The following is a 282172-nucleotide window of genomic DNA, read 5'->3' as shown; positions in this document are numbered from 1 at the left end:
GGACTCAGCAGCGTCACACAGACAGGCTGGAGTAGTGGCACTCTGGGGTATGAAGCTCGGAGGAGGAGCATATTCTCCCCTATCTGCTTGAGCAAACGTAAAACTCACATCCGAAATGAAGGCACAGAAAAATAAACCTAAGAGCCCAATATGATCAGAATCCTGACACATACATTAACTGACCAACAATGATATTAACATAGAGGAGAAATGAGCTGAAACAAGTGGTTTAATAACAGATAAAGTCCCTGCACACAAATTTCTATTTTTAGACGACAAGAATATAATATCTTGGCTCTTGATTGACATCGTTTGACACCCAAATAAACTGAATTTAAAGCTGCAGGACAATCCAGGTAAATTCATTTTTCAAACGCTTTCTGTTTTAAATCCAGCCATTTTTTTAACTTTAAATAAGAGAATATAATGTATTTATTAGAGTATGTATTATTTATAATTAATACAGTTAAATTGGAAATATGTAATAATACATATTGTTTAGATGTTATTCAATTGAACGTTATTTAATTTGACAGTCAGTTATTGACTACATATAGATGTTAATACAACCGCAAATTTGACATTATTGTGATGTTCTGTGCCTTTGCATGAGGTATAGAATATACAACCAACTCATTGATATTCATTTGGTTTAGACATGAGTTCCTCTTGAGCAGATAAAACAGTATATTATTGTATCTAACATATCTATTTCAACTCTCAAAATGTAAAGAATCTTACAAAGATAGATTCATGCTGATAAAACAGAGGTCCTTGTCCGTGTGCAGAACATCCTGGATTCCTTCTTCTCAGCTGCTAAATGGTCAGTCCCAGTGAATCCCCCCGCTCTGTGTCAGTCACAAACTCCCTGTTGTATTACTATTCTGTTGAGTCTGCATTTTAGATGTTGCTTTAGCTGCTTATTGATAAGCGCTTTGTGACTTCTGATGTAGAAATGGGTTTGATGACAGACAAACAGCAAATATGCTATTAAATGATCTATCTATACTTTGTGTAACAAAGTCCCCAGAACCACCACTCAAGTTACTGCCCTTGTTTATGCCAACAACATGCATGCACCACCAAAAATCAAAAGCCGCTATCAGAAACCTCTTTTTCATGAACATGTAATGTGATCATTACATGGTGCTCCAGGTGTAAAACCTTGGACTCTTTGCGTGAAAGAACAATGACGAATCCAGGTAAAATCCATTACACCTGCGTTAGGTCACAACAGGGGAGATAGAGTTAAATTCAGGAACATTTCCTTCATATTTGTTTGACATTTAATGTGAAGAAGTATAAATGAATGATAGACATTAAAACATGTTCTATATTCTTTTTATTCGAAGAGGATGTGTCTAGGGAAGTGATTGGGAGCGACACATTGTTTCTGGCCATGTTCTTTCTATAAGCAGGTTTTCTACAAATAAACATGTGTGATGCTCCAATCAAACCAAAGCCTTTTGAATTTTGGGATGCTGCTCTGGTAATTGGTACTTCCTGCTCTGAAGTGTGTGCTGCAGAAGCAGCACAACAGATTCAATGTGTTTTTGACATTGAAACAAAAACTCAAGAGTACATGAACATATACAAACATGTTTGTACATTGTACACTCACTTAACAGAGGCCAAGTGTGTAATAACATAATTCAATAACTCATCTTACGTTTATAATGCTCTACCTTATAAATAAGCACCCAAAACAGCCTTCTCTATGCCAATTGCTTCTTTCTGTTTTAGGTCCTAGGATTATCAACCAGAAAACATATTGACATTGTATGTTCCTGCAAACCACAAAATAAGATATATGTGGAAGTTTCTGAACCAAAAACATGTTTCATGAATATGTTTCATGTCAGCTTTGTATCACTTGGGCAGAAAAGTAATGTCACTTGAGAAGCATAAAGACAACTATTACTTTTGGTTTCACGTAGGACATGAACAGCCGTCTCCTCGGTTAAAGCCCTGTGTTTGACATACACCTCCACCCCTCTTAGCTACCCTTAAATAACTTCCTTAAATTGCTGCCTTTGTCTACTACATCATTTACAAATGCAACAATATGTTGCTTGCAGAAATGTACAATAGCATCATTATTTCCAGGAGACTGGGTTTATGATCAAGTAAGTACAATTTGTATACATAGTTTTCATAGACATACATCATAAAGTGAAAGGGCTTTATAAAAAAAAGTATTTCACAAATATCATACTTTTTCTTTTACAAAAAAAGAACATGTCAGATTTTTTAATGAATGGAAGACTTCAGGCAACTTCAGGTTCTGATGAGTCAGATGTAGTGTCACACCTGAAACACAGGATGATATAAAAGTTGAGAAATAAGCAAATACAAAAAAACACGATAATAATACAAAGGAAAATAAAGTGCCACTTCATTCAGTGTGTAAATTACAATAATTAATAGTAACTCTGGCAATTGACATCTTGAGTTGTTCGATGGTGTAAACTAGTGTTGAGGTTCCATTGCTTTATGCTTAGGTGGGTTGCCGCTTAACACTTCTCTATTGATTCTCTATTGGTTTAGAAGACACAACCCATAAGGATTTTTCATGGACACAGGTTTACACATTAATTAAAATCAGACAATAAGCACGTTATTACACAAGTTATTACAGAATTATAGTTAAGACCAGCCAATCAAATTGTCCCTTTGCCCCGACTTTGATCATGGTTGAAGTCAAACTAAGTCAGACTTCAGAGGGTCCTGTCTAAAGTTGTAAAATGCCTATCAAACAATATAGGTTGTAAAGAAAAGACATGGACAAATATGGTGACAGAGAATTTCAGGGTCATATTTCAGTGGTTCTAGTCCATGTCGATGAGTCTTTGGGCAAGATACGTAAGCCAAAATTGCTCCTGTAGGCTTTTCTTGTGGTGTGTCAATGGGAAATAAGGATTAGTGATGAATAGCAAGTGGCACCTTGCATGGTAGCCCCTCCCATAAGTGTATGAGTGGGTTAGTGTGCTTTGAGTGGTTAGAAAATTAGAAAGTACAAATACAAGTCCATTTAAGCCAAACGGAATGTTCTCCTGCGGGCTTATTAGTTGGAATGTTATTAGTCCAACTATTGTTCTTGTAATCTTTAATAATCCTATTATTCTATTTCTTCCGTAAGTATTTTGTACCTTAACTAGTCCTTCTTATTTTCAGCTATAGAAACCATTCAAATATTAAAATATTCAGTTCCTTCAGGAATCGAAGGGAAAGACTTTTCATATTTCTAACTCTTCAATATTTGTTATTATAAATCTTTTTATGGTTTTTATTTTGCATGGGATCCCAATGGAGACAATCTTACACTTTAAAAACCTTATAAGATCTTCATACTTTCAGCTAAATACACCATTTACATTTTTAAATGTTGAGAAGACCTATCAACTATTACTATATATTTTCAGAGTAAATCTTCAAATCCTCTTCAAAATCAGCTTACAATGTCGGCATACTTTCAGCTAAAGACACCATTTGACCTTGACAAAATCTTCAGCTATAACTTTATAATTCAGCTATTTTTGATAGCTTTTATATGTTTTTAACTGTCCCCGTTTAAGTTGTATGCATTTTTCAGGTTGTTTCAGAGTATTCAATGTGTGTGTGTTGGGAAAGCCTAGAGCTGTGATGTCATCGCCAGAGGGGAGCGCAGCTTCAGGATCTTGCGAAAAAAAGATTTGTATATCGTCACTACGGCCACAATTCTCACTCTTTAGACATTATTTATGGTACAGTAGTAGGGAATCTTGTGCTTGTCGTTCACGTGTAACAATGGAATCCAACAGTTTCACACTTGTCCAGAGAAGCCTTAACGAGGGAGCAAGTCCACCTCTCTGCCCCATCCGACTCATATCTTTCCCTCCAAAAGTCTGTACCTGATTTCTAAATCGCTGCTAGAGACACATTTCTTACACGACAGTGCCACCATTCACAGTATCTGTTCATCAAGTGTTCATGAATTTTATTTCCATTTTATTTTGAGATTTTGTTATTTTAGGCTGCCTCACAAACATCTGGCCAGGGACAGCAGATATAATTTAGCCTCTCTGGCTCACTTACAGTCCTACTGTTGATTAGTGTGCATTGTCCCTGCAAAATAAATGAAATAAAAATTTTTTAAAAAAAAGTCATCCTTCCTCTCCAAAAAATATTGGCAAAAGAAATAGCTACGCTTAACTGACTATTTGATATAGTTTGATAGGTGTTCCCTAGCTTTAACTCCATGTTAAGTCTGTGCAACTGTCGTCCCTTTGAAGTTATCACTATGGAAACCTTTGATGTTGGCAGCAAACAGGTGTTGACAGAACTAAAGACACACACACAGATTCTCATTTATAATACGTAGTGGGGTCAGCGCTGCGGAGGACAGATAGGGAAATGTGGGTGTTTCTGTGTCCACTGATACACACACAGAAAGGAAGGAAGGAAGGAAAGGAAGCCATTCAAGGAGGCAAGGAATGAAGGAAGGAAATAAGGAAAGGAAGAGGAGAGGGGGGAAGGAAGGAAGCCAGGCAAGGAGGCAATGAAGGAAGGAAAGTAAATAAGGAAAGGAAGGAAGCCAGGCAAGCAGGCAAGGAAGCAAGGGAAATAAGTCAAGGAAGGAAGGGTTAGCCCTAACTTAACCCTAACCCTAATCCCCCCCCCCCCCCCCCTCTCTGCTTATGTCTCCCGTCTCTGACACCCTGGCAGGAGCAAACTGACCTTTATAAACACATCTCGCTCCCGGTGTAATGTAATGTAAAAAAATTATAATTATATATATATATATATATATATATATATATATATATATATATATATATATACACACACATATATATACATACATACATACATACATATACATGTCTATAAACACATCTCGGTAGTAGCCACACCATCTACATTTCTGAGAAATGTTATAGTTGGTAGTTCTAATGCCAAGTCAAGTATTACAACATATACAATTGTTTTGCTGGCCAGCAATTCATTTCTCAATTAAAGACAATTAAAGGACCCGTTAACGTTGAATCCTGTTTAAAATGGCTTGCTAAAGATAAACGTAAATACAGTAAGATTGTAATATACGTCGGTGGTAATGACTCCCAGCGTCATACAATGCACACTGACACGCTGAGGCATAGTGGTAAAGAGAGGACACCAATCTACTAAATAACATAAAATTAAACAAGAACAATTTTACATTGAATAAACTACACAGAACACCACCACTTAAAATTTGGTATAGACACTTACTATGAGGGAATTCTTGGTTTGGGTCAAAATTGACCTGGACCATACTGTGAAGGCATTACATATGAAAAGTGAGGGGTTAAGTCTTAAATGCAACAGGCAACATTAGATGATTCCTCACTATCTACTTGTTTCCCTAGAGTTTGTTCTTACTCTCTGGAGGACACCAATCATGTCCGCCTTAGTGGTAGAACAGCCTGGGCCCTCACAGATGGACTATGATTCAGGAGGGGACTCATTGAGGGAGACCACATTCCAGGCAGGGCCACGCTGCTCGTCAGCTGGAGGGATCAAGGGTAGCAGACAGCACTGAGTAGCTACTGTCCTGCTGGGGGCGAGGCTCCATGATATGGGCCCCGGTCCAGGAAGAAAGACTTTGAGTTGAGAGCAGAGCAGACACTGCTCATCCAACAGTCGGGCCATCTTCTACTCACAAAAGGACAGAACAAAATAAGTAACAAAATATTTAAAAAACAAAGAAATCTTGTTGCCTGCTATCTGCCCTGTCATATACAATCTAATCAAGTGGCAACACATGCCAATGTGATGTTTTCAGTTTGTACCAGGGGTGAGAGAAAATATCAATACATTTTGCCACAATATGTTATGTGATACTGTATATTCAATTAATTTTATATAGCCAAAAATCACAAATAAAAACTTTGCCTCAAAGACATCCTCGGTCCCGGGACCTCACATCTGATCAGGAAAAACTCCCCCAAAAGCCCCTTTAACGGGGAGAAAAAGGGAATTTTCTTTGCATGTTACAGAATGCAATGTGCACATATCCTGCAAAAAAAAGTGATGCAAGCCCTTGCTTGGATTTGAACATGGGTCTCTCGTTCATAGGCCAGCGTTAAGTTGAAAAAACTTAATGCCTTCACCGACTAAGAAGATAACATTACGGTCTAAGTAGAATACATTATGTTCTAAAACTTCTCTTTTTATTTTTCAGTAGGTGGCGCTTTGACTTTGATGAAATTAGGCTTGTCGATATCCTCAGGCCGTGGCTTGTAACAAGCATGACAAGTTTGGGGCAGATTTGAGCAAGTCCGTTGAGCCAGTAGGTGGCGCTATGAGAATGTGAACATATACATGCATTATGTGTCTCTATGTGAAGTGTAGACCATGTTGAGTAAATTACATGTGAATCTGATGCATTTTAGGCTTATTTTTTTAGGCAAATAGGTGGCGCTTTGAGAATGTGAAAATATACATGCATCATGTGTCTCTACGTGAAGTCTGGACCACATCATGTAAATTAAAAGGTACAAAAAAAGTGAAGCAAAAATTAACCCTGGCTTGGATTTAAACACGGGTCTCCCGGTCACAAGGCAAATGCTCAGATGAAAAAACTTGATCCGTTTGCGTCTAAGTAGAAGACATTATTGTCTAAAACTTGTCATTTTATTTTTTTAGTAGGTGTTCCTATGACAATTTTGAATGTTTCTTAATGTAAATGTATTCAGTCCTTGACTGGCATCATGCATGATTATTTTTGGAAGGATTGGATCAGTTAAAGCAACGGTCTAGAATAACAAATCACAAAAAGTGGGCATTTATTAGGGTCTACATAACATCAAGTCAAGTTTGGTGAAAATTCCGTTCTTTTTCTTACTAATCATCTTTAAGACCTTCAGATCATCATTGAAACAAGATCGAAGTTGATCGGATCATTTTTGTGGGAGAAAACCTTAAATGTATAACGGCGACAAGTGATTTGTGTTTCGAGTGATTATTCCCAATAGTGATGAAGTTATGAGCATTAAAAAACAAAACACGCCCCTAAGAGGTTCATTGGGCCATAGATCCTTACCACAATGAGATATTGTAGGTGATCTTTGACCCTGCCCCGATAAACCCACCAGCCTTTCGATCCTGACTAACTGCCTTATTCCAGATGTTTGAAATAATGGTCAAAGATCCCTGGAAACGTGTGTGTTGTGTGGTCCATATACAACCGGATACACACTGATTGAACCGTTTCGAGGGGGCTCTCAAGCAGCATGAGGTGCTGATGACCGACATCGCCGCTGAGACACGTCAGTCAGCAGCAGCACAGGAGTGGTCTATGGCTGCATTAGCCACTGCTTCAGACCTTTCGGGTGCCTACTGAGTACCATGACCTTCGGGAGGTATTCCATAAGGTCAGGGCCTCATCTTCAGGTGCTTATATTTAGGGCTAGCTCAGGTTTGCCCAGGTCCAGCCCTTAGATATGCTGCTATAGGCCCTTAGGCTGCTGGGGGATGTTTTAGAATACACTAAGCACCTCTCTCTTCTTCTCTCTCCTCATGGACAAATTTACATTTCTTAATGGCACATTACTATCTCTGCTTATTCCCCAGAGTCTTTGTGCCTTCTCGCCTCATAGGGTCCATTGGACCTGGCTGTGTCTAAAGCTGCTCCTGGGTCCTGCCTCCCCTTCCCCTGCATCAAGCTCCTTGCCTGGCCTCCTTCCCAATGGCCCTGCCTCCCTTATGCCTTGAGACAGGATGTGCCTGACTTGTTAAATATTACGTAGGTGAAAAAATGCAATCCTTGAGATTTGTTTTACATGTGAGTTAAAGGACAAGTCCTGATCAAAGATAATGTTGAGATTCTATTTACGGTGGTGCTGGATGCCAGGGCAGTGCCATCTACATAAACTATCATTAGATAATTGCTTTCTGAGGTGTTCAATTCAGTTTAATTTGTATAGCCCAATATCACAAATTAGCCTCATAGGGCTTTACAATCTGTACACATACAACATCCCTGTCCCAGGACCTCACATCAGATCAGGAAAAACTCCCTGAAAATAACCTACGGGGAAAAGGGGGAAGAAACCGTCAGGAGCGCAACAGAGGAGGATCCCTCTCCCCAGATGGACAGGTGCAATAGATGTCATGTGTACAGAATGAACAGAGTTACAGAAACACACGTTCTGGACATCCAGGTTTTTATGTCTCCAAGACATGCTTGAAGTTTAGCGAGCTGGTTGGTTTAATCTTGTCAGGATCTGTAGTGTTGTGTCGTGTTTCTTGTTTTATTTTGAAGTCCTTGTCTCTCGTGTCCTCTGTTTCTCTGCACTTCCTGTCCCTGTGATTGTATGCCCTGTCCCTGATTGTTTCCTCCTGTGTCCAATCACCTGCACCAGCCCTCTGTATTTAAGTCCTGTTCGTGTCATTCCCCTTTGTCGGTTCGTCTTGTCTAGATCGTGGAAGATCATGTGTGTGAGCCTGTTTTGTATCCTGTTTTTGAATCCTGTTTTTGTATCCTGTTGAGCAATAAAGTTGCCTTTCCCACGTTGACGGCGTTTGGGTCCAGTGTCCTGCAGCTGCACACATAATACATCTGGCTTGATCGATAGATACAATTTAATATCATCTCCATAACAACGAAAGTTGGAGTGTTTTCTGATAATATTGTCAAAAGGAAGCACATAAGGTCAATAAAATTGGTCCAAGCACAGAACCTTGTGACTAACGTTGTAGTTCATCAAGGCTTCATCATTTATAAATTGAGATTGATCTCATAAATATGATTTACACTAGCTTAGTGTGGTCCCTTTAATGCCAATCGACTCTGTAATAGGATGTGATGGTTACTGGTGTCGAACGCAGCACTAAGGCAAGGCAAGTTTATTTGTATCACATTTCATCAACAATAAGGCAATTCAAAGTGCTTCACATAAAACCATTAAGTATCAAAACATAATGCAAAAGAAAGACGATTTCAAAACAAATAAGAACATTCTTTTAAACATTAAAAAGTCACTAAAAATATACAGTAGTGAAATGCAGAAATTGATTTCTTGAATCTTGTTTAATTAAAAGGCAACAGCAAACAGAAAAGTCTTCGATCTGGATAACCCCTAACCCAGGAGCGGAGGGTCTCAGCAAACTTGCAGTTTTCAGAGACTTTGTTCCAGACATGTGGAGCAGAAAAATGTAACCCTGAATAATGTTTTAATAATTTTCTAACACTTTATAAATGATCTCATTAATCTATAAGTCCTTAATAATTTTTTTTTTCATATATCCATTATTTAAGTGCTTTATCTGATGCAATTAGAAGGTCATTAATAATTTTCACCAGTGCTGTGGTGTTTTCGAAATCTGGACTGAAAGTCCTCATTAATAGTTTATTATTATTATTATGGAGAAAGTCACACAACTGATTTGCGACTATTTTCTCAAGGATTTTAGAGAGGAAGGGAAGGTTTGAGATTGGTCTGTGGTTAGCCAACACCACTGGATCAAGAGTGGTCTTTTTAAATATATCTGTGTTTCAGACCATCATTGTTGTGGAAACCATTATTAATAATTATTGTGAGGAATAATAGTTTCAATTCAATTCAGTTAAGTTTATTTTGTATAGCCCACAATCACAAATTTGCCTCAGAGGGCTTTACGATCTGTACACATACAACATCCCTGTACCAGGACCTCACATCGGATCCAGACCTCCATAATCCATAGTGAGGAATACAAAACAGGTGTGAGTATCTTACCATTTTCAAGCTGTCGTGATAGTCATCATCCAGTTCATTCAACTGCATCTCCAGTTCTCCAGCCTCCTGTTTCACTGCTCGCCTCAGCTCCTTTATATCCCGAACCGTCTCCCTGCACACGCACACACACAGATATTGTTGGCTTTTAGTATTCAGTCAAAGTGGTTAGGGGAACAGACTGGCTCTTAATCAAATTAACTTCATAAAAGGATGACATTTTAGAACAAATTTTTAAGGGTGTGTTAACACCTCTCTCTGTCACGAATTCCCCATCATATTAGTTGTTTTCACCCTGTCTGCCTGGTTAATTAACTCTCATGTCATTTCAGATCCTGCCCGTCACACCTGATCATCCCTTATTCCCTTCACCTGGTCCTCATGCCTGTTTCACCTGTTGCCCATTTCCTCATTAGTCCCTCACTACTTAGGTCCCCTCACTTGCACTTATCCTCTGCCAGATTGTATTGTGTGTTAGTGCCTAACTCTCCAGTGTATATTTGGCCAATGCCTGATCTACCTGTTCTGACCCTGTTTCATCGGTTCTGTCGACCCTGGATTTTGCCTGCCCCTTGTCGGATTTGTTTGCCTGTTTTGACTGACCTCCTGGTTTAACCCTGCCTGAAACTGAGTAAAGGAGTTTTGCTTGTGCTGCCTCGGAGTCGTGCTTGGGAGTTCCTGTACCTGTAACCCTTACACTCTCCCAATGTTAAAATGCAGCAGCTTTGCCCTAAGCTTCAACATGAACCCACGTACCCCTCTAGCATCAGGTTTGCATGCGTCAATGCAACGCAGTCTCACAGCAGTTTAGGAAATAGTCTCAAGATGCAATTTATTGTTTTTTGTGTTTAGGGACACAAATTTGTGTTTTTGTTCCCAGGACATATTACGTTGAAACAAAAAGTTAGGTTTAGGCAACAAAACCACTTAGTTAAAAACAAGTATGTACAGTTAGGTTTGGGAAACCAAATAATTGTTAGATTTATGCAACAAAACCACAACCATAGGGGCTACTGTAGGACAGTGATAGAGTTGTTCTTCAATTTAAAGGATACTTGGCACGACTAGCCCATGTAAATGTGTCCATGGGCAAGACACTTAACCCCAAATTGCTCCCCTAGCTGTGCCTTTGGTGTATGAATGCTAGTTAGTCCTGATGGGCAGGTGGCACCTTGCATGGTAGCTCCTCCCATCAGTGTATGAATTGATGTGAATGATGACAAGTAGTCAGAAGACAAGAAATGTTCAGTCCATTTACCATAAAACCACAACAGTCAAACAACAGTTCCATGGATGAAAGTCCTGTTTTTGTTGGACCCATCCTCCTGCCCTCCCTCCCACCATAAGTGGTCTATTTTGATATGAAATACCATGTCACTTGCTCTGATTGTTGCTTAGTCATGTGGATGCATTTAATCTGTGTCTACCACAAAAAAGGATCCCAATTGACTTCGTTGGAATGATGTTCGTCATAAGGGACACAGAAAAAACGACAATTGGTTTGAAACCAGTAGATTTGGAAACCACTTGGTTAGGTTTTGGAAAAAGTTTTGGGTTAAAATAAATGCTTGTTATGTAGTCAATTAATCAATCCAATCAATCAAACATCATTTGTTTCAGTGTCTTTCATACAGGTTAGTTCAGTTCAAAGTGCTTCATACTGTAGAGAATTGACAAGCCAAAAAACAACGGATTAAACAAAAGATAAAAATGTAAGTGAAGTTTTAGAATACAAGACCAATCTACGCAATACAATAAAATGATAACATGTAATGAAATATAATTAAAACCTATAACACTAAAAGTAGTAAAACAGCATGAAATAATTGGAATAACCCAACTACAATAATTCAAATACAATAACATAAGTGATTAACACAAAAACAATAAAACTGAAACATTTTACAACTTAGATACAATTAAAACTTATAGGGGGTCCTGACCCCTTGCCCTACTAATTATTAATACATTTCTGTCATCCTTTTGAATGTGTTGGTAAGCATATTGCATCACTTTCGGTTCCCATCTTAGCAGCTAGCAATGGCTTCCTTCTCTCCCCCTCCCGCTCCCTCTGTGTCACATGTATAGGTATTCCTCTGCCTCCCTTAATTAACTCCCTTACATGCAACAAGTGTCGTTAATTTGCTAGGTTGGAGGCAGTTCTCACTGGGTTATATGCACGGCTCCGCACCATCAAAGCTCAGACGTTAGCTACGTTAGTAAGCCCGCCCCTACCCATAGTCGGTGCGGGCCAACAGGACGTAGCTTCTGCTATCTGGTCCCTAGCAGCCCCCACTCCGCAGGAAGGCTGGTTAACTGTTCGAGGGAATAATAAGTCTAAACAGAAGCCCACTGTGCACCACCAACCTCTTCACGTTTCTAACCGGTTTTCCCCACTCGGTGACACACCCGCTGAGAAACACACTCTCGTTATCGGCAGCTCCATAGTCAGAAACATGAAGATGGCGAAACCAGGAACCATAGTTGAATGCATTCTTGGGGCCAGAGCGGGCGACATTAAATCTTGTTTAAAAGTGCTGGCTAAAGATAAACGGAAATACAGTAAGATTGGAATACACACCGGCGGTAATGACTCCCAACAACGCCGGTCGAAAGTCACTAAAATTAATGTGGAATCGGTGTGTACTTATGCCAAGACAATTTCGGACTCCATAATTTTCTCTGGCCCTCTCCCCAATTTGATCAATGATGACATGTGTAGCCGCATGTCATCAATCAGCCGCTGGTTGTCGAGGTGGTTTCTGGGAAAAACCTGATCTGATAAGGAGAGACGGCATTCATCCCACTTTGGATGGAGCGGGTCTCATTTCTGCAAATATGACCAAGTTGATTAACTGACTTAATCCATGACAACCCAGGGTTCAGATCAGGAAGCAGAAGATTGATGATCTCTTGCCCTCAACCAGTGCCAATGTGGCCTTGGAAACGGCTGTATGCTCTAGTGTATATTTGGATGGCTTTTTCTCCCATAAGCCTTGACCAATTGTCTTCAACGGTTTCTACTTCTACCGTCTACCTGTGTCTTGGACCCCATCCCAACGAGGCTACTTAAAGTTGTTTTGCCTTTTAATTGTCACCTCTCTGTTGGATATTGTCAATGTGTCTTTGCCATAAGGCCATGTACATTACATGTCATTTAGCTGATGCTTTTATCCAAAGCGTTTTACAATAAGTGCATTCAACTATGAGTACAAACTCAGAACAACAAGAATCGAGAAAGTACAATTTCTTCAATAAAGTTAAACTACAAAGTGCTATCAGTAAGAGCCATTTAAGTGCTACTAAAGTGCTACTACTGTGCTACCTTCCCTATTCAAGGTAGAGTCGAAAAATATGTGTTTTTAGTTTGCGACTGAAGGTGTAGAGACTTTCTGCTGTCCTTATGTCAAGGGAGAGCTCATTCCAACATTGAGGAGCCAGCAAACAGTCGTGACATTCTTGAGTGTTTAGCTCACAGTGACAGAGCTACAAGCCGATTGGCAGAAGCCGAGCGAAGTGAACGAGCTGGGGTGTACGGTTTTATCATGTCCTGGATGTAGACTGGACCCGATCTGTTCGCAGCACGGTATGCAAGTACCAATGTTTTGAAGCGGATGCCGGCGGCCACCGGTAACCAGTGAAGGTTGCGGAGTAGTGTGGGTATATTTCGGGAGATTAAAGACCAGTTGAGCAGCTGCATTCTGGATGAGCTGTAGAGGTCGAATGGCATTAGCAGGTAGACCTGCCAGGAGGGAGTTACAGTAGTCTAGCTGCGAGATGCTAGGTCCAGGTCCTGGAGGGAGGAAATAAGGATCTGGTGATTCACTGTGTTAAAGGCAGCAGAAAGGTCTAGAAGGATAAGGACAGAGGAGAGAGAGGCTGCTTTAGCAGTGTGAAGCTGCTCAGAGACAGCAAGAAGGGCAGTCTCTGTTGAGTGGCCTGCCTTGAATCCAGACTGGTGAGGATCAAGAAGGTTGTTATGGTGGAGAAAGGAGGAGACTTGGTTGAAGATAGTTTGCTCTAGAGTTTTGGAGAGGATAAGAAGGAGGGAGATAGGTCTGTAGTTGTTAACTCTGTAGTTTTCTCTGGCCCTCTCCCCAATTTGATCAATGACGACATGTATAGCCGCAGGTCGTCATTCACTTTCTGGGGAAAACCTGATCTGATGAATCAAGACGACATTCATCCCACTTTGGATGGAGCACGTCTCATTTCTGCAAATTTTACCAAATTGATTAACGGATCCATGACCCAGGGTTCAGATCAGAAAGCAGAAGCAAAGTTGTAGTCTTACACCCTTCTCTGTACTTCCATTCGAGCAGTTACCCACCCTTAACCCTATAGAGACTGTGTCTGTCCCACGGCCACTTAAATTAATTAAATCAAAAGTAACCAGAAGAGGAGTCATACAAAATAACCTCATACAGGTTAACAACACTAGTGCAACAGTGCAACAAAACAGGAGGATTAAATGTGGGCTCCTAAATATTAAATCTCTGTCATCTAAAGCTGTATTAGTAAATTATTTAATATCAGACAATCACATTGATTTATTGTGTCTTACTGAAACCTGGCTGAGGCATGAAGAATATGTCAGCCTAAATTAATCAACTCCTCCAAGTCATATTAATACTCGCATTCCTCGAGGCACCGGCCAAGGAGGTGGAGTAGCAGCCATCTGACTCAAGCCTATTAATGAATCCTAAACCTAAATTAAACTACAACTCATTTGAAAGCCTTGTTCTTAGTATTTCACACCCAACCTGGAAAACATTAGAACCAATTGTATTTGTTATACTAGCCACCAGGTCCACATTTAGAATTTATAATTTTCATATATATTTTTATATATATTATATATATAATAAAAATTATAATATATATATATATGAATATATATATATTCATATATAATGAAATATATATATTTCATATATATATAATATATTATATGAAAATTATATATAATATTCATATATATTGTTCATATATATATATATATAATATTCATATATATATATAATATTCATATATATATATATATATATACCTCTGAACAGTACACCTTCCATGTCATTGACTCACCTCAGTTACCCATCATTATTGGATATCCCTGGTTACTGGAACAACCCACACGTTGATTGGCTTACAGGGTCCATAGTGGGGTGGAGCACCCAATGTCATGCATCCTGTCTCTGGTCTGCCTCTCCTAACGTACCTTCCAGGCCTCTGGGGTTCCCTCCATATACCAGGACCTCAGGGAGGTGTTTTGCAAGTCCCGTGCAACCTGCCTTCCTCCTCACCGACCCTATGACTGTGCTATCGACCTTCTCGCCAAGGCCTTCCCTCCCAAGGGACGCCTCTACTCTCTATCTGCTCCGGAGACACAGGCAATGAGCAGGTACATAAAGGACTCCTTGGACGCTGGTATTATTTGCCCTTTCTCATCCCCAGCTGGAGCTGGTTTCTTTTTTGTGAGCAAGAAGGACAAGTCACTACGTCCCTGCATTGACCACCGAGGCCTCAAAGACATCACAGTTAAGAATCGGTACCCTCTCCCACTCATTCTCTCCGCCTTTGAACTATTGCAAGGACCCTCCATCTTCACTAAGCTTGACCTAAGAAATGATTATCATCTTGTCAGAATCAGGGAGAGGGGCGAGTGGAAGACAGCGTTCAATAACCCCAGTGGCCACTATGAGTACCTTGTCATGCCGTTTGGCCTCACTAACGCCCCAGCCGTGTTTCAGGCCCCGGTTAATGATGTCCTAAGGGACATGTTGAATGAGTTTGTGTTTGTGTACCTGGATGACATCTTGATTTTTTCCAAGAATGAAGGGGAACATGAACAGCATGTCCGGAGAAGTGTGAGTTCCACCAACGCTCCTTCTCCTTCCTGGGCATCATCGTGGCACCTGGGAGCATCCAGATGGATGATGCAAAGATGAGTGCTGTTTCGGACTGGCCGGTCCCATCTGAACGAAAGCAGCTACAGAGGTTTTTGGGATTTGCTAATTTTTACGGACGCTTTATTAGAAACTATAGTTCTGTGGCTGCTCCCCTCCACGCTCTCACCTCTCCACAGGTCTTTCCCCCTTCCAGTGTGTTTACGGGTACCTACCTTCCTCGAGAGAGAGGTTGTGGTTCCATCAGCACAGGCTCTGGTTCGGCAGTGTCACCTTATGTGGAGAAGGGCGGGAGCGGTGCTGATTCGGACGTCAGACCGCTACAAGAGAGCAGCGGACAGACACTGCACCCCAGCTCCTCTCTACCGGGTGGGGCAGAGGATCTGGTTCCACGAAGGATCTTACCCTTCGTGGAGAGTCTCGCAAGCTGGTGCCCAGATTCATTGGCCCGTTCACCATCTCCAGAGTAATTAACCCTGCGGCGGTCCGGTTAGAACTTCCAAGGACTATGCGGGTCCTGCCTACATTCCACGTCTCCAAGGTAAAGCCTGTAAAGACCAGCCCACTGGTTCCTGCCTCCAAGCCCCCTTCACCCCCCCCCCGGATCGTTGACGGAGGTCCGGTCTATACTGTAAAGCAGCTGTTAACAGTCCACGGGAGGGGCCGAGTTCACCAGTTCCTGGTCGACTGGGAGGGATAGGGACCAGAGGAGAGGTCTTGGGTTCCCTCAAGGAACATTTTGCTTAAGTCCCTCATCAGGGATTTCTACAGGAGCCACCCGAACCAGGCGGGGCTGTCTGGAGCCGGCGCTAGAGAGAGGGGGGGGGGGGGGCTGTAAGACGCTGTTAGTTTTGTGTCTGTCTCCCCAGTGTCTGCTAATCACTCATTCCCTTCACCTGCCTTCAGCCATACATGTATATATGTATATATATATACACATACATACATACATACATACATACATACATACACACACACATACACTCCCATTCTTTCCCTTGTCCTCTGAGCCTTACCCTTCGATCCCGGTGATACAAAGGGCTTTACAATCTGTACACATACGACATCCCTGTCCCAGGACCTCACATCGAATCAGGAAAAACTCCCCAAAAATAACCTTTCACAGGGAAAACATGGGAAAAAAATTTGTGGCAGAGGGGTGTGGTTACGCTCAGCTGCAGAGGGGAGGGAGCGGGGGTGTGGTTCAGGGAACAGTGCCGTGATGTGTAATCCACCTCAGCTGGGGTCAATTGAATGTTTGTCTTTCCAATATAAGAGCAGGTAGTAGCTGGAGAACGGGAGGGAGAGCGGGGAGCAGATGCTGACTGAGCGTGCGGAAGCAGAACAGAAACTTAACATAATAAAGCCGGTTACTTCCAAAATATCCTGTGTTGCCCTCTTTTGTGCTTTGCCGGGACTCACACTTGTTACAGTGGAGCCCAACATGGGGCCTGGCATGGATCACAAACCGGCAATTTCTGGGTGCTCTCCAGGACCAGGCTGAGAGGCAGACCTTCGCCCTGGAGCAGATCGCCGCCCGGTCCGCTGCAGCTCCGCCGACGGCAAGCCCCTCCACACTGGCGGGGATGACCCTACACAGAGTGACCGCAGCGGATGACGCGCAGTCGTTCCTGGACTGCTTCGAGGCTACAGCGGGGGCATGTGGCTGGCCTGAGGCCGAGTGGGCGGTCCGTCTCCTGCCTCTTCTGGCCGGGGAGGCACAGACAGCGTCTCTGGGGCTGCCCCCCGCAGGCAGGTAGGTGTACGCGGACATGCGTAAAGCCGTCATATATCGGCTGGGCCTGTCTCCGGAGGACCACCGGTGGAGGTTCCGTGAGGCCAGGCTGGGGGCCGAGGACCGGCCATTGGTTTTCGCCCAGCAGCTGAAGGACGCCGCCACCAGATGGCTGCAACGGGGAGGCTCGGTGGGGGCACAGGAAGTGGCGGAGAAGGTGGTCCTGGAGCAGTTTGTGGGCGGCCTGCCGACCCGAACGTCAGCCTGGGTCCGCTGTCATCGCCCTGCGGCACTGGAGACCGCCATAACCTTGGCAGAGGATCACCTGGCCGTTCATCCCCCCCGGGCAGCGGGACGGCGGTCCGTCCGATACCCGCCCCACGGAGGACGCTGCCTCCGCAGCTCCCGGCACTGCTGGCGCCGAGGCCAGCACCCCTCCCTCGGGACCCCGATCCACCGAGCACGGCCAGCACGGCAGGAGTGTTGGAGGTGCGGGCAGCCCGGGCACTTCCGAAGGCTCTCCAACACCCTCCCCCGGTCCGGGAGCGATGTACCGTGTTCCGGTAAGAATCCAGGGGGGTACACATCAGGCAATGGCTCAGGCTGTACGCAGTCTATGATCCACCAGAGCCTGGTTCGGCCTGGGGCATTGATGGAGGCATTGTGGGTGAAAATAAGGTGTGTGCATGGGGACGTTCACGAGTATCCTATGGTGTCAGTGGAAATTAGATACGGGGGGAAAAACATAATGTGAAGGTTGCGGTTAGCTCCCGCCTTACATTAATGGGACAGGTTGTGGGGGTGCGTTCACGGCCGACAGGGACATGCGATATCTGCGCTGTGCTCAGCAGCGACGCGAGGTTGGGGACGGGGAGGCTCCACCAGCTCCCGAGTTTCACTCCATGGAAGATTTTCCACTCGAGCAGTCTCGGGACGATACTCTATGCTCAGCCTTTGGTCAGTTGGTGCGCCCTGACGCAGCGCAGTCATATCCGCATTTTTCATTGATTAGGGACGGACTGTACAGAGTGAGCCGTGACGCTCAGACAGGGCAGGAAAGCACCCAGTTGCTGGTGCCGAAAAGCCGCCGGGAAATGATTTTCCAGGTGGCTCACTATAACCCGATGGCTGGTCACATGGGATACGATAAAACACTAGACCGGATAATGACCTGATTTTATTGGCCCGGGCAGATTTGCGCCGTTGGTGTGCGTCCTGCCCGGAGTGTCAATTGGTAAACCACCCGGCCATTCCGAGGGAATGGAGGAGGAGAGGCCGAACAGTCGGAACAGTACGAGTGAGAGAAGTTATTTCTCATGGCCTTCTCCATCAAGAGAAATGTGGACAGTGAAACCAAAGCCTTTAACCAGACTCTTCTATGTTCATTCAAACTCTTTTGAGCAAACTATCGACTCAAAAACCTGAAATGAAGGAACAGAAAAAAAAACGATCTAAGAGCCCAATATAATCAGAATCCTAACACATTCAATCACTGTCCAACAATTATGTCAACAGAGAGCATAGAGCTGAAACAAGTAGTTTCCATAACAGATTTAGTCCCTGCACACACAAAATAATAATATAATATCGTGGCTTTTTTGGTTGACATCACAGATCGGGTCCGGTCTACATCCAGGACATGGTAAAACCGTATACATTCGCACGGCTTCTGCCAATCGGCTTGTAGCTCCGTCACTACGAGCTAAACACTCAAGAAAGTCACAACTGTTTGCTGTGCTGGCTCCTCAATGGTGGAACGAGCTCTCCATTGACATCAGGACAGCAGAAAGTCTTTACATCTTCTGTCACAAACTAAAAATCTTTTCTTTTTTTTTCGACTATACCTTGAATAGGGAAGGTAATGGCTCTTACTGATAGCACTTTGTAGTTTAACTTTATTGAAGAAATTGTACTTTCTGGATCTTGTTGTTCTGAGTTTGGACTCATGGTTTAATGCACTTATTGTAAGTCGCTTTGGATTAAAGCGTCAGCTAAATGACATGTAATGTAATGTAATGTAATATAGACACCTGAATAAACTGAATGTAAAGACAATTAATTAAAATTTATTTTAAGATAAACATTTTTTTCCCATTTTTAAATCCAGTCCTTATTGTAATTGAAATGAGATAAGAATATGTATTTTTTATTGGAGTATTTATAATTCATCCAATTTTAATACCGATAATAAATGTTTTTTAGATTTTCTTTCTTTCTTTGATTTGACAGTCAGTTTTTGACTATATACAGATGTTGAAAGAACTGCTAGGCTACTTCAATACATATGGGATTAAATCGTGCAAGTTAGACATTACTGTAATGTGACATTTTCTCAGATGGGATCTTACTGAACATTAGTTGAATCCCTCTGCTGTGGGGGGAGAACACAGTGGCACAGGTGTTTTCCATGATCGGTCAATCGCATAGAAAAGTTGAGACACTTGTTCAATACGTTACGTACGTTAGTTAAGTACGTTACCTAACGTGATGTAGCTTAAGGTCAGTCATGTAAAGAATACTTACTTACCTAATGCAATATTTATTTTTTCATGTGACTTTAAATAAGTTAACATTGACATTTTTCCACATGGGACAAGAACAGGTCAAAATCCTGAGTTTTCTGACCAATCCCTCCATTAAGGCCTCTTCCATAAGTGGACCTTGTCTGACTTCCTCCTTTACTCCTGCAACTATCCTCATTCAACTGTTAGTATAATATCTTTTGTAAAGGTACTTTCTTTCTTTGTAGTTTTCTACAAAGGTTCAGCAACACGTGTCAAGTTCCTCTTTTATGCATAAGGTCTTTTCAAAACAAACTTCCTTCTTCACAGGAAGCACCTTAGTGTGGTTTCTGCAACAAGTTAGGTTTAGAAAAAGATCGTTGTTTGAGTTAAAATTACTTCTTATTGCCTCTAATGAAGTAAAGGAAGTTACATCACAAATAAATCTGGGTCAGACAGCCTCATAAACTGAAGTATAATGTTGACAGATGTAAACTAATATTCCATTAGACTACATGCATTACTTGTTAATAACCTTAATGTCAAGGTCCAAATAGAGTACCTGTCCTGGTCAGAGAGAGCGCTGTAAACTTCTGCCTGTTCTTCAGAGAGTTGCTCCTCCATGTTGCTGAGTACAGAGCGAAACTGCTGCAGACACAGCATCATCTCCTCCAACTCATCCAGAACGTACTGTGGAAAACAAGTCAAAGAAGCACCTTTCAACTTCCATTTACTGGAAAATATGGAAATCCAACAACGATTTAGGCATAGTTACATTTAAGTAATATGGGTCAATAAATACATTTAAATGATCATGGTCATTTGCAACGTGGGGAAATTATTTTCTGCATTTGACCCATCCTTAGTTATTAAGGAGCAGTGGGCTGCAGTCAAACACCTGAGGAGCAACTGGGGGTTCAGTGTCTTGGTCAAGGACACTTTGACTTGCAACTATGGGGGAGTGCTGGGATTGAACCAGGTACCTTGTGGTTGCAGGACGACCACTCTCCCCACTGAGCTACAGCTGATCCAAAAAAGCTTTTATACTTTTTTTTAATGTACATTTCAGTACTGACGTAGTCTAAGCGGAGGACTTATTGTTATTCTAATGTTTCTTATTATTATTCCGAAAGGACCCTATTGTTATTCTAAGGGAACATTGGGCGCCTTTTTGGGATACCTGCCATACTCGAAAACTCACCAAGTGTTGCAGGCTTGTCAGGCTTGGTGAAAATAACCATCAGATATAGGCGCCAAAATTTCTGATTGACTTACATTTTTTACACACATGTCCAGCTCTATCTGCTTTTGTGAAAAACATAATTGTAAACTAGTCCTACATGCTTGGTCCGATTCATACCAAACCTTCTGTCGATCATAATTGGAGCTATCTCATCAAAACTTATCAAAAGCTTTTTGATATCTCATTGTTATTTTGGAGATATACCAATACAACTCTTGGGATGTTTTGTTTTTCAATGCTCATAACTTCAAAACAATTTGCCATAATCTGTTTAAATATGCAGCATATATGTGCACATTGCACCCTGTAACATGCAACAACATGTGTGCGATTTAAACACTAAGCGGCGCTACGGTAATTTGGCCAATTTGGTATTTTTTGTCAATTTTTGCCATTTTCAGCATTGGTACTATTACAAACTCCTCCCACAAAATGTATCCGATATACTTCAATAGTATTCTAGGATGATCTGAAGACCTTAAAGATGAACATTTATCAAAATGATGAGTTTTCGCTGAAAAAACCTGCCGTGGCGTGGACCCCAATACACACCCATTCTTTGCAGTTTCCTATGTTAGAGAAAGTTGTTGTATCTCCAAGGTATATCAATCCACCCATGTATGATGCCGATCCAGGCCTGAGCACATTTACATGAAGAAATGTTCGAATTTGTCATAGCGCTACCTACTTGCAAAAGGAAATCAGCGTTAAGTGACAAACAGCATCAGATTTACATGTAATTTACAAGACTTGGACTACACTTCAGATAAAGAAAAATGTGTATGTTCACAGCTACTGGCAAAAGGAAACAACATGTTTTATACTATGTTTACTCCTAGTTTAGTGGTTTGGGATGCTCAAAAACTCATGCAACTTTAGGTGATGGAAACAAATAATTAACGTGGGTTTTTGGCTTGGCCCTAAAAAATCAACTGAATAATGCAACCCAAAACATTGTACATGTTTCCTCATTAAATAGGCTCTTGTAACTCAACTGGACTTCATCAAAACTGCCCCAAACTTGTCATTGATAAAAGTCCCGACTTGAGGATATCGACAGGCCTATTTTAACTCAGTCAAAGCATCACATACTGGCGAAAGGAAATCAGCATTACGTGACAAACTGCATCTGCTTTACATGACATTTAGATAACGTGGTCTACACTTCACGTTGAGAAACATGATGCATGTTGTTGAGCGTGTAGCACCGTGCAGGTACAGGAACTGGTGAAGTATTTGCAAATGTTACTCACTGAAGGATTTTCCATTTAGTATTTAAGATGATTTTATTGTGTTTTCTCACCTGTGAACACACCAAGACAGTCCATTAATATCTGTGTCACATCTTGACTCTGTGTTATGCTGATCTAACTTGCTTGTTTTAGACAAGAATGCCAAAACCCGCTACTGCCACCTATTGGCGAACATGAGTATCGCCCTGCAGCTACTTTAGGTGAAACAGGTGAGATTTAAGTTCAACACTGTAACAGGTGTGAGTCTCGGGCCGGCACAAAAGAGGGCAACACACACAATCTTTTGCAAGTAACCAGCTTAATTAGTTTCAGTTTTGCTTCCGAACGCTCTGTCAGCATCTGCTCCCCACTCTTCCTCCCGTTCTCCAGCTACTCCTGCTCTTATATGGAAGAGACCTAAACATCCAATGTACCCCAGCTGAGGCTGATTACACATCACGGCACCGTTCCCTGAACCACAGCCCCGCTCCATCCCCTCCGCAGCTGAGCTTAACCACACCTCGTTTATTAAATTATAATAACCAGAAAATAACGATGGCGGGGGCAAGGTACTAACACAATATAATAGAATAACAATTCTGACAACAATGTTAGCCCTTAAAATGTCCAGGGTGCCACACAAAGCGTAATTTCCTGCATCGCACACACCCCGAGGGAATCTTTTTTTACAACTGGCGCCCCCGACAGGTGCAAAGGAGCGAGGACCTGTTCATCGCTGCTTGCAGCTTTAATTATTATTCTTATGTTAATGCTTTGCGTGGAGAAAAGAGGTGCTTGGGCTAAACCTACACTATTCAAAATGTCCACAACAAAAGCTTGTGTATCTCATTGTGTTTAGAAGATAAGGACCAATGAACTTATAAGGGCTGTGGTTTAGTATGTCAAGACACATAACTTCCAAATCACTTAGCCTATCCTCATCAGATTTGTAGCATGTCCACATTGAATCCCTAAACATACCCTCATTATAGACTATAGACTATAGACATTTAAAGACTAGGGCACGCTGCAGTTAATCACGTAATATCTGAATTTTTAGCCTATTTTCATCATTTTGGGGAGTGGTAAAATACCAAACTTCTCCTATCTGATTATTTTTAAATTCGGGCAGACCTTTAACAGGAAGTGAAAGTTGATGTACTTCGGCTTTTTATAAAATGTTGGCAAATCAGATCAACATGAAATTTCTTCCACACAAACAGAAGATTTTCATGACGCCAGCCCACGAAGCAATTTATGTTTTGTGTAACGCTTTTGCCGTGGCAACCCATTCTACGCAGTAAACAACAAATGTGCTTTTGAGGCTTTTCACATGCTCTAAACATAACTCAACTTGGCACACACATTAACAGTCAAAGATGTAGTTACCTGATATGATTTTAATGCTTCAAAATGGCAATTCCATACTATAGCGCAGCCCCAGCGCTTCGTTTGACCTGCATGTATGAAACTTGGTGGGCATATATCACACATGTAAACTGAAAAGAAAGTTTCTATGTAGTTGTATATGATTGTAATCATTCAAAATGGCAATTCGGCTTGATAGCGACCCCTACAAAATTTCAACAAAGCAGCATAAAAATATAACATTTGGGAGGCGTATGTAACACATGTAAACTTAAAAATAACTCTGTTGGGACAGTGCTCTAAACTGTACTAGAAGTAGGCCATTTTTAGTTCTGTTAATTTTTGTCTATTTCTAGGCACTATACGTTACCACCTCTTAGCATTCCTGTACAATTCACGAAAAACGCCTATCCAGGCATACCCAAAGTAAATTGAAAGCTGTAGGAGAACCATTTGGAGTAAATACATGGTTTTGGTCTCTTTTGAAACCAAAACCAGTCTTTAACTAGGTGCTGCTGACATTGAGTAATTTAAGTTGGAACACACTTAAGTAGAAGGTTTTCTATTTCCGCCTGAATATTTTTTGTGAAATAGATGCATGCAGATGATTATAGCTGGGACTTACGGGCTGGAAAACACAATGGGAGCATAGCAATAAGCCTTACCTAGTCCAAGTAAAAAGTAGAATATAATTTCACAGAAAATAAAGATTTTACACATGTTTTGCTAAGTGTATATCTAGGCATTTTCCAATAAAGGCCATTTTAGGCCTTAATGAAAGGTGACACAGAGGTATCATATACAGACTCACTGTTGCACTATTGCTGACACAAAGTAACTGAAGCATAAACACATTATATTGTTTATTCCCCTAATTGAAACCAAATTGTGTGCACAATGAACCATCATCCACAGGTTATCATTACGCAGTGAAATTACATTTTTTTTCCCCAGAGCTGGCAACCTGAACGGGACATCGTTGTTTTCATCTTTTCATTGGCTATTCGAATCCAGAGTCATTTGACAAATTGCGCTCAGTGCACACACAGTAGACAAAAGAAGAGGGTTGGCACTCGCCTTCTACGCTGACTCTGGTTGGCTAATGTAGGCTGTGAAGACGACATGTTGCTCCAATTGGCTCACGTTTGGTGTCATTCGAAAGGTTAGAGTTCATTATGTATGAATGTAGTCATGTGTTTTGGACAAAATCTTTTACTAGATTGTGATGATCTGTGGCTCAAAACGAGGTTTCACTGGTGGCCTTGATTTTTTTAACCCTGTTTATTTATTTTCCTCTCCAGGATATAGTTTGCACCATGAGTGCAGTTGACACTATTTACTTCCTTAACCCTCCTGTTATGTTGCGGGTCAAATTGACCTGTTTCAAAGTTTGAAGATCTATGAAAAATATTTCTGTATAAAACTTCTTCTGCTTACCTTATTTAGTGTAATCAACGTAAAAAATATATATATATATATATATATCATGTCATGTATTTGCAACCCCTCTTGCTGGTTTATATTAGAGATGATGTTCGGGACAATTTGACCTGGCATTGAAAGTGGAGGCTAAAAGAGGTCAGAAGTGTCAAGTTTAGACCATTTCTTTCTTTGTAAATGTGAGACAGTCTTTCTTACTCCCTCTCGCCATGTTTCACAACATTTCTCTCTCTCACTCTCTCTCTCACACACACACACACACACACACACACACACACACACACACACACACACACACACACACACACACACACACACACACACACACACACACACACACACACACACACACGTTCACAGCCCCATATATAAAGTTGTACACATTTCAAACTTCAAACAAAAAAAATCAGGTGTTTGTTATGGGAACCCATCTCTATCCTGCTATGTGCCCACGTGAACCACACTTTCCAGACTAAACAATGTTTCTTATCTTCTCACTTTCCCCCTAAATACACCTTTATTGGACATGGAACACTAATGTAAGGGTTTATTTCATGTCTCTCCTAATAAATATGGTACTATAGGATTTCTAATAGACTTTCTGACTGACTGAGAGTGACGCACACCCCATGTCATCCCAATCTCAGATGCACGCACACACACTCTCTTTCTAACGCCCCCACCTGTGCGAGAAATACAGATACTATTTTGACGGGAACCTTTTATTTTCCCAAGGGGAAACTCCGCCCACATTTAGCAGGGGAGGAGGGAAACATACCTGCCAACAGTACACTTTGCAGATACATACAACTCAGCAGCTTACTGTACATGAGCAACAGAAACAAAAGGATGACAGTCCTGGAGGCTCTGGAGCACATCCTTGATCACAACAGTGAAATAGAGGAGGATGTGTCTGAGAATGAAGACCATCTTGAGGTCAATTCAGATTCTGATTATGAACCATCTGATGAGGAAAAAATGATAAACCTGTTCCTCCAAGCGAAACATGTGTCAAATAATCGGGAAATACAGTGGTCATCCTCACCCAATACAAAAAAATATTATAAAGACAGTGCCTGGCCCCACCAGGCTGGCAGTGACTCGTGTCACAGACATCAAGTCAACGTTTGAGCTGGTCATGCCAAAGTCATTACAGAAAGTCATTCTAGAAATGACTAATCTAGAAGGAAGACGTGTTTTGGGGGAGAAGTGGAAGGAGCTGGATGAAATGCATTTACATGCATATGTAGGGCTCCTTATCCTTGCTGGGGTCTATAAGTCAAAGGATGAATCAGCAGCCAGCCTGTGGGATGCAGAGACAGGCAGGGCCATATTTCGAGCCACCATCTCTCTGGAGACTTTTCATATTTTCTCCAGAGTAATCCGATTTGATAATCAGGAGACAAGAGCTGGCAGACGGGAGAGACACAAGCTGGCAGCTATTCGGACAGTGTGGGACAAGTGGGTAGAGGGTCTTCCCCTCCTCTATAACCCAGATCCTAATATCACAGTGGATGAAAGGTTGGTGGCATTCAGAGGTCGCTGTCCATTTAGACAGTACATGCCTTCCAAACCGGCGAAATATGGCATTAAAATCTGGGCAGCATGTGATGCAAACTCCAGCTATGCATTGAACATGCAGGTTTACACTGGAAAGCCAATTGGAGGAACCCCATAGAAGAATCTGGGAATGAGGGTTGTGCTCAATATGGCAGAGGGTTTAAGGGGGCACATTACATGTGACATTTTTTTCACATCCTACAACCTGGGTCAGGAACTTCTCAACAGAAAGCTCACAATGGTCGGGACTGTCCGAAAAAACTGATCTGAGCTCACCGCTAAACTGTTGGGGATCAAGAACAGGGCCCCCCAGTCGTCCAAGTTTGCCTTCACAGACACCACAGCCCTAGTGTCTTACTGCCCCAAAAAGGGAAAGAATGTTGTGCTCATGAGCACTCTCCATAGAAATGCTGAAATCAGCATCAGAGAGGACAAGAAACCAAGCATGATTCTAGATTACAATGCCACAAAAGGGGGGGGGGGGTGGACAATTTGGACAAAGTAACGGGGTCCTACAGTACCAAGAGAATGACTGCGCGCTGGCCTTCGGTCATCTTTTATAATATATTGGATGTATCGGCCTACAATGCGTTCGTCATCTGGACAGATTTTTCCTGAGTGGAACGTGTCGAAGCTGTACAAGAGGCGCATCTTTCTCGAGGAACCTGGGAAGGCACTCGCGGTGCTGCACATACAACGGGCACATGCCGAGCAACCCAGTCGCTGCAGCCACAGTGAGGGAGACCAGGGAGAGAAGTGCACCCAGTACACCAGTGTCTGAGGTAAGTAATTGGGTATGTGTGTATGGATACGTGTATATGTGTTTGTGGGTGCATGCATGTGTACGTTTCAGGGAATCAGGATCAGGAGAAAGACATACTAAAGTATACATTATCTTTCTAGGTTTATGCTGGGGGCAAAAGGAAGAGGAAGAGGTGCCAGGTCTGCCAGCCATCTGATGACAACAAGACGAGCACAACATGTGCGACATGTGCAAAATGTATTTGCACAAAGCACACCGTGACGACATGTTACTCGTGTGCTGTGTAGACACGGATACACTGACCCATACAAACACACACCTCTTTCATTGTGCTCATCTCTTGTTATTTTTTGTAAATGTCTGTTCCTTAACACTATAAATAAAGAAAACTTTCAATCAAATCCTCATGACTTGTTTGGCTTGATTTTGAGTGAGTGGGTCAATATGACCCTGAACAGCACAGGTGTCTCATCTTTATTTATCTACATCACCCCATGAAAAAATAAAAAAATGCAAATAAAATTTAGGAGAAAATACATGTTATGGTAGACTGATGCAATTTATATCTAGATTTTTCCAATGTACCTAAAAAATAGTTTGATCATTAAAACAAGTCAGTTATCCTAATTGAACTCTGATCTAACAGGAGGGTTAAATATGTTAAATTACAAAAGCTATACCTTCAAACCTTAACTTCAGGTAGAAACACTTTTGAATACTCTAACATTTGGTATACATTGCAAACATGCATAACAAATTACAATCAACCTAAATACATACCATTAAATAATCTACTCCCCCAACTCACTTCTAGCTTAATTTAGCTAGGTTCCAAAAGACATGGGAGAGTGAATGGTGTTTGTGGGGGAGGAATATAATAAGACAAAACACCAAAACAAATGGGGAGCGGAGAATGATAGAAAGTGTCAAAATTAAAGAGACACAGCAGGGCGTGTTTCAGAGGGACGATGCAGTTTAAGCCAGTTTCATAGTAGCTCGATCATTAACGGATGTATTTGTAAATGTCAGTCTTAGCAGTGCGTAGAGCTTGCCATCGATCAAGATTTTGTAGCTTATTTGCTTGCTTGGGATGAGAGAACTGATGCAACGGATAATATGAAGTTCATTATTATGGTATTTATAAAAGAGAAATGTAACGGATGAAAATATATTTTGTGGATATTTTCCGATCTCATTACAAAAAGAATAAAGGTAAAAATACAATGAAAAACACTGATCTGTTGCCACATTAAAAAACATCCAAATGTCTCAGGTGGTCAGGGACCGGTCTCATTGTCCCCTGGGTCAGAACTGAACCTGGTGATTTTGTACAACAAAGATCCACATGCAAATGAGACATTGATATGGTAATATGGTCCTGGCTGTGAAAGGCCTTCAACTCAAGAACTATGTTAACATGACAATGAACTGTTTATATCAAAGGGAAAACATGGTGAATCATTGGAAGATGGTTACGTCATAACTCACTCAGAAAATAATCAAGACCAATAGTTTTCACTGATGGGTTTATTGTTCATTTGTATCGTAAAGGCATGGTTGCACTTGAATGTGTCCCCAGAAAGGGGCATCATTATTGTGTTTGTGTAGAAGGTTGAAAAATAGGGGCTATTAAAACATGAGAATACTGGGTTTGATGGCGGTGTCTAGAGTCTTAAGAATGACATTTTCTTATACTTATTGGCGTAATAGAGTATAGCATTAATGTAATATTTTGCGAAAAAAAAAAGTGTGTTACTGCCGATAGATACAGTGATTGCTTTTAATCTTTTAACTATAAATAATAAAGAATAGTTTGTCACGGTGCTAGAGAAGATTCCACGACATACAAATGATTCTCAACCATTATTATTGAGCGTTATACTTTGTGTTTGTAACAACAATACAGTACATTAACCAAAAGTATTTTTAATTGCTTCCTACGTTATTGCAGGGTACATTCTCACAATAACATACATTAGGCTCCATGTTTCTGTTTACTATTTTGAAACAAAGATCCAATGCGGATAAGGAATGAAGAGAAAGATTTTGCACACGCTGTTTTCCATTGTGTGTCTGAACCACTGGCTGAACTATTATATTACATTACATGTCATTTAGCAGATGCTTTCATCCAAAGCGACTTACAATAAGTGCATTCAACCATGAGTACAACTCAGAACAACAAGAATCGAGAAAGTACAATTTCTTCAATAAAGTTAAACTACAAAGTGCTATCAGTAGGAGACATTTAAGTGCTACTAAAGTGCTACTACGGCACTACCTTCCCTATTCAAGGTAGAGTCGAAAAAGATGTGTTTTTAGTTTGCGACGGAAGGTGTATAGACTTTCTGCTGTCCTGATGTCAATGGGGAGCTTGTTCCACCAATGAGGAGCCAGGACAGCAAACAGTTGTGAGTGTTTAGCTCGTAGTGACGGAGCTACGAGCCGATTGGCAGAAGCCGAGCGAAGTGAACGAGCTGGGGTGTACGGTTTTACTATGTCCTGGATGTAGACTGGACCCGATCTGTTCGCAGCACGGTACGCAAGTACCAATGTTTTGAAATGGATGCGGTCGGCCACCGGTAACCAGTGAAGGTCGCGGAGGAGCGGAATAGTGTGGGTACATTTCGGGAGCTTGAAGACCAGTCGAGCAGCTGCATTCTGGATGAGCTGTAGTGGTCGAATGGCATTAGCAGGTAGACCTGCCAGGAGGGAGTTACAGTAGTCTAGCTGTGAGATGATCAGAGCCTGGACCAGAACCTGTGCCGCCTTCTGAGTGAGAAGGGGTCGTATTCTCCTGATGTTGTACAGCATGTACCTACAGGAGCGTGTTGTTGCGGTAATGTTGGCAGTCAGGGAAAGTTGACTATCAAGTGTCACACCGAGGTTCCTGGCAGTCGGAGCCGGGGCCAACACTGAGTTGTTAAAGGTAATAGTCAGGTCGTGGCAGGGAGAGCCTTTTCCTGGAAGGAAAAGAAGTTCACAATGTCCAATTGACATTTTTTTGTCTGACAGAAATGTCAATCAATGGAGTATAAAGCGATTTTCATCGGTACATGCTCCTTGTTTGAATATAAAATCCTTGGGAGAAATGTTGTTGAACTAATGCTTGTTAATCAGAATATCATAATCACAATCTCAATCTATAAACTTCAGTGTGGCAATTCATATTAACCTCTAGCTGTGCGCTTTGACACTCGAGAGCGGTAATTCAGCATGAAATCTGATCGACAGGTCAGCAGCGTTGCATATGGAATGACTTTGAATAGAGAAAGAAAACAAAGAGAGAAAAAGAGAGAGCAAGTATCTATCAGTAGTAGATCCAGGGTCCGGACAATAGCGCCTGGGTCTGGTCCAGGCTGATTTCAGACTTGAGAGTTCTGCGCGCCTGCATAGGCTTGGTTTATGACGCAAGAACAAATTAAAACAAACTTACTATTACTCTCTCCTGGCCATTCTCACGTTCAAGGGTGGTCGACTGGCCTCCCTCTTTGTCACAGTTGCAGTCCATCAGTGGCGAGTGTTAAGCGGACTTGAGACAGCCCCCGCTCTTTGAGAGCAGCAGTCCGTCTGTGGAGAGTTCTTCCTTGCTGGCCCCACGGCTGTGAACACTATATGGATATTATCTTTGCCATTAAATATTGTTAAACTTTAATTTATTGAATCCTGAATTTCCTGCGGCCACGGGACCCGAGTTCTGAACATATCTTACAATAAATAACTGTATCATCGGCATACATTTGGCAGCCAACCCCCGGACAACTCTCAGGTAGGTCGTTGATATACATGCTAAACAGCAATGGACCTAGAACCAACCCCTGGGGTATCCCCATGCTATTGGCACGGATGGTGGACTTTTGTCCATTGACTCTCACACATTGTACTCTTCCATTGAGGTACGAGTCAAACCATTGCGAGGCAAGTTCAGAGAATATTATAAAACATAAGAGAGGATCACTGTTTTATTATTCTGTTTGTTGATGACAAATGTAATGATTAACTGTATGATGCATGAGAATGAATGAAGTTTTATTGTTTAGACAATAGTTAAAATGGATGCCGATTGAAACCTGAGATGTTGCTTTTCTTCTGAAGGCAGGATAATAGGTTTTATTCTGACGGAGAACTTCCGGTCCCTGACCGGATGTGTGCGCTTTGACCCCGCCAGCTTATTAATTAGCTTAGCGAACAGAATGGCGGCATTCTTTGAACTGGCCAATACAACTAACCCTTAGGTGTAAATTCATTTGCATGACCATACTAATAGCCAATCATTTGTTCTGGGGAGATGGTTCTACTGGATTGGAGGACTTGAGACAGCCCCGAGCTGGCGCTCTTTGAGAGCAGCAGTCCGTCTGTGGAGAGTTCTTCCTTTCTGGCCCCACGGCTGTGAACACTATATGGATATTATCTTTGCCATTAAATATTGTTAAACTTTAATTTATTGAATCCTGAATTTCCTGCGGCCACGGGACCCGAGTTCTGAACATATCTTACAATTAATAACTGTATCATCGGCATACATTTGGCAGCCAACCCCCGGACAACTCTCAGGTAGGTCGTTGATATACATGCTAAACAGCATCGGACCTAGAACCAACCCCTGGGGTATCCCCATGCTATTGGCACGGATGGTGGACTTTTGTCCATTGACTCTCACACATTGTACTCTTCCATTGAGGTACGAGTCAAACCATTGCGAGGCAAGTTCAGAGAATTGGAATTTGGGAAGTTTGGATATCAACATGTAGCCCCCCCTCTCTGTTGCTGTTTTAATCAGGGTCCTCCTACTTTCCCCCTGTTTGCATGGGAGGTGCACTGAAAGAGGGTCTACTTAAATTCTTACTATGGCCTACTGTTGGTGTGGGCTCAACTCCCATGCATTTATATACATATATATCCCGGGTTAAATTCCTCGTGTCCTTTATAAATATAGCAGGTTGCTAACCCTGGAATTCTATCAAGACACGGTATTAACCCACATTAACATTTATTCTTCCCAAAACAATACGCATAACAGAAACACACACTCATCCCGGGCGTTAACAGTCTGTGCTAGGGTACCCTAGGCTGGCGCGCTTGTTGGAGCTCAGGTTAATCCTCCCCATCTGCGGGGTCAGTACTCATGGTCCCCAGAGAGAGCGAGTGATGCAGTCCTACTAAAACCAGCTGGTCCCCTCTGGAAGCGCGATGATCCCCGGAACCTCCGTCCTGCCTCCCCTCTTCTCGCCGGCTACGTCGTCCTCAAGGAACCCCTCACGGGTTAACCGTCAGCTGGTCCGCCGCACTCCGACCGCGCTTTCAACCCGGCTCACTGTCCTCCGTGGATCTGCTCCTCGACGCCAATCCCAAACCCTCCGTTCACTCTTCCGCTAACACACCTGTTCCCCCACCCTCGAAATCATTTCCGAACTCTAGCATCACCTTCCTTTTATCGTCACTCACCTCCCTCCTTCTGATTGGCTCCCCACCCTCTGGACACCGGAACCAGCCAAGAAAAGTCGGGAAACAACAGACCTCATAACAAAACGCACCACCACACACATGTAATCAAATCAGCAGGGCGCTACATTCTCCCCCCACAAAAAAAAATGAGCATGCCCTCATGCTATTTACCAATACATACATTTAAAAGTTAAGAGCGATAATGAACAGTCTATAAACATTCCCTTGGACCTATCCACTTGTGGTAAGTGCTTTTATATCTGTTAATGGGAGGTGAGGATGAGCAATCTTTCTTTTCAGCAGCCTTAACTAGGGTGGCGCTATAGGTACTGACAGCTACTGATGTTGGGCTCCCTAGCCGGCCGTAGGTTAGTCTGTCTGGTGCCCTTCTTAATCTTTTAGGTCGGGTTGCGTCGTCTGAACTTTCTTTCACACTGTCTTGTCTCTCAGTCGTTTCATTGATCTTCGGTGTCTCAGTGTCTGTTTCAGCTTTAACAATGATTTTAGCAGGCCCGTCTTGAACCCCGGGTTCCTCCTCAGCCTCTACAGGTTTGCCTACGGGTTCGGGAGCTGGGGTCTCCATCAGTGAGAGACGTGATAAGGCACTTAACTCTGAATCCTGAGAGGAAAAATCAGTGTGTTCATCGCTCGGAGGGTTGGGGTTCTTTGACTCTAGTGATAGATTATAGTCAACCCATACACCCATTTCATCATCTTCGGAGTCAGACGCAGACGTCATTCGGTCGTCAGATTTAGGCGCCAGTAAAGACGAGAAATCCTGATTCTCAGTGGTCTTGGCCTTAAGCCTTTTACTGACTCTCTGTTTGGGTTTTGGTGCCTCTTCCTTCTTCTTAGGTTGAAACTGCACCTCCTTTCCAACAGGCAAAATATGATTCCGATGCAATACCTTTTCGGGGCCCTGCCCACTTTCTGGTTTTAATTTGAACACGGGCAACCCAGGCAGTTGACTGTCTACAATATACGGCACCACCTTCCAACGATCAGCAAGCTTGTTTTTTCCTTGTAATCCCAGATTTCGGATCAAAACCCTGTCCCCAGAGACCAAGGGACAGTAACGCACTCTCTGATCATAACGTTGCTTGTTCCAGGCATTCTTCCTCCCTGCCCTACTCTCAGCCAACTGATAGGCAGCTTGCAGATCATGTTTCATCTGTTTAACATACCTCAAGTAGGATTTTATGGAGGTGCCATCACTGGAGACTCCAAAGGCCACATCTACAGGCAGTCGGGCTTCTCGCCCAAACATTAGGAAGTATGGAGTATGGCCTGTTGACTCATTCAATGTGCAATTGTACGCGTGAACAAGATGGCTTATGTGTCTACTCCACCTGCTTTTGTCTGCTGGTTCCAGGGTCCCCAGCATATCCAGCAGGGTTCTGTTGAACCGCTCCGGCTGTGGATCACCCTGTGGGTGATAGGGGGTAGTTCGGGATTTCTTTATGCCAAGCATGGTCAACAGTTCATGGATTAGCCGACTTTCGAAATCTCTGCCCTGGTCTGAGTGTACTCTCCGTGGCAGACCATAGTGAACAAAGTACTGTTCCCACAGAACTTTGGCGACTGTTACTGCCTTCTGATCTTTCGTCGTAAAAGCTTGAGCATATCGGGTGTAATGATCCGTAATCACAAGCACATTGCAAATGTTTCGGGAGTCAGGCTCAATTGCCAAAAAATCTATACAGACAAGATCCATCGGCCCATCACTTTCGAGGTGTGACAACTCAGCAGCTCTCCTGGGCAGGGTCTTCCTCTGGATACACCTGGGACAATTTTTACAATACTCTTCAATTTGCACGTTCATGCGAGGCCAATAAAACCTCTCTCTCATAAGGCCGTGGGTCTTGTCAAACCCAAGATGACCCGACTGGTCATGCAAGGACTGGAGTACAGTCTCTCTGAATTCTTTCGGAAGCAACAATTGTTGCCGACATGGTTTGTTTGATGGATTACTCATTCGGTACAATACAGAGTCTTTGAACTTTAGTTTGTCCCACTATTTAAGCAACAAGGACACATCCGGATGCTTGTCTTTGCTGGCACGGCCGATACGGTTCTGTCTAACCGCATGCCACACTTCTCCAATGCAGGGATCTTTCTGCTGAGAATGCACGATATCTGCGGAAGTCATTTGAGGCAGGCGTTTCTCACTCACGAAAGCCAAATTGCAATAGGCTTGAGGAACAGCGTGTTTAGAGGAGCCAAGAAGATCAACAGCTCTGCAGTGGCCATAGCGGCGGGATCGGAAGTCCACCATATGGCAGACAGCCTGGACAGTAACGGCGGGCATGACTTTTTCCTCCTCATGAGACACATTTTGATTTTCAGGGGGCCGCCGAGACAATGCATCCGCATCAACATTTTGCTTCCCAGGGCGATACTTTAGGCTAAAGTTATATGTTGAAAGTTCCGCCAACCATCGATGACCTGCGGCGTCCAACTTAGCAGTAGTTAGGACATAGGTTAAGGGATTGTTGTCCGTGTGTACCTCAAACTTGACTCCATAGAGATAATCATGCAGCTTGTTGGTGACTGCCCACTTTAAAGCCAAAAACTCCAGTTTATGTGTGGGATACTTTTTCTCTTCTGGGGACAGGCTTCGGCTGACAAAAGCAACTGGGCGCAATCCCTCTCCTTGGTCTTGATACAGGACACCTCCCAAGCCTTCTCGGCTGGCATCGACATGCAGGACATAGGGCAGCTCTGGGTTGGCAAAAGCCAAAACGGGGGTCTCTGTAAGCCTTCTCTTTAAAACCTCAAAAGCCTTTTCGCAGTCTGCATCCCACCTCCGTCCCAATGGCTCTTTGGAGTGGTACCAGTCTTTGGGTCCCGTGTCAGGCTTGGGTATGGGTTTCTCTTTCCGGTCTGTCTTTATCGTGGTTGGTTGTTTTCCCTGCCTTCCGGTTACAATGCAGCCCTGTAGTAACTGGTTGAGTGGGTGACAGACTCTAGAGAAATCTTTTACGAATCGCCTGTAATATCCACAGAAACCAAGGAAAGAGCGAAGAGCAGTGATATTCTCTGGGCGTGGCCAAGACTTCACAGCTTCGATCTTGGAGGTGTCGGTAGCAACACCATCCCTAGACACAACGTGCCCAAGGTAGGTTACAGAAGGGCAGCAGAACTTACATTTATCCAAGGATAACTTTAGTCCTTCCTCTTTTAATCTGTCCAGTACTTTGAAAAGGCGCTGCTCATGCTCTTCTAGGGTTTTCCCAAAAACAATTATATCATCCAGGTAAACCAGAACTTCCAGTAAGTTCATATCTCCAACCGCCTTCTCCATGACTCGCTGAAATGTGGCTGGGGCTCCACAAACCCCTTGTGGCATCCGCTCAAACTGATAGAATCCTGCTGGGCAGATGAATGCGGTTTTTTCTTTGTCAGCGGGACTTAACGGGATCTGATAATAGCCACTTCGGAGATCGAGCACACTGAACCACTGACTACCACTCAGGCAAGACAGAGCATCCTCCACCCGCGGGACTGTGTATTGATCCGGAATGGTCCTCCGGTTTAACCTCCTGTAGTCCACGCACATGCGTATGGTTCCATTTTTCTTGCGAACCACAACTATGGGGGAGGCATAGGGACTTCTGGAATCAGAAATAATGCCAGCCTCTTTAAGATCATGGAGATGTTTCCTCACATCTTCCAAGTCACCTGGTGGTAATCGTCTGGAACGTTCTCGAAAGGATTTGTCATCCGTTACACGAATGTGGTGTTGTGCATTCTTTGCACAACCAACATCAAACTCACTGCAGGAGAAAACCTCCTTCCTCTGCATCATTTTCTGACAGTCTCTCCTTCCACTCAGGAGGCACTGGAGACTCACCAAAATCAAAAGAGGAGGGGGAAAGCGGAGAGGTAGACCGCGTGGGTATTTCCTTTGCAGGGACTGTGTTTATCACCTCCACAGGAAAAAGGTGAGCGATTTGCATTCCACGTCTCAAGGTCACATTGTGGCCAGACAGATTTCTCAGGGTAACTTTAATGCGACGACAATGGACAACGGTTGGCTTTTCAGCCACCGGCATCACCAGAAGCCCTTCTGGAAACCCCCCCTCCTCCGGACGGTCGATAAGAACAGCTTGACCCGGGCTACCTCCAGGAAATTTTGGAATGCCCGTGACTGTTGCAACCCCACCCGGTGGTAGAGTGAAAGGCTTCTCTTGCATGAACCAAACTGTCCCTCTAGTGGTCTTAGCAGTGTCAACAGGGGTTACTTGAAACTTCTCATAAGCTTCTTTTATGACAGGGTGAACAGAGCGTGCATGAAGGAAATGATCTCCTCCATGGGTTTGGCAGGAACTAAAAAGTCTCCGAACTATGGAGGTGTTTGTACCAACCAAAATAGAAGCCTCGCCTTTCATGGCCGGATCTGCACACACAAGCACAAGTGTTTCTATGGTCTCAGCTACTCCAACTACATCTTCATTGAACTCAAGTTTCAAGCACACATAGCCGTCATATGGATACTCCTCTACACTGAGACCCCAAATCTCTAAGCAATCAATGGGGGTCAAAGGCAGGTGTTTCAGATACCTGTCATAGAAAGAACGATACAGTAAAGTAACTTGAGAACCGCTATCAAGTACAGCTTTGGCGTAAATGCCCTCAATTTGTACCGGGACAATAGAGCTAGGTCCAACTAACCCCTCTGGCAAATTAGCCTTTCCTTCCTGTAGCATGTCACACTTTGTGGAACGTATCTTCTCCGGAGCCTCAGGCCGTTCCCTTATTGAGCCCCGGAGAAGTTTCCCGCTGACTGTTTTGGGTTCAAAAGACGCTTGTTCACTTTCCTGAGGTTCTCTGGGTTTGCACACTCTCGCTGGAAGTGACCATCTTCTCCACACCTATAGCAAAAGACATCAACCCGGTACGGGGGTTTCAGGGATCTCTCCCTTCCACGTGCATAGGCGTTCCCATTTGGTTTCTGGTTGTGGCTTTGAGCTACATGTTGTGGTGCACTTTGTGAAACAGCAGCAGAGGCAGAAAGTAAGCGTGCAACATCATTCTTAAGCCCTTGAAATTCTTTCAGAAGACTCTCTATTGCAGGATCTCTATCAGACACTGGTGCAGGTCGAACTGGTGCCACAGCTGCTATAGAACACTCCACACGGCTACCCGCAGTCGGTACGCTTAGTCTCTCAAGAATCATCTCCTCCTCTTCTCTTATATCACGAAGCAGTTCAGTGAAGCTTGGAGGAGGCTTCAGTTTATAGGTCAACCTTATGCGAAGAGCAGCGAAGTCATTTGACAGCGCGCCTCTTGCAACTTGTTCAATGCGAACTTGGTTCATGTCAGCCACTTCCATTCCACCCCTACGATGGAATGCATGCAATAGCTTATCTAGCCTGAGCAAGTATGCTGACAGTTTCTCCCCTCCTCTCTGAAAGGTGGTACGGAACTTCCCCATGAGATCAGCAGCACTATCTGTGGTTCCAAAAGCTGTCTCTAAGGCCTGACCATAGTCATTCGAAGTGGCATGAGGATTCGTGACTCTCAACCCCCGAACAATATTTGCTGCTGGCCCTTTAAGACTCTCAGCGACTCTCTGTTTCTTGATCACATCGGAACACTGCCACTCATCCAGCATGCGAGTGGTTTGTTCGGCCCAGGAATCATATTCTTCTTCTCCAAGAGGGGTGGGTTTGATACCCGAGAACAACCGGAGTTTGCAATAGCCTAGACTGTCTGCAGGGGTTGCTTGGCATTTCTCAACTAGCGAGGAGATAGCATTAACCAGCTGAGTGTTTAGGTCTAGAGCGGGGGTTGGAGCAGGAGTAGAGCTAAACAAGCCTGTGACGTCAGCTACAGTCTTCCCTTCATTTGCTAGAAACGCTAGTAGCTTTGTCTGGAAACCCTCGTGTTCACGGGGTACATGCCACTTGTGAGTCTCACTGACGTTTACTATCCAAAGTTCCTCCCCATCTCCAGCTGCTAACTGTTCGGGTATGTCCCCCTTAGTCATGTCATCAGTAGTTTCAACTAACACAAATTGCTTTTTACCAACCCGATCCAAACACCGTCCCGTAATTTTACAACGGCCACCTACTTTAACTCCCTCCAGTACTTTATAAATAATCTCATCTGTTACTTCCAAAGAAACCTCACTAAGCACAATTGCTTTTTTTTCATCAATACTTTTCTTTTCACACCAATTGCATATCTGTTCTGAATCCATGTTTACATTAACCTAACACACTTTACACCAAATAAACATTCAATGAGGCCAGTTTATACAGGCCTATGGATATATAAGTTAGCTATATTTTTTCCCATAAATACCTCACACATTAACAACAGTAGATAGATCCCAGACGAGCCCCCACGTGTAGCCCCCCCTCTCTGTTGCTGTTTTAATCAGGGTCCTCCTACTTTCCCCCTGTTTGCATGGGAGGTGCACTGAAAGAGGGTCTACTTAAATTCTTACTATGGCCTACTGTTGGTGTGGGCTCAACTCCCATGCATTTATATACATATATATCCCGGGTTAAATTCCTCGTGTCCTTTATAAATATAGCAGGTTGCTAACCCTGGAATTCTATCAAGACACGGTATTAACCCACATTAACATTTATTCTTCCCAAAACAATACGCATAACAGAAACACACACTCATCCCGGGCGTTAACAGTCTGTGCTAGGGTACCCTAGGCTGGCGCGCTTGTTGGAGCTCAGGTTAATCCTCCCCATCTGCGGGGTCAGTACTCACGGTCCCCAGAGAGAGCGAGTGATGCAGTCCTACTAAAACCAGCTGGTCCCCTCTGGAAGCGCGATGATCCCCGGAACCTCCGTCCTGCCTCCCCTCTTCTCGCCGGCTACGTCGTCCTCAAGGAACCCCTCACGGGTTAACCGTCAGCTGGTCCGCCGCACTCCGACCGCGCTTTCAACCCGGCTCACTGTCCTCCGTGGATCTGCTCCTCGACGCCAATCCCAAACCCTCCGTTCACTCTTCCGCTAACACACCTGTTCCCCCACCCTCGAAATCATTTCCGAACTCTAGCATCACCTTCCTTTTATCGTCACTCACCTCCCTCCTTCTGATTGGCTCCCCACCCTCTGGACACCGGAACCAGCCAAGAAAAGTCGGGAAACAACAGACCTCATAACAAAACGCACCACCACACACATGTAATCAAATCAGCAGGGCGCTACATTCTCCCCCCACAAAAAAAAATGAGCATGCCCTCATGCTATTTACCAATACATACATTTAAAAGTTAAGAGCGATAATGAACAGTCTATAAACATTCCCTTGGACCTATCCACTTGTGGTAAGTGCTTTTATATCTGTTAATGGGAGGTGAGGATGAGCAATCTTTCTTTTCACCACACACATGTAATCAAATCAGCAGGGCGCTACAAACACATTGTGGAAGCCCTTTGTTAAGTCTAAGAAAACTCCCACAGCATGGACCTTATCCAAAAGACCTTTTATTTTTTCAATTAAATGGCAGTTTTTAGTCTCAGAATGTTTGGGTCTGAATCCAAATTGTTGTCCACATTATTGTTGTAGATGTATTATGAGTTACTCTGCTACAATCTTTTCCAGTATCTTGGAGACAACTGGAAACATGGCAATGGGTCTATAATTGCATGTCAAGTCTTTCTCACCAGATTTAAAAATGGACTGATAACAGCTGTTTTCCAGGTCTCAGGGAAAGTTCTTGTTTTAATCGACAGGTTCACAAGGTGTGTTATTGGCTCAAGTAGTTGGGTTCTATATTTCCTTATCAGTGCAAAATCAAGATTATGGATGTCCTTTGAACTACTGAAGTAATTTGTGAGAGGAGGGGGGGCCATGGCGCATCAGCAGGGCCAAGGCAGGAGGCCGGCTCACCAGGCAGGAGGCATCAGACACAGCCAGGTCCAATGGGGACCCTATGAGACATGAAGTCACAAAGACTCCGGGGATGAGTATGCAAACCTTCGCAATTTTTGCGAAAAAGCGCCTTGTGTTCAAAAAGAATGTCACTCACACAACTACACCATCACACAAGTATGCCCTGCCGCAGAATCCTCACAGTACACGCCTTTCTCTCAAAACATACATATGTCGCTGTTACTAACTAGCAGGTTTATCACAATTCAGTCATAGCGTCCCTATTTGTAACTGAGTGAAACCATGATGTTTTTCAGATTGTATTGGTTTAATGGTCAGTTCTGTGAACTACACAACATTGCATTGATAACAATTTGCAACAGCATTACCCACTCTGCTTCCTCCCCGGAGTCTTTGTGACTTCACATCTCATAGGGTCCATTCGACCTGACTGCTGCCTGGTGAGCCGGCCTCCTGCCTTGGCCCTGCTGATCGCGCCCCCCCCCCCCCCCAAAGTTGATGGAGTGTTTCCTGATAATATTGCCTAACGGAAGCATATATAAAACTAGAAAATTTCGCAAGAAATTTAGATTGTGTGGCTACTACCGAGAGGTGTTTATATTCTGTTATATATATATATATATATATATATATATATATATATATATATATATATATATATATATATATATATATATAGAGAGAGAGAGAGAGAGAGAGAGAGAGAGAGAGAGAGAGAGAGAGGGGGGGGGGGGAGGTGAGGTTCCTTCACCTCCTTGACTGGCTTCCTTCCTGTGTGTATTAGTGGACACAGAGACACACCCACATTTCCATATCTCTTCTCCGCAGCGATGACCCCACTACGTGTTATAAATGAGAATCTGTGTATGTGTGTGTGTCTATCAAACTGCACTAATTAGAACACTTGTTTGCTGCCAACATCAAAGGTTGCCATAGTGATAACATCAAAGGGAAGGCAGTTGCCAGGCTTAACATGGAGGGATTACCTATCAAACTAGCTCAAAAAGTCAGTTAACCGTAGCTCTATTTTTTTCGGCAATATTTTTTTGAGAGGAAGGACGACTTGATGAACAGATACTTCTGTTTCATGGATTGGAGTTCCATTCATACATTGTCATATTCATGTAAAGTGTTTATGTAACTCTGTAATGCTGTTCATTCTGTACACATGACATCTATTGCATCTGTCCATCCGGGGAGTTTTTCCTGATCCGATGTGAGGTCCTGGGAAAGGGATGTCGTATGTGTACAGATTGTAAAGCCCTCTGAGGCAAATTTGTAATTTGTGATATTGGGCTATACAAAATAAACTGAATTGAAATTGAATTGAACCCATGGAATAAAACCTTACCAGAAACAACAGGTTTTCAATGCAACTAGAAGAGCAAACACTACAACAATAGTTTATGTATTTCTGAATAAGTGTTTTACTGTTTGAATAGTGACTACCGCTGCAAAATGTAAGCTTTAAAAGACATCTTTAGTGACAACTGCAAGGGATTATTTTGAAGGTTTTTCCAGAGACCTCCCAGAATGTTGCTGTTGAGGCTTTCAGGGGGTTGTCAATCATTTTCCTGACTGATGACAGCAAACCAACTTCGAACTATATTATGAATGTATCTCCATTTTTAAAATGCTTCCAGCGGACTCGGAAACTGACAGACCCATGTCTGAACCGGAAAGCAACCGTAACATGACAGTGTTTGTCTGAATACATGAAGTAAAATAAGGACACACAATAGAGAGTGTGGTAATACTCACAGGACTGTTGTATCTCTTCTGAGTGAGACATTTAAACTGATGGTCACAGGAGCAGCAGCATGCCATGGTGGCTGTCTGATTCTCCTTCCAAAGCTTCCCCTCTTCTTCTTTTCCATTACCATCAACCTCTACATCCTCATCAGACCACAGCCCTTTATCCACAGAGACCGACATCCTGCGGTGATGTTTAGTCATCTCACGGAGACAGTAATGTGACTGCCAGTCATTAGACAGCAGAGGGAAAGATGGGTACAAAGAAAAGTTCAGCGTAGGTCCTTGTGTTGTTTCTGCGGCATGAGTGGATAATGATACATCCTTTGGGGCAGTATGAAGAGCCCTGTGTGATAACTTCTTGGTGAGAGGGTTTCTTTGAATCTGCAGGTCTGTCCATGACTGGACAGCACGGAAAGGTGTGGTCATGTCCAAAGGGAGAACACTAGGCAGAAGGGTGCGTTTTGAGTCAGTTTCATAGGGAACATCCTTTCTGTGGATGATATGAGAAGATAGAGATGAAGACATCTGGACAGAAACAGAGCGGCTAGAGGTCTTGAGAGCTTGGGTTTTGGAGGGGGATAGGAATGGAGCTAGGGTCAAGGAGGAGGGTGTATTTGAGGAGGCAGTTGTATTTCTTGACATCTGGTCAGTGTCCATTGTTGTTGAGGATGAAAGAGACGAAAAGATAGCTCTGCCTGTGGATGTGAATAAGTCTAGAACAGCTGGGCCTCTAGGCAAATGAGAATTCCTAGGAGATCCGTCTGAGGTTTCAACGCTGACTGACTCTTCAAGCACAGGGCTTGGATTTGAAACCTGGATAGGTTCTGCCCAATAGACTCGCCCTTCAGTATCAAGCTGCTGAAAAAAGGCATCCCCATCTCCAGGTTCACCTTCCGAGCCATCCAATGAAGTTTGAAATAACCAATCTAAGCTCTCAATCTTGATAAGATCCGTTGCTTCCACTTCAGTTCTACTCTGTGCCTCTGGCACGTCATCATGTACAACTAAAGAATCTGAATTACTCAGTTCTTTAGTTTCTGAGCCATTAACTTCATTTTGACACTGTTCCGGTAGAGTTCCAGTTGAAAGCTCGTCATGCAGACTACAGGACAGGAGCTGCAGATCTATTTCTGTTTGATTACATACTTCCTCCAAGACTAATCTACAATCTTCTGACAGGCCAGCAGAACTCTCTGTATCTGAGATGTAAACAACAGTCTCTTGAGTCTGCACAGTCTCAGTATGTCTCTCACCCTCTACGGCTCCCTTTCCATTCCTCTGATTGGTGTCCTTAAAGTTCAAGGAGAGGTGATTCATCTTAACATGAATAATATTGTGTACAGGAGGGGTTGGCGCAGGGTATGTGGTATCATCATGTTGGCAGATGGACTGCTCCGACAGGTCAGATATTCCTCCAACAGTTGGATGTAGCAGACCCTCTGAATCATGTGAGTGTGATGGCAAGGCAGACTGACCAACTGGAAAGGAAGGGTTAGGAGGAAGGCAGGGCAGTGTGGTACAACACTCCTCAAACTCAGAGGAGACCAGAGTGAGAGAGGATGGAGCTGCAGCATTGTTCTTGTCCAACTGAAAGGAGAGAGAGGAGGGTGTTTCTTTCTCATCCTTGTGTGGATCATAGAAGCCTATTCCATCTGAGTCTGGGAAAAAGGAATCTTTGTGATTGTTTTCTGGACTCTGTAAAAGGGACTCTTTTAGTGGGGAAGAGGCTAAAGAAGCTGGACAATGAAAATCAGGAAGGGCAGATGGGGATAAGAGAACCAGAGATGATAAGCCACAAGAAGATGAGAGGGAGTTTCTGTGCAAAGCCACTTCAGTCTGTTCTGACTGAGAATTCCCTGGACTCCAAGAGGAGAAGTCAGACTGTGTAGAATCAATCAACAGAGAAAACAGATAATCCAAATTTGGAGAGGGAAAAGGAGATGAACAGGTAGAGCATGCTGTGCCTTTAGGGTCATAGATTAGAGCAGAGAGTTGGGGGGAAGGAGCATCCTTATCCTCAGTTTTAATCTCCTCTGGTTGCATTGAGAAAGATGTATGGGAGAGAGTGGTAAAGACAGAAGAAGGGAGAGTGAGATCTTGAGAGTGAGTAATGTTCTGTAACTCGGTTGAGGAAGAGCAAGGAAGACTGTACTCGCATACCAATACAGAGAGTGAAGCAGGTGAAGACTGATCCTGATCTGGTGGTGTGTCCGTCTCTGAATTTTGTCGATCGGATTTTGGGAGACACAGCGAGACAGGAGATGGGGAAGGCCTAAAGACTAATGAAGGCTTTGGTAAATGACTGGGTGAGACAAGGAGATCATTGTTAACAGTATAAGAGGTCATAGATGAGAAGAGCAAGGGAGATGGATGGGTATGTGTGCAAGAAGGAGAAGGGGAGGCTGGCCCCTCAATGCTCTGGCTCTCAGTGCTCCCTCCTGACAGGCCGGACAGAGCCTGCAAACAACCAAACAATATTTTTTTAATTGCATGAACCTTTCTACTGTATATATTATACATCACATTTTAGACACTTTAGCACATTATATGATCCGCGAGTGATTTAACCCTCAAGTTATGTTGCAGGTCAAATTGACCCGTTTCAAAGTTTGAAGATCTAGGAAAAATATTTGTAAGTACTTTTTCTGTATAAAACTTCTTCTGCTTAACTTATTTAGTGTAATCAATGTAAAAAAAAAATATATATATATATCATGTATTTGCAACCCCTCTTGCTGGTTTATATTACAGAGATGATGTCGGGTCAATTTGACCCGGCAGTGAAAGTGGAGGCTAAAAGAGGTCAGAAGTGTCAAGTTTAGACCATTTCTTTCTTTGTAAATGTGAGACAGTCTTTCTTACTCCCTCCCACCATGTTTCACCACATTTCTCTCTCTTACACACACACACACACACACACACACACACACACTTGTTCACAGCCCCATATATAAAGTTGTACACATTTCAAACTTCAAACAAAGAAATCAGGTGGTTGTTATGGGAACCCATCTCTATCCTGCTATGTGCCCATCAGCCCACGTGAACCACACTTTCCAGACTAAACAATGTTTCTTATCTTCTCACTTTCCCCCTAAATAAACCTTTATTGGACATGGAACACTAATATAAGGGTTTCTTTCATGTCTCTCCTAATAAATATGGTGCTATAGGATTTCTAATAGACTGTCTGACTGACTGACAGAGTGACACACACCCTATTTCATTCCAATTTCAGACGCACACACACTCTCTTTCTAACGACCCCACCTGTGCGAGAAATACAGATACTATTTTGACGGGAACCTTTATTTTTCCCCTCGGGAAAACTGAGCCTACACTTAGAGGAGGGGCGAAACATCCCAAAGGGTTGCTGAGAAGTCCTCCCAACAGTGCACTCTGCAGATACATACGACTGCACCAAGAGAACAACTGCTCGCTGGCCTTTGGTCATCTTTTATAATATAATTGATGTATCTTAACACTATAAATGAACATAACTAAAGTTTACTTGCAATACAAAGCCGTATGACTCATTTGGCTTGATGTTGAGTGAGCGGGTCAATATGACCCTGAACAGCACAGGTGTCTCACCTCTATTTATCTACATCACCCCATGAAAAAAAAAAGTTTCAAAATGCAAATAAAATGTAGGAGAAAATACATGTTATGGTAGACTAATGCAATTTATATCTAGATCTATCCAAAGTACCTAAACAATTGTTTGAACATGTATTTTTCATTAAAACGAGTCAGTTATCCTAATTGAACTCTGATCTAAGGAGGGGTGAATAACTCCATTCCTCTAAGAACTGATTGAATTGTTAGTAAAGGTGTTGGTGATGAGGTACAAACTATATTCCTTAGGATTTTTTGGTTTCTTTTGGATGATTCAACATTCACCGGGTCACATTGACCCGGGAACATCATTGCTGTACCTAAGAAACAAACATAACAGGAGGGTTAAAGGTGTACAGTGATTTAGCATTACGTGTAAGGGGGGGCTTGTGAGTGTGCAATAGTAAGACCTTGATGAGATCAGCTCCTGGAGAGGTCTGCTGTGAAAGAGGGGGGATGAAGGGCTCCTCTAAAAAACCACTGCTGTCTGACTGGCAGCTGTTGCTCCGTATTATAACCTGCACTGCTCACACACAAGGGAGGAAAGGAAAACAAATGGAAGGAGAGACGGTGCATTATATTTATAGCTTACTATCCAACAGACCAGTCTTTTTGGTAATCAGGTTGTATTCTCTCTTTCCAAGAGGCATGTGACAAAATGTCAGTTTCATGTCCCACTTCGACCTTTTCAGAAGTGACTGTCACAAATAGTTTACTGATCAAAGCACTATTAACATGTGTGTGGATTTTACCAAGACAACCAATTGCTTTTTGCATGCTTTAGAAGAACTTGCAACCAAGGGAGAGAGAGAGAAAGCAAGACAGTTCTTCTATCACATGTTAGTACGGCTTTTGAAAAATAATGACGTCATTAAGTTTGACATAATAGAAAATGTCTGACTGGTGAAACTCACCTCCCTAACATCTTTCCCACACAGAAAACATGGAAATGCAGTAAAACTATGGAGCCAAATCCAGGCCAATAGTTTTGATCATTTGAAAAAAAGATTAAAGTTTTGGTCTTGAACACAGTTTTGATGAAAGTAGTGTCACAGGGAGCCAGATCCCGGCCAAAAGTCTAAAAGTGAAAATTAAAAAAAGATTGAAAGTTGAAAATATAAAATCTGCTCCTGGAAAATGAAGAAAAGAAGAGAGCAGACTACTTTGGAATTGGAGGGGTCGGTCGTCAACCCCCTCTCTCTAGCCAATCACGGAGAGGCAGTGTGCTTGCTGGTCGAGCTGCATGCGTGTGATTGGTGGAGCAGAGGGGAGGCGGGTTTGACCTGTTCTGGGGACGGGATTGAGTTAAGCAAGTTAGACGAGTTGATGAACCTGAGCGCACACCGTGCTGTTAGTGTAAGAGGCCCACGTCAATGTTGTTGTTGAATGCAATCAATAAAGTATTCCTGCAAGGACGTCAATCCATCTCCGTGCCGTGAGTGAAACGTACCGAAACGTTACAATATTGATTAACTGTGGGTGCTGCATTCACATGCTTTGACTGTCATGAAAACAGAAGACAGACATTTAGCAGAAACGTGTGTGGAACATTGTATTCATTTTGCACAGTAGTGGTACGTTTCCAATAAAGTCAGCACACTTACGTGCATGGATAGTGCATGAAATATGATGCTGCTGCGAGACATCTGTGCCCTGCGTCGCGCACACCTCCTGCAGGAGGCTGACAGTTCTCTGCGTCCAGCGCTCTGTGAGTGTCTGCAGAACAGTGCGTCCTGGCCAAATGCAGAAACGTTGTGGGCCACATTTTGTCATTGTGTAACTGCTCAACCTGCATCACTGAAAGGGTTGCTCCGAGAGTGCCTGTTATATTGTTCTGATAACATTACTATAAAATAAAAGCATGTTATACACTAGTATTTAATTTAATTATTGAATTTTTTTCATTATTGAATTTAATTGATTAAACATGCAATTAATCGATTCAGTTTGTTCATCTTTACCCAGCACTAACTATATATATATATATATATATATATATATATATATATATATATATATATATATATATATATATATATATATATATATATATATTAAACAGAACAGGCATTTTGTTTGGGGTGGGGGGGGAGTTTTTCCTGATCTGTTGTGAGGTCCTGGGACAGGGATGTCGTATGTGTACAGATTGTAATGCCCTCTTATTTTTCGAATGCATTGTTGAATTTTCAGGTTCAAATCTTTCTTTCAAATGACCAAAACTATTGGCCTGGATTAGGCTCCATATAAAACCAGCAAGGATTCCAATATGAAAATGCAAAACCTCAAAGACTTTGCATTTTTGCATCAGACTAGAGTTTCCCATGATGTTGAAACTATGCAAATTATTTACGAAATTATAATAAAATAAAGTATTTATTTTCTGATTGATTGCATGTCAAAAACTCTTCAAAGCATTTGTTGTATAAGTTTCATTCAATTCTCACATGTTTTGAGATGGAAATGTTTGCTTGTGATGATAGAAAGAGAGTGAGAGAGAGACCTGTATTATAATATAATAATGATATGTTTAATTACCCACCTAAATGTTCGGCTCCTCCTGTGTAGCTCCCTGTGACACTACTTTCATCAAAACTGTGGATCTGAAATAATATAAGACAACATTAATAGTAATATGACTTCAGCAGGGAAAATTGTAGAAGACACACCTGGGTTGCCATCTCATTGCATTTTACTATCTAATGCAAGACAATGGAAAATGATCTGCAACAAATCCTATCCCCGTGAAGATATACTCAGTGTAGTGATACAGAAATGTGCTGATTTATTCAAGCCTTTCATCATTTAGGGGTTGTCGTTATTTCATCATGTCAACCCTGTCTCCTAGTAACTGCATTAATATGTAACTAACATGTTCTTATGCAAGAAGTAGTGTAATGCATATATTATACCAGTTTAAAAACAAAGTAAACAGCACATGACTTTTACAGCTCTCGTACAACTTACTAAAATAACTTACATGATGCTTTATTGTCATGGAGGTAAAATTAATTAAAAAAATTGTTAACAAAATAAGTGTGGCCAGTATATGTTGAAAAAGTTATCAAGCAAATCATGGAGATACATGGGGTTGGTCAGAAAATATCAAACTCTTCTACATGTACCAAAAAACAGGATTAAATGTATAGCAAGAAAGCATTTTTTTCTGACTAATCATATAGCAAACAGATACAATATTTTAAAACCAAGACAGAAATCTTGTATAGTGCACTAGAGTGTTTTAATGAAACAAATGGTTAGGACATTTTGGTAACCACTCTGACCCTAGCCTTTGTTCTCCCTGAGGGAGTATGAATATATGTGTTTCAGTCTAAAGGCAGTAAGGGTTTAGCATCCAAAGCTAGACTGACATATTACTTTATTGCTTTTATTACTACAAGAATAATCCCCGCATGGGCATCATGTCATGCAGAAAAACCACCAAGCAATAATATTGTTTGTGTTGCCTTTAATGAACTTTGAAAACTGTTGGAGTTTAACTTGCCTCTTCAATTTCAAATGATTCCCTGGCCTGCCCTGGGCTCTTCTTTCTTTGTAAAAAAGTATTGGCTGTCAGGGGGTGACCGTCTGTTCCTTCCTGTGCAATGTTAGGCTGAGGGTCTGGACCAGCTGCCTTTTCCTCTGCCAGAGGACTCAGACAAACAGTCTCCAGAAGTCCAGGTTTGACTCTTTTTGAGGGGACGTTTTTGTTTCCAAGGCTGAATGGAGGTTGCAGTGACTCAGGTGCCTCACAGGGAGAAGATATGGCAGCTGGTGTGGTTGGGTCCTGGGTTTTATAATTGTGGATTTGGCTGAGTGACCTTTTTGATGCTTTTCTGAACAGGATGCCCATGCGCCTCCTCCTCTCCCAGGCCTCAGGAGATAGGGCTTTCCGCAGCGGTGCCCTGAGAGGTGAGGAGGAGGAAGACCTCACCAAGGAGGAGAACGCTGTGGTTACTTGCTGGAGAACCTCAAGCTGTCTAAAACGATCTGAAGGAAACAGGAGAAGACAACATACAGGGAAAAAAGTACAATAGGCAGATCTGTTGATAGTCTTGGAACAAGTAACTCACTGAAAACAGTCTCTTAAGCATTATCCATTGATTTGATACCGGATCTTATATTTCTATAACCTGGATTTCCTTCCAACGACGAATGTCACTGACAGAATATCAAAAAACATCAGCAGAGCGAAACCAACCTAATCCAAACAGCACCACCCCCTCTGCTAGAATAGTTAGAATAGTTATTGCACAGCCATTGTGGTAGAAAAGTACTGACATGCATTTAGATTTTGCTGAATCACTAGTAAATAAATAAAAACTTCAGAATGTCCAGTTGTTAAGATTAGAAGACTATTGGGGGTCTACATTTCTCCAGATACTTGTTGGAAACTGGTTCTTGCTGTTTTTAGTGTTCTTCGGCGATGACACTGTTGATTGGGGCCCTGCTATCAGATATAACTGCCGTGCGAGAGCAGTGCAAAGCAGTGGCCGTGAGCTAACCAGTCGGGCATGCTCACAGTAACGCAAGCATGCACAAGCTTTAGGAGCAAAGCAGGGAGAAGCTCTGATAACAGCACACACCGAGAGAGAGGAACATCATTCTCTGCTCAGGTACACATTACTCCTCAATATCTTTACAGAGACAATAGTTGTTTATGCTATACTAATAGTTGCATTAGGAAGCTTTAAAAGTCAACGGCTAAGATAAGCCAAACATGCCCATATTTTTTCCTTTGTTCTGGCTGCTTGGGTATAACTAGGCTAGCAGAGGGAGGGTTATTAAGCAGGCCCTATGCAGCCTCTGATGAAGTCTGATTCCTGGCACTAGTACTGTAATCAATACATTCATTAGAGTAACACAGACTGAAGGAAAGACAGACCACTAAATTAAAATCAGTACAATTAAAACTACCTGCAAACTTAATAAAAGATAATAGATTAATCTTGTAAAACATAAACCATTTCTGTTTCGTACATCTCCCTTCTCCTATAAATTACAACTATATATATTATTAGTTTTTTGTGGGACAGTCACTGTGATGTCTTCTGCCTCTTATATTTAGCTACAATTTAAACATTTTACATTTTATTATCCAGGCAGAACGATGGTGGAGTGGTTAGCACTGTGGCCTCACAGCAAGAAGGGAAGCTGATGTTAATTGATGACTAAATTCTATAAATTGTCCGTTAGCATGTGAGAGTGAACAGCTGCCTGTCTCTAAATGTCAGCCCTTTGATAGTCTGGCTACCTGTCCAGGGTACCCCACACCTTCACCTATGTCAGCTGGGATCAGCTACAGCCCCCCACGACCCTGAATAGGATAAGAGGTCACAGGTGGATGGATGATTACTTAATCTGCTGTGCATTTAATTTCTGTTTTCTGTGTGACTTGCAAAAGCAAGTAGCTGTGATCCCTCAAATTTGCAAGTTGTGTTTGATTTAATACATACGCCAGTTCAGATTATCTGGGATCCATTGTGTGTGCTGGGACCATTGTGCTTACACCTGGCTCTACAGACTTAAGTGGATAATAATTGGTCTGTTTATTCCTGGTTTGGGCCTCTTAGTTCCAGAGAACACTGTTCATCCAACTTTGTGTAAACAGTGTGTTTGGCTCTTTCCTTTTTCAACATGATAAGGCCCCCTTGCTCAAAGCCGCTCCATAACAAAAAGGTTTCCTCTGTTTGGTGTGGAAACACTTGGCTAGCTTGAACAGAGCTCTGACATAACCCCATCCAACAACTTTGGATGAACTGGAACACCAACCATGAGGCAGACCTCATCACTGATCAGAGATCACTCATGCTGTTGTGAATCAATTGGAGTAAATATTAGTATTAAGATAGCATGATACAATTAAACAGTCATACGTGTATCAGTTGTTGGTCAGTGTATCAACAATAACGTAGACTTACTGCTGACATCTGGGTTCTCCAGGTCCAGCCGGTTCTTCTGGGCTTCCAGAAACACCTGGAGGTTTATTCCTCTCGCCTGAGACCGATGATTGATGAATCGAGCCGGTATGCGTCCAGAAAGGTCAGGTTCGTCACAGCCAAAGCCCAGGTCCAAGAGAACCTCCTCCGGGTCATCATTCCACAGGTGGAGTATGTCCATCACACTGCCAACAAGGGAGCCTGACTCAGAACTGAATATATGTATACTACTGTACACTACTAAACATGTGTGTCTGTGTGTGTGCGTGTGTGTCACAGTGTCTAACCTGTGTGGTCTAGAGTGACCTGAAGTTGCTGAGCTGAAGCTGCTCAACCTGCTGAGAGCTTGACTTGACCTGCTCCACCTGTTGGTATAAGATGATATGATTCCAGTCACACGCGGCTTTCAAGGGCCTGAGCACGGTTCTCCACAAGAACCTACGGCTTTTTAGGTAATTTCAATTTTTCTCCATTTTGGAGAAACTGGTCTTTGGCAGGGGCCAAAGCTGGGATAAGGTTATGTTGATGTTCAAACAATTTGGTGGGATCATTGCACTCATATTTATAAACACATTTTAAAAATATTTAAATATGTTGCCTATACAACCATGTTGGATTTTGAGCATTTATTTTTTTGTGAGAATAGACCGTGAATGGATTCATACGTGTTTAATTCAATTCAATTCAGTTTATTTTGTATAGCCCAAAGTCACAAATTACAAATTTGCCTCAGAAGGCTTTACAATCTGTACTTGGGAGCCCTGGAACCCCACATTTAGTGAGCGCAGCTTTCTAGTGGGGCAATATGGTACTACAAGCTCCTTAAGATATGATGGTGCATTACCAAACAAGGCTTTGTAGGTGAGGAGATGAATTTTAAATACGATTCTTGATTTTACAGGGAGCCAGTGCAGAGCAGCTAATGGAGAAGTAATGTGATCTCTTTTCTTAGTTTTTGTTAGTACACAAGCTGCAGCATTCAGGATCAACTGGAGGGATTTAAGAGACTTATTAGAGCAGCCTGATAATAAGGAGTTGCAGTAATCTAGTCTAGAAGTAACAAACACGTGAACCAGCTTTTCTGCATCTTTTTGAAACAAGATGTGCCTGATTTTTTAAAATGTTACGTAGGTGAAAAAATTCGTTTTACGTGGGAGTTAAAGGACAAGTCCTGATCAAAGATAACGTCAAAGATACAGTGGTGTTGATGCCAGGGCAATGCCATCTACAGGAACCACATCATTCATATATATATATATATATATATATATATATATATATAGTTAGTGCTGGGCACTAACTATAGAGAGAGGGGGGAGAGAGAGGGGGGGGGGGGGAGGTGAGGTTCCTTCACCTCCTTGACTGGCTTCCTTCCTGTGTGTATTAGTGGACACAGAGACACACCCACATTTCCATATCTCTTCTCCGCAGCGATGACCCCACTACGTGTTATAAATAAGAATCTGTGTATGTGTGTGTGTGTCTATCAAACTGCACTAATTAGAACACTTGTTTGCTGCCAACATCAAAGGTTGCCATAGTGATAACATCAAACGGAAGGCAGTTGCCAGGCTTAACATGGAGGGATTACCTATCAAACTAGCTCAAAAAATCAGTTAACCGTAGCTCTATTTTTTTCGGCAATATTTTTTTGAGAGGAAGGACGACTTGATGAACAGATACTTCTGTTTCATGGATTGGAGTTCCATTCATACATTGTCATATTCATGTAAAGTGTTTATGTAACTCTGTAATGCTGTTCATTCTGTACACATGACATCTATTGCATCTGTCCATCCGGGGAGAGGGATCCTCCTCTGTTGCTCTCCTGAAGGTTTCTTCCCTTTTTTCCCTGTCAAAGGTTATTTTTGGGGAGTTTTTCCTTATTCGATGTGAGGTCCTGGGACAGGGATGTCGTATGTGTACAGATTGTAAAGCCCTCTGAGGCAAATTTGTAATTTGTGATATTGGGCTTTACAAAATAAACTGAACTGAATTTAATTGAAATTGAATTAAATTGAATTGAATTGAAATACTGTGACCCGGTGGGACTGTAGTGTAAGAAATGTGTCTCTAGTGGCGATTTAGAAATCAAGTCCGACTATCTGTGAGAAGTCGTTTTGGAGGGAAAGATATAATGGAGGCGGATGAGGCAGAGGTGGACTTGCTACCTCGTTATGGCTTGATGGAATCCACAATGTGGGAAACATTGTGGATTCCATCGACACATGTGAGGAACAGCACAAAATTCTCTACGTTTTGATCCATAAATGGTGTAAAAAGAGTGAAAGTTGTAAAAGCTTGTGGCAAAATACGTTTTATTTTTGTAGGACTTTCGGTTTCTCCCTCACACTCTAGCAGGCGGCTCTCTCACTCTAGATCTGAACATTCTGTGCCATACACACCCATTATAAACTCTGAAACAGCCCGGAAATCTTACGAAACCCTAACAAAGGTTCTGTCTAAACTGTGTTAACTATGAAAAAATGTCAAATTGGGCAAATAACCGCCATTCTTTTGTTAACATTTTAAACTTTAAATTATTTCTCTACCTTAATGAATGGAGACACAGTGTGGGCACAGAGATTAGCGTTGATTAGCGTTTTCTCTTCTGAAACCCCATTCAAGTGAATGGGACAATTTCTTGCAGTTTTTTGGCGTTTTGATTCCCAATCAGGCCGCACGTTTTGATGTATTTTGTACGCGATGTACGCTTTGTGAGGCTTAGTGGTCTAAAGTTCTGGCGGAAGAATAATAAAAATATGAAATAAGCCCGCAGGAGTACATGCAGTGTGGCTTGCTGCAGCAAGGCTCTATGAGCCTGCTGCTTCGCATAGGTCCAAGCACAGAACCTTGTTAAACTCTGTGACTAACGTTGGTGGTCATTGAGGCCGATACATACATGATCGATATGACAGATAGCATTTAAACTAGCATAGTGTGGTACCTTTAATGCCAATCTAGTCTCTGTAATAGAATGTCATGGTCAATGGTGTCGAACACAGCACTAAGGTATAACAAGACAAGTACAGAGATGAGTCCTATTTTTCCCCGTAAATCCCCATATGATGGAAAAGACTGAGCGTATCGGATCATATGCTTCACCAATGACGACGCCTTTTTAAAGCCTAAAGTGCTGTCAATCTTGTTTTGCATTTACAGCTCGATTCTATTGGCTCTAACGATTAGAAATTGACCAACGCATTGCCGAGTTAACTCTGTGCCTAAACTTTCTTTCCTAAAAACTCTTTAATTTTATTCTGTTTCACTTTTTCAAAGTAAAACTTTGCTAGATGATCGTCCTGAAAGGGCCTTATTTTTTAGGCAAACTTGAAACCTTTAATTTATGGTGTGAGCCACCCTAGTGCAGAGAAGGGTGTAAGACTACAACTCTGCTTCTGCTTCCTTGTCTGGGTTGTCATTCAAAGTGGGATGAATGCCGTCACTCCTAATCAGATCAGGTTTTCCCCAGAAAGTCTGCCAATTATCTATGTAGCCCACATTGTTTGCTGGACACCACCTCGACAATCAGCGGTGGAATGATGACATACGGCTATACAGCTTGTCATTGACCAAATTGGGAAGAGGGCCAGATATAATTACGGAGTCCGAGGAATCCGTTGTATATCCCCACTTAGTAACAGCAGAAACAGTAGAGTGCTGTAACATACCTATGTTTGCTTCTCTTGGTGCATTGTTTGCTGTCTCTATGAGAAAGTCCATTGAAACATTCGTTCTGCCAGAACATGGAATACGGAGACAATTGTCTGTGTCCAAATAAATTCAATCTCAGTAAGTTATACAAAAGTGCAGAATGACCCAGAGTAATTGATTGATCTCCAGCCAAACAAAGGCCTTGAGCAGGTGGAACAAGAAAAAACCATAAGCATAAGAGTAACAATGTCCAAAAATCTCGATTTTCTCTGTACCTTTTACTTGATTTTTGTCTTTGGTTTAAGTATTTCTTTGAATTGAAGCATTTTAGTTGAAAAAAATCAGCTAAAACTGATAGAATCTGTAGTAAAATGTTAAGTAAGAAGATTGGTGTGGAGCCAAACACACCACACCTGTCCTAGGTGGTTACTGCAGGTATGTGTGCTATGTGTGTACCAAATTTGGTATGTTGCTGGTGGAAGGCTACAAGTAGTGTCAGATTTGAAATATTTAGGAATTATTATTGATTCTAATCTCGCTTTTAAAAAGCAGGTAAACATGTGACAAAGGGTTTAAAATGTAACCTCATGAATTATAGATATATGAAACAGTCTAACCATGCAGGCTGCGAAATTGTATTTTAATGCAATGATTATCCCCCATCTGACTGACTGCTTAACCAGCTGGGCACAAGCCAGCATCACAACATTAAAATGTATCCATATTCTCCATAAACAAGCTCTAAAAACACTTGATAAATTTTCTGTGAATTCCGCTAACTCGTGGAATGCTCTTCCATCACACATACGCACAAAAAACACGTACAAAACATTTTAACATAGCCTTAAGGAATGGCTTTTTGCCAATCAGGTGTGCAAGCATTAATGTACCGTCTGTCCTGCTTGCTTGTTTGGTGTATATGTGCATTTGTCTTGTTCAGTGTTGATGTATGTTATGCACCTCAGTGATATATATTTGCTCATACTGTAGGTACACTTTTCTTTTGCTTATATGTGAATTGTTTTTGTCCATATGTCTCTCTCTGTCTATGAATTAATTTAGTTGCATTATGTTGTTGGAAAATTTCTGTCCGCCTTCAAAAAATCTGGCCTGGGACAGCAGATGAAATTTAGCCTCTCTGGCTAAACATCCACTTCCAGTTTGAATTTTGTGTTTTCATGGAACAGAGTTGTTATTGCGAGTCGTGCAATTTGCATGCTCTGCCATTACACAGAAAGCTGTTGTAACTTGGACTTTGTCTAATCTGCGCCATATTTCACATGCTGAATAAGAGTCCAGGCTTGAAGAGATGTCTATATAGAGCTAGTCATAGCGCTACATAAGAACAGAAAATCAGCCTTTTGTGACAGATTATCTGGTTCACATATCCATGATGTTGTCTACACATGATATACAGCAACATATAATGAGCCATATAGTGGACACAGGCAAAGTACAGATTGCAAAGCCTGATATATCTTCTTACCCTGTGCTCCAGTAAAAACACATCAATGAGCTACACTGTTGTTCATCTTTCACTAAAAACAGTCAACATATACTGAATATATTTTGTTTTGACTAACGTTGGATTAAAAGTGAAACTATATATTTATAAGTTTTTTTAAAACATTTATGTTTTCAGCAGGAACCCATGGCATTGGAGCTGAGTGTCACAGTCAGAAACGAACGAATCCATGGTTGGTGTTGGGCTACCTAATTTCTTTTCCCAACCACTTTTCCTTGACCTCGATGGTAAATGTCATGAGGTCAAGAACAGGGCCCTATTTCTCATACCTGGCTAACATGGTTAGTGGGATAATTTACCGGATGAGACAAGTCAGGGTTTTCGGTTCCTCGAACCAAGTTTGGCAAAAATCACCATAGCAACACATCCCAAACATTTTGACTTGCTCCAGCGCAGGCTGATTCAGTCTAGCTGGATAATCTGGCCACTCCCCCTGAAGAAAGTGGCAGCTCCCTTCCTCATTGATGAAGGAGCGATATTAGTTAGATTAACGTTTTATAGGGAGAGAGTTCTTCGAGATCGCCAAGATCCGTTATCACGTCACGATGACTTCCTATACGAGCGCTATCGATTCTGCCCACAAGGAATCATTTATTAAAGACCTTCTCGAGCCATACATTGAACACGAAACGCCGCAGCCGGGCATTGACTGTCTCACAGACTGTATGCAGAGCCTTGTGGTACATTGTTCTACAGTGTCGGCAATGCAAAACATCGGGAAAGCCGCTGTATGCCGTGGTTTTACTGAAACTCATGGATGTGTTCATTACGTTCCCTGGCCATGTCCGTGTAAATGCAATAAAAGCTCTATATGGTCACATATATAATCTACTTGTTCTAGTTATTTTAGATCTCATTGGATGATGCATGCCATTACGCCGACTGCCAGCAGGTACATTTAAAGAATGAGGCACTTAAAATTAGCCGATGCATTTTCCCAAGACTGATGCTGCGTTGGGAGTAGATTCCATGAAAATCAATGCACAGACAAATGGATGTGAATAAAGAGGATTTTCATCCATTTATCCTACCGGTGATGTTATGTATAAATACATATATATATATGCTGAACCTGCTGCCACCGCGACCCGACCCCGGATAAGCGGGTGATAATGGATGGATGGATGGATATATATATATATAAGCAATAATGTGAATTCAACCATTCAGTTAAATGTGTTACTGTTGTTATTTATTATAAGGCTGTCTTGGTCTTGGTATTTAAATAATGCTTCTTGTTGTACTGACCTCTTTGCTGCTGTAAGACTGCACATTTCCCCACCGTGGGACTAATAAAGGTATTATCTCCTCTCAAACATGAAAAATATGATTTAATTACCAATGTTGAAATAGAGATTAAAAACTACAAGAGACATAAGAAATATTGAGTTGTTGTTTTGGAGTTATGGAGAAGAGGTATATGTGTTTTTCTTCCTCTTTTCTGGACATGTAATATTTATTTATGTTGATAATGTATGTTGTTTATGACAACTTGTTTAACAGTTTGCTATATTTAATGTTAATTTTATTTGATATTCTTGTTTAGTTTATACTTAAATGTTATGCATTTGAAAACTAAATAATTATTCACATACAAATAAAGTGAAACTAAATGGGTCACTGTCCACTCTTATTTGTCAACATGACTCCCAATTAGTATATGACGATGAAAATAATTGTAAGTCTATGCAATATCGGCATTTTGTTTATTTCATGAATGGCCAAAAGGTGCAATGCTGTAAATGTTAAAGGAATGCCAAATAAGATAAAAGGAAGCTTTCTTTCTTTAGCATTTCAACCAGCTCACTTCATGGACATTTCACTCAGTTAGGGACCTTCCTGAGCAAGAAAGAAAGCCTTTTTTTTCCATGGGATTTGTTAACAATGAGAACAGATACACAAAGTTAATCACAAAGACGTGTGGATTATTGTTTGATAATCAATTACCATACATACTGTATTAAAGCATACTTGAACTAATGCAACCTTGTACTATTTGCTATCAACTATCGGTGAAACTGCAGCCTCTGACTTCTGTGTTTTTCTCTCCATGTACACTCCTTGCTGTGTATTGAATTGGTCAAATTCCAACACTGAGATTTAATATGAGTCTGACCTTCAATACATACAGAATATAAAGTGATTAACAGCTGTTGTGTACTCACATCGTGTTCCAGATCTTTGTTGATCAGAACCCTGTGTTACCTTTTATCCATTATTCTTTATATACCTCTGCTCTTAGCTGATTCATATTTTCTGTACAGATGTCAAGCTTTGAAATAACTTTCCTCTGATCCTTTCGCTTTCTATGCAAACTGGGCTGTGCATGGGCTGTGAGGGGTGGGTGCGAGGGCGTATTTGCCTAGTAAATATGGCATATGTGTTCAGGTCCAGAAACTGCCATCAGAGCCTGACCCAACTGCTGTCAGTTAAAAGACACACTGCAGTGGTACCTCGTAACCTTCTAGTGTTTAATCAACCACAGAACTTTTCATTCTAAAAAAGTGTAATCATAAAGATGAATAAAAAAATAAAGTGCTTGTCTATAGCACATTACAGGAACAGCTACTGAAAGGTCTTTTAATCACTATGGTTATTTTGCGTAAGCTTATCGGATCTTCTCAACATGAAGGTGCTTCTGTAACCAGATGAGAAGTAATGCCTGTATGCAGCTCTCTATCTGCTTCAAGTAAATGTCAAGTATGGAGCATTTAATGCATTTTATTCTAGCAACCCTTTTAATCACTGGACTGAAACATAGCTTTTGTGTTGTGTTGTTCCATTTATCTGAACTCAAAGTCTGTCATGATCTCAAAATAGATTTGAAAATATGTATAATGTATAAATAATTTAGACAAGTTTATACAATAGAAGTAGTAAACTCTTTGCAGAGACAGGAGCAAGGTCAAATGCAACCAAAGTTGATGCACATATTATTTGAGTCACCATCATAACATAAGGATCAGAGCCAGCCAAGCCCAGCTCACTTTGCTCATAATGAACAGGAGTGTCCTCAGTGCACACTTAACCTGCCTATGAACACACGACAGACATTGAACAGACAGAGAGCCGTCTGTACATGATGGTGAGCCAACATTCTCCATCCACTATATGGTTAGCGAAAACACTGCCATGTCTTCCTTGTCTTCCTTAAGCAGCAATACAAAAAGCTGAACAATTAGCTATGGGATTATCTTTTAGTTATTAGTCTGTTCTTCTGATCAAATTCCGTATGGCATCACTAATGTTACCTGCAGTGGACGAGGACAGATGGCTGCTGCACAAACAATAGAAAACTGAGCATTTCTGCACGTTAATATTCTGCTTGTTCAATCAATGTTGTGATAAACTGCAGTGTTTCCTCCATTACTTACTTACTTACCTTAAACTGAGTTGAGGGAGACTGCAGATGTGGTGATCCAAGATTTAATTGATATGCTTCTAATCTTCACACAAGTTAGACAGTAGGTTGGATTGAGGGAATGTCACACGTCTCACAGGCCTCTGAAACACTGGCATCTTTTCAAATTCAACATGTTCAAAGGGCAGTTTAAAATGACTTACAAATACATTTCAAATGCAACTACATTTGTCCTACAAACAGCAACACAACCCTTGAATAATTCAGACCTTAAAATGAAACGTTTTCAAATTTGATTAAAGATTTGGTTGGTTGAAACTTACAGAAGATTTATACTACTGAAGTTACAGAAGTATCAAAATATTCACATATAATTGCAATTCAAACAACGAATATCTAACTGTTGCGTTAGCATGGTGCTTCACTCTACAGTACTGGCTGAAGGCTCTGTACATCTGAAAGTAGATGAGAACAAATAAAGGAGAGAGGCATCCTTACCGCATAAACCCCTGGACCGTCCTCCCTCTCTGGTTACCATATGAAGACGCTGCAGGAGAGACATGTCATGTTATCTGGACGAGGAAGCAAACAGGGCATGTGGAGCCCTACATGACACAAGCAGAGAGAGAAACATTAAGAAAGAAGGAAGACAGAACAGAGGGAAACGGCTCCTCCATTTTCTGCTGGTAGAAAGTCGGTACATCCTGTCCAGGTCTGGTGTCAAAGCTCCTTGAGCTATATTAGGAAAGTGTCTCTCACTCTCACTCCCTCTCTTCTTTTTCCTCCAGTCGGTGTTTGGGTTTTGGCAATTGCCTCTGCCTCCCCCTTCCAGACTAGTACTCCATTTGACACTGGCATGGTGTCAACAAAGTAGTCTTTCTCCTTCTGTAGTCTGCATTTCTCACATGCACACACCTTTTGTGTCCAATAAAACTACTCTGACATCACTTTGAGGCATTTATCAGTTGAATTTAAAGGGCGAAATAAAAAAAAGAAACTCCAGGGTAGTGAGAGTGGTGTTCTGGTCCACAGTGCTCTGATCTTTTGAAGTGCCATGTCATATGCTTTTACAGACACCTGGTGACATTGGAGGACACAAGGGGAGAGGCTCTTGCAAGCATTTATTGTCAAATGATCTCTAAAATGTTGACTTGGATCTCTTAAATTCACAGAGGGAAAGATGTCAGTGCAAATGCCTTTCATTTTCTTTGCAGTTGAAAGCAGCCCAGACCATGTTTTCACTTTCTACAATGGAATTAAACCTTTAAATACTTCAGAATGTTGCTGCATCACTGTGGCAGCGGGGTGTGGTTAGGCTCAGCTGCAGAGTGGATGGGGGGGGGGGGGGGGGGTTCAGGGAACAGTGCTGGGACAAGGTCTAATCAGCCTCAGCTGGGGTTAATCTGTGTGTGTGTCTGTCCCCAATAATAGATAAAAGATATAATATAATAATCTGATGTAAATCAAATGTTTTTTCCATATAAAAGTTAAATGAAAATTCCTAAAATGACTGACTAATTCTCCATCTATCTATATAAGTACTGGACACTTGCCATTTTCAGTCAAGAAAATTACAATTTTCACTTCACATTTGTGTGATTCAGTTATCAAGCTCCTCTTTTATAGGAGCAGACAATCACCGCATTTAAGAGTAGGCTTAAGACTTTCCTCTTTGATAGCACTTATAGTTAGGGCTGGCTCAGATTTGCCCTGGTCCAGCCACTAGATATGCTGCTATAGCCCTAGGCTGCTGGGGGACATCTTAGGATACACTGAGCTCCTCTCTCCTCTTCTCTCTCTCCTGGATGAATTCATGTCTCTTCATTGCACATTACTAACTCTACTTCTTCCCCGGAGTCCGTTGGACGTGGCTGTGTCTGGAGCCGGTCCTGGCTCCTGGGCCCTACCACTGACTACTTGCCCCAGCTTCCTGTATCCGGCCTCTAGGCCATGGTCTGGGTCTAGCCTCATTCCTCATTGGCCCTACCTCCTTCTTTGTGCCTTCTGTTTCAAGGGCCAGGCCTCATGCCTCATAGGACCCGCCTCCTTTGTGATGCCTTCTGCCTAATGGGCCGGCCTCCTGCATCCGTGGCTCTGCATCCTTCCATGGCCGTGCTGATTCAATTCAGTTTATTTTGTATACAAGTTTGCCTCAGAGGGCTTTACAATCTGTACACATACGACATCCCTGTCCCAGGACCTGATGCCCCTCCTCTCTACCTCCTTCTGTTTACATGGATTGTGGAAATCTGGATCGTGGTCCAAGCCTACTACACATTATTCCGAATATTCATTGAATGTGTTGTAACTCTGTAACGCTGTTCATTCTGTACACATCCGGGGAGAGGAATCCTGCTCTGTTGCTCTCCTGAAGGTTTCTTCCCCTTTTTCCTGTGAAAGGATTTTTTAAATTTTTTTTCTGGTTTCTTGATCCGATGTGAGGTCCTGGGACAGGGATGTCGTATGTTTACAGATTGTAAAGCCCTTTGAGGCAAATTTGTATACAAATTAAACTGAATTTAATTGAAAGTTGCGTACTGGACCATGATTGACTCTAAACTTGTTCTGAAGTCACAAAGAAGTGAGAACAGAGAAAACAGCCTTTTACTGTCAACCTCTGCACATCATTCTGTACAGTGAAGGTTAAACATTTGAATTATGTGAAGATAAACTCCCATTTGTTAATTCGCTTAGTCAACGTATCCTCATGCAACAGTTGGTATAATATTATATTATACGTTTTGGTTACTTTATGTGTGTTCTACTACAAAATGTCTAGTGAGGGTGTAAAGGGTGCCTGAATAAGCTGTGCATATTTACAGCTTGATTTGGGATTTATACAAGGAAATAGCTCACTGGCAGTGTACACAAAGTTTTATAAATCTGAATACTTCATACATTTCCTCTTTTGAACGTACGCAAACATTTTATGTGGTTCCTACACACTACTATATAATAGGGGAAACACAACACTTAACTTTTCCAACACCACTCTCCATGCTCCTCAGAAAAAAAGCCTACAAATGTCTTTCCCTGTTGGTGTTGGATGATAAACACTGATTGACAAATCATTGGCTTGTTTTCCTAAACTTTAGAGTGTGCTTTAAAGATTTCCTGCTGAGGATGGCATCTTAAAAATCCAGAATAGGAGGCTGTTTACCTTCTACACCCAAGGCCAAATCATCGTCACAGCCGGAGTTTGTCCTAAGTGGCTCTGCAGGAAACACAGGACACAGCAACAAAAGCCAGACAGTGCCAGAAAAAATACTATTAACGACAGAAACAATACTTTTCTTTTGTTGTTCAAAAGCATCGGCTCATATTCATAAAGCATATCAAAATTACTGTCCGGATAAATGACGATACTTTTTTGGTAACATTAATTGACATGAATATAGCAACATATATAATAACAAAGATAAAGATAAAATATAACACTTAATGTTGAAGAGTACACTGCTAATATTTTATGGGCTTGTATACCTCATAATATGAATACAAATGTCATGTATATTTCAACTTCAGGAGGTACGTTGAGAGAGACAAACCCTGGCCTCATGCCGCCTCTTTCGCTATGCCTCCTGCCTAGTAGGCCGGCCTCCTGCCTCTGTGGCCCTGCCTCCGTGGCCCTGCCTCCTGCCATGGCACTCCTAATGCCCTCCTCTCTACCTCCTTCTGTTTACATGGATTGTGGAAATATGGATCGTGGTCCATGCCTACTACTCATTATTCATAATTAATCATTTCTGTCATATTAATTCAATGTGTAACTCTGTAACGCTGTTCATTCTGTACACATGACATCTATTGCTTCTGTCCAACCGGGGAGAGATATCCTATTTTTCCCCCTGAAAGGTTTTTTTTCAGTTTTTTGGGGGAATTTGTAATGTTCCGATGTGAGGTCCTGGGACAGGGATGTGTACAGATTGTAAAGCCATCTGAGGCAAATTTGTAATTTGTGATTTTGGGCTATGCAAAATGAACTGAATTGAATTAATTGTGAATGGTGACCTAAACTTTTGCTGTGCCAATTAGAGAGTTTCGCCAACAGCGCACAAAATTGCATGCATCCATGTCTCATGCAGGCGAGCTGTTAGAATTTAGAGCATGTGTTTTCAATTTGCATTAAAGAATGTACGCCCTATGAATGTAATTACTGTAGCTAACAGAAGAAGAGTAATACGTTGTTGTTTTACTTATTCTATACCGTTCACCCTGAGGACAAGAGGTCAACAGGTTTAATGTGCAGGCACAAAACTAGGTTTATTTTGTGTCTCCCCACATACCTCACACACCCGCGCACCACACATGGCTCAGGGTCATCTCAGACTGATAAGGGACTAGACAAACTGTTTCCTCATTCTGTGTGGGATAACCACTTGCTTCAATAAAAAGGACTGTCTGGAGAATGGCGAGCCAGAGTGTTTTGCAGACGTGCAGAGGCACAGCTCAACATTCTCCTTGCAGCAAGTAAAACCAAGAGCTCGAGTCTGTCATCTGTGGTCATTGGAGTGTGGGTCTGTTAATTGAACTAGCGGGGCTTTATCTTTATGGTAAAAACCCCACACGAGCCTCGAGAGCAAGACCAACAAAATTACTAACCATTATTGATGTGTGATATTGGTATTTGTCGTTAGATATAAACATAATAGAAAGAGCATTCAGACAACTGTGGCTCAGTGGTTGAGCGGGTCATCCTTCAAATCAGAGTATCTCAACATGTGGCTGTGTCTTCCGTAAACTGGACATGTGGTGTATGAATAGGCATTAATGATTAGTGATGATGGGTGAATGACATGTAGTGTGACAAGTGCTTTGAGTAGTTGGTCTAGAAAAGTGCTGTAAAAGTCAATTTACTATTCATACACTATTTTATACTGTAGTTAAAGCTTCTGTTGTTGTTACAAATAATATGCTTTATTCTGATATTTTCTCATCCATATAAATCCCTAGCTGTATCTCTAACCCTAACCCTTTATTGAACAGAAGGTATCAGGCATGACATCTTCCATGGTGTGGACATATATCAGCTCTGTAGAAAAAAGCAGAAGAGCAGAATCACTTGTTCACCTATCTGAAGAAGGCTGGGAAGGCAACAAAATCTTTTATCGTGCATTGAAGGTTCCAAAGCACACATGAATTAAAGAGGTGTAGAACCACACAGCTACCATAGCTGAGAGTAGCACTCTGTAGTTCTTCCTTATTCCATATATGTTGCTGGGAGGATGAAGAACAACTATGCCAAATAGTCATTATTATAGTCCAATGCACACACACATTGGCCAACAGGATACCTGGCATACAATTACCAGTATTGCAACCTTTCCAGGTGTACTATGCCTCTCGCCCAGGGTAAGCGGGTAGAGATAATGGATGGACTACGGGTTTGGCTAAATGGCATCATCTGTTGGAAGATACATTTTGCTGTAATGGATGGAGCTTCAATAATTTCAATGGGATTGATTATCAGCTAATCATGTGCGTCCCTTGTGGGTGCATTCAGATGAGTATGTAAAGTACAGGAAGTTGTTCTTTTAGGCCACCACATACCTCCACCACCTCCAGCATAATGCTGGTGTTATAAAGGCAAACCATGTGTGCTTTTGTTCAGATGTGTAAATATTATATTTGTTACTGGTTGAGTGTAAATAAAGATGAAAGATAGCAAAAGTTGAATTTCCAGGTTCGCCTAGTAAAATTAGCACTTCCAGGATGCACAGTAAAGGTCAAAAACCACAGAGATTATAACACACTATGGGACTAGTCTCTCGCAAAGTTTGACTTTGACCAGCAGAGAGGTTTTAGTACAGATTAATTAGGCGAAATGGGCATTTGAGCAATTTGAATTTTCTCATGTACCAAACCATATATTTCACTTGTATATTACTTATGGTGTTCAATACATCCACATATAGCAGACTTTGTTGATTAGAAGATGAAAAAGTCAAAGATGAGCAACATTTGTCACTGCAAGCACTAAAGTGATTCATGTTGCTGTGTTCTTTGGCTCATATCTCGGTGATGCTTTGGTGCAGAAGGATTTTGAAAAGATATTTAGAATCTGTGTGGAGTCCTTTTTCTGAAAGCACCGAGCTACGGGTTGCTAGTTCCGGAAACGTGCTGAGTAGGCTGACTCCTGACACAATTTCAGTTGGTGTTTGAGTTGTGTGGAAATGGCTTACTGATTCTTGCAGCCCAAGTTCTCTTGTTTAATTTGATGTATAACATCAATATATTTGCTCATGTTTATTGTAATGTTTTATACAGTCTAACTATAATGTGTGAATCGTGGGGTTTAAAAGGTTAAAAGGCTTTGAAGCCAGAGTAATCCAGGCATTAGTATCTTTCATGCGGTGGAGCCACTGGAGCGGAGCGTGGTCCGAACAGAGGGTGAATGAGCATCCCAGGAGGTAGAAGCGCAGGGAGTCGACCGGCCACCGGATGGCCAGGCACTCCTTCTCCACCGTGCTGTACCTGGCCTCCCTCTCCGACAGCTTGCGGCTGTTGAACAGCACAGGGCAGTCAACCCCCTCTACCTGCTGGGACAAAACGGCCCCCAGCCCTCTGTTCGACGCATTAGTCTGCAGGGTAAAGGGAAGAGAGAAGTTAGGGGTGTGGAGGAGTGGCTCCCCACAGAGAGCTTGCTTTACCTTCTCAAACACCAACTGGCACTGCTCCGTCCACTGGACTGGATCTCAGGAACCTTTCCGGGGTCAGGTCGGTCAAGGGGCTGGTCAAATCTGCAAAATGTGGGCTGAACAGCCTATAGAAACCAGCCAGCCCCAAAAACCACCTCACCTCTTTTTTTGTCTTGGGCCGCAGGCAGGCTGCGATAGCAGAAAGACTTGTCCACCTGTGGGCGCACCTGCCCGCCGCCCAAGTGGTACCCCAGATACCGTACCTCCCTCCGTCCAACTGCACACTTCCCTGGGTTGGTGGTCAGCCACAGGGACTCCAGCACCGCGCCCACTCGCTGCACATGCTCCGCCCAGGTGGTGCTGTGGATGATCACATCATCCAAGTAGGCGGCCGCATATGCAGGGTGCGGGCGCAGTACCCAGTCCATGAGGTGTTGAAAAGTGGCTGGGGCCCTGATCAACCCAAAGGGAAGCGTGGTGAATTGGTATAACCCATACGGAGTGGCAAAGGCCGTCTTTTCCCTGGACTCTGACGAAAGAGGAATCTGCCAGTAGCCCTTGGTTAAATCCAGTGTCGTAAAGAAACGCGCAGTGCCCAGTCGGTCCAGGAGTTCGTCGACCCGGGGCCTTGGGTAAGCATCGAAACGTGACACATCATTCACCCTGCGATAGTCCACACAGAACCGTATAGATCCATCCTTCTTGACCATAAGAACAATGGGACTACACTAGGCACTGTTGGATTATTCTATTACCGCCATCTCCAGCATGGCCGCTAATTCCCTTTGAACCACTTTTCTTTTATGTTCAGGTAACCTGTAGTGTCGCGACCGCACCGCCACACCCTGCGGCGTCTCAATTCAGTGCTCTATGAGGTTTGTGCGTCCTGGCAGGAGAGAGAGAGAACACGTCAGCAAACTGCTCTTGCAACTGGGCAATGTCTGTTCTCTGGGTCCCGGACAGATGGTCTTCAAAAAGGAGCGAGGCCGGATTAGTATATTTTGGAGCCTCAGGCCCCAGCTCCTCTCTCTCAGATACCGCGGACACCAGAGAAACAGACTCCGCCTCCCTCCATGCTTTCAGGAGGTTGAGATGGTAAATCTGTTTAGCTCCGCCCCTGTCAGAACTCACCACCTCATAGTCGACATCCCCCACTCGCCGTGTGACCACGAAGGGCCCTTGTCACTTTTCGAGGAGTTTAGAGCTGGAAGAAGGAACCCTTAATGCCCAGTAACCCGTAAAGTTCTCTCAGTGTTCTTGACATGAACTGGGTGCCCTGGTCAGTCAGAATCTCTTTCGGGATTCCGACCTGGGAGCAATGGCCTGATGAGGTCCATGCCGATTCGCTCGAACGGCACCTCGATTAATGGCAGAGGACGCAAAGGCGCCCTCGGAATTAATCAATTGACACTCCGGTCAGGTCGCACACCAACGGCGCACATCCACCCGGATGCCCGTCCGATAAAATCGGGTCATTATCCGGTCCAGTGTTTTTTCATATCTCATGTGACCAGCCATCGGGTTATAGTGAACTTATCACTTGGTCAAAGGCTTAGCGTAGAGTATCGTCCTGAGACTGCTCGAGTGGAAAATCTTCCATCTTCTGTCTGCATTGTCGGATGACCTCACGTCACCGCTGAGCACAGCGCACATATCGCATGACCCTGTCGCCTGTGAACGCGCCCACGCAGCCTGTCCCATTATTGCTCCAGGACGATCGGCCCCACCACCCCCGCTGCTCCTCCGGGGCTCCCTGGCTGCAGCCATCTGGCCATCTGTGCGTAAGCGAAGGGCCAGTCCTCGGGCCCCAGCTTGCCTCCCGGAACCTCCACCGGTGGTCCCGCCGGGGTCAGACCCAGCTGATCCATCACGGCCTTACGCACGTCTGCGTAGTTGTGCCGGGCTGCCGGGGGAAGTCCCAGGGCCGCGGTCTGCGCCTCCCCGGTGAGAAGCAGCAGGAGACGGATCGCCCACTCCGCCGCTGTGCCTCTGTGCCTGGATCTGGAGCGCCTCCATGAACTGCCGATTCATCTCGGCTTGGTCCCGCTGCATCTGGGCGATGCCTCCCAGCATCTGCCCCAGCGTGATCATCGGCTGGGCCGGCAGCCCTGGTTGTTCCTTGTCTCCTGGCATGTGTTTGTTTTATTCCCTAAGGGGGGCCCCACCTTGGGTTCCAGTGTAACAGGTTCCTACTGTCACATAAGGGTTTCTTCCCCCCCAGCACCAAAGGATGACTTCACGCCGTGTATATTTGGTAATGGTCTTTATTTCGTTGCAGACTGTCCCTCTGCTCTCCCCTCTCGTGCCTCCATTTGTATCCACCTAATATAGGGCAAAGACACTCAGACCGTGATCCTCTTCAGCTGAGGCCAATTAGGCTTATTCCCGGCACCTGTTGCCTGAACCACTCCCTCACACCCCTCCGCAGCTGAGCCTAACCACACCACAAGGCCTAAACATGTCATAGGCAGGATTTCATTTTATTACAGGTAACCTCAATGTGCCAAACTCAAACTGCACCAAGTGTTGACAACCTGGGGAAACACTGGTTTTATATATATTTTTCTTATGTGTGCAGATTCATTCTGAAAACCAACCCCGATGGCTCCAAATTAAATTAAATTTTAAGTTTAAGTTTATTTAGTATTTTGAAATAACTTTATAACTTGCTCAAGGACACTTCAACATGCACTATGGGGAGAGCGGGGATCGAACCGGGAGGATCACGTACCAAGAGGCATGAACATGCCTGGGCCGTGGAAGAAAGGCAAGTTGTTGTTCTCATATGCTAATCAGACCACACGGACACTTAAGAAACAAGAGACAGAGACTAAGTGCCAAGAGGCGTGGACATGCCTGTGCACCAACTTTAAGCCAACTACGGAGACGACTCCTTTCATGTGCAAACATGCACCAGTATATTGCTTCTGTATTCTTGACCAATGGGATGAAGTCACTCCTTTAACTAACTAGTATATAAACTGCCTACAAGTCTTTGTTCTGTGCCAACGACTCACTGAAACCATAAAGGACGTCTTGGATAGATAGTTATGCAATACTCTGCATCACAACGTTTTTACTGAAATAAATACGCTTTATTATAATCATCTATCCAAGACGTCCTTCCTGATACTCTTGCCCAAAATAACAAATAATCCTCAGAGGGCTTTATAATCTGGACACCTGTCCCGGGACCCCACATTGGATCAGGACAAACAAAAAATCAATACATTAAAAACCCTTTCAAAAAGGGAAGAAACCTTCAGGAGAGCAACAGAGGAGGATCCCTCTCCCCAGATGGACAGAAGCAATAGATGTGTTTGACTGGCAAAAGAACTGACAGGCAACACAACAGCACAAACATTTTTTTTTGTAATCCCTGTTTACAGCATGTATACATTCACATGTTAGTCATGCTGGCAACATGAAATTGGTCAGTTGCTCCACCACTTTGGATTTATTGTGATGAAATGTGGTTCAGACGTTCATGTTCGGCCTAGGTTGAATTCTGGTGATCCTTTTTTCGGCAATGAAGCAAGAGTTTGCATGAGTAATCGGGATTTGTTGGGTAAAGTAAATAATGTATGCAGGGTTTTTACAGGAACCTATGGCTGCCAAATTAAAATAGTAAAACATTGTGATTATAGTTATGTACAGTTAATTGTGTAACTGTGTTAAAGGAAAATGAAACTAAACAAATTTTAAATGGAAAATTAAAAAATGTCAAATGCTGTGATAGTTATTTAAATTTCAGTCATTGAAAATACAGTACTGTCACTGACAATACTGTACTAATACTTAAATAATTTTCCAGTAAGTTACTGTCAAATCAACAGCAATCTTTTTACAGTAATATAAACCTCTTTAGATCAGTCAGGGCTGTTAGGGCATTGTCACATTTTTCAAGAGATGCATTATGTTGAGCATCAAACAGCCAAGCAGGGCTGCTTTATTTGAAGTTCAGGGGGAGGAGCAGGCAGAGAGATGAGGAGCAATTTGCCGTTCCCATGGTTTTCTCAACCACCATTTGCATGTTGTTTGAATGGGTTGGCCTCAGGGCGGGTTCAGGGTGGGAGATGTGTAGGTAATACAGTGCTCAACAACAACGTTCAAAGTCATCAAAGCGCTGCCTTTGATTTCATTCAGAAATAAAGATTTTTAATTCAGCATCATGGGAAAAAAAACGTGAGTGTAAACACTCTTCATCCAATGGTGATGAACTGTATCAACTGATCTGAATAAATAACATTGAATTTAGATTTGATTAAAAAAAAAGCAGCAGGGAGATATTATATGAGTCAGCCTATTATGCAACTGTGTATTTCACTGCACAGTTGCTGTATGTCTGCATTTTCTCTGACTCTAGTGACACAATACTAGCAGCCTTAAAATTCACTTTCACAACTGAACTAGAACTAGTCACTTTCTTCCACTTTTCTCACATGCGTGCTCACCAGACTATTGCAGAAATGAACCAAACAAACTCTACTCACCATCCTCCACCACCACTGAATCACAGTATGAAGCTGACAGAATAAAGACAAACACCTCTTTACAGGGACGCAGAGAGCGAAGGAGTTCCATTGGACGTACCTGCAGCTGTACACATCGGCTCCCGCTTTGCAGCCTTTCTGCAAACACAGGTCACACTTTATTAGAAAGAAAAACACACACTATATTGTAATAGTATCAAATGCAGTATCCTCTATAAACATTGTGTGGGCTCTGGAGTACACCACCCACATATTTCCCTGGTATCTTTCAATTATAGTTTTAGTTAACTTTTGACAAACTAATAGAGTTCATAAGTGCCCCACCTAGTCATTATTTCTATTTTATTTTTTACTTCAGTACTTGATACCATGAATTGAATTAGTTACATTGTAAATTGTTATTAAAAGGCACATGTGAATGATTTATCCATTGAAGGAATGAAATGACATTGGTATTGTTCAGTCACCACTATATATTATTTTCATAATGAATCAGGCTCTTTAATTTGTAAACCTAGAAAAAGCTAATGTTATGGATTTTCTTTCAGTTGAAGTGTAATGTTGACATGGAGTCAGTCCATTAGTTAGCATCAAAACCTGTACTAGTATGTATAACTTGCTATCAAGATCCAACGGAGTAAATGGGATCCATCATCTTACTGATACTCACTCAGTGACAGTGGTGGTGAGCCATTTCCTGATGATGTCCTGGCTCCAATTTCCTGTGGTTGACATGATACGACTAATTATAATAAAGCTGGTGGCAATACGTTCTGATGGCAAAGACATAAAGTGACAGAAGTAGGAAGCCTCCAGTAAGAGCTGACCACTAAACAGTAACAGCTCAGTGAGGGTTCTCTACTGAATTCATATATTCAGGACAACATCCTTAAATAGTGACTTGGTGCTTTACTTGCATGTGACATGTCAATGACAGATTTGTCATTCTTGTACATCAATTTAAAATGATGATCTTTTACTGGATCATTTTGGTCATTTACAAATAATGAGACAAAGTAGCTACATGAATAATGAACATATTAAATGAATAATGTAAATGTAGTCACTAAATCCAAGATGTACATTGATGTAAACTAGAGAGCCTTACCAATACAGCGCCAGCCTGAAATTAAAATCCTCATTTATTTCAACCTATTAATAATGCAGGAGATGTCAGATCACCTGACTGCTTGTGTTTCTGAACCTATCTGACATTGAAGTGATGTCACTGTGTCCCCATATCTAAAACTTTGTTCAGTCCAATTTACCATTATGGAAAAAACAGATGTACAGAACGTTCTTATTCTCTCTAAAACAGCAATGGCTTTAGATTTTTTACTCTACTGTCTCCAAATCACCTGTTTTTCAGAAGCACATTTTTTTTAAAGTTTAGTCCACACTGTGTACGTATGTATTTAAAACACATCACTGTGCAACAACAACAGCTGACCTGATGTTCACTGATGTTGACTCAAGCAAGTTAAAAAAAACTTTCAAAAGTATTTAAAAAAAACACAGAAGCACACTTTTTGAAAATGATTGCAATGAGATTTTGTTTCAGCTACACTTCATAGCTTCCCTACCATGAGCCTCCTGGTCCTGAGCTGTGACTCAGGAAGGTCCATTTGGCTCCAGTGGACCCTGGATGTACCCAGATTGGCCCTCTTTGCTTGAGCTCCTTCAAATGCCATGGAGGGAAACCGGAGTGTTGGGAACCACAGCTCATATGACGAGTACCATATGCACAACAAACACCAGAAAAGCATAGTCACAAATGCATACAGCACTTACCTGTGGAACTGGACTGGACCCGGATAACTCCTGGTTCTACAGCAGCAGCTGAGGTGATCAGTGATGAGGAGCCTTTCTAGCGGCAGACAACAGTTCTCATTCAGCTCCTGTAAAAATGCCAGAGCAAAAAAGGGACATGCAAATGGCTCGCTCAAACTCCTCAGCCCTTCAAGGAAATATGAGCTCCTGTCTGACTTGTGTCGTCCATCTCTTCCTGCTGCTCTTTTATCACTTCCTGCCTGTGTAGAGGGCAACACATTTCTTGCTGCGAAAAGAACAAGATTTTTTTTTTTTTTTTTAGAACTTTAGTCCTTTCACAAGTTTTCTATAGCTTATAACAGAGGGTTTAATCAGTTTAAATGTAGGTTTAAGGAGTTTCATAACAGGGTCTCTTCCTGTTGCAACACCCATTTGTTTTGTATAATGACGCAAAAGTGTCATGACCGAACAAAGACTTGAACCCAAACGTACGACTCAAGGCAAAGTAACAACAAAAAAATCGCAGTTTTTATTAACTGGAACAAACAAACAGAAAATCTACATGAACAAAGTAACATAATATCATGACCTGGTGAATTCCATGGAAATGGCTGGTTCTCTGGCACAAAAGACAAGACCAACTGGCACAGGACAAAGGGAGACGCAGACAATATATACACAGGGTGAGGGCACAGGTTGAAACAATCAGGAGCGAGGCAGCCAATCAGACCAAAGGGGAAACACACAGGGGAAGGAACAAGTTGCCTTTCACAATAAAACAGGAAATCACGAGACAACATGGACACAAGACACGAAACTGATTAACTTAACATGACAGTTTCCTGGACATGACAAAAAGTTGTGATTGTTTAATGTTTAACTGAGTTAAATTAGTATTAGTACAGTGATGATTACTGTGTCTTTATTAGTATTAGTACAGTGATGATGACTGTGTCTTTATTAGTATTAGTACAGTGATGATAACTGTGTCTTTATTAGTATTAGTACAGTGATGATGACTGTCTCGATCAGTATAAGTAAAATTATGATAACTGTGTCTTTATTATTACAGTGATATTAACTATCTTTGTTAGTGTAAGTACAATGATGATAACTGTGTCTTTATTAGTATCAGTACGGTGATGATACTGTGTCTTTATTTGTACAGTATTGTTGCCATAACAACGCATCATTCGCCATGAAAAAAGAAGCAGATTTCTCTGTGGTTTGGGATGGTCATAACCTCATGCAACTTTGCACACATGTCAAAGGTGATGGAAATAAATATTTTATAAGAGTTTTGGCTTTTGCGGTCATAGATTGACTCAATAGCGCCCCCTACAAATTGAACAAAGACCAGCCCCAGGGAGCCAGTGCAGGGCAGCTAATACAGGAGTCATGTGATCTCTTTTCTTAGTTTTTGTGAGTACACGAGCTGCAGCATTCTGGATCAACTGGAGGGATTTAAGAGACTTATTAGAGCAGCCTGTTAATAAGGAGTTGCAGTAATCTAGTCTGGAAGTAACAAACGCGTGAACCAGCTTTTCTGCATCTTTTTGGGACAAGATGTGCCTGATTTTTTAAATGTTACGTAGAAGAAAAAATGCAGTCCTTGAGATTTGATTCACGTGGGAGTTAAAGAACAAGTCTTGATCACATCCTGATATCTGTTGGCAGTTTGATTTTATTAAACGAACTACACATTGCGGCAAATGTTTGGTCGCCACACCACATCCTTTTAGTAAACAACCAACATTTTAAGAAAAATAGGTCCTCTGCTCCGACTACGTCAGTGATCTCTGCCTGTTGTGTGAGTGAGCGCTGAGCAGCCCTTCAGACAGCATGACAGGAAGCGGAGCAGTGAGTGTGCTCTGAAAGAAGTATCGATACTAAAAATATACAAAATCGTATCGTTTTAAACGTACGCTGTACCTTTTTAGTATCGATACACCGCGCAACAATACAGCAGTAGATGTTGCGGGCTGACATTCAAGCTAACCCTGACCCCCCAATGGAGATGCTGTAGATATCTTAATGCTGATTGGCCAAGACTCGACATGTCACATCAATGATGTGTTATTGGGAGGATCAAAAGATCACCTTTTATCCTAGTCTCACTCCAATCTCATAAATACTGTCCGGCCAGATGACCCCGCCCCCCAAAATAAAACTCTTTGGATCTACACGTTTCACGTGGATGACATATTTTGATTTCAAAACGGTGAATTTTCCCGAAAAGCGATGAGTTTTCAGGTATGGAAAGTAATCACACTCAGTTGTGTGACTTTCTACATCGTAATAGTTTATTTGAAGAGTTTCAGTCGGGATTTAGAAAACACCACAGCACAGAGACAGCACTGGTGAAAATTACAAATGACCTCCTAATTGCATCAGATAAAGGACTCATCTCTGTACTTTTACGTTTTACATCTTGTACGTTTTGTTAGACCTTAGTGCTGCGTTCAACACCATTGACCATGACATCCTATTACAGAGACTAGATGAGTCGATTGGCATTAAAGGCACCGCACTAAGTTGGTTTAAATCCTATTTATCAGATCGATCTCAAGTTGTTTTGTTGTAAACGATGAAGCCTCGATGACCACCAACGTTAATCACGGAGTTCCACAAGGTTCTGTGCTTGGACCAATTTTATTTACCTTATATATGCTTCCTTTGGGCAATATTATCAGGAAACACTTCATAAACTTTCATTGTTAAGCAGATGATACTCAATTATATTTATCTATCAAGCCAGAAGAAAACAACCAGCATGCTAAACTTCAAGCATGTCTTAAATACATAACAACTTGGATGACCTGCAACTTCCTGATGTTAAACTCAGACAAAACTGAAGTTATTTTACTCGGCCCAGAACACCTCAGAGATCAATTATCTTGTGATGTGGTTTCTGTAGATGGCATTGCCCTGGCATCTGTTAAGTTCAAAAAACCTTGAGTGACTCGGGCAGAGAGAAAAGTCTAGAATCTAATGATGTATAATAAAAAGTATTTAATATTAAAGATGATCAACATGTGTTCTCGGGTGAGGGCGTTCCACGTGTCCGTGATCCACAAGCTAAAAGCAAGCTAAAAATGCTAATAGAGACTGTCTCTTAAGTGAAATTAAGTGAACATTACCACGCTGCATAATTGTTGTGACGGGTAAGTCCTCTTCCACCCACTGGGCTTAAAGCCTCTCCATTGGTTAGTCTAGGCAACATGCAATGCCTTTCAACAACACAGCATGCTAATGGCTAACCGGTTCATAGGGAGGCGAGGCTACAATAAAGTAAACAGTCTGTTACTTCCGCTAGCTTTTTCACACTTACGGATTACGCAACTAGACTTCACGTAGAGACACATGATGCATGTATATGTTCACATTCTCAAAGCACCACCTACTGGCCAAAACAAATAAGCCTAAAATGCATCAGATCCACGTGTAATTTACATAATGTGGTCGACACTTCACGTAGAGACACATGATGCATGTATATGTTCACATTCTTATTGCGCCACCTACTGGCTCAACTGGACTTGCTCCAATCTGCCCCATACTTGTCATGCTTGTTACAAGTCACGGCCTGAGGATATCGACAAGCCTAATTTCAGTCATAGTCAAAGCGCCACCTTCTGGCTCAACTGGACTTGCTCGAATCTGCCCCAAACGTGTCGTGGTTGTTACAAGTCACGTCCTGAGGATATCGCCAAGCTTATTTTCACTGATAGTCAAAGCACCACCTACTGGCCTAAGAAAATCAGCTTTACGTGACAAATGATAAAACGTCCGACCTGCGGCCCTGCGTTCTCGGCCAAGCGGACCGGCGACCCACTGCCGACCCCGACTGGCGCAGATGAGCGAGGACCCGTACATTGCTGCTCACAGCTTTAATATATATTGTGTCTATAAATATATAGTTTATATTTAGAACAAATATGTATTTAAAATATATATGTATATATTTTATATATACATATATATATTATGGTCTAAAACTTGTCATTTCATTTTTTTAGTAGGTGTTCCTATGACAAATTCGAATGTTTCTTCATGTAAATGTGTTCAGGCCTTGACTGGCATCATGCATGATTAGTTTTGGAAGGATTGGATCAGTTAAAGCAACAGTCTATAACATAACAATACACAGAAAGTGGGCATTTATTGGGGTCCACATAACATCAAGTGAAATGCGGTGAAAAGTCACAATTTCTTCAGATCATCCTGGAAACAAGATTGATCGGATAATTTTTATGGGAGAAAACCTTAAATGTATAACGTCAAAAAGTGACCAAAAACAAGCAAAAACCTTCCTAAATGGCCAAATTCGAAGAATTATTGTAGCGCCCCTTAGTTTTCAAATCACACGAGATTTTGTTTGCATGTTACAGGATGCAATGTGCACATATCCTGTAAGTTTCAAGTGATTAGTCCCAATAGTGTTGAAGTTGAAAAACAAGACACGCCCCTAAGAGGTTCATTGGGATGAGAATGAGATTGACAGAACGGTTGACATATTGTAGGTGATCTAGCTACAATTATGATCGATATAAATATTGGTCCGAATTAGACCAAGCATGTAGGAAAGGTGGCCAATTATGTGTTTTTTCACCAAATTCAAAATGGCGGGAAGTTTAAGTAGGCGGAGCTTAGGGGTCTGAGAGTTTTTTTGTAGAGCAGGTGAAGATGGACATGTGTGAAAAATTTCAATTTCAATTGGATATTCTGGGTGAAGGGTGTCGCCGGTCAAACTTTGAGGGGGAAGCTAGAGAGCAATTTTTTCAAACCCAAATTTGACGTCTTTATCAGATGGCTACTTTCACTAAGCCTGATAAGCTTGCCACATTTGGTGAATTTTCCAGCTTGATAAATACCCCCAAAAAATCGTCAGTCACCCAGACCCTAAAAATCCTAGCAATTTCAATAGGGTCCTCTCGGATTGACTTCATCAGTCGCTCGAACCCTAATTACAACTCTACACATCCAACACCACTTTCAGTCCGGGGAGCAGACATAGTCACCACATTTAAGAGTAGACGTAAGACTTTCCTCTTTAATAGCACATATAGTTAGGGCTGGCTCAGGTTTGCCCTGGTCCAGCCCCTAGATATGCTGCTATAGGCTTAAAGGCTGCTGGGGGACGTTTTCGGATACACTGAGCTCCTCTCTTCTCTTCTTTCTCTCCTTATGGACGAATTTACGTCTCTTTGTGCCTTCTCGCCTCATAGGGTCCATTAGACCTGGCTGTGTCTGAAGCTGGTCCTGGGTCCTGACTCCTTGCCCCTGCTTCCTGCATCTAGCCCCCTGGCCTAGCCCCTTTGGGAAAAAGACGAGGTGCAGCACGAGTGTCTTCAGCTCTAGCCCTGGCCAGAATCACAGGCAGACTGGTCTTCTCTCTAATGTGAGGACTCCTCTGCTGCAGGGCCTTGTAACAGCGTCCACCATAAAAGATTATCTTTATTGGCTGTCTCACATGATTTTAGGGGATTACACAGAATGTCCGGTGTGTGTGTGTGTAATAATACACGGATGATAGGACATCATAAAAGACTGAGAATGTTGAAAGATGTTTCCTTGAGTGAGGTTTATAAGCATAATAAAACATGAAAGTGCATAAAAAGCATTTCTTACGTTATGTAAAACTGGTCACGATTATTAGGTTGAACTACGAGCAGTCAAGCCTAAATGTGCACAACTAAACACACGTGATGGTTTTTGGTGATACAACTGACAGAAGTTTCAGCAGTAAAAACGTTTAAAATCCTAGACATAAAGGTTTTAATAATACATACTAAAAATAACAGTAATATTAACCTGAAAATACTGCATGTTTAAGAATTTTAGTATTATCAAGAATTTCGCAGTTTACAAAGAAAATTATTCTAAATCAATACTGATGACTTGTAATTTATCATAAATCACGTGTTCAAGAGAAAATTCTCCAATTAAAACGTGTCATTTTATGAAGCTAATTTGCAATTATATTATTGTGCACATTGATAACCCCATTCTTTCATTGGCACCTTAAGTCACACGCAGCAGGTTACTCATCGGCTACAATCATGTGAGGGACATTCTCACTCAATAACAAAGTTAACCAGCTTTGGCCAATGGAGACATTCTTTATGGTTGTACTGTCAGGTCAAAGTCTTTGCATGAGCATTAGAGTGTGGCAGCACATCAAACCCCAGTAAAGTACTTTTGGAGTGTTCAGGCGACACATCTCTCTATGGCTGCGGCTGCGACACTGCGGCTCTCATGGCTGTTCTTCATGCTCATCTTCCTTCTGGTGGGACTACAGGGAGAGCCGAGGGACACAGCACCGATACCAAATAACAGGAGCGTTGGCAATGACCAGTGAGTTGTGCTTTGTATCAAACAAGACTGTCGTATAGTGATGAATCAGAAATAATCATTATTCAGCATACAAATAGTAATGTTATGAAAAAACAGCTAGTTGATATAGAAAATCATTTTCTAATATATTTATTTTAATTTTACTGTTTTCAAATTATGCTGATAATAAGGTTTTTAAAAGCATCATTCATCAATATCTATTAGTATACCAATTGTATGCTGTATGTATGTAATTGTATGCCTTTTCATGAATGAGGTCCCTACAGAGCTGATTTCACTTTAGGTTGGAATTCTTATCCCACTTTTTGCAAGGCTCCAATTGAGCATTGCAAACTTGTGCTTTGGGTAGAGCACCTCAGAAAGAGAAATAACAGACAGCAAACCAGGGGCAATTTGTCAAACAATTTATATCCAGAATTATTATTTTAACAAGGAACCATAATTATAAAAGCCCTGCTATTACACACAAACCCCCCCAGAGAAAACATGCAATACAACTCTAACCTAACTCACTATTAGTATATGTCATGATAACTTGATTTATTAGTATGCGTACAATGGTGATAACTGTGTCTTTATTAGGACTGCATTTTTTCACCTACGTAATATTTAAAAAATCATGCACATCCTGTGATGCAGAAAAACTGGTTGACGCGTTTATTAATTCTAGACTAGATTACTTCAATTCCCTATTATCAGGCTGTTTTAAAAGGTGTCTTGAATCTCTCCAGTTTATCCAGAATGCTGCAGCTTGTGTACTAACAAAAACGAAGAAACGAGATCACATTACTACTGTATTAGCTGCTCTGCACTGGCTCCCTGTAAAATCAATAATCACATTTAAAATTATTCTCCTCACCTACAAAGCCTTAATTGGTGATGCACCATCATATCTCAAGGAGCTTGTAGTACCATATTGCCCCATTAGAGAGCTGCGCTCACTAAATGTGGGGCTACTTGTGGTTCCTAGAGTCCTAAAAAGTAGGATGGGAGCCAGAGCCTTCAGTTATCAAGCTCCTCTTATATGGAACCAGCTTCCACTTTCAGTCCGGGGGGCAGCCACAGTCACCTCATTTAAGAGTAGACTTAAGACTTTCCTCTTTAATAGCACTTATAGTTAGGGCTGGCTCAGGTTTGCCCTGGTCCAGGCCCCTGATATGCTGCTATAGGACTACAGGCTGCTGGGGGATGTTTTAGGATACACTGAGCACCTATCTCCTCTTCTATCTCTCCTTATGGATGAATTCACGTCTCTTTAATGCACATTACTAACTCTACTTCTTCCCCGGAGTCTTTGTGCCTTCTCGCCTCACAGGGTCCATTGGACCTGGCTGTGTCTGGAGTCGAGTCTGGCCCTTGCACCTGCCACTGGCCTCCTTCTTCATTGGCCCTGCCTGCTTCTTTGTGCGTCCTGCCTCAAGGGCCTGGCCTTGTGCCTCATTGGCCCCGCCTCTTTCGCGATGCCTCCTTCCTAATGGGCTGGCCTCCTGCCTCCGTGGCCCTGACTCCTACCATGGCCCTGCTGATGCCCCTCCTATCTACCTTCTTCTGTTGTTTGCATGAATTGTCGAAATCTGGATTGTGGTCCATGCCGACTACTCTTTATTCATAATTTCTGTCATATTCATTGAATGTGTTGTAACTCTGTAACGCTGTTTATTCTGTACACATGACATCTATTGCTTCTGTCCATCCCGGGGAAGGGATCCTCCTCTGTTGCTCTCCTGGGACAGGGATGTCATATGTGTATAGAGTGTTGTACCTAGAGTCTTAAAAATTAGGATCGGAGCCAGAGCCTTCAGTTATCAAGCTCCTCTTTTATGGAACGAGCTCCCACTTTCAGTCCGGGAGGCAGACACAGTCAACTCATTTAAGAGTAGACTTGAGACTTTCCTCTTTTATAGTGCTTATAGTTAGGGCTGAATGAGGTTTTCCCTGGTCCAGCCCCTAGATATGCTGCTATAGGCTTATAGGCTGCTGGGGGACGTTTTAGGATACACTGAGCACCTATCTCCTCTTCTCTCTCTACTTATGGATGAATTTACATCTATCCACTGCACCTTACTAACTCTGCTTCTTCCCCGGAGTCTTTGTGACTTCACATCTTATTGGACCTGGCTGTGTCTGATGCCTCTTGCCTGGTGGGCCGACCTCCTACCATGGCCCTGCTGATGCGCTCCGCCCCCCCTTCCTTTCTTCCTCCTTCTGTTTTATGGATTGTGGATGTCTGGATCGTGGTCCATGCCTACTATGAATTATTCATACATTCTGTCATATTCATGTAATGTGTTTATATAACTCTGTAATGCTGTTCATTCTGTACAGATGACATCTATTGCTTCTGTCCATTCAGGGAGAGGGATCCTCCTCTGTTGCTCTCCCAAAGGTTTCTTCCCTTTTTTCCTTGTGAAAGGTTTTTTTCTATTTCTTGGGAGTTTTTCCTGATCCGATGTGAGGTCCTGGGACAGGGATGTCGTATGTGTACAGATTGTAAAGCCCTCTAAAGCAAATTCAAGTATTTATTAGTATAATTACAGTGGTGATAGCTGTGTCTTTATTAGTATTAGTCCCTCAGGGGTTTTTGTGGGGGGGGGCTGCGGGAGTATGGGGTGCCGGACCCGTTGGCACGGGCCATCCGGTCTCTGTACGCCTGCAGTAGGAGCTGTGTTCGTCTCCTCGGTAGTAAGTCAGACACGGCAGATTGCTCCCTCCAGTTGGGGGCAAACTGCCTACCCAAAGCGAAGGAGTTCAAGTATCTCGGGGTCTTGTTCACGAGTGAGGGTAAGGTGGAGCGGGAGATCGATAGGCAGATCGGTGCGGCTGCAGCAGTAAAACAGGTGCTGTACCGGTCCGTCTTAGTGAAGAGGGAGCTGAGCCGGAAGGCAAAGCTCTCCATTTACTGGTCGGTCTACGTTCCAACCCTCACGAGATCTCGGATACAAGCGGCCGAATTGAGCTTCCTCCGTAGGGTGGCCGGGCTCAGCCTTAGAGATAGGGTAAGGAGCTCGGACATCAGGGGGGAGCTTGGAGTCGAGTCGCTGCTCCTTCGTGTCGAAAGGAGTCAGCTGAGGTGGTTCGGGCATCTAGTTAGGATGCCTCCTGGACGCCTCCCATTAGAGGTTTTCCGGGCACGTCCAACTGGTAGGAGGCCCCGGGGAAGACCGAGGACACGCTGGAGGGATTATATCTCCCGGCTGGCCTTGGAACGCCTCGGGATCCCCCAGAATGAGCTGGAAAGTGCTGCGGGTGAGAGGGAGGCCTGGGTCGGCCTGCTGAACCTGCTGCCACCGCGACCCGACCCCGGATAAGCGGGTGATAATGGATGGATGGATGGATGGATAGTACCGTGCACATGTGTGCAGATACAAAGTCCATCAAAAGTCTCTGAAGCTTATACAGCTGTGATCAGTAGAAACAGATGTTGCTTCACATGACTCGTCAAAGGGAAGGGACGTAAGTGAGGGAAACGTAGATGCAATTAAGAGAGTCGGGATGTACTCGTGGAGACAGCAGGAGTGAGAGTGCAGGTTAATAGTAAAAGCAGGTACCACGGGAAGACATTATCTCGCTGCCCTGTTACACCAGACCTCCAGGAACAGTGATACAGACTCCGAGTACTATGGGATTCAAACTGGGATTCCGGATGTAGTTATATTTTTGTACCATAAACCTATTCTATGCTTGTAACTCTGGTTGACCTAAATTCAACTGTTGTGTACTAAATCTATCAGCACACACACACACTGTTGATGGAATTGGTGCTTTGTCCTTGTAGGCCTCGAATGCTGTCAGATGATGGTCACCTTGTCTTCACAACCGGGGACAGTAAAGAGATCCGCTTCCAAACGTCAGGATCAGGTCGGGTTAAGGTGGATAATGACGACCTCACTCAGCTTCTGAGTCAGGTAAGTTTACACTCACTAATACCATCCTTTACTAACAAATGTGCACACGCCATGTGATAGAATACAATAGTCCTACAGCCAGGGGCGGACTGGCCATCGAGGATACCGGGAAAAGCCCCGGTAGGCCGACGTGGGTTGGGCCGGCCCACCTCTGTCACCAACCGGCCCTCCCTCTGACATCGCCGGCCCAGACTACATTCTATGCTTCACAGAACACGTTAAATTCACTCTAATACCTAAAGTCCGTAATCACTGACTGACATTTATACTACTCCTGACGACCCGTATTCACACTCACGGTTTGGATGTTGCTTGAAATGTTTAGGTTAGCTGGCCAATCACAGGGAAGCAGCGTGCTGGTTGGGAGGGTTGAGCCCAGTGATTGGGTAGTAGGGTGGTAGGCGGGAGGTGTACCGACGAAGTGACTGTGTTGTGTTGATGTTATGACGAGTGTGAGCCACTGTTAGCGAAGTACCTTCACTACTGTGAGCTCCTGTGAATAAACCGGCAAGCTAAAAAAAACAACGTCTGCGAATCGCTCCTGTGGACGTTAGAGTATCATGTAGCCTCTTGACATGTGTCAAGACTAAGAGGCTCAGACGCACAGACGGATGTATCCGGTAATTTTTCAAAATAAAACATGTGTGGGCACATATTTCCTTTTCAAAATAAAACATCTTCAAATATATCAAGAACAGGCTCACGAGCTCACTCTCTCAACAGCACCTGGAGGCTTTTGTGTTGATGGATACTCAGACAGATGTTGTGCAGATGCTGGACAGTGAGAACATCATAGACGGTGTTGCAGAAAAGAGTGAACTGCTGCAAAAACTACACATGAGTATACTGATATTTTTTTGTGTGACTATAATGCACCTGGGCCTGCAGAGTTAGTTTAGGTTCTGTTTGTTAACTTATTGTTTTGTTATGCACCTTCAACACCCATACACACACATACACACACACACACAATCACACACCAAGCATGCAACACCACTGATACCACTGATGTTCACACCCCATCGTATGTTCTGTTCATTCATTATAGTTAATACTAATTCTACCCTCTGATTCCAGTTTCTTTATTTTGTGGTATTTCTCTGCTGACATGCATTCCTTAAGACTCTGTAGTTATAGTATAACCATCTGATAGTAGCCCAGAGTTAAGCATATTCATCTCGCAAACTATACCGTGGAGTGTTACAATAGCCAGTATAATTTTATTCCATTTGTCCATCCAGGCAAATAGGTGGAGCCAAATGTTATAAAAAACAAAATATATATGATTTCTTTGTAATCGTCCAAAATAATGTTAAGTGTATGGGTATATTTCCAAGTGGGGTATGCGTTGTGTATTGAGTAGGCCGGTCTTGTTATGTGCAGCTCGACAGGAACACTGGACCCAAACGCCGTCAACGATGGAAAAGCAACTTTATTGCTAAACAGGATTCCAAAAACAGGCTTAAAAAAAACAGGATACAAAACAGTCTTACACACAAGATCTTCCACGATCTAGACAAGACGAACCGACAAAGGGGAATGACATGAACAGGACTTAAATACAGAGGGCTGGTGCAGGTGATTGGACACAGGAGGAAACAATCAGGGACAGGGCAGACAATCACAGGGACAGGAAGTGGAGAGAAACAGAGGACACGAGAGACAAGGACTTCCAAATAAAACAGGAAACACGACACAACACTACAGATCCTGACAGGTCTGACAGGAACTCCGGGCCACTTTTTTCCCCCAGTCCGCCCCTGCCTACAGCACAGGTGTCAAACAAAAGGCACGCTTTTATTTTGAAGGTAATTTTTTCTGCAGCGGAGTGCCGTCTGTTCACTTTCCTTCATGCTGTGTTCACACCAAAAGAGAAGTGAACTCTTGCGTTGCTTTACTCGCGTGAGTTTAATCACCAGACGGCGAATGTTAACTATTTCTGCTTTGCACATGTTGTCCAAGTCCCACAAACGTCGGACCATCAAGCCCTCGTGACTGGGTTCATAATATTAATATTATATATTATATTATCCGTAGCCGCACACAGCTTCTCCAGGAACTGCGTCTGGATGACGGCCGCTTCCAGATGCTCAATTTATCCTCCGTAGATTCTGATTCAACAACAGCATGATGTCAGTGATGTCAGGTGGAGCATCTCAACGCTGATTGGCTGTAACGACACAGCCTCACACACATTTTCGCCCAAGTTAATAAATTCAGCATGCGTGAATGAGGCGCATTTTTCGCGCCGCGTCATTCACACGCCAAGCAGAAATAACGCATTAATCACATATGCATCTCTGCATTGACTTTGTATTAGAAAGCATCCCCAGTTCTCCCATTATGAATTCCTCCATACTCAGGTTGGTCAGTGGTACACTAAGGTTGAAGTGAGTGCTGCTTCATGTTTTTCAGTATTTAACCTACTGATAAGGTAATCAGAAGAAAAGTTAATGTTGTATACTTGAATCTTTTTTAATTCCATGACACCGACTTGTAGTTCAGCGTTGGTTGTCATAAATTCATAAATAAGTTACATCTTTTGAGGCTTTTTAAAACTACTTCTCGCAAGACTTTTTTTATTTCATGTTTGTGCATGAAAGCACTGTTGAGTAAGTCTGAAGTTACTGAATAGTTATGTATGTTGTATTACATTGTGTCCTTAAGATGCACTTTTTTGTTTATAATTAACTGTAAAAGGGAATATTCCAAATTAATTTTGTTGTGCATACTGTGATATTCTTTACTATCTCAGGTTCAAACAGCACCATCTTTTCATCAAATCAATTTGAGAAGTTAAAAATGTTCCTCGATTTGGCTTGTCATTCAGAGGTGATGGGGGTTCCCAGCCAGACCCAGTGGAGAACCACTGCCCCAGACCAGTGGAAAACAACTGGCCCAGAACAGTGGTGGAATATATTAATTAAATAGTAGATACGTGTCTAAAACCACATTGTAGGTCTTTAGTGATTTCCTCTGTGTTCATTGGTTAGTTTCACACAAAATATTGACGGAAAACACAATTCCACAAATTAAGTTGAAGGGCGGAGCTCGACACAAATGTCACACGGCACGTCCAAGTATTAAATAGTAGATACATGTCTAAAACCACATTTTAGGTCCTTAGTGATTTCCTGTGTGTTCTCATCATTCACTCATTCACATCCATTCATACACTGATGGTTGGGGCTATAATGCAAGGTGCCACCTGCTTATCAGAACTAACTAACATTCATACCTATTAGTGTCTCGCCCACGGACACTTATGTGTCATATAACACATATACAGGATATTACATATCCTGTATATGTGTTATAATGCTAATAGTTATGTGTGCAGTCAGACTATCAACTGTGTGATAGATAGGAAATTGTTAAAGCTACAGGGAGGAAATGTAATTGTTTGTTGATTTTGGCAGCGAGGTGATGATTTGCTAATGGCTGGAGGAGGAATAGACGCTGCTGCCTTCAGCAGAGCTCTTCCCCTTTGAAGAGTTGTAATATTTTTTGTATATACTTGCACATGTAAATAGGAAAGTCCATGTTTTAAATTAATACATAAGAAAGATATGATAATCAATAAGGGATGAAGACTGCAGCGAGGCCAGATCTGGGTCTGTCCTCGGCATTAAAGCTGGATCTAGGTCAGTCCTTGGCAAAGAAGCTGGATCTTGTCATTCGTGCCAACAGGTTGGATTTTGTGCAAAATCAGATGAAAGCATGCAGGTTCACCAGAAACTCCTTTAACTCAGTCAGACTCAAATCCAGCCTCCTGCCGAGTACAGACACAAATCCAGCCTTGATGAAATAATACAAATCTTACATTCATGGGAATAATTTGACAGAATTATTCACAATTTGTTTTAAAACGGTCAATCAGACAACACTGAACTAATTTCTTTAATTCACGTGTAGGATTTCTTCAGGAACTATTTTGCCTTCAGCTTACATAGACTGAAGTGTCTATAACTGTTTGATTTCAGATCAAAACCAACAAAGAAGACATTAATGACATTAAGGCTGACGGAGGTGGAGTTTCCCCTGAAATTACCAACAAACTAAACCAGCTTGATACCAAGGTAGGACTTAAAGCTTGTTCTTATGTTTTACTTCTTTTTTTTATGAAATCCAAATGAAAATCACATTTTAACAACACCAATTGCCTGCTACTAGTCTTGATGGACCTATTTTGATGTTATCCAACAGACTGGTGTGGGTTTATAATGTAAGCTCTTTAGAATTCATCTGTACAAATATATTGTTCTTGTCCTGAATGTACTGTTCATATGCCATACAACATATGTCCTATGGTGCGTTCCTTGTTTTCCAGGTGTCAACACTTCAGAATAAAGTGACTACACTTGAATTGGTAAGATATTAAAGTCAAACTGTTTGTTGTAAAGACTCAAACTCAAGACTGTACCACACATATCATATTGCCTTTTTTCTCCTCTTTTCTCCTCCAGACAGTCCAAATGTTGTCTTGCACCAGCAATCCCTGTCAGAATGGAGGAACATGTTTGAACTTACTCAACTCATACTACTGTCTGTGTCCCAGCAACTGGGCTGTGAGTTATATACTGTTTATTACGTTCCGGGGGTGGTTATTACTTTTGGTATTAGTGAAACTAGTTCTGCTTGAAATAACAAATACTCACAACAGACTAAGTTATAATTGGTCCAGAACCTTCATTTTTACAGTGTCCCAGAGTTCCCTCTTTATTGTAATTGTATTCTATGCTTATAATAAAATTAATAATAATAATAATAATAATAATACATTTTATTTGTATTGCGCTTTAAAAGATACTCAAGCCACTTTACACCATGCTGTTTTGAAAGTAGCGAGTAATGGAGAATGTCTCAGGTGCTGGGGATGAGAGTTTCAGCGGCTGAAGAGAAGGAGGGGCCTAGACAGGCGATGTTTTTGAGATGAAAGAAGACGTTTTTTGTGATATGCTTGATGTGGCGTTCAAAGGAGAGGGTTGGCCAAAGATGACACTAAGGTTACAAATGTGTTTGGAAGCAGGAACAGAGGTGCCATCGATGGAGAAGTTGTGGTGGGATTTGTTTAGTGATTTGGGGCTGATTAGGAGGATTTCAGAATTGTCGCTCTTGAGTTTGAGGAAGGTGGCTTACATCCAAGTCTTTATATCTGTGAGGCAATAGGTGATGAGTAGGTAGTGGGTGTGATGATTGGTGGAGAAGTAAAGCTGTGTATCGTTGGTGTAGCAGTGCAAGTGGAGGCCGTGGTGGCGTATGATGTTGCCAAGGGGGAGTGAGTAGAGAATGAAGAGGAGGGGGCCGAGTACTGAACCTTGGGGGATACCTTGAGGGACTGGGGCTGTCGGACTTTGATTTATTGATGATAATGAATTGTTGGCGGTCGAAAGAGGTATGACTTGAACCAGAATGAAGGAGGATGGAAATGGTTGATGGAGTCAAAGGCTGCACTGAGGTCTAGTAGGTTTAGGATGTTGAGGGAGTGGTTATCAGAGGAGAGGAGGAAGTCGGCGGTGGCTTTGATTAGTTTCTGTCCGGTTTTGTTGGAGAGTCGCTCTAGTCGGCATTTCCGGTGATTTCATGAGTTCAGGTATGAACTGAAATAAGCTGTTTGTTTGTTTTTGTAGAGGTTGACCAAAAACAAACCCGAAGGGGGTAAACGAGGGCTGGAGGGTGAGACAGGCTGACAGGAGGATTGGGACCCGCAAGGCGGCGGGTGAGATGGTGGAGGAAGCTGGGAGTCTCAAGCCAGAGAAGGAAAGTTCTTGAGGGCAAGGATGTCATATATATTATCCAGCTGGACTTTGAAGTGGTGAGTGGCAGGAGAGGGATGCCTCCCTCCCGAGGTGCTGTGAGCAAAAACCAAGGACCAGGGCTTGTGCAGGGATGGAGTGGAGCTGACCAGGGATTTAAGGTATGAGCCATAGCCAGGACTCCTCAGGGACTGTGAGTACGGAGGGAGGGAAGCAACACCAGAACCCGCCATAGTAGATGTGGCGGACGCAGAGGCTCCAACCCGGAGCACACTGTGGTTCAAGTTAAAGCACAGGAAACGGCTGATTCACGGAGGGTACTGTTTTCAGTTACCGGTTGTAACCACCCAGTATCTGTGGTCCCTGTCTGTGATCCCTGTACCGTTAGCTAGCCTCTATAAGACATATGGATGAAAACAACCAGGAACTGAAAAGTTTAGCTTGAAATGTGCCTAAAAGTGGATACAAATGTAAATTTGTAAAAAAAAGTAAAGTAGGTGTTTCTCCCATTTGTGTGTGTTTCAGGGTGTTAACTGTGCAACAGATGTGAATGAATGTCAGGTGTATTCGGAAACATTTCAGAGCTGCCAGAATGGAGCAACCTGTGTCAACAGCCCTGGATCATTCAGGTATATCTTAAGCTTCCCATAATACTCTAATGATGAATTGATGGGCTGTAATTTAATTCATATGGAGCACTCTATCATACATAGACACCCAGATGCTTCTCAACAAAGGAAGGATGAAGTTGTGCTTCACCTCCATACTAAGCAGCTGCTCCCTAGATGAAGCTGTTAGCGAGTAGAACAACTGAAACCTTTTTTTAAAAAGAGCACACGTCCATTGGCCAGTCTTTTTAGGTCTGGTACCGCAACAGTTGCCGCAAATGATGCAGGACCGACTGTCTAACAGAGTTTTGTTCTATCAGATCAGCCCACCAGAGCAGCAGATAGTTGTTTGTCTCCTGATCAGACGTGTGTGTGTGGGGGGGGGGGGGGGGGGGGGGGACATCATTCGGGGTAGGTGAGGAGATATTGGGCCTGGTTCCACAACTAGTTTGGCCTCAATAGAGAGCTCCAAAGTACATATATGTCTCTGCTGTTCAAAGGATGGAATATAGGAAAAGATATATTTTAGATCATACATTTTTTACTTTATCATACATTTTGTCAAAAGTTGCCACACACTTTGCTACAACACATACATTATCTAACATGCACAGTATGTACTGTATAATGTTCTAGCTTAAAACATTTCCATCTGCAATCTAAATGCTTTATGGTGAGTATTACTGCATGTATTTTAATACTGTATCTGTTTTTGTGCAGTTGTACCTGTTCTCCAGAATGGTCCGGGACTCTCTGTACGGTGCGTTATGATGATTGCAGGAATGCGGGACAGGACCTGTGTGTACATGGCACATGTATCGATGCGGATCGATTTATAGCTGGACAGGTAACCAGTCACTTAACAAGTCTTGTCCAGTAGCCGGCGGTGTTGCTTTCTGGAGAAACGTTCAAAACAGCGTCACACTCAACACTGCTCGTCCTCTGGTCCTCAGAAACATCGCTGACATGACATGTTGAGTCATACATCATGGTCACAAACACCAGAGAGATAAACAAAAACAGCAACAGATTAATTTGATGTTTCCATATGAATTAATCTTACATTGTGCCCCAAAAATAACTTCCAACTTCCAAGCCCTGTTTTGGAAGATGTGAGAGCCGCTATGTGGTGCCTTTTAACCATCGCTTCACACACAGTGAACCCATAGTGTGAACGGTTATTAAGCACAGCCGAGGATCTTACAGGCACAGACAGCCGGCTCTGCTTAGCGGAGTTACCTTACAGGTGTCAACTTTATTAGTCCCATCATTATAACTCAGCACTCCGCATGATCCCCAGTATATATATATATATATATATATATATATATATATATATATACATACACACACACACACCTCTGGGGGTAGTTTCAGTGTAGTGAAACTTCATTACTGTACAGTAGCTGGTAGCTTAGCTCACTACATTTTCCAAGGTGCCTGCTCAACACTCCCAATACAATAGTTTAAAGTGGTAGTTTGTCTGTGTATCCCTGTGTCATTGCACAAGGATACTTACTACCTTTACAGTAAAAATGTGTTGAATACAGTTAACCTTGTATTAATATTGACTGCTGATATAAGTGATATCACTTTAGACCTATTCCATGACATATAGTAGTTGTGAAACACTGCTCTTATATGACAGTTCAGTATTATTCCATCTTGTTGTGTTTTGCTGTTGATACGATTTTGATTGACAGTTTTCACAATGTGACTTTTTCCACAATAAACAGCCTAAATATCAATGCATTTGTGAGAGTGGCTGGGATGCTCCAGCTGGGAACCCGTCCTGTGTGTCTGATGTTAATGAGTGTAACCTACCCAACAAACCCTGCTCCACCAACCCTGCTGTTCCCTGCTATAACACCCAGGGATCCTTCTACTGTGGAGCCTGTCCTGCTGGTAACAACTCACACTGGCTCTCTTTTACATGAAACAGGATAAAGTGCTGGAGTTCGTTATCTGATTTGTGTGACTTTGAAACAAGAAGCAGTAAGTCTTTGCAAAGTATAGTGAAATCTAGAAAATAGGGTTGAAGCAGGAACAATTAGAATTTATTTTATTTGCATTGGGAGGAATGTAAACAATAAGGCATCAGAGAATAACTTTATTACAATCAACATATGCAGACCTCTGCATTAGGACTGCTGTGAACCGTCTGTGGACCAAATAAAGTTTCATTCAGTGTCTCATCAATGAGACTTCCCACTGAGCCTCCCAGGAAAATGAACTGATTAGATAGAGGCGTACGACCAAAGACGCAGATTCTTGTTTCATCTTATTAAAACTTTTGGACATGCCATGTTTCATTTGTACTTGAATTTGTGAATTGCCACTGTGTGTCTATAGCTGTGTGTGTGAATGTGGCATATCATCTGAATACGTTTGCTCTAATACCCTCTAATATGTCTCAGGTTGGCAAGGAAACGGCTACAGCTGTCAGGATGTGGACGAATGTTTGAGTAATAATGGCGGCTGCTCCTCCACTCCTGTGGTGCAATGCCTGAACACCATGGGCTCCTTCCACTGTGGTCTCTGCCCTCCAGGTATGAGGGGGGGGGGGGGGGGGGGAGGGGGTTACCAATGTAACTACAGTGCTATGAATTCTGCGTGACCCTTCAGTATGTGATATCTGGATATCCATCATGCGCAGAAGGTTGAGACCTTATACCATATATGTGACCTCTGTGACTCAAGCATCTTGATAGAGAGGCACGACACCGAGCAGATGTCTCCTACAGTATCTCATCTTTTTTTACATTCTTACAATCCGTACACATATGACATCCCTGTCCCAGGACCTCACATCGGATCAGGAAAAACTCCCCAAAAAACAAGAAAAAAAACTTTCATGGGAAAAAAAGGAAGAAGCTTTCAGGAGAGCAACAGAGGAGGATCCCTCTCCCCGGATGGACACAAGTGCAAAGTAGTATTAATGAACTAAAAGAGGCGGCAAGACAAGCATATACCGTATAATAAACCTGGTGAAACACTGTAAGTCACTTGAGACGAACTACAAGACACCGCTGGATAAAATAAGTGAATGTAGGAGGCTTACTAACTACCCCTGATTCTCACCCCTAAGCTCTAGTCAGACTTTTTCGGGATTGTCTGTTTTACAGTTTCAGAATCACTCAGGAATCAAACAACCACCACACAAATGATACAATCAGCCTGGTTTTAAAGACTAATTTTGCTTTTGTGCAGGCTACGAAGGGGATGGGAGAACGTGCACCCAGACCAATCTCTGCGCTTCCAACAATGGAGGCTGTCACCCGTTAGCCACTTGCTCCTTCAGCCCAGGTAAAAAACATACAAGAATGTATTACTTGTGTCTTGGGAAAAAATAAAGACTTCATCATCTACATCGGGAATTTTATTTGTGGTTAAACAGATTAAAGATAATCATTCAAGGAATCAGAAAAGGTGAGTCATGCATTTTCTAGATTGGCAACTTTTTGGCACAGCAGGGAGAGTCTACCAATTTAAAACAGCTACATCAAAAAGATGACTTGTGTGTGCAAGAGTAAAAAAGGAGCATGTTGGGGAATGTGCATAGGGCAACAATCCCATCTCTACAACAGAGCAGTATGGGTTTTATTTAAATAAGGTTATATAAGAAATATGTCACTTTTGAGAATAGAGGTGGATCTTCCATAATGTTGGAACCGTCTTTCAATGGAGCCACTGTTGGCTAACCTTCAGAAGCTCCTACCCTCCCTTTATTCTGCATTGTAACAGACAGATCCCAGATTGATGTGCAAACTCCCATGACCCCCCTAGTAAACCAACAATAACAAATAACTGATCAACTGTTCTATGACCGGGACAAAATACCCAATCAGAGCATCATTTTTAGCACCCTATAAGCTTTCCAAGGAAGGCTGAGGAGGCTAATACTTCAATTATTGGAACACATCCTTCAGTCGCTGTTTAAAAAAAATGGAAACCACCACCCCAGTCTGCACTTTGGAGGCACTGTCCCTGAAGACGCATGTAGGCCAAGACAGCCCAACAATGTCCAAAGTCTTCAGCATCTCAGGGCCAAGCTGTGTCAGCTACTGTACCTTGGTACAGCACATACTTTACCTTTGAGCAACCAGCTCTGTGCTGCCATTTGATTTTTGATCAGGTCGGTCTGAATTTGATCCAGAGATCATTTCAATATAACTACTCTATATACTGTGTATGTATATATATATATATATATATATATATATATATATATATATATGTATATATATATATATATATTTATATATATATATAACCAACACATATTATAGTATAATATTATTAATACAAAATTGAATATTAAATCCTCGATGGACTGGCGGCCTGTCCAGGGTGTCCCCTGCCTTCGCCCTATGTCAGCTGGGATAGGCTCCAGCGCCCCCGCGACCCTAATGAGGATAAGCGGTATTGAAAATGGATGGATGGATGGATGGATGAATATTAAATATTTTGCCAGCCCAATTATTTTCTCACAGTATCTTATACTTCTCAATAACAGGATACACTTTTAACTATATTTAATTTAAAGACATTTCGATTTAATCTAATATGATTTTACAAAGTGTTAATGTGTGACATAACCATGCACCCATCTTCTCCTCGCTCCACCCTCTCACATCCACCAGGCACCAGCCTCCCTGTTTGCACCTGCCCTCCAGGCTACATAGGCAGTGGTTATGGACCGACTGGTTGCACCCAGACGAGCAACATCTGTCAGACCAACAACCCCTGTTTCAATGGACAATGTGTGGTGAGTGTGTTCGGCAAGTGGAGGAACTGTGCTGGCTATCCTGTTCTGACCGAATGATGGTGGATATTCACATGCCATCTCGTAGTTTGTTGGCTAAAAGGGGTGGACCTGAAAAGATGCAGGCATGTTTGTTTGCACATGCTGTCATGTGATAAGCTAATATGCAGTCCGTGTACCTTTTAAAGGGATCCAACTATCTATATTTGCATAAAGACAAACAGGCATAACGCAAACATACATTAGGGTTAGGAACAATACATTATAACAATTAAGAATACAACCTCACGCATCTCAGTACAAGCCATAGTTTTGCCTTGGTATTGCAAGCTTTAAAATCAGTTAATGTCTCTTTATTTTGATGTCAGGGTTGTAAAGGCTTCTCACTTAAGTTGAAAAAAGAAACCTGTAAGCCACCGAGGGGCTACTATACCGGTACATCCCTGATTGACACGTCACCTTTGTTTCGCATGTCGGTTGATTAACTCACATTCTAAACTTCTGAATTATAATTAATTAATATGTGTTATATATATATATATATATATATATATATATATATATATATATATATATACATAGATATATGTGTATATATATATATATACACACACATGTTCATTATTATTGAAAACAATAACAAAATGGCTCAAACGTAATATTTCAAAATGGTGGCCAATGTAAATAACATCTTCAGATTTGTTTACATTATTATGGCCGTAGTATGAATCAATTCTCCTTGTTAAGTTAATTGTTAAGTTCACAATGCCTGACTAGTACACTACTGCTGTCACAGGTCACCACCTTGGCTCCTGGCTACATCTGCAATTGCAACTCTGGCTGGGAAGGAGTACACTGTGACCAGAATATCAATGAATGCTTAAGCAACCCCTGTCAGAATGCAGGGACCTGCACCGACGGCATTAATGGATTCACATGTACTTGCTCTGCCCAGTGGACTGGCCCATTCTGCCAGAGCTCACAGCAAGGTAAGTGCCAGACGAGAAGATGTGGAGGGACTGGGAAAATGAAAGACAGGAGGTCGCGAAAAGAAGTAAGGAGGGACAGGCAAATAAAGAGGTGGAGAAGGGCAAGGACAAGAAGAATAGAGAATAGTGGATGTACAGAGACACAGGAAGGAGTTAAGGGACTGGATAACAGACATTGGGCACTGTTCTAACCGACATTATTGTTAAATGTCATAAAATGTAATCTGTGTGTTGACAGTGTGTGGAGGTTACCTGACTGGTCCTGCTGGTTCCTTCAGTTATCCCAACACCCCAGGTCATGATGAATATGATCATCAGGTCAGCTGTGCCTGGGTGATCCGCATTGACGCCAACAAGGTCAGCTACAGTCCTCTTACTCTCATCTACTTTCACTTGACTTACTTTCTGTTATGTCATTCCGGTAGTTTAAGGTCCAGAGGATATCCTCTGCATCGATCATGGTGTTGTAAGCTCTGCTGAGATCTCTTACCTGTTCCCAGTAACAGCCCTGAAAGCCCTAGATTGGATAGTGTGCGCTATACATATGGTGGATTAATGTTGAAGTGAATCCTTACCTCAGGGAGCTACATCATCAACTGTAGGGTCTTGGATATCTGTATCTGTGCTCTGATACCAAAACAACAAGCTAAAAAAAGACAGAAATGATCATTAGTGGATGTGATTATATTGAAATGTGAAGGATTGACAGAGAGCCTTTGACTTACGTGTTCTCTCTCCTTTAGATTCTACATATTACCTTTCCTTTCTTTGACCTGGAGAGCAGCTCAAACTGCAACTATGACTTTCTTCAGATTCATGATGGGGACAGTGCCTCTGCTCACATGATCGGAAAATACTGCAGCCAAAATAACCCACAGGAGCTCTACAGCTCCCACAATTCTCTATATTTCTGGTTTCGCAGTGACCACTCTGTCAGTGCTGGTGGCTTCACAGTTGCTTGGCAGTCTCAGGACCCAGGTAGGAATGTTTCATCCGCTCTGGTTTAGGTAACGAGTAATCCTTCAAAGTTTGAACTTCCTAAACTCACTCACGTGACTATACTGCCTGGTTGAGAGGTCACCAGGGCCCTGAAACCCTCTGAGTGAGTTAATCCTGAGATGAGGGAAGCTCTAAATGTTCACTCCTTCTTCCTCCTCTTACCACGGCAACTGGGTCTGTAGCCTGACCTGTTGCTGGTGAGTTTATCTCTGTCTCTTCCCTCTCACAAACACATTGTTTAATTTCCTCATTCATTCAGTCCCTATCAAGGTATTGAATGTTAACTGGCAGTCGGAATGCTAATCCTGTCTGGATGTGTGTTATCTAAATCTAAAGTTACTGCCTTTATGAGTTGTCTGTAATAATTAAATGTGAGAACAACAAGAGAAATGACGAAGAGTCGAGTCACCCTCGGCTCAGAATAAAACTTCTGCCTTCTTTTTGGGAGTAGGAGTTTTTTTAATTTAAATATATATCAATACAAAATTTATATGAACACTGTGACTGTGCTCATGTCAGTTGTCACTGATGAATGAATAAATGACGAAACACAGTATTACTGGATTGGCTTGTGAGTTTACAATCATGTCTTTTGTCTTTTTTTATATTTTTTAAGTTTAATCTTCAGTTGGCCCCTGTGTTTTGTCCCTCAGATTAAAGCTGAACATAAATATAATTAAAATGTAATCTATTACACAGCAGATTCCTCCATGTGACAGTCTGGTAAATGTTGAATTAATGGACTTTGCCTTTACCTGTTGCCTTGGTGAATCGTAGTCAGCACTCTATTTTTTTCTTTCTCCACTCAGGGGCGACTGTAAAAACTCTGATCAGTTTTCTTTAACCCGAAAAACAGGTTTCACATCTCAGGGTTAGTCACCTCAGAGTCCAGGCTTTGGCTCACCCAGGTGTCTGGTTTCATGCAAATAATGGCAAGGGGGTGGTTATCACACCTACCATGAGACAAACTGTGACTAACAGAATGATATAACAATGATAGTTATTATAATAATTTGGCTTTATCTAATGAGCCCCAAAAAAAAACAATATAATGATAACAATTAAACTATTTCTTCCTTTGTGACATATCTGTACATCTATAACTGCAGGACTGCAACTGTCAGCAAGATGCTCAAACGTTTTAGTGTTGCAGCTCACATAGAGTTTTGAAGGTCAAAGTGTGAAATCTGTTGTCATCTTATTTTAGTGTGTGGAGGTGAACTAACTGCCCACTATGGCAACATTAACTCACCTGGTTACCCTGGAAACTACCCTCCAAGCCGAGACTGCTATTGGACGGTGATGGTGGAGCCTGGCCTCCTCATTACCTTTGCATTTGGGACTCTCAGTCTGGAGCAGCACCCTGACTGCAACTATGACTTCTTGGAGGTGAGAAATGCTTGGGTTGGGTAAAAACAATGAACAAAACAATCACATTTAAACTTAGTTCAACTGTCCAGTCTAATGAACACAGTATTTGTAAAGCAAAGCTACCCAAGGAACCCATTTTGATTGAAAGCTATGATTTTGTGTCAACAACACTCTTTAAACCATATTCCATCACTCAAACCCAACAACTGCTTCCATGGTTGCCGATACAGAGAAGCTGTAACACTGGCACAATTGTTTCTATAAGTGTGTGCACTGTATGGCACTAGTGATTCCACTTCATGCAACAAGCCTAATGCAATTCTTCCTCCAAACATCGTAGATCCGGGATGGTCTTCTCACTGAAGACCCAGTTCTGGGGAAGTACTGCAGTACTGCATCACCTCCCCCGCTGCAGTCCACCGGTCCAGCCGCATGGATCCACTTCCACTCCGACTTTAGTGTCTCTGACCGAGGCTTCCACATTACATACACAACAACACCAAGTAAGTAACTGTGCATACCAAGACAGACAGTCTGTCCCTGTCATCATGTAACACATGACACATATGCAATTGTCTCACATGACAGTTATTGGAAGATTATGATTATTCTTGACCCTGGCAGTATAACAGGACAGAAGTTCTATGTGTCAGCGATCTTCAGAATCAGAGCTAAAAATGATAAATGAACTACTTGTTAATCTATTTTCTAGTCTTCAGACCACTCAAAGCTACACTACAATACATGTCATCATTCATCCATTCGCACACATTCATACACTGATGGAGGAGCTACAATGCAAGTTGACAACTGTCCATCAGGACTAACTAACATTCATACACAGTAGACAAAGCCAGAAATTTGGGGTTAAGTGTCTTGCCCATGAACACATCAACATGGGCTAGTGGAGCCGGGAATCGGGATTCAACAAGAACCCACAAGAAGAATTGAATAAGGCATAATGAAAGTTTTGCAGCCGAGTGCGAAGCGGCAGGGATGAGAGTTAGCACCTCCAAATCTGAGGCCATGGTGCTCTGCCGGAAACCGGCGGATTTCTCCCTCCAGGTGGGGCCAAACTGCCTACCCCAAGCGAAGGAGTTCAAGTATCTCGGGGTCTTGTTCACGAGTGAGGGTAAGGTGGAGTGGGAGATCGACAGGCGGATCGGTGCGGCTGCAGCAGTAAAACAGGCGCTGTACCGTCTTGGTGAAGAGGGAGCTTAGCCAGAAGGCGAAGCTCTCCATTTACTGGTCGGTCTACGTTCCAACCCTCACCTATGGTCACGAACTCTGGGTCGTGACCGAAAGAACGAGATCTCGGATACAAGCGGCCGAAATGAGCTTCCTCCGTAGGGTGGCCGGGCTCAGCCTTAGAGATAGGGTAAGGAGCTCGGACATCAGGGGGGAGCTCGGAGTCGAGTCGCTGCTCCTTCGTGTCCAAAGGAGTCAGCTGAGGTGGTTCGGGCATCTAGTCAGGATGCCTCCTGGACGCCTCCCATTAGAGGTTTTCCGGGCACGTCCAACTGGTAGGAGGCCCCGGGGAAGACCGAGGACACGCTGGAGGGATTATATCTCCCGGCTGGCCTTGGAACGCTTGGGATCCCCCAGAATGAGCTGGAAAGTGTTGCGGGTGAGAGTGAAGCCTGGGTCGGCCTGCTGAACCTGCTGCCACCGCGACCCGACCACGGATAAGCGGGTGATAATGGATGGATGGATGGATAATGAAAGTGGCATAATGTGACAATAATATACACATGTGTGTATTATATATATATACACACACATATATATATATTATATATATATATATATATATATATATATATATATATATATATATATATTTATATATATATATATATATATATACACACACACATATATATATATAATATATATACACATGTATATATATACATACATATATATATATACATATACATATATATATAATATATATAATATATAATATACATATATACATACATATACACACACACCTTTGGGGGTAGTTTCAGTGTAGTGAAACTTCATTAGATCTGGGCACGTTAACGTGTTATGTAATGAAGCAATCCATTAACTCCAACAATGATTTTATCATTCGTTATTTAGTATAGCCCAATATCACAAATTACAAATTTGCCTCAGAGGGGGCTTATTGTGTCATTAGTAAACAAACTCTGTGACGCTGGGTTGAAACACTGCAAAGTAACATTTTGAATCCCACCGAATTCCAAACAAATGCAGCTGCGAAGGATGAATAGGCACTATTAGGCCAAATAGCTTTGGTGGGATGAGGCTATTGACACTTGCAAGCGCAAGTGTCAATAGCACGTAGAGCAGACAGATTGAAGATTAATCTTTTCTTCCCAATTTCCCAATCTGGTTCGAGCTGAAACTGACAGCAGAGTAGAGATCTGCTTTAAAGTTTGACAGCAACAATCTGATTGGCTTAGAGACATAGTGCCGCATCTAATTGGTCACTTAAAAGTGGACGCCCCCCAGATCGATCAGCTGAGACCACGTGAAGGGAATGAGAGATGATCAGGTGTGAAGCAGGATCTGGAATGACATGAGAGTTAGTAAAACAGGCAGACAGGATACAAACAACGACTAAGAGAAGGAAGGTGTGGATCTGAACTGTTACAGAATCCCCCCTCTAAGGGACGGCTCCTGACGTCCCAAAACAATCTCCACGCCGGGTGGCCGGAGGGGATCTGGAGGAGGGCTAAAACTCCTGAGACATCTCCGCCCTCTCCTCATTGGCGGGTGAGTTGTCCGGATTGGAAGATGGCTCCTCCTCATCCTCCCCAATGTCTGATGCTGCCAAAGAAAGATAGTGAACAGAGTCTGGCTGGGTAGCCCCCTTGGGCCCAGAGCCCTTGTAGGGCTGGTCAGGGTGGCTGCGGTGAAACGCTCTCATGAGAGGGGCATCCAGGATGTGTCGGGCCTGGACCCAGCATCTCTCCTCTAAGCCGTAGCCCTCCCAGTCAACCAGGTATTGTAATCCTCTTCCATGACGGCGGGAACGAAGCAGGCGACGTGAAATGTATGTAAGACCTCCCTTGATGAACCGCGGTGGCGGTGGAGGCTGTACAGCAGAGGCCAGAACTGGCTTTACTTTGGGGACATGGACTGACGGATGGACCCACATGGCCCGGGGCAGCTTGAGCCTCACCGCTGCAGGACTGATGACCTTCAGGACCTCGAATGGTCCGATGAACATGGGTGCCAACTTCTTCGCCTCTACTCGCAAGGGTAGGTCCCTGGTCGATAGCCACACCTTCTGGCCAACCTGGTAGATGGGGGCTTTGAAGCGGCGCCGGTGGGCTGCTGGAGTAACGGTTGGCTGAGCTGAGGAGCGCAATTCTGGCCTTGGCCCAGGTATGGTGGCAGCGGCGGACGAAAGCCTGGACCGAGGGGCAGGAAACCTCCTTCTCCGAAAACAATGGAGGTTGAAACCCTAGGCACACTGAAATGGGGACATTCCAGTGGCAGAGCTGGTCAACGTGTTGTGGGCATACTCCACCCACAGCAGCTGCTAGGACCAGGATGGAGTCTCAGAGACCAAACCCTGTAGAGCCGTCTCCATCTCCTGGTTCTTGCGCTCAGTCTGGTCGTTAGACTGTGGGTGGAATCCAGATGATAGGCTGGCTGTGGCCCCGATGAGTGTGCAGAACTCTCTCCAGAATACTGACGTAAACTGAGGACCCCGGTCAGAAACTACGTCCGTGGGGAGACCGTGAAGCCGGAAGACGTGCAGCTAAACCAGCTTAATAGTCTGCTTGGCCGAGGGGAGCTTGGGCAAGTGCACAAAGTGGGCCTTCTTGCTGAACCAATCTACCACTGTTAGGATGGTGGTGTGTTTGTTGGACAGTGGGAGACCGGTTACAAAGTCCAGGGAGATGTGAGACCAGGGCAGATGGAGCACAGACAGCGGTTGCAGGAAACCAGCGGGAGCCTGGTGGAATGGTTTGTGCTGGTTGCAGACAGGACAGGCATTGACGAATTCCCGGGTGTCCTTCTCCAGAGTAGCCAACCAGAACCTCTGCTGCAAAGCATCCCTAGTATGCTGGCTCCCAGGATGGCAAGTGAGTCTTGAGCTATGGGCCCACTGCAGGACCTCGGACCTCAGTGTCTGGGGAACGAATAGGCAGTCAGGGGGACAGGAGTTCGGGCCGGGCTGGGACTCCAGGGCAGCCTTGAGTCTTCCATCTACCTCCCAGGTGATAGAGGCAACCAATACGGGGCCAGAAAGGATATTGTCATTGCAAGGGGTTGAATCCCCCTTGTCCACAAACTGTCGGGACAGGGCGTCCGGCTTGATGTTACGGGTACCAGGCTGGTAACAGAGGGAAAAGTTAAACCGGGACAAACACAAGACAATCTGGCAGAGGACAAGTGCAAGTGAGGGGACCTAAGTAGTGAGGGACTCTTGGCTTAATGATTGCCTAGGGTCGGTGAGTTTCCATTTCCGAGTTGCATCAGTGTCTTTTGAGCTTATTATACTTGTTTATAAGTTAGTTTTATTTGCGTCAAACAGGAATGCCAATACCACCCTGGCATCTAGACTTTTAACAGAGAAGTCGCAAATAATGAGTTCCCTGTACTCGTAAATACTTAAATTATAGTTTCAATGCCTGGCCCTTGGGAATGAAACCCAGAAAAAGGAACAACTGTTCTCCTTTCCAGAGCGGTGTCAATGTCTTGCTTTATGTGATGAGCTGTCCTGGATGGAGCTCCTCACCCTGAGATGTGTTGTATCTTAGGTGACCCTGGCTGTGGGGGTACCTTCACTGACAGTGAGGGCATCATCATCTCCCCCAACTGGCCCAATGACTATGCCCACAACCGCCAGTGTATCTATGTGATCAGGTTGCCAGTGGGTGAAAAGGTGGCCCTCAACTTCACTCACATGAACCTGGAGAGTCACAGCAGCTGCACTTTTGACTACGTGGAGGTAGGACTTGTTTATGACTCAATGACATATATCCTTGTTAATTTCTTAAATTCTTCTTGAATAACTAATAAATTGTGCAACCCCATATCTTGCAAAAGGCATTAAGACACAACCTGCTTTGTGGAATACGTTTTGAAAACATAACTGTTCCGATGATTTTGTTCAATAATTCCAGCGCAACTCAAGCTCTTTTCCTGTGTCCCAACTTTTGACAGGTTCATGCCACTGAAAGCAATAGTTAAAGTTTGGGAAGAATTTAACTTTTTGTTAAAAATGGAAAAAAGTCTACACATAATGTGGAACACATCCCAGCTCACGCTTCAAGTCAGAAATGACTTTGCAATATTCCAATATATATTCTAATATTACAATAGACCACAGTCTTTCCCTAAATTGAACCAATGGAAGAGAGAACATAAATCATGCAGATGTTGGAGGAAAACAATTTATATATTTTGGCAGTGGTCCATTACAATTAAAGTGTTCTTGTTACAATGATAAGAAAATATAACTTGGCTGCCACTATTTTTGAGTCACTCTTCAACATTATTCTTTAGTTTTTATTTTACACTGTTACATTTACATTTTGTCACGATTCTCATTTTTTAAATGAACACCACCTTTAACCCACTTCTCCTTCCTCTGCTTCTACCCTCTTTCATTCCAGGTTCGTGATGGCAGAATGGAGACTGATCCTCTGATAGGGAGGTACTGTGGAAGCTCTCTTCCAGCGCCCGCTCTCTCATCCTCCAACTTCCTGTGGATTCGTTTTAGGTCCGACAGCTCAGTCAGCTGGGCTGGTTTCAGGGCCGTGTATACCGTTGGTGAGATGCCACACAAATTATTTTACGTGATATGACATAATGTTTATATGTTGTTTGTTCTGTTATATATGTTTTGAGAAAATGGGTTGGAGGGGTGCATCAGCATGGGGCCATGGCAGGAGGCTGGAGGCCAGCCCACCAGGCATGAGGCAGCGCGAAAGAGGCCAGACCAATGAGGTCAGGCCTTTGAGGCAGGAGGCACAGAGAAGGAGGCAGGGCCATTGGGAAGGAGGCCAGGTCTAGGCCAGAGGCTGGATGCAGGAAGCAGGGGCAACTAACGACCAGCTTTAGACACAGCCAGCTCCAATGGACCCTATGAGACGTAAAGTCACAAAATGTAAATTCATCCATAAGGAGAGAAAGAAGAGGAGAGAGGAGCTCAGTGTATCCTAAAACGTCCCCCAGCAGCCTATAAGCCTATAGCAGCATATCTAAAGGCTGCACCAGGGCAAACCTGATTCATTCCTAACTATAAGCTCTATTAAAGAGGAAAGTCTTAAATGTGGTGACTGTGTCTGTCCCCCAGACTGAAAGTGGAAGTTGGTTCCATGAAAGAGGAGCTTGATAACTGAATGCTCTGTTTCTCATCCTACTTTTCAGGACTACCACAAGTAGTCCTGCATTTAGTGAGCGCAGCTCTCTAGTTGGGCAATGTGGTACTACAAGCTCCTTATGATGTGATAGTGCATCACCAATCAAGGCTTTAAAGGTGAGGAGAAGAATTTTAAATGTGATTCTTGATTTTACAGGGAGCCAGTGCAGAGCAGCTAATACAGGAGTCATGTGATCTCTTTTCTTAGTTTTTGTGAGTACACGAGCTGCAGCATTCTGGATCAACTGGAGGGACTTAAGAGACTTATTAAAGCTGATAATAAGGAATTGCAGTAATCTAGTCATGAAGTAACACATGTGTAAACCAGTTGTTCTGCATCTTTTTGAGACAAGATGTGCCTGATTTTTTAAATGTTACCTAGGTAAAAAAATGAAGTGGGAGTTAAAGGACAAGTCCTGATAAAAGTCAAAGCTGAGATTCTTTACGGTGGTGTTGGATCTCTGAGGTGTTCTGGGCCGAGTAAAATAACTTCAGTTTTTTCAGAGTTTAACATCAGGAAGTTGCAGGTCATCCATTTTTGTATGTCTTTAAGACATGCTTGAAGTTTAGCGAGCTGGTTGGTCTCTGGTTTGATTGATAGATATAATTGATTATAATCTGTATGACAATGAAAGTTTATGGAGTGTTTCCTGATAATATTGCCCAAGGAAGCATATATAAGGTAAATGAAATTGGTCCAAGCACAGAACCTTGTAGAACTCTCTCATTAACGTTGTTGGTCAGAATCAGAATCAGAATCAGAATCAGGTTTTATTGGCCAAGTAAGTTTGCACAAACAAGGAATTTGACTTGATAAGGTGACTCTCAGTGTGCTTACACAAAATATACAACACAATACAATACACAATACAATACAATACAGTATACAAATATACAACATAATACAAATATACAACACAATACAATACAATACAATACAAACAAACAGTGCAATGGACTAAGGAGTTTAAGAGTATGTACAGGCGGAATGGCTATATACAGTGGCTGTGAAATGTTGCACAGCAGTAGTGCAAGAAGAAGTGGAGAGTGTGAGAAGTGCAGGGATTTAAAATATATAAATATAAATATATATATATATGTATATATATGCTACAGTGGTGTTATTTGTTCAGTAGTGAGACGGCGAGGGGGAAGAAACTGTTTTTGAGTCTGGAGGTTTTGGCTAACAGTGATCTGTAGCGTCTACCAGAGGGGAGGAGTTTGAATAGTCATCGAGGCTTCATCGTTTACAAATACAAATTGAGATCGATCTGATAAATAGGATTTAAACCAACATAGTGCGGTACCTGAAATGCCAATCGACTGATCCAGTCTCTGTGATAGGATGTCATGGTCATCGATGTCGAATGCAGCACGAAGGTCTAATAATACCACTACAGAGATGAGTCCTCTATCTGATGCAATCAGAAGGTCATTAGTCATTTTCACCAGTGCTGTCTCTGTGCTGTGGTGTTTTCTAAATCCTATTATGATGTAGAAAGTCACGCAAAGTCACTGATGTAGAAAGTCACTACAATTATGATGTAGATAAGTCACTACTTTCTCAAGGATCTTAGAGAGGAAGGGCAGGTTAAAGATTGGTCTGTTGTTAGCCAACACCTCTGGATCAAGAGTGGGCTTCTTCAGGAGAGGTTTAATTACAGCTACTTTGAAGGAATGTGGTACATGGCTTGTTAGCAGAGACACATTGACAATATCCAACAGAGAGGTGCCAATTAAAGGCAACACGTCTTTAAGCAGCCTCGTCGGGATGGGGTCCAAGAGACAGGTAGACGGTTTGGAAGTAAAAAACGTTGAAGACAATTGATCAAGGTTGATGGGAGGAAAGGCTACCAAATATACACCAGGGCATACAGCCGTTTCCAAGGCCACTCCACTTGAGGAAAGATCGGTGAGGTTCTGGCTGCGGATATCTACACTCTCCTGGCAAAAGACCATCAGGGTGGTAAAGCAGAAGATCAGTTGGCTGGGTTTGTGTTATTTCGTCATTCCCAAAAAGGATGGGAAACTAAGTCCATATGGCAGTAGGTAAAAGATTAGGTGATCAGCTTTCCGGGCAGGGATTATTACCTGGTGCGCTTCGGCAAAAGCTCTGCCAAACCAGTGCCAATCTCTCATTGACCCCAGGAAGACAGCTCAGTGTTACTGAAAAAGAGATATTCTCCTCATTGCAGTGGCAAACTAGAGGGAACAGGATCTCATGTATGCTTTCCCTAGTATAGTGGCATTTCACAAATTGAAGTTAGATGATAATCTCTTGGAGCAAAGACTGGCTATTCAGAAGTGTATTCAGGATATATTCAGTCATCCAAACTTTCAGTCTTCAATATTGTTTTCAGACAAGTAATATTTGACAGGAATAAGGGGGAGCACCAGTAAATCATGAAGTAATTATCTCAGATGCAGGCAAATATCTGAATCCATAAAGAAGGCATTACCCACTGACCCACCATTAACCCTTTCTCTACCCAGATTGTGGAGGTATTTGGTCTGGGAATGGGCAGCTACGCTCCCCCTACCACCCTGATGCCTATCCCCACAATAAGGTCTGTGAGTGGGTCATTAACCAGCCAGAGGGCTATGTGGTCACACTCAACTTCCTGTCATTTGACGTTGAGGGAGGCTCCTGTGGTTTTGACTCTGTTGAGGTAAACACATGTAAAAATGTTAATGTAAATCAAGCTGTTGGATCTGAATAGAAAATTGACCACTGAAAATAAGATGCTTCTTTTCCTCAAAAGTTTTACAGCCACACCATTCTTCATCACTTCTTCCTATTTTTATTATGATTATTGTATTATGATTATTATTATTGTTGTTATTATTATTTTAATTGTTGGCATTGGTTATACAAAGATCGTGATCAATAAAGCATGCAATTATGGTATTGCGATATATATATTAAGACTACATCAACAAAACAAATGTACAAATCATTGAAGCAAACAATATAAATAATATCTTATATATAAAACATAGTAAGCAGAAGGAAGGACAATCATTCAGACACACACACACAAAGACAGACAGACACAAACATAGAGGAACAGACAGACATACGGACAGATACAAAGACAGAAGGTCCTCTACCGTTTCGGCAAGGATCGTTATACTGTTGCATACTCTTGAACAAAAATGTAACAAGTATATACCTCTATTGGGAAAGAGGCTTTAGCTTTGGTATTGGCTGTCGATAAAAATAATAATAATATAATTATAATATAAATATACAACACATTTTAGGCAACTATAATGTAGCGGCTGATTCCCTCTCCAGGAGCTGAATGAAAACCAGGGTACACAGTGGCACAAAGCATAAGATAAAAAGTTGTCTTTGCTGTCACATTTTGTCTTGCCATAGGGGCTTTTGTGTTATGCCACTAAGAAATAAAACCACATATTTTGCTTTTTTCTACACATAGTGGGATTGAGAATAGTGAATGAAGTATAATGGTCCTAGTGTCTTCTGTCTTCCAGGTGAGGGATGGCTCCACGTCTAGCTCTCCTCTGCTGGGGACATTTTGTGGAGCTGAGATTCCCCCCAGGCTCCAGTCCACTCAGAGATCTATGTACATCCGCTTCAAGACCGACTCCTCTGTCAGCAACCATGGCTTTGAAGCAGGTTATGGCTCTGCCTTGGAGGGTGAGAGAAATATTTATATTTAGCAACGGTTTTCCACTCTGTCTCTGATTAGTTAAAAAATAATTAATTACCAATGATAATGTTTATTAGCAAACATTTTCACAAACTGTAGTAGCATACACCTTCTATCCTTCTACTTTTGAATATAGTTTTGTGGTTTGATTTTGTCTGAGCATTTTAAATCGTACTGTGGCAAGAACAAGATTAATCTGCAAGAAGCAAAAAAACAGGGATCATCTCAAAGAGTCCTCTTTGAGTTTGTCCCCGTAGCCAGCACCATTCCTGTAAAAAGAGTGTGACTTGTAGTTGAAAGCTTCTAAAGCCAGTGAGTGGCCATATGATCTTATCATGTTTTGTTATGCATGCCATACGGTTAAATAAAGACTTTGCTTTGATTGAAGCTAGGTAAATCTAGGGAATAGTAGTAGTAAATAGTAGTGCAGACCGTCTTCTAAGTTTCTTCAAAAACACTTTGAACACCATGCACAAATACACAGACATCATCAATAATGTAAAATATACCTTATCGGAAGTAAACAGGCTCAAACATGCAGACAAACTGGTATATGTTCTCAAGAGCTACTATAGATAGATAGATAGATAGATAGATAGATACTTTACTAATCCTGTAAAGCACTATAATTAAAAAATGCACAATATATCTAATGTGATGGATTTGGCCAGAGGTGATTTATTATGAAGTGTTATTGCAGTTGGCAGGAATGTTCTCCTGTATCTGTCCTTGTGACAGCGGAGCTGAAGCAGTCTGTTGAAGAAAGTGCTCCGCTGTCCCTGCAATAGGTGGTGGAGAGGGTGGTCCGGGTTATTAATTTCTCTTAATTTCCTCTCCACTACCTTCTCCAGACTGTCTAGTTTGCAGGCAATGATGCAGTTTCTAAAGTCTGTTGACCAGTTTGTTAAGTCTGTTGGTGTCTCCGGCTCCAATGCTGCTCCCCAGCAGACTACGGAGAAAAACAGAGCACTGGCCACAATAACAGAGCTTTACATACTAATATTCATCGAGAGGAATATTAGTATTTTGTTACTTTGACCTGTTGTCCTCTTTTTCTGTACCAGGCTGTGGTGACACCCTGGCCAGTCCTTCAGGCACCATCACAAGCCCTGGTCACCCCACCAACTACCCCCATGGAGCCAACTGTACCTGGTACATCAGTGTTACCCCAGGCAACCTGGTTCGGCTGTCGTTCGACTCCTTCAATGTGGAGTACCACATCAACTGTAATTTTGATTACCTGGAGGTGTACGACAATGGCACCGTGCAGACTGGAACCAAGATTGGAAGGTATATATATACATTTAATAATAGCCCACACTGTCACAAAATGGACTCCCAGCATTAATATTGTAGCGACCCTGGGTCAGGAAAGCTACAAGACATTATCTTGCTTATTGCCGTTTATTCGGGGACAGTACACAGGCTACTGTTGGCCATAGTCTACGCCAAACAACAGTCAACACGTTAAACATTCTATTACAGGCTGAACCGTCTGCTCCCGGTCATAGACTAACTCTCAACAGGCAAGTAACACAAACAACAACATCCCACTTCTGCCAATCCCAAGTACGTTCATGTGTCCCACCCACCCCATAAGTAGCTAGATTGACAGGTTTCACAGCTACACAGAGGTCATGAGACCTTCACTGAACCACGACAAGCTCCAGATTTACATGAAAACAATGAGAGTCTGAGGAGCACGTCGGGTAAGTTATCAGACCCTAGTCAGAGGTAGCTGATGCTCTGCCTCCTGCCATGGCCCTGCTGATGCCACCCCCTCTCTTCCTCCTTCTGTTTCATGGACTGTGGAGGTCTGGATCGTGTTCCACGCCTACTACTCATTATTCATACATTTCTGTCATATTCATTGAATTGAATTCAATTCAGTTTATTCTCTATAGCCCAATATCACAAATTACAAATTTGCCTCAGAGGACTTTACAATCTGTACACATCCCTGGACCTCACATCGGATCAGGAAGAACTCCCAAGAAATAGAAAAAAACCTTTCATGGGGGAAAAAGGGAAGAAACCTTCAGGAGAGCAACCGAGGAGGATCCCTCTCCCCGGATGGACAGAAGCAATAGATTCAATTCAATTCAATTCAGTTTATTTTGTATAGCCCAATATCACAAATTACAAATTTGCCTCAGAGGGCTTTACAATCTGTACACATACGGCATCCCTGTCCCAGGACCTCACATCGAATCAGGAAAAACTCCCCATACATAAACACATTCAAGGAATATGGCAGAATGTATGAATGGACCTCCACAATCCATGAAACAGAATGAGGTAGAGAGGAGGAGGGTCGGGGCGCATCAGCAGGGGCAAGGCAGGAGGCCGACTCACCAGTCAGGAGGCATCGGAACACAGCCAGGTCCAATGGACCCTATGAAGCAGAGAATGTGTTGTAACTCTGGAACTCTGTTCATTCTGTACACATGACATCTATTCATCTGTCCATCCGGGGAGAGGGATCCTCCTCTGTTGCTCTCCTGAAGGTTTCTTCCCTTTTTTCCCCGTAAATGTTTTTTGGGGGAGTTTGTCCTGATCCGATGTGAGGTCCTGGGACAGGGATGTCGTATGTGTACATATTGTCTGATTTGAATTGATGCTACACTGCGTCTGCGTCAAATTCTTTGTATTTGTTCTACTTAAGATATTTGGATGCTTTGTATTTGCAGGTACTGTGGGCGTTCAGTGCCTCCTTCCATCACCAGTACTGACAGCCTGCTTACCCTGCTGTTTGTGTCAGACTCAAGTTTAGGCACAGAGGGATTCTCTGCCAGCTATGTCTCAATCAATGCCACCACAGGTACACTATTTATTGTCTTTCTCTGCTTTTAGTGAATATAGTTCAGCAAAATAACAACAAAAATACTCACAAGCTCAGGGTTTTTTCAGTGTTTTTGGGGAGTTTTTCCTGATCCAATGTGAGGTCCCGGGACAGGGATGTCATATGTGTATAGATTGTAAAGCCCTCTGAGGATAATTTGTGATTCTGGGCTTTACAAAATAAACTGAATTTAATTAAATTCAATGTTTCACCACAATATTTAACTAGCTCATTTGCATGCCACAGCAGTGTTTAGATAATGATGTATTAAAACTCACACACCTTGTTTGTGTAAAGTGGGTATTATAATAGTTATGCAGATATACAGTGTAAATTGAGCTTTGCCAGTATAGCTATGAATAAGTGTACAGTGTATTTCTATTTGAATAAAAATGAAAACTAGGGGCTGCACAGCAAGAGGAGCCTGGGTTTGCTCCTTCTGTGTGGAGTTTGCATGCTCTCCCTGTGTCAGCGTGGGTTTCCTCTGGGTTCTCCGACTTCATCCAACAGTCCAAAGAAATGCAGCTCAGGTTTATTGGAGGCTCTAAAATTGCCCGTAGGTGTGAATGGGAGCGGGAATGGTTGTCTGTCTCTATGTGTGCCATGTGATATGTGTGATAGGTGAACCCTGCCTTCACAATGCTGGGATCGGCTCCAGCGCCCAGCGACCCAGAATAGGATAAGCAGTTCGTATAATGGAATGGAATAAAATGAAAACTAGGAACTACAGATTACAAGGTTGTGCTTCAAACTTTCTCTCTCATCAGACTGTGGTGAGACCTTCACCTCCTCTACGGGCTCCTTCAGTTCACCCAACTTCCCTGACTACTACCCCAACAATAGAGACTGCATTTTCAAGATCATTGTGCAAGTCAACATGCAGATTATGCTGAACTTCAGCAACTTTGAGCTGGAGGGCTCCCCTCCTTCTTGCAGCTTTGACTTTGTTGAGATCAGGTAAGGATAAAATAAGGTTGTAGAATTGTCTGTCTTTAGAGAAGAAGACCTTTTGTCTACATCAGAGCATAACTTTCGGTTTGCATGTGACTAAAGTTCGTTTGCAGCCATTTTAATTAGATACTGATATATGACTTTGGTTGTGTCGTATCTTTCAAGTGGCAGTGATGTTGAAGAATGAGGATGAAGGAATCTCCGCGGACACTGTTCTTTCTGGTATAATAGAGTTTATTACAGGAATCACAGGTCCTAACGAGCGTCTAGTCAGCCTTCGCAGTCAAATGGAAAGTCTGACTGGATCATGCAAGACAGCTAGTCTTATAGAGGCGATATTGTGACAAAATCTGGGGGTAACACACCGTCCCCCAGGGGCCTCTAATCTAAATACGTATGTTTCAGACCCAAGAACGAACACCATACATCAAAGCTTGAGATAACATACTGTCATGCAGAGGCCCCTAATCTAAGCCCACATGTTTCAGACACAAGAACGAGTACCAAGTACTAGGTATGGAGCGATCCTCCAACAGGTCAACGGGCATTCTTTCGAGGGGGCCCTGACTAGAAACACATGTGGACTGTTCTGTTAGAAGCCGATCTCCTAAGGAAGCTGTGAATATACCTCAGTTGACTTTGGTAAAGCTACAGAATCAAGTAAGTCTCACCCAGATAAATGGAGTGTATATCTTTTTTAGTCTTCCGTCTTCAGTGCATACACTAATGGGAATGGCTAACATGCCACCTGCCCATCAAGACTAACTGACATACACCGTAAACACAGCTACAGGAGCAATGTAGTGTCAAGTCTCTTGCCCAAGGACACATCAACATGGGCCAGCGCAGCTGAGGATCGAACTGCTGACATTCAACTTGAAGGATGACCCTGCTCACCAATGAGCCACAGTTGTCCTCAACATGGACAGGGACCGAGCAGATGAAGTTAAAAGTTCAAAGTCTTTACTCGTTGTCAAAAGACCGAAGAAAGTCAGAAACCAAGCAGAGTTAACCACTCAGGGATTCGATTCCATGGTACATTCAGAGAGCCATGAAGGCCATAGTATTAATTATCAAAAAGACCACTTATCGTGGGCAGGAGGGAGGTGGATGACTTTCAACAAAGTATTGTGGTTTTGTTGCCAGTCACAAAACTATAGATTGATGGCAGATTTTGAAATAGTTGTAGTGGATAAACTGCAAGGCTGCTGTGGGAAATGTGAATAGCTGAGCTTGTTGGTGGGGCGGACAGGGGGCAGGGAAACAACCTTAAATCAAGCAGCTGTTGTTACATATTTGTCTTAAACACTCATCTCCACATTGTGCTTGTATAGACAAGACACATTGGTCTTTGTTTGTCCAGTATGACTCCTCACATTTTCAACTTCCTCTGTCTTTCATAGGGATGGTGGCTATGAGACATCTCCCTTGATCGGTAAGTTCTGTGCCTCTCAGGGGCCTCCAGTCCTGGTATCCCATAGCAACCGTCTTTGGGTTAGATTCCACTCGGATAGCATTGTCACGCTTGGTGGATTCAATGCCCACTGGGACGGCACACAGACTGGTGAGTGGTTCATCTTTTTTTTATTTATTGTACAAACGGGTTCATAAAATGACTTGTATTGTAAAGTAAAGGATGATGAGTACATTTTTACACAGGCCATTTAGTAATGGGTTTCTGCAGGCAAGTCGTATCAAGATCAAGTACAGAATTAGCACATCAGTACTGACAAATGTTCTAATCCTTTTGAAGCCTTGTGGTAAAACAGTGGTAGATTTGCTTGCTCCAGCACTGATTTGGCCACAAAACACCCTTTGTCTTTCTGCTAGCAGTGGAGAAGCCCGATATAGCCAATAATTAAATCACAAGATATTACAATATGAACAGCTCTGCACAGGAATGACAATATTCTTCAAAATGAAGCCTGTTGAAATTATACTGTTAGTTCAAACTTTCATCTACATTTTTACAAAGAACAATAGAGTACAGTAAAAAATAGCCATTATCATTTTCCTTGTGATAATGAATAATAAGAACCATATCAGACATAAATCAAAAAAGAGTTTATTAACTAATTACGCTTTTACAAAAATCCACATTCTTCAGGACATCAGGCTTTAGAAAACCAAAAACAGGACAGTTATCCACTGACAAAGTCAGCCACTGTAAAATAAAATGAAAAACGGAAGGGTCTTTACTATGCTTTCCTCTTCTGGGTGCTGATGTATAGGACATTGTTTCCTCTTAGAAAAGCATCTTCATACTTATTCTTGAGCTGCCCATTCAAATACTTCTCGTTCTGCTGTATGGCAATGTTCATGTAACCATCGAGGCAGGCTAGGACACCTCTGTAATCAACCAAGAGTTCAGTTTCACTACCACTGGTCTCCCGATTATCTGCTTCAGGAAGTCGCTTGGGGTTTACTTTCTCAGACATATCTTGAATGCAATCTGATACACGTCCTCCAAACGATTGTATTTCAATCAGGGAGAGACCAGTTAGATAAAGAAAGGATACATGTTTATTGTTAACAGATGATATGAAATGATGAAGTCTCAGAGTCTTTGGCGCTTGGACTCTGCGGGGAGATTTGCAATTGAGGGCCGACTGCCCCGATCAGCAACGAGATAGATCCCCCCGTGGAGTCCAGACCTGGTGGTGGCTGATAAACTGATGGAATGATGAGTTGATGAAGATGATGGATCCGTGGAGACTGGGCAGAGATGGGGAGGTGGAGGGGTGCGTAACAGCAGCATGAAAGAACTGAAGGTAGAGAGACAGTCACATTTAAACAAGACAGGGCTGCACGGTGGTGTAGTGGCTAGCACTGTCGCCTCACAGCAAGAGGGCCGCGGGTTCGATTCCCGGTCGGAGCGGTCCTTCTGTGTGGAGTTTGCATGTTCTCCCCGTGGCAGCGTGGGTTCTCTCCGGGCTCTCCGGCTTCCTCCCACAGTCCAAAGACATGCTGCAGGTTAATTGATCTCTAAATTGCCCATAGGTGTGAATGTGAGAGTGAATGGTTGTATGTCCCTACATGTGCCCTCGCGACCCTAATGAGGATAAGCGGTATTGAAAATGGATGGATGGATGGATGGAGCACCAAGATGATTGGCTAACCGTGTCATTGTTTCTGTGTGCTTATTGGATAGAGGGCAGCTTGTGTCATGATTGACGGCACAGAACAATGACGGCAAGTAAACAATGAGTGAGGAAAGATTGGCAGGAATGTGAGTAATAGATGGCAGGCTGAGGGGTATGGTCTTCCTGTCTGAACTTGCGCTAGAGCTCCATTTCAATCAGGGAGAGACCAGTTAGATAAAGAAAGGATGCATGTTTATTGTTAACAGATGATATGAAATGATGAAGTCTTAGAGTCTTTGGCGCTTGGACTCTGCGGGGAGATTTGCAATTGAGGGCCGACTGCCCCGATCAGCAACGAGATAGATCCCCAAAAGGAAGTAGACCACAGCTAAAAATCTTCCCCAAAAGAATGTTTACTTACCGATCGGGAATGAGCTGGTAGCGAATGATCGATGAGATGAGGCATAACAATGAGCATGACAGAACTTTGAGGTTAGGCGATTAGAATCTGCGATATACCATGAATGAGTTAAACATGAATGAAGCACTACGATGACTACGCCGCACTGGCCCAAGCATGATTTTATTCATTTATTTTCCTTGGCCAGCAATGGCTTGGAGACAAATATCCTGCTTGCAATGTGTGGCTTGGCCGGCATTGGCTGATGGTCAGCAGTGACCTAAATAGCAACAAGTTGAGCTGGAACTTCGTGGCTAGTGTCCTGGAATGACCGCAAGACATTTTAGAGATTCCCATATGGTAGTAGAATACCTGGATGTGAATGATTAGCTGAATACGTGATTAGTTGAATTAAATGATTGAATCTTATAAGTCATCTGACTGGAAATGACGGATAAGAGCAGCCGGAGAGGGCCGGTTGGCCAATTGGCCGGCGCACCACCACCAGTATATGCATGCATTGAGATCTGGGCAAATGTGATATTGAGACTTTACATTACATGTCATTTAGCTGACGCTTTTATCCAAAGCGACTTACAATAAGTGCATTAAACCATGAGTCCAAACTCAGAACAACAAGAATCAAGCAAGTACAATTTCTTCAATAAAGTTAAACTACAAAGTACTATCCGTAAGTGCCATTTAAGTGCTACTAAAGTGCTAAACAACAAAGTGCTATTGGTAAGGGACATTTAAGTGCTCCTACGGCATTTAAGTGCTACCTATTCAAGGTGCGATAACAGCAGATATGGTAACATGCAGTAGTAGTAGCAAAATTCTAGTTAAAACATGACTGACGAGGGATTTAAGGCACGCTAGAGGGAATGGGTCGAGCCTGAAGAATCAATCTATGCTATGCATGAGGAAGGTCGAGAGGGAATTCTGTATGGAACGACGAGATATTCCCCCTGGATGCTGCTGCTGCGTTAACTTAATTACCCTTAACGAATCGCTCAGTGGTGCTGTGACGAATGCCCAATGCTGCGATGTATGCGATTGCTAGAAGGTACCCGATGATAGATTTGTTTAGCGCTTGAAATAGATACTCGATACTAGACCGCAAACTCGGATTACGAGTTTAAGGCGGCATCCTGGTAGACTCCTTGCGATTGGCACGGATGCCGGTGAGATCATGCGGCAAAATGTTCATGCATCAGACAAAGTGTGGAGATTCCACTTCGACCTGGTTGACGGAATCCTTCTGGCTCTGTTGGCTCCGGCTAGTGAGACATGATGTGACCGGTTATCGACATGACTGGGCGAAATACGGACATGAGTTCGGCGTGGCGCTCTATCGTGGGCTCAGATTGTTGAGGGCATTTGGGTGTGGGGGTTATACTAAGAGTCGTGCTCTCGGTATATCTCTCGTAGAGTCCCCGGTACGCAGTGTAGCGTGAGCTGCCATTCAGATTGGCATCCGTATCTCCTGCGTCGACATCTCCATGTGCTCGATCCTCTCCGCTCGTTCGGCTCTCTTGCTCGCATGAGTCACTTCCTCCCGGCTGTATATCTCCTTCCCTTCCGGCACTTAGTATTGTAAAACCATTAGAAGCAGTACCGATTGCCCGAGAGAGATGCAATGACGGGGAAAAGCATAACCATGCTTGGATAGTATCATGGGTTAAGCAGATTTAGATGAATTTGTTTTAAGGGCTGTTACGCTGCTGCTGCCGCGACATATTGCAATCCCGCTAGGGGAATCCCCATGCTGCTGGGGCATATGCGGTTCAGCTAAAGGATGCCCAATGCTCCTTCGATGTATGCAATGATTTTGCTTCTCCTTCTCTCGTCAGTTGTTGCGGACCTGCTAGGATGAGGCGTGAAATAGGCATTATGCTGTCGATCTGATGCCATTTCGATATGCTCGACACTTATTAGAATACGATACGGTGGCAATTCCCGGAACGATGTGCATGTAGTGGATAGGATACGACAGTGGGCGTCTGACCGGGAGTAAGTGATAGGATGGATATAGCGCTATTTACCAGATATGACTATGTAACACCACTTGCCCGATCTGTTTGCTATGATGCCGCAAGTCAGGCTGCTTTATATGGTGATTTGTAGTGGCTGGAGGGCTGGGTGCCCTGCTGTGATCGCTGGCCGGCCATGGCTGGAATACGTGTCCTGCTGGTGCCGAATGATGTAGCCGGCAGTAGCTAGCCGGCTGTGTGCCCTGCGTGGATGCGTGATGCGGCCGGCAATGGCTAGACGTAGCCAGCAATGGCTAAAGGGCTGCGTGCCCTGCTTGGATGCGTGATGTAGCCAGCAATGGCTAGATGTAGCCAGCTATGGCTAATGGGCTGCGAGCACTGCTTGGATGCGTGATGTAGCCGGCAATGGCTAATGGACTGCGTGCACTGCTTGGCTGCATGATATGGCCTGTCATGGCTAATGGGCTGCATGCCCTACTTGGATGAATGATATGGCAAGCCGTGGCTAAAAGGCTGCGTGCCCTGCTGGAATCATGATGCGGCTAGCAATGGCTAATGGGCTGCGTGCTCTGCTTGGATGCGGCCAGTGATGGCTAACGGGCTGTGTGTCCTTCTTGGGATGACCAATTTGGCCGACGCTGTCCTCTGAATTGCTTCTGAGTTCACTTGGATGCCGGTGTATAACGTGAATGAAAACCATACGTGGAAACAACCTGCTCACGCGTCCAGGCTGTAATGATCCTACGGACTCGCTAGGTCTACGATGGCCTGGACATGATGTGCATTAGGTGCGGCTGGGAGGGGAGTGTAAGCCCTCAATCACCAGTTATGTCATTGCTTAGCGGCAGTTTAGGATTTCTAGGGATCTTTAGCGCCGATGATGGCCGAGGCGCGAGTAGGAGGCGCCCTTTCTTTTAGTTTATTTTTCCTTCTTCTCTTTCCTGCTTCCCATATTTCTTGTCTCTCCTCTTTCTTCTTCTTCTCTCCTCTCTATGTCGTCGTCGCTCTTGAGAAATTCTGACGACAGGTTAACACGTGATGTGACATTTGTGTTCCTGTTACTCACCCGGGGCAGGAGAGTTTCTGGTGGAGCATCTCGCACGATGCAGATTATGTTGAATCCGGAGTAGAGGGAGGACGGCGTCTGGGAACCTCTGACGGTGATCCTTAGGAAGCCCCCCGATGGACACGACTTGTGGGAATACGCCAACGCACGATGGGAGAAGGTTTGCCTTAATGCCATCTGAGCATGCTTATTGAGCTCGAGATGGGGTCAGCAGTGGCCAGCACTTTGCTTTGATGAGGCCACGTGATCCAGCTTGACAACTTTGTGGGCTGCACGGATATGGATAACTTTTGAGCATTTCATGAATGATCATACCTTCGTCATCCCGATCTCCGTCATTGAGCGTTTGTTAACGAAACAATAGGATGAGTGCAAAACTCTGGATATTGAATACTTACGTTACATATCATTAAGGTGACACTTTTATCCAAGCGACATACCGTGAGTGCGTCCGACCGCGAGTATGAACTCAGAACGACACAAGCAGGAAGTAAAGTTTCTCAAGAAAGCCAGCCAGGTAAATGAGTGCCTTTTTTTTAACCTGGCGACCAGGGAGATTAAATATGATCCAGCTGTGTGGCTAGTAATCCTGATCCGGGACCGGCCTTGTAGATGCCTTTATCTTAGAGAGATTTGGGGCTCACCGCAATTACGGCATTTACGGCATTTACAGTAATATTTCACCCGTCGAACGGGGAAATGCCTAGAGATTGTTACGGTCTGGGCGGTGGCTAAAACTACTGACCGCGGTCTGACCATATTTATATGATCGAGGAGAAGATCCGGGTGCGACGTGCTGATTAATGCATTTGCCTTCGGTGATGAACGCTTGAATTGAAATGCATGCGGAGCGTGCTGGGCCGCTGGCACGAAGCCGGCCACGGGGAATGCTGTTGCGGCAAGAGTTTAAGGATATCCGCCCTAGTGCGTGCATGGATGGTTGCTGAAATTTAGCCAGATGCTGCATGGTGCCGATCGGTTTGTTACCGGCGCAGAGTGACCCGGAGTACCCGGTGAGAATCCCCGCGGGGAGCGATTGGGAGGAGGTGCTTGCTCCTCTGCTGGTGACTGGACGTTGCTGGCTCCGAAACGAGGCAGGAAAAAGGAAATGGACGTTTGCCGGTTTGTTATGAACGCGCAGACACTGGCTGATAGAGAACACGGATAGCAGCGGCGTGAATCATGCGTAACAGCAGCATGAAAGAACTGAAGGCAGAGAGACAGTCACATTTAAACGAGACAGCACCAAGATGATTGGCTAACCGTGTCATTGTTTCTGTGTGCTTATTGGATAGAGGGGATCAGCTGATCTGCGCAGCTTGTATCATGATTGACGGCGCAGAACAATGATGGCAAGTAAACAATGAGTGAGCATACGTGAGGAATGATTGGCAGGAATGTGAGGAATAGATGGCAGGCTGAGGGGTCTGGCCTTCCTGTCTGAACTTTTTTTAACTGTACATGTATCTGTACACAAGAAGAGCATCATACTTTAGCACACTTTAGCTTTTAGGCTAATGTAAGAAGGAAATTCTTGTGCCAGAGTTCGATCAAAGATTACAACAGAAGAATTACAAAAAACAATAGAATAAAAACACAAACCTGTATGAATAATAAAATACGAATTATTAAGTGTAAAACAAGTAATACTGACACAAGTGCAAAATAGAAGAGCATAGCAATACGAGTAAGGTAAATAAATAAAGTAAAAACAGCTATTCGAATAGAAAAAGTTAAATTACATCAAAAAATATTAAATACAAGAGTAAAAATATGAATGAACATTAACACTACAACTAACTAATCGAGACTAAAATATAAAAGTAAAGTAACTAATTTTTGTGTCGGATGTAGCTCATGGGGAGAGTGGTTGTCCCGTAACCACAAGGTACCCGGTTTGATCCCCGCTCTCCCCAGAGTTCATGTTGAAGTGTCCTTGAGCAAGGCACTTAACCCTGGGCTTCACTGCAGCCCAATGCTCCTTAATGAAGAATGTCCCCACAGTGGGATCAATAAAGTGTACATTATTATTAATCTCATGTTACTCGTTGAAGAACAAGTGAGGGGAACAAACATTAACCAGGCAAAATAACTGTCCGTTTGCAGAGTTAGGTTTTCAGCAGGTCAGCTGTATATGCTGTACACCTTTAAAATATGTCTACATCTGTTAGTTCATGGCAGAGTTCTTAGTATTCAGCAGCACTTCTAACACAAATGTCTCTACAACTTGTATGATTCCAGTGCACATGGGTTCATGTTGTCTCTCTGTAGCCATTAATAACAACAAAACACATTCACAATAAATCTGTCAAATCAGATTGACAAAAAAGGATATAGTTGTACTTCACATGCTACAGAATATACACTCATTTTGTGAAATTACGACCTTTATGTATTTATGTGCAAACATGCTCTTTCCACCATTTTTCAGCTTTGTCACTTTGGTTCTTTGCATTACGTTTTGCACATTGTACTTGCCCCTTTGATTTCATTCCTATTTCCAAGGCTGTGGAGGGATGCTGACAACTGCATCTGGGGGATTTTCCTCTCCTAACTACCCGTTGCCCTACCACCCTAATGCTGAGTGCTACTGGAACATCAGGACTAACCAGGGCAACCAGCTCCTCCTCTCTTTCTCTGATTTCCACCTCGAGTCCAGCTCCACCTGCTCTTATGATTACCTGGCTGTGAGTCCTGTACCTCACAGTATGCAGTTGTTTTAAGAGGATTGGTTTACAGGCTGAACAATTGACTTCATAAAATTGAATAGATTGGTTAAAAAACATTGGTATCGAGAGAGCACAGGGATACCTGTTGGAACGCTGCTGTTACTGATGGGAATGTGGGAAAAACTGAAAACATAAAATGGTGGAAACACATTGCTGGAGAGTTGAAGATGTATAATAAACACTGTCAGTGCTTAAACAAAAAAAAGAACCAAAATAACTAACAAGACCAGGATTTGGCACATTTTCATTATTAAAAACTGATGCCCAATAGGCTTCCTGTGATTAGATGACAGGTGATCTCGCCTTAACGGGATCAGCCCATGATCTGCTACTGTTGTTCTATCAGATCTAGGATATGGAAGAGTGTCTGTCAATACAGGAGTAGCTGTCAATACAGGACTAGGTAAGGTACAAAGCAATTTAGTCCAATATACTGAACGTTCCGACTAATACGGGACAGTTGGCAACCCTGCCTACGGGGCCACAGCTTTTAAGAATGGTTCCACATTAATTAGGGTCCTGTATGTGGGTGACACACTAAATGGTCCTTTTGGTTTTACTAATCAGTGAAAGAGTGGATGTTTCACTACGTTTTAGATATTACTGTATACATTAACTATACATACTAAGTATTTGTAATTTCTGAATTTGGGCTAAACAAAATATACTGACATTATTCAATTATAAATGCTCTGACATGTGTTTCTACTGTGTTTAATAATTCAAGAAATCCGAACAAACAAAAGTTTAGTTACTAATGACTTTGTGTGTGTGTGTGTGTGTGTGTTCAGGTATATGACGGTAACAGCAGCAGTGCTCCAGAGCTGGCCAGGTTGTGTGGCAGTCAGCCACCCAGCAGCATTAGCTCTTCCAGCAATCAGCTCTACATCAAGCTACGCACTGACAGCAGTGTCAGCACAGGAGGCTACCTCGCATCATACACCTCCAGTATGAAAACACACACAATATTGTGTTATATATTGCTAGCTTTGGCACATACAGTCTTGTGTTGCTGAAGTTAATTCAGGATGTTTTTAATACAATGTTTATATTCATATTTGAGCAGATGTGCATAGTTGTGCACAGTAGCCAAAACTGTACTTAAAGTAAAAGCAGTTTTACTTGTAAATACAACACACTCAGCAGATTTTTGAAGACTAAGTACAAAGTATCTGGTCTCTGGTATCATGGTGTATTAGTGTTTGGTTGTGTTCGCTTTCAGAATGCAGCGGACTCATCTTAAGCCGACACCAAGGAGTGGTGGAGTCACTGAACTTTCCAAACAACTATCCTTACAACTCTGAGTGCAGCTGGACCATCGAGGCCAGCAGTGGAAACACTGTCAACTACACCTTCACTGCCTTCCAGCTGGAGTCCACCTCCAGCAGCTGTGCCTATGACTACATCAAGGTACACGGATGTACACTGTTCTCCGGGTTCTCAGCCTTCCTCCTTCAGTCCAGAGACATGGAGCTTAAGTTAGGTTAAATGATGACTCTAAATTGTCCATGGGTGAATGGTTGTCAGTCTGTGATAGCTTGGCCACAATTCCTGGGTGAACTCTAACTCTAACACACACACTGCTGACCTCCGTCTTAAATTAATCTTTAGGTTCCCAGCTTGGCTGCACGGTGGTGTAGTGGCTAGCACTGTCGCCTCACAGCAAGAGGGCCGCGGGTTCAATTCCCGGTCGGAGCGGTCCTTCTGTGTGGAGTTTGCATGTTCTCCCCGTGGCAGCATGGGTTTTCTCCAGGCTCTCCGGCTTCCTCCCACAGTCCAAAGACATGCTGCAGGTTAATTGATCTCTAAATTGCCCATAGGTGTGAATGTGAGAGTGAATGGTTGTATGTCCCTACATGTGCCCTCGATGGACTGGCGGCCTGTCCAGGGTGTCCCCTGCCTTCGCCCTATGTCAGCTGGGATAGGCTCCAGCGCCCCCACGACCCTAATGAGCATAAGCGGTATTGAAAATGGATGGATGGAGGTTCCCAGCTTTCAGATGATGCACAGCACTTCTTTGTGGCATCTACCGTTGACCTACTTTGACCCTAAAGATCAAAAAGACAAAAATCGGTCTATGTGGGTCTCTAAGGGTATAGGTTATGGTTTTAATTTATCAGAACTTTCTGTGACAGTCCTTCCTAACTAAGATGAAACACAATTTATTTGTGTTGTGGTAATATACTGCATTGTTCCTGTTATTCTTTTCAACATGTAATGTGCAATTTTGTGACTTTGTAATATACTCTCCACTTTCTCCACATCACTTTCTAGCTCTTTGATGGGCCTAACGTGCAAGCTCCTGTGATTGGTACCTTCTGTGGATACACGCCCCCACCAGCCAACAGCACCACAAGCTCAGCTCTCACCGTGGCGTTCAGAAGTGACTCCTCTGTGTCCATGTCTGGTTTCCAGATGATGTGGTACCAGAATGGTAAAAGAGAAATGCGTTGTGTTGTTGTGGCCAAGGCAACATGCAGAATTCTGTACTTAATAAAAATTTTCAAGTAAAAATATACAATGAGGCCATAAAATAAAATTAGTAAGATTGTGATTCTCCAATTTTACGTTTGAAGAATAAAGGCTCGATTGGGATGAGCAATGGAGAGAGTGGAGCAAATGCTTCAATTAGGGGGAGCAAAGTTATAGTGTTGCTCTCCCATCTGAAATAGACTTATCATGATGAAGTCGCCGCAATCAAGTGATTATATATATATTTTTATTTTATATTTTTTTCATACTTTTTTGGACCACCCTTTGAGTTGGTTCATACGAACCTGTGGCTGAATGTTTGCCACAGCTTGATTTGGCTGTCAATCACAGCTTGTCAATCTGCCCAGGAGTCTGGTGAGGAACACAAGACCATTCAGCTTGACTGCAATTATGGACTGAAAATAGAAAATAGGAAAAGATATTCTAGCATGTTAAATGAACCTGTTTGGCCCACTGACTCCAGACAAACTTTAACCGATTTATCTCATGGATGTATAAAGATAATTGGATACAGCACTGGAGTTCATTCCTATGAAATTGCTCAGTGGGGCATGAGGCAACAATGACTTTACTGCTAAGTACAGAATTACCTAGATCTACGCATCCGTGGGCTCATAAACAGGAGCACAAGCGTTTTCTTAAACTCACTCTCATAAAGGATGGTTCATTACGCTGAGGAAAATAACTATTTTCACAACTTTAGGACCTATTGATTTAAATAAGGCTATTCAAGTCTTCATACTAAGAAGTTGATTTACCTCAGAAATTATCTGCTGAATGACCGACGTCTCTTTCCCAAAGTAAGTCTGAGGGGAAAATTATTTTTTTATTTTTTTTATTTTTTATGTTTGCTGATGGGATAGTATTTTTATTTTTTATGTTTGCTGATGGGATAGTATTTGGTAATGGAGGTGGGACATTTCTGAAGGAACCAAATCAAAGAGTCACTCTTTTAAGTGCAACGTGGCTTTTAATATGTAACTATTCAAGATTAGTGCTTGACTTAGTCCTGAGGTTAGGTGGTGTAGAAATGCAGAAAATGTGTTTGAATATTTTTCTTTTTTATCCTTGAGGACTTTCCAAATTTGTTTCCCAATTTAAAACATAACCAGGCGCCAATGGCAGCACTAGCATCCAAGGTCAGGGATTTTAGTGTCTGCCAGCTGACTGTTGGTCAGTTCGAGTGGCATGCCTGAATACAAGTCACCAGACTAAAGGCCGGCTGTATAAGTTACATTAATGTTTATTCTTTCACACTGGCACTAATGCCACAATACAACTGTATTGTATATATTTTTTCTGTGTGATCGCATGCAAAAACAGAAAAAGGGGAGAATATATCTAAAAGCTACGCTTTTTGCCATGTGTTTAGGGTGAATTAATGATCCAATAGTTGTATATACTCTAAGTGCACGCTAACCCTTGTTCAAAGATGTAGTTTGTTCAAATTAACTGCGAGGTAAATTAATTGAGGTTCTCTGCTTGCGGTAGTTTTAACCCTTTGTTGCTTTGAAATGAATAGCAGTGATTCTTGAGTCTGTATCCTCAATACAAATCTTACTGTGTCAAGTTTGGAGACATTTTGACACACTTGGTTAAAACAATGTAACTCTGACTGTGTGTCCCTGCAGGCTGTGGTGGGGATCTCTCTGGTTCCACTGGCTCCTTCAACAGCCCAGACTACCCCAACAGGTATCCAGAAAATAGAGAGTGTATCTGGTATATCATCACATCAGCTGGCAGCAGCATCACCCTCACTATCCATGAGTTTGATGTGGAGTTCCACCAAGACTGCAACTATGATGTGCTCGAAGTAAGATATGAATGTGGCTGCTACTGTATAGTGCATTGTTCAGAAAAGACTGCTCTGTGCTTTTTGCAACATGGCTCTGGATGCTATAAACTGAACAAGGGATTTCTGAAATTCATACTTTATACATACTTTATCCTCTTAATGGATTGCATTGGTTAAATTTGAATCCAAAATAAGGGCATGTGACTCATTTGAGACAACATAACAGACAACAATAACACATAATTACATTACACATAGTATTTTTGACCCAAATACATAGCTGGAAACAACTAAGGACTATGCTAATAAGCTAACAGTCTTTGTGAACAACGTGATTGAGTTTTGTCAAAGATCATTAAGCCACTTCCTAGTCTACTTTTCAGAACCTGGCACTTGTAACTATAGGCACAGAAATAGTTATTGATGCATTAACTAGACAATAGCTAAAGTCCAACTGATATAAGTTTAAGTTGAATGAGTATCAAAATGCATTTAGTTCCCATTGTAGTTCCTACATAAAAGAGCTCACAACAAGGTATGCGGATTATCTCGAGTAATCAGGTCAGGATTTCTGGAAAGACTCATGTTTAGTTTTTTTGAATATCTATTTTGAGCTGAGTACTATCTACAGTCAGGGCCATAAGTATTTGGAATGTAACACAATTTTTCAAATGTTGCCTTATTTACACGACTGCAATGGCTTTTAAATAACGCAGTCAATGTGTGGTTGAAGTGTGACTATCAGCTTTATTTAAATGGGTATAAAAACAATATAGCATTAACTGTTTAGGAATTATAATCATTTTTACACACTCCAACACATTTTCAGAGGCTCAGAAGTAATTGGACAAATTAATATAATATTGAATATAATGATGATATATATATATATATATATATATATATATATATAAATATATATATATATATATATATATGATCATTTGTAATACTTATTACTTTAATACAGTCAATGGTTGCCTGAAGTCTTCTACCCAGTCATCACCAAATCAGTTATATAATCATTATAGATTATATATATATGTGGGTCTTTCTGCCTTCACTTTTATCTGAAGTATATGAAAAGCATGCTCACTTGGGTTGAGATCGGGTGATTCACTTGGCCATTGAAGAATATTCCATTTATTAACCTTGAGAAGCTCGTTGCTGTTTTCACAGTATGTGTTGGATCATTATCCATCTGTACTGAAAATCAGGCCTTTTGGTGTTGAATATATATATATCAGGCAACCATTGACTGTATTAAAGTATTAAGTATTAAAAATGATCATATATATATACATATACATATATATATATATATATATATATATATATATATATATATATATGTATATATTTTCAACACCAAAAGGCCTGATATATATTACTGCTGGGCAAAAGATGAAAATATTTTAACAATTAATCGCATGTTTTTCTGTGATTAACTGCAATTAATTGCATTATGTGCTAAATTCAAGAATGAATTAGAATTAGTGTATTGCACGCTTTTATTTTAAAGTAATGTTATCAGAACATTATAACAGGACTGTTAGGACTGGGAGCAACATCAAGTTAACATACAGAATATAAATCTATTTAAAATAAAATTCTGAACAGGTCTAGCACCAAGAAAACAGCTGTAATTTACTGTGCAGGAGACTTTTAGTATGTAAAGCCTCTGAAAAAATAAACCAGTTACACTAACCCCACCGCCATCTTTGTAGTCCGCTCCGTTTCATACAAATCGACGGAGCGTCTTGAGGCTCATACGTCTTTTGTTGTGTTTCTTATGCTGCGTTCACACTAAACGTGTTGCGAATATTCACAACGCGTTTGGTGTGAACGCAGCATAAGGACGCTCCTCAGACCGACCTCTTACACGGCAGGAATAGGTCTGGAGTCCGCTGCTCTCCACTTGGCTGAGGCATGTGTTCATTGTTCCTGCGTTGGTTTATCCACAGTTCTCCCGCATGCTGCAGTAGTCTGACGAAGTTTCGCTCCACTGTTTGTTTCAATGCTGCGTAACGCCTTTAAGACATACTTCATGCTCGTAGTCCTCCGGTGATAAGATAACCCGAGTTTACAGTGGTTACAAATAACTTTGCTTTTATTAACTATGCCGTCTGGTAGAGATTTTAAATGAAAATGTCAATATAAAAGTGCCTTTCTCCATGTTCCCGGACAATGTGTGCAGAAGCATTAAGCCCCTTTCCAATGCAAAAAAAAAAATGCTGTTAACGCATGATGAAATTATTGTTGGTGTTAATGGATTGCATTAATAACGCGTTAACGTGCCCAGCCCTAATATGATCTATCTGTACTGAGAAGCACCGTCCAATCAGTTTACAGCATTTGGCTGAATGTGAACAGATAGTAAATCCCTAAACACCTCAAAACTCACCCTGCTACTTCTATGAGCTGTGATATCATCAATGAACACCACGGACCTAGTTCTATTGGCAGCCAGACAAGCCCATGCCATAGCATTGCCTCCACCATGGCCTTCCTGTTCTTCAGTGGTTTGCACCTTGTTGTAAACATCTGTATTCAGATTCATGAAGGTGCCGTGTATGTGGAGCTGTGTATTCCTATAGACCTCAGTAGTAATGACTTCATGAATTTCTTTAATGAAAATATTTTAACTATTAGAGGCAAGATTGATGATCTCTTGCCCTCAACCATTGCCGATCTGTCATCAAGAGGAGTGGCCTTGGAAACGGCTGTATACCCTGGTGTATATTTGGATAGGTTTTCTCCCATTAACCTAGACCAATTGTCCTCAACGATTACTACTTCTAAACCGTCTACCTGTCTCTTGGACCTCTCCTGAAAAAGCCAACTCTTAATCCAGAGGTGTTGGCTAACTACAGACCAATCTCTAACCTTCCCCTCCTCTCTAAGATCCTTGAGAAAGTAGTCGCAATTGAATTGAATTGAATCTCTTGATTTGCCTTTTGGTGTTGTTGAGCTTGCAAGTACATTCCTTATTTTTAAGAATGTACCAAACTGTTGATTTGGTCAATCCTCATGTCTCTGCTAACTGCCTGATAGGGATGTGTAGTTTGTCAGCCTTTTAATTCAATTCAATTCAATTCAGTTTATTAAGTATAGCCCAATATCACAAATTACAAATTTGCCTCAGAGGGCTTTACAATCTGTACACATACGACATCCCTGTCCCAGGACCTCACATCGAATCAGAAAAAAAACTCCCCAAAAATAACCTTTGACAGGGAAAAAAGGGAAGAAACCTTCAGGAGAGCAACAGAGGATGCAACTCCCCCGATGGACAGATGCAATAGATGTCATGTGTACAGAATGAACAGCATTACAGAGTTACATAAACACATTACATGAATATGACAATGTATGAATGGAACTCCAATCCATTAAACAGAAGGAGGTAGAGAGGAGGGGGGGCGATCAGCAGAGGCGATCAGCAGGGGCGTTTAGCAGGGGCGATCAGCAGGTCCAACGCGGGAGGCCGGCTCACCAGGCATTGGACACCGCCAGGTCCAATGGACCCTACGAGATGTGAAGTCACAAAGACTCCGAGGAGGAAGCAGAGTTAGTAATGGCCTCCTGCACTTGCATTGACACCTCTTTGGTCCTCATAGTTGCATTATATTAGAGAGAAGTCAGACATTTCTACAACACCAGGCCACTCACACCAAAAGATTGAAAGATTGATACATAACACTCAAAAACATGAGAAAAACTATGTATTTTTGATTTTGGAGTGAACTATCCCTTTAACGACTTTATGTTTACTACCCTAGAGCAAAACTGATCACATATTGGAAACGGATCACATATTTATCATGTAAAAACTTTACATCAAATAACTAGTAACTATAAAGTAAACATGTCTTACTCAGCAGTGTAATTTTGACCATTACTTCTGATCCCTCCTCAGGTGTATGGAGGTCCAGATCTGTTGGCCCCTCAGCTGGCCAAGCTTTGCAGCACTACATCCAGTCCAATGCATGTCTCCAGCACTGGCAACCTGCTCACAGTGCGCTTCAACTCTGATGCCTACGTCAGTGGTCGAGGTTTTAATGCAAGCTGGGCTGAAGTTCTGGGAGGTGGGTAGACATTATGAGTGCATGCATATGCCATACATCTGTGCCACTACGCCACACAATATTGAGAGACAGTATATAGGTGTCATCAGGGGGAAGGAGTGGTGAACGTAGCTTGACATTTAATTTGTTACAATATTTCCTTTTTTTTCCCTGTGAAAGGTTTTTTCTGTTTGTTCCTGATCTGATGTGAGGTCCTGTGACAGGGATGTAGTATATGTACAGATTGTAAAGCCCTCTGAGGCAAATTTGTAATTTGTGATTTTGGGCTATAAAAAATAAACTGATTTGAATTGAATCCATGAGGTTAGGTGAGTAACAAGTTCTGAAGTGAAATTAAGTTTTCTTGGGGAGGCAGCCATTATGCAAAGCAGGAGTACCAACATGTCACATCTTGTAGAAAAAACACAACTAACTTCAACAAAATAAGAAACAAAAATAGCGGTACACATGTTTTGGAATGCAGATTCCTGTGGACCTGTACTTGTATAGTGCCTTTGTAGTCTTGCAACCTCTCAAAGCGCTTTAACACTACATGACAATCACCCATTCACACCCATTCATACACTGATGGGAGGAGCTAAGGTTCCACCTGCACATCAGCAGTAACTAACATTCATACACATTCATACACCGTAGGCACAGCTACGGGATGTTTTGGGGTTAAGTCTTGCCTAAGGACACATCGACATGGGCTAGCAGAGCCGGGGATTGAACCGCCAATTAGAGGATCAAAACAACCGATCCTCTGATTGAAGGACGACCCTGCTCACCACTGAGCCACAGTCTAGTTACATAGTGACAGTTAGTTTCACCTAACATTGAAAGATAGGTAACATTTGTTCACGTCTGTCTTAAAACAATACTCATAGATTAGAGTTATTTTTATTTCACCTTTTCCATTCTGGCAATGTATGGACGCAGCAACGCGCTGCCTTGGCGCATGCCCCCATACCTGACCTGACCTGAATTTATGGATACCTTGTTGCCAAAAAAAGGACTCAGAGGTAAAGCCGGTCACCTTCCAATCGAAAGTTGGACCCCCGGCTCCTCCGGTCCATGTCATGGGCCACGGGCAACACATATTCACAAATTGCTCCTGAAGGCCGTGCCATCGGTGTATGAATGGATAAACAGGTGGCACCTTGCATGGTAGCCTTTGCCATCAATGTATGAATGTTCAATTCAATTCAGTTTATTTTGTATAGCCCAACATCTATAAATCCAAAAATAAACAGTCCTGTGTATCTATACGGCCACATGAAATATTGCCAATTCATCTGAAATAAATATAACCTAAGCATGATTAAAATTAGATATACTTTATTGTTCCACAGGGAAATGTTGTCTTGGGATCCAAACCGCTGCATTACGCAATACATTCAAATCAGTTTATTTTGTTTAGCCCAAAATCACAAATTTGCCTCAGAGGGCTTTACAATCTGTACACATACGACATCCCTGTCCTAGGACCTCACATCGGATCAGGAAAAACTCCCCAAAAAATTGAAAACAACCTTTCACAGGGAAAAAGGGAAGACACCTTCAGGAGAAGTCCAGAGGACTCATGATTTACTGAGAACAGAGGAGGATCCCTCTCCCCCGGATGGACAAAAGCGTTACAGAGTTACAACACATTTAATGAATATGACAGAAATGTATGAATAATTAGTAGGCATGGACCACGATCCAGATTTCCACAATCCATGAAACAGAAGGAGAAAGAGAGGAGGGGGGCGGGGCGCATCAGCAGGGCCATGGCACAAGGCAGGAGGCCGGCCCACCAGGCATGAGGCATCGTGAAAGAGGTCTGACCGATGAGGCCAGGCCTTTGAGGCAGGAGGCACAGAGAAGGAGGCAGGGCCATTGGGAAGGAGGCCAGTTCCAGGCTGGATGCAGGAAGCTTAAGAGACTTATTAGAGCAGCCTGATAATAAGGAATTGCAATAATCTAGTCTCAAAGTAACAAACGCGTGAACCAGTTTTTCTGCATCGCTTTGAGACAAGATATACCTGATTTTCTAAATGTTACGTAGGTAAACAAATGCAGTCCTTGAGATTTGTTTTACGTGGGAGTTAAAGGACAAGTCCTGATAAAAGATAACGCTGAGATTCTTTACGGTGGTGTTGGATCTCTGAGGTGTTCAGGGCCCAGTAAAATAACTTCAGTTTTGTCTGAGTTTAACATCAGGGAGTTACAGGTCATCCAAGTTTTTATGTCTCTAAGACATGCTTGAAGTTTAGCGAGCTGGCTGGTTTCTTCTGGCTTGATCGATAGATATAATTGAGTATCATCTTCATAACAATGAAAGTTTATGGAGTGTTCACTAATAATATTGCCTAAAGGGAGCATATACAGTATAAGGTAAATAAAATTGGTCCAAGCACAGAAACTTGTGGAACTCCGTGGTCATCGAGGCTTCATCGTTTACAAATACAAATTGAGATCGATCTGATTAATAGGATTTAAACCAATTTAGTGTGGTACTCTGTAATAGGATGTCATAGTCAATGGTGTTGAATGCAGCACTAAGGTCTTTCAAAACAAGTACAGAGATGAGTCCTTTATCTGATGCTATTAGAAGGTTATTAGTAATTTTCACCAGTGCTGTCTCTGTACTGTGGTGTTTTCTAAATCCTGACTGAAACTCCTTAAATAGACTATTATGATGTAGAAAGTCACACAACTGTTTTGTGACTACTTTCGCAAGGATTTCTAGAGAGGAAGGGAAGGTTAGAGATCGGTCTGTAGTTAGCCAACACCTCTGGATTAAGAGATGGCTTCTTAACATGAGGTTTAATTACAGCTACATTGAAGGAATGTGGAACATGCCCTGTTAGCAGAGACACATTGACAATATCCAACTGAGAGGTGCAAATTAAAGGCAAACCATCTTTAAGCAGCCTTGTTGGGATGGGGTCCAAGAGACAGGTAGACGGTTTAGAAGGAGAAACCGTTGAAGACAATTGGTTAAGGTTGATGGGAGAAAATCCATCCAAATATACCAGGGTATACAGACGTTTCCAAGGCCACTCCACTTGAGGACAGATCGGCACTGGTTGGGGCAGGAGATCATCAATCTTGCCTCTAACTGTTAGATTATTTTCATTTTCACGATGTTTGCTTTAATTTGCGGGTATGAGGGTTATACCAGAGAGCAAACCTCCTTTGTCTCACCGTCTTTTTCTTCAGAGTGGCTATCAAGTCTAGTGTCATTCTCAGTGAGCCTGCAGCACTATCGACAAGATGATCAATCTTGGACGGACTGAAGTTAGCACAGGAGTCCTCCGTCACATTGAGTCGTAGTCCATCCATCCATCCATTATCACCCGCTTATCCGGGGTCGGGTCGCGGTGGCAGCAGGTTCAGAAGGCCGATCCAGGCTTCACTCTCACCCGCAACACTTTCCAGCTCATTCTGGGGGATCCCAAGCGTTCCAAGGCCAGCCGGGAGATATAATCCCTCCAGCGTGTCCTCGGTCTTCCCGGGGCCTCCTACCAGTTGGACGTGCCCGGAAAACCTCTAATGGGAGGTGTCCAGGAGGCATCCTGACTAGATGCCCGAACCACCTTAGCTGACTCCTTTCGACACGAAGGAGCAGCGACTCGACTCCAAGCTCCCCCCTGATGTCCAAGCTCCTTACCCTATCTCTAAGGCTGAGCCCGGCCACCCTACGGAGGAAGCTCATTTCGGCCGCTTGTATCCGAGATCTCGTTCTTTCGGTCACGACCCAGAGTTTGTGACCATAGGTGAGGGTTGGAAAACCAGTAAATGGAGAGCTTTGCGTTCCGTCTCAGCTCCCTCTTCACCAAGACGGACCGGTACAGCGCCTGTTTTACTGCTGCAGCCGCACCGATCCGCCTGTCGATCTCCCGCTCCACCTTACCCTCACTCGTGAACAAGACCCCGAGATACTTGAACTCCTTCGCTTTGGGTAGGCAGTTTGCCCCCAACTGGAGGGAGCAATACGCCGGTTTCCGGCAGAGCACCATGGCCTCAGATTTGGAGGTGCTAACTCTCATCCCTGCCGCTTCGCACTCGGCTGCAAAACGCCCCAGTGAATGCTGGAGGTCACGGTCCGAGGAGGCAAACAGGACCATATCATCCGCAAACAGCAGAGAGGCGATCCCGAGACTCCCGAACCGGATCCTCTCCGCCCCCTGGCTGCACCTAGATATCCTGTCCATGAAGGTCACGAACAGGACCGGTGATAAAGGGCAGCTCAGGCGGAGGCCAACACCCACCGGGAACGTGTCTGACTTACTACCGAGGAGACGAACACAGCTCCTACTGCAGGCATACAGAGACCGGATGGCTCGTGCCAACGGGTCCGGCACCTCATACTCCCGCAACACCCCCCACAAAAAACACAGAGGGACCCGGTCGAAAGCCTTCTCCAGGTCTACAAAGTACATGTAAACTGGTTGGGCAAACTCCCAGGACCCCTCCAGTAATCTTGCGAGGGTAAAGAGCTGGTCCACTGTTCCACGACCGGGACGGAATCTGCACTGTTTGTCTTGAATCTGAGGTTCGACAAGCGGTCAGAGCCTCCTCTCCAGCACCCTGGCATAAGCTTTTCCCGGGAGGCTGAGCAGTGTGATACCACGATAGTTCGAGCACACTCTCCGGTCCCCCTTCTTGAAGATGGGAACCACCACCCCGGTCTGCCAGTCCATGGGCACTGTTCCCGACTCCCATGCGACACTGAAAAAGGCGTGTCAATCAAGACAGCCCAACAATGTCCAGCGCTTTCAGCATCTCAGGGCGGATCTCATCCACCCCTGGCGCCTTGCCACCAAGGAGCTTTTTGACTACCTTAGCGACCTCTGCCAGGGATATGGGTGAAACCACCCCAAAGTCTTCCGGCGCTGCCCCCTCTCCGGGGGACATGTTGGCCGGGTTTAGGAGTTCCTCAAAGTGCTCTTTCCACCGCCCGACGATGTCCCCAGTCCGGGTCAGCAGTTCCCCCCCCCCCCCTGCTGAGAACAGCATGGGGTAGACCCTGCTTTCCCTTCCTGAGCCGTCGGATGGTTTGCCAGAACTTCCTTGAGGCCAACCGAAAGTCCTTTTCCATGGCCTCCCCGAACTCCTCCAATGCCCGAGTTTTAGCCTCCGCGACCATCGCCGCTGCAGCCCTTCTGGCCCGCCGGTACCCGTCAGCTGCTTCAGGAGACCCCTGGGCCAGCCAGGCCCGAAAGGCCTCCTTCTTCAGTTTGACGGCTTCTCTCACCCCCGGTGTCCACCACCGGGTTCTCGTGTTGCCGCCACGACAGGCACCGATGACCTTCCGGCCACAGCCCCGAGCAGCCGCGTCCACAATAGAGTCTTTGAACAAGGTCCACTCGGATTCCATGTCCCCAGCCTCCCTCTGGATTTGTGAGAAGTTCTTCCGGAGGTGGGAGTTGAAGACCTCCCGGACAGGATCCTCTGCCAGACGTTCCCAGTTCACCCTCACTACATGTTTGGGCTTGCCAGGTCTCTCTAGCCGAGTCCCCCGCCATCTGATCCAACTCACCACCAGGTGGTGATCAGTTGACAGCTCTGCTCCTCTCTTCACCCGAGTGTCCAAGACATATAGCCGCAGATCAGATGATACGATTACAAAGTTGATCATTGATCTCCGGCCTAAGGTGTTCTGGTACCAGGTACACTTATGAGCCACCTTATGTTCGAACATGGTGTTTGTTATGGACAAACTGTGGCTAGCACAGAAATCCAACAACAAAACACCATTCGGGTTCAGATCGGGCAAGCCGTTCCTCCCAATCACGCCCCGCCAGGTTTCTCTGTCATTGCCCACGTGAGCGTTGAAGTCTCCCAGGAGAACTATGGAGTCGGCAGGCGGCGCCCTTTCCAGGACCCCTCCCACCGACTCCAAGAAGGCCGGATACTCCGAAATGCTGTTCGGTGCATAAGCACAAACAACAGTCAGAGCCTTACTCCCCGCAACCCGTAGGCGCAGGGAGGCGAACCTCTCGTTCCCCGGGGAAAACTCCAACACAGCGGCGATCAGCCAGGGGCTCGTGAGTATCCCCACTCCCGCCCGGCGCCTCTCACCCTGGGCAACTCCAGAAAAGGACAAAGTCCAACCCTTCTCCAGGAGCTTGGTTCCAGAGCCCATGCTGTGCGTGGAGGTGAGCCCAACTATATCTAGCTGGTACCGCTCCACCTCCTGCACCAGCTCCGGCTCTTTCCCCGCTAGTGAGGTGACGGTCCACGTCCCTAGAGCTAGTCTATGCCGCCAGCGATCGGCCCGCCCAGGTCTTCCGCCTGGCCCGCCGCCCGGTCTACATAGCACCCGACCCCGATAATTCTCACTGCAGGTGGTGGGTCCACAGGGTGACTGCTGCTCCATGATGTTTTTTTCGGGCTGAGCCCGACCGGGCCCCATGGGCGAAAGCCCGGCCACCAGACGCTCGCCGACGAGTTTCCCTCCTGGGTCTGGCTCCGGGAGGGTGCCCCGGTTTCCCTTGTCCGGGCAAGGTAGCTTCAGTCCGTGGGCTGCTTATCATCAGGGTTTATTAAACCGCTCTTAGTCTGGGCTCTCCCCCGAGACCTGTTTGCCTTGGGAGACCCTACCAGGGGCTGATGCCCCGGACAACATAGCTCCCAGGATCACTGAGCCACTCAAACTCCTCCACCACGTTAAGGTGGCGATTCATCATATTGAGTCGTAGTATTGAATTAAATGCAGAAGGAATCACTTCTTTAAATTTAGCTACAGCACTGTCAGTCTGACATCTGGTGTAGAAACCTTTGATTAACAGTGTACACTCCTGTAGTATAAACTCAAACGTTTTGAGGTAATGGTCTCACAAAACAGGGTTCTTTGGAAAGACTATTACTTGTTCTATGTTAATGACATATGCAAGAACAAGGTCGAGGGTGTGATTAAAGCAGGGAGTGGATTTCTGTCCTCTCTGACAGAAGCCAATCGAATACAACAATGAGATAAATGCAGCACTACGGCTATCATTATCAACATCCACATGAATATTTAAATCAGAGATCATCAGTGTTGCAAACTGAATTTTACACTTGAGTGTTTAATCCTAATTAAATTGTAACCATCAACATAGGGTTTAAATGCCATAATCAGTTATATCTTTACAATAAAATGACTTGATGGGTCACATTACTGACTGTGATCATGTCTCAGTAAATCACGAGTCCTCTGGACTTCTTCCAAATCAAACTTTGGAGATACGGTACATCCTAAAATGCTTTGGGAAATATTTAGACCAAAACAATGTAGATAGATAGATAGATAGATACTTTATTCATCCCTAGGGTGAAATGTGTTGGACTGAAACTAAATCAGTCATTTAGAGCTACTAGCTTTCAAACTACAAACTACCAATGAAAGCTGACACCCGGCTATCCACATCTAATTGGGATAGCTGCAATGAGGTGGAATGCCCTTCCAAAGAGGAAGAAAAAGGTTCTACTAAATCTATTAAACTTTACTCACTAAGTGTGTCTTCCTTTATTAATCTCAACTGCAGAGGGTTCCAGGCCGTTATTTGAAGCAGGCTTATATTAGAGACAGGGCTATTTCTAATTAACTCTAATAAATTCGGATAAATATTTGATTGAAGCCTCCTTCTTCTATAATCTAATGCAAACTCAATACTTGTATATACCTGTATATACACTGTAGCATTTCAGTGGACAGCATCCCTTCATTACCTTTTATTGTGAGACATTTGCTTGAATGTGTTGTGGAAGCCGATCTGTATTTGGCCCAAACCTTAATTTGAGAAAACCTGGTACATCAGACAAAGTGCAGTTTTCCTTGAGCAACAGCTACATTAGTGAGCTTTACTCAACTGACCTTCTTCCTGCAGGCTGTGGAGGCCCAGTCACTGCTCCATCAGGGGAGATCCATTCTCCTTTGTATCCCAGCAGCTATCCCAATAATGTGGACTGTTCCTGGGTCATCAGTGTGGATCCCAACCATCGTGTCTTCTTCAACTTCTCTGACCTGGATATTGAACATCAAAGCAATTGCTCCTGGGACTATGTGGCTGTGAGTGACGGATTTAGGTAGACAGTAAAAAAGTGATTTCTATATCCAGTCCTATAATATGTTTACTTAAACCACATGTCTCTCCCTGTGTAGATCCATGATGGTCCGTCCATATCTTCTGCTCTGCTTGTCCGAGTGTGTGGCAGCAGTTTTCCTCCTCCCATTACCTCCACCCAGAACACCATCTATGTTCGTTTTAGGTCCAACTCAAGTCGCAACCACCATGGCTTCAGTGCTCGCTTCTCTCAGGGTGGGCCTCAATAATGCTCACTGTTTCTATCACTAGAACATGACTGAAATATCAAGTTATCCCATCTTAGTTCTCACAAAATTCAGACATCTCATTCAACTTAATTATAGGGTAATAATATAGTATTGTATAAATATATTATTGGGAAACACATTTTGCTTATGATAAAATGCTGTTCAAGAGACATTTCTATTCAAATCCCAATTGATACAAATGTAAAGATGAAATTAAAAAGATTGACAGGAGAGAAATGAGGAGTCACCAAGAAAGAGACAGACACTGAATACAAAGGGTGAGAGAGAGCAACATAAACACTGTCGACTTTAACTTTCAGCTGTTTTGTGATCATTTAAGCATCTTCTGTCTGTTCAGAAGAATTGTAGAGTTACTCACTCATTGCAACATTTAACTGACAGGTAATGTATGCTACAGCTTACTGACATTGTTTTAAAACTATTGTTATTGCTCTCCAAACATCCTAAAGTGCATGAGTTTAGTTTTTGAACTTCTGTATATGACTGTGTCTGAAAGTCTGTTGCACTAGCCAAGACATCCGAGTTCAACCAGCTCAACCTGCATATTCAGGCAGAGGGGTAGAAGACACTGACTGTGTAATTATATCTGTTTTTAACAGCATGTGGTGCAACCATATTAACTAATGATAACGGTGGAGCCATTGCGTCGCCACGGTACCCAGCACCATACCCACCCAATCAGAACTGTAGTTGGATCATCAAAGCACAGGAACCATGTGAGTTGCTTTAGTCAAGCCCTCAGACTAGAAACCTGTATTGTTGTATACAAGATCTTTTGATATTTTAACCTTTAACTTGTCATTATGTGGCCAGTCAACCATGTGACTCTGTCATTCACTGACTTTGAGTTAGAGATGATTAACTCCAACTGCTCCCATGATGCTGTGGAGATCCTGGACGGAGACAACTACCAAGCGCCTTCTATAGGTATTTATACTGTGTGTGTTTGTGTGTGTTTCATTTTCACCAGGACACATTACGTTAACAATATTGAGATAAACTATAAGCTAACAGTATGTGATGACACTACTGACCTAAAGTTGGTTGAATGTAACAAGTGGACTGGTTGTTCAATTAGAGAACGGTGTGTAGCCTACATTCAAATTCGAATGTCATTTCTAATTTTGTCAGGGCGCTTATGTGGCTTTGAAGTACCTCACCCAGTGACATCCTTCAGTAACTCCATGGTGGTCAACTTCATCTCTGACAACTCCATCTCCAGTAAAGGGTTCAGAGCCACCTACTCAGCATCCACCTCCAGTAAGACAAACCAGTACTGCTTACAGTTCAAGTTAGATACACTTATAATAGAACTGATCACTGCAAATCCAAAATCATTCTGTTTTCATGCAAACACATTGATACTGACTGAAAGTTATTTTGTCACCTCTTCTGCTCAGGTTGTGGAGGAGATCTGGTGATGGAGAGTGGTGCATTTAACAGCCCTAACTATCCAGATGCTTATCCGCCTAATGTGGAGTGTGTGTGGACAATCAGGAGCTCACCAGGGAACCGTCTACAGCTATCTTTTATGTTAGTCGATTTGAGCATTTGACATGACTGAAGTCCCAGTCATAACAAGTGATCCCCTACCCCTGACTATGCTCAAAGATGATCTTTGGTGTCAAACAAAGACTTCATTGATCTTTAGCCAGTTGCCCGTTTGTGGTCATATTGTTGGTAAAACACTATCATTTTGCAGTTAAATGTAAGGCGAAATACTGTTTTCAGCCCGAGAGCCCCCTAAATATGGACCTTGGGAAAAAGCTTAGGATAGAGCATGATAAAAAATGCACTAATCACGAATGAATATAGGAATGTTGCACATTAAATTAAACAGCAGAATATGGGCTACAAGAATATGTATGCCGTTTGTACATGCTCCAAACACAACCTTAAACACCAACTTTATGAATTACCAAATATCAATATTAATATCTCTCAAAAATATTGACCACTTGCCACCTTCGTGGCTCTTGTGCTGGTTAGCACAGGAACTTACTGAACCCAAACTTGAAAAAGGCAACTTTATTGCTCACTCACAAGATATCCATCAATTTCCTATCCAACAAAGCATTGGTGATATCTCAACCAACACAGCAATGCATACTTTTTTTTACAAGCGATTGGAGAGGAATATGTCTTACCTTGATGATAAAAGCCGATCTCCACTTTTATCTCGGTATACCCACATTGCAAAACTTTTACGCACTTCCTGTAATGCACAGAAAAGCATTCCTTGGTCATTTTCTGTCACATTTTCCACGTAAGGGAACCTTCTATATCAGTGAATCGAAGCAAGCGTTTGACAGAGAACTAATTGGCTAACAGTGATGTCATTCTCATTTTGGTGGCGACTAAAAGAAGGGCTCTTCTGAGTCTTCTGGGTTTTCTGGGTCTACCCTTCTTACCCTAAGGCTGAACCTAGCCACCCTACAGAGGAACATCAGTTCACACTCAGAATCAGTTTTATTGCCGATGTATGCGTATATATGGCAATTTACTCCAGATTTCCTAATGCTCTCCACGTATTTCCACCGAAATAGACAAAATAAACTAAACAAAAAAACAAGGACAACGAAGTAGAACTATGTACAAATTGAAATGTTTATACAAAAGTATATATATGAACATATGACAATGAAATGAAATTAACTAATTGTTCATTAGTGTGACGGCCAGTGGAAAGAAGCTGTTGGATTTGGTTGTGTCAAGGGTGTGATGGGTCTGCAGTGATTTTTACTCCCCGTTTTCAGACTCTGGAGAGGTACAGGCTGGCACCAATGATCTTCTCTGCAGACCTGACAGTCCGTTGTAGTCCGTTGTAGTCTGTTCCTATCCTGTTCGGTGGCAGATCCAAACCAGACAGTGAACACACTGGATAAAAGCGGAGTAGAAGAGAATCAGCAGCTCCTGAGGCAGGTTGTACTTTCTGACCTGGCGCAGGAAGTGGATCCTCTGCTGGGCCTTTATTCTGATAGTGTCTATGTTAGAGGCCCACTTTAGATCCTGAGATTTTGTGTATTCCAGAAACCAGAAGGTCTCCATAGCAGACACAGTGCTGTTGAGTGAGGGTTAGGGTTATGGTGAGGGGGGCAGAGGAGGGAGGCTCTTCCTGAAGTCTACTATGGGCGACTGTGGTTAAGTGGTGAGCAGGGTCGTCCTTCAATCGGCGGTTCGATCCCTGGCTCCGCAAGCCTCTGTCGATGTGTCCTTGGGCAAAACACTAAACCCCAAATTGCTCCCGTAGCTGTGCTTACTGTCTATGAATGTGTGTGTGTGTGAATGTTAGTTACTCCTGATGGTCAGGTGTCACCTTAGCCACTGCCATCAGTGTATGAATGGGTGTGAATGGGTGAATGATGACAAGTAGTGTTAAAGTGCTTGAGTGGTCGGAACACTAGAAAATGTGCTATACAAGTACAGGTCTATTTACAGGTCCATTTTCAGGTTGTTCTGACCACACCAGCGGGTCAGCTGTTCAACCTCCCATCTGTACACAGACTCATCATGTTGAGGGCGCTGAACTTCTTCTGCAAACTTTAGAAGTTTAACAGATGGGTGCAGTCGTTAGTTTTAGCTTCTTGTATGCGCAATCTCATTCTCATGACCATAGCTGAGGGTTGGAGCGTAGATGGACTGGTAAATTGAGAGCTTCTCCTTCTGGTTCAGCTCCCTCTTCACCAGAACGGTCTGGAACAATGCCCGCAGACAGTGACTCACTCCCCATCCGGAGGTCCGCACACTTGCCCCATTATGGAAAACCTCCTTTCAGCTGTGCCTTGAAATCCTGTTTATGATAATCGGATTAAAAACAGGATTGGTGGAAACGGAAAATCCATTGAAAACGTGTTTGATTTAATGCTGAGTATACGTACTCATTAATTGCTTGTAGCAATAACTTTGGTACCCACTTATTTCTGGAGTACCCTGCCCATGGGTCTATATGTATAGTCTCTTTCAAAATAAACTACGGGTTCTGCTCATTACATGCATATAGAATCTTTTTCAAATAAACTTTTAATGTAGGTTTACTTAGTTTTTAGGTATACTTGGTTTAGGAAAAGATTGTGGTGCGGGTTCAAATGAGTATGTTTATCTTACGTATGTAGCATCAGTTAAAGGGAACATTCCACACCAGGTGGATGTCCAATCAGTGTTAAATAGTTGTAGTTAATTGTCCATGGGTCTATATGCATAGTCTCTTTCAAAATAAACTACGGGTTCTGCTCATTACATGCATATAGAATCTTTTTCAAATAAACTTTTAATGTAGGTTTACTTAGTTTTTAGGTATACTTGGTTCAGGAAAAGATTGTGGTGCGGGTTCAAATGAGTATGTTTATCTTACGTATGTAGCATCAGTTAAAGGGAACATTCCACACCAGGTGGATGTCCAATCAGTGTTAAATAGTTGTAGTCAATTGAAGCAATACATTTCTGAGTTCTCCTACTTGCGAAGCTGTGACGGCAGCGCTGTCATGTACCAAGGTGGATTGCGCACAAAAAGAGGTGTGCCTATACTTATGCAGGTCATACAATGAAAACATAAGAGGCTCTATTGTCCGAACTAGTTTGAACCAAGTTGACAACAAATCTCTAGTATTTCCACATTGTCAACAACTGCGCATTGCAGCTTTACTTTTTGTTTTTTTACCTTTCACAAGCCATAGATTCCTGATTATCTTGGGGATCTTAAAGACGGAGAGCAATGTGACGCTGAGGGGCACTGACCAAAGCGTCTGTATTTAATGAGTTGGGAGTGAAAATGGGTTGGAGTGATGCGATAGCCATATTAACAACCTTTAGCTTATTACAGATAGATAGGTTCCTGTTCGCATATGTGTGGTCAACATTCAACATTTTATGTTAGAATTATTGTTATTGTTACCTTATTTCCTCCATATTGGCTGCTATTGATTAAAATAGACAACATCTCATTTTCTATCTGATAACTATTTTGTAAAACAATTTTTTGGCACATTTTAGGGTATGATATAAATTTTTAAACCGAAAGACAGTAAAAACTAAACAATTGTGACTGGTGCACATCCCCTATTTGTTTCATACTTTTAATTTTTTGCACCTATGGCTATGTTTGGCATTTAGAGAATACTTCATTATTCAATCTAAATACCAATCTTCTTGTATTTTTTTCAGTATCTTTCACCTGCAGGGAGACTCTGGCTGTCAAAATGACTACTTGGAAATCAGAGAGGGCACCTCCACAGGGCCTCTGGTTGGTCACTTCTGTGGAAATTCGCTGCCCTCTAACTACACATCTGTGATTGGTCACATCCTGTGGGTTAAGTTTGTCTCAGACGCATCAAATAGTGGAGCAGGATTCAGAGCCACCTTCTCACACTGTGAGTGTATCTGCCTCTCTGTCTGTTTGTCTGACTGTGTGGCTACCCTTGCATACTACTAGACCCACCAACCTAATATGGTTTGTGCACATTTATGACGGTATGCTTAAGGTCATGATGGCTGTGAATTATAATTCAGGAAAAAAAATATTTCCTGTTTTATACCATCATTGCCTGTTGACTGCTATGAATCCAACTACAGTTCTAATAATTATGGATGACCACCAGAGATGGTGTGTGATATCCATCAGCGACCAATACCTTTTTCTAACAAAGGTGCACCTAAGACCTGGTTGACACAAGTGAAAGAAAAAGAGCCTGACCACTGTACCATCCAACAATTCCTACAGCAGATCATAAGAATATGACATGGTTGACTGAGATGCTCAAAGATTCCCCATGTAGAATTTCTTTCACTGCAATTGTATCTGAGGATTGGAACTTGTCCATGCTTGTGCATTGTTAAAAACCTTGTAACTTACCAAATATATGAGCATAGCTGGATATAACTGATTCCCCCTTCTAATTAAGACTGTGTACCAAACCAGTACATCTACATGCTCAGTTACTTCTTCTTACACTAGTATTGTAGACATCTTGTAACTCGAGGACACCCTTGATCCACTCGGGGTGGGACTGTGGTGAAGAAATGTATGGACCACCATACCATGCCACTTACACATGCTCTATTGCATCTTCTTAACTTGTGCACTAGTCTCTTCTCATTTTCCTTAATCCTAGAAATATCATACTGATGTAATTGTCTCAATGTATGTAAATTGTGTTGTATACGCCTAGGTTCATTCCTTAGCTGAGTTATGTTAGGTCTGACGGATTAAGAAAAGAAAGAAAACTGAAAAAGAAGGAATGAGAAATCTAACTTTGACTTCCTCGTTCTTTATTAGTGTATGGTAATGATGTGGTGGGGGAGTTTGGTCAGATAGCATCCCCGCTGTATCCCAGAACTTACCCCAATAATGCCCACTACCGCTGGACCATAACTGTGGAGGGAGACAGCTACATCCAGATTCGCTTTTTGGACATGGATATAGAGGACCTGCAAGACTGCAACTATGACCAGCTCAAAGTAAGATTGAGTGTGCTGTGAAATCACATTTATATCCTTGAATCAACCAATTACAACATTTCAAACTTCAAGGTGCAAATTAAAGTTTTTTTTAATAAATAAGGTACACAACATTAAAAATAATGACAAATCGGTCGGGAGTCAACTCCAACCATTTAAACTTAGGAGTTTATATTTTGTACTAATTCACAACATCTTAATTGATCTACAAATGTTTTTAGTCAGTTATTGTAGACACAGTGTTAAAGGAGCCCAGTCTAATACTTAGGGCTACTGAGGTGTTTTACTTTTGGATTGATCTGGCTGACACGCTCTCTTGTTCAGCCTCCACCTTCACGTTCACTTCGCTCACAGACATGATCCATTGACACGTTCAATGTTTTATGAATATCGAGTTCATTCTCTTTTACCGAGGTATACATAACCCAGTCCCTTGATTGCCAATAGCGGTGGAAACAGCTAGCACACGTACCCTCAGAGCGGTCAAAACCGTTTGCCATTTCAAGGGTCTAACACCTGCCATCAATAATGATCTAATTGACTATATAGGCAAGCACAGGACCGCGGAACAACGCCACATTTATAGTAACATATTGTCCTTACCACATTTGGCTCTTACGTAAGTCCTTTGATGTATTACCCCTTCCCAATAGTCCAAGATTTAGGTTGATACATTTAGATTGAGAAGAAATTCTGATATTCTCTGAGGTTAAAGTGGTCAATTTGCAAGATTGTAAAGTCATAAATTCATGAGAAAAAGTAAGGGCTGTCTAAATAGTTTGGCTCCTTAAGTAGTGTTGTTATGGTCAGGGTGGGCTCTGAGCGAGGTGACGGTCCTGAAAGATACATACACGATTACTTTCATGTTCTTTCTGTGTCCTTTTATGAACATAAATAAATAATAATACCAATTCTCACAGCTACCTGTCCCATTAACTGTAACCTTAACTTGCACCACTGTTAGTTCCTTTCTAGCACACCGACAGGAAGCTGTTGTAGGTTTTATAGTAAAAGAAAATGTAGGGGCAGCATGATGGTATATGTATTGTCCTTTACTTCCAAAAGTTGGAAAGTAAGCACGGGAAGAAGATATAACAAAGTCTTGGAGGCCGGAAGTGGATGAACCCAGGTAAAGAGCAACTTCCAGTAAAGCAAACGCACCCACATTGATGCAAGGAATTCTGGGGAACTTTGACAGGGTTATTCCACAAAAATCTGAGAGCATATGTTTCACCAGCACTAGGATCCTATTAGGGGTGTGAGGAAAAAAGTGACAAATTACTTTAGTGCAGGTGGTGGTAATGGCACCCCAGGTACTTGTTTAAATGATATAACAAAATCTATTCTGTCCTCATCCTTTTTTCCACTCCAGATATTTGATGGCCCCAGTGTCCATTACTACCCCATTGGAACATTCTGTGGTTTGGCCCTGCCCACTTCCATAAGAAGTTCTACAAGCTCTGTCACCCTGCAGTTTACAACAGATTCAGTGGTGGGAGGACAAGGTTTCCTTGTTGAATGGACGGCTGTGCAGGACTCTGGACCACCACCCACTATCACACCAGGTCAGGCAGTTTGAACTCTTTTACATAAACCACAAAACATATAAGACGCACAAATTATTTGCAACTGCACATTAAAAAACAGACAATTAGAAGTTAGATGTTCTGTGACTGAGATAAACTTGCACGAGTAGGTTAGTTTTAACTTCTACATTAGCAATTTGGACCTAGGACTCAGGTGTTACTTATGTATACTTTGCACCACCTTATAAATTGTTCATTCTTTACACATGGGTCCTGGTACAGGGATGTCGTATGTGTACAGATTGTGAAGACCTCTGAGGCACATTTTTAATTTTGGGCTATACAAAATAAACTGAATTCAATTCAATTGAATAGCATCAGCCAACTATTGTCGATGTAAATATAGATAGAGGAGTAATGTCTTCCTGAGCAGATAATTAAATCTCTCTCCCTCTGTGTGTGCTAATGTCAGAGCTTCTTCATTCTTTGGTGGGTGTAATGGTTTATAATTATGGGGTTCCAGTGCAGCCAGTGGATATATTGTCCAATGCTCCCTCTTGCTTGCGCTGCTCATTGTTTACGACAGATTAGCAATTTCAGATGCAGGACTTGAGTCGGACTTAAGAAATGATTGGATTGCTTTGCAAGAAGCCAGTTTATAAGATACTTTTAAATGAATTAATTTTGAATGAACATTGCCAGTCAATAGCTGATCTATGGCTGTCTATCTATATTGAACCCAGTTTTGACAAGCTGTGAGACCCAGTGATAATAAAGCAAATGTATCCTTTCTTATGGGAAATCTAAGTTTTTGTTATTAATTTTATTACTTGCTTAGTTTTCCAGCGAGAACTGCTTATTGGATCCTGTAGTGATCTGTATTACTATACGGCAATACAAGTAGTAAGCATTTGCACTGGACAAAATAAGTAAGATAGGATGCTCATTTTTGTATTTTCCTATTGTTTTCTATTGTAAAACAAATGGAAACATGCGTAATTAGATTATCTCCTTAATGCGTAATGATAACCAATGATGGTTAGCTCACATCTGCCGCTGTGCACTGCTCTCATACGGCGGTTACCATTAAAGCCGTCCCTCTAGCTACGAGCTGCCGACTTGTTTTCAACATGTTGAGAGCCATTGAGACACAAAAGCTCCAAATCTCTGAACTTGACCTTTAACTTTGGATAATTTCAAGGATGACGTCTTGCAACCTATAAGGGTGAATAATTATTTCAGCAGCTGGGCACCACATAGGTCCTCACAATGTGTTAAGCCAAGTTTTAAGGGGGAGAATGACAGACCAATAATTTAAAAGGTTGGACACTTTTAAATCTTCAAATCCCCCTTTGTTTCTGTTTCTGGTCTTTGTTATGTTTGAGTGGGACTGCAATATATGCAAATTAATTTATTAACATAATTGTATTATATGTATACATTGCTTTTCTGACTGAATAAAAACATTAATGGACTGAACATAATGACATCATAACCAGTTCATTGTGAACCAAAGGCACATTTAAGTAGGTTGATTACTCACTTGTGTCCATATGAATTATTATGTCTAATCATCTGGATGGATGTTTCTACAATTCTGATTGCATGTTTATACTTTCCCAGTTTAGCATGTGAAGCAACTAAATTAACCTGTGTATTTCTTTCTGTGTCTGTGTGTATGTCAGGTGCTTGTGGGGGAGTGCTAATGACTGGGGAGACTCCTGGCTTCCTCTTTTCTCCTGGCTGGCCAGAAGACTACGCTCCGTACCAGGAGTGTACCTGGTTGATACGTTCTCCAGACTCAACTGTAGAGTTCAACCTTTTATCATTGGACATAGAGGACTACCCCGTCTGCTATTTTGACAGCCTTGACATCAGAGATGGTAAGCCATTAGTGACAGGATACAACCTTTTGCACTGTAGGTAGCAAAAGAGAATCCTCAAGTCTTTGACGATAAAACACATTTCCATGAAAGACCACGAACCACACCTGAAGGGATCGCTATTTTTTTTTTTAATGACAGCACTGTTGAGTTAGGTCTGTTTGCTCCTCTGGACATGTTGTGATTGATTCCCTTTTGTGTGTGTTCTCAGGTGCGAGTAGTCTGTCCCCCGTGCTGGCCACTGTGTGTGGTCGGGATCTTCCAGCTTCTCTCCACTCAACAGGAGACTCCATGTTCATCCACTTCTCCTCAGACGGCAGCGTCAGTGGCCGAGGCTTTAATGCCTCCTACTCTAGAGGTCCTAGGCTATACCAGAAGCAAATAATAAACATTATATATGCAGTGACATATATGCAGTGACTTTTGAGTTCATGCTATTGTTAATTAACCACTTCAACACACCAGAAGAGATGGATTCATAGGGAAAAAAAAGAAAGCCTGAATTTTGTACAACATATTTTTATTAGTGAGCTTTAACTTGAGCCCGAGGGTCCCCAATAACGGGACAGGTTTATGTTAATTTATATAGTACAATTAATGAGAAATTAAAAATTATTTATTTTATTACAGAATAATTAGGGATTCAATAATGTATCATCCACGTGTACATGCTCTAAACAACTATTTCTACCCCAAAGCATCAGCTGATATTTACACATCTGAACAAAAGCACACAATTATTATTGTAATTATAACACCAACAATATTCAAATAGCCCTTGAGGTTGCAGAGATCCACCCTTTTTAGTTTGGGTGTGCAATTTTCAAGGTGAGGACTAAAAAATAGGTTCATGTTTCATGGGCAGATTTAGTTAACCCCGAGGTTTCAATGCTAAACTGGTGGAAACCATGGAAAAAATGCTGTTGTAAGAGAGACGCATGCACAGGACTGTTGCTAGCAGACACACATAGACGGACCATTCACTATTGCCGCTGTTCAAAGGTAAAAATAAAAATAATCTTGGCGTTCTCATCCTGCCAGTAAACGGCTCCAGAATGTGACTGTTGCAGATTTTAATCCTCCAGAATCGCTGGCTCCCTCCATTGTCAAGACTTTGACCAATAACAGTGCGGTACCCCCACGTGGCACCCCTGTGCCTCTCTATGCATGTAGATACAAGGTTGGGATTGGCATGTTAGAATCTAGTATGTGTAAGGGGCGTTTGCCTGGTTGCAGCTGTTCTTCAAAAACGTAATATTTCTAAATCTACAGACATTTGGTATTCACCCGGAAGGCATGCCAATCAATTAATTTAGCATCTTTATACATTGAATAAATACATAGCTGAAGAAATCATGCTAAACAATCAGAAAACAATTGAAGGTGTATATAAATACAGGGCAGCAAATGTCTCTCAATTGCACAGTCAATGACAGGTGCAATGGATGATGGTAAATGGACTGTACTTGTATATATCTTTGCTAGTCTTCCGACCACTCTCTTTAACACTAAATCTCATAATTCACCCATTCACAGCCATTATACACTGATGGGAGGAGCTACCAAGCAAGATGCCACCTGCCAATTAGGAGTAACTACATTTCACCATCACTTGATTGACTTTTCATAGAACTCTTTAACATTCATACACTGTAGGCACAGCTGCAGGAGCAATTTGGTGTTAACTGTCTTGCTCATGGATACATCAATATTGGCTAGAGGAGCCGGGGATGAAACTGCCTTCAATCCTGTGATTGAAGGACAACCCCTCTCCACCACTGAACCATAGGCGCCTACATGATGAATAAGGGGAACTGTTTGACAGCCACCATTGCTCATTCAGGAAAAGTGAGAAAGTGTGCACTCAATTTGATGAATTTAAAATTGATCAGACAATAATTATACTCCGTGGTACCTCTGCCTCACTCCACACCGCTGGGAGGAGAATGGCTACCAGCATTGTTCCTGGACCATTGTGTGTAGCACCTGGAATCCAGCCAGTGTCGTTCCATGCACCTGTGCCTCATGAGCTCCACCAGGCTGTAGTCTCCAAGGAGTGGTGAGCAGAGACCTAACTTGCTGTGTAACTCTGCATGAAAATGTGGTGGATTAGCAAGCTAGTGTTAGTGTACAAATTAATTAAGACAACTAAATGCTTCATCTATAACTCGTGTCACAGTGTAGAAAAGCATTGTAATTCAGGTAATTAGTCTACAACAGTGATTCAACAATAGAGGCACTTCAGCCTAAATTCTGGGGTTTAGTGGGCAACTGTGGCTCAGTGGTGAGCACGGTCGTCCTTCAATCAGAGGATCGGCGGTTCGATTTCCGGCTCCCCCAGCCCATGTCGATGTGTCCTTGAGAAAGACACTTAACCCCACATGGCTCCCGTAGCTGTGTTTACGGTGTGTGAATGTGTGTGAATGTTAGTTACTACTGATGTGCAGGTGGCACCTTAGCTCCTCCCATCAGTGTATGAATGGGTGAATGATGACAAGTAGTGTGAAAGCTCTTTGAGTGGTTGGAAGACTAGAAAAGTGCTCTCCATTTTGAGGTCCATTTGCCATTCATCATTGAGTTACTCTTTCAAAATACTAATCATAATGTCATGTTTTGTTCAGGTTGTGGGGGCCTCTTGCATGTAAACAGGGGTGTTCTGAGCAGTCCCCACTACCCTCAGAACTACCTGCCCGGTCTGGACTGCAGCTGGCATGTGATGGTGACGTCTGGCTTCAGAGTTTCTGTCACCTTCCAGAGTCCCTTCCAGATTCAAGGCTATGGAACTGGATGCAGCTCAGGCGATTACCTGGAGGTAAACAACATTTTATGAAATGCTGCATTGAACTGCAAAACAGCTGCAAGAATAGACAACCAGGTCAGCAATGCCTTTGCATAATGTTTATGCATGTTGAATTAACCACTGGTAGTCACACTGCAATAACAACTAAACTAACCAATGTGTGGTACGCAGCGTTTTCACTTGTCTTTTTTTCAGGAGTTTGAATTTAAGCATACATTTAAAAGTAAACAACTATTAAATCCATCTGCTGATAGTCAGTGTTCAAGGAAGCCCAATATGTATAAGGGATGTATAGCCTATAATTATGCGAGATCATTTGTTAACCATGGTGCAAAGTATGCACATATGCACATCAGCACTTGAATGCAAGGATTCTCTATGAGTGAAAAAGAGATAAAAACAGAAGTTTGTTGCACGTGAGCTTCTCTTTCTATTATATTTTAGGAGAACCAAAACACTCAAATTGTGAAATATAAAATGATTTTCAAGACGACAATCAGTGTGTTTACATGCACAAGAGTTCAGGGGTTACAGGTGTTCAAAACAACAACGACTGTGTCTTAGTATTAGAGCGGCTCATCCTTCAATCAGAGGGTCGGCAGTTCAATTCCTGGGTAGTCCGCGAATCCATGTTGATGTGTCATTGGGCATGACACTTACCCCAAATTGATCCTGTGGTTGTGAAAGGTTGAATGACATGTAGTCAAAGCACTTTGAGTGGTTGGAATACTTGAAAAGTTTACATTTACTTTATTTTCATTTAGGTTTTACATTTTTTTACATTTCGGATCTACTGTTAATGATAAGTTGATTAATTGTTTGTTATTTTTCACTCTGAAATTTCCACAGCTCAGAAATGGTCCAGATGGTTCAGCTCCAGTACTGGGGGAACGTCTCTGTGGTTCAAGTCTACCATCTCTCCTCCAGACTACTGACAACCACCTCTTTATTCACTTTGCATCTGATGCCACCAATGAGGCCAGTGGCTTTAAGCTGACCTTTGAAGCCCACAGTCAAGGTATAACAACCACTCTTTTTGTCAATTGTCAACATCAACATGGTTGGTGTTTGTACAGCATTTTCAAAGTCTCCAAGTCAGCATCACTAACCGCCGTCCCTTCAGGGCTCCCTTTAAAGCTACTACCCCAAAATATCATTATTAACATTGCTATTCTTAGTACTCATAGCTGGTAACATAGAAAAGCTTGTGGAGGACACGCGATGAGTTCATAAGCAGCGGATGACAGATAATCAGGTAGACAGGTAGGTAGGTAGGTAGGTAGGTAGGTAGACAGACAGACAGGCCGTCTAACCACGTCATTGGGGCCAAAATTAATGATTGGATGTACTTGTACTTACCGTACTGCGACAGCCACAGATTTTTTTTATCAGAGCGTTTGATTTATTTATTGTTGGGTTGTAAAGTGAATTTCAACAAACCTCACAAAAATGTTTGAGCTTTTATTAATATATTTGCTTTCAAGGATCAAAGGATATGGAGAGTGGTCAAGTGGTCCCACATATTGTTATTCTTTCTCTCTTTCTGCAGCATGTGGAGGCTTCATTGAGCTAAATGATAATGATACTCCAGGGTACATCACTTCACCTAACTATCCTCAGAACTACCCCCAGAACATTGACTGTATCTGGGTCATAACTGTGCCCAATGGAGAAGCTGTCCAAATTGACTTTGAGGAAGAATTATACATTGAGCCCACAGACAGGTACAGCTGCTACTTTCTCTTCAAGTGTGGTTATCTTTCCATTTATTTTACATGTGTTGAGTGCAGTGTGTATTAGTGTACACTGTGTGGAGACCCAATTGCCTTTCCTATTTGCTGTGCTTTTCTTAGGGTCGCTATTAGGGTTCGAGCAATTGACGAAATTGTTAGGGTTATTATTATTATTCCGCTTTTTATTTTTGTACATTGGGCGCATATTGGGGGTACTTTCCATACACCAAATTTGGCAAGCTTGTCAGGCTTGGTGAAAATAGCCATCTAATATAGACCTCGAATTTGTGTTTTAAAAAATAGCTCTCTAGCACCCCCTCAAAGTTGGACTGGCGACAGCCCTCACCCAGAATGTCTGACTGACTTGAAATTGTTCACACATGTCAATGTCAAGCCTCTCAGACCCCTAAACTCTGCTTACTTAGATTTTCCGCCATTTTGAATTTTGTGGAAACCACATAATTGGCCACTTCTCCTACACGCTGGGTCCGTCTCATACCAAACTTCCTGTCGATCATGATTGAAGCTATATCACCTACTATATAAAAAAATATGTTTGATAGACCATAATGTTATCTATTTAGTCGGTAAAAACATCAAGCTTTTCTTCTGATCGGTAGCTCACCATGATAAGCGTTTACCCTGTGACCCAGAGACCTGTCTTCACATCCAAGCCAGGGCTAATTTCTTGCATCCCTTTTTTATATATTTATTTACATAACGTAGTCTACACTTCACATAGAGGTATATGTTCACATTCACACCGCCTACTTGCTCGAATCTGCCCCAAACTTGTCATGCGTGTTAAAAGTCACGGCCTGAGGATATCGACAAGCCTATTTTCACTCATAGTCAAAGCGCCACCTACTGTTCAACTGGACATGCTCGAATCTGCCCGAAACTTGTCATGCTCGATACAAGTCACGGTCTGAGGATATCGAAAAGCTTACTTTCACTTATAGTTGAAGCGCCACCTACTAGCGAAAGGAAATCAGCATTACGCGACAAACGGTAAAACGTCTGACCGCTGGGCCTGTGTTCTCGGCCGAGCGGGCAGGCGTTCCGCGCAGATGAGCGAGGACCCGTTTCTTCGCTGCTCGCAGCTTTAATTATTATTATTATTAATTAAGTAATTTGTTCTCCTGAATCTCTTTAATTAAATTATCCTCATTTCGAGATAAGTTCAAGTCCTCAAATATAATCTACTTAAATACATGTGTCAACTTGACAACTCTGATGCTGGTGGGGACTTGATGTTTAGGAGACCTAAAATATCTCAGATATTGATAAAGGAACACTACCCTTGAACCCTTTCAATAGAGGAATATTTTACTGAGAAATTACGATTTTTTCTTTTTCTTCTGACAATGCTTTGGGGATCATGCCCTTACATTCATGTTTTTTTCAGCTGTGTGTATGACTACTTGGAGCTGCGTGATGGCTCAACTACCAACACTGCCTTAATTTCCCGCCTTTGTGGAAACAACCGACCATCTACCCAACATTCAACCAGTTCCTCCATGCTGCTCAGGTTTCGCACTGACACCAGTGTCACACACAAAGGCTTCAAGGCAAAGTACTCCATAGGTAGGCAAACCCAGTGCTTGTTTTTGGATATGGATCTAGTTCTAAATATGACATAGTTTGAGCCATTCAATGTTCATTTCAAGATTTTTTTGTTGTGTTTGAAAATACATCCCTTGAAATTCTGATCGTGTTTGTGATACTGTGGTATCAAAGAGAGAGAGAGGACACTTTTCAAATCATACATGACAGTAACAGGTTTTTAGTTGTACTATTTTTTGTCTTTTAAAAACATGGGATGGTCATTGAGACGCAGAAAAAATGACTTTGTCATACCATAATGTGTGCCTTACACATGGTATATTTCCAAACCCTGACAGCAACATGTGGAGGTACCTACATAGGTCAGAAGGGTGCAATCCACAGCCCTGGCTTCCCAGAATCCTACTATCCTGGCAGCTCAAGTTGTGAATGGTACCTTGAAGGGCCCACAGGGCACTACCTCACCCTCAGCTATGGGAACTTCAGCTTGCAGACCTCCCTAGGATGCTCTGCTGACTATGTGGAGATCAGAGAGTACAATGCCTCAGGTGAGAAAACGGAAGAAAGGACTACAGAGGCATAAGCCATATTACTTGACACTGACAACACAATAAGTCATTGTTATGGACCCTTTATCATTTACATCCCTGTGTTGTACTGTGTGTGTAGGGCGCCTACTGGGCCGACACTGCGGCAGTGACCCTCCAGCTTCCATGGTCACATCTGACAGTTTTGCCTATGTCAGGTTTGTTAGTGACACCAGTGAAAATGCAGGTGGCTTCGATCTGACATTTGAAGCCAGCGTTGAAGGTATGATCATTTTCAAAAGATTACACATGCCGCCCACGTTCAGCTAACTGCTGTTTCATTAGCTTCTGAAACTCGATTAAATCTCTCTCTGATTAGATTAGAAAACTTTATTATTCTCCAGTGGGAAAACTAATTTGCCACCAATAATTAATAAAGACAACAATAGACTCATAAAAGAAAAAAAAGAAATATACACTTTTATTGATCCCCGTGGCAAAATTCTTCTCTGCATTTGACCCATCCTTAGTTATTAACGAGCAGTGGGCTGCAGTGAAGTGCCCGTGGAGCAACTGGGGGTTCAGTGTCTTGCTCAAGGACACTGTGGGTCAGTGGTTAGCATGTCCGTCTGGTTAGCATGTCCGTCTTTCAATCAGGGGGTTGGCATTTCAATCCCCGCCCTAGTCGGTGTGTCCTTGAGCAAGACACTTAACACTGCATTGCTCCCCGTAGCTGTGTGTACGGTGTATAATGTAAAATGTAAAGTGTCTTTGAGTATCTTAAAAAGCACTATATAAATTAAATGGATTATTATTATTATTCAACATGAACTATGGGGAGCGGGGATCAAACCGGGTACCTTGTGGTTACGACCACTCTCCCCATGAGCTGACCCCTCAAATTGGCTGACAACAACAATAGACAGAGTACATAGTGCAAAGCAGACAATAAACACATTAAAAAGAATAAATAACACCAGAAAATGCATATATGAAACATGATTGACATCAGAAAGATGCTCAATCTAAAAAGTACATCTAAATGTATTCTTTATAAAATCTAACTGCTGCTGGAACAAAAGAGCTTCCGAGTGGTTCAGTAGAACACTGAGGCCTCCTGAGTATCACTGAAAGAGCTTCTCAGTGGTTCAGTAGAACACTGAGGCCTCCTGAGTCTCAGTGAAAGACCTTCTGAGTGGTTCAGTAGAACACTGAGGCCTCCTGAGTATCACTGAAAGAGCTTCTCAGTGGTTCAGTAGAACACTGAGGCCTCCTGAGTCTCAGTGAAAGACCTTCTGAGTGGTTCAGTAGAACACTGAGGCCTCCTGAGTCTCACTGAAAGAGCTTCTGAGTGGTTCAGTAGAACACTGAGGCCTCCTGAGTCTCACTGAAAGACCTTCTGAGTGGTTCAGTAGAACACTGAGGCCTCCTGAGTCTCAGTGAAAGACCTTCTCAGTGGTTCAGTAGAACACTGAGGCCTCCTGAGTCTCAGTGAAAGACCTTCTGAGTGGTTCAGTAGAACACTGAGGCCTCCTGAGTCTCAGTGAAAGACCTTCTGAGTGGTTCAGTAGAACACTGAGGCCTCCTGAGTATCACTGAAAGAGCTTCTCAGTGGTTCAGTAGAACACTGAGGCCTCCTGAGTCTCACTGAAAGAGCTTCTGAGTGGTTCAGTAGAACACTGAGGCCTCCTGAGTCTCACTGAAAGACCTTCTGAGTGGTTCAGTAGAACACTGAGGCCTCCTGAGTCTCAGTGAAAGACCTTCTCAGTGGTTCAGTAGAACACTGAGGCCTCCTGAGTCTCAGTGAAAGACCTTCTGAGTGGTTCAGTAGAACACTGAGGCCTCCTGAGTCTCAGTGAAAGACCTTCTGAGTGGTTCAGTAGAACACTGAGGCCTCCTGAGTATCACTGAAAGAGCTTCTCAGTGGTTCAGTAGAACACTGAGGCCTCCTGAGTCTCAGTGAAAGACCTTCTGAGTGGTTCAGTAGAACACTGAGGCCTCCTGAGTCTCACTGAAAGAGCTTCTGAGTGGTTCAGTAGAACACTGAGGCCTCCTGAGTCTCACTGAAAGACCTTCTGAGTGGTTCAGTAGAACACTGAGGCCTCCTGAGTCTCAGTAAAAGACCTTCTCAGTGGTCCAGTAGAACACTGAGGCCTCCTGAGTCTCAGTGAAAGACCTTCTGAGTGGTTCAGTAGAACACTGAGGCCTCCTGAGTCTCACTGAAAGAGCTTCTGAGTGGTCCAGTAGAACACTGAGGCCTCCTGAGTCTCACTGAAAGACCTTCTGAGTGGTCCAGTAGAACACTGAGGCCTCCTGAGTCTCAGTGAAAGACCTTCTGAGTGGTTCAGTAGAACACTAAGGCCTCCTGAGTCTCACTGAAAGAGCTTCTGAGTGGTCCAGTAGAACACTGAGGCCTCCTGAGTCTCACTGAAAGACCTTCTGAGTGGTCCAGTAGAACACTGAGGCCTCCTGAGGTTCACTGAAAGACCTTCTCAGTGGTTCAGTAGAACACTGAGGCCTCCTGAGTCTCAGTGAAAGACCTTCTGAGTGGTTCAGTAGAACACTGAGGCCTCCTGAGTCTCACTGAAAGACCTTCTCAGTGGTTCAGTAGAACACTGAGGCCTCCTGAGTCTCACTGAAAGACCTTCTCAGTGGTTCAGTAGAACACTGAGGCCTCCTGAGTCTCACTGAAAGAGTTTCTGAGTGGTCCAGTAGAACACTGAGGCCTCCTGAGTATCACTGAAAGAGTTTCTGAGTGGTCCAGTAGAACACTGAGGCCTCCTGAGTCTCACTGAAAGACCTTCTGAGTGGTCCAGTAGAACACTGAGGCCTCCTGAGTCTCAGTGAAAGAGCTTCTGAGTGGTCCAGTAGAACACTGAGGCCTCCTGAGTCTCAGTGAAAGACCTTCTCAGTGGTTCAGTAGAACACTGAGGCCTCCTGAGTCTCACTGAAAGAGCTTCTGAGTGGTTCAGTAGAACACTGAGGCCTCCTGAGTCTTTCACTGAATTACAGTGTAATAGATGACCTTTAAAGTAAACCCTAATTGTTTTACTTGGCTCTACTGAGGGTTTGTTCTAGCCATATTTGTAATGAAATGTGTAGGTGTACTATTCACATTAATGATGAATAAGAAGCTGCTGTGGCACCTCAGAATATGAATTTGAAGGCTTCATGGTTCATTAGCATTGAAAAACTCTAGTTATTCACTTATTAAGCTCCTATCTCAAGTTATAAAAAGAGAGTGCTTTTTGTGTTTCTCAAAGTCCAGTTAGGATCCTCTAAAGGCTGAATTTCTAGGATTCTACATCATCGAATACTGCCTAAGTACGGTTCCAATTTCTAGGAATCTTTGAATTCTTCGGAGGACTGAGGTTGCTTTTCAATATGTAACATGCACAAAAAAAGTTAAAAATATCTCCTTGATTCCTTTCCTTACCGGCCACAAGAGATACGACCGTAGGAGGTGAGGAAGAGGCATGAAAGGAACTATACAAATAACAAATTATATATTGAGTGATATATAAATGAACAGTCCTGTGTATCTATACGGCCACATGAAATATTGCCAATTCATCTGAAATAAATATAACCTAAGAAGATAAAGATGAGATATTGTTTCACAGGGAAATGTTATCTTGGGATCCAAACCGCTGCATTATGCAATACATCAATTCAATTCAGTTTATTTTGTATAGCCCAAAATCACAAATTTGCCTGAGAGGGCTTTACAATATGTACACATACGACATCCCTGTCCCAGGACCTCACATCGGATCAGGAAAATCTCCCCAAAAAAATAGAAAAAAAACTTTCACAGGGAAAAAAGGGAAGAAGCGCAGGAGAGCAACAGAGGAGGATCCCTCTTCCCGGATGGACAGAAGCAATAGATGTCATGTGTAAAGATGAACAGAGTTACAGATTTACAACACATTCAATGAATATGACAGAAATGTGTGAATAATTAGTAGGCATGGAGCACGATCCAGATTTCCACAATCCATGAAACAGAAGGAGGAAGAAAGGGGGGGGGCATCAGCATCACAATCCACATAGCTCATCCATACACTCATGCATAAACATACTTGAGTACACATGTTGACAATAGTTACAAATACAAATTAAAACCAGGGCCCTATTCCTCGTATGTGGTTCAACAAAGTCGATCAAGTGTCCTATTAGCCAGCTTAAATTAACCCGATGATTGAAATCAAGCTATCACGGTTTCTCAAAGGCTGATCCGCGCTCAAACAATCTTGTTAATTCGAACCAGACTTCAATAATCAGGATAGTTGCGCATGCTCGTCCTACTTTTAAAATGGGGAAGCGTCGATCACCGAAACCATGATTTTCTAACAGCACAATGGCAAATAAACTCAAAGGCGTGGCTTATCTCTGTGGAAACAGTTATAATTTACGCCATCCACCATGGAAGAAATAAACACTATTTCTGCTTTATACTTGTTGTGTAAATCCCACAAACGTCGGAACATCAAACACCCTCGTGTTTGGGTTCATAACATCCCCCGTAGGCTCACACAGCTTAGTGATTTTCACAGACTATGTCTGGATAACTGGATGAAAATTTGCTTTATTCACATCTATTCGCGTCTGTGCATTGACTTTGCATGGAATCTACTCGCAACGCTTTTCGTGTGAACGCAGCATAAGTGTTGGGAAAATGTATCGGCTAATTTTAAGTACCTCATCACCCAAATCAATCCGATCATATTTCTTTAAATGTGCCTGCTGGAATGCAACATCTAATGAGATCTAAAATAATTATCTCTACTCTTTCAGAATAAGTAGATAAAAACAAGCCCAGAGAGTATCTAATTGATACAAATTAATAGATACTTATGAGGATATATGTACTGTATGTGCTTATGTATCATGTCCTATATATGTGTATATACATGTATGTGGAGATAACCATTTAGAACTAGGAGTTTGAATATGTGTGTGCAAATCTCTGTATGGGCGGATCAGTATGTATGTATCTATTATTCATAATCGGAAATTCATTCAATTGAAGCAGAAAAAAGAAATTGTGTGTGATTCTCTCTATTCTTCTCATGAGTCCACCTTAATCATTTTCTACAATATTCTGGAGTCATGGACGGAGCCCGGCCATTTGGCCTCAACATTTGTTATGAGGCAGGTAGAGTCACAGATCATCTAAGATGCCATGGGTATTGTACAGCACATGAGTATTGTACAGTACGTGGGTATTGTACACTACATGGGTACGTGATTAGCCTAGCAGGCAATTGCAAAGTCCATGACCCCTATTGTCCAAGACATATTGTTTTTATAGCAATGTAATTTGAGAGGAAAAATATATCATAAGTACCTGCACATTAATGCTGTGAAAGCCTTTTTGATTATAAAATCTGCCTCGTTTGGGCCAGAGGATCATGGCTCAAGAAGGTGTTGTAAATATATGATTCCTTCCTTGTGGGTAGATTCGATAGCGCTCGTATAGGAAGTCATCGTGACGTTATAACGGATCTTGGCGATCTCGAAGAACTCTCTCCCTATAAAACGCTAATCTAACTAATATCACTCATTCATCAATGGGATCTCAGAGGAAGGGAGCTGCAAGCTTATCCAACTAACTTAAGTTAGCCTGCGCTGGAGCAGATTCAAATTGTTGGATGTGTTGCTATGGTGATTTTGCCAAACTTGCTTTGTGGAACCGAAAAGCCTGACTTATTATCTTATCCTGAAAATTATCCAGCTAACTTCGTTAGCCAGGTACGAGGAATAGAGCCCAGGTGTGATATAAAGTCACAATAAGAATAAGAATAATACATTTTATTTGTATAGTGCCTTAAAAAGGTACTCAAGGTACTTTACATGGAAAAGACAAACAATAGAATCATGTTTTTAAGATGAAAGGCATTTTTTTGTCATGTGCTTGACATCAGTTGCTGTGCAATTTATTTAGTGATTTTGATGAAGATGATGATGATTTCAGATTTAGTTGAGTTTGAGGAAGTTGGCTTGCATCCAGGTCTTAATATCTGTGAGCTAGTTGCTGATGGTGGAGTAGGTAGTGGGTGTGTTGGATTTTGTGTAGATGTAAAGCTGTGTGTCATCGGCGTAGATTTAGTGATGATGATGAACTGTTGGCGGTTGGAAAGGTATGACTTGAACCAGGAGATGGCTGTGCCAGTAATGTGGATCGGGGACTCAAGACGGGAGTGGAGGATGGAGTTGTTCATGGTGTCAAAGGCTGCGCTGAGGTCTAGTAGGATGAGAATGTTGAAGGAGTGGTCATCAGATGAGAGGAGGAGGTCATTGGTGACTTGGATTAGGGTTGTTTCAGTGCTGTGGTGAGATCTGAATCCGGATTGAAATGTTTCACACAGTAGGTTGGAGTCCAGATGGGTTTTGAGTTGGTTGGCAACGGTGCGTTCAAGTATTTTATACAGAAAAGGAAGATTGGAGATGGGAACAATATATTATTGCCCAGTAAAATCACAGGTAAAACTACTTGTTGCTATTAAATAATTGGATGGATGATAGAATTAATGTTTTTACCAATTCAGCCTGCAGATTTGCATGCTGAACTATCTGCCTGAAGACAACAGCTAGAATTGTGGGTTTAGAATATGTGTTGGCTCGTTCAGAATGTGACCGGATTTTAAAGTTTCTTTCTTTGTTCAGTGAATGACTGAGTAAGCTATCATAGCAATATTAGCATGAGCACAAAGAGGCCCGTAAAAGAAAAAAAACAGCATATTTTCACAGCTAACTCCATGAATTAAGGCTTCATAGTTCCAATGTGTTCTCTCTGAAGCCTTGCCTTACAACCCAACTTGGAAGGAACCGTCCTCTCAAGGAAAGATTGTTGACTTCGAGAAACACTCAACATGTACATCAATCTCTATACAAATGGAGTGAACTGCACAATATACTGTTGATCAATTTTACAGGGAGTTCCCATTTTACTTTTTTTCTCTCAGTTACTACTTGCACTGGTTTAAAAAAACATTTAACCTAGTATGAAGAAGCAATGCAATACATCTTAATGCAAGTGTAAATGTGCACAGAACGCATTGCAATCAATATATCCAATTGGATCAGACCGAAGATGAGCCCTTCTTCTGCAAAGGAAACTCTCAAACATCCTCACCTGCACAGTGGCTAACCAATGCTTAATAACCCTGGCAATCCAGATCTGTCATCAACATATAGACTCTTCATGAAACACTATTTATACATTAGTGTCGAGCCACTCACGGCGGCTCAGAGCTAAAACGGGTCGTCTTCTAATTGGAATTTTATCCACATATCCTCAAGTCCACATTTGGAAGTGTCCTTGGACAAGATACTGAACCCCAAATTACTCCCAAAAGATGTGCTATCGATGTGTGAGAATGATTAGATCCTGATGAGCAGGTGGCACCTTGTGTGGCAGCCTCTGCCATCAGTGTATGAATGTGTGAATGATTACATGTAGTGTAAAGCACTTTGAGTGATCAGAAAACAAGGTAGGTGCTATATAAATGCAAGTCCTTTTACCATTTGGATCATTTACTATCCATTATTTGTGGATATTTTATAGACATGTACTTATGTTCATTTAATGGCCCCATATTTGCTCACGGAAATAAATAAATGTATATTAATTCATAAGATGTTATTTTTTATGTTGAAAGTCTCTCTTTGTTTTACTTTTCCTTTCCTCCAATGACAGTCTGTGGAGGAGAGCTGAATGCCCCCTCAGGAACTATCTCCTCCCCCAATTACCCCAACTTGTACCCACACAGCCGAGTGTGTCGCTGGGAGCTGGTGGTGTCACCAGGCCGCCGGGTTACACTCACCATCAATGACCTGCGGCTGGAAGATTCTGGTACTTCCTGTGCATTTGACTATGTTGATGTAAGTTGTTTGGTTGAATTAAACATAAAGCCAGCTTTAATAACAAAGGCTGGTACAAAAGGGAAAACGGACAAGAAACAAAGAAAAGAAGCAGGCAGAGAACAGTGCTGCAACAAAACTGAGGACGATCCAGAGACAGGATATCCAACAAGGAATATGACGGACAAATGCAGAAACGTAGATATCAGCAAACATCAGGTAGATGACCTGACTATGAGACAGGAAAACATACTGACCTAATTAATACACACAAGGTGTATCCCCTCATGACACACAGGTGTGGTGTAAAACAGGCAGGAAAAAGACAAAGACAGGAAGTTAAACCAAACACAGGTCACAAGGGGCAGAGAACTTCGGAATAAAACAAGACTCATCTAAACAAATGGCAAACAAAGACCATGGCAGCTCCGAATTTAGATTATCATGTTTAACCTCAATGTAGGTGACCACCAAAGGTATGAGGAATTTGTTAAATGTTTTCATGCTTTTCGCACCTCAAATTAATTCCATTTACCTCAAATGTGGTTTAGTGTTGGCAGAGGAAGGAGAAACACAAAGAAATGGACAAATAATTTCAAAACACAAACAATTAAAATGGTCAGACACAAATCAATGTACATGAGAAAATGTTTTTCATCATTAAGATGAGCCTGTCCAATAAAGTTTTAAGGTACAGTATAACTAAGAATTAATTAATTACCTGGCAGTGCTTTGAGGTAGGAATACATTTTGTGTTTGTAGATTTAAAGTGGTGAGATTACTGTTATTTCTGGCCATAGTTTGACATAACAACAAAATACAAGGCCTAATTTCCCAAATCACTGACCTGATAAACTACTGGGGTCTTTCTTTTGACTGTTTGAAATCACTGTTAAACTCATAACTGCATCTTAAAGCTAGGGTCTGTAATGTATTTAAGAAACACATTTGTTTCATATTATTTGGCCCGAATAAAGTAAGTGGACAGTCTACCTACTTGTCCGCCTATCTGTCTGTCTGCCTGTCTAACTATCTAGCTGTATGTCTTCATACCTGCCCATCTACCTATCTACCTGTTTAGTCGTGGCTTCAAGGGACGGCTGTCGGTGTTGTTGACTTGGCGACTTTCTCTCTAGATTTAGAGCCCTTTGGAGCGAGTGCTGATAGCTACTTTTATTGAAAATAAAACACAGCCCCCATCATTTAAACAAATCTAGTTCAATTCAATTAATTTCAGTTTATTTTGTATAGCCCAAAATCACAAATTTGCCTCAGAGGGCTTTACAATCTGTACACACACTCCCAGGACCTCATATCGCATCAGGAAAAACTCCCAAGTGTACCTTGTGGGCTTATAGCCAGAGGATAGAACTCAAAACTTGGTAGGTAACATTGGAGAAACGATGGACATATATACCTTAATTTACAGCATTACTCCAAAGGAACTTTTCAGCCTTGCTACAGACACAGAACCCCCAAGTCTCTGATAACTTCTATGTTCTTTAGATACTGAATGGTTTGGTGGCCGATGCCCCTCGCCTGCAGAGATTCTGTGGTGCAGTACCAGCAGGCACACAGGTGCGCTCCTCCGGCAACACCATGACCGTTCTGTTCCACACTGATGCTTCTGTGTCCAACGGGGGCTTCGTGGCTACCTACTCCTCGGAAGAGCCTGCAGGTTAGATACTCCCAAAGAGCAAGAGGATTTAACACAGATTCTAAACATCGTTACTAAATCCTTCTGCACCAAAGCATCACCGAGATATGAGTCAAAGAACACAGCAACATGAATCGCTTTATAGTCACAAATGTTGCTTATCTTGGGCTTTTTAAAAGAAAAATAAATCAACAAAGTATGCTGTATTTGATGTATTGAACACCATAAGTAATATACAAGTTAAATATATGCTTTTGTACATGAGAAAATTCAAATTGCCCAAATGCCCATTTTGCCTAATTAATCTGTACTGTTTGCATTGTATAATACAGAGAGGTGTTTCTAATATTTACTACCACTCTAATTGTCATAAACGGGGTGTTTGGGCAATCTTGTGAGTGTGTCTGTGCTCCTTTTGTTAGACTGTGGTGGAATCCTGAACAACCCAGCGGGCGGGAACTTCACTTCTCCTGGATACCAGCTGTCCAACTACAGCAACAACCTCAACTGTGAGTGGCTTGTCTGGAACCCACAGCACATCAACTCTTCTATTGTGGTGCTGATAGAAGACCTGCACCTGGAGAACCACCAGACCTGTGAGTCAGACTACCTCCAGCTCCGCTTAGGTGAGTGCCACACAGAGAACGTTGGCTCCAGGGTGCACTGAGGGAAGTTACTACACATACAGTAGTCTTGGTTTATGCTCTAATATGCAGTGTCAACTGTGGTACCTTATATAGACAGGTGTGTGCCTTCTAAATCATGTCCAATCAACTGAATTTAGCACAAGTGGACTCCAATCAAGTTGTAGAAACATCTCAAGGATGATCAGTGGAAACAGGATGCACCTGAGCTAAATGTTGAGTGTCATGGCAAAGGCTGTGAATACTTATGTACATGTTATGTTTTCTTTCTTTATTTTTAATAGATTTGCAAAAATGTGCAAAAAACAGTTTTCACTTTGTCATTATGAGTTGTTGTGTGTAGAATGTTGAGGAAAATAATGAATTTAATCCATTTTGGAATAAGGCTGTAACATAACAAAATGTGGAAAAAGTGAAGCGCTGTGAATACTTTCCGGATGCACTGTACATTACAGATCTGGGGTTTCAGAATCATAGACTAAGCAGTATTCATAGTGTAGTGTCTGCGATGTTAGCCATAGTTTTCAGATACGGTATTTGAAAGTTGAGTTCCTCACTCTCTACTCTCTAGGATTACTAAAGTCTGAACAACTAAGATGGTAATACATGGGACAGGCTAAGAGAAGATAGATTTTTTCCTGAACCCTACTTATTTTTAATCTTTAACCCTCTGGAGTCGATGGACGCGTCGGCGTGTTCTTCGATGTTTACGCAGTGTTTATATTCATATCTCCATGATAATACGGCACATAATATATCTACTTCCATGTCCTTCTTCTAACAAGATCGTATCCAACGTAAAAACACAGCCCAGTCAGAATTTTCTTTCAATAAAAGTAGCTTGAATGTTCCCTGTGACATTTTGTGTCGAGCTACGCCCTCCAACGTAATTTGTGGAATCGTGTGTCTGTCAAAATTTTGTGTAAAACTAACCAACTCAGGAAATCTCTATGGACCTACATATTTTGTTCTTTGAAAACAAAAACGGGTGTGATTTTTAATTTACACACATCCCATGAAGCTTGATCTGTAGTAAGAAGTAATTTCTCAGTCCCATTTTATCTCAGTCCCTCTCACATTTGGTGAAAATAGAGTGAGAGACAATACTTCAACTAAAAAAAAATATTACAAAATGTAGTTTTAGACATATATTTACATGTATATACTATTCTATTCATTTATTCCACCACTTTTGTGGACCTAAGACTTTGGTAAACCAATTTCAAGCAACAAAATAGTTCGTACACACGAGTAAAGTTATGTTTTCACAAGAGATTTAAATAATTCTAATAAATCAGAGGTCAGCTTTTCAGCTTTAGGACCAAATTACATCTTTACACTGTGCCTAAAGACACTGGTGCTTCATTATATTGATAGCTAAGATTGTTCTGCAATTTTTTATGTACAACACATGTAAAGTGCCTTTAAAAGGTGTATTTAAGAAATGATGTAAATTCGCGAAAAACACCTTAGACGCCAGAGGATTTTAAAATCTTGAGTTGTTTTGTTTTTTTCCCCTCAACTCTATCTTGCAAAGCAGCCCGATGTTGGTTTTTGTTAGCACTTAGTAGTGGTTAAACAATTAAACAATTAAATTACAATTACATTGCTGTGGATATTTGCCAACTGAATATGGTAATGATTTGTCTTCACAAACCAATATTCTAACCACATTACATGTTTTTGGAACAGTAATGCTAGTAATGTTTACGTCCAAACTGAAAATGTTAGAAGTCGTAAATCCAGTTTGAATTGTTTCAATGTCAAGACGACCTGCATGGCAAGGTTGCATAACAAAAAGCTTTGACTCTGACCTTGCCATTTTGCTCTCCTTATGTCTTTATGAGTATGCTCTGGAATCACCAGTGTCTGTCTAAATTGTCCATCAGGTATGATTAAATTAAATATTAGGATTAGAATTATCTCTGCACCTATTAGTATAACACAACACAAGAAAAGAAAATGGATGGATTTCCTTTTGTTAAACCTTTTACCCCCTCACCCTATTCAGGTGACTCAGATGGGGAGCTGCTGGCCAAGTTTTGTGGGCAGACCACCCCCAACATTCCCATTGTAGTCTTTACACCTGAGCTCTGGGTCCATTTCAAATCTGACGCCTCCCAGGGAGACCTGGGCTTCAAGGCCAAGTACTTGTTCTCTGGTAAGACATATATAGGGTATACTTAGATAGGGTATACTTAGAAATGGCATATAGTATTTGTGTATTCAAGCAGTCATACTGTAACCATCATAGTCCTTATATGGATCATACTCTCTTTACAGAGTGTGGAGGCTGGCAGACAGGTGAGGGGGGGCTGGTATCCAGTCCTAACTACCCCAACATATACCCCAGCCCCAGTCGCTGTGCTTGGCTGCTAGAGGCTCCAATGGGCCACACTATTACAGTAAGTCTGCCTCTTGGCCTGGTGTATTGACTGAACTAAAATAATTGAATGGATTAGCAGTGATGTACTGTCTGTGCTTGCTTTCATCATGATGCTGTCACTTCTGTTTTCATAGGGTCTTAGTTAGATGCTCTTACGCTGAGTGACCAACCACCAGCAGAAGAGCGCAACGAAATTAAATTACAAATACCTGTGATGGAACGAAACACACTAAGACACAAATGTACCATATCTAATTGAGAACAGCTATTTAAAAAATAATATTATTATGTAATGGCTAGATAATGTACACAACTTGCCATTGGGAATCAGACCCTTTTATTCTAGCCTAAAATGGCATCCGGGTGTGGGAGGTTTACACTACAATGCTAAATTCACACCGTGAGTTGTCCTGTACAGTGACCATCTAATTTTAGTTTATGAGAGTTTACACTTTGCTTCCTGACACTTCTGACTTCCCAGTAGTACCTTCAGCTTGTTGACATTATTTAACTCCAGGGAAATGTGAAAGGATCAGTGTGCTGCTGCTTTTTGTAGTTGGTGAGGCTGAGATCACTGTTTGCATGTTCAGATATTGCTGAGGCTGTTAAACCTGCTGATAAATAGCCATCTAAATTGAACTTCTTACCGCAGCTAACCTTCAGCTACTTCAACCTGGAGCCCCACTCTCAATGTGGCTGGGACTCTATCACCATCTTCAATGGAGGATCCCCTGGCTCCCCTGTTATTGGCCAGTACTGTGGGACCACCTCCCCGGGAACCGTACAGTCAGGATCAAACAAGCTTGCTGTAGTCTTCCTGGCTGACCATAGTGTCTCCAGAGGAGGCTTTATGGCCTCCTGGTCTGCTGATTCCTTAGGTGGGTTACACTCACTAAATGAACATGCTGCTGTACTGAATTGATTAGTTGTGATATAAATACATACAATGAGGAGTCCACCTTTGCATCAAAACATTGCTGTCTGATGTTTTTAACAACTTGGGGACAATGTCATCATATCGTATTTTATAAATTTTTAGCAATGGCATCACATTGGGTCCTTTGTCAAGATAAGATAAGATATTACTTAATTCATCCCCAGGGGGAAATTTATTGACGCAGCAGCAAACATGATTACATATATACAATACCATACAATAAAATAGCAGGGCAGGACATATTACATTTAAGAATTTAAATAATAATAATAAAAGGAAAGGAAAATGTAAATATTAAAATAAAAGTGTATACAATGTATCTAAAGTATAAAGTGAAAGCGTTGCAAGCTTTACTTGGTTACATGGTTACTGAATAAAATACAATACTTCTTGGACTGTCTCCTATGATGAGGCCCAGGAGTGAAGGGGCAGCTCACCTTTATGTATTAGAGAGAGGTGCAAGTTGACCTACTGGTTGACCTACTGGACTCTACTGCCGAGGTGTAATAATAATTAAAATAACAATACAAAAGTAATGTCCCCAAGAGGGATAATAAAGTACTTTTTCTTCTTCTTCAGTGTGGCAGACACTAGCTTCGACAATTCCCGCGAGTCTCTCTGTCCACTTGCGAGCCAAACTCTGTTAAGTGCTTGAGTTTGTGTGTGTATGTGTAAAACTGCACCCTGTCCTCCTTATCGAGCGACATTACAATCACATACAGCAGCGCGTGCAGATGCGGTGACCGGTAGCCCTCCCATAGACTTCCCTACATTTATTACAAAAATATATTCATCAACATCAGAAAAGGAAGTATAGGGAGTGGATTAAGTGCAGCAGAATTTGAAACGATCACCGTCCACAAAATCTTGCGACAAGACCGGTCAAACCAAACATAAAGAATGTGGTACATGGCCTGTTAGCAAAGACACATTGACAATATCCAACAGAGAGGTGTCAATTAAAGGCAAACCCTCTTTAAGCAGCCTTGTCGGGATTCAATTCCATTAAATTCAGTTTATTTTGTAGGTGCTCATTAAGCCTATAGCAGCATATCCAGGGCCTGGACCAGGGCAAACCTGATTCAGCCCTAACTATAAGCACTATTAAAGAGGAAAGTCTTAAGTCTATTCTTGAATGAGGTGACTGTGTCTGCCTCCGGGACTGAAAGTGGAAGCTGGTTCCATAAAAGAGGAGCTTGATAACTGAAGGCTCTGGCTCCCATCCTACTTTTTAGGACTCTAGGAACCACAAGTAGCCCCACATTTAGTGAGCACAGCTCTCTAGTGGGGCAACATGGTACTACAAGCTCCTTAAGATATGATGGTGCATCACCAATCAAGGCTTTGTAGGTGAGGAGAAGAATTTTAAATGTGATTCTTGATTTTACAGGGAGCCAGTGCAGAGCAGCTAATACAGGAGTCATGTGATCTCTTGTCTTAGTTTTTGTGAGTACACGAGCTGCAGCATTCTGGATCAACTGGAGGGATTTAAGAGACTTATTAGAGCAGCCTGATAATAAGGAGTTGCAGTAATCTAGTCTGGAAGTAACAAACGCTTGAACCAGCTTTTCTATATCTTTTTGAGACAAGATGTGCCTGATTTTTGAAATGTTACGTAGATGAAAAAATGCAATCCTTGAGATTTGCTTAACGTGGGAGTTAAAGGACAAGTCTCGGTCAAAGATAACTAGAGATTCTTTACAGTGGTGTTGGATGCCAGGGAAATGCCATTGAACGAATATTCAGACCTCGGGTCCCGTGGCCGCAGGAAATCTAGGATTCAATGAATTAAAGTTTAACAATATTTAATGGCAAAGGTAATGACAGATAGCGTTCATGGCCGTGGGGCCAGAAAGAAAGAGCTCTCCACAGACGGACTCCTAGCCCGGGTCTGTCTCGAGAGTCCCAATCCAGTTAGAACCATCCTCCCCAGAACAAATGCTCGGCTATTAGTATGGTCATGCAAATGAGTTCACACCTAAAGGTTAGTTCCATTGGCTAGTTTAAAGAATAAAGCCGTTCTGTTCGCTAAAGGTAATCGATAATCTGGCGTGGTCAAAGCTCACACTTCCAGTCAGGGACCAGAAGTCCCCTTCAGAATAAAACCTATTATCCTGCCTTCAGAATAAAAGCAACATCTCAGGTTTCAATCGGCATCCATTTTAACTATTGTCTAAACAATAAAACATCATTCATTCTCATGCACCATACAGTTAATCATTACATTTGTCATCAACAAACAGTAATAAAACAGTGATCATCTCCTATGCTTTATAATACATTCCTCCAGAATATTCCTCATAATATCCCTGATTAATTAACATATCATTCTTTATGTATTAATTTTAAACATTAACTCTCTTATTTACATGTGCAAGTGTATATAAACTCTACGCCATCTACAGAAACCACATCACCAGATAATTGATCTCTGAGTTGTTCAGGGCTAAAATAACTTCAGTTTTGTCTGAGTTTGACATCAGGAAGTTGCATGTCATCCAGGTTTTTTCCATATTCGCCATAGCCTCAGTGACAAGCCCATGTCGATGGACAATATACTACTGAGCATTAGTGAAAATGGTTCACACTCTGCTTCTGGCACAGGAATTTTCAAGCCTTAGGGATTGAAAAAAACCCGGTGAAAGGAAACTCATTCACTCTACTTGAATCAGTGTTCTCAATATTTTGTTCATATTATCTATATAATCATTCATATACAAACTGTACACTCACAATTTGTATATTCTGACCAGGCTGTGGAGGGGTGATCCATGCTGATATGGGAACAATCAAGTCTCCAAACTATCCCCAGAATTTTCCAGCCAATGTGGAGTGTTCCTGGCAGATCATTGCTCATCAGGGGAACCACCTGGAGATGAGATTCAACACTGATTTCCAGATTCCAGACAGCACTGGGACCTGCCAAAGCAACTACATCAAGGTACCTTCACTGAATTACAGCAAAAACATGTTCAAAGGATGTGTTAGTTCAGGGGCTGGACTTTAATAGATAGCATAAAGTTGCTTCTACTGTGGCTGCACTGAAGCAAACATTAGCTGAAGGTTCTCTTCATGATATTCAGAGCATTAATATAGCATCATACCAATATAATCTTTGTGAAAATTAACACTGCTCTCTTAGCATTGTTGCCTTTTTTGCAGCACTGTTAGCACCGCTAGGTGGTATTCACCAGCTCGATTGTCGCTATGGTGAGATCTGTGTGGAGGCTATTCATTATAGATATGCTCTGAATTTAGAATGTTGCACAAATAATGTGCTAGCTTGCCCAGTTGGACCATTTTTTAAATAATATTCTTTGTGTTCTGAGTTCTCAGTAAAGTACTAATTACTTTGCTGAGTACAGCAAAAGGTTATCCTAACCGATAGAGCTGATTCCCAGAACCAAGTTATAATAAACCAAAACTTTTCCTGAATGATATTAGACATCACATATCTGAAATATTGCTTGTTATATGCTACTATGGACTGCCTCTTTCAAACTTCAATACATCTTATTTAGTTACTAGAGATAGACACATTGACACTAGAAACTAAGCTTTTATCTTCAACACCACACAGTCAAAGTCAGCTTTATTGTCATTTCTTTCATTTGTGCAAACATACAAACGATCTGAAATTGCGCTTCTCTCTTGTCCAACATAAAGTGATTAGTAAAAATAATAATAATAAAGTGCAAACAGATAACAACAACAAAGAACATGTAGACAACATATACTATAAAAACTATGAAACTTTACATCGGTATTGTAGCAGCAGTCGGACATGGTGTTTTAGCAGCAAAATATTTCGACATATGTGTCTAAAAGAGGAGTGGGAGAGTGGGGAGAGAGTTCAGCTTCCTGACAGCCTGGTGGATGAAGCTGTTTAACAGTCTGGTGGTGAGAGCCCAGAGGCTCCGGTATCTCCTCCCAGAGGGCAGGAGGGTGAGAAGACCGTGTGAGGGGTGGCAGGAGTCGCTCACAAGCATGGTCACGAGGCGGGTGAGGCGGGTGTGATTTATCTCCTGCAGGGAGGGGAGGGGGGGGAGTGAGGCACCGATGATGCGTCACTATGCGCTGCAGGGAACACACTACACTAAATTATAAGAATACCGGGAATGCAAAACCTTTCTTTTTTTAATCCAACCAACCAGAGGGCAATGTCAGATAGACATCTGGTGTAGGAACTTTTGCCTTACGGCATTACCGCCGATGTATATTCCAATCTTACAGTATTTAAGTTTATCCTTAGTCAGCAGTTTTAAATAGGATGCGACGTCGCCCGCTCTGGTTCCCGAAATGCATGTGACTGTGGCCCCTTTTAGTACTGCACTTATTGTAAGTCGCTTTGGTAGACCAGACAACCAAATATTACAATAATCCAACCTGGACGGTACAGTAGCGTGAATTGACTGATCCGATTTTAGGTGAAAGAAGGCAATGTTGGGGATATCTTTAATATGCTGATATATATATATATATATATATATATATATATATATATATATATATATATATATATATATTCATTTTGCAACAACAACTTACTTGACATTTTGATTTTCACAGCAGACAAACAAGCCTCTAATTTAATAATTCAAGATTGATCATTCACCTTCTATGAGAAAATTACTCTACTTCTCTCTTGATTTATTCCCTCAGTAAACATTGTAAACATGAGTTTATGGTCTCAATCTCTAGTTTCAAGTCTTCTTCAATACAGCATGATGTTCATTGAGTAAAGTATGGTCAATTTAGAGTCAAACAGACCATAAAGCAGGGGATGCTTCAGGGAATAGCGACCTTGAGATTGACTGTTTGCTAACACCAACCTATAAGTTTTCCATATTTTTGTCTTACAACTTTCAGTTTTTCCCAGTGTGAAAGTTAATTGTAACATTTTGTTCTGAAGGCCTGTGGGTGTGTAGCTGGTAACTAGCTGGTGTGTATGCTGACATCTTCAACCTGTCACTATCCCAGGCTGTAGTCCCCCGCATTTTCAAATCCGCCATCATCGTGAGGTCCTGGGACAGGGATGTCGTATGTGTATAGATTGTAAAGCCCTCTGAGGCAAATTCGTAATTTGTGATATTGGTCTATATAAAAATAAACTGAATTGAATCATACCAGTCCCCAAAAGACTAGACACACCCACTCTAAATGACTTTATACTAGTTCTCACACACATCAACCACACGGTCCCAGACACTGTCGACCCCCTCCAGTTTGCCTACCGCTCCAATCGATCAGTGGACGACGCGGTAACAATAGATCTATATATAACTCTGCAACACCTGGAAAAGCATCAGAAAGTATGCCAGGATGCTTTTCCTGGACTACAGTTCTGGCTTCAATACCATCCGCACGGGCAAACTGATTGAGAAGCTGACAGACCTTGGCGTCCCAACTCCCACCTGCAACTGGATCCTGGACTTCCTGACAGAATCGGAGGACAGATGTCTGCTGAGCTCAGGAATGGTAGAGAGCATTCTCACCGCAGGCATCACTGTCTGGTACGGTACCACCACACAGGCAGAGAGGAAGGCTCTGCAAAGAGTCATAAAGACTGCAGAGAGGATCATAGGGAAAAAACTTCCTTCCATGGACTCTATGTATGTGCAGCGCTGTCGGAAAAGAACAGAGGGAATCATCAGAGACTCACTCATCATCACTCATAGAACACGCTTTTTCAACAGTTTCTTCCCTGCCACAGTCAGACTGATGGCAAAACAAAACCATTGAAATATGTTTAATAACCCAACACTACCTCATTACAGTTATCATGTGCAATATGTGACATATTATTACTTAAAACTATATAATTCAAAACTGTCTAAATTAAAACTGTATCCCAAACTGTACATATTAGCACCTTTCTTGTTCTTGTACATAGTACCACCTTTCTGTATACACTACCACCTTCTGTATAGTGTTTTCTTTATATTTTGTATTTGTATTTTTCTTTCTTATTATAGGGTTATTTCTGAACTGTTGACTCAGAGAGCCCTGCACAAGATTTCCAATGCGTTTGGACTGTTGTTTCTAGGCACACATGGCAAATATAACCTTGAAACTTGAAACTTAGCTCCACCGGCTGTCACTTCTTGATGGTGATGCCAAAAAACCAAGAAGGCACCAACCAAAATGCCGAACGCTTTCAAACACAAGTCCACAAACTAATGGTTGACATCATGGCGACTATCTTCACCTGTTATTTACAGTATATGATCTGCCTCTGACAAGCTAATATTTGATAAGATCCGCATTGTTGACATTCTGCAACCAGTCAAATGACAGTGTGTCTACCTCCTACATTGCCAAACTATATATATATATATATATATTGTGTTGTCTTAAGAGGTCGGGATCGGCTTGTGAGGCGTGGGTGCACAAATCAGGACGACAAGCAGTGGTTTCTAACTCATAATTCTGTATTTAGAAAAAGATCAACTTAACTCCGGCAGAAAAGCCGTACACAAAACAAACATAAGTATTCTTTAGTTTTCTTCCGGTTCATTGTCTTCAACGTAACATAAAACACTCTTTCATCTCCTCTGCTCCTCTCCTTTGTTCTTCCTCCAGGGTAATCAGCCGCTCTCTTTCAGCTGGGCAGCAGCCTTGGCTCCATCTGCCCTGCTGACTGGGAATTGCAGTTCATTACCCAGCTGCCATGATGATATATATAACATGAGCGTTAATACTGTATGGACGAAATACAATATGTTAGAAATGATGTGCATTTATGTAATCTCCAAATCTTTTCTTTTGTCGTCCTTGTGAATTAGTTTGCCAGAGCTAAAATGAAGAATCATACATTGGTGCAAACAAAAGCCATATATATATATATATATATATATATATATATATATATATATATATATATATATATTCCCGACAAGTCCTTAAGCATTTTACATGAAGTGTACATTTTGTTTGGATATTGGTCCTAAAAAGACAGTTGTAATTTGAAATTGCAAGAGACAAAGTTACTAAATAAATCTTTCAGATTGTGTTCAGACTGTGTCTTTAAAACAATGTTCCATTTGACAACCCTTCTGAATCGGAATGCATTTTCCTGCAGGTATGGTCAGGTCAGACCCAAAACATTGAAGTTCTGCTGTCAACAGGCTGTGGCTCAGTGGCCCCGGGCCCCATCATTGCTCCATATAACATTATCACAAGCAGATTCCAGGGCACGGAAGCCCCTGGCAGAGGCTTCTCAGCATCCTTCAGCACCAGTAAGAACCCGGCAGCCAAAACAGCTTCACTATGTTTTTTTTCTAAATATGTTTTATTGATTTTCAGTTTTTATCCCACCAGGGAAGAGGTAGATCATAGGTTTGTGATAATTGGGAGAGTGAAGCAAACGTGTGTTTTATGTATACATTATGGATTGACCTGATCCCTTTATCAAACCATAGAGTAAATGCACCTTCCGTGCGGGAGGGAATAAACATATGATTACATTTAATGGGGGAGCGGGTGGAGAGGTTCCTTGTAGCCCAAAATGTCTCCTAAACTAAGCCCATATTCTTATTGTGTGATTTACTATTATGTTTGTACTCAAGCTACTGCTAAGAAGAGGTAGGGCTGCACAGACCACTGAGCCGAGGTGGTGCCAGCAGGAGGAGAATTCTATTTGTACCCAGTATTTTTATATAAGCTTCTGTCACATTCCTATTCCTACTGTTCTCTCCTCTCTTGTGCCTCCATCCCTATCCTAGGGAAGAGATACATTGCCTGATCCCATGCAGGTGAGGCCAATTAGGCCTCTTCCTGGCACCTGTTCCCTGAGCCACTGCCCTCCGCAGCTGAGCCTAACCACACCACAGCCACCAAATACCCCCACCGCCTGACTTAGGCCGGGGAGCTATCCGGCCTAACCCCACCCCACTGTGCGTGAGCGGGAGAGGAAGTCGGGCACGACCATCTGCGTCCATGGCCTATGGATCACTTTGAAATTAAAAGGCTGTAAAGCCAGATACCACCGAGTGATCCGGGCGTTGGTATCTTTGATGAGGTGGAGCCATTGGAGCGGGGCGTGGTCCGAACAGAGAGTGAATGAGAGTCCCAGGAGGTAGTAGCGCAGAGAGTCGACCACCCACCAGATGGCCAGACACTCCTTCTCCACTGTGCTGTACCTGCTCTCCCTCTCTGACAGCTTCCGGCTGATGTACAGAACAGGGCGGTCCACCCCCTGTACTTGCTGGGACAAAACGGCTACCAGCTGCTGTATTACTTAGCAGAGTGTGCCTCTGCTCTCCTGTCTCGTGCCTCCAACTCTATCGAACCTCATATAGGGAAGAGACATACACAACCTGATCCCCTGCAGCTGAGGCCAATTAGGCCTCTTCCCGGCACCTGTTCCCTTAGCCACTCCCCCACTCCCCTCCGCAGCTGAGCCTAACCATGCCCCAGCCACCACAATATATTATATTATATATTATATATTAAATTCCTGTGTTTGTTGTAAATTATTCTTCGGTCACATGAGAGACCAGAAGACATGTTACCTAGTAACGGTCCTTTTGTCAAGAAAATCCATCCAGTTTCACAAAATCTGGATTTTCCTTAGGTGATTTATTTGCATTTTCGGTACAGTAATAAATAGTGTTTTCAATTCCAGCTTTCATAGAATAGAAGTTTTAACTTAGATGTCGTGCACTGTAGTAAGATATGAGGTCCGATGTCTTCTGTTTATCAGGGTGCGGAGCAAACTTCACAGCTCCCAGTGGTCGTGTGGTTTCTCCGAATTATCCAGCCAACTACGCTGACCACTCCAACTGCAACTACACCATAGACGCTGGAGAACAGACTGTGGTGGTCCTCACATTCCAGGTCTTCCAAGTCGAAGGCAAGTGAAGCTTTAGCAACATACAGACAGACAAAAATCACCTGCAGATGTGCTGTCTCCCTTTAAGAATTTTTGTTCCATGTGATGTTTGATAACCAACCAGCTATTTGGTGATCATGGTCTGTCATGTCTGTTATGTAGCACACTCCTCCTGTCTGTATGATGGGCTGAAGATCTACAGCCTAGCTACTGGTGGCCCTGCTATTGCCACTCTGTGTGGTAGCAGCATCCCGGGGCCGTTCTCCAGTTTTGGCCCCATGTTACTCCACTTCTACTCTGACTCTGTAATCCCTGACAGTGGCTTCATGGCAGAATACAGAGCCATCCGTAAGTAATGAAGAGGAGAAATAAATCCTTCAAACTAAAGAGCAGATTGATCCATTTTACAAAATTAAGATGAGAATGTAAGGACTACTGTGTGTGTGTGTGTGTGTGTGTCTACAGCATGTGGTGGTTTCTTCAACAGCACTATGGGTACAGTGAGCAGTCCAGCACTCTCCATGACCAACTACCACCACGACATCAACTGTACCTACCACATCATGGTCCGAGCTGGCAGAGTGGTGGATATCAAGTAAGACTGCATTAGAGTGTGAAAATGAATGTGTATTTGAGAAATAACTTGTCAATTAGGGGAAAAGGGAGATTTCTACATTTTTGTCATACAGTCAATTCTTTCAAATTGATGAAATATTGCTTTTATCGGCCAATTATGATTCAAGTTTTTTTAAATATCAAAGACATTATGTTTCACAGGTTCTTTCACTCTAGTATACATAAGTGGCACTATTAAATCTATTAACAATGTAAATATAGTTAATTAGAGGAAGAGAGAGGGCTACAATGTGTGAAATTATTATTCATACATTTTGCAGTTCTTGTCATGAAAACATTACTTCATCTAATTGAATGCAATCGTATTGTCACTTGAGGAAAACAAAGTGGAGGCCACCAGAAAATCCTGTCAAATGGGCTGAGGCTGTACGAAGGTTCCTTGTGGCCACAGTACAAGCTAGTGGCTGTACTTCTAGCCACTGTACTTCCTTCAGGATGTTGGTGCAAAATAGCTTTAAAAACTCTCGACAACAAGCTTGAAAGAAATTACAGCATTACATTATGTTCTCCTTTTCTCTCTCCAAAGGTTTAACACCTTCCATCTGGAGGCCTCTTCTTCCTGCCGCTACGACTATGTGGCAGTGTATGATGGACAGGACACCTTGGCACCCCTATTGGGCAAATTCTGTGGTTCAGTGCTCCCACCTGATCTACGCTCCTCTACCAACCAGCTGTTCATTGTATTCAGGACAGATGCCTCTGGGAATGGTATTGGCTGGAGGGCTGTTTACAGTGAGACATTCGGTAGGTCAAAATAACTACATTTGTGATCTGAACTATGTTGCCTAAACACAATCTAACATGGTTTGGATTGAAATGTAGAAATGTCCTGTAACGTGAAATAGACGTAGCTGAAATGAATGCACCATCATGTAAGAATGACTCTATGACAGCTTTTTCAACACTTGCAGAAGGTGCACTACGCTACTGTAACATGCATTTGATCTCTGATCAGTTAAAGCCCTGCATGGCCTGTGTGGGTGAGAGAGAGAGAGCACTGACCTGTGTGGGTGAGAGAGAGAGCACTGACCTGTGTGGGTGAGAGAGAGAGAGCACTGACCTGTGTGGGTGAGAGAGAGAGCACTGACCTGTGTGGGTGAGAGAGAGCACTGATCTGTGTGGGTGAGAGAGAGAGAGCACTGACCTGTGTGGGTGAGAGAGAGAGCACTGACCTGTGTGGGAGAGAGAGAGAGCACTGACCTGTGTGGGAGAGAGAGAGAGAGAGCACTGACCTGGGTGGGTGAGAGAGAGAGCACTGACCTGTGTGGGTGAGAGAGAGAGCACTGACCTGTGTGGGTGAGAGAGAGCACTGACCTGTGTGGGAGAGAGAGAGAGCACTGACCTGTGTGGGAGAGAGAGAGAGAGAGAGCACTGACCTGGGTGGGTGAGAGAGAGAGCACTGACCTGTGTGGGTGAGAGAGAGCACTGACCTGTGTGGGAGAGAGAGAGAGCACTGACCTGTGTGGGAGAGAGAGAGAGAGCACTGACCTGGGTGGGTGAGAGAGAGCACTGACCTGTGTGGGTGAGAGAGAGAGAGCACTGACCTGTGTGGGTGAGAGAGAGCACTGACCTGTGTGGGAGAGAGAGAGAGCACTGACCTGTGTGGGAGAGAGAGAGAGCACTGACCTGGGTGGGTGAGAGAGAGAGCACTGACCTGTGTGGGTGAGAGAGAGAGCACTGACCTGTGTGGGTGAGAGAGAGAGCACTGACCTGTGTGGGTGAGAGAGAGCACTGACCTGTGTGGGAGAGAGAGAGGGCACTGACCTGTGCGGGAGAGAGAGAGCACTGACCTGTGTGGGTGAGAGAGAGCACTGATCTGTGTGGGTGAGAGAGAGAGAGCACTGACCTGTGTGGGTGAGAGAGAGCACTGATCTGTGTGGGTGAGAGAGAGAGAGCACTGACCTGGGTGGGTGAGAGAGAGAGCACTGACCTGTGTGGGTGAGAGAGAGGGCACTGACCTGTGTGGGAGAGAGAGAGGGCACTGACCTGTGTGGGAGAGAGAGAGAGAGCACTGACCTGTGTGGGAGAGAGAGAGAGGGCACTGACCTGTGTGGTGAGAGAGAGAGCACTGACCTGTGTGGGAGAGAGAGAGAGAGCACTGACCTGTGTGGTGAGAGAGAGAGCACTGACCTGTGTGGGTGAGAGAGAGAGAGCACTGACCTGTGTGGGAGAGAGAGAGAGCACTGACCTGTGTGGGAGAGAGAGAGGGCACTGACCTGTGTGGTGAGAGAGAGAGAGCACTGAACTGTGTGGTGAGAGAGAGAGAGCACTGACCTGTGTGGGAGAGAGAGAGGGCACTGACCTGTGTGGGAGAGAGAGGGCACTGACCTGTGTGGGAGAGAGAGAGGGCACTGACCTGTGTGGGAGAGAGAGAGAGAGCACTGACCTGTGTGGGAGAGAGAGAGAGGGCACTGACCTGTGTGGTGAGAGAGAGAGCACTGACCTGTGTGGGAGAGAGAGAGAGAGCACTGACCTGTGTGGTGAGAGAGAGAGCACTGACCTGTGTGGGTGAGAGAGAGAGAGCACTGACCTGTGTGGGAGAGAGAGAGAGAGCACTGACCTGTGTGGGAGAGAGAGAGGGCACTGACCTGTGTGGTGAGAGAGAGAGAGCACTGAACTGTGTGGTGAGAGAGAGAGAGCACTGACCTGTGTGGGAGAGAGAGAGGGCACTGACCTGTGTGGGAGAGAGAGGGCACTGACCTGTGTGGGAGAGAGAGAGGGCACTGACCTGTGTGGGTGAGCGAGAGAGCACTGACCTGTGTGGGTGAGAGAGAGGGCACTGACCTGTGTGGGTGAGCGAGAGAGCACTGACCTGTGTGGGAGAGAGAGAGGGCACTGACGTGTGTTGGTGAGCGAGAGAGCACTGACCTGTGTGGGAGAGAGAGAGCACTGACCTGTGTGGGTGAGAGAGAGGGCACTGACCTGTGTGGGAGAGAGAGAGCACTGACCTGTGTGGGAGAGAGAGAGAGCACTGACCTGTGTGGGAGAGAGAGAGGGCACTGACCTGTGTGGGAGAGAGAGGGCACTGACCTGTGTGGGTGAGAGAGGGCACTGACCTGTGTGGGAGAGAGAGGGCACTGACCTGTGTGGGAGAGAGAGAGGGCACTGACCTGTGTGGGAGAGAGAGAGCACTGACCTGTGTGGGTGAGCGAGAGAGCACTGACCTGTGTGGGAGAGAGAGAGCATTGATCTGGGTGGGTGAGAGAGAGAGAGCACTGACCTGGGTGAGAGAGAGAGAGCACTGACCTGTGTGGGAGAGAGAGAGCACTGACCTGCGTGGGTGAGAGAGAGAGAGCACTGACCTGTGTGGGAGAGAGAGAGCACTGACCTGTTTGGGTGAGAGAGAGAGCACTGACCTGTGTGGGAGAGAGAGGGCACTGACCTGTGTGGGTGAGAGAGAGAGAGCACTGACCTGTGTGGGTGAGAGAGAGAGCACTGACCTGTGTGGGTGAGAGAGAGCACTGACCTGTGTGGGAGAGAGAGAGAGCACTGACCTGTGTGGGAGAGAGAGAGAGAGAGCACTGACCTGGGTGGGTGAGAGAGCACTGACCTGTGTGGGTGAGAGAGAGAGAGAGAGCACTGACCTGTGTGGGTGAGAGAGAGAGCACTGACCTGTGTGGGAGAGAGAGAGAGCACTGACCTGGGTGGGTGAGAGAGAGAGCACTGACCTGTGTGGGTGAGAGAGAGCACTGACCTGTGTGGGAGAGAGAGAGGGCACTGACCTGTGCGGGAGAGAGAGAGCACTGACCTGTGTGGGTGAGAGAGAGCACTGATCTGTGTGGGTGAGAGAGAGAGAGCACTGACCTGTGTGGGTGAGAGAGAGAGCACTGACCTGGGTGGGTGAGAGAGAGAGCACTGACCTGTGTGGGAGAGAGAAAGCACTGACCTGTGTGGGAGAGAGAGAGGGCACTGACCTGTGTGGGAGAGAGAGAGAGAGCACTGACCTGTGTGGGAGAGAGAGAGAGGGCACTGACCTGTGTGGTGAGAGAGAGAGCACTGACCTGTGTGGGAGAGAGAGAGAGAGCACTGACCTGTGTGGTGAGAGAGAGAGCACTGACCTGTGTGGGTGAGAGAGAGAGAGCACTGACCTGTGTGGGAGAGAGAGAGAGCACTGACCTGTGTGGGAGAGAGAGAGGGCACTGACCTGTGTGGTGAGAGAGAGAGAGAGCACTGACCTGTGTGGTGAGAGAGAGAGAGCACTGACCTGTGTGGGAGAGAGAGAGGGCACTGACCTGTGTGGGAGAGAGAGGGCACTGACCTGTGTGGGAGAGAGAGAGGGCACTGACCTGTGTGGGAGAGAGAGAGGGCACTGACCTGTGTGGGAGAGAGAGAGCACTGACCTGTGTGGGTGAGCGAGAGAGCACTGACCTGTGTGGGAGAGAGAGAGGGCACTGACCTGTGTGGGTGAGCGAGAGAGCACTGACCTGTGTGGGAGAGAGAGAGCACTGACCTGTGTGGGTGAGAGAGAGGGCACTGACCTGTGTGGGAGAGAGAGAGCACTGACCTGTGTGGGAGAGAGAGAGGGCACTGACCTGTGTGGGAGAGAGAGAGCACTGACCTGTGTGGGAGAGAGAGAGGGCACTGACCTGTGTGGGAGAGAGAGAGGGCACTGACCTGTGTGGGAGAGAGAGAGCACTGACCTGTGTGGGTGAGCGAGAGAGCACTGACCTGTGTGGGAGAGAGAGAGGGCACTGACCTGTGTGGGTGAGCGAGAGAGCACTGACCTGTGTGGGAGAGAGAGAGCACTGACCTGTGTGGGTGAGAGAGAGGGCACTGACCTGTGTGGGAGAGAGAGAGCACTGACCTGTGTGGGAGAGAGAGAGGGCACTGACCTGTGTGGGAGAGAGAGAGCACTGACCTGTGTGGGAGAGAGAGAGGGCACTGACCTGTGTGGGAGAGAGAGGGCACTGACCTGTGTGGGAGAGAGAGGGCACTGACCTGTGTGGGAGAGAGAGAGAGCACTGACCTGTGTGGGAGAGAGAGAGAGCACTGACCTGTGTGGGTGAGAGAGAGAGAGCACTGACCTGTGTGGGAGAGAGAGAGGGCACTTACCTGTGTGGGAGAGAGAGAGAGCACTGACCTGTGTGGGTGAGAGAGAGAGCACTGACCTGTGTGGTGGACTTTATTGGACAAAACCAGCTAGAAACAAAGGAAAAGTCAAGATAATACAATATAGCTGTCAGGCTTACTTCCATTGCGGTCCCTTCTGTATTTGGGGAGTGCAGGTGGAGTTTGACTGTTGGCCTTCACTTAGACGTCAGAGTCAAGACACAAGCTGTTTTGTTAGACTACGTCTGAATCATGTCCACAAAATACCATGTCTTTATTCACAGGTTTGCCACTTGTGTAACATGTACGCTTCATGTAACTGAATGCAACTAAATACTTGAATAAAACAATCAATTGTCAAATACTTCAATCAGGAGGGACTTGTTTAGAGTTTAGCAATAATTTATTACAATTGCATACATTTGAATAGTGCAAAGTCTTTGGCGATTGGACTCCATCCTGAATTAAGATAATGGAAGAGTAGTGCTGCTGAGGTCCGATAAGGCCGAATTCCCCTGGAGTCCAGATACTCGGTTTGCAGGAACACCCTTCTTCACACCACCACGGTGGAGAAGAAGGGAGTTGCTGCAAACCGATGATCAATGAGGAGCATGACTGATGCTGACTGGAGGAGCCTGGGGTGGAGGAGGGTCACATATGTTTGAGCTGAAATGACCACTGACAGCAGCAGAGAGGAGAACATTTTAAAAATGTGACAATAATGATGTGATTGGCTGACAAAAACTGCGCCAAATCTGACTGGTTCATTTAACGTACACGCACCCAATCAGCTTATGGAGTAATTGCTGGGAGAATTAGATACTGAGATTATGAATGATGAGTGTAAAGAGTGTCTTCATTACTTCTGCTTGAGCTTCATTTTTACTTGTTGAATTAATTGTAGTGTTGCCTTCTCACAACACATATAAGTTTATCGTTGCATCATCATTATGTGTGGAAATCCTGGTGCCCCAATCCAAATGGTCATCCAGAATGGGAAGTCCCTTCTCTGTAAATAATGGAGCAAATGTTGTCAAAATATCATGTTTAAGGGGAGTTGTCTTTCAGTATTGAGGACATAGTTATGTTATATATTTCCATATCCATATATTCAATGACGAAGGGCTCCCTGTCTGCATCCTTGTGGTAATGTGGATTTGAACATCCCAGACATGATGTTTTGCAGTTGGCTGTGCTGTAACACATGTTCAGTTTGAAGGAGTGGCTCAGTGTTTGTCTCTGAATTGCCTGCAGGTCCTGCACAGGGATGTGGTGGCTACCTGTCCATGCCCCTGGGCATGTTTGGTTCTCCAGACCCAAACCTGGATGGGCAGTATGAGCCCAGGCTGGACTGCCTGTGGACTATTGAGATGCCAGTCAACAAGGCTATCAACCTGACGTTCAACTCCTTTGACCTTGAGAGCTCCTCTACTTGTCGCTACGACTATGTTAAAGTAAAGAACCCCTGCCATTGAAATATTAATGGCAGATTTTACATGATTACTGAAGATACTGCATCACACTTTTATTTGTGTGTTGCTAGTGTGACTTGACAATAACTAACTAACGATAATTTGATTTGTTTGACCTTATATAAACTACAGTTGTGGATTTGCTTCTGTATTGATGCAATTCTGCAAAAGTGTATACACTTTTTTGTATGTAATCGTATGACACGTACATTTTTTTTCCTGTTAATGTCCTTTATGTATGTGTATTTCTATCAGGTGTATGATGGTGACAACGTGAACTTTCCTCTGGTTGGGACATTTTGTGGAAACTTCATCCCTGCTTATTTTGTATCAAGTGGAAACTTCCTGACTATTCACTTAGTCACGGATAGCTCAGTCCAAAGACGAGGCTTCAATGCTACCTACAGTGCTGTGCCATGTAAGACACTTTCTACTCTCTCTGTACTACTTTGCATTCTACTTGCTGCATTCTTTTTTCAGAAAATATTATATTATATATATATTATATATAAAACCAATACTAACCCCAAAAGGATTGTGTTCAAATACCTATCTGCAGCTGCCTCAGTGGCCGTCCAGTCGTAGTTTACATGTAGGTTACTCTGACGGTACACAGTAACATTATGCCAAAGCTACGTTGGAAAGGTCTATTTTATCGAGAATTCATGTATTTTCTATAGTTATTATCTGAGTGGCTTGTCTTTGCCAAGAACAAAACACTACCGTGTAACTTCATAAAAATGATGGAGATAGATTAGATTAAAACTAGGGGCAAAAGACAACCGGTTGATGTGGAGAACTATGTACTATGTACACTTAATGTAACATAAACAAGCCAGATACAAATGGACAGCAGAGGGCTTTACAGATTGTAAAGCCCTCTGAGGCAAATTTGTAATTTTGGGCTATACAAAATAAACTAAATTGAATGTGGTAACAGTAAAAACGCTAATAGTGGTTATTATATTACTAATACATCATTACATCAAATTTGATAGTTTCATGGTTGTATTGGTAGTTATTGTCACGCCGGGGTGTGGTGGGGCAAAAGCTCAGGTGCAGAGGAAACAGGCTGGAGTCGAGGTGTGGTAAGGCAAAAATGTCTTTACTAGTCAAAGTAAAAAAACGGGGAAAAACGGACTGAAAAACAAACATGAGAAACTCAGGCTTGAAGGCTAGGAAATTAAAAAGACAATATGGCAGGGGACAAGGGAAAGAATGGGAGTATATATATATATATATATATATATATATATATATATATAGATATATGAGGGGCATGAACAATCAGGGAGGCAGAGGAGTGGTTGAGGGCAGGTGTAGGGAAAGAACAATAATGAGACGCTGGGGAGACATTACATTACATTACATTTCATTTAGCTGACGCTTTTTATCCAAAGAGACTTACAATCATGTTACATTCATACACTGTAAACAGCTACAGGGAACAATTCGGGGTTAAGTGTCTTGCTCAAGGACACATAGACTAGGGCGGGGATTGAACCGCCAACCCCCTGATTGAAAGACAGACCTGCTAACCACAAGACAGAGAACTAACAGGGTGGTACAGTTATACTCTCTTTGCTCTTGCTTCCTCATCACTAAAAGGGCGTCTGCGGTTCAGTGGTAGAGCAGGGTCATCCTTCAATCAGAGGTTTGATCCCCAGCTTCACCAGCCCATGTCGATGTGTCCTTGGGAAAGACACTTAACCCCACATTGCTCCCGTAGCTGTTTCTACGGTGTGTGAATGTTAATTACTACGGATGGGCAGGTGGCACCTTAGCTCCTTCCATCAGTGTATGATTGGGTGTGAATGGGTGAATGATGACAAGTAGTATGAAAGCACTTTGAGTGGTTGGAATACTAGAAAAGATCAATACAAGTACAGGTCCATTTACCATTTAAACTAATTAGCATACACATTCAAAGAACAAGGAGGAATGCTGCGAGCGTGTTTGATTGGGTGTCAGAGCAAGGCTGTTATGTAAATATTCATTGGTAGTGTTTAATGCTCACGATGTGCAGGCATTGATGTCAGTGGTACCATGTTGTTGAATACTGGGTAAGATATCCTATGTATATACAATAAATACTATCTTAGTTTGTGTAGTATGTATTCTACCATATTGAAAAAGTGTTCTCTCAGATTTGATATTGCATTGATGTCAGTTTAACGAACTATTTTATTAGGTTGCGTTTTATAGGACCTCCTCAGTTAATGAATGTAGAGATGCCCTGAAACACAGTTTGCTAATCAATACTTGTGCCTACTCAACCACCCATTAGACCTGTCCAGATCTAGAACCGCAATTTCACTGACTGTTGTTGCATTGGCGATTTCTCCAACAGCATCAAATTAAATGATCATGAACAGATCAAATTCATCACTAATACATTTAAAAAATGTAAAGTTTATCAATGTGTCAATGTGCCTCAAAGTAACATTTTACAGGACGCTATGTGGATTGCAAAAATAACAACACAAACAAATAATGTTTTTCTATAAGGCATGCTACATCTCTCCCCTTACAGTATATTTAATAAGTTCTTATCGTTTCACATACAGCTGGAAATTGTTTGTGTGTTTGGTCTAATGTTAAAATAGAGAAGAAAGAAAAGCTCCGGGAGAGCAACAGAGGAGGATTCCTCTATCAGGATAGACAGAAGTAATAGATGTCATGTGTACAGAATGAACAGAGTTACAGAGTTACAACACATTCAATGAATGACAGAAATAATTTCTATAATGCGAGTAGTAATATCAGTTGTCAGATATATAATAATACAAAATGTAATTACTAATAATAACACCTGCAGTGAATGTAATATAATTATAATAATATTGGTACTAGTATAAGTAATAACAATAGAAACTCAAAACTTTTTTTGCTCTCTTCAAGCCGAAACCCCTTTCAAGTGAATGGGCCAATGTCTTGCTGTTTTTCGGGGTAACGGCCCAGGCAAAACTCTTAGAAATGAAATAGCTCCACGTTTTGATGCATTTTTAGGCATTTGCTGGCAAGGAAGTACGGGCCAAACGTTTGTATGGAAGAGTGAGAATATAAGGTATACTAAGTGTGCAGGAGTATAGTCAGTGTGCCGCTGCACAAGGCTTTACAGCTTTGTTGCGCCACAACTACACCAAATTCTTACAGTAGCAGCAGTATCAAACGGGGCCTCTGCAACAGGTACAATTCAGGTGTAACTACAATCCAAGACAAGTTATAAATATTAATAATAATAATAATATTAATGGTAAATGATTGCATACAGATATACAAGAAACGGAGGAGTCTTTTTGGAAGTCCCAGAGCAGTCTATTCCGATAAAAGCACAACGAGAGGCTGGTCCAAGGCAAGGCTGAGCGAGCCATAATTACAAGAGTTTTAGAAATTATTAAGTCTACTTTCTGCTTGATAACTGCGGGTGCAGAGCAGCTAATACAGGAGTAATATGATCTCTTTTCTTAGTTTTTATTAGTACATGAGCTGCAATAAAACGATACAAATAGAATAAAAACAATAAACATGTATATATATAATGGATACATGGTAAATAACAAACAGATATAATCTGATAGTGAGTCTGTCTGATAGTTTTTGTCATACATGTTGCTGCTATACTTTTAATTTACCTTCCCTCAGTGGTCTGCGGCGGGACTCTGAATGCCACCAGCACCATCCAGACCCTGGTTTCGCCTTCCTTCCCTAATGCTTATCCTCCTTACACCTCCTGCCGCTGGGTCCTGGATGCTCCAGCCCAGGAATACATCCAGATTTCTGTCGAGAGCTTTGTCCTTCAGCCAAGCCAGAGCTGCTCCACAAACTACCTGGAGATGAAGGACTGGCCTATGGTGAGTATTATGTATGTATGGGCCCTACATACTAAAACAACCTTATAGGTGAGTCTAGTCCAGTTGTTTAGTCTGTACCAGAGTCTGATTGAAGGAAGACCCTTCTCTACCACTGAACCACTCTCCCGCTTTGTCGTCAATGTGTCTTTGGGCCAGACACTTATCCCCGACTTGCCCCCGCAGGCTGTTTCTGTGGTGTGTGTATGGGCATGCATAATTAGTTACTGCTGATGGGCAGGTGGCACCTTGCATGGTAGCTCCTCCCATCAGTGTATGAATGGGTTTGAATGGGCGAATCATGACAAGTAGTGTTAAAGAGCTTTGAGTGGTCAGGGTTCAGTCCTTGGTCCTCTTCTCTTCTCTCTGTACACCAACTCTCTCGGCTCTGTCATTCGCTCACATGGCTTCACCTACCACAGCTACGCTGATGACACCCAACTGATCCTCTCGTTTCCCCAATCTGAAACACAGGACGCAGCACGAATCTCTGCCTTTCTGACTGACATCTCTCAGTGGATGTCCGCACACCACCTGAAAATTAACCCTGACAAGACTGAAATTCTTTTCCTTCCAGGAAAAGGCTCTCCCTGCCACGACCTGACTATTACCCCGACTCCGACTGCCAGGAACCTCGGTGTGACACTTGACAGTCAGCTCTCCCTGACCGCCAACATTACCGCAATAACACGCTCCTGTAGGTACATGCTGTACATCATCAGGAGAATACGACCCCTTCTCACTCAGAAGGCGGCACACGTTCTGGTCCAGGCTCTGATCCCCTCACGGCTAGACTATTGCAACTCCCTCCTGGCAGGTCTACCTGCTAATGCCATTCGACCTCTGCAGCTCATCCAGAATGCAGCTGCTCGACTGGTCTTCAACCTCCCGAAATGTACCCACATTTCTCTGCTCCCCTGCGACCTTCACTGGTTACCGGTAGCCACCCGCATCCACTTCAAAACATTGGTACTTGCGTACTGTGCTGCGAACAGATCGGGTCCAGTCTACATCCAGGACATGGTAAAACCGTACACCCCAGCTCGTACACCTCAGCTCGTTCACTTCGCTCGGCTTCTGCCAATCGGCTCCTAGCTCCGTCACTGCGGGCTAAACACTCAACAAAGTCACAACTGTCTGCTGTCCTGGCTCCTCAGTGGTGGAATGAGCTCCCCATTGACATCAGGACAGCAGAAAGACTTTCTTGATTCTTGTTGTTCGGAGTTGTACTCATGGTTTAATGCACTTATTGTAAGTCGCTTTGGATAAAAGCGTCAGCTAAATGACATGTAATGTAATGTAATGTAAAAGACTAGAAAAGAGATATACAAGTACAGGTCCATTTACCATTAGCTTTTGTTGTGGCAAAAAGACGAGCAGACGTTGATTTGGAGTAAGCAAGCCAGCAGGAAGTGCTTTAATGAGCAAAGGCAACATTCAACAAGTCCAATGTTTTAGGATATTCAGCATATAGTTATAGTGTAAATTCAGCCCTCATATCAGACTTTCCACCAATCAAATCAGTTGTTCAATCAGCAACCAGAGCCCCTCTTGCTTCCCAAACATGTTGTGTTCTTTCGGGTTGTCCCTCGGGACCAAGCTTACCGAAAGTACTACGTTTGGGTCAAGATACCCTTTTTGCAGAACACAAGAGTCACGTATGGGAAGTTTATGACGTTCATGATGCAGAGCCTATCTCTAGGAAACATCTGTTACAAAACCAGATGTTTCCATCATAACAGGTTATATAAACCGTTTTCTGATGGCCAACTGTAGGGAGTTCAAACTATGTTATATGATGATTTTCTCCAACATAGTTCCCACCCTAATTTAATATAACCTTGCTCTGGTAGGTGGACATGTAACCCAAATTATTGATCTCTTACAGCATTACAACAACGCAAATGGTTATTCAGACTATGTAAGAATACAGAACATTTGAGTTATTAAGCTAATTCAAAAACATCACGCAATACTAAAGGTTCACTTTCATATAAGGATGAAAAAAGCCATAGGTTGCAGTAGAGGAAAAACTTCCTTATGGTCCTTCCTTGCCGAGTGACCACCTTTCTGGCATGAAGCAAACTTGTTCTTGCTTACAAACATGCATTAACTGATTCATCACACATTTTAGTTTCTGCTACATATTGAACCGTATGCCGGTACTTATAAGAATCAATGTTTATAAGACATCGCAGTTTAACATGTATTTTAGCTAAAACACTGGTACATGTACTATATGAATAATTTTATTAATACATTAAAACAATTAGTTTTTATACATTTTTCCACTTCCTTCTGGAAAGATAATAAAACATCTGAGATGGTGATTTTAGACGTCTTTAAACAAAGTTCAGGCTCCCATCATTACGCTGAGATGCCTTCAGGTGCAGTGTTATTGGTGATGAATGTACAACAAAGTTTCCCAAACATTTTACATACCCCACCTTTTTCAGCTAGAATCCAATCCAATTCTTGCCTGTTTTGCATATGCCATTGTACTGGTCTGATGTAGCGGCTCACCCAACCTTTCAAGGGCCTCAGTGTAATTCATGAATCTCTGTTGGTTGTAGTAATAATAATTGAACCAATCCACATTTTTGTTAATAGTAATCCAGGGTATTAAAGATTTGAGTTCTGACAGAATTTAATTTTGCTCCTTGAACTCCTCTGGAATCCCTCTAGGCTGTCCTATAACGTCTAACTGGATTTGTTGGTACGGCATGTATTGTCTTTTACACCTACACCCCCCCATTGGGCGTTTCCCCTACTTTGATTGTGTCACCTGCCTCATTATATATCATTACTACCGGTAACCTCATTCGGACCATTGCACAAAGCCTTACCCATCTTGATGGCAGAATATTCAGTAAAACATTTTCACCACATCCAATATCTGTCGGCTATTTCGGTTGTTTATTCACCTAACAAATGAAGAATGGGAACAGTCATAGTTATGTTGTCACAATCTTGGTCCAGTGTTATAGGGTTTTCATACCATACTGGTCTCCTGATGAATGAAGGAGTAATGTTAGCCTGTGGGAACCAGGACACCACCCATGTTACTTTACAGTGAACGGTATTGCCTCTTTTTTCTATCTTCTGTAAATCCACCACTGGCAAACATTCATACTCTTCTAATTGACCTACTTTATAATTAGTGGGAGGCTCATTTTATGAGGTGTAAATTATAAATTCTGAACATGCATTGCGTAGTTGATATGCGGGATACAAATCTAAGAAATTGTTTTTCTTTTGAGATCCATACAAGAGTCTACATTGAATACCACACATAGGAAGTCTAAAGATTGAGGCCAACCCTTCTCTGGGGGCGAATTTACCCTCTCTGTATTCCCGCTGTTGTGTTTTTGCACACTCTTTGAAGTGTTTTTCTGGAACCACTATAGGTAATAATGTTGGGGCTTCTGAATACATTATGCATTTACTGGAGGTCATCTACCTTAATGAGTACCATGGTCTAACATGGGTTAGAATATATGTGGTTGCATCGTACTCAACTGATTCATGGGTTTTGGCTCTTCTCCAAGATGGCTGAGTCTGGCCGCTGTCCTGCATGCTTTTTTTTTTACACTTTATTTTTGTCTTTTCACCACAGATAGAATACATATATATACAGAAATGAAAAGCAAGTACAAACAACAACAACAAATAAAGGGGGTCTGGTTTGCTCTTTGATGTCGTCACAGGTTCCACCATCGTCAGTCTCTCCTTCCCCATGATTCCCGTCAGCGTCCATATCAGGAAGCTCATTAGTTTCAACACATGTTCCAGGCTCACCTTGTTTCTCATTTTCTTCTGCTTTCACACCGTCCTTGGTTTTGTCCTTCGTGCAATGACTCAAGTGATACCATGTTGTACTTCCTTCGACCTGGACCGCTGTTGGCGTTGCTCGCACCACTCTGTAGGGACCTTCCCGTCTTGGCTCGTCCCACTTTCGTCCGAAAACTTTGATGTACACCTGGTCCCCTGGTACCACAGGTTTCTCGGATTTCTCGGTGGAACTTGGTTACTTTCTATTAGCAGATGTGGATTGTATAGTGATCCTGGTGTGTATACAGTGTTAACCCGAATATAATAATGGAGAAATAAGACAACATGGGGCATCACTTTAGGTTCAGTGAAACTCTGTCATCCAAAAGTAAAACTTTATTATATTTATTTATGTCAACTTCTAATTGGTTGTTTTATTTGTCCATCAAACAGTAACTGAATTAACCCTATAACGCCTGCATATGACAATACAAATATATATATATATATATATATATATATATATATACACATATATATATATACATATATATTCAATAAACCCTGATGATAAGCAGCCCACGGACTGAAGCTACCTTGCCCGGACAAGGGAAACCGGGGCACCCTCCCGGAGCCAGACCCAGGAGGGGAGCTCGTCGGCGAGAGTCTGGTGGCTGGGCTTTCGTCCATGGGGCCCGGTCGGGCTCAGCCCGAAAAAACCTCATGGAGCAGCAGTCACCCTGTGGACCCACCACCTGCAGGGAGAATTATCGGGGTCGGGTGCTATGTAGACCGGGCGGCGGGCCAGGCGGAAGACCTGGGCGGGCCGATCACTGGCGGCATAGACTAGTTCTAGGGACGTGGACCGTCACCTCACTAGCGGGGAAAGAGCCGGAGCTGGTGCAGGAGGTGGAGCGGTACCAGCTAGATATAGTTGGGCTCACCTCCACGCACAGCATGGGCTCTGGAACCAAGCTCCTGGAGAAGGGTTGGACTTTGTCCTTTTCTGGAGTTGACCAGGGTGAGAGGCGCCGGGCGGGAGTGGGGATACTCACGAGCCCCCGGCTGAGCGTTGCTGTGTTGGAGTTTTCCCCGGGGAACGAGAGGGTCGCCTCCCTGCGCCTACGGGTGCGGGGAGTAAGGCTCTGACTGTTGTTTGTGCTTATGCACCGAACAGCATTTCGGAGTATCTGGCCTTCTTGGAGTCGGTGGGAGGGGTCCTGGAAAGGGCGCCACCTGCCGACTCCATAGTTTTCCTGGGAGACTTCAACGCTCACGTGGGCAATGACAGAGAAACCTGGCGGGGCGTGATTGGGAGGAACGGCTTGCCCGATCTGAACCCGAATGGTGTTTTGTTGTTGGACTTCTGTGCTAGCCACAGTTTGTCCATAACAAACACCATGTTCGAACATAAGGTGGCTCATAAGTGTACCTGGTACCAAAACACCTTAGGCCGGAGATCAATGATCGACTTTGTAATCGTATCATCTGATCTGCGGCCGTATGTCTTGGACACTCGGGTGAAGAGAGGAGCAGAGCTGTCAACTGATCACCACCTGGTGGTGAGTTGGATCAGATGGCGGTGGACTCGGCTAGAGAGACCTGGCAAGCCCAAACGTGTAGTGAGGGTGAACTGGGAACGTCTGGTAGAGGATCCTGTCCGGGAGGTCTTCAACTCCCACCTCCGGAAGAACTTCTCACAAATCCCGAGGGAGGCTGGGGACATGGAATCCGAGTGGACCTTGTTCAAAGACTCTATTGTGGACGCGGCTGCTCGGGGCTGTGGCCGGAAGGTCATCGGTGCCTGTCGTGGCGGCAACCCGAAAACCCGGTGGTGGACACCGGGGGTGAGAGAAGCCGTCAAACTGAAGAAGGAGGCCTTTCGGGCCTGGTTGGCCCAGGGGTCTCCTGAAGCAGCTGACGGGTACCGGCGGGCCAGAAGGGCTGCAGCGGCGATGGTCGCGGAGGCTAAAACACGGGCATGGGAGGAGTTCGGGAGGCCATGGAGAAGGACTTTCGGTTGGCCTCAAGGAAGTTCTGGCAAACCATCCAACGGCTCAGGAAGGGAAAGCAGGGTCTACCCCAGGCTGTTCTCAGCAGGGGGGCGGAACTGCTGACCCGGACTGGGGACATCGTCGGGCGGTGGAAAGAGCACTTTGAGGAACTCCTAAACCCGGCCAACATGTCCCCCGGAGAGGGGGCAGCGCCGGAAGACTTTGGGGTGGTTTCACCTATATTCCTGGCAGAGGTCGCTAAGGTAGTCAAAAAGCTCCTTGGTGGCAAGGCGCCAGGGGTGGATGAGATCCGCCCTGAGATGCTGAAAGCGCTGGACATTGTTGGGCTGTCTTGATTGACACGCCTTTTTCAGTGTCGCATGGGAGTCGGGAACAGTGCCCATGGACTGGCAGACCGGGGTGGTGGTTCCCATCTTCAAGAAGGGGGACCGGAGAGTGTGCTCGAACTATCGTGGTATCACACTGCTCAGCCTCCCGGGAAAAGCTTATGCCAGGGTGCTGGAGAGGAGGCTCTGACCGCTTGTCGAACCTCAGATTCAAGACAAACAGTGCAGATTCCGTCCCGGTCGTGGAACAGTGGACCAGCTCTTTACCCTCGCAAGATTACTGGAGGGGTCCTGGGAGTTTGCCCAACCAGTTTACATGTACTTTGTAGACCTGGAGAAGGCTTTCGACCGGGTCCCTCTGGGTTTTTTGTGGGGGGTGCTGCAGGAGTATGGGGTGCCGGACCCGTTGGCACGGGCCATCCGGTCTCTGTACGCCTGCAGTAGGAGCTGTGTTCGTCTCCTCGGTAGTAAGTCAGACACGTTCCCAGTGGGTGTTGGCCTCCGCCAGGGCTGCCCTTTATCACCGGTCCTGTTCGTGACCTTCATGGACAGGATATCTAGGCGCAGCCAGGGGGCGGAGAGGATCCGGTTCGGGAGTCTCGGGATCGCCTCTCTGCTGTTTGCGGATGATGTGGTCCTGTTTGCCTCCTCGGACCGTGACCTCCAGCATTCACTGGGGCGTTTTGCAGCCGAGTGCGAAGCGGCAGGGATGCGAGTTAGCACCTCCAAATCTGAGGCCATGGTGCTCTGCCGGAAACCGGCGTATTGCTCCCTCCAGGTGGGGGCAAACTGCCTACCCCAAGCGACGGAGTTCAAGTATCTCGGGGTCTTGTTCACGAGTGAGGGTAAGGTGGAGCGGGAGATTAACAGGCGGATCGGTGCGGCTGCAGCAGTAAAACAGGCGCTGTACCGGTCCGTCTTGGTGAAGAGGGAGCTGAGTCGGAAGGCAAAGCTCTCCATTTACTGGTCGGTCTACGTTCCAACCCTCACCTATGGTCACGAACTCTGGGTCGTGACCGAAAGAACGAGATCTCGGATACAAGCGGCCGAAATGAGCTTCCTCCGTAGGGTGGCCGGGCTCAGCCTTAGAGATAGGGTAAGGAGCTCGGACATCAGGGGGGAGCTTGGAGTCGAGTCGCTGCTCCTTCGTGTCGAAAGGAGTCAGCTGAGGTGGTTCGGGCATCTAGTCAGGATGCCTCCTGGACGCCTCCCATTAGAGGTTTTCCGGGCACGTCCAATTGGTAGGAGGCCCCGGGGAAGACCGAGGACACGCTGGAGGGATTATATCTCCCGGCTGGCCTTGGAACGCCTCGGGATCCCCCAGAATGAGCTGGAAAGTGCTGCGGGTGAGAGGGAAGCCTGGGTCGGCCTGCTGAACCTGCTGCCACCGCGACCCGACCCCGGATAAGCGGGTGATAATGGATGGATGGATGGATGGATGGTCTGATCATATCAATGAAATCAATAACAATATGCCTGAACTGGAAGTCTGGAGTTGTAATATGGCCTATCGGAGCGATGTGTGACTTTCTGATGTTGTGTTCCGTGCAACTTGCAAATGACCGCAAAAGATTGTTGACTGTGGGCAACATGTATGCAGAGCCTGCAAAACTTTATTACCTCCCCCATTGACATGGGAAACCCCATGAGCCACCAAATACAACTGAGGAAGAAGTGAAACCGGTGCAACCAACAAACCAGTATGAGAACTGAACACCCCTGATGCAGTGTCCCTAGACGCCCCCCTGTTTACCCATAACTGCTGCTCTTCCTGTGAGGCAGTTAACTGGTCCTCTGCGAGAGTCCTCACGGAGGTAGTAGGATCTTGGTCCTCAATTTCTTCACTGGGAGTGTGTTCATGAACATCTCCCGAATGAGACTAGACTTTGGGAGGATGACAACGACAGCGCCAGTTAGCTGTGGAATGCGCCGCATTGTTTCCTTTGGTCAAAATCCAAGGATGTACCATGAGCGGTACATTTAACAACGGTTAACGAAGTCGGTAAAGTCATGTAAAGGTTCTGCAATGAAAAGGTTGTGTATGACTGGTTTACCATCTGCACGTATGAAGCCTCTTTGACCTCAAATTGCACCATTCAAGTGACATACACCATGCGCCTATGCTGAGTCAGTGTATGTTACATGCCGCACCCTGTCCTAACCGTTATTTCCGCTGCTTGGGCGGACAAAGGAGAGAGCAATGGTTCAGCCGAGAGGGTTCGGAACGAGGTTGAGTCCGTCGTGGGAGTAACCACAGCAAAACCTGCCACAAGACCCGAATTTGACCTGTAACACACACTCAATGCGAAGTTGCGAAAGCCAATCAGCGTTGAGACGCTCCGCCCACCTGGCTGCTGCTACTCTAGGAGCGCTGGAAGCGACAGCTATCGAGACGTCTGTGAAATTCACCGAGCTGTGTGAGCCCATGGATGATGTTATGAACCCAAACATGAGGGCGTTTGATGTTCCGATGTTTGTGGGATGTCCACAACAAGTATAAAGCATAACTAGTGGTTATTTCTTCCAAGGTGGATGGTGGAAATGATAACTGTTTCCACGCAGTAAAGCCACAGCCCCTCTAAGGCGCGAATGAAGTTAATGACGCGAATAAACCACAACTTGTCAGGCGAGTAAACTCACGCGAGTAAAGGAATATTCGCAAAGCGTTTGGTGTGAACGCAGCATTATGATCGTAGTGCAGTGTACAGTGTAGCGGGTCCGGAACCATGGCCTATTCTGGGTTCAGTGTGCGAATGTATGGACACCAAGTTGTGAACTGAGTCCACATTGTAGAGTCTGGTTCTAGTTCCAACCAGTATACTTTGTTTGATGGAACAGGCTCGAAAGAGGTCAGTTGTGACATCATCTGGGCATGGTTTAGGCCTTGACCCCCGAACGTGATCCACAATCCAGTTGGGCAACAGTATATTACAGCTCCAAATTTACACAACAGATCTCTTCCAAGTAGGTTGCACAGGGCTCTGGGGGAGTACAATAATGTGGCCCATATTGCCTTGAGGTCCACAACCTGTTGTTGGGGCTCAGTGAAATATAAAACTTGTCTTTGTCCCGAAAAACCAGTGACGCACGTAGTCTTTGTGGATAGGGGCAGGAGATGACCGTCTGTCATTCCTACACTGGAGACCGTTGCACCGGAGTCCACTAAGAATCGTTTGGATTCCTTGCCGTTGATGGCAATCATCATGGTGGGCTCTTCCAACGCTGATTCGGTACGTACACTGAGGATGTAGTCCCCTTCTGGCTCCTCTGTTCCGCCCTAGTACTCATATGGCATGTTTGACTGCCAATGCTGTAGGTTGCGGCTGTCACATCTCCTGCTGCAGGGGTTGTGACCCTGCCGCTGGTCTTGGATCATAGTAATATTGTGATGACTGGTAAAGAAAGGGACAGTATCGTCTTTGGGGTCCAGTGTCGCCACAATGCCAACATTGGTACAGAGTGTTCTGATCATACTGCTGTGTGTTACTGGGGTTCCGATACCCAGGACTTTTCTGCGAATCCAACAACGTTGAGGATTTCCCCTTGAATTTTCTCTGGCATAGCTAGAATGAGTTTGTCCATGAAGAACGTCATGGACGTAGAGGAGTTGTCCCAATCAGTGAGGGTGTGTTCCTTCCACTTTGCCTGAAACTCTTGTATGAAGTCAATTTCTACGGGTTCATTTTGTTTGGTTCTGCTGCGGTGGGATACAGGTCTTTGATGGCCTGCCACAAGACTGAGCGATATTTATTGATGGGGTTTTTAGCGTTGTGAACGTTGTCTGTCAGTGCCGATCTCATCTTTGTGACTTCACATCTCATAGGGTCCATTGGACTTGGCTGTGTCTGAAGCTGGTCCTGGGTCCTTGGCTTCCTGCATCCAGCCTCTGGCCTGGCCTCCTTCCCAATGGCCCTGCCTCCTTCTCTGTGCCTCCTGCCTCAAAGGCCTGCCCTCAAAGCCCTCTGAGGCAAATTTGTAATTTGTGATATTGGGCTATACAAAATAAACTGAATTGAATTGAATTGAACTCATTGGTCTGGCACCTTTCGCGATGCCTCATGCCTGGTGGTGAATTGAATTGAAAATCTTGGCTCGGCTGAAAATATCAGCTACAACAGCTTCGTTCAGCTGATAACAGAGAATTCCTTTGACATCTCCCACAGCAACTGTAAATCCTGCAGTGTGTTATTCAAATGACATTCAAGGTAGGGCTTTGGCGATGCTGGTCATGTCAGTGTAAGACCAAGTGGAATAGGAGGTATTGCCTTACGCGTTGGCACAGAGGGGCATGTTCGTGGCCTCTTCTTCTCCAAAGTTCTTTGCTCTTGACACCATAGCGCTTAGGTGCTTGTAAGGTAAGTCGATCATGGAGTCCTCTGAGCTTCCTCAGCGCTGGATGTTTATTCACAACCGGGGCGGATGGACCCTGGACTGGTTGTTGGTCCTGCAGGAGTAAATCCTCTCTCTCCATTGTGTTATAGAGACTGAGCGTAACACTGCAGTCAATAGTCTTTGAAAGTCTTCGCTGCTTTTCTGTTCACTTGGCGAATGGCATTAATTGTATATTCAAGCTCTTGTTCTTCTCTGGCATGTCTCCCATTCCGTAGGTCTTCTGGGCCGGACCCCCGTGGGTTCCATGAGGCACCTGGTCCGTCTGTTCTGCAGGCTTCAGCTTCGCTTTTCAATGCTGTAATGTCACTATTTCCCCACTCGGGGTAGGCAGGGTATTTGTCAATGGAGCCTCTCCCAGTTTCCCTTTCCTCCTCTCGGTGATGCTCAGGTGCTCTATGAGTAGAGATCCACGTTGGCCAGCCACCTCCTTCTAAAAAAAACATCAGGACCAGTTATTTGTCGTATTATTGCAGGTGGTGTGTAACATTAATGTCCATCTGAAATCCCAGCAGGCAAGGTCATTATTTTCAATTGTACTGCTTATTGGTTGTACGTAAAGCGTGTTCCATGTGGCTGATGGTATTGCAGCAGTGGGACCATCATCTGCCGGAGCTGATGCAGCTGATAAGGCCAGGTCTATTGGCTGGTGCAGTACTCCAGGTTGACCACTGGGTGGGGACATAGTTGGCAGGGGTAAACTGTATGCATGGTGTGGGGGAGGTACCGCCCGGACGTCCTCTCTTTTGTAGTACTTGAGCGTGGGGTACATGTTTCCAACTACAGTGCCGCCCTCGTACAGAGGGGGCTCGTGTTTCTCTGAATTTGATCTACTGACCGGCTTTGTCAGTGTGTTTCCGTTCTCAGCAGGACCGTGTTTGTCTAAAAGCTCCAGTTGTGTCTCTGCTTCAATTAGATTTCCCATTAGCTTCTCCCAGTTGGCCACTGCTTGATCCTACTGGACATCATTTTTCACGTGCGCAGTGGCATTCTGTTTGAACAAGCTCAAGACTTCATAGGCGTCTGCCAGGGATTTTCCAGTGTTTTTTATTTTGCGCTGTTTTTTATTTTGTCTTTTAATAGCTTTCTCATCAAGATATGTCTCCACTTCTCGTACGGCCGACAATTAGTAGGCCCAATAATTTAGTTATGGACAGCTGGACAAGGTAAGTTTTATTCTGTAAGCTGTTTATGTCTTTATAAAGGCTTTACTTTATTTTGATTTCTACTTGGAGCCAACAACGGATTGCTTCAAATCAATAGTGAGATGTTTTAGACTTTAGTTTGTCACTTCCGTGCCAACACCCATCAAATTTCCCGTATGTAATTACTAAATTCCCCTTCATTTATTTATTATTATTTTCCCAACATATCATTTCTTTGTTACTTATAGTTCCAAGTTTTTAAACAGGACAATATAAAAAAATGGACTGCGGTATTTTCAGAATGTGCTCTTCCTCTATTTCCACTTCTCCGTATTTAATTTGTATCAGTCAGGAAGCGTGCCTTACTGCACCCGTGAACTTCAGACAACATGGACCCCACGGCGGTCGTTTTTGTCCGCCCCTGGACAGCTGTAAACCATATAACACTTCTCACGGATAAGATTTATAGAATATTAGGACAATTCATAAATCATTTCAACCGTGCACACCAGAGGAAAATAAACTCCCACTTTTTTCAGCCCTGCTCACAAACCAGCACCAAAACCACACAGCCTTTGCTGGCACCCGGTCAGCTCCCACACAAAGCCAGCCCAGATGAACAATCTTAAAATGATTCCGCTCGGTTTTAATGTAATCACTTCTTCAGTTCGTTAATTTATTCTATTTTATTATTTATTTATTCTTTATCACGTTTATCGGCTAAAGCACACCCAAGTGCCTTCAACAGCCCGACTCACAAAATACTCATACATTTATATATATAATGTTACCTAAACAGTTTTCAGCTGAACTTTAATTCTGCTTTAAGTTCAGCTCTTCAGCTCTTATCTATTTTATTCACGACGTAGATTTGTCCCTAATTGTTAGGAAGTTCATATATCTACCAACCTTCTCTGATTACCTCAGCAAGTTTATAACATATAAAGCAACATACATAAATCAGGGTGCACGTGAGTTAGTGGCCATAACTCATGGAAAGCTCCATATCAACGAGCATGCACATGTAAAGCCAAGGGGTTTATCACTGTTCTGTTTCATGGATTGGAGTTCCATTCATACATTGTCATATTCTTGTAATGTGTTTATGTAACTTTGTAAATGCTGTTCATTCAGTAAACATGACATCTATTCTTCTGTCCATCCGGGGAGAGGGATCCTCCTCTGTTGCTCTCCTGAAGGTTTCTTCCCTTTTTTCCCTGTCAAAGGTTATTTTTGGGGAGTTTTTCCTGATCCGATGTGAGGTCAAAGGTCAGGGATGTCGTATTTGTACAGATTGTAAAGCCCTCCAAGGATAATTTGTAATTTGTGATATTGGGCTATACAAAATAAACTGAATTGAATTGAAATCCCATTTTTTTACAAAAGTCCTCTTTATTTTCAATAGAAGTTCATTCACTTTTTACAAAATATTTCTAAGGAGTTTTGCTAAAGAGAGATTCTTATTGTTGGTCTGCTTATGGCCTCTTTAAAAATGTCCTTTTAATCTTTTTTAATCGTTTTTTAGTGGTCTTTCAGGAGTTATGTCTCTCCCTCATAGTACTTTGAATCTCTCTTTTATGATTTTTATTAAGTAACGTCAGTTCAGTTTTAGCCAAGAATGTACACACAACTTAAACCCACGCAACTGCTCAATGGCCATGAGACATCTAACTTTATCCATTTATTCAGCGCTATTTAAGATAAGATAAAATAAGATAAGTTATTATTTCTCGAAGCAGCAGCAAAAATGTTTACATATATACAATACAATACAATAAAATAGCAGGGCAGGACATATTACATTTAAGAATTTAAATAATAAAGGAAATGAAAATGTGAAAAATATAAATGAAAGTGTACACAGTGTATCTAAAGTATAAAGTGAAAGCGGTGCAAGGTTTATTGATGTTCAATTTGAGGAGGATCTGGCCAGAGGTAATTTATTGTAAAGTCTTATTGCAGTGGGCAGGAATGTTCTCCTGTATCTGTCCTTGTGACAGCGGAGCTGAAGCAGTCTGTTGGAGAACGTGCTATGCTGTCCCTGCAGTAGGTGGTGGAGAGGGTGGTCCGGGTTATCCAATATGGACAATAATTCCTTCAGTGTCCACCTGTTCCTTATAGTCCTGTTTGGAGCCAATGATGGAACCGGCCTTCCTCACCAGCTTAGTGAGTCGGTTGGTGTCCCCGGCTCCAATTATTACATTACATTACATGTCATTTAGCTGACGCTTTTATCCAAAGCGACTTACAATGAGTGCATTAAACTATGAGTACAACTCAGAACAACAAGAATCGAGAAAGTAAAATTTCTTCAATAAAGTTAAACTACAAAGTGCTATCAGTAAGATCCATTTAACTACAGCGCTACCTTCCCTATTCAAGGTAGAGTCGAAAAAGATGTGTTTTTAGTTTGCGACGGAAGGTGTAGAGACTTTCTGCTGTCCTGATGTCAATGGGGAGCTCATTCCACCAATGAGGAGCCAGGACAGCAAACAGTCGTGATTTTGTTGAGTGTTTAGCTCGCAGTGTTGGAGCTACGAGACGATTGGCAGAAGCCAGAGAGTTAGGGAAGCAGCCAGTTGAGAGGGAGGTGTTAATAAGATGGGTTAGAAAGGGAAGAAGGTCAGGAGCAATAGACTGGAGGATGTGAGACGGGATGGGGTCAAGGGGGCAGGTGGTTGGGCGGGCAGAGGTTGCCAAGGTAAGAATTTGATTGGGAGACAGGGGGATAAAAGAGGAAAGCGAAGGGGAAGAAGATGAAGTTAATGGAGGTGTAGTTATGTGCTCCCCCAGCAGACTACGGAAAATTACTGGCCACAACAGAATGGTAGAACATCTCCAACATCTTGCTGCACACATCAAAGGATAAGAGTCGACTCATCCCCTTCTTGTAGACAGCGTTGATTTTGGCCTTCCAGTTAGGTTTGTTTTCAATGTAGACACCCAGGAACTTGTACTCCTTCACCATATCCACATCGTCTCCCAGAACTATCAGCGGTTGTGGAGCTGTCGTCTTCCTCCTGAAGTCCAACATCATCTCTCTGGTCTTAGCCACGTTCAGAAAGAGGTGATTTCTGCCGACCCACTCCACAAAGTCATCCACTACTGCCCTGTACTCCACTTCCTGTCCATCCTTTATACACACGACCACTGCAGAGTCATCAGAGAACTTCTGCAGATGGCATGACCCCGAGTTGTACTGGAAGTCAGTGGTGTACAGGGTGAACAGGAAGGGAGACAGAACAGTTCCCTGTGGGACTCCAACTCACTGACCCCCGTTTCTGACAAACTGTGGTCTGCCTGTGAGGTAGTCAGTGATCCAGGAGACGGTGGACGAGTTGACCCCCACCACCCGCAGCTTCTCACTAAGTAGCACTGGTTGGATGATGTTGAATGCACTGGAGAAGTCAAAGAAAGTGATTCTCACACAGCCACCGGTTCCATCCAGGTGCCACTGAGCTCATTGCATCAGGTAGATGATGGCGTTGTCCACTCCCACACAATGCTGGTAAGCAAATTCCAGAGGGTCTAGCGATGATTTCACCTAAATGATGTATTAATTTGTTTTATCAACAATTATGCCACAGTCCAATCAGAATTAAAAGCATTACAATTTATACTAGTGGGGTTTACTAAGTGCAGTTTCTGTCCTACGGTTTCAGAGAGTCCCGAGAGTTCTTCATCACAGACAGACTTCTCTCCTCACAGACAGAAACCACCAATGCAGAAATTAAACGGGCTTTCTGCTCACCTTTTGTAGACGCGTCTTGGATCAGTCAGTCTGTGCCGAGGCTTGGTTCCCCGGAACCTCTCCTTTGCTGGCTCGCCAAATTTATTTGAACAAACAAAACAAACTAAATTGACCAGAGTTCTTTTGAACAGTTTTGGTTTGATATCAATTTAATCCCTGTAGACATATTAGAATTGAGAATAAAAATGTAATAACTCCTGCACAGTCTGAATGAGGTGACTCTTGTGTTTCCAGGGAGACTATGGGCAGTCACATAAGTTATGTGCATCAGATGGCCATCCACCAGACTTCTACAGCTACAGCAGAACAATCCTTGTGCACTTCAAATCTGACACCTTCATGTCTGGAAATGGCCTGAGTTTCACCTTTCAGATCGCCAGTACGTACCTGTTGTAAACCTACGGCAAGAAGATGCAGTTCTACTTAGTTACCTCAAACAACTTAGGCCTTTAAATGTATTTATATCACTGACCTGTGCACATTTGGTTTAAATAAAGAGGATGTCTAATAAATATATTCCCAATAAAAAGTGCACAATAGGATTTGAAACGATGAACATGATGGGTAATGAGGGAACTTGCTCTGACTGTGCTGGTGGTGATTTCCAGGCTGTAGCCGAACCTATGAACAGGAATATGGCTACATCAAGAGTCCAGGCTGGCCTGACATCTACCCCCACAACATGGACTGCACCATCATTGTGAAGGCCCCACAGAACAGCTACATCTCCTTCTTCTTTAACAATTTTGATATGGAGACCCACAGCCACTGTGAATTTGACTACCTGGAGGTAAAACAAACAAAAGAGACATTTTCCCATATTTTTGTGTCCGAGTGACTAATGTGGACAATCATTTTTGAAATAGTTCCGGTATTGACGGAGAACAATGTAACTGGCAGCCACAAACAAGCTGCAAGGGCAATTGAGCAGCATCAGTGTAAGAGTAGCAATGAAATGTAATGTAGAATCCCAACACTCTGTTGTCTCTCAGATGCGTAATGGCAGCACAGCGGACTCACCACTGATTGGTCGATTCTGCGGCAACACCTTGCCCAGCCCCATCTTCCCACAATCCAACCTGCTCTACTTACGCTTTAAGAGTGACTTTTCCATGGCCCGTGATGGCTTTGAGGCCACATGGACGTCCTCCCCTCACGGTCAGAGCTGAACTGTTTGTACACATGATTTCAAACCAGGTTCCATGAAACATGTAGAGCTTACAGGTTTCCATTCCAACTAAAGACTAAAACAGTTGCTGTTACTAATTTATGCTTGACAATTCTTAATTCCCAGATTTATAATACATTGAAAACAACACATACACATTAACAGGGCATGATACAACACACTATAGCTCCTCCCACCCAATAAATAACTTTATTTATATAGCACATTTCAAAAGCAATATTACAAGTGCACAAGTGCTTTGCATTAAAAACGTGATAATCATTCAAAGAGATAAAAGTATACCAGCAGGTAAGAAAAAACCATTAGATAGAAGTGGGAACTTGCTAGAGAATGCTTTTTATTTTATTTTCTATAAATGGTAAAATGTCCAGACAGGACAGAAAGTCCCTAGTATGAGCCTAACTCCCAACACACTGGATACCCACATTTATTATTATGCAATACCAGTGTCTATCATTAGACCTTGTTTACTTGCAATCACCAGTGTTTTTCCAACCACACACAAGCTTTCTCTTTACTCGACACATTTGTAGTCTTAAAGTCCACGATGAGAACACCTTGGTAACACCAGCATTTTCTCAGGCATCCATGTCTGCCACTGCATATCAGGCTGACTGCTGATTGATCAATCTCATGTCACTGGCATCTCCATGTTAATGGCATCTTTTGTTTAATCTGTGACTAGGTTGCGGTGGTACTCTAAATGGAGACCATGGCTCATTCTCGAGTCCCAATTACCCAGGCACCTATCCCAACAGTACCTACTGTGAATGGGGCATCATGGCACCCAGAGGTCGTGTGGTGACCATCAACTTTTCCCAGATCAGTATTGATGACCCTGGAGATTGCCAAAACAACTTCTTGAAGTTGTATGATGGCCCAGACACCTCCTCACTGCCTGCTGGACCATACTGCGGAGTGGTATGTAACCCAACAAAGCATTCACTACTTTCCCAGTTATGCAAATGTAAGCCAAATATGCACAGGACCAGTATTACCTGGGAACCTCTAGTAATCTGTCATAATTATAGAGGTCGTCTGTGATCTTTATCCTGCATGAATCTGCCACATCCATAATTTGTCCAGTAAAAATTCTGCCAATTACAGAGGTCATGTAATCATTTAAGTCCTGTGCAAAACTCAGTGTGAGGTTTTTGTTTTCTGCCTGCCTCTTTCCTTACAATTATATATTAAAGTTGACAGGATCTTGTGTGCAAATAAAAAAAGAACAATCTCCCTACCTGGCATAGAGATCTTTATGAATATTATATTAATATGAATAAGCTGTTATGATATATTTGTTTGATCAAATATGTATATGATATAATACACTTTTAATGTAATAGTAATGTGTCTGAGAGCCTTGACATCATATTATGTCAGTAAAATAAAAAAAGTAAAACAACAGACTTTACTTATTGAAAAAAGAAAAAAGGATAGATTTCTAAATTGCACGAGGTCCACTGGTAATACTGGACCCAAATAAATATGGTTTTAATGGGATATTTATGTCACTGCAAAATAAGATATAAATGAGCCCAAGCCTCATATCCAGTCCATTCAATTAATTTTAAAAGGAGCAGTATAACACATTCAGAAAAATAACATATCATCAAACGACTATCATGTCTGTAAAGATATAAAGGAGTAATGTCTCCCTGTCTCTCTCAGTGCCTGTTGTTATCATAGACGAGCCCTATCGTCAAAAGAGCGCTAGCAGCAGCTAATATTTACAGCCTTAGAGTGATGCTAATTGGATATACAAATATGATGCTTTAAAACTACAACAACCCCTGCTGTTTGTTCTAATGTAAATCGTATAGTTTAATTAGAGACTAAAGTACAATGTACTATAGAGTAATCCGTAAAGTCAGCAATAACGTTGTAGTCGTTAATGTGGCAATAGTTTTAGAAAACAGATGATTAACATAAAATGACAGTAACAAAGTAGATATTAGTGTCTGGTATAAGTGAGGTGCTGTGCTTCCCTGTGTATTTCTCAGCTGTTTACAGTGTGTATATATATATATATATATATATATATATATATATGAGAATTTAGTTAGTTTGAATATACTGTCTAAGGTTGATTTTTGCTCTCTGTGTTGTTTGTTCAGGAAACCAACATCGCTCCGTTTACAGCCTCCTCCCATCAAGTCTACATTGTTTTCCAAGGCCTGTACGCCAGCTTACCTTCAGGTTTCAAACTCACATGGAGCAGCTAAACAAATGCCCTTGAAGACTGACATATGCAGACAGTTGCTGAATAATTTCCTAATCACGATTTAAACCTGCTCTGCATTTAGTTTGAACCAAACCAACGTAATTAATGACAATAATAAATATATACTGATATAATATTTACATGATTTGTCATTTGTCATTTGAGATGTTCAAATTAGTTTTATTGCATTTTAAACCACTGACCTGCTGGTGTGCTAGACACCACTGTAAACCCTGATATATATTTAATTTAATTCAGGTTATTTTGTATAGCCCAAATCCACAATCACAATTACAGTCTGTACACATCTCTGTACTTGTCTTGTTAGACCTTAGTGCTGCATTCGACACCATTGGGTAACTGAACGAAGGATTAGTAAGTCTAAACAGAAGCCCACTGTGCACCATCAACCTCTTCACGTTCCGAACCGGTTTTCCCCACTCAACAACACACCAGCTGAGAAACGGAGGACTCCTGTGCAATTCATTCATTCAGTTTATTTTGTATAGCCCAATATCACAAATTTGCCTCAGAGGGCTTTACAATCTGTACACATACAACATCCCTGACCTTTGACCTCACATCGGATCAGGAAAAACTCCCCAAAAATAACCTTTGACAGGGAAAAAAGGGAAGAAACCTTCAGGAGAGCAACAGAGGAGGATCCCTCTCCCCGGATGGACAGAAGAATAGATGTCATGTCTACAGAATGAACAGCATTTACAGAGTTACATAAACACATTACATGAATATGACAATGTATGAATGGAACTCCAATCCATGAAACAGAATGAGGTAGAGAGGAGGGGGGCGGGGCGCATCAGCAGGGCCAACGCGGGAGGCCGGTTCACCAGGCATCAGACACCTCCAGGTCCAATGGACCCTATGAGACGTGAAGTCACAACGACTCCGGGGAGGAAGCAGAGTTAATAAGGTGCAATGGAGAGATGTAAATTCATCCATAAGGAGAGAGAGAAGAGGAGATAAGTGCTCAGTGTATCCTAAAACATCCCCCAGCAGCCTATAAGCCTATAGCAGCATATCAAGGGGCTGGACCAGGGCAAACCTGATTCAGCCCTAACTATAAGCACTATTAAAGAGGAAAGTCTTAAGTCTATTCTTGAATGAGGTGACTGTGTCTGCCTCCAGGACTGAAAGTGGAAGCTGGTTCCATAAAAGAGGAGCTTGATAACTGAAGGCTCTGGCTCCCATCCTACTTTTTAGGACTCTAGGAACCACAAGTAGCCCCGCATTTAGTGAGCGCAGCTCTCTAGTGGGGCAATATATGGGGACTTTTGAGATTCCTTTAAGTAACAATTTAATGGCCGGGTTAGAAAACAGGCTAGGGAAAGAAGGATCTAAGCATCTGGCATTAAACTGGATCCCGGCAACCAGACCTCTAATGTACTGAGGCTTGAAGGCTTGAAGGTATAGTCGAAAAAGATGTGTTTTTAGTTTGCGACGGAAGATGTAGAGACTTTCTGCTGTCCTGATGTCAATGGGAAGCTCGTTCCACCAATGAGGAGCCAGGACAGCAAACAGTCGTGAATCTATTGTTCAATGAATCTATGCAAAATGGCAATCTTCCCTCCACGTTAAGACAGGCCACTATTTCTCTCCTTTTAAAAAGAGACAAAGACCCACTTTCTTGTGGTAACTACCACCCCATCTCTCTGTTATGTGCAATGTCAAACTCTTGGCCAAAATGCTGGCTAGGCATTTGGAGACTGCACTACCAACTATTGTAGGTACTGACCAAACAGGGTTTGTTAAAGACCGGCACTCTTTTCATAATGTTAGACGTTTATTTGATATTGTTTATGCACCGACACCCTCGAGGTGGTTATCTCCATGGATGCAGAGAAGGTATTTGACCATGTAGAATGGTCCTAACTGTTCCTTTTGTTAAAACGTTTTGGCTTTGGTAATACCTTCATATTATGGATTAGGCTTTTGTATACGTCCCTCCAAGCTTGTGTTCGCACAAACAATGATTATTCTGACTACTTCCCCCTCAAGCGTGGGACCCGTCAGGGGTGTCCACTCTCTCCACTCTTGTTCGCCATTGAACCACTGGCGGTGGCCCTAAGGTCAAGTCAGATTCCAGGTATTTCAAGGGGTGGCGTCGAACATAAAGTGTCCCTGTATGTTAAAATGAATGTGCTCCTGAAATTTCTATATCTCTTCCAATGTATACCTATTTTCCTTACTAAATGTTTCTTTCGCTCAGTTGACCACACAATCTCCCAATTTTTATGGAACAAGAAGGCCCCTAGAATTAAAAAAGGCACTTTACAAAAAACCTAAGGAGCTGGGTGGTCTAGCCCTTCCCAACTTCTTACTTTATTACTGGGCAAACAAACATTAGAGCCTTGTTACACTGCTGTTGCACTAATGACCAACCCCCACCCTGGCTACAGGTTGAGGAGGCCTCATGTTGGTCATCATCTCTGATGTCCCTCCTGTGCTTCCCCACAACTATTCCATCATATGTGCAGTCAGACAGTGTTGTTGTGAAATACTGCCTTAATATCTGGACACAATTTAAACAACAATTTACATTGAAATCTCCACCTGGTCTGGCTCCTGTTTACTCTGTTCACTCCATCCATTATGGATAATGCTTTCTTAATCTGGAGAGACAAAGGAATTGTATCCTTTAACCATCTTTACATTGATGGTAAATGTGCTTCTTTTGGTAAGTTAGCACAGGCTTATAACTTGCCTTCAACCCACTTTTTCAGGTATTTGCAGATAAGAGATTTTGTACACAACCGCTTTCCCAATTTTCCCACCATACCGTCTCCCACGCTTATAGACACCATCCTTAAAATTAACCATTACCGGAAAGGTACCATATCGAGGATTTATTGCACTCTTCTTGAGCACCAATCCTCAACCTCTGATGCCTTGTGTACTGTATGGTTGGCTGATCTTAATATAGAGATAGACCCGGAGGTGTGGGAGAACACTTTGAAATGGGTCCACTCATCCTCTGTCTGTGCCCGGCATGGAATCTTACAATGTAAAGTAGTGCACAGGGTTCATTGGTCCAAGAGTAAACTGGTTCGTATATTCCCCCCTCCCACTCTATTCAATTACAATTCAGTTTATTTTGTATAGCCCAGTATCACAAATTACAAATTTGCCTCAGAGGGCTTTACAATCTGTACACATACGACATCCCTGACCTTTGACCTCACGTTGGATCAGGAAAAACTCCCCAAAAATAACCTTTGACAGGGAAAAAAGGGAAGAAACCTTCAGGAGAGCAACAGAGGAGGATCCCTCTCCCCGGATGGACAGAAGTAATAGATGTCATGTGTACAGAATGAACAGCATTTACAAAGTTACATAAACACATTACAAGAATATGACAATGTATGAATGGAACTCCAATCCATGAAACAGAAGGAGGTAGAGAGGAGGGGGCGGAGCATCAGCAGGGCCAACGCGGGAGGCCAGCTCACCAGGCATCAGACACCTCCAGGTCCAATGGACCCTATGAGACGTGAAGTCACAAAGACTCCGGAGAGGAAGCAGAGTTAATAAGGTGCAATGGAGAGATGTAAATTCATCCATAAGGAGAGAGAGAAGATGAGATAGGTGCTCAGTGTATCCTAAAACATCCCCCAGCAGTCTATAAGCCTATAGCAGCATATCAAGGGGCTGGACCAGGGCAAACCTGATTCAGCCCTAACTATAAGCACTATTAAAGAGGAAAGTCTTAAGTCTGTTCTTAAATGAGGTGACTGTGTCTGCCTCCAGGACTGAAAGTGGAAGCTGGTTCCATAAAAGAGGAGCTTGATAACTGAAGGCTCTGGCTCCCATCCTACTTTTTAGAACTCTAGGAACCACGAGTAGCCCCGCATTTAGTGAGCGCAGCTCTCTAGTGGGGCAATATGGTACTACAAGCTCCTTAAGATATGATGGTGCATCACCAATCAAGGCTTTGTAGGTGAGGAGAAGAATTTTAAATGTGATTCTTGATTTTACAGGGAGCCAGTGCAGAGCAGCTAATACAGGAGTCATGTGATCTCTTTTCTTAGTTTTTGTGAGTACACGAGCTGCAGCATTCTGAATCAACTGGAGGGATTTAAGAGACTTATTAGAGCAGCCTGATAATAAGGAGTTGCAGTAATCTAGTCTGGAAGTAACAAACGCGTGAACCAGCTTTTCTGCATCTTTTTGAGACAAGATGTCTCTCAATGGCTTAGAGATGCCCTTCGTTTTATGACACTAGAAAAAATCAAGTACTCTTTACGAGGCTCCTCTGCTAAGTTCTGTAAGGTCTGGAAAAAAAAAAATATATATATATATATATATAAACCCCCACACACAATTCATCAATCATTTTTATATCTTATATTTTGTATTTAAAAAAAAAAAAAAATGTTTCCTTATTTATAGTCTTTACATTGCTCAATTAATGCAAGTGGATATGCGTGTGTGTGTGTGTGTGTGTGTGAGTGGATGTATGTTTCTACTATATTATCTGCCACTGCAAGCATTTAATAGCCAGTTGTTGATGTTGGGTTTTGGTTGCTTTTGTAATTTTCTTGTCTGTTTGTATGTCAAATTGCCTTGTTGTATATTTGTTTTGGGCTGGGGAGACGAGGGGAGGGGGGATGTCATGTGTATCCTCACCATTTGGCTGTCTGATATGTTATCCTTTCACTCCTTATTTGTGAGGTCTATTGTACATTAAGTCTTGTTTTGTAATTTCTACAAATAAATCATATATATATATATATATATATAAAAACTCCTTTGCCTCACTGTCTTCTTCTTCAGAAGGGCTATCGAGTCTAGTGTCATTCTCAGTGAGCCTGTAGCACTATCGACAAGATGATCAATCTGGGACGGATCAGGTTTGCCTGGTCCAGCCTGAACGCATCGCTCTCTCTCTTCCGGTAAGCGTATTGCATCACTTCCGGTTGCCAGCTTAGCAGCTCGCGATGTTTTCTTCTCCCCCTCCCGCTCCCTCTTGCTCAGAGTGTCTCATGTATAGCTATTCCTCTGCCTCCCTTAATGATAACGGTACATGCAACAAGTGTAGTTCATTTGCTGGTTGGAGGCAGTTCTAAGTGGGTTAGATGCACGGCTCCGCACCATCGAAGCTCAGACAGTTACGCTAGTTAGCTCGCCACCCCCCATAGCCGGCGCGGGGCCTTTAGCTTTAGCCTCTGTTAGCTGTCCCCTGGCAGCCCCCGAGCAGCCGGATGGCTGGGTGACTGTTCGAAGGGGTTTTAAGTCTAAGCAGAAGCCCACTAAGCACCGCCAACCTATTCACGTTTCGAACCAGTTTTCCCCACTCAGCGACGCACCCGCTGAGAAACCCACTCTGGTTATAGGTAGCTCCATAGTCAGAAACGTGAAGATAAGGAAGCCAGGGACCAAAGTCATATGCATCCCGGGGGCCAGAGCGGGCGACATTGAATCTTGTTTAAAACTGCTGGCTAAAGATGAGCGTAGTTACAGTAGGATTATTATACACGCCGGCGGTAATGACTCCCGACTGCGGTCGTCGGAGGTCACTAAAATTAATGTGGAATCGGTGTGTACTTATGCCAAGACAATGTCGGACACCGTAGTTTTCTCTGGCCCTCTCCCCAATCTGATCAATGATGACATGTATAGCCGCATGTCGTCATTCAACCGCTGGTTGTCCAGGTGGTGCCCAGCAAACAATGTGGGCTACATAGATAACTGGCAGACTTTCTGGGGAAAGCCTGATCTGATGAGTCGAGACGGCATTCATCCCACTTGGGATGGAGCATGTCTCATTTCTGCAAACATGGCCAAGTTGATAACGGACTTAATCCATGACCCAGAGTTCAGATCAGGAAGCAGAAGCAGAGTTGTAGTCTTCCACCCTTCTCTGCACTTCCATTGGAGCAGTTACCCACCCTTAACCTTAACGCTATAGAGACTGTGTCTGTCCCACGGCCACTTAAATTAATTAAATCAAAAGTAACCAGAAGAGGAGTCATACAAAATAACCTCATAAAGGTTAACATCACTACTGCAACAGTGCAACAAAAGAAGAGAATTAAATGTGGACTCCTCAATATTAGATCTCTGTCATCTAAAGCTGTATTAGTAAATGATTTAATATCAGACAATCACATTGATTTATTGTGTCTTACTGAAACCTGGCTGAGGCATGAAGAATATGTCAACCTAAATGAATCAACTCCTCCAAGTCATATTGATACTCACATTCCTCGAGGCACCGGCCGAGGAGGTGGAGTAGCAGCCATCTTTGACTCAAGCCTATTAATGAATCCTAAACCTAAACTAAACTACAACTCATTTGAAAGCCTTGTTCTTAGTCTTTTACATCCAACCTGGAAAACATTACAGCCAATCCTATTTGTTATACTGTACCGGCCACCAGGTCCATATTCAGAATTTATATCTGAATTTTCTGAGTGTTTATCAAGTTTAGTCCTTAAAACTGATAAGGTTATTATTGTAGGAGATTTTAATATTCATGTGGATATTGACAACGATTGCCTTAGTACTGCATTTATCTCATTGTTGGACTCGATTGGCTTCTGTCAGAGTACAGAAACCCACTCACTGCTTTGGCCACACCCTCCACCTTGTTCTTACATATGGCATTGACATTGAGCATTTGGAGGTCTTCCAACAGAACCCTCTTCTGTCAGACCATTACCTCATAACTTTTGAGTTTATACTCCCGGAGTATACACCGTTAGTCAAAAGTTTCTACACCAGATGTCTAACTGACAGTGCTGTAGCTAAATTTATGGAAGCGATTCCTTCTGCATTTGATTCAATACCACGTCTCAATGTGACGGAGGACTCCTGTGCTAACTTTAGTCCGTCCCAGATTGATCATCTTGTCGATAGTGCTACAGGCTCACTGAGCATGACACTAGACTCGATAGCCCCACTGAAGAAAAAGACAGTGAGGCAAAGGAGGTTTGCTCCCTGGTAGAACCCTCAGACCCGCAACCTAAAGCAAACTTCACGAAAGCTCGAAAGTATATGGCGTTCCACCAATCTGGAAGAATCACGCTTAGTTTGGCGAGACAGCCTTAAAACATATAAAAAGGCTCTCCATAATGCCAGAGCAGCCTATTACTCATCAGTAATAGAGAAAAATAAGAACAACCCCAGGGTTCTCTTTAGCACTGTAGCCAGGCTGACAGAGTCACAGCTCTGTGGAGCCGTGTATTCCTATAGACCTCAGTAGTAATGACTTCATGAACTTCTTCAATGAAAAGATTTGAACTATTAGAGGCAAGATTGATACTCTCTTGCCCTTAACTACTGCCGATCTGTCATCAAGAGGAGTGGCCTTGGAAACGGCTGTATTCCCTGGTGTATATTTGGATAGCTTTTCTCCCATTAACCTAGACCAATTGTCCTCAATGGTTTCTACTTCTAAACCGTCTACCTGTCTCTTAGACCCCATCCCAACGAGGCTGCTTAAAGACGTGTTGCCTTTAATTGGCACCTCTCTGCTGGATATTGTTAATGTGTCTTTACTAACAGGCCATGTACCACATTCCTTCAAAGTAGCTGTAATTAAACCTCTCCTGAAGAAGCCCACTCTTAATCCAGAGGTGTTGGCTAACTACAGACCAATATCTAACCTTCCCTTCCTCTCTAAGATCCTTGAGAAAGTAGTCGCAAATCAGTTGTGCGACTTCCTACATCAGAATAGTTTATTTGAGGAGTTTCAGTCAGGATTTAGAAAACACCACAGCACAGAGACAGCACTGGTGAAAATTACAAATGACCTCCTAATTGCATCAGATAAAGGACTCATCTCCGTACTGGTATTATTAGACCTTAGTGCTGCGTTCGACACCATTGATCATGACATCCTATTACAGAGACTGGATCAGTCGATTGGCATTTCAGGTACCGCACTAAGTTGGTTTAAATCCTATTTATCAGATCGATCTCAATTTGTATTTGTAAACGATGAAGCCTCAATGACCACCAACGTTAATCACGGAGTTCCACAAGGTTCTGTGCTTGGACCAATTTTATTTACCTTATATATGCTTCCTTTGGGCAATATTATCAGGAAACACTGCATAAACTTTCATTGCTATGCAGACGATACTCAATTATATCTATCGATCAAACCAGAGGAGACCAACCAGCTCGCTAAAATTCAAGAATGTCTTAAAGACATAAAAACATGGATGACCTGCAACTTCCTGATGTTAAACTCAAGACAAAACTGAAGTTATTTTACTGGCCCTGAACACCTCAGAGATCAATTATCTGGTGATGTGGTTTCTGTAGATGGCATTGCCCTGGCATCCAACACCACTGTAAAGAATCTAGGCGTTATCTTTGACCGAGACTTGTCCTTTAACTCCCACGTTAAGCAAATCTCAAGGATTGCATTTTTTCATCTACGTAACATTTCAAAAATCAGGCACATCTTGTCTCAAAAAGATGCAGAAAAGCTGGTTCACGCGTTTGTTACTTCCAGACTAGATTACTGCAACTCCTTATTATCAGGCTGCTCTAATAAGTCTCTTAAGTCCCTCCAGTTGATTCAGAATGCTGCAGCTTGTGTACTCACAAAAACTAAGAAAAGAGATCACATGACTCCTGTATTAGCTGCTCTGCACTGGCTCCCTGTAAAATCAAGAATCACATTTAAAATTCTTCTCCTCACCTACAAAGCCTTGATTGGTGATGCACCATCATATCTTAAGGAGCTTGTAGTACCATATTGCCCCACTAGAGAGCTGCGCTCACTAAATGTGGGGCTACTTGTGGTTCCTAGAGTCCTAAAAAGTAGGATGGGAGCAAGAGCCTTCAGTTATCAAGCTCCTCTTTTATGGAACCAGCTTCCACTTTCAGTCTGGGAGGCAGACACAGTCACCTCATTCAAGAATAGACTTAAGACTTTCCTGTTTGATAGTGCTTATAGGGCTGAATCAGGTTTGCCCTGGTCGAGCCCCTTGATATGCTGCCATAGGCTTATAGGCTGCTGGGGGATGTTTTAGGATACACTGAGCACCTATCTCATCTTCTCTCTCTCCTTATGGATGAATTTACATCTCTCCATTGCACCTTATTAACTCTGCTTCCTCTCCGGAGTCTTTGTGACTTCACGTCTCATAGGGTCCATTGGACCTGGAGGTGTCTGATGCCTGGTGAGCTGGCCTCCCACGTTGGCCCTGCTGATGCCCCGCCCCCTCCTCTCTACCTCCTTCTGTTTCATGGATTGGAGTTCCATTCATACATTGTCATATTCTTGTAATGTGTTTATGTAACTTTGTAAATGCTGTTCATTCTGTACACATGACATCTATTACTTCTGTCCATCCGGGGAGAGGGATCCTCCTCTGTTGCTCTCCTGAAGGTTTCTTCCCTTTTTTCCCTGTCAAAGGTTATTTTTGGGGAGTTTTTCCTGATCCAACGTGAGGTCAAAGGTCAGGGATGTCGTATGTGTACAGATTGTAAAGCCCTCTGAGGCAAATTTGTAATTTGTGATACTGGGCTATACAAAATAAACTGAATTGTAATTGAATAGAGTGGGAGGGGGGAATATACGAACCAGTTTACTCTTGGACCAATGAACCCTGTGCACTACTTTACATTGTAAGATTCCATGCCGGGCACAGACAGAGGATGAGTGGACCCATTTCAAAGTGTTCTCCCACACCTCCGGGTCTATCTCTATATTAAGATCAGCCAACCATACAGTACACAAGGCATCAGAGGTTGAGGATTGGTGCTCAAGAAGAGTGCAATAAATCCTCGATATGGTACCTTTCAGGTAAGGGTTAATTTTAAGGATGGTGTCTATAAGCGTGGGAGACGGTATGGTGGGAAAATTGGGAAAGCGGTTGTGTACAAAATCTCTTATCTGCAAATACCTGAAAAAGTGGGTTGAAGGCAAGTTATAAGCCTGTGCTAACTTACCAAAAGAAGCACATTTACCATCAATGTAAAGATGGTTAAAGGATACAATTCCTTTGTCTCTCCAGATTAAGAAAGCATTATCCATAATGGATGGAGTGAACAGAGTAAACAGGAGCCAGACCAGGTGGAGATTTCAATGTAAATTGTTGTTTAAATTGTGTCCAGATATTAAGGCAGTATTTCACAACAACACTGTCTGACTGCACATATGATGGAATAGTTGTGGGGAAGCACAGGAGGGACATCAGAGATGATGACCAACATGAGGCCTCCTCAACCTGTAGCCAGGGTGGGGGTTGGTCATTAGTGCAACAGCAGTGTAACAAGGCTCTAATGTTTGTTTGCCCAGTAATAAAGTAAGAAGTTGGGAAGGGCTAGACCACCCAGCTCCTTAGGTTTTTTGTAAAGTGCCTTTTTTAATTCTAGGGGCCTTCTTGTTCCATAAAAATTGGGAGATTGTGTGGTCAACTGAGCGAAAGAAACATTTAGTAAGGAAAATAGGTATACATTGGAAGAGATATAGAAATTTCAGGAGCACATTCATTTTAACATACAGGGACACTTTATGTTCGACGCCACCCCTTGAAATACCTGGAATCTGACTTGACCTTAGGGCCACCGCCAGTGGTTCAATGGCGAACAAGAGTGGAGAGAGTGGACACCCCTGACGGGTCCCACGCTTGAGGGGGAAGTAGTCAGAATAATCATTGTTTGTGCGAACACAAGCTTGGAGGGACGTATACAAAAGCCTAATCCATAATATGAAGGTATTACCAAAGCCAAAACGTTTTAACAAAAGGAACAGTTAGGACCATTCTACATGGTCAAATACCTTCTCTGCATCCATGGAGATAACCACCTCGAGGGTGTCGGTGCATAAACAATATCAAATAAACGTCTAACATTATGAAAAGAGTGCCGGTCTTTAACAAACCCTGTTTGGTCAGTACCTACAATAGTTGGTAGTGCAGTCTCCAAATGCCTAGCCAGCATTTTGGCCAAGAGTTTGACATTGCACATAACAGAGAGATGGGGTGGTAGTTACCACAAGAAAGTGGGTCTTTGTCTCTTTTTAAAAGGAGAGAAATAGTGGCCTGTCTTAACGTGGAGGGAAGATTGCCATTTTGCATAGATTCATTGAACAATAGATTCACGACTGTTTGCTGTCCTGGCTCCTCATTGGTGGAACGAGCTTCCCATTGACATCAGGACAGCAGAAAGTCTCTACATCTTCCGTCGCAAACTAAAAACACATCTTTTTCGACTATACCTTGAATAGGGAAGGTAGAGCCGTAGTAGCACTCTAGTAGCACTTAAATGTCCCTTACCAATAGCACTTAGTTGTTTAGCACTTTAGTAGCACTTAAATGGCACTTACGGATAATACTCTGTAGTTTCACGTTATTGAAGAAATTGTACTTGCTTGATTCTTGTTGTTCTAAGTTTGGACTCATGGTTTAATGCACTTATTGTAAGTAACAAGTAACAAGTAAAATTGGAGCTCATTGATCTGAGAATGATTTATAAACTTCAGCCGGGAGACCATCTGGGCCTGGGCATTTACCACTCTGCATCAGCATTAAAGCACTCCTGAGTTCACCAATTGAAAAGGGTTCATCCAGTTTAGATGATGTTGCGCTGTCAATGGAGGGAATCTCTAAAGAGTTTAAAAAAAACGTCATATTGTTTCTCATCAGCCACGCATTCAGGTGTATAATTTGGCATAGAAGTCTCTGAAATGGGTGTTAATTACCTGTGGGTCAATAGTTGTCCCATCGATAGAACTGATCTGAGTTATATGTTGTGATAAAGATGCTTGTCGGAGTTGGTGTACAAGCAGTTTACTAGGTTTGTCTCCAAACTCATAATATTTATGACGTGATTTTAACAGTGACTCTGCAAATTCGGCCTTTTTCATAATTAATTCTTTTGAGAGATCTGCATTAGGTGAGTCCACACATTTAGACTGAAGTTCTGATATATCTCTAGCAAGGCTAGCACTTTTCTCTGAGGTGATCTTTCTCTGATAAGCTGAGTAAGATATTATCTCTCCTCTCAGGTAAGCTTTGCATGCCTCCTAGATGACTGCTGCCGATGTATCTGGGTTAATATTGGTAGAGATAAAAAGATCAATGCGGTTCTTAATGGTCAAAACAAAGTTTGGGTCAGAAAACAATAAAGAATTAAAGCGCCAGGGGGAGCGTTTCATAGATCTACCAGGAAGAGAGATGTCAACAACCACTGTTGCATGGTCAGTTATCACAATGGGATTGTAGGAGCATAAACTAACAGATGGTAGAAGTTTGCTATCAATGAGAAAGTAATCAATACGGGAGAATGTGCCATGGACAGGAGAAAAAAGAAAACTGTTTAGTACTAGGGTTGAGAAAGCGCCAGGCATCTGAGACTGCATATTGCTCCATAAACATCTGAATTACTTTTGCTGATTTAGATAGACCAGAGGGCTTATTGGATGATCGATCAAGTGAGGGGTCAAGACAGCAATTGAAATCACCAGGAAGAATGAGTTGGTGGGAGTCCAAGTCAGAGAGAGAGAAAAAAAAGTTTTTGAAAAAATTATCGTTGTCCCAGTTTGGGCCATATACATTTGCCAAAATCAGGTTATGACCTCCTATTTTGCCTGTGACGATGACATAGCGTCAATTTGTGTCAGACACCACTTTGGTCACGGAGGATGGCACTGATTTGTGAATACGATTTGCAACCACCCTGGCTTTGCTTGAAAAAGAGGAGTGAAAAAATTGGCCCACCCACCCCCTCCGGAGTTTAAGGTGATCTGAAGGCAGAAGGTGAGTTTCTTGTAAAAAGGCTATTTTAGTGTTTAAACGTGTAAGGTGTTAAACACTTTGTTGCGTTTGACAGGGGAGTTCATACCCTTAACATTCCAACTAACAAATCTTAAAGTGCCACCCGGTGTACGCAGGTATTTGTGTTCGTCATCATGTGATAGGGTGTTTTTGAGGGTGTGTGCAAATACCAATCATTGATTCGTCTGCCAGAGACAATGCCTGTTCCCATCCCCCGACTGGAGATGAGAGGTAAAACACTTGACTAAGTTGGGCATATAAAGTTTTAAGAGCAGCATGCACGCAAGATACAAGAAAATACACATAAAACACATAAAACTAACTGAAATTACATAGATATATATATATTACAAATATAGCCTCGTAAATAGAGCAGGAATGCCAAGCTAGAGCCAACATGTTTGGCTAATGAGGCAGATAAAACACTAGTTAGCGCCACCAGATACATACAGACGAAAGGCACTTATGCTCAGTGAATGCAAAGTTCAGCGAATGCAAAGTTCAGTCGCTTACGTGTTGTTTATCCACCTGCAAACCGTGGACAAATTTAGTGGCCTCTGCGATAGTCCTGAGCCATACTCTCTCTCCATTAGGCAAGGTAAAGTGTAGCTTGGCAGGATATAGGAGAGCCGGCCTGTAGCCTCGCTGGTAGAGCTCCACCATGCAAGTTTTGAACTTGATCTTGTGGCCATTGTAGAGCAGGTCGCCTCCTTTACCTGCCTCGCGAATAACCAGGTCCTTGATTTGAAACCGGTGGAACCGTATGATGACAGTTCATGGCCGCTCGCCTGGAGCAATGCTTCTGTGGGGCTCGGTCCAGTTCAGGGAGAGAGCCAAGTACCGTTGCGCCAAATACATCCAGGAGCATTTGGGAAAAGAAAGTGGACGGACGGTTGCCTTCTGTGTTCTCAGGTAGGCCGAGACCTACCTGACACCTGGCGGTGTCTGATGCCTCTTGCCTGGTGAGCCGGCCTCCCGCGTTGGCCCTGCTGATGCGCCCGGCCCCCCTCCTCTCTACCTCTCCTTCTATTTCATGGATTGGAGGTCCATTCATACATTGTAATGCTGTTCATTCTGTACACATGACATCTATTGCTTCTGTCCATCCGGGGAGAGGGATCCTCCTCTGTTGCTCTCCTGAAGGTTTCTTCCCTTTTTTCCCTGTGAAAGGTTATTTTTGGAGAGTTTTTCCTTATTCGATGTGAGGTCAAAGGGCAGGGATGTCGTATGTCTACAGATTGTAAAGCCCTCTGAGGCAAATTCGTAATTTGTGCTACTGGGCTATATAAAATAAACTGAATTGAATTGAACATGCCTTTTGTGCAAGTGTGGTGGCCATTGGTTGATGGAACAACTGTAGCTTGAATCTGAGGTCCTATGCCACAGAGGGAACCCTCAGATTGCAGAGAGGTGCTTTGGACCATACAGCCGCATGCATCCAAAGTGTAAACATGCTTTGCCTGGGCAAGTTGCAACAGCAGAAAATCCGTAACTCTACCCATATGTGTGAGCTAAGTGGAAAAGGCAAGGGTGTATTCGGATTAGGCCTAAATTTGATTTGTTACTTCCACAAATGGTGTCGGATGGCAAATGTGCTATTTTATTTACAACATTGCTGTTCTTAAATTCTGAGCATTAATATACTATTTGCTCTGTAAAGATTTAGTGAAGTACGGTCTCTCTCCCTCTGTGTGTGGGTGTGTGTGTGTGCGTTATAATCTTGGTTTCTCTGTGCTGTGTTTATGTAGAAGGGCGGGAAGTGCATGCATGTTAGTGCATGTGAGTCCCTTTAAGCATGTTCCCTTAGCACGTTCTCTCATACTGCAGTTACAGCTGAGCAAATAACACTATCTGGACTCATGGAGGCGTACTGCCTACTCTCGGGTCTCAGTTAAACCCTGTTCGCTCTGTCATCACTGTTGCCGTTGCTTGGGGTTGAGAAGGTCAATATCATTTGTGGTGGAAATCCCATTCACTTGTATTGACTAAATGAAGTAGAGAAAACTAACTTGTGAAATGGTATGCGCACATGGGTCCCAGATTTCACTGGATATCCAGTCAGACCTGTACAGTAGTCAAAATGAAGCAAGCAAAACGCTGGAGCAATTTTGACAATGGATATATAAATATGTTGTGCATCCAGTGAGGTAAATACTAGAGGCAGATCTGGATCATCATGTAAAACATGATTTGGACAGCTTAGTGTGGAACCTGCCTGAACTAATGCCTCTCTAATCAGCCATACATACAGCCAATGATTCTGATCATATGTTTAGTCCTTAAATATTGCATCTGTGTGCTACATCCTCTGTCATTCTTCCTCGGTCTTTATTCAAATGATCACTGAGGATGTGTTTATAAGGGCTCTATCTTTAGACTGGAAAAGCTAAAGCACTCCACTTCAGTGGTTGCCATGGAAACAGTGACTAACTGCACTACAGTAGCATTGGTATGCTGATGATGAAAACAAGTATAATGATGAAATGATGAAGAGGACTGTGCTATGAATGACTAAATCGTTCCTGGGATGATTTAGATTGGGTTGTGTTCGTCCTTTTCACAAGAAGATCAGTTTGAGCAGATCAAGACCTGAAAACACTCAATCCCAATCCAGTATTGATTTTATGAGAAGATTATGACACGCTTGAAAGCAAGCTAATAGTGGACCCTGTGGTTTCATGGTTTACATGAAGTGAAGAAAGACACATTTTGTGTCTTAATTTATAAGGACAATGCACATGAATGTTTTAGGCATTAACCAAAAAGGCTAAAACATGCGAAATACAGGTATCACTATAGAAATAAGTGAATACCTTACAAGTGTCCACAAGCCGCTGTGGCAGTGGTGTCACAGCCAAACGTGATTTAGCTGGGCCCGCTATAAGGCCAGGCAGCACGCACAAGCAGCCTCTGAACAGAATATACCGCTTAAGACAATTAATAAAAAAAAATATTTTTGCCTATACAATGAAAAATAGAATGGCAATTTCACTTTGCTATAGCAGAGTTCAAGCTGCATTTAAACTTTATTGGTCACATGAAATCTTCTAAGGTACAACTCACAAAGTGACAAGGTTCTGTGCTTGGAACAATTTTATTTACCTTATATATTATGCCCTCGATGGACTGGCGGCCTGTCCAAGGTGTCCCCTGCCTTCGCCCTATGTCAGCTGGGATAGGCTCCAGCGCCCCCGCGACCCTAATGAGGATAAGCGGTATTAAAAATGGATGGATGGATGGATATATTATGCTTCCTTTGAGGAAACACTCTAAAACCATCATTGCTATGCAGATGTTACTCAATTATATCTATGGATCAAGCCAGAAGAAACCAACCAGCTCGCTAAACTTCAAGCATGTCTTAAAGACATAACAACTTGGATGAGCTGCAACTTCCTGATGTTAAACTGAAGTTATTTTACTCGGCCAAGAACACCTCAGATAAATTATCTGGTGATGTGGTTTCTGTAGATGGCATTGCCCTGGTATCCAACACCACTGTAAAGAATCTAGGCGTTATCTTTGATCGGGACTTGTCCTTTAACTCCCACGTGAAACAAATCTCAAGGACTGAATTTTTTCATCAAAATAAAATTTAAAAAATCAGGCACATCGTCTTAAAGCGAGACAGAAAAAACTAGTTCACGTGTTTGTAACTTCTAGACTAGATTACTGCAACTCATTATCAGGCTGCTCTAATAAGTCTCTTAAATCTCTCCAGTTGATCCAGAATGCTGCAGCTCGTGTACTCACAAAAACTAAGAAAAGAGATCACATGACTCCTGTATTAGCTGCTCTGCACTGGCTCCCTGTAAAATCAAGAATCACATTTAAATTCTTCTCCTCACCTACAAAGCCTTGATTGGTGATGCACCATCATATCTTAAGGAGCTTGTAGTACCATACCGCCCCACTAGAGAGCTGCGCTTTCTAAATGCGGGGCTACTCATGGTTCCTAGAGTCTTCAAAATTAGGATGGGAGCCAGAGCCTTCAGTTATCAAGCTCCTCTTTTATGGAACCAGCTTCCACTTTCAGTCCGGGAGGCAGACACAGTCACCTTATTTAAGAGTAGACTTAAGACTTTCCTCTAGTGCTAATAGTTGGGGCTGAATCAGGTTTGCCCTGGTCGAGCCCCTAGGCTGCTGGGGGATGTTTTAGGATACACTGAGCACCTATCTCCTCTTCTCTCTCAACTTATGGATGAATTTACATCTCTCCATTGCACCTTATTAACTCTGCTTCCTCCCCGGAGTCTTTGTGACTTCACGTCTCATAGCGTCCATTGGACCTGGCGGTGTCTGATGCCTCCTGCCTGGTGAGCCGACCTCCTGCCTTGGCCCTGCTGATGCGCACCACCGCCCCCCCCCCCCCCCCCCCCCCCCCCCCCCCCCCATCAACTCGATCTGTGTAAAGATCACAGTTTTATTGTGGGTTGGGTCCTGAAAATGTTAAAGCAGTAAATATGCCACAAAAAAAAAAAGGTATTACATTATATTACCACAAAAAAGAATGGGCGTTCATGTGCATTTTTCATATCGGGAACCCTTATATGTGACTGTTCTGCAACTACAATAATACAGCACAAATGCCTCACAATGTTAATGAAAGTAAAAACACAATGTGTGTACAAACCCTAATCTCCATGGCAAAAAGCGATCGATGTGTTGTGGGTTTTGGCAGGCAGCCTCTGTGTACTGGCAATGAATCTGTTAGTGGACCGGAAAACCGGTATACGTAATAGATGCCTGCCAAAACAGCTTGGGGTCCTGCCTTTACTGACTCGCTGGGCATCCTCCCTTACTTTTTTGATTTTGACAATACTCTCAAACTATACAGTAGATTTCTTGTCTCGTACATTCTCAAAAGTGAATTCAGTGATGAAAAAACACAGACAAATGGTGAAAAACTTCCCATTGTTGGGAACGGGCAGCCTACTTTCAGACTTTGGGAACAAAAGCGCTCTTCCTAGGCCTGTCTAGTTTGTATAACCAGTTAGCATCAAAGTTAGACTAATGCTAGCGTTTAGCAACGATTTGGGAGGGTCAGATGCAGAGTAGGGGCGTTGCCTAAGGGACACCTGTGAATCAATTGGTCTCTCCCACATACAGCTGATCATTATGTGTGACATCATCTGTGTTGAGAATAGACACCTGGCACATAAGAAGGCCTTGACACGCCGATTAGTTAGAACCCCGGCACCATAATAAGGCCTTGACACGTTGGTTAGAATAGTCACTCGGCATATAATAGACACTGTTTAGAGATAAGCACACAAACAATAATGCTACGTAGACTCTCCTCCGCATAGTTCTCAGGGACTCAGCTAGAGAGCAGGAGGCTGCTCGAATGAGTGATTCCTGTGTTGACGAACTGTCTGCATATCGTGTCAGATAAAGAACACCTGCTAACCGACTGCGTGAAACTGAGAGACTATGCCCCCGCTTCGCACAGAAGATTGCACAACATACACACACACTGATCTGTTACGCCACCTGGAGGCCAGATGATCCGTGAGCCTAAAGGGTGGGACCATCCTGTGCTCCAATGAGGCTCTCAGAAAGTCTAAACCAAGAGCCGCCTCCATCAAATAGTCGACCAATCACAAATGCCCTTAAGGACTACTTAGCCTATGAGCGCTCTCTGCTTAGCACCCTTTTTTAGCTGTTCTCAGCTAGATTGGGTCCATGCATGTTTAACTGCTGGACATAATACTCCTGTTACAATTAAATAAATGTTCATTGTTTAATTTTAATTTGCTCGTCTCAAGTCTTGATTTTACTACCACGGCATCTGTAAAGGGTAGGACCCCGATTGCATCTGGTACCTATTTCCCCCCCTGTTCAGAGAGGAATTATACCACAGAGTTGGGAAGTTAATGACCACAATGATCCGATGTCTCTCTGGACATTATTAATGCTGGCGGTCTGGACATAACACCCGGTCCACACTGCCTGACACGTTGCAGCCCTTCTTTATACAAATAATTTCATAATGGCCTGAATGTTTAATTTCATTATAAATGTCATTTTTATTTATTTTAGACAAAAAGGTTAAGAAGTGTTGTATTGAAAATATTAAAAACAAAAATGAATATGAACTTTTTTTCATATCTGTGACATGTTTTTCAGATGGATACAGCAGAACCATAGTAATGTTGCTGGTATGATGTCAATATACTGTCACAAGATCATTTTCACCGTCTTTTATCGGGTTTAATTCATTGTAAGGTAACACAATCCATGCAATGAATATATGACCTTTATTTAACCATGTAAAATCAATTGAGAACCACTTCTCATTTACAATGACTTTGGCCAGACAGGGCAAGATGGAAATCAGCCTGTAGCAGTTTGGGTCAGAGCTTGAGCCTCCTTTAAAGAGGGGGAGAATCGGAAAAACAGATAAATGAATGACAGGTTAAATAGTCTTGTAAGAGGGGAAGTAATAATATGAGCGGCTGATTAAAAAAAATACAGGGTCAAGCCCATCAGATCCAGCTGACTTGTTTGAATTTAACTTAATTTAATGAGTTAATCCAGGACTTCCGAAACCTTAACAGGTTGAAGGGAGATAAAGTAGTAGTAATGGGTGATGAAGTAGTAGTGTTAGATGAATCTGTTTCAGGGGCAGCTGCACCAAAGAAATTAGATGACTTTACAAAATGTTGGTTGAAGTGTGTGGCCATGCGTTGTTTATCAGTAACCACAATGTCATAAAAAATCAAAGAAATAGGTAGATGCGGAGAAGCAAATTTGTTTTCCATGGATTTGACTGTTTTCCAAAATTTCTTGGCGTCAGAGCCACTGGGCGAGAATTCTTCTTTGAAATGACTGTTTAGCTTTCCTGATCGCCTGTGTTGTTTTGTTCCTGTATTGTCTGAAGGCCAGCCAATCGGCAGCAGACTGAGAAGACCTCGCTCTCTGCCATGAGGTGTTCGTTAGGCGGATCAGAGCCGCCAAAACCATGACTAAACCAGGGGCTGTAGCGCCTGAATAAGTGCCCTTCTCTTTTTTTGGAATGGAATCTTGGTTTATGTGAAATTATTGAAAAGACTTTGCACTCAAAATGGCGGCTGAGATATTGAACTCAACATTTTTCGAATTGGCATGTCTGCTGCCTCAACAGAGTAGCCCCATTCAAATTACAAGAGGAAAATTTGCATTTTTCTGTACTTAAGTCGCTTTGAAGACTGACTCATCAAGTCCTTGACCTGAGATTTATGTTTTTTACAAAATTAAAGGTCTCCAATGTCCTGTAGCACACTGAATGCTGTTCTCCCATCAAAAAGCTAATAAGATAATTGTGGGATCTCACCCTAGTTTATTGTATAAATGGTGCAATAAATCAGAAAATCCCAAATGGACAAACTATAATACAGGGAAGGGATCTTATTTCAAAATGTTTCAACAGTGGCAGTAAATGTTGTTAAATGTATGCGGGAATCTGCTTTACTGAGGACACAATGCCTGAAAAGCAAATCTTTGTCTACAGAGCATGTCAAAATTGCCAGTGGGTAATGTTGCTATGGCAACAGCAACCTCTCCAATTAAAGCTTTTAGGTAGGGCAGTATTTCAAAAGGAACCAAGAATAAACTGCCATTTTCTAACAATCAAGTTGTATCAGACTCATTGCTTCTGAATAACATATATGGCCATCTGACAACCTGATAGCTCATTGCGAGTGTCTTACATTGTTAAAGTAGCAGTAGTTTTAGCTGCACGTATCGTTGGCCTTTGTTAACTGGAGTTGAGTCACGAAGAAAAATGCAGACAGAAATATATATGCTCATCCATTCACTGCTCACACTCTTTGAAGCTAAATATGGAGGAGTGGTACACTAGTTGTGGGTCAGCACTTGTGTCTGTGCATGTCCATCATGGACAGCTGCACACACAAACACTCTCATACACACACACACACACACACACACACACAGATATATATGCAGATAGAGACTTGGTGGGTGCTGCAGACTTAACTGTTCATTTGCAGTTAAAAAAAAAAAAACATGGTTATGTACTGATACCTTTGGGTCTATTTGTATCACAATTATGAAGATCTAGCATCCTAAAAAAGAGACATTTGAAGTTGACTTAAGGTTCCCTGTATGCGATTATTTTTAGGGCTATGGAGCAATATTTCTTTTAAGAGGATCTCGGGTTTTGTTTGGATTTTGCATGCGCAAGTTTATGGTCAACTATATACTCTTCATAAATTTATGAAAACAGTGAGCAGTTTCAAATACTACTCATAACCAGATAAAGCTGGAACTTATAGAAAGATTATTACGTACAATTTTAAACAGAGGTCAAAGACTAAACTAGCTTCTGGTGGAATAATGAATATAATACCTATTACAAGCCAAAGACTACCATGCATTACAGTATAAGGACATGTTCTTTCACTACCATGAACACACACACACACTGTAGTTAATTGTGACTCAATCCCATATACACCTTCCTACTACCTTAAATACAGCACCATGTAAGTATTATGAGAGCTAGAGATGACTCACAGTCCAGACAGGTTCCAAACCTCAAACACAGACTGGCCAATCATAGCGTAACATCAGCCAGCTCTAACCAGGGTCCGTCACTTACTTTTGCTCCATGGACTCTTGAGATCTGCAGCAAGTCATGGTTGTAATAGTGATACTGGTTACCCATAGAGGTGAGAAATAGGCTTCACCTTGCATTTTGTTGACCATTCCTTCTGCCTCTCGAAATCACATTTTCATTTTTTCAACAACTAGATAATATTTCTCCAGGGAGTGCAGTTAGTGACAGTGTGGTCTCCATGGAAATGTAGCTCTGACAGTTTGACAGAGTAGCAGCAGTGATTACCATATTGAAACTTAAATCCAAAAGGACAACTGTGATATTGTAACAAGAAAATGACGTCATCCTAATCTAAAGTCTTTGGGCCGAGCATGATCAAGCAGGTGGGACCACCTTTATGCATACAATCCGGACAATGCTGTAGCAAACCAGGAAGAGAGAGGCTTTCCTGCTTGTTGAGCACTGTCATTCAAATGAATTGCTATTTTGAATTCAGTGAAGTTTTGCAACTAACACATTGTTGAAAGTCCGGAAACCCTCCCCATTTACTGTTTAGTGCCCTATTTTACTCTCTGAATTTGTATCTGAGTGCAAAATGTATAGCACCCTCAAACAGTCCCACAGTGGGCAGAGGAGCAGTGTCGATGCCATGCACACTGTGGACACACTGTGGACACTAATATGAAAACTCTGATATGTAAAACAGTTGAATACATTGTTTGTAGTTTTATACTTTACGTGTATGTACAGTTTGTGCATGCACATACATATTGAGTGTGTGTGTTGTGGAAGATTTGTTTGGTAGAGATATTTCAGGCACATGATTGGGCTCTGTGACAGATTCACAGGGAGCAGATAAAGATAGAGAGGGAGGGGGAGAGGAGGGAGGGAGGAGAGTCTTCCCAGTCAGTCTGACTCTCTCAGCCTACACAATTTCCGACACAACCTCAGGCTCAGTGATGTTGTAAAGGCTGCGACAGCGAGATCTATCTTTCTCACACACTTTGCTATCACCTGCTCAAGGACGCACACAGCACACACCTGGTGAGTAGACCTCTGTATCGCTGTTACTGTTTGCTGTCTATTTGAAGCTCACGACTTTCAAGGGTTGATGCTCTTTTCAGATAGAGGTTAAAACAATAAAACAATGTACAGAGATTACCACTGTGTTGTAGTTATGCAGAGATAACTTGTTACAGGAGCTAAAATGAGCCACAAGGGTCTTTTGATTCAGTAATCTTTTAATTCCTTAAAGCTGTCGGCTGCTTGTAGCCTCTTAGCAGGGTCTAGCAATAAAAATACTTTTACTGGCACGGACAGACAGACACACACAGACAGCAGCTAAGGTTACAAAGTCACTAGTCATATTTTCATGCTCTCAAGGAATCACGTTTAATACGTAGAAATTAACATGTCTTAAACTGCCAAGCTGCAAACTACGTGTATTTGTGTCGAACTAATGTATGTACACAGACACACATTCTTAAACTCCCACTTACATGCTGTTGTTGCGGGTTGTGTGCAGAGAGCCAGGCACTGCACGCCTCTCCTTCCCACTCATTTCAGCACGTGTCAGAGCCGGGGAGGGAGGACTCTTAAGGGAGTAGAGAGCTCACTTTAACACTTCTGTCCAGACCTGAAAATACTCTGCTGTTATCTTCATATGGACTACATTCAAAATCCTAAAGCGTGAGGGATATTTTGAAATACAGAAAGATATTCATTATAGTTCCAGAGATTTAGTAGCATAATCTAGCATTCCTTTAGGGAATAGTTAAACATGTAGCTCAATATGCTTTGTGTTTCTCTGAGTGAGATGTTCAGCTGGATATCAGCCTCATGTTTGTGAACTGGAGTGGAGGCATGGTTAGACTAGCTTAGCAAAAAGACTAAAATCAGAGGGAAATACCTAGCCTGGCTCTGTTCAATGTTTAAAACAGCCCTGCCAATGGTTGTAATTAAAGCATAAAAAGAATTTACAGAAATGTAAAACAAAGTGAAAGATTTAAGGGGGAGTTTAGTGCTGGAACTGTTTATAGGCACCAGCACTAAGTAGCTGAAGAGAGATCATTTTCTCAGAAGTGGATCAAGAACCAGAGCAGATAGTAAAGTGAATATTGGAGATCCCAAAAGTGGCAAAGAACACGACTGCGTCTGCTGTATGTGTAAATAGGAAACTATTTGCTAACACTCCAGCAGTATAATAAGCCATTTAAACTTCATGAGGTGATAATATGTCAGAGGTCAAACAACACATATGAGATATATAACTATTGAAAAGAAAAGGAATAGGCATACTTGCAAAATTGTCTTTTGCTTTAAATTAAAAGAAAAAAGTAAATGTGTCATAATGCATTGTGCCTCGTATTAATGACTGAAAATTACTAAATTCAAGACACTTATTTAATTGTAGAACATTGTAATGGTGTTAGTGTTACCTTTATGTTTAATATTACCCACAATGCTTTGATAGAGTCTGATAATATATACATATACATCTGAAGTCAAAAACAACAAATGGACAACTGAGCGTTCCGAGTCAACGGCAAATTTCGCCTTGATAAATTGGGGTTTAGCAGACCATGCTGTAGGGTGGTGAAGGTGTCTTATGTTAGCCTGTTTGCTGTTAATCCACCAGAGATCAGATTAAGAGATTAGAAATCAGGAGGACCTTGGCTGAATGGTCAGACAGACAGAATAGCATTGGGGTTATGACATTGGGACTGGTGTCTGGCATGGATCATGGACAGAGCATTGAGAGGTAGACCTGGAAGGATTTGACTCTATAGGCTGAATCATTTGTTACAGGAAGTACTATGGCTGAGGAAGCCTTTAAATGTGAAAGTGCTTCGCACACCAACTGTGGAGATATACTGCTGGTTAGAGTATTTTTACAGAAGTAAGATACTTTCAAAACAGTCAGGGTAAGAGCTGTTTATTAAAACACTTACTGCCATGTTTTTTTTGGTTCATGCTTAGTTGAATTTGAATAGCATCAATACAAGGCATCTGAAAAATACAATAACGTACCTTCTACTACTCCGGGGATCATCCAAACTAACCTGGTAACCAAACCAAGCCAGAAAGAGACCGGTGTTGACATTTGTAGATTCCTCATGTAAAAATATAAAATAAGGGAGCATACCAAGAAAAAGCCTGACATCATTCAGATGGACGGGTAAACAAATGCCATATTTCCACTGCATTCTAGGCCATGGCTCGCTTTTTCCTTTTTGATTTTACAATGGCAAAAGTTGAGAATAGTACCTATTACCTGGTACTTCACCCCAAGCTGAGCCAATATTAGTATGTGGAGTTAAAACACAGCAGAGTACTGGCTGCTCAGAGAGGATTGTCACTACAATCTTAACCTTGCATGACATGGGGAATTCCAAGCAAAATAGCCAAGCTACAATCATTCGTGTTCATTCTCAAAACCAAAAGCCGTGATCAATTGATGAAGTACAGACATTCTTCTTTTTGGTTGCCGATAAAAGGATCCCATGGGAAAACCATAGTGTCACGCGACGGGAACTGTGGAGGAGGACTCGGACGCAGAGTGGAGGTTTAACTAACCGTATATTTATTCCTTAACAAACAATCACAGGGAAAAAACCAGGACAAGGGGAGACACAGACTATAAGGACACATGAGGGAAGTGGGGAATCAGGTGGACACAATCAGGAATCAGGGAAGACAATCAGACTGGTGACACAAGAGGAAGGGCACGGAACCTGAAATGAGAGGAGAGTTAATTTCCAAAATAAAACAGGAAGTCACAAAACAAACATGGAGACAGGACAAAAACCCAACTTGAGGTGTGACACATAGACTGTATATTAGAAGTGGATGCAGTCATCGTGACGTCAGCCATTGGTTTTCGGAATGGTTCGGAAGGTACCATATTTGGAATGCCGAAGAAAGCCGAAATGAATCATGTAGCTGTAGAGACCTGTCAAATGCAGTAAGCACGCCCTAAAGCATCCCCTGCTTTATAGTCTGTTTGACTCTAAATGGACCATAATTTACTACATGAACATTATGCTGTATTGAAAAAAACTTGAAACTAGACTAATGTTTAAAATGTTTACTGAGGGAATAAATCAAGAGAGTAATTTTTCCATAGACGATACAACCAGACTTCTTTTTGCGACCAGGAGTCATATTAGTGATTTTGGGCTCTACAAATACATTTAATTAAAAAACCAGAACCAAAGATAATTACGGTTCTTCAAAGATATGCCTGAACATCCCTAAACATGTCATGGGTAAACACAGAGGCTTACATACATACATACATACATACGTAAACAGTAAATAGACTGCCCATATTTAGCACCTTTTAACCGTAAGCCTATTTTGAATGATTCATCAAGTTGCGATTACAAAACCATGCAAAGAGTTCTTGTGAGAGATCAAGGGCGGAGCGGGATGCAGCCATTAGGAGGGTATGTAACTGGCAGCTTACAGCTTGAACACCATGAACCAAACCATGAACGCAGCCATATGTTGTTTTGAAAGTAACGAGAGGCAGCTTTTCAAAGGGGCTGGGAGAGAAGTGAAAGTCTACAAGCCAAGAAGCTTTGGAAACTGCCCAAACAGCATGTGCATGCCAACAACTGTACTTTTGTCTAAATGGAGTACCATTGCTGTAAAGGCACCCACAGACTGGAGCTGGCTCACTTGGCTTTGTCCTCCATGAGTATGAGTATGTTCCCATAGAATCATGAGTATGTTCCCATAGCATCCATCATAGACTCCCTTGAGTCCCTGCTCGATCCAGCATTGCCTCAGTCTAGGTAAACATTTCCATGGTTTTCTGGGATTGGATAAACTAAACTTTGATTAAGAACACACCTCCAAATGCATTAAGATTAGATTTCTGAATCCAGTTGTTGACTGCAGATCACACTTGGCATCATAGTGTATATTCAAGGTATGGATGTCCGACTATTTGTTTACCCAATGTGATTGACAGGTGTTAAGGGTTCTCTTCCTACCACCGGCTCTTTTACAGGAGCAATGTGTCACCAGCTGCAAGCACACATGCAGACTTTCCGATGCACAGTGTCAGGTTGGTCCAGCAGTGAGCCAGGCGGCACCTCTATTTTCAGCAGTGTGGGATCAGGCCTCCATAGTGTCAACAAGTGGACAGGCTAAACAGCAGCATGCCATTCAATAGCCTGCTGGAGGCCCAGGCCGTATTGTTGGGGCCACTGAAGAGAAGAGTGGAACAGGAGAACCAGGACTGAGCAGGGCAGACTGTCAGACCCTGCTGCAGTACAATAAAATATTTTCTCCAGGGAATCTTGTGTTCGGAAACACTTCCCCTTTTGTCCACAGTGACCTCCAAAACACACAAAATAAAAGTAAATGGAGCAATAACACACTGTGAAAATACTTCACTACAAGTACAATCCTGCATTCCAAAAAATATTACTTAAAAGGAAATAGTTAAGTAAAGCATTATCAGCAAAGTGTTTTTGATGTCTCATAAGTAGAAGTATTGATTATGCAGTAAAATGTTTTTCTATTCTACCTGATATTTCTGGAGTCAAATACCTGCTGGATTAATGAGTATGTTGCATTGTAACTCCTTTATATCCTGTAGGCTGGTTTAATCTACAGCAGTGCATCATATTCTATAAGAATATCATATGTTTGTAGCCTTGCTCCTTGGATGGTTTGATTAGAATGTCCCGGTGTAACATAGATACTATAAATACCATAGTATTTACTAATTGTGGCATATTTGATTGTACAGGAACAGATTAAAACAGCATTTATATGTTCAAATACCTGTTCACCCATGTCAATTATGACTCTTTTTGGTCAGGAGAAAGTAGTGTCATTATAGTGCCACAACACCTCTTTTGAAGTTTTGAAGTAAGTCAAGGTGGATGGTTTGTACATTCTCTCTACTGACCACCAGGGGGCAACTCCTCTGGTTTTTATAGAAGTCTATGAGAAAATGACTCTACTTAAAAGATTGTAAAATGAGAAATTCAATTCAATTCAGTTTATTTTGTATAGCCCAATATCACAAATTACAAATTTGCCTCAGAGGGCTTTACAATCTGTACACATACGACATCCCTGACCTTTGACCTCACATCGGATCAGGAAAAACTCCCCAAAAATAACCTTTGACAAGGAAAAAAGGGAAGAAACCCTCAGGAGAGCAACAGAGGAGGATCCCTCTCCCCGGATGGACAGAAGAATAGATGTCATGTCTACAGAATGAACAGCATTTACAGAGTTACATAAACACATTACATGAATATGACAATGTATGAATGGAACTCCAATCCATGAAACAGAATGAGGTAGAGAGGAGGGGGGCGGGGCGCATCAGCAGGGCCAACGCGGGAGGCCGGTTCACCAGGCATCAGACACCTCCAGGTCCAATGGACCCTATGAGACGTGAAGTCACAACGACTCCGGGGAGGAAGCAGAGTTAATAAGGTGCAATGGAAAGATGTAAATTCATCCATAAGGAGAGAGAGAAGAGGAGATAAGTGCTCAGTGTATCCTAAAACATCCCCCAGCAGCCTATAAGCCTATAGCAGCATATCAAGGGGCTGGACCAGGGCAAACCTGATTCAGCCCTAACTATAAGCACTATTAAAGAGGAAAGTCTTAAGTCTATTCTTGAATGAGGTGATTGTGTCTGCCTCCCGGACTGAAAGTGGAAGCTGGTTCCATAAAAGAGGAGCTTGATAACTGAAGGCTCTTGCTCCCATCCTACTTTTTAGGACTCTAGGAACCACAAGTAGCCCCGCATTTAGTGAGCGCAGCTCTCTAGTGGGGCAATATATGGGGACTTTTGAGATTCCTTTAAGTAACAATTTAATGGCCGGGTTAGAAAACAGGCTAGGGAAAGAAGGATCTAAGCATCTGGCATTAAACTGGATCCCGGCAACCAGACCTCTAATGTACTGAGGCTTGAAGTGGCGCACATCCATGCAGTGACAAATGAATGCAAACACGGTACTGATTGTTACAGGTTTTAGTGGCAATTTCAGGGAGATACAGAATAAGGCAAACGTTTTCCACGTCAAGTCGTAGGATTTCACAGTGGATGCTTCTAGGCCTTTCCTCATATAGCACTATGTTCTAGGTAAGACTGCAGTGATGGCTGATTTAATAGAGCATTAGTGCTTCTAGAGGAGGAAGGGCTGTTGGAGATGGGTTGGCTCCTGGGCACAGGCTCTTGAAAACCTGAAATTTGAAACGTGATAGTACGTCAGCGATGACATTAGTACGACCTGGCACGAAGCAAGCTGCTATGATGACATTTTGGGTGCCGAATATCCATGAAATGCATCTCATGAAAGGCATGATGTCGAGGCTGGATGAACGGCCTTTATTAATAATGCATACGACTGCCTGGTTATCACATTGCACCGCGATGCGTTTGCATCTCCAACATTTCTCCCAGATATGGCAAGCTACTGCAATAGGATATATTTCGAACAGCGCGGAGGAGGAATCGAGCTTTGGAAATGAATGGGGCCACCTGCTGGCGAACCATTGGCCTTGGAAGTACCCGCCAAAGCCCGCCGACAGGGTGGCGTCTGTGAAGAATCTTAGAGAATCTGAAGAATTAACCATATCGTCATAAACATTTTTTACCCCGTTCCAGTGTTTTAGCAACCGTGACGAGAAATGCAGGTCGGAGCGGCAATCATCGTTGAGTGTAATGACGTCAAGCAGGTTTGGCATGGATGAAGCCAGGACCAGCAACCCAGAAATGAACGAGCGGCCCTGGGGTTGACGCGCATGGCGTAATTTAAATGGCCGAGGAGGGAAAGCAATTCCCGTTTTGTTATTACTTTTGATGTAATATAGGACTGAGAAATGTTGCCAATGTGCTTAAGTTTCTCTGCTGCAAGAGAAGCTTTCATATCCAAGGTGTCCAGCGTGATACCCAGAAACTCGAGTGGACGGACCGGTTGTCGGAGAGTGGAATGCCGAGATGTTTAAACAGGAGTTAAAGTTTTTTTAGTGATGCCCCTGAGATATCGTGCGGAGGGTCTATCAGGAAAAAATCGTCGAGCAGGTGAAGGAGAGATGGGACTCTGAACCTGTTTAGGAGAATCCAGCAAAGGGCTTCGGATACTTGGTTAAGATAGCGGGACTGCTTTTACACCCAAACGTGAGTGAGACGCACTGCGAAATAGTTTCGATTACCACTTGACCTTGAAGAGATGCCACTGAGAAGGATGTATTGGGTTAAATTTGAACGCGTCAAGGATGTCTGATTTGGAGAGCCATGCGCCATGCCCGGCTAGCTTGATGAGCTTGTTGGCATTATCGACGGTGGAATAGTGGAGGGAAAAGGGCTCAGGAGGAATGAGACTATTAACGCTGGGTGTTGGCCCTGTGTGAGGGGCAGACAGATCGAATATTAACCTCTTTTTCCCGGTGTATTTCCTGTTTGCTACTCCTAAGGGGCTGGATCGGAACACGGAAAAGGGCGAAGCATTGAAAGGGCCTATTACGTACCCCTTGTCGACCTCTTTTTTAAGTAGAATGGACACTACTGTAGGGCAGAGGGGAGCCGAGTGGCCCGGGATACCGCAAGTTGAGCAGGTCACTGGCTGCAAGCCGCCCGCTATCATGACCAGCAGACCAGTGTCCAGGACTGGCCAGTTCAGTCAGATATTGGATTGAATTATGTATAACGCGGCTTTGCTGAAGAATCCTTTATAACATATGTTCCTCCTACCTGAGATTGAGGTCGCCGATCAGCACTAAATACCCGTCCAGTTCTTGTCGGCGTTCCGGGTACATGGTGCATATACTTCACGAAAGATCCCGAAAGCAATTAAGAATTCGCCGATTGACAGGTCTCTTGACAATCTTGGGTCAGCGGTTTTAAAGAGTGGGGTAGGTAAAGTGTTCCCCAGTAGTAATGTTCCCATCGCACTCAGGGGAAGGCAGTATTAGGGTGAGGAGGTTTATATCTTTCCCCTGCAGAATTTTTTATCTCAGGCGTAGTGAAATGAGGATCACCATGTAACTGATGCTGAACTCCTGCTTATGTTGGACATAAGAGATCAACTTGTATAAAAGAACTGCAGACTGACCAATCAAAGCTTGGTATGCGGTTCGTTAGATATATTACACAAATACGAAAGTGAAAGTCATAATCCAGACTAAAAGCAACACAGTTCAAACAGTTGGCAATAAATCTCCAACTGTGTGAATGTGTAAATAAAAAAAATTTATCACTCATATTACCTGGAGCACAACAGATCAAATTAGAACTTGTGTTCATTCCATGAATTAATGTGCTTAGATGCATACTAAAAAGAATAGGCTATAACAATTTAAAGCGATATGTTGGCTTAATTTCATATCTCACATTAGAGCTGTACAAAATAGTTTGTAGCTCCATTCACACCATTAACATTCAAATAGGATGAAGATGAGCCTACACTTAAATTATTAGGCCTATATTCTGCTAAAATCCATATTTATTTAATTTAAAAAACACAATTTTCGCTGAGAAAAACAACAACAATTAAAGCTGCAAGCAGCGGTGTGCGGGTCCTCGTTCCTCCTCGCGCGTCGTCAGGAGTACCGGCTGGACGACGGCTTAAGCGGCACGGGAATGTCTGCGACTATCGGGGTAAGCGTCTATGAGTTAGCCGTTTTTTCCTGCATGGAGCGATGCTGGAAAATATACTATAGTGCAAACAGTCCACCACTTGCTGTATCCACTGTATGGCCCGAGACAACATGCATCAACATAATACATTTGAAATGAATGGATAAATTCCCTTCATCAGGAGTTCAGTAACGTATAGTGGCATGAAATACACAAGAATTAATGGAAAAATCACACAAAACTCAAAATGGCTGACTTCCGGGAGCATTTAGAGCATGGTCCCAAGACACTTTCTTTTCAGTTTACATGTTTTACATATTCCTACCAAGTTTTATAAATGTAGGTGAAACGTAGCACTGGGGCTGCTTAAATTAATATTTGTAGGGGGCGCTATCGAGCCATATTGCCATTCTGAAGCATTAAAATCATATCAGGTAACTACATCTTTGACTTTAAATGTGTGTGCTAAGTTTAGTTACGTTTCGAGCATGTTGGTTTATTCGGTCACGGCGAAGGATCAAACTTCGCCGATGCTCCAACTCGCCGCCCTTCAACGAATCCATACAATCTTCACAGTGAAGCATTATCAAGGACTTAAGTCTATTCTGACACATTCTGAGAGGGATCTGATTAATCTGTGAGGAGAAGGGTATACAAGTAGAAAACATGTAACTTGATGTTGCCACTAGGTGGCGCTATGACTAGAATTAAAAAATATCATATTGATATCTTCAGGGTCAGTATGTCATGACATATGAGAAATATGGAGCAGATTATATAATGTATGGCCGAGTTAAAAAAAATGTACCTACCTACGCACAGTTTTATATTTTTAAAATCCTTTGATAACTTTTCATTGCTAAGGTCTCTAGATCACACTGCCCGATTTTGGAATGAATCGGGTTTAGGAGGAGTTCGCTGTTTTTTTAAATTTATTATTCGGACCCAGCGTGTAGGAAAAATGACCAATTATTCAAAATCTAAGTAGGCGGAGCTTAGGGGTCTGAGAGGCTTTTTTGTAGAGCAGGTGGATATGGACATGTGTGAAACAAGTCAATCGGACATTCTGGGTGAGGGGCGTCACGGTCAAAAGTTTGAGGGGGCGCTAGAGAGCAATTTTTGAAAAGCCAAATTTGACATCTATATCATACGTCTATTTTCACCAAGCCTGACAAGCTTTCCAAATTTGGTAACTTTTCCAGCTTGATAAAATTACGCCCAATGTTCTAAAATAAAAAGCGGAATAATAATACCCCTGTGAGGCTCCAACATCACTGACCACCTTCCCAGACAGCACACGGCCCAGTCGGACATACTGTGGTCTGCCTGTGAGGTAGTCAGTCATCCAGGAGACGGTGGACGTGTTGATGCTATTTTTATTTTCCCCAAGTCTGCGTCACATCACTGGGGTTACAGCTGAAAGTATAGTGCTAAAATGATATTCTATAAGAATATGCGGTCATGAAAACAAAGCAAGGCGAGGCTCGGGTACCAACACACGTCATGCTCTGCTCATTACATTACATTACATGTCATTTAGCTGACGCTTTTGATCCAAAGCTAAGGTAGACATTACTCCACTATATCTTTACTTTGACAGTTGTTGTTTGCTGCTAAGATTAATGTTGCAAATGGTAAATAAAGCGTTTTTAATGCTGCCGTTAAAAGTTAATTGGTAAAATGTGTCAAGTAGTTAATCCATCAAAATCACTTTACCTTTGTACTTACTGTAATCATTGACTATAAGTTAAACCATTTTATGTCGAGAATGAACTCTTTTTCATATTGAAAGCTCTGTAGTGTCTCAGTGGAGAGAGCCGCTTCATTTGCAAACAAGGCTTTTACTGTGAAACATTTTAAATGTGCACCTTTTAGCACTTACCTTAGTACATAAAAAAGTGTGGCCGGGATACTCACAGTGACTGAACTAGAACAATACTGAAGATAAGAAATCCAAGTTTTGGTGTTGTTGAATGTCTTAAATTAAAGGGTAACTTTGGTATTTGTCAACGTGGACCCTATTTTCCGATGTTTTTGTATCTAAGCAACTTATAGAGACTATTTCAAAAGAAATGTCCAGTATTGTGGGAGAAACTGTAACCAGCAGTCGTGCACCAAGCTGCAAGAGCAATTTGGCAGCATCAATTTGATGTTATATTCACTAAAAGTCCTTGTTCCGGCTTCTCACCATCTCAAATTGTAATCATAAATATCCGACAACATTATTGAGAGGACCCTCTCAAAGTTTATACCTCCAAGTTTTGGTTGCGAAATGTGAATATGGGGCAGCCACAGGTCCTGTTCTTTCCAGCATTCATCTGTAGTTGCAGGGTCACAGCAGCCACAGGAACACCAGCAGTCTCCAGAGCTTCGACACCTTGCAGCAGCTGGTTCAGCCTCCTCTGTCTGTTGACTCTCTCTCCTCGAGCAGGAGCTCTTCATCCGTATGCTTGGATTTAAATACATATGGGCTACCATCATATTTAATGACCATATTGTCCAAACTATCTACTCTGACCAGCTGGTATTCATGTTTCCACCGTTGTCTTCTGACAACATAACAAGACTTCTCCCAAAGTGAGACTCGTTCCATAGTTTCAGAAACACAATAGTAACAATCAGAGTCTGTCAGAGTAAAAACAAACACTTTGGTGGATGCCAACTTGACGATAAATTGCATTGCAATGCCACTGCAGGATTCTCCCTCAAGTATGGGCCCATTTCAGAAGATGTCCCTTAGTTACTGAGACATAAATACCTGGGAAAATAGGGGTTGAGGACATTGAGGTTGAAAAATACTTACAGTGCACATTATATGACAGGCACCAGGAGTTTATCTGCACAACATTCAACTATTTCTTTGGTTCTAGTTTCCTGCTTCTCTTTCTCCCACACTACATGAGTGCAGACTGAGTATTTCCTCTCTTTTCAAACAGCACTGTGAGAGGTTTGTAAGGTGCATCTTAACCTTTAGTGATCCTTCTGTTGTCCACTGATTTACTGTTGTGCAATATAAAAGATAACATCAACATAGTCATGTTACATTCAATGCAGTCATTGTGCCATTCCTTAGTCCTCAATTAATCATCCATCGGACATGTGACATAGACATGCTACTTCTCCTTCGGTCTCCCTCCCTGTCAAGACCGAAACACGCAAATCCGTATTGTGTGATGAATCCTTGGTCGCAGGCAAAGATACTGTTCGCTTAATAAACTTTACAAAGTACCCAGAACTTTTACAGTGTGATGTAATGTGACAGTGTGAAGTCAACAAATATCTTTCAAATGTCTTTTGTTAAATTTTATGGTGTGATCTCCCCCAAAAATGGTAATAGAAATTTAAGAAAATATATTTGATAAAAACATGTTTTAAATTTAGCAAATTATTAAATACATCTTTTTGATATAAATTTTGATTTTTGGACGGGGTACTGCATATTGGGCTCACGTAGGGTAGGGGCATCAACAGAGGCCATGTCAGGGGGCAGTGCCACGGAGGCAGGAGGCATCGCAAAGGAGGCTGGACCAATGAGGCCAGGCCTTTGAGGCAGGAGGCACAGAGAAGGAGGCAGGGCCATTGGGAAGGAGGCCAGGTCCAGGCCAGGTGCCGGATGCAGGAGGAAGCAGAAGCAAGCCAGGACCAGTTTCAGACACAGCAAGGTCCAATGGACCCTATGAGGCGAGAAGGCAAAAAGACTCCGGGGAAGAAGTAGAGTTAGTAATGTGCAATGAAGAGACGTAAAGGAGAGAGAGAAGCGAAGAAAGGAGCTCAGTGTATCCTAAAACATTCCCCAGCAGCCTATAGCAGCATATCTAAGGGCTGGACAGGGGCAAACCTTCATAAGAGGAGCTTGCTAACTTAACTGAAAGCTCTGGCTCCCATCCTACTTTTTTGGACTCTAGGAACCACAAGTACCCCCGCATTTCGTGAGTGCAGCTCTCTGGTGGGGCAATATGGTACTACAAGCTCCTTAAGATATGATGGTGCATCACCAATCAAGGCTTTGTAGGTGGGGAGAAGAATATTAAATGTTTAAATGGTTTTACAGGGAACCAGTGCAGATCAGCTAAAACAGGAGAAACGTGATCTCTTTTCTTAGTTTTTGTGAGTACACGAGCTGCAGCATTCTGGATCAATTAGAAGGCACTTAAGAGACGTATTAGAGCACCCTGATAATAAGGAATAGCAGTAATCTAGTCTAGAAGTAACAAACGCGTGAACCAGTTTGAGACAAGATGTGCCTGATTTTTATAATGTTAGGTTGATAAATGCATTCCTTGAGATTTGCTTCATGTGGGAGTTAAAATACATGTCCTGGTCAAAGATAACGCTAAGATTCTTTATGGTGGTGTTGGATGCCAGGGTAATGCCATATACAGAAACCACATCACCAGATAATTGATCTCTGAGGTGTTCTGGGCCGAGTAAAATAACTTCAGTTTTGTCTGAGTTTAACATCAGGAAGTTGCAGGTCATCCATGTTTTTATGTCTTTAAGACATTCTTGAATTTTAGCGAGCTGGTTGGTTTCTTCTGGCTAGATCGATATATACCTGAGTATCATCTCCATAACAATGAAAGTTGATGGAGTGTTTCCTGATAATGTTGCCCAAAGGAAGCATATATAATGTAAATAAAATTGGTCCAAGCACAGAACCTTGTGGAACTCCGTGATTAACTTAGCTGGTCATCGAGGCTTCATCGTTTACAAATACAAATTGAGATCGATCTGATAAATAGGATTTAAACCAGATCAACGGATACTAAGCGCTATAGTTAATCTGGGTGTATAGGGGAGGGCTTATAGTCCACTGCGTCATTGAGCCATGATTCCAGAACCGCCCCAAAAAAACCTGAACACAAAAATGGTCAAACTCCAAAATTCAGTACGATATACTTTTTTTAAAACATCTTTTAAGTAATAATTTAGAACATGTATAATGTTACATGTCCCGAATTCCTGGGAGGATGAGAGAAGTGTTCGTGATCTGTTGTTTTTCACCATGAAGTCTGTGATGTTTGGAGTCCCTGCCATAGGAGCCTCAGGTTGTTGTTGGTGAGCTTGAACTCTATATGCCATTTTCAGTTACAGTGAAAAATGTAAAACTTCATAGGTATTTGTCCTTCGGTTAACATGGCAGGGTTTTGTAGTGTAGTGACATGAATGGATATCATTTGAAAACTCCCTTTAGCCTCAACCTCTTCCGAAACTTGTTCATGTATTGGCATGAAAGGTCTTAAAGTGTAGATTTTAGATACTGAGATTTGATCATATAAATGCTTATATATTGTTATAATGTTATGCTTTTGTCAGGTTACTCAAGTTCAGAATAACACATAGCAGGTGTAATTTGCATATGCGCCTTGTATCACAACACTCACGCATGTTATCAGCATAGTCCCACGAGAAAAGTGGCCTTGCATGGCCCAGTCCTGTGAGAAGAGAGGAGGAGATGAAATTATCCCCCTCCTTGATAGTTCAGCGCTAGGATGATGCATACGAACCTGTGACGAAATCTGTGTATGTAAGGGCCGGACTTCCGGTTCTAGAGTAAGAGTTATTTTCCTCTCAACCTGTATGTTGTCAGAGGACTCCCTGTGATTGCAATCTCAGCGCTTATACTTTGCTTGTGATCAGAGAATAAATCTAGCAGAATGAGAGAAGTTGTTGGCTGAATTCTTCCGAAGGCTCTACCAGGCATCCAATTTTGACTCACGCTTTCAGATTGGAGCCTTGAATCTATTTGAAATTATATTTTAATTTGTTATGTAATCTGTCTGTCCCGTAGGCCATCATGGAGGAGGCTGACCTGCTGAGGGAGAGGCTCCAGGCCATCACGGTAAGGATCCGTCCTGGTAGTAATGTTAAGAAATGACGGCTTTCTCCAAGCGAGTTTCCCCATCTGAGAGCTCCGTCGTACAAAAATAAGCCGAATTGATGGTTCCAGTTACGATAAAAATTATTTATATAAAAAGTACAGCAAAAACAATTACAAATTGAATCACACTAATAATTACACAAAATATATCCCATGGAACAGAGACCGGCGTAGATTGGCTACCTGCCCGGCAGTTGGCCCAAAGAGATCTCCTGATCTTTCGCCTTTCCAAGCCTTGTAAGCCTAAAGTCAAACCCCCCTCCCTCCTCACATTTGCATATTACATACAGTGTCATTCATTTGATATCACAAATGAATTCATTTGTCTTGACCCTCCAACTTGTAAACTCATTGTAATACATAACCTCAATCGCTAGGTGCACCATTAAACCTAGTTTTCTCACAGTAAGAGGAGAAAGCTAGGATCTAGTCTCTGCGGCACATATTGAGAGCTGCTTTGCTGACTTTATTTTGGGAATTTTCTTTATTATTAGGTGGGGAACACTTAACATAACAATCAACTCTGAGTGCCAATTACAATACACTGCCCCCCCCGCCCCCCCCCTCCCACTTTGTGACAGAGTGAATGCCGTTTGTAGTCACACTCACAGCTGAATGAAGCAATAAGGTGCAATATTCAGGACTAACTTCCTTCTCTCTAGACGGTGTAGGTCAGGGGTGTCCAAACATTTTGCAAAGAGGGCCACATTTAATAAAGTGAAGATGCCCGGGGGCCAATAGTTCCTTCTGACATTTTTTTAACCACAAAAGTTACATGACACACTGTTATAAAACAATTTTTATCGTCACAATTACCTTTATTTTTTCAAATGACAATGTTACCAAATATAAGCCACTCAGGCAGACGTGAACAACTCTAAAAACACAATTATGCCTTTCATTCAGTCAGATAACATTGAACATGTATAGAATACCTTCAATTTCCAAGGTTAGACGTGAAAAGGGGGCGTGGCTTATCTCTGTGGCTCGTCTCCGTAAAAACATTTCACCGACTCCGTCTCGATAACTTCCGATTCCAGCTCTACTAGAGCAGCAGCAGCCCAAATGGCGGAGCATCTCAACGCTGATTGGCGCGAGTGGAAGTTTAAATATTTCAACTCTGGAGAAATTTTGCAACCAAACGCGAAAAATTCGCCACGTGTTTGGTGTGAATGCCCCTTTAGAACGGTGCTGCCACCATGTGGTGAAAGGAGAAATTACATCTTTACATTTGTATGATTTATTTATTCTGACAGAGCTAGCGAGCCATAACTAACACATTATAAGACCGAAGCTGCGGGCCGTATGAAATCTGACCGGACTTCGGACATGCCTGGTGTAGGTGGTTTGAAATAGAGACTCAGTCACGCCCCTTCCAGGGTCCTCTATGGGACCTTTTTTGGGGAATAATAGACAAATATTTTTATAATTTCACCATTATTACCACACATATGATGTTTGTCAATTTAAAAGATAGGTATGCAAGAACTATATATATATATATATATATATATATATATATATATATATATATATATATATATATATATATATCTATCTTGTCTTGTCTTGCACAATCCACAAACTTAAAAAAAAAACCTTATCTTGCCTAAGCGAGACCCTTTGCTGTTGTGAGTACATCCCGGTAAAAGCACACACGTATCGTAGCTCTGCAAGAGGGTATGTCGTCTTTCGATTACATGTTTTCAGTCTTATAATTCAAAAGTTTTACGTCTGTTAGAGTGTGTGCTGTTGAGGACTCAAACGCACACTCACGCAGCAGTTTGACTGGTGACCGGAACGAACTGACAAACGCACCCAGGAACGCCGTGGTCCTTAAATCTGCTGGCGGTAATCACTGGAAGGAGCCCCAGCTGAGCCAAAGGGGAGGAGCGTGGTAGTGGGCGGAAACCGAGGGTGGAAACTGTAGGCTGACAAAAAACGAAACATTAAGCACATGGTCCATAATATCAAAACAGACAGGGGGGGAGAACAGGGGAGCACACACTAAGAGCCTAAAACATTTTCGTCATGCAAAATTGTCTTTTAAATTGACAAAGATATGTGCAGTTTCAAATGGGCTCTCTTGCTATTGACTACTGTTTATATGTATATACATACACACATATATATTCAATTTTCACAAATTCCGAATTATCCTCAGAGGGCTTTACAATCTGTACACATACGACATCCCTGTCCCAGGACCTCACATCGAATCAGGAAAAACTCCCAAGTAATAGAGAAAACTCTTTCAGGGGTAAAAGAGGGAAGAACCCTTCAGGAGAGCAACAGAGGAGGATCCCTCTCCCCGGATGGACAGATGAATAGATGTCATGTGTACAGATGAACAGCATTACAAAGTTACATAAATACATTACATGAATATGACAGAATGTATGAATAATTCGTAGTAGGCATGGACCACGATCCAGACCTCCACAATCCATGAAACAGAAGGAGGTAGAGAGGAGGGTGGGGGCATCAGCAGGAGGCTGGCCCACGAGGCAGGAGGCATCAGACACAGCCAGGTCCCTATGACACGTGAAGTCATAAAGACTCCGGGGAGGAAGCAAAGTTAATAATGTGCGATGGAGAGATGTAAATGCATCCATAAGTAAAGAGAGAGGAGGAGATAGGTGCTCAGTGTATCCTAAAACATCCCCCAGCAGCCTATAAGCCTATAGCAGCATATCTACGGGCTGGACCAGGGCAAACCTGATTCAGCCCTAACTATAAGCACTATTAAAGAGGAAAGTCTTAAGTCTATTCTTGAATGAGGTGACTGTGTCTGCCTCCAGGACTGAAAGTGGAAGCTGGTTCCATAAAAGAGGAGCTTGATAACTGAAGGCTCTGGCTCCCATCCTACTTTTTAAGACTCTAGGAACCACAAGTAGCCCCACATTTAGAGCATGTGTCACAACGAATGTTTTGATTTCTTTCTTTTATTTGGAACAGACAAATGTTTTTTGACAGGGAACGTATCTGTTGGTTTGTGTTGGAAAACATACAACTTTAGAAATAAATAACCTTTCCCATTAAAAACTGGACATTGCATCTGTTCATTGCACGCGTCTAAACTAAGTCTTCGAGCAACCATAGTGACCTCTTTTTGATAGGAAAACGGTATGCAAGAACTTTAGATAATGGGAAATGATAACTACATCATCAAAATGTATCAGGTGGTCACTTACCATGTCCTCCCCTTTTCAGGACACAGTCAACTATGTTATTTAATATTTGACTACTTCCTGAAATACATATGTATATATAGATAACAAAGGTAGTAAACAGTGAGTAAAAGTAGTATAAATAAATACTAAATAATGTATAGTTGAGCATATGCGTTCCTCTGGTCCGGATGGGAGAGGGCAGTGTGGAGGTCGAGGGCGATGGCGTCATCAGTTTATCTATTTGATCTGTAAGTAAACTGCAGTGCAGTGACTCAGGAGGAACAGCTCAAAGCACATGATGGAAGCACTCAATGAATGCCATTGGCAATAGTGGTTTAGGAACAGGACTGGTCTTTTTAGAGAAGACGTGGGGACTAGAGACTGGATGTGTTGATCTGCTCAGACCTTGATAGCACAGCCAGGGAAGTCATCAGGTCTCGGTGATTTGTATGGATTCCTCCTTTTGAAGGATGTGCACACTGTTGTGACTGGCTCAGTGGTGAGCAGGGTAATCGTCCTTCAATCAGAGGATCGGTGATTCGATCCCCGGTTCGGCTAGCCCATGTCGATGCGCCTGTGGGAAAGACACTTAAACCCAAAATTGCTCCCGTAGCTGTGGAGTTGTTCTCAAAGTGTGATGTTGTTAATAATTTCATCTTGGGATCTGAAACTAACCTAAATCTGTGCTGCTTGCATACTCTAATTCAGCTATTATATAAACTCCAGTCAGTTTCCCAGACGTACACATCTGAAAGCTCACCCTTAATGTGGTACCAGAGTCGCTGTGCTTGACAGTCAGACATAGACAGGGCTATATATACCAGCAGATATCATCAGGGAGATCCCCTTTCACTGGGGCTTAGTGATCCAAGAGCCACAAGCTAATTTTAGCCTGCAGTGATCCCTCACTGTGACATCCAGGAACACAAATATCTGTCCATTATTAAATGACTCTAAATATTCAGCTGACAAACACTCTATATGAGATTAATTGTCTTTCTGAAGGACGGGAGGTTCTAGCGGTTGTAGTGAACAGGTGGACACACACACACACAAAAAACAGGTAGGGTCAAGTCTTGAGATAGTGTTACTATTAAGTTATTTATTGATGTCCGGCTGTCAGCTGGAGGTGGAAGTGTCAGCACAACAGGAATTGTTTCTATACTCTTAAATGTACACATGATGTAAACGTATGTTTAATTTGCCTCCAAAGGACAAAAGAAGGATCCAGGAGAACATCGCCAAAAAAAGGAGACAGATCGAAGAGGAGAAATTAAAACTCCAGTACATGAAGGTACTTTTTTTTTTACTGTTTAACAAGTATTTTGGTGGATGTCCCTAAAAATGTCTCTGCACTTGGTTTGTCTTCATTTAATGTTGCTGCAGCTACAACCTGGAATGAACTACAGAAATCCTTGCAACTACAGTCCTACGTCTCCAAGTCGGCCTTTAAAGCCTTTAAAGCCAAGATCACGGACTTGATCACGGACTTGCTGAAAGACGAGTGCTGCTGTTTCTCAGGCTGTTAGCATGTTGGTTTCTCCGCTTCTTGGCACTTTTTAACCCCATTTATTTATTTTCCTCTCCTTTCCCTCAAGAGAAACGCCTCTTGTCAGGCCACAGTTGTAAATAAGAATTTGTTCGCCTGGCTAAATAAAGGTTGAATAAAAAAAGAAAACCACCATCCAGGAGAGAATGTTGTCCACCGTTCTAACATGTTATTGTAGAAATTGGTCTCTAGCAGACACTTAACAGAGACCGCACAAGACTACCAGGAGGAATTCTGGGATGAAGTTCTTGTAAATTAATCTACATGCTAGTGTTGGCTAATAACACTGAAGCAATTTCTGTTTCATTTTACATGGTAAAAGAAGTACATTTGTATCAATGAATAAAATTATCCCAGCTGGATAACTCTGCTCTTACTGTTTACTGAACAATATACGTACTGAGGGATGGAAACTGAGGGCATCTAGTGGAGAAGTGGGGATGACAAGGTGACAAGATGAATGTTGACTAGAACTCAAATTTACCGTGGGCAGTTCAAATTGATGTGCCTGCGTTGGTGTGTTTGATTGACAGAAGAAAACCCTGAGGGAGCAGTGGCTGATGGATGGTCTGAGTCAGCAGTCGGAGGAGGAACAGGAGACCATGAGGCTTCAGGCTCAAGATGAACAGCAGCAGAGTGATCAACTGCAGAGCCACATCTTTAGGTAAATCACACAGTACCTCTCACACAACAGGCAGCGATTTCTCAGCCAATCAATCAAACGCCATCCTTGTTTCAAAACATTAACAATAGCAGAAACTCTGACAGCCTGGTGGAAATTCCACAAAATCACAAATATCACTTTTGCACCTTCAAATTTTACTCCTATATGGAACAATCCGGACTTTCTAAGCCACAATAAACCTCTTTATCTCCACACATGGTCTGCTAAACACCCTGGTTTCATTCCCCCATTTGGTTCAGAAGTACGGCATCGGGAACAATCACTTTCTGGAATACCTGCAAATCAAATCATCTATTCAATCCAAATTTAACATTAAGGCCACTAATCTAGAAGTACCCCCTTCAACTTCACAATTAATTAATATCACCTCCTTAAAAAAGTGAATCTCAAAAATATGCAAGACAATATCACAGTTTGACCAAACATCATCCATACCATCAATAAAATGGGAATTAGATTTATCTATCACTCCCGATGCTGACTTCTGGATCCAAATCTGCAATAACATCTACTTCATGACTAAAAATGCAAATTTACAACTAATACAATATAAAATACTTCACAGAATTCACTATACTGGGCAAAACATGTTTAAAATGGGATTCACTTCAGACATCTGTCCACATTGCACCCAAAATAGTCCGGATAGCTACGTTCACGCCACCTGGCACTGCACACCAGTTCAACACTTTTGGAGAAAAATAACTGAGTCACTGTCTGTCTTTCTGGGTTACCTCATCCCTTTATCCCCTTCACTGGGCCTACTGGGAGACATTACATCTATAAATCTAAACAAAACTAACCGCCGATTACTCCTCGTGGCCCTAACTATCGCCAAAAAAACTATCCTCATGAACTGGAAATTTAGGAATAACATACATATCACACACTGGAGAAACCTCATGACAGAATACATCCAAATGGAAAACCTAACCTCCTCCATCATTCATAACACAACAGAACACCACTCCATCTGGTTATCCTTTACTTTGTTTTTACAAACATAACACCACACATAAACATTTTTTTTAAAAAAGGAGCAGCGTGGGTTCACTGCAATCACACTCGCGTTCCGGAAACAACTGCCAAGTGTTACGATCGCTGGCGGGGACATGGACTGACACATCCGGCCATGTCTTTTCAGAATACAAGTGTGGTAGCGGAGTATACGGGAGTTAACGTTGTATTTGTTTGTACGAAAATAAAAATTAAACTTTAAGATTTAGCATCTTTCTGATGGTCATGTTTCATGGAGCATCTTCTGATTTAGTTTGTTTCTTGTAGTGTGTTTTTTTTGTTTGTTGTGCTCTGTGGACTGTGTATCTATTGTTGTCTGTATGAATTTTTGGTGGCAAATTAGTTTCCCCACTGGGGATTAATAAAGTTTAATAATAAAAAAAAAAGAGAATCAGTTGCTGCAGACGCAAATAGTTTCTCCTTTGAAATCGACAAAAGTTACTATTAATACCTAGTTAAACTTATTTGAAATATATTTTCCTTATATAAACTAGTTTGCTTTGTGCAATGTTTTGTCTCTATTACAAGGATGTAGGTTTGGTCTTAGAAGTAAGACCCGATAAAGTAAAATATTTTTAAAAATGAATGCTGTTTCCTCCCTTTTATATACACTTACATTCATTTGGCAAATGATGAATTACACTTAAATGTGTTATTGTTATGATGGTCATTACTGGAGCACATATGGCATATGACAGAATACACTCATCAACCTCACATAGGGATGTGATGGGAAGCAAACCATGATGATCACCACCCACGGCCGATCACCCAGCCAGAAATTCTTAAATGTAATATGTCCTGCCCTGCTATTTTATTTTATTGCATTATATATATGTAAACATGTTGCTGCTGCTTCAAAGAAATGTTCCCCTGAGGATGAATAAAGTACATATCTTATCTTAACTTAGACCATGATAGAAGCTAAGCTAACTTGCTATTTCACCGCCCAGTCTGCTCCTGGCTGTCTTATGTCCAGTCAAGGAAAACTCAGGCGAACCCGTCAATGAGAGATCGGTGCCCACATCTTTAGAAAGACCTGGTTCCATTGTGGATCAAGATGCTATTGTTGTCACCCAGACAACAATACATCCACAAAGCTGGTTCCATAAAAGAGGAGCTTGATAACTGAAGGCTCTGGCTCCCATCCTACTTTTTAGGACTCTAGGAACCACAAGTAGCCCCGCATTTAGTGAGCGCAGCTCTCTAGTGGGGCAATATGGTACTACAAGCTCCTTAAGATATGATGGTGCATCACCAATCAAGGCTTTGTAGGTGAGGAGAAGAATTTTAAATGTGATTCTTGATTTTACAGGGAGCCAGTGCAGAGCAGCTAATACAGGAGTCATGTGATCTCTTTTCTTAGTTTTTGTGAGTACACAAGCTGCAGCATTCTGGATCAACTGGAGGGATTTAAGAGACTTATTAGAGCAGCCTGATAATAAGGAGTTGCAGTAATCTAGTCTGGAAGTAACAAACACGTGAACCAGCTTTTCTGCATCTTTTTGGGACAAGATGTGCCTGATTTTTGAAATGTTACATAGATGAAAAAATGCAGTTCTTGAGATTTGCTTGACGTGGGAGTTAAAGGACAAGTCCTGGTCAAAGATAACACCGAGATTCTTTACAGTGGTGTTGGATGCCAGGGCAATGCCATCTACAGAAACCACATCAATAACTTCAGTTTTGTCTGAGTTTAACATCAGGAAGTTGCAGGGCATCCATAATAATATATAATGTATGATGTATGAATAATACATGATAATGTTGCCCAAAGGAAGCATACTGTATATAAAAGGTAAATAAAATTGGTCCAAGCACAGAACCTTGTGGAACTCCGTGATTAACGTTGGTGGTCATTGAGGCTTCATCGTTTACAAATACAAGTTGAGATCGATCTGATAAATAGGATTTAAACAAATGACTGATCCAGTCTCTGTAATAGGATGTCATGATCAATGGTGTCAAACTCAGCACTTAGATCTAACAAGACCAGTACAGAGATGAGTCCTTTATCAGCACTAAGGTCTAACAAGACCAGTACAGAGATGAGTCCTTTATCTGATGCAATTAGGAGGTCATTTGTAATTTTCACCAGTGCTGTCTCTGTCTCTGGTGTTTTCTAAATCCTGACTCAAATAAACTATTCTGATGTAGAAAGTCACACAACTGATTTGTGACTACTTTCTCAAGGATCTTAGAGAGGAAGGGAAGGTTAGAGATCGGTCTGTTGTCACATTGTGTTTGAAAGGGTCTTGAGTGGCCAATACATTCTCACCCAATGCATCAAATACTGCAGCTTGGTCAGTGTTCTTAAGCTTCAAAATATGACACTCTACATATCCCTCTAGCATCAGTTTTGGACGTGACTGAGATTGTCAGTTTCCATTCGTTACAAGCATGGTGTCTTGTAACAATAAACTTCCATCTTAGATTAGGTTTAGGCAACAAAACCACACCGTTACATCATTGGTTGAATGAGTGATTCAATTCAGTTTATTTTATACAGCCCAATATCACAAATTTGCCCAGGACCTCACATGAAGTTACATCATTGGTAATTATCACTCCTCCCCTGGAGTGAGCAATCAGCTGCTTTTAGGCAGAGCACAATGGCCTCAGATTTGGAGGTGCTAACTCTCATCCCTGCTGCTTCACACTCGGCTGAAAACCGCCCCAGTGAATGCTTGAGGTCATGGTCCGAGACCCCCGAACCTGACCGTCTCTTCCCCCCAGCTGCGCCTAGATATCCTGTCCATGAAAGTCACAAACACAATTTAAGTGGCCGTGGAGCAGACTCAGTCTCTATAGAGATTTGGATGGGTAGCTGCTCTTATGGAGCAGAGAAGGGTGTCATGATTGTGCAGGGCTGGACCCAAAAGCAGAGCTGGAGTTAAACACAAATAATCTTTATTTCGAAGGCCAGAGAGAGGTGTGGAACTCGCGCTGGCATCCACTGCAGGCTGGTGGCTGGTTGGGTGGCTAGGCTGTTCTTCAGGGGGATTCCGGGGAAGCAGAGGGCTGTAGCTGGAAAAGCACAAGTTAGCGACTATAATTTATATGTAATCAGAGAGGCCGGGGCAGTCGTTCCGGGAAAGTGAACTGACGATCTGGTGAGGAGTTGAGGGAGAACTGAGGCAGATATAGTGGGGAGCTTGATGAGAGAATGGGTTTCGCACAATTTACCTCTGATGCATCCCCGGTGAAATGGGCGGATCAAGTCACATCCGGGTGTTTTTACCGTGCTTTGCGAGAAGCGGACTTTTGAATTGGAACAGTACTTGGGCCGCGACTGATGACGTTTCACAAGTTCACGAGAACACAAGTGCGGACAAGAACGCATATTGAGAAACGGCCACTGTACCCCCAGTTGCTCCCTGGGCGCTTCACTGCAGCCCACTGCTCCTTGGGGAAGGGTCAAATGCAGAGAAGAATTTCCCCACGGGGTTAAATAAAAGTGTACATTACTTTCTTTATTTTGTAGTGTCCAGTTTCAGCTTGCACCTCTCTGACCTGCAGTCACATTCCTGAGGTGTCCTCTCTTCTGCTCCGGCTTATGTCTGATTTTCCCTCTAAATCACATAATAAACTCAAATGATTCTGTTTGCTATAATCGCCTAGTACATTCAGGGTTATTCATTTGTTATAATTGCATCTTACGTTCAGTGCTCTTTAATTGATTTAATCGAATACTACAATCTCTGCTCTTTACCTGATCTAATTGATTAATACATTCAGTGCTCTATGATTAAGTTAAGATATTACTTTATTCATCCCTAGGGGGAAATTTTGTGAAGCAGCAGCAAACATGTTTATATATATATAATACAATGAAATGAAATAGCAGGGCAGGATATATTACATTTAAGAATTTAAATAATAAAGGAAATGAAAATGTAAAAATTAAAGTATATGCAGTGTATCTAAAGTATAAAGTGAAAGTGGTGCAAGGTTTATTAATGTTCAATTTGTGGAGGATCTGGCCAGAGGTAATTTATTGTAAAGTCTTATTGCAGTGTGTCACGGAGACTCGGACGCAGAGTGGAGGTTTAACTAACAGTTTATTTATTCGTTAACAAAAAATCACAGGGAAAAAATCCTGGAAAAGGATAACTCCTCCGAAGAGGGACGAACGGGAATAAAACAATTATCTAACACTAAGTTCGGCCTAGAAAATGCTTAAACCAGGACTTGACTATAACAAGGCGTGTGTGCAGGACGAAGGATCAGACACACTGGCACAGGACAAGGGGAGACACTGACTATAAGGACACATGAGGGAAGTGGGGAAACAGGTGGACACAATCAGGAATCAGGGAAGACAATCAGACTGGTGACACATGATGAAGGGCAAGGAACCTGAAACGAGAGGAGAGTTAAGTTCCAAAATAAAACAGGAAGCCTTCTTCACCAGTTTAGTGAGTCTGTTGGTGTCACCAATGCTGCTCCCCAGCAGACTACGGAAAAGTACAGAGCACTGGCCACAACAGACTGGTAGAACATCTCCAACATCTTGCTGCACACATCAAAGGATCTAAGTCTACTCATCCCCTTCTTGTACACAGCGTTGACGTTGGTCTTCCAGTTAGGTCGATGGAGACACCCAGGAACCTATCCTCCTCCACCATGTCCACATCCTCTCCCAGAACTCTCAGCGGTCGTGGAGCCGTCGTCTTCCTCCTGAAGTCCACCACCATCTCTCTGGTCTTGGCCACATTCCGAAGCAGGTGATTTCTGCTGGCCCACTCCATAAAGTCATCCACTACTGCCCTGTACTCCACTTCCTGTCCATCCTTTATACACACGACCACTGCAGAGTCATCAGCAAACTTCTGCAGATGGCATGACCCCGAGTGGTACTGGAAGTCAGTGGTGTACAGGGTGAACAGGAAGGGAGACAGAACAGTTCCCTGTGGGGCTCAAACATCACTGACCACTGTCCTAGACAGCACACACCCCAGTCGGACAGAGGCCGTTTCTCAATACGCATTCTTGTCCGTACTTGTGTTCTCGTGGACTTGTGAAACGTCTACAGTCGCGGCCCAAGTACTGTTCCAATTCAAAAGTCCGCTTCTTGCAAAACACGGTAAAAATGCCCGGATGTGACTTGATCCGCCCATTTTACCGGGGATGCATCAGAAGAGACTTGTGCGTACTTTGGACAGCCAATATCCCACAATGCATTTCGCACTAGTGTAAGTGTCGTGGGTGTATGAGCAGGAATAAATCAGTCAGGTGTTGGAAATGAGCCCAGGTGCCAGTTGAAGGAAGCCATGCCCACGCCACACACACAGAACACAGTGGGGAGACGGAAAATAGGGAAACAGCAAAAACGGACTGGGGTCACAGCCGAGCTATGACAACTACATTCAATGTTACTTCTTTAATATACTTGCATATATTCAGTGTTACTTCTTTGTAATACCTAATAGCTACCACTTCTCACAGAACTCTGGGTTGGATTAAGTCCACGAATAAACTTGGTCATATTTTCAGAAATTAGAAGTGGGATAAATGCCATCACCCAGAGAGTCTGCCAGTTATCTACTTAGCCCACATTGTTTGCTGGGCAACACCTCTACAACCAGCGGTGGAATGATGACATGCGGCTATACATTTCATCATTGACCACATTTTGGAGTGCGCCAGAGAAAACAAAGGAGTCCGACATTGTTTTGCCGTATGTACACACTGATTCCACATTAACTTTAGTGACCTCCGAGCGGCGAATTCCAGAGTCATTACCGCCACATGTATTACAATCTCACTGTATTTACATTTCTCATATGGACATACATTCACACTCACATTCACACCTACGGTCAATTTAGAACTAGTATAAGTTCAAATGTACAGCAAGTTGTAGCTGCTTGTACTGAAAAATGTCACACAATTAATGTGGTTTAGATGGAGCTTTGAAAGTACCCTATCGGATAACAGATACAGAGACAATGCGCTTACCGTAGTACGTCGGCACATCACACGCAAACCTAATTCACTCTGCACTGAAAAAAATGTTGTGTTGAAATTAAAAATGCAATGTAAATGCACACAACAATTTTATCTAAATCCAGACATTTTTTAAAAGTAAATTGTACTAATTATTTTCAACTAATTTCAGCCTAATTTTATTTATAATTTCTCCTCATCTATTTTGAGTAGAGCTAACTCAATTTTATTAAGTAATTCCAACTAAATGTTGTGTTCAGTTTACTCAAATGGATTAGGTATCTTTAACCTTTTTTTTGGTTTACATGCAAATCAATTTATTGTTTAAATTTGTACATAATAAAATTGAGTTTCAGTAAATTAAATACTATGAGCCATTCTTAGTATATTCTTTTATTCAAATAAAGCAAACAGCATGTTAATACAACTCTTACTTAATCTTATTGAAACACAATGTAATAGCACCATCCACTTACAGTGTAGCATAAACACTTCTTACAGTGCTTTTCATAGCAAATAAAAAAAAAATGAAAACAAGAAATTACATATTTCCACATTCTTTTCCAAGAAGCCCTCTGAGGCAAATTCGTAATTTGTGATATTGGGCTGTATAAAATAAACTGAATAAATGAAACAAACATAACAAACATCATATTTTCAGTGTGCCACATCGTTTCCCCAGTTTGATGTTTGACTGTTGCTTTTTTAATTACGTCGACTCGTACTCTTCTTTCGCCATGCTTTAAATGGCACCAGTTTACAAGAGCAGATGAAGATTTCCTACAGTCCAGCATATATGTTGTTCTTTGTTCTTTAGTCCGAGGATTTTGGGGGAAAGATTTTCACCATGCATTCGAAAGAGCACTTTCTGAATGAATTCATAGTAGTATCTTAGCTCTTTGGGGTAAGTCATGTTCAGAGCATAGATGACTCCCAGAATCTTTGCACAAGCTCGGGCCACAGATCCAGTTGTCGAGGATGATTAGTCCGTAAACGTCATCATTGCATAATAATCCCTAAAAATATATAGTTTTTAATAAAACTATACATCTGTGAGGTGTTATTAAAGATTTACATAGGAATGACTAAGCTTCGTTCTGAGTGCCATAGGTCAGATAAGATTAAGAGATGGACTAATATTAGTTAGTTAGAGTATCTTCTTCTTTTAAACAGTTTGGTTCATTTGAATGAAATAGATACAAAAATTTAAAGAGATTTAGCCTTTTCATGGATTATCATCATTCCATAACAACAAGCATGTTGTTTTATAGTTCTGGATTTCATTTCCAGACCACAAAGCTTGTCAAAGCCACTGTTTTTGATCAAGTATTGGTGTTCAGTTTAGAAAAGGGTACCTGTTCACAATACTGTGCAGCTAGTTGTTCATTTTCATATGAATATTCTCAACCTACTGTCAATTATAACATGAACTTCTGAAAATTGATGTGGGTGACATTATGATCTTAACACATAACATGTGACTGGCAAATCAATTCAAATGACTCACCATATACTCACGAGCAAGCCGTCCCTCATCCTCATCCGAGCTGTCACTCATCCAGGCGGATGCAAAGAGCCTTTATGCTGCGTTCACACCAAAAGCGTTGTGAACATTCGCAAAGTTGAAATATTTCAACTCTGGCGAATTTTTCGCACCGCCCGGTGAAAAATCACATCTGTGCATTGACTTTGCATGAGATCTACTCTCACACAAGATTTGCACCGCTTTTGGTGTCAATGCAGCATACGGATTTAAGGTTGACATCACTTGTCTCCTGCGTAAAAGGCACATACAATACAATTATTAAATAATTAGAAATACATAAATAAGTACAACAATTTCAATAAATTGAACAATATTGATATGATGTAATAACCTAAATGTACAATATAACTTAATTTTTTTAATCATCACAAAAATACATGAAATTTGGCCTCTGCATTTAAGATGAAAAGCGCCCATGGCACAACTTGGGGGTCAGTGTCTCGTCAAGGAAATGCACACAGGAGAAACTTCGCCACAGCTGTGTGTAAATGAACTGCCATCTTTAACTAAAGACAGTTAGAGAATTATACAACCACAGTCTGACCTGCTGGCCTTGCTCAAGGCAGGTGCTGCTCTTTCCCTTTCCTGCTTAACTAACCTGTATGCCATGGCATCAGATTTCCTTGAGTAAATGTGCACCTTGAAAATAATCCAGGCTGTAGTGAGGCAAATGTAGCTCTAATGGTAGTAGACAGGCACATATCATAAAGTAGCTCAACAGTATGACAATTGGTATACATATTTACCTCTTGCAAGATCTTTAGATATTTAGCTAGCTTCTGGCCAGCAACTCCACCCTTCGTCTGGAAGATAGACGTCAGTTGGGCAAAAGGTCTCTCCAACTGTGCCATGAAGGTAGATTCCAGTGGGATGGTTGTAATGCGTTGGAAGTCAGCATGTATCTTCTATCAAAAAAACAAAATGACAGAATACAAAGAGTTAGGCCATTGGTACCACACAATACCACACCGTTACAGAATCCTGAGAAGTACTGCTGGGATCAGCATACCTGTGAAAAGTTTGTTTGTTAAATGTACTTACCAAAACAATATGAGGTCCCCAAGGAATTAGACCCTATTCCACGTCACACCAACATCAGATAGAAAAAAACTGCAAAAAAAAAAATATTCACGAATTGTAAATTTGTTTTAAGAAAGAGGTAATTGTTCAATAAACCTTAGTAATTTGGGTTAAGCTAACGACTCAAATCAGATCCCAAAAAACTAATTTTATATTTAAATAAAGCCTCATTATTACTATAGAAATGACCAACAAAAGGCAGAAAGGTTTCTTAAAACAATTATGTATGAATCGCCACCTTAACGTGGTGGAGGAGTTTGAGTGGCTCAGTGATCCTGGGAGCTATTTTGTCCGGGGCATCAGCCCCTGGTAGGGTCTCCCAAGGCAAACAGGTCTCGGGGAAGAGCCCAGACTAAGAGCAGTTCAAAAAACCCTGATGAATAGCAGCCCACGGTCTGAAGCTACCTTGCCCGGACAAGGGAAACCGGGGCACCCTCCCGGAGCCAGACCCAGGAGGGGAGCTCGTCGGCGAGCGTCTGGTGGCCGGGCTTTCGCCCATGGGGCCCGGTCGGGCTCAGCCTGAAAAAACACCATGGAGCAGCAGTCACCCTGTGGACCCACCACCCGCAGGGAGAATTATCGGGGTCGGGTGCTATGTAGACCGGGCAACGGGCCAGGCGGGAGACCTGGGCGGGCCGATCGCCGGCGGCATAGACTAGCTCTAGGGACGTGGAACGTCACCTCACTAGCGGGGAAAGAGCTGGTGCAGGAGGTGGAGCGGTACCAGCTAGATATAGTTGGGCTCACCTCCACGCACAGCATGGGCTCTGGAACCAAGCTCCTGGAGAAGGGTTGGACTTTGTCCTTTTCTGGAGTTGACCAGGGTGAGAGGCGCCGGGCGGGAGTGGGGATACTCACGAGCCCCCGGCTGAGCGTCGCTGTGTTGGAGTTTTCCCCGGGGAACGAGAGGGTCGCCTCCCTGCGCCTACGGGTTGCGGGGAGTAAGGCTCTGACTGTTGTTTGTGCTTATGCACCGAACAGCACTTCTTGGAGTCGGTGGGAGGGGTCCTGGAAAGGGCGCCGCCTGCCAACTCTATAGTTCTCCTGGGAGACTTCAACACTCACGTGGGCCATGACAGAGAAACCTGGCGGGGCGTGATTGGGAGGAACGGCTTGCCCGATCTGAACCCGAATGGTGTTTTGTTGTTGGACTTCTATGCTAACCACAGTTTGTCCATAAACAAACACCATGTTCGAACATAAGGTGGCTCATAAGTGTACCTGGTACCAAAACACCTTAGGCCGGAGATCAATGATCGACTTTGTAATCGTGTCATCTGATCTGTGGCCGTATGTCTTGGACACTCGGGTGAAGAGAGGAGCAGAGCTGTCAACTGATCACTACCTGGTGGTGAGTTGGATCAGATGGCAGGGGAGTCGGCTAGAAAGACCTGGCAAGCCCAAACGTGTAGTGAGGGTGAACTGGGAACGTCTGGCAGAGGATCCTGTCCGGGAGGACTTCAACTCCCACCTCCGGAAGAACTTCTCACAAATCCCGAGGGAGGCTGGGGACATGGAATCCGAGTGGACCTTGTTCAAAGCCTCTATTGTGGACGCGGCTGCTCGGGGCTGTGGCCGAAAGGTCATTGGTGCCTGTCGTGGCGGCAACCCGAGAACCCGGTGGTGGACACTGGGGGTGAGGGAAGCTGTCAAACTGAAGAAGGAGGCCTTTCGGGCTTGGCTTGCCCAGGGGTCTCCTGAAGCAGCTGACGGGTACTGGCGGGCCAGAAGGGCTGCAGCTGCGATGGTCGCGGAGGCTAAAACTCGGGCATGGGAGGAGTTCGGGGAGGCCATGGAGAAGGACTTTCGATTGGCCTCAAGGAAGTTCTGGCAAACCATCCGACGGCTCAGGAAGGGAAAGCAGGGTCTACCCCAGGCTGTTCTCAGCAGGGGGGGGGGGGGGACTGCTGACCCGGACTGGGGACATCGTCGGGCGGTGGAAAGAGCACTTTGAGGAACTCCTAAACCCGGCCAACTTGTCCCCCGGAGCGGGGGCAGCGCCGGAAGACTTTGGGGTGGTTTCACCCATATCCCTGGCAGAGGTCGCTAAGGTAGTCAAAAAGCTCCTTCGTGGCAAGGTCGCCAGGGGTGGATGAGATCCGCCCTGAGATGCTGAAAGCGCTGGACATTGTTGGGCTGTCTTGGTTGACACGCCTTTTCAGTGTCGCATGGGGGTCGGGAACAGTGCCCATGGACTGGCAGACCGGGTACACACACGCGCACACACACGCACACACGCACACACAAACACACGCGCACACATACACACACGCACACACACACACACTCGCATACACACGCACACACACGCACACACAAACGCACACGCACACACACACGCACAGGTGGTACCCATCTTCAAGAAGGGGGACCAGAGAGTGTGCTCGAACTATCGTGGTATCACACTGCTCAGCCTCCCGAGAAAAACTTATGCCAGGGTGCTGGAGAGGAGGCTCCGACCGCTTGTCGAACCTCAGATTCAAGACGAACTGTGCGGATTCCGTCCCGGTCGTGGAACAGTGGACCAGCTCTTTACCCTCGCAAGATTACTGGAGGGGTCCTGGGAGTTTGCCCAACCAGTTTACATGTGCTTTGCAGACCTGGAGAAGGCTTTCGACCGGGTCCCTCGGGGGTTTTTGTGGGGGGTGCTGCGGGAGTATGGGGTGCCGGACCCGTTGGCACTGCCATCCGGTCTCTGTACGCCTGCAGTAGGAGCTGTGTTCGTCTCCTCGGTAGTAAGTCAGACACGTTCCCGGTGGGTGTTGGCCTCCGCCAGGGCTGCCCTTTATCACCGGTCCTGTTCGTGACCTTCACAGACAGGATATCTAGGCGCAGCCAGGGGGCGGAGAGGATCCGGTTCCGGAGTCTCGGGATCTCCTCTCTGCTGTTCGCGGATGATGTGGTCCTGTTTGCCTCCTCGGACCGTGACCTCCAGCATTCACTGGGGCGTTTTTTTTTGCAGCCGAGTGCGAAGCGGCAGGGATGAGAGTTAGCACCTACAAATCTGAGGCCATGGTGCTCTGCCGGAAACCGGCGGATTGCTCCCTCCAGGTGGGGACAAACTGCCTACCCCAAGCGAAGGAGTTCAAGTATCTCGGGGTCTTGTTCACGAGTGAGGGTAAGGTGGAGCGGGAGATCGACAGGCGGATCGGTGCGGCTGCAGCAGTAAAACAGGCGCTGTACCGATCCGTCTTGGTGAAGAGGGAGCTGAGCCGGAAGGCAAAGCTCTCCATTTACTGGTCGGTCTAAGTTCCAACCCTCACCTATGGTCACAAACTCTGGGTCGTGACCGAAAGAACGAGATCTCGGATACAAGCGGCCGAAATGAGCTTCCTCCGTAGGGTGGCCGGGCTCAGCCTTAAAAATAGGGTAAGGAGCTCGGACATCAGGGGGGAGCTTGGAGTCGAGTCGCTGCTCCTTCGTGTCCAAAGGAGTCAGCTGAGGTGGTTCGGGCATCTAGTCAGGATGCCTCCTGGACGCCTCCCATTAGAGGTTTTCCAGGCACGTCCAACTGGTAGGAGGCAGGCCCCGGGGAAGACCGAGGACACGCTGGAGGGATTATATCTCCCGGCTGGCCTTGGAACGCCACGGGATCGCCCAGAATGAGCTGGAAAGTGTTGCGGGTGAGAGGGAAGCATGGGTCGGCCTGCTGAACCTGCTGCCACCGCGACCCGACCCCGGATAAGCGGCTCATAATGGATGGATGGAAAATAATCATCATTATTTACAAAATAGGTGAAGTATAACCCCCTGTACAATGTCTTGGAATAGAAAATAAATAAAATAAATATATTTTGATGATTTGTGTCAATTCTGAATTATTACCAGACAAAATACTGTGGGTAAGCTACCTTAGTTAGTTAATTTCAGACTGTAGTCATACATCAACCATGCTTGTCCTCCTCTACAGAGCAGCTGCAGCTTACATTTTTCATTTCCTCCGTGCTTTCAGAGCTACCTTTACATGTTTAAGCTAACGATGGCTCATTAGTGTATAAACGAGTAAAAACTACCACAAAGTGAAAAGATACTGGCACCGAAAAGAGTTGAGCAGAGCGACGCGGGACTCCATGTTGTTTCGTTTTAAAAGAATGACAACTCAGGCAACAGCTTGGCCTCCTTACCGTAACGTTAGGACCCCGTTCTGTTTACCTTCAACACGAGGGGGGTAACGTTAACAATCACTGCGGTAACATTAACCCATTTGGCGCCAGAGAGTAGAAAACAATGTTTAACTTTAGTTTTTTTTCCCCCTAATATCACCGCACTGATAAGTTTAAGTTAAAAAAATAAACTTAAAGTCGGTCCATAACGTTAAACCTTTCTACAAGCCAAGGAAGCCGGGAAGGTTAAGCTACAAGCTATTGACATTAGTTAAAGTACATTAATATTAGTTAGCTAACAGCTGGCTAGTCAATTTACATTGGTTAGGTTTGACTTTTAGTGGCCACAAACTTACGAGACTCAACCAAGAAAAGCATGTGATGCATCACGCATTCATCTTGATAGCAGCATCCAGTTAGATAATTATTTTCACTTAAATTATTCTACTAATGTTAACCTAGCCTTAATGGTAGGCAACATTGAGCTAACGTTAGCAGCAGTAGGCCTCATTAGGTAAGACAGAGCAGACAGCCTTAACGTTAGCTAACTACTTTTCTTGGTGGCAACTAAATCCTGTTAAAGTAAAAATACAACACAACAATGAATTTAAAATGTGTACTTACTGAAAACGGAGCGCTTTGAGAACCCGACAGCAGGAGATACAGCACAGCTTTCAAAATGGAAGAAATTCGGGGGGGCGGGGCTTGTGGACGCATATGCGCAGATGTGGAAATTGAATGAGGGAATTAAAATGTACATAATTTTTTCATCCATCCATCCATTTTCAATACCGCTTATCCTCATTAGGGTCGCGGGGGCGCTGGAGCCTATCCCAGCTGACATAGGGCGAAGGCAGGGGACACCCTGGACAGGCCGCCAGTCCATCGAGGGCACATGTAGGGACATACAACCATTCACTCTCACATTCACACCTACGGGCAATTTAGAGATCAATTAACCTGCAGCATGTCTTTGGACTGTGGGAGGAAGCCGGAGAGCCCGGAGAGAACCCACGCTGCCACGGGGAGAACATGCAAACTCCACACAGAAGGACCGCTCCGACCGGGAATTGAACCCGCGGCCCTCTTGCTGTGAGGCGACAGTGCTAGCCACTACACCACCGTGCATAATAATTTTTTCATCTTACCTTTAAATGAAAGAAATTAGCTTTTCGTAAACCATGGAAGTATGAGTTAAGATTAATTAAAAAAGATAAGTAGGATTCAATAACATATTAAAATCAGTGAAATGACCTTGATTAAATCAAGTAATATCTAAAAGGGGTCAGAATCATTTTTTTCAGTGTGTATGATAAATATATTTATAAAGTCATTTTAGTATGACGCCTCCTTGTTTTCTCATCTGCTGATGTTTGCCTTGTTTTTTACCATTAGCAGGTTCATACAAGATCAACTATTCCTGTATCAATCTTAAAATAATAAGTCTTGTAGCCTTTCAGTGGACAAATTGCCTTTACTTTCTAAAAATGCTTTAATAGTGAAAAAAGTGTTTTTCAATTTAGCCACAATTTAGCACATTGACCATTCAAGATTAAGCTATATATTTCCTCCCCGGACTCTTTGTGACTTCACGTCTCATAGGGTCCATTGGACCTGACTGTGTCTGAAGCTGGTCGTGGATCCTTGCCCCTGCTTCCTGCATCTAGCCTCTGGCCTGGACCTGGCCTCCTTCTCAATGGCCCTGCCTCCTTCTCTGTGCCTCCTGCCTCAAAGGCCGACCTCATTGGTCTGGCCTCTTTCGCGATGCCTCATGTTTTGTTTTTTCTGATCCCATGTGAAATCCTGGGACAGGGATGTCGTATGTGTACAGATTGTAAAGCCCTCTAATGCGACCCTAATGAGGATAAGCGGTATTGAAAATGGATGGATGGATACTAGTTTACACCTAGTCTTGTTAAAAGCATGACAGTGATCGTTTCATAACTGTATATTTGTATTGTCACCATGATGAAGAAAGTCAAGTAATTTTAACCTGAACTATGACCTTTCCCTAACAATACATAACCACCTTGACTTTGTAATGATTTTGATAGGCACAATGATAACCTGTTTCAGACCCTTTCTTTCTATCTTCATTCAAGAGTGTAGTTTTTTTATTTGAGAGCATAACTTATTGACTTTGTTTTTTTGGGAAATTCTACTTCTTCCCTGGAGTCTTTGTACCTTCTCACCTCACAGGGTCCATTGGACCTGGCTGTGTCTGGAGCCGGTCCTGGCTCCTGCCCCTTGACTCCTGCCAGGGCCCTCCTCTCTACCTCCTTCGTATTACATGGATTCTGATTATCTGGATCATGGTCCATGCCTACTACTCATTATTCACAATTTATGTCATATTCATTGAATAAGTGTATCTCTGTAATGCTGTTCATTCTGTACACATGACATCTATTGCTTCTGTCCATCCGGGGAGAGGGATCCTCCTCTGTTGCTCCCTTTTTTCCCTATGAAAGTGTTTTTTTGTGATTCTGGGCTATACAAAAAAACTGAATTGAATTGAAACTGGAAATACCTTAGAAGCAAACACAGCAATACTACCCAGAATACCATATGTGGGGAAAAGCCCGGAAGCAAGTGAGTTCAGATTCAGATGGTCTCTAGCTGCTGCTGTTAATTCAGCTGAATGCTTGTTTCAGTCATCAACCTGGTTCATATCTCTCTTTTACAGAATAGAGGAGGAGATTGAGGCCTTGGAAAACCAAGAGCTCAACATCTCTGCCAATGAAGAAGTAGTTCTCAAACGTTTAAAAGAGGTGGAGAGGACGACTGAGGACATTATCAAGGTAGGCCAAAATAAACCTTCTATACTGTGCTTGCTTAACTGGCTCTTGCCCTGCTGTGTGTTGCTTACTGATTACCTTTGCTACAAAATGCAACTTTTCACCTAGTGGCAATGAATCATAACATCAAAAATCCTTAAGCTTTTAACAAATATAATTTGCTGATTCATGATGAATTAAGTGAGGTCATGACATGGGTAAGTATGTTTTAAACTTAGCCAGGTTGTCATCCAAATGATTTGCACATTTTAACCGGATTTTGAGAGAATCTGCAAAAGTAAATGTGAATGAATGTGTGTTGTCCATGCACTACCGTTCTGCGATTGCTAGGAGTTGGTTAAAAGAGATAATTCAGTTTATTTTACGTATATAGCCCAATATCACAAATTAAGAATTTGCCTGAGAGGGCTTTACAATCTGTACACATACGACATCCCTGTCCCAGGACCTCACATCGGATCAGGAAAAACTCCCAAGAAATAGAAAAAACCCTTTCACAGGGAAAAAAAGGGGAAGAACCCTTCAGGAGAGCAACAGAGGAGGATCCCTCTCCCCGGATGGACAGAAGCAATAGATGTCATTTGTACAGATGAACAGCATTTACAAAGTTACATAAACACATTACATGAATATGACAATGTATGAATGGAAGTCCAATCCATGAAACAGAAGGAGGTAGAGAGGAGGGGGGGCGGGGCATCAGCAGGGCCAGCGCGGGAGGCCGGCTCACCAGGAAGAGAATAAATATGTTATTTGTGTTAGTTTTTTGACTAATGTGAAGAAGGTGACATAGGATATGTGTGGAAGGATTAGGACACTGTTTTCTCCTCAGCTGAGAGTTTAATAGGCCTCAACCAGTTTTATAGGTGTCAACAATTATTAAATCTGTCTCCATTGCATGCTTTACGTCGGCACACGTGGCATGGACGTCCCATAACGTTGCAGCCTCAGTGTGAGTGAGAAAGACATAAAGCACGCAATTTGTCACAACTGCAAGTCTGTAGGAACAATGTCCAGTTGTTAGAAGTAAATGATTTCACTGCAATATAGAACCGATATTATATAACTTTCAAACAGTACCTTTAAACATTCCATCATTAAAACTACTAATGACAAGATTACATTTTCTAAATAAATATTTAAAGAATTTGCATTGACCTCTATAGATGACAACAAAGTCAAAGAATTAGCCTGGAGTAGTCAAGTTTTTTTTAATGAAAATTAAAAGAAATAAACAAAAACATTGCAATCAGCGCATCTCGACTAAGTGGTTTGGTTTTTGTTTGAATTCACAACTTGAACCACATGTTTACTGAAACCATGCTCTGGGCCCAGTGCATGTCTCAGTATGTGACAAGTTGGAATGAGAATGTGTTGGAACAGATACATTGAGTTGCACTCAAAGGCTGTTTTATTGCTGTTCCTGTGGATAAATACGTTCCCTCTTGCTGATGAAAGTTGCATCCCAGTTTTCAGTGTGACATTTGACATTTTGTCACAATGAATAAACAGCTCATAGTTAATATGAGTTAATATCATTTTTAAATTGGTGCTTAACTGGTGAAATATAATATATTTTTTTCAGTAGTGTTTCAATGTAAAAGTTGATGAATAATGTCGAAGTAACTCTTTAATCATCTGTGGTCCAGGCTTAATAACTCGAACTGGTCTGTAGCTGTGCATGTAAGAGTGAATGGTCATCTTACTGAAGCTGTTTCTTGGCGTTCATACTGAAAACAGCACTGCAACTAAACAATGCAGGAGGCCCTGTTGGTGAGGGCGATGATGCTTCAGGTACAGAGACAATGAGTTGCAATGCATGATTGTCAGATTGAAGGTTTAAAACTGCTTCAGAGAGTTTAATCATTTCATCTTTCATCCCCACGATCACCACACTATTATGTATGTACATCACCTCAAGTATTTTGGAATATAAATGTGTGCATATTTGATTGGCCAATATAGTTTGAGGCTGCATCATTATTGCACCAACTTAAGTTTAGAAAATGTTATTCTACATCTGTCAGTGTTATTGTGTGTTGTGTTAGTGGGTAATTATTATTAAACATAGTCAAGTTACCTCTTTTTTCCAAATGTGCTTTTGTTCTTTTAACCAATTAACTTTCAATCATACATTGTTAAAATAAATTCAACTACGGATATGATGGATATTAGCAGTTTGCTGCAACTCAAGAGTTTGACAGCATTGTTGCTTCAATTTCACAATGCTCTTGGAGGTTATACAAGTTGTGACTTTGTCAAACGTATGGATTAGAAGAGGCAGAAATGATTTCCATGAATATAGTACAATGATTTCACATATCATCTTTCTACACACCCACGCTGCCTGTGGCTCTTCCTCTAATCTTTACTTGTTTCTAACAAGATGCACTCTCTGAGGCCTGTGTGGGTGTGCTTTTTGTGAATAAGGTGGCAACTAAATAGATTGCTCACATGGTGGGTGTGCAGTGCACAAGGACTAATGTGCATCATTTTCTTTCTGGTTGCTGTCTGTAACTGAAAGACAGTGAAATAGCTGTGCTGATGCAGCATTAATCTGTAGCACTGCTGTGATGTTGACCTCACCACTTTGACCCGTGACTACTCTGTCTTCACATGTAGGAGCTAAACGCAGACTTCCAGGAAGGTAAAAACATCTGTAGCATTTTGGTGTGTGATTCTTTCAGTTTTACATTTCACTTCACTTGTGTAAAAATAAATAGATGTGAGACTAGGCTTTATTAACATGCATTATTCAAAGATCTGATATTATTTGAAATGTGTTATTAATTAAGAATAATGAATGTTAGTGATTTTAATAACCATGATGTTTACTCTTACATTTATATAGTAACCTTTAATCTTCATTGTGTATCATTCACACACACAACTAATGGCTATATATGTGTATATGTATATATGTGTATATATATATATATATATATATATATATATATGTATATACACATATATATATATGTGTATATACATATATATATACACATATATATATATATATATATATTCTGCCAGTCAACTGAAATCAAGGGTTTTACTTTCTTGAAATAACAAATAATGATTTTCACCTCTTTCAAATCTTTTTTTCAGACCATTATATCAATGTGTTTTCAAGATTAAATAATGTAAAAGTGGCGAAGCACAGAAAGCATGCTAACATGCCATCCAGACCATTATATCAAGACCAATTTTGGATTACCTAGTTATCTTGAAACAACTCAGAACTAATACGCTTTGCATAAAGACTGGTAGCAGGGAGAAGCAGCTAGACTGAATCTACCAACATCTAAAGCTCACTAATAAACATCTCTCAAGTTAAACAAAAACATATAAACATAAATTATTTTTTTATGGGGGGGAAGACAAAAACACACATAGTTTATCCATCCACTCAGAACATTTTGACATTGCTGTCGATATACAACCAGATACAATGTGTAGCTCAGTGAGCTGAATGAAGTTAGGGGCAGTCATTTTGCTTAGCTAGACTGACTCCAGCCCCGTACTTAACACACAGACATGAGATGATCAGAAATTCAGAAAATTACTATATTACTCAGACATCTCAAATTGTTCCTTTAAAGTATTGTCTAGTAATGGGCTTTAAAAAAAAATCATATTGATATTAACAGGACATAATCCACATCATAATAATGGTTTAACACCTGACTATAACAACATCCTTAAATGATGATTTGACTACCTAAAATGGCCTCTCTCAGCATTTCAAGTGTTTTCTGATATTTCACTGGTTAACTTTCTCTCCTCAGATGAGATACATCATGCCCCCCCGTCAATCCCAGATATCCCATGGTTCATCCCACTGACACCAACAAAAAACCCTATTGCGCATGAGCCTGTTAGTGAAGAGCCAAAGAAAGGTAGATCCATCATCTGCTTATGCTGAAAACCAGATTATGATCTAACTGTCAGGGTAGTGTTGAATACAAGATACAAGTGCTGGATCACACACTGGATCAGAACATAACTGAAACTGTGGACAGTCTCACAGCTCCATAGTTATGCAGACATCCATGATGATCTTCACTAGATGCAAATTAAGATTAGATTTCTCCTACATGCCTCCTCTCTTGAAACGTGGGGAAGCGTCGATCATTGAAACCATGAATTTCTAACTGCACAAAGTGTAGGAGCGGTCAGTAAATCAACGCGCATTCTCTTGTATTGTCACTTCAAAACAGCAACAGAAACATAAATGAAACTCATCTTGAACAGGAAAACCTCGCTTTGTCTTAAATGCTGTTGAAAAATAGTTTGCCCTTCCGCTCTCTTGCCAAACACACACCTCGCTGTACTCAGATTCACCGAGCTGTGTGATATATATATATATATATCACACAGCTCGGTGAATTTCACTACGTCCGGATAACTGGATGAAAATCTGCTTTATTTGCATCCATGCGTCTGTGCATTGACTTTCATGAATCTACTCGCAACGCTTTTGGTGTGAACGCAGCATAAGTGTTGGGAAAATGTATCGGCTAAATTTAAGTGCCTCATAACCCCAATCAATCCGATTATATTTCTTTAAATGTGCCTGTGTAGTCTTAATGGGATGCATCATCCAATGAAATCTAAAATAACTATCTCAACTATGTATGTATGTATTATTCATAATCAGAAATTCAATCAATTGAAGTAGTGAAAATAAATAACTGGATGGATGGATAGCCTGCAATTTCATAAAAGCCCTCTTTTATTGCATTTACTCAGACATGGCCAGGGAACATAATGAACACATCTATGAGTTTCTTAAGCGCTAAATAAACTTTACGAACAGCTCGGCATACAGCGGCTTTCCCGATGTTCTGCATCGCCAACACTGTACAACAATGTACCACACTGTACAAAAATGTACCACAATGTACAACAATGTACCACACTGTACAAAAATGTACCACAATGTACAACAATGTACCACACTGTACAACAAGGCTCTGCATACAGTCTGTGAGACAGTCAATGCCCGGCATGTGGTGGCCAATGTACGGCTCGAGAAGGTCTTTAATAAATGATTCCTTGTTGGCAGAATCGATAGCGCTCGTATAGGAAGTCATCGTGACGTGATAATGGACGTTGGCGATCTGGAAGAACTCTCTCCCTATAAAACGTTAATCTAACTAATATCACACCTTCATCAATGGGATCTCTGAGGAAGGCAGCTGCCATTTTCTTCCGGGGGGTGGCCAGTTTATCAAGCTAGATTGAATAAGCCAGTGCTGGAGCAGGTTAACACATTTGGATGTGTTGCTATGGTGATTTTGCCAAACTTGCTTTGTGGAACCGAAAACCCTGATTTATGTAATCTTATCCTGAAAATTATCCAGCTAACTATGTTAGCCAGGTACGAGAAATAGGGCCCAGAGCACAGTGAGTGATCTGCAGCCTTCACTAGTCCAAACAAACATTAAACTGAGTCCCACATTAAATAGTGTTAAGAAATGACGGCTTTCTCCAAGCGAGTTTCCCCATCTGAGAGCTCCGTCGTACAAAAATAAGCCGAATTGATGGTTCCAGTTACGATAAAAATTATTTATATAAAAAGTACAGCAAACACAATTACAAATTGAATCATACTAATAATTACAAAAAATATATCCCATGGAACAGAGATCCAGTACCCGCCCCCGGGCTACCTGCCCGGCAGTCGGCCCAAAGAGATCTCCCGATCTTTCGCCTTTCCAAGCCTTGTAAGCTTAAAGTCAAACCCCCCTTCCTCCTCTTCTAGTCCATCGATTGGACCAGACCTCGTTTTGTTGATCCTTATCAATTTCTCCATGTTAGGTGTTGGTCAAACCAACTCTCCAACTCCAACTCTTCACATTCCTGAGCAGTTCTCAGGCCTTAGTGTGTCCTCTCATCTGCTCCATTCTCCAGGCTGTGTCCTTGCTTACATTAACTTATTTGGTGGGGTCTTGATGTTTTCTGGATTCCTTCCACTATCACTAAATAGATCCCATAATTCTAATTGATACATTTGCATATTACATACAGTGTCATTCATTTGATATCACATAATCATACAGATTTATTTATTTATTTATCTTGATCCTCCAACTTGTAAACTCATTGTAATACATAACCTCAATCACTAGGAGCGCCATTAAACCTAGTTTTCTCACAATAGGTACACCAGCAGAAATGTAATTAAGTATAAAAGAAAAGTATGACCTGGGTGGGAAGCACACTTCCTTATACCTTGCAAATTTGGGAAACATAATTATGTTTTTGATTTCTTTGTGTAAAAACATTGTCAGTTTGTCCCGGCATTTCTACTCAGATGAGTAGACAACTACCCGTAGCGGCAGAAATCATACAATAAAAAAGCAGCACCCATAAATTACCTCCAATTCCAGCCTATGAGTTGAAGAGAGGTATAAATGTGTAAACATACATTTGAATTGATTTATTATAATAAAATAGCAGCTTGCCACCCAACTTTATTTTTTAAACTAGTGCTGTAGGCCTATCCAATAGTTCGAAATTTGACGGTGACGTTAAAGTTATTATATATTATTACAAGCAATAGTCCACCCCTATCTCTCAAACACACACAGCCAGCAACGTCATGCTTGGTTCAGTTAAAGTCAACTTTTATTGAAAAAAGATTGATTTAATCATTTCCAAAAGGCACATTACATTTTTCTCTACCAAAATATTTTTGCTTCAATTCATATCTGTTGGCATTTAAAACATTTTCCATGGAATCAATCTTTCTACAGCTTGCCACAGAGAGGCACATCCTGTATTTACAGGGTGGTCTGGTAGAACTATAGGATTCATCCAGTTTTTTACTTTTCCTTGAGTAAATAATATGTTCAGTTTGTCCCAGCTGCAGATCATCTGAGATCAGCTACTCATATGAGTAAAGCATACACAGTTATTTCTTGTTGTATATTATCTATTCCTCTCCCCTAGGCTGTTGCTTTTATTTTCATTTAGGCTAATTATGTTTAACAATGCATCTCTTCCAGCTCTCTTGAACCAAATAGACAGTTCAATGACTAAGTAGAGGTGTGTCTCTTACAGCCTTCTGGCTATTTGATACATACATCTGTGTCTGTGCCACACAAAAAAAGTATGATCATGAGGATTTGCTAAATGTTAAATGGACTAAACTTGTATATCTCTTTTTAGTCTTTCAACCACTGAAAGCACTTAAACACTACATATCATTTATCCATTCACACCTATTCATACACTGATGGTAGGAGCTTCCATGTGAGGTGCCACCTGCAAATCAGGACTTACTAATCATTCACACACCTTAGGCATAGCTATGGGAGCAACTTGTTAAGTGTTTGCCCAAGGACACATTAACATGGACGATCCGAGCCAGAGATTGAACTGCCAATCTTCTAATTGAGGGATTTTTATCGACCGTTTTACAAAAGATATAGTGCTAATGCTATTATAGTGCAAACACACCCATCACGTTTTGCACCTGATTGCAGTTTTGAAGCCAAGTGCATTGGTCTTGAGGAGTGGGGCAAGCTGAGTTGATTCGGACCAGCTCAGTTTGTATAGACTGGGCTCTGGCCGGACTTTGGGTCATTTTCTCTCCTTTCATTGTGCCCATATACACCTCACAGAAGCGCCACAGAGCACACACATGCGGGTGGGTGTAATATTACATCATTAATAATATTGTAATATTGCCTCATTAATGAGAAAAAGATGTATTACATACAAGTTATGGTGCACAGCAGCATAACTCCATTCTTTATTTAAATCAGGGTTTTTACTCATGTAGTGTAGGGGAGTTTTATTAATTTATTTTTCTTACACATCAAAATATATGAGAGCCAACACTTATAAATTTGCTGTTTATTTTCTCGTCTTCATCCAGAGCTTCATCCAAGTCTTTTCTTCATTCCAGCTACGTTTGCGATGGAGATCAATGTGGAGCATGATAAGAGAACAGGAAAAAATCAAGTTGTCTCTACAACAACCATCACCCCAGAAAACATACAAGAGAGGGGGTTAAAGGTGTATGATGATGGGCGCAAGTCTATATATGCTCTGCACAAAGACAGAGGCAAAATGCACAATGAAGCAGTTAGAGTGATGACGCCCACAGAGGTAGAAGAGCTGCTGCATCAGGCCACAGAGAAGAACGTACCTACTGAAGTGCAATTCCATCAGCCTGTCTACTCTATACCCTACACAGCGAGCAGCAGGCCTGCAACACCCAGGACACCAAGACTAACCCCCACACCTGGCACAAGCCCCTTTCAAAGCTCAGTCTCATCCAAAACGGGAGTTCACATTCTCAGAGAGGAAAGCCAAGGCAGCCAAGACCTAGAAAAATGGAAAACAACAAGCAAATCACCCAGCCCTAGCCTTATCCAACAGGACTCCATGTCAAGAGTCCAAAGACAAAGAGAAGAAACCAAGCGGCCCTACACCCACATTCCAGGAGAATCAAAGGGTGACATCCATGGAATTTCACAGTCTCACTTTGGTGCTAAAACTCTACAAGGACTCGCCAACAGAAAGATGGATGCGGGCAGTCCAAACACAGCAGCTCTTGTCTCAGTCAAAGCAAGGTCTGAAGAAATACCAGCACCCAAACAACCGTTCTACACAGGTATAGATGGCTGCAGTCCTTCGCTAGCCAGCCATAAGCCTGGGGTTGATCGTGAAGCTTTGACAGAGAGATCAGGTGATGTTAACAGACATTCACCCTTCTGTGCAGAGAGTATTGCCTCTCTGAATCTCAACACCCTGCCAGAGGAGCTAGAATCAGAACCCGTCACCATGATCTTCATGGGCTATGAAAATGCTGATGACGAGGATGTAGATGACATTCAGGCTGAGCTGGTGATCATCAGCGGTGATGATGATGACGAAGCACATTATGCGCATAATAGAAGTGATCGGGAAGCGTGTCTCTCATACCACCCAGAGGGATACAAGAGTAAAGTATTCCAACCTAAAGTGGGTATAGCCATGGTTACAGAATGCAGAGATGTTATTGAAGATACCTATATAAACTGGGAGGATTTAGGGCTCCACAAGCCAACATTCACCTGCAATCCTGAGAGGCACGGTCGCTACCTGCAGGGACAGAAGATGGATGAGTCTGAAAACACAGGCAGCATACATTTGGAGGAAAGAAAGCTCTGTTCAACAAGAAGATAAGATGGAACTTCACTATTTCCTTAGAAAGTGGATCATTGCAGAGGAAATGTCGGAATAGAATTTAGGTGATTTGTTAAATAATTTTCTCTTTCTTTTCCTTTACCATGTCCTTGGGTCTGTATAGGTTTGAGGAATTGAGGAAACCAGCCACAGAGTCCAATCCTATCGCTTTATTGCCCCCTCCTAACCAATTAGTTTCATTAGCCAGTGACATTAACATGGGCACAGTGTTAAAGCCTGGTCACTTTTGGTTCTACTGTTTAAAATGATATACTTTATAAACAGTTCATAAGTTGTTCCAAATATATTTAATAATGGTAAACAAAGCATTTATTTAGACAATCATTTAGCCAACATCTTTTAGTTAGACAATGAGTCCCTTTTGTAAAGGCTGTATAACCTCCTGCAAGATGAATTGCTTTGTTGCTTTAATTCGTTAGGAAGACGCCTTTAAAGGACAGGTAGATTTTACTAACACATATCATCGGGCTTTAGACTCATTAGAAAGTAAGTAACTAGTGACATGCCAACATTATAGTTCAATTCATGATCAATGGCTTCCCAACTTAATAACAAGTCGTCATGTCTGATATTGTAAAGATAAATAAATAGTTAATAAATGGATTTTGGTGCGACTGCAGTACTTTGCGAGGGATAGTTATGCTGTATGAATCAAACCAAGTGTCATCTTTATCATTGCCTTGTTACTGAGCAACAAAATATGGCCATATGTATGTGGACATTCCTTTTGGCCTGGGCCTGTTTTTCCTTGTTTAGTCGTTAACTCAAATAAAGAGAAATCTTAACATGATAGCATACTGTGATTTTTAAGTGTTCTTCCAGTTTAGTGCCAAATGTTTGTTTGTATTACTTTGTTGTTTCAACATGACTAATGCCCTGTGCTCAAAGCCGCTCCACAAAGAAATGTTTGGTGAGGAAGAACAATGGTGAAAGTATTGTTTTTGGCAGTGGTCCCTAAAGTGTGGTCTATTAGACTATTCATCACCAAAGGCAGTTAAATTGCAAGAAGGGAAATACAAACTATGTCTGAGAATAATTTAAAAATGTAATTAATTAATGAGTGATACTTTTAGAATGTTTTGGTCACGAGAACCAAAAGCTGGGACCAAAACCAGAACTTGAAATCACAATGGAAAAAACCTGAATATGCGTATGAAGGTGTTGTCTGCGCTCCTTTTTTCCTGATCCGATGTGAGGTCTCAGGACAAGATGTCATATGTGTACAGATTTTAAAACCCTCTGAGGATAATTTGTGATTTTGGGCTATACTCACTGCCAGATCGTTCTCCGCATCATGCCTGACTTTCCTGTGTTTAGCCTCCGACTGTTTTCCCCTTGCCGACCCTGCCTGTTTGGACTCCTCCGCCTTGCCTCTTTCCCGGTAAATCGACGTAGCCTTCTGTCCCCGACCACGAGGATAGCCTCTGCTTCCTCTGGTTTCTGTCTTGCCTTCTCCCAACAGCTTGGCGGTCTTACAGAGTGGGTCTCTCCACAAGAGCTTATCTGAGACTATTTGGGATAAGGTTATGCTCACTATACTGTGTACCGCCGTACTTCTCCACACCTGTTACAGTCACGCTTAATCTGTCTTTCCACTACCTGGAAGAGTGTAATAAACCACAGTTGTCCATTAGGAATGCATGTGCCTTGTTTCCAGATCGGATATTAGGGTTGATAGACCATTTCATAAATAAGTAAATGTTCCAAATGTGTGCTAGTTTATCTCCTATTGCGGTGCATGTAAAGACTTTGGCTGAGAGGAAGTACACATGGACGTTGCTGTTGCCTAGCAATGCAGTTTTGTTGAAATGATATTTAAGATGATGACTATTACTCTCATCAGGGGCTGATCAGTCAGAAACACATGGTAGATGAAGAACTTTAAATAGAGAACGACAAATCCAGAAGAAGTGTTACTTTGCCTTCTAATGTATTTTCATGGAAACCGTTCAGTGAGACTGACATTTCTAAATGTGATTTTTCAACACACACTTGATATCAACTGATGTTGGTGGGGTGGGAGGGTGGTGGGTTGGAAACACACAGCGAGAGCACAGGGTGTGTGTAGGGAGGGCGGGTCCTGGCTTCCTTCCTTTCCTTCTTTTCTTGCCTCCTTGACTGGCTTACTTTCTTCCTTCCATTTGCTCCTGCCTGCCTTCATGTGTGTGTATGACAGATAGTGCAGGGGGGTGGGCGACAGAGCCACACACTGCTTCTATGTGTATCACTGGTTGCCATGGTGAGAGGGCATGTGTTGGTAAAGCTGCCCTGATTAGCTCATTTGAAGCAGCTGTGTGTCCCTGACTAAGCTGGGTATTTCATAAAAAAGAACCTGTCAAAATGTGGAATGTCACAGAAAACCATAGCTCTGATCGCAAAAGGGTCGACGTTAGGAGAGGCTCAAGGCTTTTGTGAACGTTTACGTGTCCTTAAATGTGTTTTGGGGTTTAAATATGACAGCTTAATCACAGTTTACAAAATGCTCTCACTTGTGGCTTGGTTTTATAATGGGGTCTGCCACACTGAATAAGCCCGCAGGAGAACATTCAATTAGTAGTAGGCATGGATCACGATCAAGACCTCAACAACCCATGAAACAGGAGGAAGAGAGGAGGGGGGCATCAGCAGGGCCATGGCAGGAGGCCGACCCACCAGACAAGAGGCCGGACCAATGAGGCCAGGCCCTTGAGGCAGGAGGCACAAAGAAGGACGCAGGGCCATTGGGAAAGAGGCCAGGTCCAGGGCTGGATGCAGGAAGCAGGGGCAATGAGGCAGGTGGGGCAGGACACAGGAGCCAGGACTGGCTTCAGACACAGCCAGGTCCAATGGACTCTATGAGGCGAAAAGGCACAAAGACTCAGAGGAGGAAGTAGAGTTAGTAATGTGCAATGACGAGATGTACATTTGTCCATAAGGAGAGAGAGAAGAGGAGAGAGGAGCTCAGTGTATCCTAAAACGTCCACCAGCAGTCTATAGGCCTATAGCAGCATATCTAAGGGCTGGACCAGGGCAAACCTGATTCAGCCCTAACTACAATGTGCTAGTCTCAAGTCTACTCTTAAATGAGGTGACTGTGTCTGCCCCCCGGACTGAAAGTGGAAGCTGGTTCCATAGAAGAGGAGCTTGATAACTGAAGGCTCTGGCTCCCATCCTACTTTTTAGGACATTCTGGATCAACTGGAGGGATTTAAGAGACTTATTGAGCTAGATATAATTGAGTTACATCTGCATAACAATGAAATGTTATGGAGTGTTTTCTGATAATATTGCCTAAAGGAAGCATGCATACATACATACATACATGGTAAATAAAATTGGTCCAAGCATGGAACCTTGTGGAACTCTGTGATTAACGTTGGTGGTCATCGAGGCTTCATCGTTTACAAAAATACAAATTGAGATCGATCTGATAAATAGGATTTAAACCAACTTAGTGCAGTACCTGAAATGCCAATCGACTGATCCAGTCTCTGTAATAGGATGTCATGATCAATGGTGTCAAACGCAGCACTAAGGTCTAATAATACCAGTACAGAGATGAGTCCTTTACCAGCACTAAGGTCTAATAACACCAGTACATAGATGAGTCCTTTACCAGCACTAAGGTCTAATAACACCAGTACAGAGATTAGTCCTTTATCAGCACTAAGGTCTAACAAGACCAATACAGAGATGAGTCCTTTAGCAGCACTAAGGTCTAACAAGACCAGTACAGAGATGAGTCCTTTATCAGCACTAAGGTCTAACAAGACCAGTACAGAGATGAGTCCTTTATCATCACTAAGGTCTAACAAGACCAGTACAGAGATGAGTCCTTTATCAGCACTAAGGTCTAATAAGACCAGTACAGAGATGAGTCCTTTATCAGCACTAAGGTCTAACAAGACCAGTACAGAGATGAGTCCTTTATCAACACTAAGGTCTAACAAAACAAGTACAGAGATGAGTCCTTTATCAGCTCTAAGGTCTAACAAGACAAGAACAGAGATGAGTCCTTTATCAGCACTAAGGTCTAATAATACCAGTACGGAGATGAGTCCTTTATCTGATGCAATTGGAAGGTAATTTATAATTTTCACCAGTGCTGTCTCTGTGCTGTGGTATTTTATAAATCCTGACTGAAACTCCTCAAATAAACTATTATGTAGAAAGTCACACAACTGATTTTCGACTACTTTCTCAAGGATCTTAGAGAGGAAGGGAAGGTTAGAGATCGGTCTGTAGTTAGCCAACACCTCTGGATCAAGAGTGGGCTTCGTAAAGGAGAGGTTTAATACAGCTATTACTCTTAAATGTGGTGACTGTGTCAGCCCCCCAGGACTGAAAGTGAGAGTAAAAAGTATCTCTATCTCTGAGATGTAGAGTAAAAAGTACATGTACCTCTGAGATGTAGAGAAATAAAAAGTACAACATTTACCTCTAAGATGTAGTATGGTAAAAAGTACAAGACTCACCTCTGAGATGTAGAGTAGTGTTTAGACGAGGATTGTAACCAATTAATTTTAGTGTCTACAAATAACTCCCTACTGCAGCTATGTATTCTACAGTTGAGTGAAGACAATGGTAACCTTAAATGGACTTGTATAGCACATTTCTAGTCTCTCAACCACTCAAAGCGCTTTGACGCATTTTATTCACCCATTCATACACTGATGACAGAGGCTACCATGTAATGTGTCACCTGCCCATCAGTTCAGGCAAACTAACTTTTGAAATGGAAAAAAATGCAACTGAATTTATTTGGGCATAGAGGTCTTTTATGAAGTGTCATGAATAACATACTAAAAGTCCTAAGAAATTGCTGCTGCGGAAATAGGTTAAATATGCTAAAATACAAGATGGCTGCCATAAATCTATAATGTCTCATATCTCCACTATCACAAGATATTTGAATCATTTAAAATGCTATTATATGGTTTTTGGGCATAAGGAATCATTTAGAATAGGTAACGACTTGATTACCTTCCATGGAATTGGTATAATTGCTGCAGTCACGTCAGGAACACAAGCCAAGAAACAAAATTCCGAAAGCAAATGTGACCGCTGCAGACATTGCTGCTGTTGGTTGCATCAACATTCGGTACTTCAAGATCCCTCCAGCACTACCATCTTTTACATATCTACCCCTTGTATTGTTGGAGGCAGAAGATCCAACAGCACAGCTAGATGTCTTATGGATGCTGTACAACATCAGGAGAATACAACCTCTTCTCACTCAGAAGGCGGCACAGGTTCTGGTCCAGGCTCTGGTCATCTCACATCTAGACTACTGTAACTCCTCCTTCAGGTTTACCTGCTAATGCCATTCGACCTCTACAGCTCATCCAGAATGCAGCTGCTCGACTGGTCTTCAACCTCCCGAAATTTACCCACACTACTCCGCTCCTCCGCGACCTTCACTGGTTACCGGTGGCCGCCCACATGTCCTGCTCCTCATTGGTGGAACGAGATCCCCATTGACATCAGGACAGCAGAAAGTCTCTACATCTTCCGTCGCAAACTAAAAACACATCTTTTTCGACTATACCTTGAATAGGGAAGGTAGCGCCGTAGTAGCACTTTAGTAGCACTTAAATGGTTCTTACTGATGGCACTTTGTAGTTTATCTTTATTGAATAAATTGTACTTGCTTGATTCTTGTTGTTCTGAGTTTGGACTCATGCTTTAATGCACTTATTGTAAGTCACTTTGGATAAAAGCGTCAGCTAAATGACATGTAATGTAATGTAATTTATTAACAGCTCACGCAAAGCGATATGTCACTCCAGTCCTGACATTTGACCAGCCCTTATATTGGAAAGCGATGATGATTATCCGGTCTCAGCCCGATGACAGTGATCTGAAGTGTATGCTTCTGAGGCTTGGTGGGTTCCATATGCAGATAAGCTTCTTAGGCAGTATCGGACACCTGATGGCCGATTCAGGACTACAGGAACTCCTCGAGATTTTATATGCTAGCAACACTGTTAGCCACATGTTGACTGGTAAATTCAGTACAATATATATATAAATATCATCTAATATAAATATACATATATTATAATAAAATAGAAATATCGTATAATATAAATGACATAAATATATATAAAATCCAATAGAACAAGTTTATAAATAATAAGATGCCCCTATGAACCTTGTTAGGGTTAAAGTGTGCCTCTTTTTATCCACCTCCTCATTGTGTTTCTTCACCTCAATCCTGTGTCCATCGTCCAGCTGGTAGTGATGTTCACTTTGCTCAATATGGCTGCTTGACGAGTTATCATGTGTGTCCTGGTGTTCTCGTGTTTTCTTAATGCTTCATGTCCCTTACTCCGGTAACTGTCCATGGTGGATCTGTCCCAGTTGATTTTACCGGGTCGGATCTTCTTGGAAGAGAAGTGGACACACTCGCACTGGCCGTCATGTCGTAAAAAAAAAAAGAAGAAAAGAAAAGACTTGACGAGAGCACGCGCAGCTGTAGGCCAGATGACTTTGGCCCAAAGCTGAACCTATTTTAGGACGCGGATTGGCTAAATTGTATATCACTCATTTATATCTTTAAATCAGTAATAGGCTAAATTGCTTCTAGACCCGTCACTTCTGGGCCAGAACAATTTGGCCCCAGCACAGCTGAAACACGCAGACAGGCGGAGAGGAGGTGCAGGAAGTGTAGGAAAAGCATATATTTTGCGCAGATATCCTATTTTACAAATATTACTGGGTATATTCCATATCTCCAAAACAAATATTGACCATCTATTGGCCAGCCGCCACTGGTTTAGAAGAGGTTTCATCCTTATTCAAGTATGAGCTCTGCACTCATCCACATGCACTGTTTGAATCAGCTGCACTCTCCCCTGCAGGCAAATAAGGCAACACTTGCCGATGTGCTCTGGAAGTCTATGAAGGGAGAGCAACGAGAACCCAAACATAAGTATGGAGCTGCTGTCGTTGTCTTTGATGGGTACAAAGAGGAGCCCGCAACTATAGATACCACACAACTGAGACAAACAGGGGCTTGTGCTGGTGTGACAGTACACTTCGGTGGTGACATGATGATTCAATCAAAGAAAGAAGATTTCCTGACAACAAGGCAAAGAAGCAGCGATTCATCCATTATCTGAGCGACAAGCTGGAGAGAGCTGGCTGTAGCATAGACCAGGCAACGCACGACACCGACGTGTCGATTGTTTAAACAGCAGTTCCCTCTGTCCAAACAAAAGACTTGCCGATTCTCCTACTGCACCATGTCGAAATGGACGCACACGAGTTGTTCATGGCACCAGAGCCTAAACAAGAGAGTCTGGTGCATAAAACAATCCAGGGAGTTGCTCAGTCCTAAACTTTGTGATCATCTGCTCTTTGTACACGCAATTTCAGGCTGTGATACTACCTCTTGCCTGTTTGGTTTAGAGAAGGCCGTGGCAGTCAAGAAAATCGAGAATGACCCTGTGTTCTACAATCAGGCCAAAGTGTTCAGTCAACCTGATCAAGCAAAGGAGGCGATCATTGCAGCAGGAGAGAAGGCATTGGTGTCAATGTAT

At 42.8% G+C, this 282172-nt stretch overlaps 2 protein-coding genes and 1 pseudogene across 2 annotated transcripts; 2 read left to right on the top strand and 1 right to left on the bottom strand.

Moving 5' to 3' along the window:
• Nucleotides 1-83652: 83652 nt before the first annotated feature.
• On the top strand, nt 83653-206728 carry cubn (cubilin (intrinsic factor-cobalamin receptor)). The gene is made up of 66 exons (XM_034560764.1): nt 83653-83808; nt 87792-87887; nt 88139-88177; nt 88275-88376; nt 90090-90193; nt 90893-91019; nt 91909-92077; nt 92590-92721; nt 93383-93478; nt 94816-94937; nt 95734-95926; nt 96165-96283; nt 96670-96904; nt 98133-98314; nt 98637-98799; nt 103063-103253; nt 103921-104077; nt 107163-107338; nt 108168-108333; nt 109411-109636; nt 111037-111167; nt 111956-112145; nt 113543-113703; nt 121188-121369; nt 122203-122359; nt 122634-122821; nt 123686-123845; nt 125536-125717; nt 129619-129787; nt 137632-137813; nt 137907-138063; nt 138698-138814; nt 138912-139025; nt 139230-139358; nt 139499-139631; nt 143259-143464; nt 144370-144551; nt 145924-146116; nt 147763-147960; nt 148172-148318; nt 150582-150772; nt 151610-151778; nt 152310-152484; nt 153902-154080; nt 154398-154607; nt 154729-154869; nt 162289-162473; nt 163959-164130; nt 164532-164735; nt 166765-166914; nt 167037-167158; nt 167792-168017; nt 170830-171017; nt 175158-175314; nt 176781-176930; nt 177072-177257; nt 177375-177504; nt 178072-178289; nt 183849-184048; nt 184322-184484; nt 187712-187920; nt 203549-203693; nt 203923-204104; nt 204307-204472; nt 205189-205424; nt 206621-206728. The coding sequence occupies exons 1-66, from the start codon at nt 83653-83655 to the stop codon at nt 206726-206728; spliced, it is 10791 nt and encodes a 3596-aa protein (XP_034416655.1).
• LOC117749448 lies at nt 114338-119021 on the bottom strand (annotated as a pseudogene).
• A 36733-nt stretch (nt 206729-243461) lies between the features above and the next one.
• Nucleotides 243462-274628, top strand: LOC117749733 (palmdelphin-like). Its single transcript, XM_034560448.1, has 7 exons — nt 243462-243506; nt 247932-248012; nt 248801-248931; nt 265334-265448; nt 268068-268092; nt 269234-269344; nt 273364-274628. Exons 1-7 carry the CDS (start codon nt 243462-243464, stop codon nt 274626-274628), a joined length of 1773 nt encoding a protein of 590 aa, XP_034416339.1.
• The last annotated feature ends 7544 nt before the right edge of the window (nt 274629-282172 follow it).

The sequence above is a fragment of the Cyclopterus lumpus genome, chromosome 20, assembly GCF_009769545.1.
Source record: "Cyclopterus lumpus isolate fCycLum1 chromosome 20, fCycLum1.pri, whole genome shotgun sequence".
NCBI classification, from domain to species: Eukaryota; Metazoa; Chordata; class Actinopteri; order Perciformes; family Cyclopteridae; genus Cyclopterus; species Cyclopterus lumpus.
The sequence above is the reverse complement of the archived record's forward strand: the minus strand, read 5'-3'. Positions and strand labels throughout refer to the sequence as shown.

Bases quoted from the DNA above. Each gene is read 5' to 3' on its own strand.
- LOC117749733 (XM_034560448.1), top strand. From the start codon at position 243,462: ATGGAGGAGGCTGACCTGCTGAGGGAGAGGCTCCAGGCCATCACG. The intron at 248,013-248,800 runs GTACTTTTTTTT...TTTGATTGACAG, and splicing joins TAAAACTCCAGTACATGAAG to AAGAAAACCCTGAGGGAGCA. The intron at 269,345-273,363 runs GTAGATCCATCA...TCTTCATTCCAG, and splicing joins TAGTGAAGAGCCAAAGAAAG to CTACGTTTGCGATGGAGATC.
- cubn (XM_034560764.1), top strand. From the start codon at position 83,653: ATGGAATTGGTGCTTTGTCCTTGTAGGCCTCGAATGCTGTCAGATGAT. The intron at 94,938-95,733 runs GTGGTGAGTGTG...CTGCTGTCACAG, and splicing joins CCTGTTTCAATGGACAATGT to GTCACCACCTTGGCTCCTGG. The intron at 112,146-113,542 runs GTAAGGATAAAA...TGTCTTTCATAG, and splicing joins TTTGACTTTGTTGAGATCAG to GGATGGTGGCTATGAGACAT.